Genomic DNA, 288,358 nt, shown 5'->3' with positions numbered 1-288,358 from the left:
TTGGTCATGTTCCTGTCCTTGTTAAGTGTGATTATTAGTTAAGGATTGTCCAGCTGTGTTTTAGTATTTATCAGTGATTGTCATGTGTATTTAGTTCCTGCATGTTTAGTTAGTTTTCGTTTGGTCTACTCGTTATTCCCCGGTGTTCCTGTCTGTGTCTGCCTTGCCTTGTCTTGCCCTGATGTCATCATTAAAGACTATTATTTTGAAGTTTATCCTCGTCTCTGTGTTCCTCGTTCCTCCCGGCTGTGTGCTCCGTGACAGATATATAGTTGAGTATCATCAGCATAAAAATGGAAGCTAATCCCGTATTTTCTAATATCACCAAGGGGCAACATGTATATTGAAATTAGCAGGGGACCTAGGACAGATGCTTGTGGCACTCCATACTTTACTGGTGATAATTGAGATGACTCCCTGTTTAAATAAACAAAGTGGTAGCGATCGGACAGGTAGGATCTAAACCATCTTAAAGCCTGCCCTTGAATACCTGTATAGTTTTGTAATCGATCTATGAGTATGTCATGATCTATAGCAGGGCTCCTCAAATCTGGACCTCGAGATCCACTTTCCTGCAGAGTTTAGCTGTAACCCTAATCAAACATACCTGAACATGCTAATCAGTGTCTTCAGGATCATTAGAAAATCACAGACAGGTGAGTTTGATCAGGGTTGGAGCTAAACTCTGCAGTGGATTGGACCTCCAGGGTAAGATTTGAGGAACCCTGATCTATAGTGTCGAACTCAGCACTAAGATGAAGTAAAACTAGCAATGAGATGCAGCCTTGGTCTGACACAAGAAGCAAGTCATTTGTAATTTTAACAAGTGCAGTTTCTGTGCTATGGTGGGGCCTGAAACCTGACTGAAATTCTTCACAGATATCTTTTTTTTTTTTTTGCAAGAAGGAGCACAATTGAGCACAACTTTTGACACAACTTTTTCTAAAATTGTAGACATAAACGGAAAATTTGAAATGGGTCTGTAATTTGCCAGTTCACTAGGGTCTAGTTGTGGTTTCTTAATAAGAGGCTTATTAAATGCCAGCTTGAATGGTTTTGGGACGTGACCTAAAGACAACGATGAGTTAATAATATTGAGAAGTGGTTCTTCTGCTACAGTTAACAACTCTTTCAGTAATTTAGTGGGTACAGGATCTAATAGACATGTTGTTGGTTTAGATGCAGTCATAAGTTTATTTAGCTCTTCCTGTCCTATAGTTGTAAAGCACTGCAGTTTTTCTATGGGTGTGATGAATGAAGCTGAAGTACTAGAATCTACATTTGTTATTGTATTTCTGATGTTATCTATTTTATCAGTGAAGACATTCATAAAGTCATTACTATTAAACTGTGAGGGAATATTTAGATAGGGCGGCGTCTGGTTAACCTTGGAGTATTTTGATTATTATCTATGAGTTTGCGGGTATGCTCGGTCCTGACAGCTTTTAGAGCCTGTCTAGCTGGACATACTGTTTTTCCATGCAATTCTAATAACTTCCAAGTTAGTTTTTCTCCATTTGCGCTCAAGATTACGAGTTTCTTTCTTGAGAGAATGGGTATAACTGTTGTACCATGGTGCAGCACATTTTTCCTCTAACCTTTTTCAATTTGATGGGGGCAACAGCTTCTAATGTATTAGAGAAGATAGTACTCACGTTGCTAGTCATTTCGTCTAGTTCATGTGTATTTATGGATACACAGAGCAGTTGAGATAAATCAGGCAGGTTATTTGTGAATCTGTCTTTAGTGGCTGGAACAATAGTTCTGCCTGGACTATAACGCGGAGCCATATAGTTAATACACAGCATGCACGATACAAGGAAATGGTCAGTAACATCATCACTTTGAGGTGCGATATTTATATCAGTAAGATCAATTCCATGCGATATAATTAAATCTAGTGTATGATTAAAACGATGAGTGGGCCCGGTGATGTTTTGCTTGACTCCAAAAGAGTTTATTAGGTCAGTAAACGCAAGTCCTAACGCATCATTTGTATTATCAACATGACTGTTAAAATCTCCGACAATTACGCTTTATCAACATTAACCAATCTGAGAGGAAATCTGTATATGGCCCTGGCGGTCTATACACAGTAGCCAGAGCAAGAGATAGGAGAGATTTATTTTGCATATCTGACAGTGTAACATTAAGCAGAAGTATTTCGAATGAGTTAAACCTCCTGTATCCTGTTTTATGAGTAACATTGAGAATATCACTATATATTGTTGCAACACCGCCGCCACGACTAATCTGACAGGGCTCCTGCTTATAACAGTAGCTTGGAGGAGTAGACTTATTTAGACCAATACATGAGTCATTCCACGAAACCGGTACGATTTGAGTCCCTCTGACGTTTTTAAGTGTATTTTATCTATTGGGTCACCAAAATCTTTTTAAAAATCTTTTTGTATTAATTTAAATGTCTCCTTTAATAAGGTTTAAAAACATGACATTTTATCTATATATTAGAAATGATTCAGTTGACACCACCTATTTTGTCATGTCCCTCATGGCCTTTTATGAAAGTGTACTTGGGATATGAATAATAAAATTAGAAAAAAAGTCCATACATTTTGCTATTCTCATAAATATATATCTGTGCTTTTTTGCTGGTAATGTTTTTTTTCTAAGTAAATTCATGATTATTCATTAAAATCATTATTTAGTCACACAATTTTGTGTAAAATAATGAATTTAATCCATTTTGGAATAAGGCTGTAACATAACAAAATGTGGAAAAAGTGAAGCGCTGTGAATACATTCCGGATGCACTGTACAGGGGTGTTGTATGTTGGTGGAAAATCAGAGCCTGTGTGCTTCAGCACCATCTCCATGTGGAGATCTTGAAAGAGGTGTGGGCCAGATATTGAATGCCATGAAGCGGCCACACAAGATATACAGTGCCCTCCAAAAGTATTGGAACAGTAAAGACAAAATAGCTCTGTTGGCTGTGGAGTCAAGACATTTACAAATATGATTAAAAGATGAATATGAGACAAAACTACAGAATGTCACATTTTATTATTGGGTGATTCAACACATAGATGTTTTAACCAGCTAAGAAGTTCAGCACTTTTAGAGTTTCTTTTGTGTCAACAAAGAATTTTTACTTCTCAGCAAATGCATTAAGCCTAGGATTAAGTCTAAGGATTAAGTATACATCGCATCGCGGAGTACAGGATTCTGCTCATTTGGAAAAGAAGAGAATTCTACAGCCGCAGAAGTGGAACGGCCAACGAAAACTGATGAGCAAAGCTCCGAGGAGAAGCAAGCAAACAATCACCGCATAGGTAAGCCTGCTGGGCTTCTTGTTATTCAGCTGTGCTGATTTGGAAAGCGTGCTGTTTGAGTCGGCAATCCATTGGGGATGATTTTTGCGGTTGTGTTTTTGTTTGTTGTTTGGCTTTAGTGGGTTTTGTCCAGAGCTCTGGGGCCTGTTCATCGTACGTTGCTAACTCAGTTTGCTGGATTTGATGGTTGACTATTTCGCTTGATCTTGGATTGTTTGGTTCTTCGAAGCTCATCCCGGAGTTGCTGTCATAGCAACAGGTCCATAAACTTAAACCTGCTCGGGAGCAGGTTTATTTAATGTAAACAGGATTAGATTTCATATTTTTAAGCAGAATTGACACTTAAAATATATATCCCAGCCACCGCTACTTTATGAGTACCCTACTGATCCAGGGACAGAAATTTAGAATAATAATGATTTAAAAATTAATTGAAAAATAATATAATGTTGTATAGTCTACAATACTATAGACACAGCCAGTTTAACTCATTGAAATATTTATTCATGATAAAATAATTACTTCATAATTGTATTCGAGTCTTACACACATGCTATACAGTTAATCAGAGTTATGCATTAATTTGAGTGGTGACAGCTATTGAGTGGCTTGATGGAGCGCAGGAGATCCAGATAACTTGGTCTTGACCCTTAAGAAACTTTAATTAATGCTGTCACGTAACACATCAGTTTCAAAGATAAAATTAAATGAATTGCTAATTGCAACATTGAAATAAAAATGTAAAGCCTGTACATATAAATAATTGGGAATCATGTAAAACATAAAAATAAAATAAAAACAGTGCACATTTCAATTATCTGTTATAACATTTATGCAGTTTTGTTCGCTAGATATGCACTAAGCATAAGACCTACATGACCTTTGAACAGAAGAAGAAGAAAGAAGCAGTATGGCGCGCTTATTCTTAGCGTCCGTTTCCATAGTGACTCGTCGATTCGTTGCTCTGTTGAGAATGTCTTGAGTCTTAACCAGGAACATACTCTGAGTTGAATGAACTTACTCCCGGACGTGTTTTTGGAACCACATACCTCAAGTAAGCAAGGTTTGGGGTTAATCAACCGAAAGTTCAGGGTTTATCTGACGGTAAGTTAACCATGCTTTCTGGAATACACCCACGGTGTTGGTAGTTTGTTGTTGGCGGTCTGTTTGTGTGAAAAATAATGTTGCGATGTTTATAGAGTTGACCGAGTTTGTTTATATGTCGCTGTGATATTGGTGAATCTGATTGAATGAATATTGTTGATTTGTTGGGAAACGTACAAACATGAGTGAAGCGAGTGTTGATGACGTCACTGGTCTTGAAATGAATGGAGGTAAAAGAGAAACTAAACTCCCCGCAAAGGCTTTAGCCAACAAAATTGAAAGTCTTCAAAGGGAACGAAAAAAAGATGTAAATAAAATTAAAGGACTGATTCCAGAGATGAAAAGCCTGATGACAAGAAATGAAAATGCCTCTCAGTTGCAAATGCTGTTTAAAACTCTTTTTCAGCTTTGTGGAAATGCCAGCAAGCTGCATGATATGTTGATTCCTTTACTTCCTGAACACGAGCAGAAAAAACAAAATGAATGGTTTTCGAGTATCATGAAATACAGCAACACATTTAAAGATACTGTTCAACGTTGTACAACTGTACAACTCAATCTGCAAGGAGAAATTGAAGTTCAAATGGTCAAACTGAATGTTCTAAAATCAAGCAAGAGTGTATCAAGCAGTAGATCTAGTCGTTCAGGAGGGAGTGGGGAGGGGAACGGTACGCGTATCATGTATCGAATGGTTTTCTCAGGGGCTGTGGTAATGTTATGGAGGAAGTGCAATATATGTATGATCTGGACAAGCCTACCAATATGATGACAATTATAAGGAAGTTGCCTTACAAACTTAGGGATAAATGGAGAACTGTGGTTTGTGAACTGCAAGAAAGACGTAGTTGTAGAGTTTCCTTCATTGATATTGTTAACTTTCTTGAACATCAAGTGAAAGTTATTACCAACCCAGTGTTTGGAAATATACAGGATGCTCCATCACTAGCAATGAATAAAAATGTGAAGAAACTTAAATCATATTCTTGTTCTGGAATAAGAGGAACCAGCTTTGCTTGCAGCAACTGTAGTTGCTGCAAACAAAGAAAGTGAATCCCAATATATAGAAAAGAAAGAAATTGTTCTTGTTAAGAAAGGATGTCTATGCTGTAGAGATGCACACACATTGGATATGTGTCCTCAGTTGAGAAAAAGATCCCACAAGGAGAAGATTGGCTTCTTGGGGGAAAGTGGGGTTTGTTTTGGCTGTTTGTGCATTGGGCACATTAGTAAGGAATGCAGAAAACGTCTTTGTTGTTATGTTTGTGGTCTTAGACATCCTACTTTGCTGCATATCTTTCCTAAAGAAAAAGGGACAACAGATGCAACTGAAAATAAATCCAGAATGGCAGTGGATGATGTTTTGGTGTCTAGTGGTCTTACTGGGGCTGGTGATCATGACTGTAAACTCCCAATTGTTCCTGTGCAGATAAAGGCTAAGAAAGGCAGCAGAATTATCACTACTTATGCCTTTTTAGATCAAGGGAGTACAGCTGTGTTTTGTAATGAGAATTTGATGAGAAGACTAAAGAACCAAAGTGCGGATAATTTTACGAACCATGGGGCATGAAAAGGTGGCGAGTAGCCATGTTCTGTCAGGATTGGAAGTGGCTGGCTTGAATAGAAATTAATTTTGTGAATTGCCTCGAGTTAATACTCAGGAAAGCATGCCTGTTCACAAAGGAAATATACCCAGAGAAATGGATCTTCAAAGATGGCCTCATTTAAAGACTGTTCATTTACCTGAGATTGAGGCAGGGATTGAGCTGCTCATAGGGACAAATGTTCCCAAAGCATTGGAACCATTGGAGGTTATCCGCAGTGTAAATGATGGGCCCTATGCAATCAGAACTATGTTGGGATGGACGGTGAATGGACCGCTCTTTGGAGATGGTGAGAATGTAATAGTCAGTGCACAGTCAAAAGTCACAGTTAATAGAATTTCAGTGGTGAATTTGGAAGACGTGTAGCAACAGCAGTTTAAAATGGACTTCCCAGAATGTAGCCAGGATGAGCAAACTGCTTATTCAAAGGAAGATCAAAGATTCATGGAAATAGTGACGAATTCTGCCAAACTTGTTGATGGGCATTATGAAATTGGTTTGCCTCTAAGAGAGAAAATTGATATGCCAAACAATCGAAAAATTGTGAAACAACGTGCTCTACATCTAAAGAAGAGACTTCAAAAGGATTCTGCCTTTCTTGCTGACTATAAAGCCTTTATACAGGATATGGTCTTCAAAGGTTATGCAGAGCAAGTACCTGCAGAGGAATTGACACGTAGTGATGAAAAGATCTGGTATATTCCGCATCATGGTGTCTACCACCCTACAGAGAAGAAAATTTGTGTGGTGTTTGATTGTGGAGCAAGTTTTCAAGGAACATCACTTAATGCTACACTCTTGCAAGGACCAGACCTCACCAGTTCACTCATTGGAGTTGTGATGAGATTCAGAAATGAACCAGTGATAATCATGGCCAATGTAGAATCAATGTTTCATCAAGTAAAGGTGCCAGCCGATGATGTTCATTTGTTTCTTTGGTGGCCTGATGGGGACTTGAATCAAGATCCAGTTGACTTTAGGATAGTACACCTCTTTGGAGCGACTTCCCCTAGCTGCGCAAACTTTGCTATTAGAAAATGTGCAGAAGACCATAAAGAAGACCATGGTGCAGAGTCCAGTTCAGCAAGGAAACAGTGGATACAGTTCTACATTCATTTTATGTTGATGATTGTCTTGTTTCAATTACTTCAACGGAACAGGCAATAACCTTGTATCAAGAGCTTGTTTCCATATGTGCCAAAGGTGGATTTAAGCTCACAAAATGGATGAGTAATAGACGTCAAGTGCTAGATGCAATACCTGAAGAGCAAAGAGCAAAGATCATGAAAGGCATGAGCATGGATCGGGATTCTCCATCAATTGAAAGTGTTGGGGGTGCAGTGGTGTATTCTGTCTGATGCATTCAAGTTTAAGATTGTAATTAAGGAAAGACCTCTGACCAGGAGAAGAATGCTATCCATAATTAGTTCCATCTATGATCCCTTAGGAATTGTGAGTCCTGTGGTATTATCCGCTAAGAAAATCTTGCAAGATCTTTGCAAAGGAAATGTAGGATGGGATATATCCTGCCTTAATTGGTTATTCAAAAATGGACCAGCTGGCTTCAAGAACTTCACCATCTGGAAAGCTTTGAACTTTCAAGACGTTTAAAACCTCCAAACGTTGGGGATGTCACTGTTGCACAATTGCATCATTTTTCAGATGCAAGCAAGGACGGCTATGGAACTGTGACATATTTGCTGCTACATAATGTGCATTTTAAAGCACATTGTGCTTTTATCATGGGAAAATCAAGAGTAGCCCCAGCAAAGTTCATTACCATCCCTCGCATGGAGCTCATTGCTGCTACCATGGCAAGCCGTATGGATGTGTTGTGGAAGAAAGAACTGCATCTGAAGCTTCAAGACAATGTCTTTTGGACTGACAGTGCTTCTGTTCTCAAGTATATTAAACATGAAACTTTCCGATTTCGAGTATTTGTAGCCAACTGGGTGACAGAAATCCTTAAGGCCTCACGAGCCTCACAGTGGCGATACATAGACTCAGCAAGCAATCCAGCTGATGTTGCTTCAAGAGGATCGGCTGACAGTGCATTCCTTGAGAACAAAACATGGACGTCAGGTCCTGCTTTTCTTCTTCTTCCTGAAAGTGAGTGGCCTGATAATCTCATTGACCTTGAAAGGCTAGATGAAAGTGATCCTGAAGTCAAGAAAGGCATAGAGATTAACTTCATACAGCTCAAAGAAGAGGATGACGTAATTACTCGTTTAATTCATCACCTTACTCTTGGTTCCGTTTGAAGAAAGCAGTGGCTTGGATTTTGAGGTTTAAGAATCTACTCTTGTCTCTTAGTCAGAAGAGGAAACTACTTAGTTTTGCTCTTGCTGATTCTGCTTTGGATGGACAACAAGATGGTTCTTTGGAAAGAGAAATGGAGATTTTTAAAAGACAACCTGAGCAACCTCACCTCTCAACAGAAGAACTAGAGACGGCTGAATTGGAGATTATTAGACTCTCTCAAGAAAAGATGTTTCCTGATGAGCTTGTGTGTCTAAAAAGAGGTGAAAGTATAAAGAAGAGTAGCCATATTTATGGACTTTGTCCCATTCTTGAAGATGTTTTGAGGGTTGGAGGACGATTAAGCAGGGCATCAATGCCTGAAGAATCCAAACATCCTGTCATTTTGGCCAAGGATTCTCACATCGCAGACATCCTCTTGCGACATATACACCAAGAAGTAGGACATGGTGGTCGCAATCATATGTTGTGCAAATATTGGATTCCTGGTGTAAGTACAGCAATAAGGAAATTACTGTCCAAGTGCATTGTGTGTAGGAGATTGAATTCACTTCCAGGATGTCAACAGATGGCAGATTTACCATCAGAAAGAGTCACTCCAAATGAACCTCCATTTACCCATGTTGGACCTTTTGAGGTAAAAAGCAGAAGTGTAGTGAAAAGGTATGGAGTAATTTTCACTTGTTTGGCCATACGAGCAGTACATATTGAGGTGGCATCCTCTTTGGACACAGATTCTTTTATAAATCCACTTCGTCGTTTCATAGCAAGACGCGGACAGGTCCAGGAACTTCGATCTGATAATGGAAAGAACTTTGTAGGAGCAGAGTTTGTATAGTTATAAAGGAATGGAATCAATGTCAGATCAATGATGTCCTTCTTCAGAAAGGAATTATATGGACGTTTAACCCCCCAACTGGATCACATTACGGAGGAGCATGAGAGAGGTTTATCAGATCTGTGCGGAATCTGTGCGGAAAATTCTGAACTCTACCTTAAAGGTGCAGAATCTGGGTGAAGAAGGCCTACACACCGTTCTGTGTGAAGTGGAAGCTATTATTAATGGTCGTCTGATCACCAAAGCATCCACAGACCCATCTAACTTAGAAGCATTAACACCAAACCATCTGTTGCTTTTGAGAACTTCGCCATCATTACCACCAGGAGAATTCAAAAATGAAGATGTTTATGCTCGCAAACGATGGAAACAGGTCCAGTACATGTCAGACTTGTTCTGGAAAAGATGGGTTCTGGAGTATTTACCGCAGCTTCAAGAGCGTCAGAAGTGGACAAGAGTCAAACGCAACTTTAACCCAGGAGATATAGTGCTTATAGTCGACAACACAGCATCTCGAAACTCTTGGCTTATGGGACGAGTAATTCAAACTTTTCCAGACAGAAGAGGATTTGTACATCATGTAAAAGTTAAGACCAAAAGCAGCTGTCTGGACAGACCGATAACGAAGCTCTGTCTTATACAACAAGCAGAAGACGGTTAACTTGACTTATTACCTGACATTTTTTGACCTTGACATTGACTTCTGAACCTGAGTCTGACAGAGTGAAACTGTTTTTTTTTCTCTTCCCTTTTTTTTTGAAGAAGAGAAGAATGTACATTGCATAATGCTGTTAAAATATTATTAATTTGATCATTTCATGTCTCTATTTTAATGAAGGTAATTATTATATGATGATAATTAGGGGCTGGATTGTAGTGGACATGAAAGAGTTAATGTTTTGCCTATGTCACGTGTTTGTGGTGGAGAGTCACGGGGTTACGTGGGAATGGGCATATTAATCACCTGTTCAGTTAGAGATGGGAAGGAGAGGGCGTGAGCAGGGACGATGTATTTCTTTGTTGACCAATTCAACACAATTCAATACAACAAAATATGATATCATCAGTCAGTCTGTGCAATAAAGAAGAACAACAAAGAGAATTTTCGGCTCTGTGTATTAACTGCCGCTCCATCTGAAAGTAGGTGATGACCAATTACTGCTAATCACAAAACCAGCTTTATTGACGAGATGCGCATGATAATCGAATACGATTAATTGCACAGCCCTACTACAGAGTAGCCGCTATATATTCTTTTCTGTAGGCCAGGCCTATATGTTATGATGAAATCAGGTGATGCATGTATTGATATGAATTACATTTTTATTTAACAACTACAATCACAGTAGTATATTGACTGATTTGTTGAACTTCCAGCCTTGTAAGCATGTAATAATTATGACAACATAAAGCACTGACAAATAAGCCTGGTTTAAACATTAATATGAAAGTCAGTAACAAATCACACAAACTAAAGTAGATTGCAGAAATATAAAAACAAATCTGTTGCTTTACCACACTCAGTATTTAGGTAATTCAAAGTCACTGTAATAAACATATGTAAACTTTAGACAGACTTTAAATAAATAAGAGTATATATATTACCTTATTATATTGCCTATATTATCTTAAGGTATATTATCTATATTATCTTCAGTAATGAAATGCACTGTAACACTGTTACTGCTTGAGTAATTTCCATGTGCAGTTTTGAAGTACTATCATAGCCTATGCTTTCAAACATTTCCGTGTGTAGCATGCCACGTTTGCCAGGTTTTCACAACAAAACCCGCCCAATTGCTACTCAAAACTAGCCCACGTTTTTTGGAGGGGTTCCCCTGGTAAGATTCCCATTTCAGGGGCTAAATATCATGTTTCTGGAGGCAAATCTCGGACTTGGCAACACTGTAAGCGTGCCAACTTGATGCTTTTTCTGAAGACTGCTTAGATGTGTTCGACTTGAAGCAGCCCTGCTAGACCGATCGGTGTGTGTGGTCAAAGTAGCTATAGCGGACATCTCCTTATGCTTTCTCTCGCCATACTTTGATGCCACACACCGATCGGTCTTCAAGTCGAACACACCTCTTTACTCTTGCATGTCATGTGAGATAGTGTAATCGCAGCCTCTACAGTTGAAAAATCGCATTGTCATATCGCGATATATCAAATGCAATTAATCGTTCAGCCCTACTTCCCATAACACACAATATACTTGTAACATCATAAGAAGAATGGCATCCACGCTAATATTAGTCTGTTTTATGGCATCTACACTAGTCTGTTTTATTCTTATTCCGAAGTCACTGTAGCCACCAGATCCAGTCTGTATCCAGCCCAGATGGTGGATCAGGACCTAGAGACGACCCCAACAGCGGAGATCAGGACATCTAGATGAGCCCCAGAGACAGATCCTCAGTGAAAACCGCGTCACCTAGACAACCATTGCACAAGACCACAGGAACCAGATGAGTCCTCTGCACAATCTGACTGCTGCAGTATGGAACAACCTGCTGGTTCGTCTGGCCAGAGGAGAACTACACACTATCTCCACACTCTATTTCCGTGTTTAATACTGTAAAGCTGCTTTGACACAATCTGCATTGTAAAAAGCGCTATATAAATAATGGTGACTTGACTTGACTTTGATCTACTGTTTGATCTACAGGAATGCATTATAAGAAATGTATTATAAATTTAATGATCTGTGATGGATAATCAACTAATTATGCAAGAATTCACATACTGATTTGTGGATGTACAAAATTCGTCCGTGACTTCACATTTTTGATGCAGGTGTGTGAATGTGTTTTGCACCATATTCACTGCAGCAATAGTAGCAAAACATGTGAGCGTATGTGTTTCTTAATTTGTGATCCGTAGAATAGGATTTGTGCAACTGCAATGAAGGTTTCGAGAAGGTGTAACTGTTGTGTTGTGTTTGTGATAAAGAGAAAAAAATCTACAAGTTTGTAACTTGTCTGTGGCTTCAAATTTACTTAAAAACATGTGTGGCTATTCTCTACAACTACAAATTCCGCTGTCACAGACGCTCAGTTGTTTTGCACTAAAAATACCTTCATAGGTATCTGCGCAGAAACATCGAGAACATGAGCACCAGGGAAACAGTGAGTGTGCACTTTACCTTCAGCTAACGTAGGACGGATGTGCCGGACGATGAGTCTCCGATGCGTTCTGTTTTGCGGAAGGGAGCGAAGAGGTTCCGGGTGGAGATCTCGAAGACCGGAGGCGGTGGACGGGGAGAGGTCATCGCCCCAGGGCCTGGCTTGCGTCTCCCACTGCTGGTGCACCCAGGGTCCGTTGTGTCCCGGCTCCAGAGTGAAGGACATCTGGGAAGATCGCATTCTGGGTGCACGGGGCCTGTGCAGAGAAACACACGGAGTAGAAGTGGTGGGAGTGTTAGCAGCGCGCTTTATACTTACCCGGACTTGTGAGCGTCAGCCCAGGATGTTTCCAGTGTGGCTCTCCGCTCTCTCTCAGCTGGGCCTGCTTCTCCACCAGGTCGCAGATCTGCTTCTCCACGGCCTCCAGCTCGAGCGAACGTGTCCTCACCTGCACTCAAAGGTAGACACAAATCCGCCATTAAAGCAAGTAACAGTGAAACAATGGTAATGTGTGTGAATAGAGTATTCGCAGTGTAAGCGAGATGAGCGGCAGCTGCGCTGGCGATGCTAACGGGCTATATGCGGACTTGGGAAATCAAAATAAAACTAGTGATAAGGCACTCTGATTGTTTTTGTTGTAGAATGCGATAGGGGTTCCCTTTCGATTCGGTCACTCTACATTGCTATGGGAAATACCCTTTCCTCAAATACTACTGAAGCCTTATTGAATCATGCCAGTTAAACTGGCCAATGGCATTCAAGCGCACAAAATATGAGCGGGAGTCCCACAGGCAGTGCTTGTACCTCATCCATTCAGAATCTTTTCTTTCAGCCAACCTTCTATGAGAAGCAAGAAGCCTATCAAGAAAGAACTACTCACCGTGATCTACACGCTGCAGCGGACACGCCTTTTCTTCCCCTGATGTGTTCCGGTGAGCTTCGGACTCGGACAAGGATGACTCATGATTGCCTCTCCTGTGCGGAGCCAATCGAATCTTCTGATGGCCATGATTCATGCGTCTTCTGCCTGGGTCGCACCCATGCAGAGGCGGTGCTTAGGGAGTTAAGACTGCCCCCACTGTGGAGATATGAGTCTCCGGACTCTCAGGCTCCATGTGGCCATCGTCCAAGGCAACGAACTCACCCAACTAACTCTGCCTCTGCTGGAAGACCGCATGCCTCTTCTGCTGCTGTTCAGCGCGAACATGAGCCTGCGGTAAGATCAAGACAGTCGTGGCCGAAGCGCTGTCAGGGCTCGAAGGGCCAGAGACCCCACCCTGACAGAGACCGCAGGCCACCGGCACCGGAATCAAAGCCGCGTTGCTAATGCTGTCTCTCGGAGGAGGAAAGCTGCACCCAGCGCTGAAGACGAGCCACTGAAGAAGTCCGCTCGCTCCGCTGTGTGTGCTCACCATGCCCCCCTGCCTGTTGTGGGTGGCGAGAGCAATTGTCATGTTTGTGTTTTGACTGTTCCACTATGCAGTGCAATAAAGTCGAAAAACATACAAACTCACCTCAACATCAGGGCAATTTTCCTCCTCTCACTGCCCTCCCCCCTATCACTCACTCTCACGCTCGTGTGGTACTAAACTCCCCGCCCCCCAATGGCGAGTTATCCTTCACAGTGTGCAGTCCGCCTCGCCCGCTGTAACAGTTCACAGAAGTGTGGCAGGAACTGCCAGGGGTATCAGAGTGGGTTATGAAATCAATAAAGAACAGCTACACGCTTCAGTTCTTCCACTTTCGAAGCGCTCGTTCAAAATTATTCCATTGAGACAAATCCTCTCACACATCAGACCCCGGGAGATTGGTTTATCTCCGTGGATTTAAAGGATGCTTATTTTCACATTCAGGTAGCCCCCCGCCACAGGCGCTTCCTGAGATTTGCATTTGAGGGGATACCGTACCAATTCACAGTCCTGCCCTTCGGTTTATCCCTGGCCCCTCGTACGTTTACAAAATGCATGGATGCTGCTCTCTCTCCTCTGAAGCAGAGCTGAATGCGCATCCTGAACTATCTCGACAATTGGCTAGTCTTAGCCCAATCAGAGAGCCCGCTGCTGAGCGACAAGCTCAGACTCCTCGCTCATCTTCAGAGCTTAGGGTTGACTGTAAATATGCAAAAGAGCATGCTGGTACTGAGCCAGAACATCTCCTTTTTAGGAGTGGAGCTGAATTCAATCAATATGTGAGCACATCAGTCGGAGGAGCACTCACAAAAACTGATCGGCTCTCTCGCAGTCTTCAAGTTAGGGCGCTCTCCCCCGCTGAAATGCTTTCAGAGGACGCTCGGCCAGATGGCTGCCGCCTCGACAGTGTGCAAACTAGGGCTCCTACATATGCGACCGCTTCAGCTCTGGCTAAAGAGCGCATGGCGCACGGGCACCTTGTGCATCAAAGTGACGCGTGACTGCTTGCATACGCTGACCCCTTGGCGCAATATGTCTCTGTATTGCCAGGGTGTTCTTATTGGCCAAGTGATCAGGAGAAAGATTGTTACGACAGATGCATCGAGCACAGGCTGGGGAGACCAGCCTTCGGGACGTGGTCAGAAACAGAAACAGAAGTCGTGGCACATAAAATGTCTGGAGCTCTGTGCTGTAGACCTAGCGCTCGAGTGCTTTCTCCCGGACATTCTCCACCATCACGTTTTCATCAGGACGGACAGCATGACAATTGTAGCGTTTATAAATCACCAAGGCGGTGTGAGCTCGCGACCACTGCTGCGGTTGGCGAGAGACCTCCTTCCGTGGGCAGATCGACACCTCCTCTCCATCCGGGCAGTACATGTCCCTGGATGCCTGAATTACGGTGCGGACTTACTGTCAAGGGACGGGGTAATCCACGGGGAGTGGAGATTACACCCTTTGACCATCAATATGATTTGGAGTGTATTCGATTTGATAGTGGTCGTATGCCATCCACATTGAAACTGTATGTGGCCGCTATAACAGCCTTTCGTATGTCGAAAATCGTCCGATTGGCAGAAATGACCTGATCATATGATTTTTAAAAGGAGCAAGAAGACTGAACCCTCCTCGCTTTTCCACTCTACCCACTTGGGACTTGGCGCTTGTGCTTGACACTCTCACGGGACCCCCATTCGAGCCTATCTATCTATCCTGGCATATCTATTCAGGACATTTGTATGGCGGCAGGCTGGTTGTCATCCAGCACTTTCGCAAGGTTTTATAACCTAGATGTGTCGTCGCTTGCCTCACATGTGCTGTCAGTGCGAGCAGTGCACATGCCTACTCAGCCTCAGTTATGATCTGAGATGCGTCCCTCAGTGGTTTCGACTAGGTTTTATACATATTGACGCACCACCAATTCAATTTATCACATTGTTATGATATAGTTCATGTGATCACCATCATACTCTGCTTATTGAGCACGGGTACGGCTGTTGCATCATAACACATGATTTCATTGAAATTAAACAATTTCAGCTAATCTGTATCTATATATATATAATCTATATAAGCGCCGAAGCTGCCACCATTTCACATTCTCTTTCACCGGAGTTAACTCCGCCCCTGGTGTGACGCGGCTTGACATTTACATGGTTTCGACTCGGTCCTATAGACCTGAGCTGTGTTTACCAAGAGCGCCAATATCATTGCCGCTCTCATTACGGCTCCAAATGTGAAACTTGACATATTTAGTCGAGCCAGGCTCCATCGCTGTGACACGGCGTGATTTTATACGTTCCCATAGCAATGTAGAGTGATCGAATCGAAAGGGAATGCTCTCGGTTACTTACGTAACCTCAGTTCCCTGAGATGAGGGAACGAGACATTGCTCTTATTGCCGTGTCACCTAGCTCAGGATCTTAGAATGCCAAGTTGCTTCAGTCAAGATTCTGAATGGATGACGTACAAGCGCTTCCTTATATAGAGTGGGACTCCTGCACATATTTCGCGCTTGAACGCCATTGGCCAGTTTCACTGGCGTGATTCAATAAGGCTTCAGTAGTATTGGAGGAAAGGGTATTTCCCATAGCAATGTCTCGTTAACTCATCTCAGGGAACCGAGGTTACATAAGTAACCAAGAGCGATTATATTCACACGTTATAGAAACGAAAATAATAGTACGATAAAGAATTAACTTGACAGAGCTCAAACTCAAAACACGCAGCAGTAATAAACAGCAAGGGATGGGGAGTCGACTCCAAAAGAGTTGATTCCTCAACTCTGAAAAGCTCTAGAGTCGGAGTCGACTCCAGCATTGAACTCTCGTTGAACTCTCAACTCTCGTTGTTGACTCTGAAATCGCGGATGTCTTCACTGATTCTCAAATCTCTATATAGTGTCTGGAAATTGAGAGCAGTATATCAGCAAAGAGTGAGCGAAATTAAGTGAGAATCCGTTTGCAGTGCAGTCCTTGAGCAGGTGCAGAAGCACTCTGTGAAGGGCTCATTGTGCTTCCACATAAGACGTGTTTGAGTGCGCAATGATTGGAGAAGGGTGTGGCAGACCCTATTGACTATGATTCGCGGCTGTTTGAAATGGGCCGTGCATGCGTGTGTCGGATAGCTGGTGTTGTCAAACGACTTTTCCCCATACTTTTATTCTACGTGAAGGTTACTTTAGAAATAAATAACAGTCATAGTAAATTTAGTATGTAATTATACATGCTTCTGTGACAGCTTTGTAGTTTAATTGCTTTGTGCGATGTTATGTTTAATGCAATACAATTTGGTTTTCCATGGTTAACCTAGGCTATTTATGTTCAATCATTAAACTTAAATCATTAAAAACTCACATAATAAACAAGAATAAACAAATCAATAAGTTCACATTCGTATGCATTTACTCATAACTGCTTGTTCCCTTTCGAAGTGTCTCCTGACATTGCGTACAGCTTTGCTGACGCATTGGGGAAACACCTTTCTCCTTAGAATACTGAAGCCTGATTCGCTTAACTCCATTGCTCTGCAATGGCCAATGGCGCTCAAGCGCGCGAAAATTGGGGGGCGTGGCACCCCTTATAACGCAGTGCTTGGCGCCATTTTCCTCAGAATCTTTCTCGTTCACTTCAATTATTTGAGCCTCTCCTTCGTCGTCGAGTCATCGCAAAAGTAGATGACATTTCTGAAGTCCTGACGTCTGAACGGCGAAGTTGCGACATTTAAACTTTGTTCCTCATGCTCGGGGCCTCTAGAGCTCCCTGATGATCATGACAGGTGCATCTTCTGGCCACGCCCACGTGGAAGCCGCCATTGAGGAGACCAACTGCCCTCACTCCGACGCCATGAGTGTCAGGCCTCTCCGTAGAAGGATAGCCCTCGTGCCTGGCAACGCATCTGCCCCACATCCGCCGTCCTTCTCTACTGCCGCTTCGCCGAAGCCGCAGAAAAAGAAGCAAAGACCGCTGGTCATGGAAACCAGCACTGCTTGCAGCGAGCCCACGCTGGCGCAACGCTCACGTGCCACCTGCTCTCCAGGCCAAGTCTCCGGTGGACTATCCGGAACCTCACTTCCGCCCCCCAGATGAGCACGGGCGATTTCATCTCTTTCGGTGCACCCGAGAGAGAAAACTGCGACAATGCGATGTTCACCACAGCGTCGGAGTCGGAAGACTGGTCCAGCCAAGTGGAGGAATCTGACTCTCAGCCCAGCGAGATTTACGAGCCTGGTTGCGTAGATCAAGAGCTGCTCCACATAATTTCTAAGGCGGTGGAAGAGCTCAATCTAGAGTGGTCCCCTCCCATGGAACCTGAGCGGAACAGGCTAGACGAATGGTTCCTTCAGCCCAGTCGACACCATGAGGCCGGCCCACAAAGGCCCGTCCCATTCTTCCCCGAAGTGCGCGAAGAGGTATCCAAGATGTGGTACGCCCCGTATTCGGCTCGTGCCCACATCTCTGGCTCTGCACTTCCGACATCTATGGATGGCGCCAATCTACGCGGCTATTCAAAACTCCTGCCAACTGAGGAGGCCATCGCCGCACATCTCTGTCCCTCCGCGTCGCTGAGGGTGAAGTCTGCAGCCGTGCACCCTTACAAGCCCTGCCGCACCACTGCAAATATCACTGGGAAAGCGTACGTGGCAGAAGGCCAGGCAGCTTCAGCCCTCCACTCAATGGCTGTTCTCCAAGTTTTCCAGGCGAAGATTCTTAAGCGCCTGGACGAGCAGGGTCCGGATCCAGAAATTTTCAGGGAGCTTCACAGCGCCACTGATCTTGCCCTGCGAGCCACTAAGATGACGGCGCAGTCGATCGGCAGCGCCATGGGAAGCCTAGTCGTGCTGGACAGGCATCTATGGTTAATGCTAATAGATATGAAGGATGCAGAGAAGGCCGTACTTTTAAACACCCCCGTCAGTCCTTCATGGCTTTTTGGTAGCTCGGTGGAATTCCTCGCAGAGCGATTCTCCGAGGCTCAAAAGCAATCCAGGGCAATGAAGCATTTCATGCCAAAACGCACCGGTCAGCCACCTCCCGTGCGTTCTTGCTCCTCATCTGGATCGCAAGCCGATCCAGCTCCAAAGCCCGCCCGCAGCCAGAGCCTTCAGTGCGTCCCAAGGACTGGTGGCATCGGCGATACCCACCTCCCAAACAGCACGGACCCCGCGCGTCAGGGAAACCAGCCAAGGATGCCCAGTCACCTTCCTGACGGACCCCTGGGGAAGAGGAGCCTGAAGCTTGATGACAGTGACAGCCCAGCAACAAAAAGAGGCTGTGTTCTGCATGTTCCCCTCGCTTCCCCGCCAGTTGCGGACGGCGAGGACAAAGAATGTTGTTCTGTGTTTGTTCCACATTTTTGAGTAATAAAAACCAAACAACCTCACAAAAAGAGCTTTTTTTCCTCTTCCCACTGTCACTCACACTCACATACTTCACAGCCCCCTGTCATTCAGTAGCAAGCTGTCAGTTCCTCTCTCACAGTTCGCGGAAGCATGGAGAACGCTACCAGGTATATCAGAGTGGGTGTTGAACATGATAATAAACGGTTACATGCTTCAGTTTTCTCGTAGACCACGTCGGAAGTTCAAGCCACAAACGCTCCAGTTCTAAGAGCAGAAATACACAATCTCCTCGCCGAAGGAGCCGTGGAGATTGTGCCTCCCGAAGAAAGCGAGACCGGTTTTTACAGCCGCTATTTTTTTGTTCCAAAAAAGGACGTTGGTCTCCGCCCTATCCTAGGTCTGCATCGTTTGAATCACGCTCTAACAAAACGCTCATTCAAAATCATTACGCTGAAATGAATCCTATCACTCGTCCAGCCCAGGGACTGGTTTATTTCAGTGGACCTATAGGATGCTTATTTCCATATCCAGATAGCCCCTCGTCACAGGTGTTTTCTGAGATTTGCTTTCGAAAGGAGTAGCTTCTCAATTTTCGGTACTCCCATTTGGCCTCTCCTTGGCTCCATGCACTTTTACTTCTCCCCTCTTTGATTGATGGGAATACATGTAGCGAACTACCTAGACGACTGGTTAATTATGGCTCCCTCAGTGAGCGAGCTCTGCAACCACAGGAATTTTCTCATCAGCCACCTCCAGTGTCTGGGGCTCACAATCAACGTGCAAAAAAGCCAGCTACAACCCACGCAAAAATTTTGGTTTTGTAATGTATGTCGTAACTATGTTGTTTATTTGTATATGCAAACTCAGCTGGGCCAGGACACTCCTGGAAAAGAGATTTTAATCTCAGTGAGTCTTTTCCTGGTTAAATAAAGGTGTTAATGAAAATATTCCTTTCCAGGGTGCGAGTCTGGATTCTATATCTATGTGAGCCCGCCTGTTACCGGAGTGCTCGAGAGCCATCATGAACTCCCTAGCGATGTTCAAGCAGGGAAAGTCACGCCCCCTGAAGTGCTTTCAGAGAGCTATGGGATTGATGGCAGCCGCCTCAGCAGTGTGCCGCTTGGGACTGCTTCAAATGCGGCCGTTTCATCTATGGCTGAAGGCAAGCGGGTTCAATGCGTATATTAATAACGTGCAGATGTTTAGAGACTCTGGCCCCCTGGATGGACCCAGCTCTCTATGCGCAAGGTGTCCCACTTGGTCAGATTTGCAAGAGAAAAGTTATTACGACATATGCTTTATGCACGGGTTGGGGAGCCCTCTGTGACGGCCATCAAGCATCCACCATTTGGACAGCCGAGGAGAAAAAATGGCACATAAACTGCCTGGAACTCAAGGCTGTTCACCTGGCACTTGAGAGCTTTTACGCTCAAGTTCATCACACGCATGTTCTCATATGCACAGACAACATGTCAGTCGTAGGGGTAGTCGTGGCCTAATGGTTAGGGAGTCGGGCTTGTAACCTGAAGGTTGCCAGTTCGATTCTCGCGCCGGCAGGAATGTGTGTGTGCATTTGTTCACTACTCACTGCTGTGTGTGTGCACTTGGATAGGTTAAATGCAGAGCACCAATTTCGAGTATGGGTCACCATACTTGACAATACAATTTAACTTAACTAGTGTATATAAATCACCAGGGAGGCATTCGCTCGCGCTATCTTCTCTCGCCTGTTACTGTGGGCGAGGTTTTTTGGGAGTGGACGCGCTCGCTCACCCTTGGCCGAGAGCTCGCAAGTATGCTTTTCCTCCAGTGAACATCCTGCATAAGGTACTGTGCAGAATCAGACAGGAGAAGGAACCAATTCTGCTAGTTGCGCCGAAATGGCCCACTCAGCCCTGGTTCCCGGACCTTCTCGAGATGTTATCGAGCCCTCCCTGGCCTATTCCTCTGAGGAGAGACCTCCTCTCCCAGGCAAACGGCTCAATCTGGCACCACAACCTGGCGCTGTGGGACCTACATGTCTGGCCGCTCAATGGAGCCCGTCCACTTCAGCATCGTTACCTCAGCAAGTGTTGAGAACCATTTCTGAAGCAAGAGCCCCATCCACCAGGTGCCTGTACGCTCATAAATGGAAAGTTTTCACGAATTGGTGCAGCTCGAAGAACATAGCTCCAGCGACCTGCTCGATCTCATTCATTCTGTCATTTTTACAAGAGCGCTTGAATGTTGGCCGCACGCCCTCCACGCTCAAAGTATACGTTGCTGTGATCTCAGCTCTTCATAATGGTATTGACAAACAGCCAGTTGGCAAGAACGATTTAGTGGTTAAATTTCTCCGTGGTGCGAGGCGGCTCAACCCTCCCCGCCTGACCACAATCCTCATGCTCTCTCAGTCAATGAATCCTGCTTGAGCTTTGGTGTTAATGACTGTAAAGTCATTCTTAAGCCAAGAAAAGGTTACGTGCCTAAAGTGCTTTCAACACCGTTCAGGAGTCAAGTGATAACTCTCTCAGCTTTCACCCAGAGCGAGCCTGTGAATGGGGAAAACCCCCCTCTGCAGCCGCTTTACCCTGTGCGCGCTCTGCACATCTATGTCGAGCACACCAAGAATTTCAGACTCTCAGAATAGCTCTTTGTGTGTTACGACAGTCGTACTAAGGCTCTACCGGTATCAAAAAAGAGGCTATCTCATTGGGTCATTGACGCGATAGCCCTGGCTTATGACACACAGAATACAAATTGCCCCATCGGGGTGTGCACCCACAGCACGAGGAGCATCGCTTCCTCCTGGGCGTCAAGTCTAGGTCAAGGGATATTCCCGCCTACGCGGTGTGTGCCCTTCTCTATTTCAAACTGAATTATGTCTCCATTTTTAGCCGAAAGACCTTCGCAGTAGACACGGCGTGACTGTATACGTTCCTCGATGCGTCAGCAAAGCTGTACGCAACGTCGAGAGACACTTCGAAAGGGAACATCCCCCATTACTGAAAGTAATCTAGGTTCCCTGAGAAGGGAACGAGACGTTGCGTTCGTGCCATGTCAACTTTGCTCAGGTCTTATTCTATTCAGTCTAAAGATTCTGAGGAAAATGGCGCCAAGCACTGCGTTATAAGGGCCCCCCAATTTTCACGCACTTGAGCGCCAAAGGTTACTGAGGGACGTTTTCTTAAAAAACAAAAAAAACAACTAACACTAGCTTTTCTAATCTTTTTGTATTCTATCTATTTATTTTCTTTTTATTTATTATACAGTTAACAAAAGCAAAAAAGGCCTCTAACACTAGCTTGCTCTATTCTTTTTCTATTCTAGCTGTTTTCTTTTTATTTGTTATATAATAAAAAAAAAACCTTGCTACGTGTACTGAATTAAGCTAACTGAGACTTGTCATAGCGCTTGCGTATCATTGCTCTTTTGTTTATTTTGATTGCTTCCATTGTCATTTGTTAGTCGCTTTGGATAAAAGCGTCTGCTAAATGACTAAATGTAAATGTATTTTGTTTATTTTTAATATCGATGCTGCTTAAGACAATAGCGCCATCAGCTGACCATTATGTGACGAATTCATAGCTCATTTGAAGGTAATGTCACCGCTAAAATTTAGACAGTCACGCTAAATGGAGTCGGAATCGACTCCTGTTGTGGGAGTCGGGAGTCGGAGTCGACTCTGAAAAACCTGGAACTGAACACCCCTAAAGTGGTCCCGAATAAATATAGGCAGTTTTTACAGCTTTTGTTTGTTTGTTTGTTTGTAGTCTCCTTAATGGTGCTTATATAAATATTAGTGGTGGGCCGTTATCGGCGTTAACGTGCTGCGTTAACGTGAGACTCTTATCGGGCGATAAAAAAAATATCGCCGTTAATCTATTCTCAAAGTTGGGTTGGGAGCTGGGTCTATACTACGCAAGCTATGATGACTTTCACCTTGATATTTTAGCGCGGATGTATACCTTGCCGAATTGCACTGTAGGGGGCGAGAACGAGTCTTCGAACCTGTGTGTATGCGTGCTAACATGGATGCAGCTATGAAGCCGCCGGGTTTGCTTCAGGGAAAATTTATTTTTAAGAAGCTTCCCAATGGAAATCGGCAAGTCATTTCTGTCTCTACGTTACATGGTGGCGCTCTCTGTATCGCGCGCACAGCGGAGTTCCGCCCCGGTTCGCACACACACACACACACACACACACACACAAACACACACACAAACGTAAGCGCACACACAAGTGAGCACACTCCCATTCCTATTTGTAAATATTAAGCCGCAAAACGTCTATTTAAATATGACTTCTGTGTGTCTCTGTGTTAATGTATGGCGCAGATGCGCGGGTTTGTTCACTACTCATACAGAAGACCGCGTGACGCTTGCGGCGATATTAACGTCTGTCGTCTCACTAAGGACATAAATACTTCATGAGCATTCGAGCGTTTCATTTGAGAAAAACTATCCTCACGGCAACCCGTCAAAATAAAAGTTCGGTTTCACTTGAAGATATTGGGCAGAACGTAATAGGCTACTACTACTAAAACTATTAAAACCTTATCTTTAAGGAATAATCATACAATGTCTTCGATGTTATTATCAATATTAAATTCTTGATGACTGCTAGTTGTTTACTACTAGTAGTAAACTTATTCTGATCTACTTGGCAGAATTCAAATGAGCCATTTTAATCTAGATTAATCTAGATTAATTCCAAGATTACAGTGAGATTAATCTAGATTAAAAAAATTAATCTATGCCCACCACTAATAAATATCTAATTCCTTAAGTACCACAGAAAAAAAGAGGTTTCTGATTGCTGAATTTACAACGATGAATATGAAACTTAAGTAGCCTAATCAAGAGACTGATAATATAAGCCTCATTTTCCAACTTCTTGTCATAGTTCAAAAAGCCAAATATTACATGTTCATTTATTAAAAGAAAGTTGCACAACACATTTAATATGTACCGTTTCTTGGTGTAACGAACAGAATGAACATTTTATATCTATATCTTCAACAAATCTGGTTAAAAAAATGCTTAGCAGGGTAAAATTTGTGTAGTATCTTTCTTTAATTTTATTTGTAATGAAATATTTATTAGGTAATATGCAAACTTTCCTCCAATTAATATTTCTGATAAACTTAGACCAATGGAAAATAACGTTTACTAACAATTTCTTTTTGAAATAATAAACGTATAGCCTTATTATTATTATTATTGTTACTAGATGAAAAACAAATTCTGCCACAGAAAGTGTCAGCAGGGTGAAGTAAAGAAGCATGTTTATGAAGTTATGTATTAAATACCTCTACATAAAGACACAATACTAGAAGAGATAGCTCCAATTACACAGGCATATTCGTTTGGGGTTACAGGGAAATTAAAATATGAAAGAAATTCATCATAAGTCATTAAATACCCCTGAGAATTCAACAACTGTCCTACCAAAAGAATCCCTTTATCAAACCAGGTTTTCATAAATACTCTTGTTTATACAGAATATTACAATTATTCCAGATACTGGTGTGGAGAAAAATTTTACTCGTAAATTACCTTCCACCCCAAAAGTGCTTGTCTGTGAAAAGCTGACAATTTAACAGGCAGTTAGTTTTGAACATGAACATACTTTCCAGAAGGCCAACAATTCACTAAAAATGTTTTATTTTTTTTATTGGTCTTATGAAGTATTCTAATTTGTTGAGATAGTGAATTGGTGGGTTTTTGTTAAATGTGAGCCAAAATCATCACAATTAAAAGAACCAAAGACTTAAACTACTTCAGTCTGTGTGCATTGAATTTATTTAATACACGAGTTTCACAATTTGAGTTGAATTACTTTTCCACGACATTCTAATTTATTCACTCAACCACTTTTATTCACGGTTTGAAATGCAGAATGACACACCTGTACAAAAACTGCCCACACCTCCCAACGACCAGGCGCTCTGTCTGTCTCCAGCTGACGTAAGGAAGACCCTATCTAGGATCAACCCACGCAAGGCTGCGGGTCCCGACAACATACCTGGCCGAGTACTGAAAGACTGTGCTGTACAGCTGACAGATGTCCTAACAGAAATCTTCAACACCTCGCTGAGCCAGGCAGTCGTCCCCACATGTCTCAAATCCACAACAATCATACCGGTACCAAAGAAATCACCTGTGTCCTGTCTAAATGACTACCGTCCCATAGCACTGACTCCAATCATAATGAAGTGCTTTGAGAGGTTAGTCATGCACAACATCAAAACCAGCTTCCCCAACACACTCGACCCGCTCCAGTTTGCATACCGTCCAAACCGCTCTACAGACGATGCAATCTCCTCCACCCTCCACCTGGCTCTTACCCAGTGATGGGCAGTAGCGTCGCTACAAGTAGTGACGCTAGTAGTTTTTAACTACATTTCTCAGTAGCGTGTCGGTAGCGTCACTGCTTTCTGAATCAAATAGCTTTTCTGTAGTTAAGCTCTTTTTTTGATCAAGTAGCGCGGTAGCGTCAACAAAAGCTAACGTTACATTTTCCAAAGAATGCATTCTGAAACTCAAGCTCAAATCAGAAATAAAACAGCTACGGATCACTGATCCTGGATCAGTAAGTGACGCCACAGACACTAAAGCTCGTAACGCCATTGGCTCCTCAAGCTGTCAGTCAAACCTCATTATTCCTCCCGCCTCTTTCGTCAATGAAGTGCAGCGCACATCTCGAGATGGTCCTCACTGCAGAACACAAGGTCCAGGGGGTGGAGTTGGATCTAGATCCAACTCCTCCCACCTTACATAGACCTAAACCTACCCGTCTCCACCCCCTGATCCATAAACCCACCCATCCCCACCCCTAAACCTACCCATCTCCACCCCTAAACCTACCAATCTCCACCCCCTGGATGTGGATCCAACTCCGCCCCCTGGATCTTTTGTTCTGTAGTGAGGGGCTACTGCACATCTCAGCTTGTTTGCAGTCTGAAGGTAAATAATGAACTGTTGATTGAATAAGTACATCGGTTTCTGTACTCAAAAAACAAAGGCTAATGCTTTTTTTGTTTGTTTTTTGTTTTTGAGGAGCGGAGAAGAGTTTCTCTAGCATGTGTTGTCAAGTCACAGCCAAATAGCTCGTGCGAAGCGCTTAATCTTTCATATTATGATACTTTGGCCAAATAACAGAAAAAAACTGAACGCCCACATAATGACAGAAAACTGGGGAAAACAGGACACGAGTCAGAAAATAAAAAAAATATTTTTTTTAAAAAACATTCGCTGGTCCAATGCTTCGTATTTGAACTTGATTTTGGTGAAATGTTTATATTAATATCTAATGACACATGCAACGATGCAAATAAACATCTGTAGGCCTAAACATCTGGTAACACTATACAATACTATTTAATTAAAATACATTTGTTACAGTATTTATTAATCTTTGTTAATGTTAGTTAATGAAAATACAGTCGTTCATGTTAGTTCATAGTGCATTAACAAATGTTAACAAACAACTTTTGATTTTAATAATGCCTTAGTAAATGTTGAAATTAACATTAAGATAAATGCTGCAGAAATATTGTTCATTCTTAGTTCATGTTACACCAGATAACTAATGTTAACTACTGAACCTTATTGTGAAGTGTTACCATTTATATAAATGTATCTGTACACAATAAAGCCACAATATCAACTACCAATAGGAGGTTTCCGGCCGACAGCAAAAATTTATTTTGCCTATGTCACAATTTGAGGTCAATCCGGCCCTGTATTTGATACTGATTATGTTGCCAAATTGGCTGTTGAATAAACAATTAAACTGAACATCCCTGTCTATCTGCTTGACTGACAGTTTTATAGATCACTGAGAGAGCATTGACTTGGTATGATGTTGGTTCAATAGAATTAAAAAAAATTTTTTTTAAATAGCTTGGATGTAGTAAACTACTTTTGCCATGTTGCCGTAGCTTAGCTTGCTACATTTCCCAGGGCTGTAGCTTTAGTGTAGTTAAGCTTAATTGAAAGAAGAGTAACTGTTAGCTTAGCTCACTACATTTTTCAAGTAGCTTGCCCAACACTGCTCTTACCCACCTAGAAAACAAAGACTCTTATGTTAGAATGCTGTTCATTGACTTCAGCTCAGCATTTAACACAATAATCCCACAACAGCTCATAAATAAACTAAACCTGCTGGGCCTTAACAACTCCCTCTGTAATTGGATACTGGACTTTCTAACCGGAAGACCTCAGTCAGTCCGTGTCGGCCACAACACCTCGAGCACTACCACACTGAGCACAGGTGCCCCACAAGGCTGTGTGCTCAGCCCGCTGCTCTTCACGCTGCTGACCCATGACTGCACTGCCAAGTCCAGCTCCAACCACATCATCAAGTTCGCTGATGACACAACAGTGGTAGGTCTCATCAGCAACAATGATGAAACGCACTACAGAGAGGAAGTGGCACAGCTGGCGAAATGGTGTGGCACTAACAACCTGTCCCTCAATGTGAGTAAGACAAAGGAGGTTGTGATGGACTTCAGAAGGAACTCCGGTGATCACCCCCCACTGACCATCGACAGCTCGCCTGTGGAGAGAGTCAGCAGCACTAAATTCCTGGGGGTGCACATCACAGAGGATCTTACCTGGACCACCAACACCATGTCACTCTCCAAGAAGGCACAACAGCGCCTACACTTTCTCCGCCGGCTGAAAAGAGCAAGTCTCCCTCCACCCATCCTCACCACTTTCTACAGGGGCACCATTGAGAGTGTGCTGACCAGCTGCATCGCTGTCTGGTACAGGAACTGTACTGCAGCAGACCGCAAGACCCTCCAGCGGACAGTGAACACAGCCGCAAAGATCATCGGTGCCCCTCTCCCCTCCATCCTGGGCAATTTCCCCTGAGTGGGCCTGTACAAAGCACACTCTCCTCCTCTATGCGCACTAGTCACTTTTCACACACACTGCTGTGTGTATACAAATCCCACAAAAAGACTCGTAATATATGTATGTTTACATGCTCATGCACTACAAATCATCCTGCACTGTTCCCCAGCCAGGTGCTGAACTCACAATTGGTGCTTTTCCACTGCATGGTACGGCACGGTACAGTTCAGTACGGCTCACTTTTGGGGGGTTTTCCACTGGGTATGGTACCTGGTACTTTTTTTAGTACCACCTCGGCCGAGATTCCAAGCGAACCGTACCGTTACCAAAACGTGACGTGTAAACTCTGCTGATCACAGATTGGCCGGAGAAAATCGTCATTACTGCGTCAGTGAACTTGCGACACAAGACACAACAGACCCGCTAGATTTAAATCAGCACAGCCAGCAAAGGATCGGTCGCAACTTTTGTTTGTATCAACCAAAAAATGGCTGTTTCGTGGTCTGCTGAGGAAGTACAGACGTTCCTCTCGTTGATAGCCGAGGAGCGGATCCAGCGAGAGCTTGATGGGGCGACGTCTTGCTGTTAAAAACATCCACATGCCGAGAATGAAGAACACCATTCCGTCGATATGCTCCATTGTTGTGTGTTTGTTTTTGGCGCGATTACGATGATGTCACGGCAGTAGAGGCGGCGCAACTATAACTACACGTGAATAATCCCGCCCACTCTAAAGCGGTACTAAACTGCAGTGGAAACGCAAACCGAGCCGTGCCGTACCGTGCCGAGCCGAGTCGTACCATGCAATGGAAAAGCACCAAATGTTTCTCTTCGCACATGGACAGTATTTATCGGAAGCACTCGTACAGTTTGTATTTTTTAGTTTATGTATAGGTAAAAAAAAAAAAAAATTATATAGCATATTTATAGTCAAATCTATCAGTAGGATAGTTGTGTGTAGGTTTATATTGTCTTACTCCATTGTTGTATGCCTGTATTTATGTAGCACCGTGGTCCTGTGAGGCACGACATTTCGTTCCACTGTATGCCCCCGCATGTAGCGGAATGACAATAAAGCTCAACTTGACTTGACTTGACTTGACTTGAGATGCACCTGTATATATATGGTGGTGGGCCACCAGGACCAAAAAATGCCAGGGCCGATTTTTTTGTCCCAGTCCAGCCCTGTCAATAAGATAATATATGTTTACTGGAATATTGCACTACAAAATAATGTTTACTTGAGCATTGCACTTCTAAATCTTTTGCACTATGCGCTGCTTCCCACAAAATCTCTCTTCTGAACAATTTAATGTACAAAATATATATTTTCTGCACAATTTCATGTAAAAATATCTCTTTAGCACAATTTCATGTACAGTATTTATGTAAAGTTCTTGTATGTGTAGTCAACTAGGTATAGTAGTTATAGTATTTATAGTCAGATGGTTAAACTGTTGTATAGCTCTATTGTTTTTCCTATATTTGCATTGTTGTATGTTTATCTCATGTTTAACTAGTATGTAGCACCGTGGTCCTGTGAGACACGACATTTCGTTCCACTATATGTCCACACATGTAGCAGAATGACACATTCACAACTATTTTGGCGTTTTGAGAAGCATAAACAGTGCGGTGTGAGACCTCCATGAAGTTGGCACCCCATAAAAAGAAATAATCAACAAAACTATGCCATTCGTTTGTGCTACGTTTGTGCTGGTTTGGTGTTTGAGATATTAAACATTCTTTTTTTTTGACCGTGTAACGTCACCAAGCCGCTCGTCCAAATTCCTGTCTAGTTTGCAAATCTGCTGGTTTACAACGTTTTTCAAAATTTTAATGCCAGTGACTTCATCAAGCACCAAATCCAAAATTTTAATTTTCTCGGAACAGGCTATTGCAACTTAATATCCTGTAATATCACATATTCGTATAAATACTATATACACCGACATACTACCACAACAAAATTAACAACTGTTCTGACTCTCGCACACTTCAAAACTTTCTCTTCTCTCCTCTGTCCTCCTCCCCCTCCTCCTTCATCAACTCTAACAGCTGATGACTTTGCAATTTTCTTCACAAATAAAACAAGAACCATCAGTGACCAATTCCTCACACCACAAACTAATGATAACTTCATAACGACAAATACACACTCTCTCTCACCTCCTTTTCTCCTCTCTCGGAGACGGAAGTTTCCAAACTCATCCTTTCCAATCATCCCACTACTTGTCCACTAGGTCCTATCCCCACTCACCTCCTTCAGGCCATTTCTTCTTCAGTCATACCTGCGCTTACTCACATCAGAGGTGGGTAGTAACGAGTTACATTTACTTCGTTACATTTACTTGAGTACATTTTTTGGGTAACTAATACTTTGAGTATATTTAAAAATGGGTACTTTTACTCTTACTCAAGTACATTTTTGGTGAAAAAAACGGTACTTTTAGTTCGTTACTGTGGGCGACGCTCCTCTCGTTACTTTATCTTAATGCATACAAGTTAAAAATCCTTCAATTCTACTGCGCGCCATCTACTTTTTTTTCTGGGCAATGGGCGATGCCCGTTCGCGAATGATTCATTCTTTTGAGTCAATTCTGTTCGAAGGCTTGATCAAACCAGTTGGCAGACCAATGAATCGGTTCGCGAATCAGTTTGAATGATTTGTTCAGTTCCCTGCCGCACGCGCTGAGTCGTCTGAAGCGGTTCTCACTCAGAGTTGTAGAAGAGCGTTGAAGACGTGGCTTTGGATCAACAGTCAGCTGAAAGCAAAGGCTATGGTTTACTAGCTATGAAGATCTTTATTAGACGAGCACCGCGTGTGCTGACGGTTCCACAGGTATAGATTCGATTACAATACACGATACCACTATGACATTACCAGTTTGTTGTACATGTACCTTACACATTAAATACATGTATAATTGATTCATTAAAAGCTGTGACAGAGTAGGAAATAAACACCCTGTTATGTTGGGAATCAATATAATAAAGAAGCAGAAAAACAAGCAGTATTGAACCACACTTTGTTTACATAACTTCCCCTTTCCTTCTTACTCTTCCACCCTAGAACAAGTACCTCAACAGTGCCATCTAGGGGAGGCCTTAAAAGTAGCACAATTATTCAGACACAACATCTTCCCCTTTTCAGAAAGAATGTAGCAGGCTTTAAACAACAGAAACATGTATAAGCCTATAATAAACAGGTACTGTGAAACACAATTAAATGAAGAACATATTTTTAACTTTCTATCTTCTTGACTCAATTATTTTAACAGTTCAATCACTCTTCATTTCCTTACTCATGTAAAACATAGTCCTTAGTCCAGATAGGTTTCTGCCTTATTCTAGTACACCTGAATGGCACACTCGGAGGGTTAACCATTTGTGATGCAGATTGTTGCTTTTGTAAGTGTCAGCACCACTCGTTTCTGGCACTCCAGCAAGACGTGAAGCATTCCATATTTTACCATCATCCAAGAGATAGGAATCCTCACCTCTCTTCTGCACAACAGATCTTGGTTGTGTGAACTTTTGGTCACCTTTCTTTACTTTCCAGGGTTTCTTAATCCGCACCAGGTCTCCAGGTTGGAGTCTAGAGGACTTTGCATTTCTCCTGGCATCAGTGTACTGTTTGACTTTGTCTTGTTTCCTTTTCACACGTTGTCGTAGTATGTTTTTGTCTGTGTATTTTACAGGATAGTCCATGATTTGTAGTTTTGTTCGCATGTATCGACCATGGAGCAACTCTGAGGGTGTAACACCCGTGGTAGCATGTGGGGTACTCCTGTAGTTCATAAGGAATGTTTGAGTGAATGATTTCCAAGGCTCTCCCTGAATTGAAGCAGTTTGCAAACAATCTTTTAGGACCCTGTTAAACCTCTCAACCTCTCCATTCGCCCGTGGATGATACACAGCAGATCTGAAATGGCGTATATCTCTCTCCCTGAGAAAACTCAGAAGAAATAAACTGAGGTCCATTGTCAGAGACGAGTTCTTTTGGGTTTCCTTCGCGGGCAAAGACTGAAGTCAGGAACTGTATGACAGCAGCTGTGTCAACTCTGGTTGAGAAAGCAACCTCCGGCCAGTCTCAAATGGTCCTACAATATCGATAGAAACTTTCTCCCATGCAAATGATGGCAACTCAACAGGTTTGAGCGGTGCAGCATGTGTAAAAGCTGATTTATCATTCTGTTTGCATGTGGAACAGTCCCGTATCAGAGCTTCAGCCTGGCTATCCATTTTCGGCCACCAGTACAGTTTCCTAAGCCGCTGCTTGGTACGAACCATGCCTTGATGTGATTCATGCGCAAGGTCTATGAGTTTTTTCTGTAGTGACTCAGGGACCAAAAGACGATGTGTACCTCTGACCACGCATCCCTCCACTACAGCAAGCTCATGCCGGATTGGAAAGTAGGGTTGTACATGCAGGTCGACATCCTTCTTGTATTTTGGCCAGCCAGTGAAGTTAGATTCAACTTGCATTTGTCCGGATTTAATTTCAAGCCAGCTTCACTGATCCTATGCAGAACAGCTTTGAGGTTTGCATTGTGAATGGCTTCAGACGCACCATGGACAATTACATCGTCCAAGTAACACTGTACACCTTCAAGGCCTTTTAGGATCATTGACATCATACGCTGAAAAGCAGATGGTGCTGAACACAGGCCATAGGGAACTCTACAGAACTGGTATAGGCCCTCGTGAGTGATGAAGGCAGTGAGACCTCTGCTCTCCTCATGTAGTTTTAACTGGTAATATGCATTCTTGAGATCAAGCGAGGAGAACATTACTGATCCATGTAGTGCAGACAGTATATCTTCGATCAATGGTATGGGATGACTATCTGGTACTACAGCCTTATTGGGCTCCCGTAAGTCAACACACATGCGAATTGTGTCATTCTTTCTTTTTGTGACAACAATGGGTGACACCCACTCGGATGCGTCTACTTTCTCTATGATTCCATTCTCCTCTAGTGTTTTCAGTTCCTCTGAGACTGCTGCTCGTACTGATAGTGGTAAGTGACGTACTTTTTGTTGTACAGGCTTAACTTCTGAGCGGACCTTCACTTTGTGTATGAAGTCTTTAGCACATCCAAACCCCTTAGAGGTTAATGCAGAAGTAGGAGTATCAGTACATGTAGGCAGACTGCAAGGCAGCTGAAGCATTGCACAGTGAGTGATAGGTTCAATCAAGCGACCACCTTTAATTTCAATGTCCAATGTTTTACATATGTCACGTCCAATTAGAGGTGTTCCTGATTTTACTATGTTAAACTCACCAACAACTGTTTTTCCACAGTATGTCACATTCAATGTCAAGGAGCCACAAACAGGTATTCTGTCCCTTGAATAGTTCAGAAGCTGCACTTTGGGTGGAGACAAGGCACATGAACTGAAGTGTTCTTTGTAAATGTTCTGAGGCAGAATTGATGCACCCGAGCCTGTATCCACCATCATCTTAATGGTACAAGACTGTGCAGGGAGTATGGATGTAGCTACAGTAAAAGTGCCCATTGGGGCTCCATCATCTGTATTACAGTCATTTACACTGAGGACCGTCACTTCAGGTAAGCTTACTTCATTAACTGACTTTGATGACTTGCACACTTTTGAGAAATGTCTGATTTTTCCGCACATTCTACATTTGCAGTCTTTAGCCGGGCAAGACTTGTCATTTGCAAGGTGATACGTAGAACCACAGCGGTAACACTGCTGTTGACCCTTTATGCGTCTATCCTCTCTTGGCTTACTCTTTTGTTTACTTTTCTGCAGCCGCGTGTTAGTTTGTTTTTGGATGGCTGATACGGGTTTCGATTCCCCTTCAGCAATGACTGGCATCTGCAACCGCTGCTTCAATTTGTCGTGCAATAGTAAGTGTCTTTTCAAGGGTTAAATCTGGCTCTAATAACAGTCTTTCGCGAATTCTGGGCATGCCCGTTTTCTCCACAATCTGATCGCGGACCATTTCATGCTCCATATCGCCGAAAGCACATGTTTTTACCAGTCCACGAAGCGCTGCAACATAATGGTCTGTCGACTCACCCACGGCTTGAGCGCGTTGCCTGAAGCGATACCTCTCAGAAACAACATTCAGTTTAGGGGAGAAGAACTGTTTCAGGGCTTGTAAAGATCCATTATATGTATCAGCGGTAAGAGGCAGTGTATTGTAAATTCGCTGTCCTTCTGTTCCCAAACAGTGTATTAGTAGTGCTCTCTTCCTCTCGGCGGAAAACTCCTCACCACCGATAGCAAGCAGGTAGTTCTGAAATAACTTTTCCCATGTATCAAAGGGAATTTTCAGTTCACCTGGGCAGTCCAGAAACGCTACTGGGGGTTGCAGAGAGAGCAGAGACATCCTGGCATCCTCGTCGCCAATTGTTATGTTGGGAATCAATATAATAAAGAAGCAGAAAAACAAGCAGTATTGAACCACACTTTGTTTACTTAACTTCCCCTTTCCTTCTTACTCTTCCACCCTAGAACAAGTACCTCAACAGTGCCATCTAGGGGAGGCCTTAAAAGTAGCACAATTATTCAGACACAACACACCCGCCAAACCCGCGTTAGTTCCAGGAGGAATGCCTTGCCTAGACACAATTCATATGGAAATTTTCACAATATTTACGCTTGCAGAAATAAAGGCTACATTTGTTTACATTTTTCAGAACAGATGGAAGAAGATCCGTCAATGTGCATTTGTTTCGTTATGTTCAGATGTTCTGTAGCGGTTGTGTGAGGAGATTTCACTCTTCTCCGTGTCAGAGGTTATATACATTTATAATACATAATTAAACTTTAAAGTGCATATTGCAGGTTAAAATTTTTTAAATTAATATATAACCTTGTATGAAAATATCATATGAACCGTTATTGCAGGGTTTGAAAATGTTTTACAAGGCATGAGGGCACAAATTTAGAAGAAAAAGTGACGCATTCCTTGACCGTTCTGAAAAAGCGCTTTTTTTTTCAACATCGCATCATATTACGTCACGAGAGGGAGTCGTGTGCCACGCGCTGCTGGTGTTCAGTGGAGCGGGCGCGAGTCAGTGTATTTTAGGTACTTATTTTTTTCGGTTTATCATCGTCATGGTAAATTATTGTGTTTGTGGAGGTTGCACAAACTCCAGCCTGCCAGGACATCGAGTCCACAAGGTTTCCTGACAAGAAATAGGACGGTATCTTCCGAGCCTCGGTGCGTTTGTGCAGCTGAAGAGACTTAATGCATCTGCTTCAAACAACGCGGTGGTGTGTAATTTAGCGATCACTGTATACCGGAAGATTATCATCCCGGCGATATGATGCAGTTCAGCATGGGATATCGAAGCAAGAAGCGAGTGAGACTCCGAGCTGGTGCGGTTCCTTCATCGGGTCCCGGTCCGCCTGTGGTTCGGCCGCCGGCGGGAGACGTGATGCTCACGGATCCGTCAGAGATGCTGCTCCACGAAAATCAACTGTGCACCGTAAGACTTGATTTTTAACATTTGCTCACTACCAAATCAGTGAACATAATTATTTAAATAATGAGACGCAACGAGATATATATAAGTTGTTGTAAAGCACCACAGCTAGCTTGTAAGCGTTAGCAATATCGTTATATTTTTAAAAACCGTGTAAAAACGTTACCATATGAGAAGACATAGCTGGTAAGTTAACCTCAGTTTGCTAATATTATAACCATCAAGTCTAGTGACAGCTTAGTAACATTGTTTGCACAGTTAATTGGTAATTTTTTGTCATGTGTGTTTATAAGGCTTTGGAAGACGGGAGTGTGAAGATCTGAAGCAGTGGAGGCCAGCTGTTATGAACACCTCTACTGGACTGCAGCTTCACTCCTGATGGAGATGCAGATGTGATGGAGGCCGAGTGGAGAAGCATGGTCAGCAGTGAATGTGATCTAAACGTTTGCTTGCTTCTCCCAGCATATGCATCAGGCCTCATGGAGTCTCTGGGAGTGTTATACTGCAGGTCACCACAAGCTCCACGACAACGCAGCACTGTCTGTCTTCCACTACACCTGCTCCTCTTTCCAGATCCCTCTAGAGCAATGGATTTCAAACTTTTTTCAGAGCGACCCTATTTTTTTCTTTTTAAATTGACACGACCCATATATATATATATATATATATAAGAAAGAAGGAAGGAAGGAAGGAAAGACAACTGCACTACAGAACGATCTCGGAAGGATGCTCTGTTCCAAAATCAAATCATTGTCGGTGCTTCTGAAATTAGTGAGGGTGCTTTGCCTTCATACACATCTATTCTGACATATCATATTTTGTCCAGTCCATAGTTATGATTATCACAATGTCATTGCGATTTCGAGAGAATATGCGGATGTCACTTCCGAAAGTTTGTTGCAACTTAGTAAGCCACATTGGTCCTCTTAGCAGCATGAAAAATGAAACTTTTATTCAAATTCTGAATTGAGGCTATATACAGCAAAGAAAGTGCGCAAAGTGCTGTCACTCATTTCAGTTTATCGCGATCTCTAATGAGTGAATCTGTCAACACGGCACAATTAATCTCTTATTTACATCACCTACACTTTGTTCATTATAATCAGAGGATTCGCGTCGCGAGCTTCCAGAACTCTGGACTGAACAAGAACACTCGCGTTCTGAGCGGTGAGTGGATTCTGACTCACTATAGCTCCTCTGATTGGCCATTGCGTTATAGAAATCAACAGATATGTCCCTGATTTGCTACAATGTACAACGCTGCAAAAACAGAGCGCAAACACAAATACAAATTTGATTCTGACCTGAGGCGGCTGCCGGTTACTTTCGTTTTGTTGTTTATGCTATTTAGTTGCTTCTACATACGTTTTCCTTAAATCATCCTGGCGACCCATTTTTTTAAGTCTCGCGACCCACCCGAGGGTCACGACCCAGGGTTTGAAAACCATTGCTCTAGAGGATCAACAAGATGAGGCTGTTGGATTATGTATCTAGCACAGCATTCATGATTTAACACACTTCAACAACACATTCGTGTGATACCCAGACTGAAAGATTGTTAAATGTTTTTAAATGGGTTCGATGGTATATTTTTCTCTCGGTAGTATATGTTTGGTGCACACACACACACACACATATATATATATATATATATGTATGTATGTATGTATGTATGTTAATTAACAGTTGCAATGTTGTGTTTTTAGTTGGGTATTAACAGTGCTATGAAATAACATTTGTTATGATTTAGTGCTGTATAAATAAAACTGAATTGAATTAACCATAAATGCAGATCTGCTTGATATATATCTAATGTAAACTTCATAAACAAGTTTTTATACAATAAGACAATTTGTGATTGTGATTATTTTTTATTGATGGTCAACAAAATGGGGCCATTCAAAACCTTTATAAAGTCCTCCTTCCTCTGTAAACTGTCTTCTAATGTCTGACTCAACACATGCAGGTAAGGGCTGCTCAGAGCACCACAGGCCCAGCGGACAACTTGTCTGTATGCTGTCAATATTGACTGTCTTATACCAATGGCATCAAAAAGTGTGACTTACAGGTAGTTGTGACCTACTTAAATATAGGCAACTTGTAACTGAAGAAGACACAATTATTCAGATAGTTTTAAAATGGTTTTCAAATCTTTAATATACTATGCATGTATACATACAAGTATTTAGCTCAGAGTAATAAATGATCTCTGCCCTAAACACACTAATGTCTGCTGGCCTGGAGAGGTCCATGCTCCTGTCTGAAGTGCATATAGGTTATCTGTAGCACATATGGGTTTAGACAGCAAGCCTCAAAGCCTGGGTGCAGAGTCGGACACTACACATCAAGTGTGGGGGTCACATTCTCCACTAAAGCCCAGTATGTATCTAACTCCTTGCAGCACTGACTTTCCTCAGCTGTGACCATGGCCTTGCATTTACCACACAAACACTTAATGAAACAAAAACGTGTTTATCTCTCTCTCCTGCAGTGATGAGACACCGCTATATCACTTAACGTTAGTGTCGGATATTAACGAGCGTGACACGCCTGATCAACGCTTATTAGTTTATGTTGCTGGTAAGTATCAATACTCGTAGATGACCAATACTAGTTTTGCTATTGTCTGATTACATACCGTTAGCTAACACTGGTCTCACCAAGACACCTGCTGTTCTAATCACACATCAACTCAATCTGTCTCCTCTGACCGTTGTTCTGTCTAATCCTGACCTTTCCCTGCTGTCTTGGCTGCAAAACAGGCTCATAATTTTATCTGTGGTCCGTCAGACAAGTGTAAATAAACATTTAAAATTTCCTCAGCGTCCGAACTGTCATTGCGATCCACTGTTTTCCTATGGTTAACATGGACCGCTCTCCCTCTCGTTACATCACTTCCGGTTTGGCGGTTTTCAGATGCGGAAGTAAAATTCTCTCACAAAAACGACTCTAGAAGCCTTAATAGTATATTTTAAAGAAAATCTAGTTCCTACATTATTTTTCTATACATCGACTCACAGGAGTCTCTAACCTGGAATATGCCCTTTAAAATATAATTTAATTGAACTCAGTGATGCAAATCAGAATTTGTATCAGCTGTTACTCCAGTTTTTGGTGTAATATGATCCTTCAGAAATCATTCAAATATATTGTTTTATTACCAGTGTTGTTGAAAAAAAAAAAACAGCATATGCTGGTATGGTATGTTTTGAAGCTGGGATGCTGGTTTGTGCTGGTCATGTGCTGGTCGGACCAGCTTAGGACCAGCAAAGGACCAGCTTAAATCAGTTCAAACCAGCATCCCATGCTTCAAAACATACCATACCAGCATATGCTGTTTTTTTCAACAGGGAACAGTTTTGCTGCTTAATATTTTTTGGAACTTGTGACATTTTGTTTAGGAATATTTTATGAATAGAAAGCTAAAAAAGAACAGCATTGATAATAAATCAGGCTGATAAAAATTCTGATTTGCATCACTGAAATAAATTACATTAAAAAAAATTAAAGGTATTTTGAACAGCAGTATGTGTGTGTGTATAAAAATGTATCTAAATATCTATATATCTAAATAAAAATAGACTATATTCAGTATATGATCCAAAGTAACTAGTAACTAACTACTTGAGTAGTTTTTTTATCCGATACTTTTTTACTCTTACTCAAGTAACTATTCAGACTATTACTTTTACTTTTACTTGAGTACAGTTTTTTGGTACTCTACCCACCTATGTGTATATATATATATACAGGGCCGCATTAACCATTGGGCTAGGCGGGGCTGAAGCCCCGGGGCCCGAGCAAGGAGGGGGCCCGTGATTGGCTGTGGAGAAGATTGACTGGTCATTGGTAGCGCCGATCGCCAAAGCCCCACCACGCCCCCCACTTATTAGCGCTATTATTTAGTGGAGCTTTTCCATAAATTTCATTGCAGTAACATTAGAAATTGAAACGTCACGTTTGAATTTGTTTTACCAATCAAATGCATTTATTTTATATATTGCTTTTGAAAGACCTGTGTAGCTTATCTATCAGGTGACCGCTGCGTGCGCACTCATCTCTCTCTCTTCGCGTAATCTCATGCAAAGAACAATCTTCAAAAAGTAAAAATGTCAACTATTCAAAAAATAAAATAATATAAAAATAAGGAGAGAGGGGAAAAACACGAGTTAGTCAGTAAAATTCCCAGCTATCAGACTATTTTACTAAAGCTGATGATGGAGTGGAAGTTGTGGAACAGCAAGTGGACCGGACACATGGAGTAGATAAAAACATAGCGTCATCGTTGCCACAGATTTTAGGTTAGTTTGGTTATTAACTTGATGGATGTTTATTGCTTATTGTATTTGAACAACCTCTATAGGCCTATATTCGCTTTTGGGTTGAGAAATAATCCGGTAGAAATATGTCAATCGTTTAGCGCGTCATGATGTTAGCTTATCATTTAAACTCATTTTAAACATTGTGGTTTAAAAACAAATGTAACTGTTCAGGGACATTAAGAAGCGGGGCAGAATTTATTTTGGCAAAAGCACGCGTTATAGCCTAAAAACGCGCGGCGCGTTAAGCACCTTCCTAAACTTAAGTTCTTTTTCGCGCCTTGAGCGTTCAAATATGGTTAAGCATACGTGTCAATGTGCGAGTATCCTCGTAAACAGTCATTTGTGTCTTTCATGAACATTATAGTTAAAGATAAAACATGCATGTGAAGTGTAGTAGGCTATGTGAGTTCCTGGCATTGTATGATGAGATTTTAAAGGGATAGATCACCCAAAAATTAAAATACTGTCATCATTTACTTAGCCTCGAGTTATTCTGAACCTGTATGAATTTCTTTGTTCACCTCAACATAAAAGAAGATATTTTGAAGAATGTTCATAACAAGAAGGTTTCTGGGCCCCATTGGCTTTTTTTTTTTTTTTTTTCATACTATGAAAGTCATGCAGCAGCTGTTTGTTTACCAGCATTGTTCCCAATATATTCTTTTGCCTTCAACAGCAGAAGGAAACTCATACAGGTTAAGAAAAACAACAGAATTTTAATTTTTGGGTGAACTATTCCTAAAGCAGCCTGATATAGCTGCTGTTGCCATTTGTGTCAATAATGTGAATCAAACATCACTCCATGTCCTTGACTGAATCACTTTTGTAAAATAAGAATTAATCTATATTGAATTTATACAGTGAAGACCATTCAGTCTATTTGTACATTTACTTTACACAATATAATGTTTTTTATTCAGTGCTTTAAGTTTTTCAAGTAGGTCGATTTATGTATCTTTGTTCTTTTGTCATTCATGACTGTTTACTTGTCTTAAGTAAGCTTGGTTTTACTTAGGCTAGTATTATTTTTTGTGATATTGTAATTAGTAACAAGAATTATGAAATTTCAGTGCATCAAAAATGTTGATAGGATAAAAATCTTATTTTGAAGCTATATATAATTTTTGTGATGGGGGGCCCTGCAGTAAGTCATAGCCCCGGGGCCCAGTGAGGTCTTAATGCGGCCCTGTATATATATAGCGGTTGGACAATGAAACTGAAACACCTGGTTTTAGACCACAATAATTTATTAGTATGGTGTATGGCCAATACAACATCAATTCGTCTTGGGAATGACAGATACAAGTCCTGCACAGTGGCCAGATGGATTTTTAGCTATCCCTCTTGCAGAACAGTGGCCAGCAGGTCACTATGTAAAAGTATACATAGTAGTATACATACTACTATAAAAGAAGAATTAGGGAGATTCAATAAATTATGAATGATATATTGCTATTGTGTAAATAATATGTAGTCTAATCATGTAATCCATAAAAAAGTAACTGCAGTCTTAATGATTACGAGTATTTTAAGATGAACCTGCAATGAAGGATTCGAGAAGGTGTAGCCTAACTGTTGTGTTGTGTTTGTGGGAAAGAGAGAAAAATCTGCAAGTTTGCAACTTTTGTCTGTGCCTTCAAATTTACTGATACAAATGTGTGGCTATTTTCTACAACTACAACTTCCGCTGTCACAGACGCTCAGTTGTTTTGCACCAAAAAATACCTTCACCTTTCTCACTGTGTATATTTATTGTATTAGCCTATTATTATATTGCATTTTCCTGTTTATCCTGTCTCTGAAAAGGTGAAAGTGAAAGAAATAGGAACGTGATTGTGTAGCACTCCTGGAAAGAAATGTAAAAGAATTAAAGAAAAGAAGCTGGTGTGATGTCTTCACGTGTCTGCATTTACTGAGAATGAAGCGCATTACGGGCGCGCACCCCGACCCAGCGTACGATGACGTCATGCATGTATGCCGAATGGAAATAATTAATTTACTAAATGCACAAAATATATTTTCCTTCTCATAAACACAAATAACGAGTTAAATACTATTTTACAATATTAGAAAAATAACATTAACCAGTTTTATATTCGCTTTGGGAACTTAATCACCATATCACAATACTCACAACCGGCGCAACGTCATAGAATGTCTCTGAACAGGTTCACGCCCACTTTTGGGGGAAAACAAACCGCCATACAGCATCGGATCGAGGAAGTGGACTAACCTTACAACATGCCAAAGAGTTGTTGTGTGGTTGGGTGCACCAATAATGTTTGTAAAAACCCAAATTTAGCCCAGGCTACCTGCCACCATCATCCATATCTTGCTGTTATGGAAATATTATGAATTACGGATGATGCTATCGAAAGCGAAGCCAGGCTAGTTGTATGGCTGGACAGAAAAGTGCACTCAGTACTCTAAATATAAGGACATAATATATACATTTAAAGATGTTTACTTTCAAACGAAGTAAAATCATTCACTGGTTTACATGGTGATTAGATTAGGTATGAGTAAATGTCCGGCAAGACACCTCTGGCCACTGGGTGGGGTTGTTACACCAATTTGACGCTGGGATAATGAGTTTTTAAATTGACCAAATTAAGTTTATGGATGTATCTTTCACGCTCTATGGCAGGCAGGGTCGACATATAATTACTTGACATGATTAATCCTAGTGATTACTTAAGTTATTCACGTCTGTCGGCTGTGTATGGACGTTGCTTTTTGCCGCTAATTTGTATTGAAGCCTATGGGAAGTCTAGTTTGTTTTCCCCCAAAAAGGGGCGGTAACGAAATTGACAGTTAAGTTCCCGGATGTGCCGGTAGCGCGTATGGCATATGTGAAAGTCTAAACGAAAGTGAAAGATTGTTACATTGTGTTGGAAAACAGTTCGGGTGAGTAGCAGCAGATCCTCTAATTTTATTCTGAGCAACATAAACCATAAAATTATCATGAACTGTGTCGCATTAGACTGATTCGACGTCTGATAAACTGTTGTGTAGGCTATTTGTTGATCAATAAGCTATCATGCATAAAGATTAATATTTTTTATAAGGCTGTCAACGCGTAATTATAGGCCTAAATACGTCGACATCAGAGAACACATTTTCATATAAGTAGGCTATCTTAATGCCTTATAGCATAATGCAAACCCATGTAATTCTGCACTACATAAGCGCTTGTATTTTGTGTCTGCTCTGATATTTGGACCGTTAAAAATGCTATATTTCATTAAAGTGTCGAGACATCTAGTGGACATTTTCCCAATGAACAGATGCTTAGTCATCTTCAATAACGTCACATAATTCAATCACATGAATAATTTTTGAGTAGCCTATATTGTTTTAATCTTGTCCAAGAACCAGACCATGAAAATATAAAATATTGCAATATATAACAAACACTAACTATTATATGTCTTGATGTGTGTACTGTCAATTTCAGAACTAAACTTAAAATGGCTCAAACTACAGACAATGTGATCACTGAAGGACGAGAAGACAAACTTCCTACGATTACAGGTAATAATAACTGTGGCGCTTTTTTCTAAAGACTCTGTTTCTAATTAGATTGAGGGAAAATAGAAAAAAATGGAAGACTTTTGAGATGACTATGAATTAAGTTATATTACAGTAACCATTTTTTTCCCTCTTGAAGGAAATAAATATTTCATCCTTTCACCTGGGAAGACATTCAAGCTGAAAGAGGACATCATGAAAGATGTCTTACAACAATTATCAGGTAAAAGGTGCGGACCGTGGAGGTGTGTGGCGTCATTTTGGTTTTCTGCTTTATTGTTTCAAGGGCAGGAACTGACATTGATGCTGCACTAAATGAACTTGATGAACTCTCAGGTAATGTGCTGTTAGTGAGTGTGTTATGTAATATTTAATTATCTCAAGTTATTGTACCCATTTTAGCAGTGATTAACTATTTGATCACTCCATTTTAACAGGGTCCAAACCAGCTCTTTTCATGGTGCTTCATCACACATTTGACCCAGAGAAGACTGTGCCAGACAGCAGCAGATTTGTGAGCAGGAAGGATACACTCACTGTGGACTGTCTGTTCCACGAGGATGAAGGACTTCTGAATTGTGTGAAGAATAAAGAAGCTCAGACCAGAATCCAACAATGGCTGAAGCCACAGGTATCCAGTTCTTCAGTAAAAAAAGATGCTTATTAAAATGTAAATGTAATGTATGTTTCTTTCAGGTTCACAATTTGTATCTAAATAAATAGAGAATATAAGTGCAAAAATACTTTTGATAATTGACTTCATGCTTATTTAGAGATAGCCTACTCTGCATTAAAGAAGCATAAAATAAATTGCTATTATATTAGCTCCAAACATATACACAGCTTAGTTAGTTGCTATAAGCAGTGCTTGTAATAGTAAATAGATTTATGAAAAACCACTGTGGACAAACTAAACTAACCCGGGTCATATTGCATATTTCATTCACTAACGTGCACTAATCAAGAGTGTCTGTATTCAGTCAAGCGAAACATCCCAGATTTGACAGAATAGAAAATTCTGGTAAAGTAATTCTGAGCATTTATGTTCCATTAAATAAATATCTTATGTATCCCTCTTTTCTGACACAACAGGACAAAATATGTAAATGCACTCTTCAGTGATCTTGCGTCCTTGTGTTCTCGTTCTACGTCATCATCAACCGTCGAGGTTCAGTTCCAATTCTCAAGAATGCGAGTACAGATGACCCATGAAAGTTCCCGGATGTGTTCTTGATATCGAGGATGAAAGTCTGCAGTATTTTTTATTGGCATATTACAATGAATCTTAACATAGTCATAGTTAAACACTATATAACGCTGTAAAATAAAACATATGATATGAAAATAATATCTATAATAGTGTTAAATGTTTTAATTTTTTTAAGTTTTAAAGTTATGACATTTGTTTGTAATGTTATGTTATATTTATTGTTCATTGGCCGCTGCTTATGCTGAGACTATGCGGTCAGTTAAGCAAGAACGCAGTACATCTCAATTCTCACAAGGATGCGTTCTGTGTTCGCGCGTCCTTCCGAGTTCGTTCTTCCAAAGAAGCCTTGCAAGACTGGTCTCCACGAGAACACAAGTCCGTTCTCTGCGTTCTTGGAATTGAGGAACAGCATGATTTAAAAAAAAAAATTGTAATCTGAATCTTTAAAATATCTTTAAAAAAATCATCTGCTTTCAAACATAGTGCCTGAAGACATAGTGCGCCGATCAAAGACCCATGTTTACCCTAGGATTACTCTGTCTTACCTGTATTATACCTGTTTACTGATGTTTTGACCCTGCCTGTGTTTTTGACCACGTCTGTTAAATTAAGCTTTGCACATGGATCCGCACGTCTCACGTCTCGTTTGCCCCGTAACAGATAGGCCTATATTCAGTGTAATCAATGCATTAGATTGATGTTCATGATTTGTTTTCTTTGTTTGAAATGTTCAAAAACTCTTTTAGTTTAAACATTTTTCTTTAAGTTCCTACATTACCCTATTGTCCCAATTATGAGAATGCTGTGAAAAAGGAATTGTTGAGATCACATCAAGTGCATGTCATACTTTCCCATCTGAGGATCAAGTATGAAATACATTATCAGTTTCACTTGACTGTATCAAAAATTAAGTAATTAAATGTATTAAAGCACAGTACTTTAATGGGAGGCACTTCTGTCTTGAACACTATGTAATAACTGTAATTATATATATATTTTTTTAAATTATCTCTCTCTCTCTCTACTGCCTGTTTAGTATAAAGCAGAGCGTTTCTCAGAAGTGCTTTGCTCTAGAGCAGTGGTTCTCAAACCTGTCCTGCAGTACCCCCAGTCCTGCACATTTTGTATGTCTCCCTCATCTATCACACCTGATTCAACTCATCAGCTCATTAGTGGAGACTGCAAGACCTGAAGTGGGCGTGTCAGATATAGGGAGACATACAAAATGTGCAGTGCTGGGGGTACTTCATGGAGAGGTTTGAGAACCACTGCTCTAGAGTCTAGAGCAGGGTTCCTCAAATCTGGACCACGAGATCCACTTTCCTGCAGAGTTTAGCTGTAACCCTAATCAAACACACCTGAACATGCTAGTCCAGGGTTCCTCAAATCTTACCCTGGAGGTCCAATCCACTGCAGAGTTTAGCTCCAACCCTGATCAAACTCACCTGTCTGTGATTTTCTAATGATCCTGAAGACATTGATTAGCATGTTCAGGTGTGTTTGATTAGGGTTACAGCTAAACTCTGCAGGCAAGGTCCAGATTTGAGGAGCCCTGGTCTAAAACAATCAGCCACCAACAAGAAATAGCACCCTTTTCAGTTAGCCCTCAAGTGGTTTGATAAACAGTTTTGCCAACCTAGCGACTTTAGCTACTGCCAGGCATGTACTGGCCATGACCGTGGGCCAGTCGAGCAGTGGGCAGATCACAGAAGCGAGGGAGATCTCCCCCATAATAGGTGCTGTTTTTAAATTATAGTGCATGCAAAACTCCAAAAGGCAATGGAAGGAATGTATTTATTTTAAAATCCATATAACCATGGTAATGAGGACAATGGGTTTACTTGTTGCATCATCTAACTAATAGGTTATAGTCAGTTAAATTGTGGATTCTAAGGCAAGAATTATAGTAAATGTCATTAGGACAAAGGTCAGGATAATTTAACAGAATAGCTTTAATAGCTTCTTTCTCTTTTAATGTATAGTTATGATTCATTTTGATTGAAGTAAAATGTTAATTCAATAAGAGCCTGATTAAAGTTAGGTGTTAACTATTCACAAATGTTAAAGTTCTTAAAGGGACAGTTCACCCAAAAAGGAAAATTGTCATCATTAACTCACCATCATTCCAAACCTGTATGAATTTCTTTCTTCTGTGGAACATAAAAGACAATCATTTGAGAAATTCAACAGATTTTTGCCCATACGGTAGAAATCAATGGTAACCAAGATGTTTTGGTATTCTACAAAATATCTCCTTTTGTTTTCCACAGAAGAAAGAAAGTCATACAGGTTTGGAACAACATGAGGGTGAGAAAATGACGACCGAATTTAATAGCAGTAAAGTTTCTGCATTCTAGCTCAAAATCAATGCTTCTATGTGACAAAAAAATGCATTATTTGTTGCATTTGCGGTGCATTCAGCAATATTATCATTATCACTGCAAAACATTCAGACACATCTCTTTCTGATGAGAGGAACAGTAGATTCAGTTGAGCCTGTGCACTGTCAGAGAAAAATGACAAAATATTCCCTTGCTTCTATCTTTTTCAGAGTATTTTTGTACGTGACATCAAACATCTAGGGACATTTAGCAATTTTTTCAAGCAGGCTTTAGCTGCTTTCCATTGAAAGAACTTGGCAACAGTGTATAGCCTACTAGGAAATGTCTGATCACCAAATGCTGTAATTTGAAAAATATTCAGAATAGAAATGCAAGGTACTTATTTAACTGAAGAAGATTTTACTTTTGATTTCACTATCCTTCAACATGTTAGAAATCTTTAATACAGTGGTGACTTGGTAAGGAAGTTTGAGTATTACTCCTGCACTTGCATAATTTGGAGACATTACAGCTAGAAATGTATGTCCGTGTCTACATGGGGTTATGGGTTTCCCCTTATTTTCCCTTTTTTCACTCAAGAAAGCCTGTACTTCAACAGCTGATAATGGAAAATTAAGGGGGTTTCTCTGCCTTTTGCATTGCAACATTTACTGTTGCAAGTCATTGCAAAGCACTAATTAAAATCCAGATTTTCAGGATTAACTTTCTCTCCTCATTAAATAACAAACCAAAGCAAATTACCCTAAATCTGTTGTCTGCTCTGAATATTGTTCATAAAAAAGAGAGATGCTGAATGTCACAAATGCAAAGCGCACTGAGATCACCTTTATTCATCATACAAATAGAGGACTTACACAAGACTGAGAAACACTGCATCAGAGTTGTGATTGCACCCACATTGATATATTCTGAGCAGTAATCAGTAGGACCAATTAATTAGCCAATCAATTTAATGCAAGGTCTAACTGTGTTTGCAGCATTTTGACCACATGCAGCCATGTGAGACTTCCTCTAGGACTATAGGCTTGTTTGATATGAGCAAAATCTGCGCAGAACCGATCACCGGTGATCACCGCGAGATGCATGCCGGTTAGAAAAGTGTCCGAGTTACGTCCGCCTTGCTCTGATATCATTCTGACCTGTGCCAAAAAACACTCTCGCGACGGCGAGGCGGCTGTGTCGGATTGAGCAGTCGCGCGCAGTTGCGCTGATCAAAAGCATGATGGGAAACGACTGACTGACGACACAACTTAATGCTCATTGGTTCAGACAACCGTGATGCTGCGTTCTCTTCTAAAATGTTTTATTTTTTTTAATCTGATTTCATGCTATTATGTATTTAAATTGTGCATGAATATTCCCAAATACTATGACAGTGCGATCTCTGTGTGAGATATGTGATTGTCATATTTTCTATAAAAATCTAAAATACATGTTTGAATTAAAATAAAAAGAAGATTTTGCTCATCTCAAACAAGCCTATTTTTTTTAATTCGCACACACAGACAGCACCCAGGAAGAGCTTTAAGGCGGACGGAGACTGCGATCGCGTCTATTCCTCTCACAAATCAATCGTTTTGCCTCGAAAGATTTGGAATATTTTTTTAATATATATATATATATATATATAAATTATTTCGGTAGTTGTATCTGCCTGTTATCTTGTGTTTTATTGACAAATGGTAGGTTTAGAGGCAGGGGTTGGGTTACATGCTCATAAATGTGTAAATAGTGTAATATAAATAAAACTGTTGTGACACACCTCAACATATATGCAATAATGGAAATATTATTGCCCAATATATAATTTAATCATGACGATGAGCCTTTTGAGTTGGCATATTGATGCTAAGGATTTCTTATTTGAAGCAATGGAGGACCCTGGACATCGAAAAAGTGGTACCCTGACCAAGAGTCAATATGTGACGAGTTGGGAGTGAGACCGTGTTGATTTTTAGCAAACGGTTTATGGTAATATACAGGAAAAATTGCACAATAACGCAGAATAAGATGAAAAGTGCCCTTTTAAAAAGAAGAAGAAGAGGAGGAGGAAGAAGAAAGAATGTTTTGTACATGCTTCATTGTATTGAAACATCCATAGGTCAAATATTATTTAAACACACACACACACACACACACAGTTTTAGTTAGTTCTTCAATAGGGTTGGTATGACGGCCATCATTATGCCATTAGGATGATGTCATTTTTGACAATTGGAATAAAAGGGATTTCCCAAAATAGTATAGGCTATAAAAGCTATAAGCTTTTAGATTCAGATTCACGTAGTCTGTTGTCACATTAGTCAAACATGAACCGGTCCATCTTTCTTCTGTCCTTGGTTTTTCTTATCTGCTTGACTTTCACTGAGGGTAAGATATTTTTCACACCTTATCTTGCTTCTTTTTTTCTTTTTCTTTTTTTAAATAATTTTTCTTCAAAAGAGTGAGCAGACAAACAAGACCAGCAGATCCAGCATATATATATATATATATATATATATACAGAGGCTTTTGTATTCCCGTTGTTTTTTTTAGACATCATTTCTTAATTTATTTAGGTTTTGCTATTAGATATATATCTAGACATTCTAAAAGACTACTTTTTGTGAAGGTTTAGATATTTTCGGTTAGATAAGTATCAGGTTTTACATTATGATTACGGTCAAACATTAAAATCTTGTTAGAAAGGGAACATATAAAGCATTTTTGTTACTCAGTATTTGATAATTCAACAACAAAATAAGGAGTAGATGGTGATAATTCAAAACACTTTATACAAACATTTTGTAATTAATTGATATTTCATTAAATGTAATTCAAGTAATGTTAACATATTTTCAAAATTTGCTCTGTTGAAGTCTTACCAGTTCAATTCTGTGTATATGTATATGTTTGTGCGTGTGCAAGAAGTCGTGTGACTTTTTTTTTTTTGACCCTTTAACATATCCGAATCATGTCCATGATTTTTTTGTGTGTTCATGTTGCTAATGTGACAAAAAGTCACCAAGTGTCATCTCATTCATGCTGAAAGATTGTGTATTGTGCATCTTTGTCTTTTTGTGGCTTGAAGTCTGCTTCTGCTTCATAGGATAGACAGCTGTAATAATATTATTATTACATTATTAATAATGTAGCCTAATTTTTCTTTCCGTATGCTCTGTTATTTCAAAACACATGCTGATACATCGACGCCACTTTGCTCATTCTTGAAGTGAACTTTTGTCTGTTTGGTGCTTAGAATAGCTGTTTGCCTTGAAATGAACGCAGCGTGTCTGGTGTGCGATACCTGTCCTAGCCGCTACGCGAAGCGTGCGACCCTGTGCACTTTATGATTAAAAAAGTACACTCACACACACACATGTATACAGACAGTCGACATTTTTGCCCTATTTCAGTTTTCTTTCTTCAAAAAAGACTCTTTAATTATGTTTAAACTACTAGTAAACTACTAGATTAATGTTTTGAGTGCAAGTTTGAGCGTCTAACATCTGAAGTTATGCCATACATGCCTCTTGAAGCATTAAGAAAGATCGAGGACCACTGAGAAATTTCTGAAAATGGTTTAATGTCATTGGCCATTAGGCCATAATGTAAACGTATTGTATTTAGATATTAATTAGAATACCACAGGGCAGACTTTGCCTCATATTTACTTATTTGTAAAAATAATTATTTGTAATGAACAAATTATTTGTGAATACTTATATATATATATATATATATATATATATATATATATATATATATATATATATATATATATATATAATTTTTCTTCATAAGAGTGAGCAGACAAACATGACCAGCAGATCCAGCAGGTCACTCCTCTAAAGAATAAGTGTAGAATCTAGTTTTATTCACTATTTTTCAGCTTTTTCTTCTTTATATCTGCTTGTAGGTCAGCGGATGTTCATAAGCAAGCGATGTCTGTGCTCCAGAACATATGACAATCTGCGGCCTGGAAACATCAAGGAGTGTAAAGTGTACAAACCAAGTGCATTCTGTAACACCACTGAGATTATGTAATGCAGTTTTTTTTTTTTTTATTCAGAATGTTTTTGTGATGTTTGTGTGTGATCAACAGATATTTTTATAAGTGTAAACTAATTGCTTTATAATTTTCCTACAGTGTGATTTTGAAGAAATCTCATATAAAAGTCTGCCTGAATCCTAATTCAAAACTGGGACGCCAATTGCAAGAAAATTGTGACAGCTGAGTGCCAAATACACATCAGATCATCCATCAGACGACTATAAAACAGTTGTTTAAGAAATGTCCTGGGTTCCTTTTGTGATTGTGGCTTTGCAGAGAAGGGGAAATGGTGTCTCTCAATAAAAGTGGTATAATTAAAAAGATTAGAGTAAGACTTTAGCCAATGCCAGCAGAATAATTTAATGATAACCAAGACCCTATATAACACTTTTACTAGATATAATCACACACACTCAAACAGATGCACACCTCCCGTTTTTTTAGCAACTAAGTAGATCAAAATTTATCACACTTTCTGAAAAAAGGCTAGGCTATGACACACACAAAAGACTCTGTAATTAGGTTTAAATAAAAGGTTTGATTAAATTAAGCATTATAAAAAAAGGAGAGGCATGAAAGGAAGGAATTAGACTGCTGGCATTCTGCTATTTCATACATACAGTACCATTTGTTTCTTCATGTTCTGAAGATTTTAGGCAGCCACCTACTCATATGTTTTTCTTACACCAAATTAAAAATTCAGGATTTAAATTATGAGTCCAAAATTGTATGATGTTCTTTGGATTTGGAGTGAATGTTCATATTGTTTATTATTATTATTATTATTAAAAAAATTCATGAAATATTAATTCATGTCGAATTAAGAAGGTCTTAAATATTTTAGGGTATCTGGTCAAGCTACTGCCTTGTGTTGTTTTCAGTGTTTCCGTGTAAAGAAGCCTAGAAAAAAATCTAATGTTTGTCAAAAATATAGTGTAATGTTTAGTCTGTTTAATATGGAGTGTTATTTATATTAAATAACAAAAATTACATTCTTAATATATTAAATAAAACACATGCACACATACAAACACATGATTTGAGATGATCCAAAGAGCAACTTGAGCTTCAATAGAAGAATATTTGATCATCTGTACAGTCACATAATAAATGCATTACCGGTAAATAAATGATCTTAATTTAATTACATTTAATGATAGCCTAAATAAATAAAGTTGCTTAGCGACCTAAAAAAAAAAAAAAAAGTGAATAACTTGAAATATTTTTAATACATTTTACACAATTGTTGTTGTAACTATTCAGGTGATTTTTTATTATTGATTTTTTTGTTATGATTATGCCCCCTATTGGACATAACTGATTTGTAAAGGCAAAGCTTTGCAATAGCTGCACCAGCTGCATCATAAACTATTTGAATAACTCGCATTGTCTTCAAAGAAGATTCAATGATAGATCCAGGGTTTTAAAAATACTAAGTCTGTGATACATTTGGAAAAGAGCAAGTGACCATCAATTATATATTAGCCTACACTTTGCATGTTTGACCAAAATAACTACACAACATTGTGGTTTTCATTTTGCAGTTGTGATTCAGTACAGAAGACTGACAGAGGATCTTTCTTGAATTTTTTATTTCAGGTAGGCTGTAAAAGACACACTATGACTTAGGCTATAGAATTTGTGCGATATGGCCAGTTCCACAATGAGGCTGTTTTTAGGGGTGTGCGACATAGGCCTATCATCTTTGGTAATATCGTAATTGTTGTTTTAACGATGTGCGATTTGACATAATCGAGTATATCGCAAAAAACAAACAAAACACATCTATAGAGTGCACGCATACATTAGCTCACATGATGAAGTCTAGTAGGCTAGTATTGCGCGTGCGCATTTATTAGAGCGCGTTCTTTTACTGCATGATCTTTTAAAATACATTCAGAATGATCACAAAATATAAGATATGGGGGCAGAAAATGTGTATATTTATATAATTTCATGTAGTTAATCAATATCACACGAAGGGTGCTGTTTTTTCTCCAAAACATCACCATGATTAGCCTACAAATGTGATAGCCTATTGATTTTATGCAACAGTTCAATAAACAAGAAGTTAATTAACAGACTTATTGTCTGCTTTTGCTCAATTTCGAAAAATAAAAATAAAAAAATAAATAAAAATAAAATTCTAAACACGACCACATCTGAGATAAGCATCTCTGAAGGTGCTTCGTTCGTGCTTCGTGAATCAACCGTTTAAATGATTCGGTTCAATCGCAATGACTCACTTATGAATAGTGACTTGCTGCCACCTACTAGCGGTTTTAATTTCTCATTTAAAATATCTTTTCATTTTTTTTAATTAATTTCAAATATCAATATTCAACGTATGTTAATATGTTTATATAATTAAAGCATTCCATGTCCCTCTGAGCTGCATTAAACAGTGTGTAAATCCATTTGAATGACACATCAGATGCAGCTTCTGTTTCTTCTGCATTGCAAAGATGAATTTCGTTGATACTGATTTAATTTGCTTGGTAACAGCCTAAATATCTTATTATTCTAATCGACTGATTAAATGTAAGATTTTGTCTCAAAAGATGGTAAAAAAAAATCTTTATACATGGCTTTAATTTTATTTTATTTGATCTTTTATCTCTATCTAAAAGGTAAAAACTTATTGGAAAAGATTAATTTCACTGCTGTGAACTGACCACCACACAGAATATGAAGAATATCAAAAACGTTAGGAGTCTGCAGCTGTCCACGGCACTAGCGCAGGCAGAAATGTTTAAGTGGGTGGGCCTTAAACATTTGAAAACCGCATGTCAAATTGCCAACAAAAAATACAGCACCAAGGTTCATTACAAAGTACTTCTAAAGCATGCATTAACATTAGTAATTTGTTATGTTAATGTTCATTTAAAAATAAAAAAAAACAACGTTTCAGTCCAGAGACCTTTGTCAGGCAAACACCTAAAACTTTTTTACTAAAAGGACATTATTCAAATTAAAAATTAACATTTAAAAAATTAACATTGTTAACATTTGCCTGAGCTGGTTAACAAAGATGAATAAACACGTAACAAATGTATTGCTAATGTTAGTTAATGCATTAACTAACGTTTACTAAAGGAAGTTTATTAAAGCGCATTTCCTCAGTGTGAAACAATGGGGCTTCATTGATGATTTCATAATCAAACGTCTCTGTCACTTCACGCACATCGAGGACCGCAGAAATGTGCGCAGCTGCAAATTATGCAGTTTGTTGTGGCGATCAGGATCTAGCACAATGTTTATGCGTTTCTTTCCACAAAGGACGCATCTGTTTAGCGGATCAAACACTGTACCTATGCTAATATGATGTTTCAAACACACTTGATTCAGAGGTTTCCGATCGATAAATCCAGCACCCTCAGGTGGTCTGTCGGGTTTCATTTGTAGACGGTCCGGATTTATTGCTAAGACTTTTACTTTTTAAAGAATTGATCTGATTTATGTTTGTTTCACTAGGCTATTTTCAAATTTAACTTCACAAACGCGCGCATTTTACTATTATAACCTTATGTCGTAAACATAGGTCGTAAACGTAACATTGTGGGTGGGACTAACAGAAACGGACGAATCATCATTTTGACAAGAGTGTGATGATATGCACCTATAGGAAGAGGGAAAACTAAGAAACGACCTGTAATTGACCATGAAAACAAGCTTTTAATATTTTTAATAAATAAAGTTACAGTGAAATGTAAGAAATTAGTATCGTTTAATAAATTACATCCATTTGGAAAATTACATTGGGTGGGCCACAGACAGGCCCACCCGTAGCTACGCGACTGCAGTCAGCAAAATATCGTCTAATTATCGTTATCGACCAAATCCCAGAAAAAAAAAAAAAAAATATATATATATATATATATATATATATATATATATATATATATATATATATTTATTTTATTTATTTTGCAATATCACACATTGTTCACACCTCTACTGTTAAGGTAACAATATGACTAATAACAAAGCCAAAAGGTGTTGAACACCACGCGAAATGTTTTACTGTGGAGATGTTTAGTTGGATTTCTTATTAAAAATAGGCTAATATAGAAAACAATACATATTAGAATATAGTAATTAGATATAAATCATTTCGTAGTTGATTTGTGCTACCCTGTCAGATTTTGCTACCTCCCATTAAAACAGTAGGCACTACAATTCGACAGCGAAAAATGCTATCTGTCAAATTATGATTTATTAATGTCTACACCTACCACAACCCTAAACCTACCCTTACAGTAATACAAATACAGTAATTATGTGTTGTGTTCGCGGTTGTGGATACAGAAGGGATACAGCTACCGGAAACCAACAATAAATAATTTTGTCTACCTATTAGATTATGTTTTATTAATGTCTACACCTACCTACCCCAACCCTAAACCTACCCATACAGTACTGCAGATACATTATATATTGTTGTTCAGCATGAGGAAAAAGACGCAATGGTAATGTGCGCATGCGCAGTAAGCCCTGGTAGAAAAATCTGACGGGTAGGATAAAATCTCAGGATAAAGGACACCTAGATATTGTCAAAATAAAACCTAATGCATCTTCTGTCATACTTTTCTCCTGTGAGCAGTCATTACATGAGAATCTAGGATGAGGGCCGTGTAATATTCAATGGACAAATGCTGTTTGTTACACGTACCACTAGATGACAGTATTTCATAAGTTTTATTGTTACAAAACAATACATACATAACCAGGAAAAATATGATTGTATCCCTAACAACAACATTTACATCAACAAGACAAACATAGGTTTATGTACACAGACATAGCAAAGCACAATAACACAGCATGTATCTTTAAACATGTCCTCATAAAACACCAAAATTGTTGTGCTTTTTTTGTTGTTTATAAGTCTAAGGGATGAAATTAGAGAGTTAAGTTCAGCTAGGAAAAACGGAAGACACAAAGAGGACTTACACCATTTTTGCTTATGGATAAAGAATTTTGCATACGAAATAAAGAAGTTAACAAGATATTCGAGAGAAACATGTTTTGGGTTTTCACAATAACAGATAATATCTTTGAGGTCAAAATTGTGAGCCAGATTTATAGCACCAAAAATATAAAAACTTGACATTAGCCCAAAATCTATTAGTAATGCTACTATCAAAAAATAAATGGGCAGCTGTTTCTTCCATAAGGCCTCAAAATGAACAGTTCTCATCAAAGTCAGAATATTTCGAAATTGAGGAATTAACAGGATAGATTTTATGAAGGAGTTTATAATGGACTTCCTTAACCTTGTTGTTAGACATACAAACCTTACTTGGTAAAAGCCAGGCTTTTTCCAGACTATATCAGTTATAAATTAATTCCAGTAGAATTTACCTCTGGGAGTAATCTTTCTTTTTATTTGAAAAGGTTTGTGGATACACTTCCCATCTAAACTGTTAATACCACCCAAGAGCAAAGCAGGATATATAACATTACTTTTACTAAACATCAGGTGACTTTTAACTAATTGGATTAAACCTGCTGGTATAGCTTTTATCAAAATATTGCAATCTTTTGGTGGAACTGGGAAGCCATAGTGATTCATAAATTGTCCATTAAAGTATTGCCAAAATCATCTAACAAAATCATCTAATCATCTTATTGTCTAAAACAATTTTTTTTTTTTTTTTGTTGAAGTTGAACAAAGTAACAAGCATGTATATCACTATCACGACTACAAAAATGGGGGAGTAAGAATATAGGATATGGGATAAGTAATCTCATAAAAGACTTCATTTATTAGGTTCACTGATGAGTAATCTGTGAAGTATGAGTCATATGTGTACTGGAGAAATGAGTGGAGCCTCGTGTGGTCACCTTTGCGCCCCCTCATTCTAAATATCAGCTCGAGTCCTTGAAGCCTGCAGCTTCTGTTTCGTGATCGGAAAGTGGAACAAAAAAAAATAGGCCTACTACCCACGTATATCATCTATTAATGAACTTATTAAACCACTAGCTTGGTGCTGTGGATATTGTGGATGATGTTTTGAGAAAGTGACTGAATGTCAAACTGCTGTTTACTATTCTAATTAGCTGGAAAACCCCGTTTGTGATTATTCTATAATGCCGGTCGAATAATTCCAGTTCAAAGCCGTGTTTCCATTTCCCGTGTCGTACTCTATAGCCTATTAGGAAAAAAGTATATGTGGATCTTAATCTTTTTGATTCCTAGGCCCGGCATTATCCAGTAAGATATTCAACATAATTAGAACCCCTGTTTTAGTACCATGTTTTAACCCAATAGTCTCTATTTAACCCTAATAAACTCTTTTCTTATCTTGTAAACCTTATATAATGATTAATGGGTATCTGCTTAATATGACTAAACAACTGAAGAGGAACAGAAAAGTGAAGACAGAGCTGCAACAAATTTAACTGTAAAGAATACTTAGAATGAGTGAAGAAGTAACCCAAATGAGAAAATGTGCAAATGTGCAATTTTGTGCAATCAGCAGAATGTTTCCAGGGTGTTGGTGTTTACAAAAACTAAATATATAGCTTTGTTATATGAAGGTCACATTAAAACTGTCTTGGCTACCTTTCAGATGTTTTTAATGTATAGATTTTTAAAAAATGTTTTTTTTTTTTTTCCTTTCACTATGAAAATCATCATAAAATATGAATATTTAACATTTTTTATTTTTTTATTATATTTGAATTATATTTGTCCCAGAGTTTTTCAAGTTACTGTACTTTTATGTTTTCCACGTGGACAAAAGTGACAATTACAAGCATGATATGAGACATCTGATCCATATGATGACAAATGAAGGTAAATCTATTGCTATTGTGCATACATCAAATGATAGCTATAAAATAGCTTTGGCAAGCCAAGGGAGTTGACTTAAAGGAAAAAGTTCAAAAATGAGTTAAAATGTCATTTCCACCACATGGTTTTCAGAAAAATGTCAAGAATAACATAATTCACCTGTTATTCATGTACAATAACATACACAATAACAGTGCCCATACATTTTTAATCCATCATTTTGCCATATCTTTAAATAAAAATGTATTATTGTTCATAAAATATGTATTAGAATAAATAATTGACAAGATTTATAAGGATAAGTTGCACCTGAAAAAAACAAATGTTCCTTTTGAATTAAACAAAACCAGATGAAAGCTTGAGTTTCTGTCAATTGTGTTGTTTTCATTCTAAAATACACATGAGAGGATGTTTCTTTTCCTGGTTCATGTAGGCTTATAAACATGTAAACAAAAAGGTTACTGTAAAGGTCAAAGGTGAGTCAAAAGATCTCTTGGGATCTAGAGACAAAGTTTTTGATAAATGACAAAGTTTAAATTATTTAAAACAAAATCAGGGTATTTAAAAATCATGGCCAAATGACAACTATGATTGAACTCTTTTTGTACACTGAATGGAAACATCTTTTCATATTTATATATTTATTTATTTGGTTTACACATTAAAATCCAAAAATGTTTGCCTTTGTTTGCACTGTAGATTTAATTTAATAACATACGTATAAATATTAAGCCAAAAAAACAACAACAACAACAAAAAAAACGAAACCTCGTGGTATTGATACGCAAAAATGGACTTTGGCGTTTATATGCTACGAGCGTTTTTGGCATGCATATAATATGCAGTTTTCGCGTGCATATGATACGAAATTTGTTGGCGTGCATATGATACGCAGTTTTCGCGTACATATGATATGCATCTACACCACAACCCTAATTCTACCCATCGCGTAGCATAGACACGCCAAAGTCCATTTTTGCGTATCAATACCACGAGTTTTCGTTTTTATTTGGCGTACTATTTATACGCACTTTCATGAGCTCGGGTTGTAATAACAGAGAATTTGGACTATGTCTGAAATTATGTGCTTTATATAAGAACCAATGATGGCAGTCTAGCCTAATTTTCTTTTGCAAACAGCTCTTTTTTTCTTTTTCTCTCTTTTTTTTTTTTAGAATATGAAGACTGCCTAGTTCCAATTGTTTCAAACTGATTTCAAATCCCTCCACTATTATTCAATGGGATTTATATCTGGACAAATTGCTTGTCATTTCAGAACAGCTTTGGAAGTGTTTAGGAACATTTTCTTGCTGTCCCATGACTTTTGATACAGGTAGTTCTATTAGATGCTGAGTTCATGTTGTCACTTCATTTATGGTAAAAATTGAAATGTCCATTACGGTCCATTACGGTAAAAAAATGCCCGAGCCAGCACTTGTTCAGGGCTGTCTGAAAATAGACAAAATATTCAGCTTGACAAAGGCAGCATTTTCTGTTCCTTATTTTGCAATTTCTGTCTGTTTGACAAGGCACTTGTGTTTACCATCAAACTATTTTGGTAAACAAGTTTCAGTGAAATGTTCATACACTAATTATTTATTCAGCACAGTAAAATTCCCATCTTAAAACGGGAATCTGAGTCTAAACTTATACTCAAATGTTAATACTATTTATATTACTTGCATCAGATCAAATATTTTACTACAGATCTTTATCGGAAAGATTGTGTTCCTTTTTTCTTTTTCTTATTTTAACTTTCTCTTTCTTTTTCTTTTTCTTTTTCTTTTTCTTTTTTTTTTTTGCATTGCCATTTTAGTTTATATATATTATACGTACTATAATAATAATAATTAATTATGCTTAATTACATGCAAGTAACCCTAAACCAAACCTAATCCTAACCCTAACCATATTACAAGTACATGTAGTTAATTAATATTACTCAGTGCTTAAATGTATTATTACACTGCAACAAGGACACCTTAAAATAAAGTATAACCAAACATTCTTATATATAACATTCTTAAATATAAGAATGTTTTCTGTGACAGGTAGGACAATAGTATATTTAGTCATTTTTAGTCTTATATAAAAGTTTATGTCTTTGTTGGGTCCGATTTAAGGTCTTTTGGTCCTCACAAAGTAGTAAAAACAAGTTCACTCACACACACATGTACATATACACCGATCAGGCATAACATTATGACCACTGTCAGGTGAAGTGAATAACACTGATTATCTCTTCATTACATCAGTGGGCACATGAGCATCAGAACTGGACCTCAGAGCAATGGAAGAAGGTGGCCTGGTCTGATGAATCACGTTTTCTTTTACATCACGTGGATGGCCGGGTTCATGTGTGTCGCTTACCTGAGGAACACATGGCACCAGGATGCACTATGGGAAGAAGAAAAGCTGGCGGAGGCAGTGTGATGCTTTGGGCAATGTTCTGCTGGGAAACCTGGGTCCTGCCATCCATGTTGATGTTACTTTGACACGTACCACCTACCTAAGCATTGTTGCAAACCATGTACACACCCTCTAAAACGGTATTTCCTGGTGGCTGTGGCCTCTTTCAGCAGGATAATGCGCCCTGCTACAAAGCAAAAATGGTTCAGGAATGGTTTGATAAGCACAACAAGTCTGAGGTGTTGACTTGGCCTCCAAATTCCACAGATCTCAATCCAATCGAGCATCTGTTGGATGTGCTGAACAAACAAGTCTGATCCATGGAGGCCCCACCTCGCAACTTACAGGACTTAAAGGATCTGCTGCTAACATCTTCGTGCCAGATACCAAAGCACACCTTCAGGGGTCTAGTGGAGTCCATGCCCTGAGGGGTCAGGGCTGTTCTGGCAGCAAAAGGAGGACCAACACAATATTATAAAGGTGGTCATAATGTAATGCCTGATCGGTGTACATATACATATACATTTACATTCATTCTGATTATGCTGCTTGAACTTTGACATATTGCATCACAGTATTATTATGCATCAGCTTTAAAAGAAAGTTTTGTTTTGTCTGTAACAGTCAAATCAGACCTCACAACACAAATGTCAGATGACAGTATAGTTATGTTTATCATGTCTGGTCACAAAATGTAGTTCATCACATTTCAGTCTCCCTCATGGCATAAAACATGAAACTGAAAGTTACATTTCACATCATTTCAAGAAAATGAAAACCAGGTTCCAAAGTGAAACAGTGAAAGCCCTTGTTTACAGATAAAAGAGTAGTTTAGCCCTTTGATGCACAAGCTATGAAAACCCCTTCTAATGCACAACATGGGTCTAAAATGACCAGTATTCATTTCCTATGTTATTTCATGCTTCGCTGCGCTTTTCTTTTTTTCTTCTTTTTTTTTTTTACTTTTGAAATCAGTTTATTTCAGCATTTAATATTCCCTGGTTTATAAATTCCTTGAACCATGAATATTCAAAATATCTTTTACAATGACCACAAATTAATATTTTTTTTGTTACTACATCAAGTTTATACACATGGGTCAAAAATGACCCATCTATGCAAGCATGATAAAACAAAAGAATAAAGACATTTTGTTCAAATAATGATTTTAGCAGTTATTTAGACCAGCACATTGAACACTTGAAATATGTTTATTTGCCACTTTGTCACACATAGACTAAGATAGACATATCACTGACAACTGATAACACTGAAATTGAACTGTCTGTAGTGCAACTGTAGTGAATTGTAATGAATGTGACCGAATAGATGAAAATAAAACTAACAAAATAAAATCACACAGGTACAGCGCTATATCAAATTGCTGTCTCAGTGCTTAAATGCCTCACAAATGACAACTACAGGTTTGTGCTCTTTGCACACAGGCCTGACACTGAACACCAGCTGCTGACTTGTCTGTCTTTTGCAGCTGGGCAGATCCTCTTCCTCTTCGACTGACCGCTCTGTCTGATGTATACCTGTGGCTGGGTGTTGACTGTGTTTTGTTTTTTATCCCACATCTTCCCATTGCCTCTGTAATATGGTTTTGAAGGTGAGGCCTGCCCTCCAAGCACCTCTTCATATGTGGCACGACAAGCTCTTTGACCAGCTCCTTGATGAATAACTGTCATGCATTGGTCACACCAGCCATGTAATCAGGGTGTTGCTCAGTGAAGTTGGTGTAGGCCAAGGATGGTCAGTGTAAATACTGGAGAGCCACAGCCCTGCAGAGTTTTGCTCCAACCTTGTTAAAAACTCACCTGCCTCTAGCTTTCTAGTAACGCTTAGACCTTGATTAAATTGTTCAGGTGTGTTTGATTAGAGTTGATGCTGAACTCTGTAGGACTGTGGCTCTCCAGGACCGCCCCTGGTGTAGGCAATGATGGTGGTAACATCCAGCACATTGTACCACAGCACCACGAGCCACCTCCATGTTCTCAGCTTACAGGAGCCAACCATTTTTACTCAATCTATTGGACTGGGTCTGAGTTTCCTCTTCAGAGGACTCATCAGACAAGTCTTCAATGCCATCAAATGAGCCTTCTTCATCAAGGAGAACTGGATTTACACCCACAACTCCAGATTGACCCTGTGGCACATAGTCTAGGTCATCAGCTTTAGATATTTCAGACTCTGAATCAGGACTAAGAATTTCTTGATCTTCCTCATCTTGCAGCATCTCTACAAACATTTCAGCTGTTAATCTAGAATGTCTGGGATCAGCCATACTAACACTCTAGATAAAGAGTGCACAACAAGCCGTTGATCATGTATACTGATTATATATTGTCGCTATCAGACCGAAACCTTGTATGTCCAGAACCATTACTTTTCAGGAACGCTGACAGACATAAAGGGTGACCAATAGCAGTGATTTATGACAAAAAATAAAAATGATGAAATGTGGAGATACGAGGTTTCTGCCTGACAGCAATGATTTATACTTGTATATAATAACGTATTATTTTGACTTTTATTATGTTGACCTAGCTAAAATTAGCTAGCTAAAATAGAATGTCAACAACAAGCTAGCTAATGGTATTGGACATGTTTCTCTGTCTCACTAGTAATAGATTTCATGGTCCTTAGTCTAACATTCAAATATTATATCCAGTTATCTTTCACAATATATCAAATATTTTCTGTGGTAATAAATTATAAAATAAGACTAAATGCATCAATTATACAAAAGCAGTAATGCTGAGTTGTGAAATGTGTGGCAGGTGAATAGTTTTCTACAATAAATATGTTCATACTTGCAAAAAAAAAAGAGAGAAAAAAAGAAGCAAATAGTAAAGGTTTCTATATGGGTCGTTTTTGACCCATGTGTGTAAAATCCATGTAGAAATACAAAAACTGTTTTTTTTATAGTTTTTTTAATATAAAGTATAGGGGAAAGGGAAAATAAACATAATGATTTGTGGAAGTCAAAAACAACATATTTAAAGACTATCTGGAATAATAAATGATATAAAAACATTTCTTTCAGATATTCAGCAAAGAAACACTCAGCCATGACTGAAATAACATAGGAAATGAATACGGGTCATTTTAGACCCATGTTGTGGATTAGAAGGGTAGTGACACATAAACGATTTTTATTCAAAAAGTAAGAAAGAAAAAATAAGGATTTGTGATGATCAAAAACAAGTTAATTGAGGAATTCCTGGAATTCTGAATGATGAAATTAATTTCTTGCAAAGATATAGAAAAAATAAACACTTTAGACCCATGATGTGCATCAAAGGGTTAAGACTGCACAATTGTGATGTGCAGAAGAAAAGAAAAATGCAACCTCAAAGTAACTCATTTAGAAAATGTTTTTATGCATCAGTACATGTATTTCCCGCCTTTTGTAGCTCATTGATTGAATAATGTATGGGTATCTTGCCTAATAATTTCTCTTCTATTTTTGAGTTGTTTTTATCTTATTGCATGCAGTAGGCTATATGTGAGATTTTATAACTAATCCAATAAAAATACAATAAATAAATAAATAATAAAATTAAAAGTTCCTTGCTATTTGTTAATTATTACCAATGAGTTAACAATTGAGATTCAGAAGTAAATTACTTTAAAATATTAAATTCCATAATGTGAATTCATGTGATTATCTTCCCACCTCCTTTAAGAGTAAAGCTATATAATTATTTTCCCCTAACAGTAAAATTCCAACTCATACGCATATTTTTTCACCCACTTTTTTCTATCACTTCCTCTTCTGAGCATCAATATAAACTGGGCAGAAAACTCCTCTCGTCCTAGACTTGCTTCAACACAACTGATCTCAGCCTCAACATGTCACTGCTCTCTTACGTACTGCTGGCAGCTACTGCAGTGTGCTGCTTCACAACCCTCTGCGGTAAGGTTTTATTTTATTTACTTTTATTTGTGCATTCTGTGTGCTCAATATTATGTGTTTTTAAAATAAATAGATGTCTGTATGAACCAGCTATCAAAGTTTAAAAGGTGGATCTTGGTTAAAGGGTAAAATGTGCTATAATTTACTGCAGGTTAATTGTGTGCTCAACTGTAGCAGTAATTATTTTTAACAAATTAGCCATTTATTCTGCGTTCTTTATTTCTGATAAAATGGTTACCACATTGTTCTTTAGAGAAATAGAATTCTAACTCTATGCCTACATGGCTTCTTTTAGCGTTGCCAATGGAAGGCTTTGGTTTCAACAAGTGTCAGTGTGTGGCCACCACCTCATCCTCAATCTCATCACGGTTGTTCCAGAGGATTGAGATCGTGCCTCCAGGAGCACACTGTCGCAAAACCGAGATCTTGTGAGTCACGATGTTTTGCCTCTACACGTTGGTGGCGCACACACACTTCAATCACAGACATGAGGGAAATGTGCAAAGGGGTGCAGGTTTCCTCTGTTCTAACAAACCTCAGCGCTCTCAAAAATATGATTTATCATTCTCTCATTAGCCCACGCAGCTCTCAGACAAATGTCACCTATCGCCTATATTAGGCAGATTTGAGTAAGACAGGCACATATTGTCACATATCTTTCTTAAATCTTTTTAAATTCCTTAGGATTACCAAAAAGAACAACGAAACAGTTTGCATAGACCCTGAAGCACGATGGATCAACAATGTCATCTCAAAAGTAATGAGGAGGTAGGGTTTAAGTCTTAACTCCCAAAATCAAGACTGTCTAATCTAGATTTGAACTTTTTTTTTTTTCTCTTTGCATCATCTAAAGGACTTCTTCTTTTGTTTCTTTTTCCTACAGCAAAAGAACTGCAAAGGAAACTTCTGTGCCCACTGTGGCATAAATCAACATGAACAAGAACAACTTTCCATTTCCTGCGTTTCAGTTATTCCTTTTCATTCAAACATATTTTCGCAGTCACAAATTAAAAAAATCTGTCTACACAATCTGTACTTATTATTTTGAAATAAAAACCTCACAACCTTCGTTCTTTAAAATGACATCTTTATTGCCTTTAAGTTGGGAGACTAGGACAAGACTGAGAATTTCTTGTTTTACATATGGGCCACATGTAGCACCATTTACATTTGCAAACAGAAAGATTTTTTTCCCCCCATATCATCACCATATATATTCGTAGACTAAATTAGAGTTACAAAATGTGTATTCCTCAGCTGAGGAGAAACTGCAAAAAAAGTCTCAAAGTCATTGAGAAAATCCAGTGATAAAGCTTTATCATCACATTGGGAAAATGCTCGTTTTTGGATATTCTAATCATTGTGTCTCAAGGTTCTTGGCAAAACAATGCTTTACATCATCTTACAATCATGCAAGTCCTGCATTAATTTTAATTTGTCATCAAGACTGACTTCAAACCCTGTTACCATAAAACACATTCAATGAAAGACTACTGCTATTTTCCACATGCTTATTACTAGTTTAAAATACTGCTTTTTCATCAATCTGGATTAAAATAACTGTCCAGTTAGACCATTTGCCAAGAGGAAATATGTTCAGCTTGTGGGAATTTCCGTGAGGAGAACGTATACAAGTATCCATCAGAAAACAAAACTGCTACCACTAAACCAGGGAAACAATGGTAATTTTCTCAACTTTGTAACAGAAAGATTTAAGATCCTGCCATTTCTGCAAAACAAATTGGCTTATCACTGCTGACCATGACATGTTTTAATAACAACAATATTATAACTGGATCACGGCCACTTTAGAAGTCATCGTGTCTCTCTGGTGAAGAGAAGAGATGGACAGATGAATGGATGGAAGGGTGCTGGGATGGATGCTGGTGCTTGCTCACTCTGTAAGCGTCTTGCTTTCACAGGCAGTACTGCTGTAGAAAAGATGGTTCAGACTAGGCACAGTTTGATAAAAGAGGAATGCTCTACTTATCAATCAATTTGCAAAAGTGACAAAAAAGTGAAAGCACTCATGCTCATAAGGCATTCCACTTTTGGAAATGATGCAACGTCAAATACTGCACAGGATTTCCTGATTAAACACTTTGTTAAATAAATACTCTGTTTTTGCTGACTAAAAAAACCTAATCAAAAATGTCATTGAATTTAACAGGGATGGGAGTTAATCAGTAAGGTTATTGTTTATTTTCTAAAGTCTGATGGCAGTGATAAGTAACATGCAACACACATAGTCCAACACTTAACAGTCCACTTCAGCACCTCTGACCTTTCCTTCTGAAACATTTTACTCATACCAGCTCAAAACAGAACAAGGCACAGTCTGCCAAAGCATGTTAGGAAAGCTATAGCTTTGTCTATTTTTAAACATTTTGATGATTGCTAGCTTGAACAAAGGACTTTTGCTTTATTAAAGTCAGAATTCATGCAGGGAAATGTTTCCACAGTCTTGTGACAGACAACAACACTAAAACCACTGACATCAAATAAATGCTTTAGAAAATGTATACGTTTTTGCCCTAATTCAGTTTAAGGCTGCAATGCACTACACAACTTTTGCCCACATTTACAGTCTTGACAAGTTGACACTAGCAGCCTAAAGTCAGAGCAAATGCAGATTTGAGTTGACAGATTTCACAGAAAACCACATAGTGTATGATGGGCACAGACATTTATTTTCGGACTATGAATCTGTCCAGTCAGAGGATATCAATCATTTTTACATGCCAATTTTACAACACATATTGTTTTAATTTGGTTATGCTTCTTTAGTCTGATGACTGACAGGTAAAGGAACCAATCACGTTTCGTTTGGTGTCGCATCATGTTTAGGGGCATGGAAATGTCCCCACAATAATAGACGAGTGTGTAATACTCCTGGACCTATTTTTTTTTTTGAGTCTATGCAACAAACTTTACTTATTTCACATACTTTTGAAAATCTAGCATTTAGTTGATCCTGATTAGCAGCCATTTTCTCAGTTGTAAATATGATGGATTTGTTCTTCCATGAGGCGGTTTGGCGCCACGGCATCTTTGTTTCCAGGTGGAACGTTAAAGAGCGCTACACATGCGTCTCCTGGAAATTCTGTGGAATTCAACCAATCAGATGACGACTTTGAAACTCCTGAAGTGTTTCTAATTTTGTGTGCCATATGTATCAGACATTCAGCCAACAGTCCATGGGCATGACGCCTGAAGCTGAGACTATGCATCTTCTTACATTAGCAATGCTTTCTTTCAAACTTACGAATTAAACTTGTGCACAAATTTAGAATATTGCATAAAACATAAATCACTGAATAAAGCACTGTTTCTATCCAGGGAGTTGAAGAGAAAAAAAATCGCCACTTCCTGATAAAGTTGCGCTAAATATCAAGAAGAAAAATGTAATTTGCTGCAATAGGAGAAGGCACTGTATATAATAATTTTTGTATACAATAAACTATATACAATTTAGAGCATGCAGACAAAACGCGGTCATGATATCTTATTTTCGGAGGCTGCTGTTTGGGAGCGCAGTTCTGGAAGTTAATTACAACAAAGCACTTTGACGAGACTTTGCTCAAGCATTTTAGAATTACAAAACTAACATTTCAGATGCTGTGCAATGAGATCGGTCCTTTGGTTGGTCCAGTTGCTGTCCTATTGCAAAGTCACATGCCTTTTTTGATATACATTAAGGAATTCATTTGGTAAAAGTGTTTTGTAGTTTATGCGTAAGTTTTCTTAACGTATGAGAAATTTATGAGACATAATTTTAGAATTTATGCGCATCTTGGCATTTCAATCCTGTGATTTTTTTATGCGATATCCCAAAATGCACATAAAAATATGTGGGTGGAAACATAGCTAATGACACGTTTCTGCATGAGTTTGTTTTGTTCGGAACAACACATAAGTTTGTTCGTTTAAAATCTATTCCAATTTTAAAAGTTGTGAAGTGTATTACAGCTTTTAGAGAAATTTAGCAAATGATTATGTCTTGCCAACCTTGAAAACCATAAAAACGTAGATATAACAGTGAGAAAGGCCTCTAACTATGGAAATGCTCATAGTTGTGCCAAACAAATAGAATGACATCTCTTGTCATTTCTCTACTCCAACAAATCACAAAATGACATTTCTAAACATAAATTAACATTCATCCTGTACCAATGCAGCTGACAATCCATTACCATCGAGTTAAAGGCATAGTTCACCCAAAAATGAAAACTGTTCCACAGAAGAATTAAAGGCATAGAGGTTTGAGTAATTTTTGGGTGAACTATGCCTTAAACTCCTAGGTAGTCATCTGTAGCAATTAGAAATTGTCCCAATAATGTCAACCATCTGCCAATCAGAGATTCTTTGGAGACGCTCGCTGACATGATGACATCACTGAGGCAGGGAGGACTTTGTATTGTGTAAATATACATCAGTACGGTGATGTGATTTAGATGCCAATGCAAGCAGCAAGAGAAAACAGCACAGCTGGGTTATAATCAGTAGGGCTGGGATCCTCTTTAATAGTGTACATTTTGGACTTAAAGACAAGTTTGCATAATATTTTACATTGCACTATTAAGAATTTTGAATTAAAAATACATTGCTGAAAATTCCAACCTAACTGCAGTTTTTCACCCTGCAGTAATGTCATATAGGGGAACTTAAATTTGTAATGCACAGGATGCAGTAAATATTGTAATATTTGATGTTGCACAATGAAGAGAAAAATGTGGTTTTATTGTACTGGGAAATTTCCAAATTTAAATAACATCATAAAGATTTAAAGATGCTGAAGGGGAATTTAAAAGAGGATGCCAACTGAATCAACGTTTTTGTAATACTCGTGCTGACATTGTTATGCTACATGATCGGTCTTCCCTTAAGTTACACATTTCTATCATCCAAATACTGACACATGGCTTATACAATCTCACATTTAAATTCAGACAAACAGATCGATTTCCCTGAAAGCAGCGTTTGTTTGGTACCAAACAGAGAATCCCAACCCTAATTTGGTGTTAAGCTTTTGTTTTCAAGTTGGAAAACATAATAATAAGATCATATAATCCTGTGCAAAGGTTAAAAAAGGAACAAAGTAGGTGAGTACTTCACTCCTTAATGCGTGTGCCTATATTTGTAGGGGCTCATCATAGGGGTTCGTCCATGGTTTGGGGATTTAGATGAGTAGGGGAAGGGGTCTGCACTACCTGTGGACAGGCAGATGCAGCCCGTTGAGGGGGGGTAAGGGTGGGTGGTACTCCAGCTGAGCCAGGAGGGAAAAGTGATCGGAAGGGATGTGTGGGTGGGGGCATCCGGTTATGTTGTTGTCCTTCAGCCACTGAGTCTCCAGTGGACCCAGAACGCCCAGAACACGCATGTGTGTCTTAGAGAAGAAAATGTAGTCAATCACACCCTACAAAAAAGGAGAAAGCATGTTTTAAAAGGGGTTAAATAAAAATCGGTGAAAATAACCTAAATTCGGGAGCCAGCAGCAGCCTTATAGTGCACTGGCTTGAGTGCAATTCAATTACGAAGCAAGTCACGGTTCACTAAAATCATGAAACCTAAATATCTCCTGACCTTGAAGTCATAAGTGTAGTTGGTGTAGGGCATGAGATTCCCCTCATAGGCACTCTTCAGCTGGAAACTGTGTGTGATGCTGCCATCGGGCTTGCCATTTTTGCCATTGCAACTGAAGTTGGTTAGACAATCGCTGTAACGCAGTTCCTTAAAGTCTTTGTGATTTTCTGCAACTCCACCGTTACTCAGATACTCCACCACACCTGTGAAGAAATGCCAGGAAACCTAGTAATGCTGAGACAAGAGCTTCATGCCGAATCTGAGGCAAGAGCCACCCCCCCCAAAAAATAAAAATGGTTGTCATTTACTCACCTTGATGTCATTCCAAACCTGTATGACTTTTTTCTTCTGTGGAGCATAAAAGAAGATATTTTGAGAAATATCTCAGTGGGTTTTTTGTCCACACAATGGAAGTCAAAAGTTACCTGCATTCTTTAAAATATCTTCTTTTGAGTTTCACAGAAAGTCATACAGATCTGAAACAACATGATGAAAGAATTTTCATTTTTGGATGAACCATTACTTTAATATTGCAGCAGATGGACATAGTCACTTATCCTATATAAGGAACGGAAAGGCCAACTGGCTGCCATCCACTCCATGGGAGTGACTTGCTTTCGTGCTTGGAACTCTTGAACTCATCTTAGTTGGAACTTACACAATAAAGATTGCCCAAGTGAGTTCCCCTTTCCCTCCAACTATTTATCCTTAATAAGCAGTTCCAAACATCACTCACCAGAGTCTGGGAGTGAGTTGAGGTCAGCGCACAGGACGATAGGTATGGAGCTGGTGTCTGATGTGGGTGATGCAGAGTTGATGGATCCCGATGCCCTCTCAGCAATGCTCTTTAGCTCAGACAGGAACATCATTGTCTGGATGAGCTTCACATCCGAGTACTCCGGATCCCAGTGCATGTGGGCGTTAGCTACCAGCAGGAGCTGTTTCTCTGAAGGCTGCTTTAAACCTGCATTATAACACCAGTAAAATGAATGGGAGCTGTAACATCTAAATAATATATTTTATAATCAAGGTCATTGCTCCCAGTTCAGTGGAATTCAAAAGCTGAATATGAACAGTAAACTCTGTTTGCAAAGTTGAATCAATATTGCACTCTTTTGAAAACACAACAATATTGTAGATTGATTTGAGGGGAAAAAGAAAAAAATGAAGAATATGCTGAGAAAGAAGAAATAACGCAAAACTCATCAAAAAGTGTGTGCGCTAATAAATTGTATTCAGCTGTAGTGAGGCATCATTAAGGAAATAAAAAGTATGTTATCACTGTTATCCAACCTAGCACTGAATTCAACCATAGAATTTAATTTTAATTTCATGTATCAGAGCACCACATTACTTATGACAAACTTGGCTTACTAAATTTTGTTAGACATAAATGTTTTATTTCATTTATTTACAGCTGCATCTTCTAAAACATTCAGAGAATGCTACTGATGTTATTTAAAAATACAATTTCATAAATAAATACTAATATACTTTATGTTGAATCATTTTTGGGTTTAAAATGAATTCTACTGACATATAATCCATTGTGTTGTTTGTGAACTTTAATTCATTTCCAGAGACAGCATTTATTACTGTCCTCACATGTAAACATTTTTAATGTAGTGATTTACTGCCATCTACAGGACAAAGCTAAACAGATGGTGTGTCCGTGAAGAACAGGAAACCTAAATTGAGCTATTTTATGTTAACATTCATCACTCAAGGTCCTTACCACTAGCAAACAAGTCTTTCTTCACCTCCAACAGGACAGCTACTCCGATGTTATCTTTGGTCATGACTCTGTTTAGCATAACCTCTGAGCCCTCTGAGTTTGCCATGGCAACCTGATTGAACTCCACTGTGTGTTTCTGCACCAGAGCAAATCTAGAAAGTAAAAAAGTGCACTAGATGAGCTTAATATCATTCACTTTAAAGGGGTCATGAACTGCCTTTTATTATTTTACTCTTTGTCTCTGAGGTCCACTTATAATGTTATCAAGATTTTTAAATCAAAAAACTATTTAGAGATAATAGGCCTTTTCTGTCCAGTTTTGGATGAACAAAGGACCAAGTTCTTCCTGACGTGGTGTGGAACTTCATTAAAAATAAAGTTCATCAAATAAAGTTGATCATTTGGTTTCTGCATTGACCTGCGTTTGCCGCTCTTGTGATTTACCAACTATGTGCGTGAATTGGTGGGCGGGGTAATACAGGCAGTGATGTAGAAGCAGGCGTTGATCTTCTTCTGCAGAGGCGGTGTTTAGCCACACTATTACGCCATAAAGTGGCACATTCCACAACCTGTCATTTTGGCAGACTGGCTTCAATATAAGCCTGTTTTTAGACTAACGAGAAAGTTTTGAGTTCTGAAACTTACTGAAGGTTTTATAGCACAATGACATCTTAGATATCAAAAGATCAAGGGAATTTGACCAATTTTAAACCCTGTAAGAAGATAGAAGGAAATTCTCACTTCTCGGTCTTGAAGAACACAGCACAGCCATCCACATGTTTCCGCTCCTGTTCTGACACGAGTTTGGCACGAGACTTTGGACAGAAAAAGCCATCATATCCACGCTCTTTCAGTGTTTCCAGAAAGAAAGTGTAGTACTGCTCTGTTTCCACTTCCTGCACATGCAGAGCAAAGTATAAAACACTGCTGATATTAAAACCACACACAAGTCATGTGAAATGTGTTGTTTACACATAATAATAATTTAGCTCCTTTGTTTATGTAAAGACATGACTATATATTCCTTCATCATATTAGAAGTTACAGGCATGAGAGGTCACATTTTTTAATATTTGCAATATTGTTATGTTTACTGTATTTTGATCAAATAAAAACAGCCTTGGTGAGAATAAGAGACTATTTAAAAAATGTTACCAATCCAAAACTTTTAAATAGTAGTGTACATATTTCAAATTGTAACTAGGGTTGCAAAGGGGTGGAAAATTTCCGGTAAATTTCCGGAAGTTTTCCGGAAACTTTCCATGGGAACTTCGTCTGGGGAACTTTGGAAATATTCCAAATTTGAAACTTACCAGGAATTTATGGGAATTTTTGGGAATTAATTGGAAATTTATAAAACTGTATCATATACAAACATAAATATATATTTTTTTGATCATAGGCTTACTTGCATGCAAACTAATACAAATTTTAAAAATGACATTTTTGGGGGGGATCTGTGATGCTTTTTTCAGGATTTATTGATGAATAAAAACTTATGAACAGTTTATCAAAATAGAAATATTTTCTAACAATATAAGTCTTTGCTACTACTTTTTTGAAATTAATTTAACACATCCTTGTTGAATAAAATTATTAATTTATTTAAAAAAAAGAGAAAAGATACTGACCCCAAACTTTTGAATGGTAGTGTATTGTTAAAAAAGGATTTCTATTTTAAATAAATGTATTTAAAAAAAAAAAAAAAAACTCTTTATTCATCAAAGAATCACAGGTAATAATAATAATAATAATATTATATATATTAAGCAGCACAACTGTTTCCAAAATTGTTAATAAATAAGCATATTAGAATGATGTCTGAAGAATCATGTGACACTGAAGACTGTAGCTTTGCCTCACAGAAATACATTATATTTTAAAGTATATTACAACAGAAAACCATAATTTTAAGTTGTAATACCGGCAATACTGCACAATATCACTGTTTTTTTTCTTTCTGTATTTTTGATCAAATAAATGAAGGCTTGATGAGCAAAAGATATGCAATGTTTAAAAACATTAAAAATAGTAATGTGTCCAAACTTTTGACCAGTACTGTACTTCTGTATGATAACAGAAAACTTGCTAGTAGAAGGAGCATCACAGCTTGAGCTATATAGCACACAGCCTACCTCATAAACTGTCTAGCTACTGTATAAACACTTTTTGGTATTTACTAGTTAAACGTGAATCCCATAGATCAAATATATTTAGAATATCAAAACTTAGATGTAGTCTTTGGGCTCAAATGCAGAAAGTGAGGCTTCAGAGAAAATGGAGGGGAATCCCCCTCTTAGGTGACTAGAGAGGATTGTGTGTGTGGGGGGAGGGTCATTTTTAGACTTTTGTTTTATTATTATCTCACCTAAATGTTTGTTCAGTCAGTGTATTTGTTTTTACTATGGTATAGCCTAATTTAGTTGCACAGTATATTACACACAGCACAAGGAAGTTTTAAACATTTATTGTAATATTCATGTAATTTATATGAATACTTACCAAGATGGACATTTTGATATTTTGTGTGCAGGATTTAAGAAATGATCTGTGCATGTAATGGTAGACGAGCACAGTGCATGTAGGCGGCGTGGCCTCGTTAGCCCCGCAGTAAGCAGTGTGCTGTGTGCGATTGAGCAATGTGTAGAGTAGAAATTAAACTGAAATTGCATTAAATCTGGTTGTTTTAACCAAGATTATGCTGCAAGTTTTTGTTCTCAACTACATTTAAGTTCCCAGTTCCTGCAATTTAGCAAATTTCCCGTTTATTCCCATTAATTCCCATATATTCCCGTTAATTCCCATGGAAAGTTTCCAGTCTTGAAAATTCCCGGAATTTTGCAACCCTAATTGTAACTGAGATTTCCTTTTTAATTTTGAAATGGGAGCTTCATACCTGCAGGCTGATGATGTCAGCATCACAGTTAGTGATCTCCTCCATGATGCCCTTCTTCCTGTACTCCCAGTTAAGGGCCCATGAGGGACAGTAGCCATACAACTGTCTTGTTGCATACTTGTCGCACAGTACGTTGTAGCACATTACTGTGAACACAGCTTGAGGACACAAAAATTTTATATAAGCTTTGATCCTTGTAAAATCATGATTTTTAAATACCAGTGACAAGATGCTAGCAGTAGGTACCTGTGGGCATCATTTGATCTCGCTCCCTCAAAGTGATCCAAGGTCTTTGGGGGAGTTGTTCTGGGTGGACTAATATTGGGAGGGAAAAATTTAATGAATAACTTATCTGTATAGTATTAATAAGCAGCTATGTCCATTATTACCTGCAAGATTGTCAAGCATGTAATTCAATAATTTCCTTGTTCCATCAGGCTCCTGATACAGGTTGAGTATATCTTGGGACAATGGATTACCTGGGAAAGAAATATTGTTCTCAGGCCTAATAAAAAATATTGCATGCTTGTTCTGCATGTACTGCATAAAACAACATTTGTTTGATTAAGAAAAAAAAAAAGCTTTACCTTTGAGACCAAGGGTTTGCAACTGGAACAGCCGACCAAGTTCATAAGGCAAAACTCGTAAACAATTGTTGTTCAAAAGCAATTCCCTAAAAATACACAAAGAAGAAACAAACGTGACAATATAAGGTTCCTGTTTAGTGTAACTGGATAAAATTGCTCAAAGCGAACAAAAAGGCCAAAACTATTGATAAGTCCAATTGAGTCACATGCTAATTAAGTTTTTTTTTATGTTTATATGTTGTCTATTTTACATTTTTGGTCTATTAATGTTTTGTTGTAAAAGGAAAAAAAAAAAAAAATGGCACTTATCCTTAAGAATCTGTAATAATGCCGAAAGGCCAATAGAACTATTTTACTTAACTTCATTCTGATGGGAATCGGACTGATTTGTTACGTACCTGAGAGTCACCATGTTGCCGAGTTCTGCTGGCAGGCTGCGCAGTTTGTTGGAGGACAGGTTTAGGTAGACGAGATGGGGTAGCTTTGCGATTTCGGGAGGAATCCGGCTCAGGTTGTTGTTGTTGATGTGGAGAGCAGTCAGATGGGTCAGTGTCCATAGCGAGCTGCTTAGACTTCTGACCCGCCCTGTATCAAGAAATCACAGACAGAGTAAACATTTTTCCACAAATTTCCCAAAGAACACACATGCTGATATGTACATCACTTTTGGTTAAAAGCATCTGCCACTTTTTAAGTAGTTTAGTATAAGCAGGCTTTCATGTTCACTGATTTATTCATTAATTTCTCTCATATCAATGTAATGTACCCTCAGTAGCATATTCATAAAAATAAATTGATTTTATGAATTGAAGTATAATGCCAAAGAATTGAGGAATAATAACTAACCAGAAATCTCCAACTCGGTCCAGTGTGACTTCTTCCCACTGGCTGCTTCCTCGGCTGACATGATGGTATATAATCTGCGTGGGTCTGGAGGATCATATTTTTCCTTTGGCATGCCTGTTAATCTGAAAATACATAAAGAAAATGAACAATTATTGACCATTTCTCTTTGTTACAATTAGGGATGTAACGGTATGAAAACCTCTTATCACGATGATAGTGACCAAAATTATCACAGTTATCAGTATTATCACAGTATTGTTAAAATGTGCTGTTAAAAAAAGTACAGACACATAAATCACTTCACCAAGTTTTATATTTAAAAATCAACAAACAACAAATAAAATAACTTTTTGTTTGCATAATCACTATAACAATACCATTGCCAATGACATTCGGATTTTAAATGACATCTTGACCGACAACAGTTTAATAGCATGTTCAAATATCTAATGTAAATGCTCAAATAAAGCTTTCAAAAAGTTTCTAAAAATGTAAACCTCAAATTTCAGCCTTTAAATAAAGAAAAGGGTTAAGTCAAAATGATAATTGATTAATAAATGATTATATGTATTTTATCTGCTCCATAAATATTTCTAGATAACTTATCTGAATTGTTTAAATGAATCCACATAAGCTTGTTTTTCATTAACCGGTCAAAGTTTACAGCAGGGCATGCAAATTCGGTCCGTTTTTTGGCCAGACAGAAATTGCACACAGGCTGAATGAAAATATAAGTCTCTGTAAATCCACTCTCTGACAGCAGGTGGAAAAGCTGAATTACAGCTGTTTCCAGTAAACTCCGCGGACAAAGCAGTATTGCGATTAAACACTTCCTTTAGGTATTACATGGAGCAAAGATGACCAAAAAATAAATAAATAAAAGACAATGAATCATTTCTGAAGACGGTCAGAACCTTCAGAGGTACATTCATATAATTCATTCATTCATATATTCATTTGTATAATTCCCTTAGGACTCTTTTAAAACCTCCCAGCTTTTCCGCCCTGTTTTCACTCAAAACTAAACTACTCTGCGTGCGTGCAGGCGAGACTGTTACTTAAAACTGTGCTTTATGCTGGACAGTATTTATTTATCATGAGTTGTTCAAATCCCGGTAATCGAATATGGTTTTAATGATAACTAAAATATGAAACGGTAATACTAACCATGGGGAATTTTATCATGATTTATCGTCAAACCGGTATCATAAACTGAGAGAAAGTTGAAAGCCTGATTTATGAGCCAGCTGGTATTGTAATTGTAATTGTAGTGGTCAGTTTAGGAATGCTGTGAGTGACTCCCTCTACACGTGTCCTAACTACACGCGACGCGACAAGATTCCAGCGACAAGCAATTTGGGTGTCCACACTAGACGCGACGCGACACCGCGACGCGACAGAATCAATCAAATATCACAGCCAATCAGAAGCGTGTGTGGGCGGGCTCTCTCTGGAAGCGCACTGCTCTTGCAACGAAATGGATACGTTTATAATCTAATTCATACATTTTAAAGCTTTTTAACATCATTAAATATACATACTGAGTGACTGATAACATCTTTGTTATGGAATACACTGGTTGGTTTCGCAGTGAGTTCACTGTTTTAACGGTCATCTTTGATTTAATTAATTTTTCAAGATCTGAGGTAAACTATCTGTTGTTGCTTTCAGTATGGCTATAGGGTCACGCAATATGATATTTAAACTCATATTAGACACGTTTAACTTTGAATAAAGCATATAATCACCTGAGATTATCTACTGTCATATAGTTTGTATGTTGTTGTTCCAGCCGCGACGTCGCGGAAATAGAAACCGTTTCTAAATTAGAAATTTCGCGTGTCGCCGTCGCGGCTAGTTAGGACAAAAACTCTGATTAACATGGAAAAGATACCTTTTATCGCGTGTCGCGGCGTCGCGTGTAGTTAGGACACGGTGTAAGGTCAGATCAAGCCAGATCGCTCTTAGACAAACTGACATTATGCAAACTAGGGGTGGGTGATATGGAAAAAATATCATATCACGATTTTTTTTAACATTTTTTTTAGAAATATCACGATTCACGATTTTATCACAATTCTTTGTCATGTTAGTATTACTATTTTGCAAGCTGTTTGAGCATTACAGCCAAACTAATTTCCCTATTATAAAGATAAAGCCTTTCAAGGTAACAAAAAAAATTAAAAAAATAATAAAAAGGCAGATATTAGGCTAAAGTGGGCGAAGATAAAAATCATTGTCATTATTTTATCTTTGTCATTAAAAAATAAGAACAAAGATACACATTACAACTACACATAATATACAAATAAAACAAACAGTGCTTTATTTTCAGCTGCAGTAGAAGAGCATTCAAGAAATTGAATGAACAAATATAAAAATAAAACACTATATGGACTGATTCCTAAAGCAACTGTATTAAAAGTTCTTCAGTCAAGAATAGTGAGTGATTTTTCTCTTTGCGTTTTGTTGTTTTATTAACGTTAAAGGAATAGTTGACCCAAAAATAAAACTTCTGTCATCTGTCTGTCAATTCTGTCATAGTGTTTCATATTTATACCATCATTTACTCACTCAAAGGTTGTTTTAAACCTGACTTAGTTTTTCTTCTGCTGAACATAAATGCTATTTTGAAGAACGTGGAAAACCAAACAGTTGCTGATCCACAGTGACTTCCGTAGTATTTTTTTCCTACTGTCAAATTCAATGTGGACCACCAACTGTTTGGTTACCCACATTCTTCAAAATATCTTCTTTTGTGTTCAGCACAAGAAATAAATTAATAGGCTACAGGTTTGGGACAACATGTGAGCGAGTAAATAATGACAGAAATTAAATTTTAGGGTGAACTATCCCTTTGGCTGCATGTTTAATACTGTCCCTTTAAGACCTGCACGCATCTAATATATAGACACCGTTTTCTCTCAATTGTTTACTTTCATTTTAGACATAACCAACTGAGTCTATATGTAAACCTTGTGTGTTTTGACAGTATTAGTGCAAAAAATAACTAAAAAATAAAAAATAAAACCCCCGAATAAAACATTTAACCGGCAAGGCTTTAAAGCTCATGCAAATAATATACTTTTGCGATTGCGAGTAAGTGCAGTGTCCTGTGAGAGTAACTCTACCGCTGAGTTAACACTGATGTGAATGTATGTGGTGTTGTACAGTATATTGAGACAGAGGTGCCAGAACTGCAGCTGATAGAATATGCACTGTAGCAAGATACTATGATATTTCTTCAAAAGCAGATTGTGGAGACATGTTTATTGTCCACGATCAAAAATCGTCATATCGCACACCCCTAACCACATGATGTACAGTAAATCGGACAACAAACCAACAGCTGCACTTCAACTTGTGCAAAGTTGACTACAGTAAGGGTTGCAAGTTTAATTTAAAATAAAGCTAAAGAAAATGAATGCATAGGTAGGCTACCAACTTACAAGTGAAGTTGTAAAATATCAACATATCTATACTGCACTTCAAAAGTTTGGGATTAGTAAGTCTATTATGCTCACCAAGGCTATAAAAACCTTAAAAAACAATATATTAGGGAGACTGGGTATGGTTGTAACACTTTTTGTTTCAGTATCTGTAACTCGCTGGATTTTTGAGCTAGAGTGCTCAAACTTTTATACAAAGCACCCACATTTGTTCACTACAAAAGGCACCTCTGCAAGAATATCACAGCCCTTATAAGTTGATGTCAAATACATAGAGTGCCTCTGTTACAATCTACCCCACTGCCAGGGTAGGTTGTAACACATACTGGGGTAAGTTGTAACAGTCAGACAAAATAAGCAAAAACAGCAGCCACCTCATAAAGTTTGCTTCAAAAACAGGTTTATTGAAACAATCTAAAAGAACAATACAAAACAATGTCGCACTTTCTACGAATGACCACATCTACAATCCACTTTCTGTTCGATGCAGGAGTGTGTGCGTGTGTGTAAATTAGACTACTAGAAAAAACCTCCTTAACAGTATTTATGCTTACTGAACACTCAACTCCAGTGCACCAAGGTAAAGAACGTGTAGATCTAACAAAAAACTGTGTAAATTTGTGTGTGAGATTGTGTCTATGTATGAATTTTCTCAATCAGAGTCATAATGGTGACAAACCAAATGTTTTTAACCCTTGGTGGATCCAGAAACTGTATAGGGCACATTTTACCCACATTTCCTTTTGCTTTGAGCTGCCAAAAAAAGCTCCATATAGACAACATGAAAGTCCTCAGTTCTATGTAAGGGAATGCTTAATTGTGCTACAACTTACCCCACCCCTGTCATCCAGTGTTTAGTTAGCTGTATTTGTAATGGTTTGAAATTAGCAGTTTAAAAATGCATCACATTTTGCCTGAGAATCTACAATTTATTCTAATGTAAGTTATATGATTTAATCTGCAATGGTTTAAGTAAGCAAAATACAGTTTTGGTAAAAAAAATAAAATAAAAATCGGATTCTTACACCAAAATCTTGTTCTTTTCTTTATAAAATCTGCATATATTTATTTACAGCCTTGACAACCATTCATATAAGATCGGGGGGAAATGGGTAAATAATAAAATTATCATAGGACTCCTAGCTTATCCCTGATAGGTGGAAATGGTGCTGTTACAACTCTCCCCATGTTACAACCATATCCTCTCTCTATACGTATTATTACAATTTTATATAAAATTATTGTATGTTTTCTATTTAAATTTATTTTAAAATGCAATTCATCCCTGTGAAAGGAAAGCAAAATTTTCAGCAGCCATTACTATCTTCAATTTTGGAAACATTTCTTACTATTATCGGTGTTAAAAACATTTGTGCTGCTTAATATTTTTGTGAAAACTGTGATGCATTTTCTTCAACATTCTTTGATAAATAGAAAGTTTAAAAGAATAGCATTTATTTTAAATACAAAGTTTTATAATAATTATAAATCCGTTTTCTGTCACTTTTGATCAATTTTAATGCACCCTTGCTGAATAAAAGTATTAATTTCTTCAAAAAAATAAATTAAATAAAACCAAATAAAAAATATACAATAAAATACTTTTGAACGATAGTGTATGTTCTAGAAAACAGGCCAACATATGAGATCCTGAGTGCTTACTGAGAGACAGACAGACAGCTGATGTTTACACTGATACATTGAACTGTTTGAGTAGTTGATATCTCTGATGCTGAGCCAAAACATTATGGCAAACTAGGGCACTGACAAGAGTTTAACTTAGTTGAACTTTGGAGATGTCACAGTAGTTTTGTGTGTGTGTGTGTGTGTGTGTTTTAAATCAATCCCTTTTAGCTGTAAAAGATGAAAGCAAAACGGCACTTTCATAAAGCACCCTATTAATAGGTAAAACCACCAGCGAGAGCTTTTAAACAGACGACTGCCCTTATTTGCCTTGTATAGAAAGAGCATGCGGTGCGCTGTAATCATTCAGTCGCAGCTGTTACATACACAAGCACACACTGCCAAAGAGCTGTTCGGGTACAACATATCCTGCTTCTCAATTATAGCCTGTAAATGTTTTCTTACAAGCAGAACTTCAGGCACTTTATTAATTCAACTGGTCTTTGGACTAGATGTCATATTCATATCAGTGTATCTATCAGACCATCCTTCAGCACAGCAACTGTATGTCTCAATTTTAATCAACATTGTACATTTGTGACACTGTACCACAAAACCAGTCATAAGTAGCACGGTTACATTTGTAGCAGTAGCCAACAATACATTACATGGGTCAAAATTATCGATTTTTCTTTTATGCCAGATTTTCAAATAGTTGTATCTCAGCCAAATACTGTCCTAACAAACCATAGGCTACATCAATGGAATGCTTTTAGCTATTATTTATTCAGCTTTCAGATGATGTATAAATATTAATTTAAAAAATGACCCTTATGACTGGTTTTGTAGTCCAGGGTCACATTTCTGATGTCAATAGTTTTTAGCTGTATTTATTTATGAATAGGTGTTGTATTCTTCATGTTGTATATATAATTCTATATATCGTATATTAAGTATACATTGTGTTCAATGTGTGTATTGTGAATTCTCTAGTCTTAATCTGTCACTAAACGGCTGTGTATATGGTCACGTGACAAAGAACTTATCTGACTGAACTCCGCGGCGTATAAAATGCAAATGAACGCTGGACCACGATAATGACAGCCGAGGCGTTACGTAACCCGCTCTTTGAAGTTATTAAGTAAAGTAACTTCTATGAATAAAACGAACACACACGTTCCGCGCTGAACCCAACTTGGACTTGTTGTAAAACATCGCGGTGTTTTGCGTTACAGTTGAACGCATGTCAACGACCTAAAACAGTTGTCAACCACTCCAATAACGAGGTTTGTGTTATGTAAGGCTATTATTATCAGTTATATTCTTGCTTAGTCAGTGAATGCACAAAGTTGTGATTTAGATTAAGTTTGGTTGGTGAGCTGACAGCCACAACATGAAAAGCAGGAGCAGATCTGGCCGTGCCACCAGGTCAGACGTTCCTTGTCATCACCAAATACGGTCATCTATTAATCAGGAGAAACTGTGTTGTGTAATGGGTTGAAACACTGTTCTCTTGTGTTTATTAAGTTACAGCACACAACGTCTCCTTAGCCGATCTTCTGGAGGTAGAGCTGGAGACGGCGGGAGTATTTGACACCCAAAAATATGAAGAACGCACAAGCACCACGTCGGAATGCAGTACGTAGGTTCTTACCTGCATTCGGGAGGTGGGAGAGGAGCTGCTGGTGTGATATGATCAGAGACATACAGAAAAACTGTGACCGATCCTCATCGTGAGAGTCGGGCAGAAGGAAGGACAACACTCTGAGCTTCCGCTCCAGTCCACGGTCCCCTTACAACCAACGATAAGAAGTCCGACTCGTTTCCGCGAATCGGTTCTTTTGAACAGGCAGTTTTTAAAAAGCGATTCAAACAACAGATTTGGCTATTATTTTACGCCATTACGTAATTGCGTCACATGGCCCCTGACGTCACACAACATTTGATAAAGTCCTATTAAAAAACATCCCATAAAGTCACTACGTGGGCAGTTGGCACGTGCTGCTGTTTATTTATGTTCTATTAATAAGGGTGTTTGTAATTTCATGTATTCTAGTTCAGTTAGCTGCAGCGATTCAGCTTACAAAAAGCATAAAAACATTTGCAGCTTAAATTTACATTTTCCTTAAACAATAAATTCGTCTTTTTTTGCTAACGAGTTTTGCAAAAAAAAAAAAAAAATGCTGTAATTTGTTTCCTATGTCATATGTGTTGACGTCGTTATCAAGTAGAATATGTATATTTTCTACTAATTTAAAAAAAAATTGTTAATTAAAGTAACTAAATTTTCACAAACCCTTGGTTTACCCCACATGCTCTTACTATTAGATCACTTAGGATCGCTTTGAATGGGAATCTGACTGGGTTGATTCAGGTAGGTGAATCGAGAACCACTACCGATTCAGTTCGTTCCGTCAACGAACAGTTCGGAATGGTTTTGTGAACCGGTTCAATTAATTCATTAAAAAGATCCGACTCAAAGAACGATTCTTGAAATTGTACTCTGAAATACGGCTTACAGAAGTGGAAAACATTGTGCTCTTGTATAAATACGATATATACAGCTCTGTTTTATTATAGTATGCCTTCAAACGTATAGGTAATACACGTATTCTTATAGGGAATTATTTATATAAACCTGCAAAGTTTAACTTAACTGTATTTTACCTTTAGCTTGCAACTTTTGTATATTTCAGGCAGGGGTTTTGGATTATTTGATATAAATGGGGCAAATAACAAGAATTCCGTTGCTGTTTCCCTTCCCTTTTTCTTTTAGCAGATCTAAAATCTGCTAAAACAATGGTGGAAAAGGAGGTAAATTACATAGCGAGCATATTAATTGTTTATTGTAGTATATAAAACATACTGTGTGTGTATACAAATTCAGTTTTAAGTATGCTCAATATTTCAGCACAAAAGCTAGATGCGCACGACACAATCATAGGGATATTATGAGTGGGAACGTTTAACGCTGGCTGATGATTTGAAGGGAAATTTAAGTGTAACACAGAAGTCTGTCAACATGGCTGCCCCCTCGAGGAGTGTTTTAAGAGGTCAGTTTTGAAGCGTTACATATTATTTCACTTATATTCTGTACATTCCGATATATTTTCAAAGATTATTAACATGAAAATTGTTATGTGCAGAATACTTGATTGTTAAATATCGCGTTGTGTAAATATACAAGCTAACAGCTTTGACCACGATCTGTTTTAGTTATGTTTAACATTACATGAATTTATGCAGTGTGTCTGAAGGATAAAGTATAGTATACACTTACAGAGTTTTGATTATTTTTTTTAACTGCTAATTGGTTAGTTAAATGTAATCATTAACATATGTCATTTGACCGAGTGATTTTAATTCTGCTTTACTTCTGTGTGCTGTTTCACGCAGTTTTGCCCAGGTGTCAGAGTCTGTTCTTCACCTGCAGAGCTCCTTCTGTTTCCTGCAGCTCTCTGACTGCACACAGACAGCAGCAGCCTGTCAGATACTATGCGGCTGCCTCCGCCAAGTGAGTTCTCTTTACACTATTAAGCCTTTACCATGGTTAAAAGGTTGTCTAATATAACTTGTAGATTTTGTGTTCGACATGCTAACAAACTGAGCAACCATGCCAAAAAAAAAAGGAATATATAAAGAAGAATCAGGATTTTCATCAAAACACTTTTTTTTCAGGCAGAAAGAGAAGAAAGACGAGACTGTTCAAGAGAAGGTGGTGAAAGAGAAAAAAAAGGTTGATGACAAAAACAGACATAAACCCTATGGACTCACAGCCTGGGCTCCAGTAGATGATGTGTACATGGTGAGGTACTATCCCAAACCTGTCTATGAGACATCCGTGGCCATTGAAATGCTGAAGAACTTTCAGAAGCTGGATTTCAGACCTGAAAACCAGCCTGTGTATATTAACCTACGTCTAGACATGAAGCTGGAGAAAAAGGTACATTTTGGGTGGTTATTTTTTAAGCCTAATTTGAGTAACTTTTGTTTGAAATACTAAATTTGCTTTTGCTTCTAAATTCACAAAAACATACACTACTGTTTAAAAGTTTGGGGTCATTACGAAGTCTTTTATTCTCACCATACTGTCTGTGAAATCTTATTTTAATTTGAATATTACAAATATTATTTCAGTTTTATCTTTTGACATTTTTAAATTTTATCCTTTATTATTAATAATGCAATTTTATTTCTGTGATGCTCCCGACTTCAGTGTCATGTTTCTTCAGAAATCATTCTTATATGTTGATTTACTGCTCAAGAAACATTTCTTATCGTTATCAGTGTAGAAAACTGTGCTACTTATGTGGAAACAGTGTGGAAACTATGATACATTTTTAAAAAAGTAGTAATTTTAAAGTCTTGACTGTCACTTTTGAGGGAGAAAAAAAAAATCTTACTGTCCCCAAACATTTTAACGGCAATGTATTCATTTAAACTAGAGTTTGTATTCTAAATCTGCAAAAGTCTGTCTATTCTTGTGATGGAACACTTTGAATTGATTGTATTGTTAAATAAACTACAATGAATGTTATTTTGAGTTAACTGGATGAGAAATACTCTCGCCGCTGGTTGAGTAAATATTCTCCCTATTGTTGTTGCAGTGCTCAAGAAAACTTTTCAGTACTCAGTATTATAATTGCAACAACAGAACTTAAAGCCTTAATGACTTTCCATTGTATTTGTTTCAGAAAAAAGTGGATCCGTTTGTTAGCACAATTCATTTACCACATCCCTTCAAGTCGGACATCAACAAAATAGTGGTTTTCACTGAGGTGGGATAATCAGTCTGTGGTCCATTAAGTTAAACATTACAGGTGTCATTGACTGAACTGATTTGATATCATTTACAGCTCCCTTTAAGAAAGCTGTAAGTTTACATGCATTAATTGTAGAATTACGGCTTTACAGAATCCAGATCAAGTCAGGATAGCGATGGAGAATGGAGCAGCAGTTGCAGGTGGAGCAGAACTGGTTGAGAAGGTAAAGCTCATGAGATGTAATTCCTACATATACTGTTTAAAGGTTTGCCTGTGTAAAAAACGAATGTTGTTGTTATTGCATTCAAAATATACCCACTTACACTGAATTCAATCTGTGTTTTGCAATTGCCTATTTACTTTGTGTGCCTTTTATTCATTGTTGATTACAGATTTTAGCTGATGAGATCACAGCAGATTTTTACTTGGCTGAGCCAGACATTGTACAAAAGCTGCTCCCTTTGAAGAACAAGCTGAGGAAGAAGTTTCCTAAGAGCAAGAGAGGTCAGCGAGTTTCACATGTATCAGGCATGTTTTATTAATGTACAACTAAACTGAGGTTAAATTTCTCTTTGTGTTTCTTGCATCAGGATCAGTTGGAATGAATATTCCCAAAATGCTTGCATTATTCAAGAGCGGTCATGAATACATGGTTGAGGACAGCTATGTTAACTCACAAGTTGCAACAGTAAGTCACATTGAACTGCTTTGTGTGACAGACATTTCTATTCGTAATAAAGTAAGAGAGGACAGGGTTGTGTCTGCTTATTTTCACATCTAAGCTCCCCCCAACCCACTTTAACATAATTTGTTTTTTTAAACAGCTGGACATGCCGAAGGAATATATTCTGGAAAACATTCATGCCATTGTAAAAGATGTGGCAAGCCATAAACCAGCAGAATTTGGTAAGTAATTTATGTATTAAGTAATTTTATTTATTATCCTAACCACCTCAAAAATTCTGATTATAATCACATTCTTTCATTCTCTGTTCTCTGTGCAAATGCTTAGACTGAATTCCTTTGGCTGCTAGGTGGAAGTATTCTATTCTATTCTTTGACACGAATAAAATGTATTGTGTCTTTGATTTTTCTTCCAGGTCCTTTAATTGAGCGAGCAATTGTATGCAGTAGGTCAAGTGAGGGTTTGCATATTAAAATCGAAGAATTATTACCACAGCAAGAGAAAAAGGCATGACATTTTTGCTTTGTATATATTTGCATTGTACAAAACATATAGACTGTAATAAAATGTTAAATGTTATATTGTCTAAGTGTGTGATTTTTATTCTGAAGCCAATTTTTGCAGTAGCATGTTTTAGATTTGGATGCACCACGGTTAATGGCCCATTGCAGTCAATAAGTCCCCTGTTGCAAAGGATTTCGACCCATGTTGAGCATCATGGCGGAGATCAATTTGTGATTGTATGGAATGTCAAAAAATATTCACGCACTTCTGTATCTACACTATTTACATTTACAATTATGCATTATGCAGATTTTTTTTGTCCAAACCAACTTTGAAGAACAAAAGCAGTTCATCAATGAACCAGCAATATTCATAATAATCCACTGCACTGGGAAGATGCGCTTCCTGTAGGCTGAGGCTTTCTCTGGGGTAAAAGGTCACTTTTTTTTTTTTTATTCACATGTTTTTAAACTGTTTAATCATTTATACAATTTGGGCCTAGAAAAAGTATTTTTTTTCCTGATTATTTTTTTTTCTTGCCCTGTCATCCCCTACCTATAACAGCAGGTGGCAGTAAAAACCGTCGCTTATTCACTTTTTCGAACTAATCAAGCTCAGATTTAATGGCAATGCAGTACTTTCTGCCTTCATTTTTGTCGTTTTCAAATTCAAAATATCCTTGTTAAGAGAACATGAACAAAGGCAGGTTTTGCTAGCTATGTATTTAAACATTTAACCATAAGTATGCGATTAAGCGTTGGTCTCATGAGTAGAGCAATCATGATTTTCTAGACAAGCTTTCTATATGCGAGGAGATTTTAAAACAACATTTCAATACATGTCATGGTTAAAAAGGTCTGAATGTATTTAAGTCTACAAAAGGTTGAAGATTTTTCTGTTTTTGTACTTGAATGAGCACCAAGCAAGAATCAGATTGCGCTGTTGCACGTGACCTAGGAATCCTTGACCGTAAAGCTCACTACTATTTTTAGTATGTAAATATTTTTAAAATATGAATTCTAATGCAGAATTATAATTTGCATGATTTCACCAAGTTTGGAATGCACTTTAAACGCAACCTTTAAAAAAACTGCAAAAACGTTAGTTTGGTCCATAGCATTCACAGTAGACTACCACAGAACCAAATGCCCGTCAAAACTTTGATGGCCACAGGTTTTGTTCCCACAGTGGTAGAGGGGGAGGAGGGGGCTTCTCAACTCGTGAATGCAGCTGGTCGTGTCTCCAATAACTCACTTTAAAGAGCGGCTCGTACGCTCAGTGGTTGTTAGTGCGTGTTCCTCTGTAATTACTCGCGTTCAGGTTGTCTTTGTAATGGCCCCGTACTTTTAAGAGGAAGGATTTTCGTGTGGGAGCCGCTCTCTGAGGAAGTTTCGCTGGAGAGCGCACTGGACTGTATCTGCTCGGACTGGATGCATCTCAGTAACGACACCGACCGTCTGCAAGACTTCAAGCTCAGGCGCTGGTGATTGATTTGAGTCCACGAGAGAGCAACGATGATACGCACTAATTCACATTCAAGTTAAAGCCGTTGTATTTTTGAGCATTTTGGATTAACACAGTTTCTAAAGTGAATATGGGTCCTGTTTGGATCCTCCTAACCGTTTTAATTGGATACAGCACCAGCTTGCCCGGAGCAAAAGGTTGGTGATTCTGTTATCGTGATTTTTCTGAATTTATTGGTAAATGATGTTGCCTAATATAGATAAAACTCGCAGATCAGCGCGCATGCTTTTTTGAACTGTTAGTTGCAATAAAATAGATTTACAATTCTGGATAAATCTTTGTCCCGTAGGCACGCGTGGAAACATGCGATAAAAAGCAATGCGCAACAGAGAGTATGAAATAACCGTATGATTACGATGTCTCATAGTGATGCTGTTTATGAAAAGGCGCCCGCATCCTGTTATCTCGATCTTCCCACCTCAACTTGATACATTTGCATAAATTCACTATAACTCATTAGCCAATGACTGTTATTAGAAGTTCTTTGACAGTCAACATTATGATCATTGATTCTCAAGATAAACGTGTATTTCTTTAGGCAAGCATGCTTTCTTTGGGAAGTAAAACTTTGATATTGTTTCGACATCATAATACAGTTAACTTCATCTTCACAAGAGTTTCTGGACCATGTTTTCACGATTACTGCTTACAATCCAATGCAATTTTTATAGTCTTAAGTGCATTTGTTTTCTGGTTAGTTTGCTGGATTTTTAAATGATCTAAATGCATACAAAATACTGTTTAGTTGCATAAAAACTGTTTAAATATTTAAGGGTGATTATTCCCATCTGTAGGCTATTTGTGTTGACATTGTAAATTAATGTCAAACCTATAAAACTGAGCAAGATTATAACATGCTGAGATCCTTATCTTTGCAGCCTTTGAGGGTGAACCGTTAAATTTCATTAATGAACCGTGTGACAGTCTTTTGTGTTCTTTCACATTGGTCGACAACAAGGGCATTTATGAACGTCCAAGACATTGTTGGACACATGATTGCCATGACTGTGACATTTGTCCACAAGTAATCATGAACTTGTCAATTGGCCTGCAAGTGAAAGCTGATGTATTGATCCTTTTCCACTCTTGTTCACCTCATTTTCTTCATCCACAGGAGCATGTGTCCATCGAGGCTTATTGTTTGCGGTACGTATCCATTCCTCTTCTTATTTTCACTTCTTTTTAATCTGATTAATGTACTTGTGTTGAGATCAGGAGCTTTTAAGCAATAATTCTGGCCCATTTATGCAAGACATTGTGTTGTTAATTATTTAGAGGCCCATTATCACAGCACTGGCATTGAAAGGATTCGCCTGATAAAGTATCAGTCAGAATAGGTCTCACAGTCACTACAGATGTATTTGAGGAGAAGTGCCTCATAAATAATGAACATGTGCTGACTTTGTGAATGTTAATGAGGAGGAGATGGTCCAGATTATGTATCTTGAGAAATGGAAAGAAACCTTATATTCAGGTGTCTCTTCTACAGCTCAGTGCAAATTGCACGGCACAGATTCCCATGCGTTTTGTGGTTTTGAATGATGAGATTGCCCTTTTGTTGTTCCTTTTGCAGAACTAATGGTTTGGATGTTAACGTGTGTCTAATATTTGCAGGAATATTGAGATTGTAAGTGCACAGAAGCAATTTCTTGTGTGGTTACAGAGAATATATATCCAACGGAAATGCTTAACACAACTTTCATACATGGAACACAACAGGTTTTCTTCGTGGTTTAATGGAGAGTAATGACACATTTCTGTCTCTGCTATTGTGTAATGACAGTAATTAAAAGAAGAGTAAACACAGCAGCGGGATTCCTTCCTTCACTCCCTGAGAACTGGGAATGGAAGTGTGTGCATTATTCCCCATAACATGGCTCCGCGTGGGATTCAAGAGGCTTTGTGGGGAAAGGGGGGAGAGATTTGGGATGACGGTCATGGACAGGTGGAGACATGCTGGAGGGAGTCAGGAAGAGGCTCTTTGGAGTTCAAAAGAAAAGTCAGCCAAAACACCTGGACGAGGAGCCAAAGAGTCCTGATATGAAAAAAGCAATTATGACTCTGAAATCTTTACAGAAGTTGTTAGCAAAATCAAAGCACTAGTTAAGATAACAAGTGAATGGTTAAGCCCAGTCAAAACTGGGTATCCAGTTCAAGTCTTTTTTGATTTATTTGGTTTCTTGGTGAATTAGAAATATTAATAAGAGATTTAATTCTGTAGTACTTGTATAGCTTTCTTCAGATAGCTAATTGTGTGTTTTCTTGTTAACTTTTGAACCCTTTGTTTGATGATAGTGTAGGTACACTACCGTTCAAAAGTATGGGGTATGGAAGAAATACCTTTATTCAGCAAGGCTGCTTTAAATTTATCAAAGTTACTGTAAAGACATTTATAATGTTACAAAACATTTCTGTTACAAATCAGTGCTGTTCTTTTGCACTTTCTACTCATCAAAGAATTCTGAAAAAAAGTAGCACAGTTTCCACAAGATTAAAGTGTTAGTTCACCCCAAAATGAAAATTCTGTCATTAATTACTCGCCCTCATATCGTTCCAAACCCGTGAGACCTTCGTTCATCGTTCACAAATGAAGATATTTTTGATTAAATCAGAGAGCTCTCTGACTCTCCCATAGACAGCAACCCAACTGTAATGTTCCCAGGTCTAGAAACGTATAAGGACATCGGTGGCTCAACTTCAGTGTTGCGAAGCTACGGAATACTTTTTGTGCATGAAGAAAACAAAAATGACAATTTATTCAACTAATTCTTCTCCCCCGGGTTGTCTTCCACCGGGTACTTTTTGAGTACCCAAGAACATAATCAATGTAATCAGCGTTGTTTACGTTCAGGGGGGAAGCATGCACATGAACGTAATCAACATAATCAGTGTTTTTTACACTTAGGGGAAAGCGTGCGTATGCACTGTGATACTCGCCAAAATGGCGGAACACGGTAAATCAGGGGAGAAGAATTGTGGAATAAAGTTGTTATTTTTGTTTTCTTTGCGCACAAAAAGTAATCCTGTAGCTTCGCAAAACTGAAGTTGAGCCACTGATGTCACATGTACTGTTTTACCGATGTCCTTACGTTTTTGGAAATGGGAACAATACAGTCGCATTGCTGTCTATGCGAGGGTCAGAGAGCTCTCTGATTTCATCAAAAATATCTTAATTTGTTTTCTGAAGATGAATGAAGGTCTTATGGGTTTTTTGGGTGAACTAACCATTTAAGTAGTATTCTTGAGAACCAAGTCGGTGTATTAGGATGATTTCTGGAGAATCATGTGACACTAAACACTGGAGTAATGACTAATGAAAATTCTGCTTTACTATCACAGAAATAAATTACATCTTAAAATAGTTATTTCATGTTGTAATAATGTTTCACAAAATTTTTGATCAAATAAATGCAGCCTTGATGAACATAAGTTTTTTTTTTTTTAAATAACAAAACTTTACTGGCCCAACACTAGTATTAATTTTTCTAATTTTTCATGCTAGCAGAAACTAACTGTGTGTTGTGTAACAGTGACATGAAGTTGAACATGCATATGTAATTATTGTTGTGTGACATTAGGTTGAACATGAATATGTAATTTGAAGAGCCTGTTGAGAGTTATTTGGCAGTTGGTCAGAAGTTTTTCTGTCATTATCTATGACTCTGCTTACTTCAGCCTTCAGCGTTTTGAAAACAGAGTGTTAAATGCAACTGAACTAAGACAGTAGATGATGTGGCAGATGTGGGGACATCTCAGGAGTGTTAATTTCGTCTTAGCAGGCACTGGAAGAAAGCAGTAGTTTTGTGCATTTCTGCTGTGAAGTGTCCTTGCAATGAATACTGTATAAAGATTAATGAGACCCAGTGCAATAGCACTCACCCTTTCCGTTCAGCAGCACACTCTGAAATAAGGTACAACACCACATCTAAACATATCACTCATGCCCTGGGGCACAAATTCCTTGCATTGCAAGTAGTCCGCCTCTAAGCAATCGAAATGTAGGGCAACTCAAGAATAGAACTGACTAAACAGAGAAATGGCGCAGATTTTGCTTGTTTGATTGGCTTTAAAAGAAAATATTTAGCTAATTTTAATGTAGCTACAATTCATCTGGAGAGGATTAAGTAGGAGTAAAAGTAATTTTCACACTGAACAATTTGGTAATTGACTACTTACAGACTTCATAAGTTTCAAAGTAACTAAGGAAACATTGTTCAAAAAGATTCAACATCTGTAGTTATACGGGTTTGGGATTTTATTTTGTAATTTTAACATCCCAATAAATTCAGTCATGGAAGGTAGTCTATACAATGTTACTACAATTAAAATGTATTAGTAGTGTGAGCGTCGCCAGTAACTGATGTTCATTCTGATGCTCCCATGATGCCACCCATGATGTCTTTCTGGCATGATCTTCAAAGGATAAAGCCCAGGGCTTCATGACCTCATGGAGGTTCTCATCATTTTAAGCCTCATCACCGTGATTTTCTAATGTTCACAGACCATCTTTACTTTTACATCTACACTGGTCATTTAATACTTGGCCTGTTTTATAATTTCTCAATGCACCTGAATCTGAAGTTGAACTCTAATCCTGCAGACTTTTACATGGAATAATGCATTAAAACTCTCCTTAGAACTGACATTCCCTGTTGCTAGTAATCACAACCCTTTTTATTTACTGTTAGAATTTATTTCTCCAGTTATCATTTGTGGTAAGCAGAGCCTGTTTGTTCATGCTCTTTTAATGAATGAGGTATTCCATGTGCTTCCTAGTGTGGAATACCTCACATAGCTTTAGTGGTTAATCCTGCAGTCCTTTAGGTACCAAACTGGCTTTGACCCCTTTCTGGCCCCTTGAACACATACGATTTTGTCCCACTGATTAAGCTAAAAAGCAATATGGCAAACCAATTGGGTAAAGAGCATGCAGGGATGTTTAAAAGTGGCTTAGCAGTCTTTAAATACCTGGGTCCAGGATTTCGTGGATGCTCAAACAGAGCACAGATTTTGAATTGTTCTTCAAGCGTGCACATAGATGCTTGCTTAAAAGCAAACACCCTGCTTGACGAATAGACAAGCACTCCAAGCAGGCTGAACTGTCTAAAACCTCCTCAAACATCTAGTTCTGGCTTGAAGGTGCCATTTCTGAGTTGTTTGTCTGGAGGTCATTGCCTTTTGTTCCTCAGTTCATGCCTAGTGATTATCTTACAGCTCTTAGTTGAAGTGTGTTTGCATATTGGTTAATGCTGTGGACAGAGTGCTAGTTTTAAATGGTGTGCATTCTTAAGGTCTTTGCACACCGATTCCAAAATTCTCGTCCAAAATTTTCCGCGCGTTAAAAAATAAATACGACCTCACATCGTATCAATCAAACTTTTGTCCGTCATAAAAAAAAAATAAAATTGGATCAGGTTTGATTTTCTGCGTTTTCGCATCCGTAGCAAGCATTTTGATAGGAAATGATGACGAATCAGAAAAACCGCATATGAAAATTTCAGACTCAGTGTGACCTTAAACGTAACCTCACAGGAACAACTAACTTTTGTCTAATGTTTATGTTATTAATGTAGTGTTGAACTGTTTCTCTGAGCAACTTTTCTCTCTCTCTCTGTATACTGAAAGGTTAAAAAGGATTAAAGGGAATTATTTGAATTAAAGGGAAAGCGCATCCATTCTGACTTTATTTACTCACCCTCATGCTGTCCAAAGCTGAACATAAAAGAAGATATTTTTAAGAACGTTGGGAACCAAGCAGTTTGTTGACTTCCATTGTATGGACAAAACACTGAGAAATTCTTCAAGATTTCTTCTTTTATGTTCCATAGAAGAAAGAAAGTCATACAAGTTTGGAATGACTTAAGGTTGAGCAAATTATGACAGAATGTCCATTTTTGGGTGAAGACTATTTGCCAGGTAGGAGAGATGAAGGCTGAGTGCCATTCAGAATTGAACTGAGAATGCATTTTCCTGAATTTAAATTGAATTTCAATTGAGGTAGCAAACAGGATACAAATAGGAAGCATTGAAGTGAATTGTTGAATTGAAATTAATATAGAGAAGTTTATTAAGACAAACTTTGAGTGTTGGTTGCACAGTGGCTTGGTTGAAAGTTTTGAAAAAAAAAAAAACTTGGGGTATGGATGGGTGGATGTTTTGCTGGGTCAAATATGGAAATGTTTGAGGCTTCCATTTGATTTGACTTTTGGTTTTCCTCAGATTCAAATTTTACTCTATCTGGGGGTTGAATGTTACATGAGATGTCGTGAGAAATTAACTCCAGAAGATAGCACCTGAGTTCGGCTACCTGTCGCTCTGCCTTAAGTGCAGCTGCTGGCAGAAGTCAAATCACTGGCAGTCAGAATAATTCATGTTCAGACACGATTCATTCTGACATTTAGGATTCAACACTACAATTTCATCCCCTGCTGATCCACCACAAGCTGGAGCTTTCGGGAATGGAGGACTACTGTTGTGCAGGATGAACTAACAGGCCTCGTTTCAAAGGTCAACCCAAAGCTGAATTGCTAGTAAAGTCTTTAATTTTAAGAGGAGAATCTTTGCGGAAAGTGTAACGTCAGAGATTCAGCATCTTCTTGTGGTTATCTGCACATCTGTGACTTCGCCCCTGCTATTGTTTCCGTTGTGTTTTTGAACATGGCTCCCTTTGTGAATTCCATGGAGACAAGCGGAGGTGAAGCAACAGAGGTGCGGAAAGACGGTAGCCTGAGGAAAGACAGCCAGACGGGGCCTGTCTCTGGCTCCAGCCTTCTCCCCCCTCAAGTGCCTAATTCTGGTTCTTGCTCATGTTCTCCTGTTCAGTGGCAAAACAAAGGCTTCACGGTGTGGCCTGCCGCACAAGACGACAGGACTGAGTTTGCACTTGTTTTGCTGGTAAAAAGAGATCTTCACACATCAAATCTACAGGTCTTGGCGAAAGTCCCAACTGATAACAAGGGATCTCATATCATGCCTCAGCCAAGGAAACTGTCTTCTAATTCCACGTTCTTTAGCGGCGTTTGATAATGAACTTAACTAGAGGCAAGCCCCTGGCAGGTTCATGCAGCAAAATGAATAGCTTTTATAATCAGCATCAATTCAATCCAGGCTGGAATTTATGAGAGTAATTTAGGCGTGATTCGTGATAAAATTAAGGTGCGTGATCCTTATCTTGATTGTGCCTTGGAATTTTATTACAAAGCTCCTTTTCAGAGTGTTGAATGGAAACTCCTGAGATGTTTTGCCAGTTTAAAAGGGAAACGCTGGTGTCTGTTGTGGAAATATTAATCCACCTCATGAATGGCCCCTTATCACCGGTGCCTTTTTAAATGGTGGGGAATTAGAAAGCAAACACATGGCAGACTTTTGCAAGGCTTTATAGTCAAACTTGAACTCCTTTAATAGCAGGACTATTCTTTAAATTAAGGACATCCCAAATCATTTCTTTTCAAATTCAAATCTGAATTGTCATTCAGATAGGCATTTTAGCATGTTGTGGTAAAAACATTGAGCGGATGCGTAATTGTGTATATGTATTATGTGTTGTATTGTGTAAATACTCTGTAATAATGTATTTCTTTGCTAGTCTGATAAGGTTGTTTAGTAGCATTTAAGAAGTACAGCAGATACTTCAGAGCTGTTGGATTGGTTGCACTAACCTGTGACATTGTCTTGAGCATCTGATGCATTTTAAGAGGGTCATTGTAAATGTTGTTTATTTGTTTGTCTTTAAGCTGTGTGTGGGCTATATGTTCCTTTTTGTAAGAAACTATTCATAATGCAAATTTCTGAAATTGTTTGTTTGTGTTTCTCAATGAATAACGTACACTGCCATTCAAAAGTTCTCTTATGTTCACCCAGGCATTTATTTAAATAGCAATATAGTAAAACAGAAGTATTTAGAAATATTATAATTAAATTTTTTTGTTGTTGTTGTTTTTTTTTGTGGAGTCTATGATACTTCTTTCTGGATTCTTTGATAAATAGAATGCTCAAAAGAACAGCATTTATTGAAAAATAGAAATCTTTTGTAACATTATCAGTTTTTCTTTCTCTTTTTGTCAATTTAATACATCTTTGCTGAATAAAAGGATACAACCTTTGAACAGTAGTCTATAGAACAAGTGTGTATCACACATTATTATTTTTTTACATTAAAATTTTCCACATTTTATTTGTTACACCACCTCCCCCAACGAAAAGCCCCCCAGCATGTTTCTTTAAGAGTTGGATGAGAATTAAAAAGACATGGGGGGTTCAGATCAACACAATGGAGTAGGCGGGTTAAGTGAGGGCACTAAAGGTTAGTGACCTTTACGTAATGGACCTTCTCGTAAGCAACTCTAGTGTGGGGGTCAAACTTTGACAGGAAGTGTGAAAAGGGTTTCTCTCTATGTACTGTAACAGAGAACAAGTTTGAACTCATTAGTGAAGTAATCAGTCTCATTCTCTTTGTTGTGGTTTTGTAAACTGCCTTTGGCTCACTTACCAGTTAATTGAATGGAATGAAGATTCCTCCAGTTTTCTTTTGTCATTAAACTTTTCAGAGATTAGGAAATTATATGCTCTGCTACACAAGCTGTCATTAAAAAAATGAAAGGACATCAAAGCTTGTCCTCAGCTGAACTAGTTGTGCCTAGCTTGGGTTGAAGTTAGAGGGTCTTATTAGCAGCCAGCTGCCCTGTAAGCCCTGAAGCCCATGCTTCTCAGTGGTGTCTAGATGCTACAAACAAACCTGTGGTTGTATTAATAGAATGCAATTACATCTGCTCGGGGTCGTGCTGCCCCATGCCTTCCCGCTGGACACAGGCATTCTTTAACTTGTCTGCTGGAAATAGCAGACGGCCTCTACCTTCTTTCTTATGCGGAACCGAGTCAGCAAACTAAGTGTGCTCACATTTGTGGCAGGCCTTCAAGGTAAACAAGCCCCTCCGATTGTTCACCGCCCTCCACACACAGAGTTCCAGAGACGTCATTAATCTCATCAGTTCAAAGCTGCCATCACCCGCAAGCTCAGTTCAAATGAGCTTGTTATTTAAATGTTGTTAGGCATGTTATTACTTTATTTCGAAAATGATTGTGGGATAGTAAAGAAGAAAAAAAAAACGTTTTCTACTATATATGATGTTTAGTATAATTTGAAGCATGTAAAGATTTATATCTAATAACAGCCAATATATTGCTTATTAAATATTAATAATTATTGGTTATGGTATTGGCCAAACTTTTCATAGGTGCATACCTAGTGCGTACTTCAGTTTTGTCAGATTCTATTTTAAAATATCAAATGTAGAAAACGTTAAGAGTACATGAAAAAAAAAATCATTTTAGGCCATTTAGTATGAGCAACTTAAAATATTAAACAACATGAATTGATTACTATCAAGTTTGCTTGTGAGGCTGCTGAATATTCTCCATTTGATCACTGTTGATGCACATCAAAATGTGTATTTTTGGACAACGCGTGGATTTATAAAGACATGATAATATAGATAGACACATTTATTGGGAATTAATAGATGTTTTAGTTCTATTTAGTGTTTTTGATTATATTTTGTTGTTAAGATGGTGTTCAGTATTAGAGTGATGAGTGTTTTCTTCTGTTTTCATCCATTTCAATGATTATATACAATTAGCTTTGGTGTAGAGAAGTACCCCTATAACCTTTTCAGTTTTCTTAAAAATGCAATAAATTTTTTCCTCTGTGTTTTGGCCTTGTCCACACTGAGACAGTGTTTTTGTTCTACAAAAATTGAGCTTTTTTTGAAGATGTGAAGTGGATACATTTGAAAACGCTGTTTTTGCATTGTAATGTAGATTGTGAAAACCGAGTCATTCAAGAACGATGACGCATGTTTAGTCATGTCACGCATATTGTACCGTTTGAGATACCCCTTTGTACTGGTATTGTGTCGGTTATGTGCTATTCACTTTCACACTGTTGTTAAAGATGTGTTTCTTTGTACACTCTTCTTATCATAGTCCTGCAAAAATTACTGAAAATAACTTGCAATTGCTGTCCTGCAGCAAAACATGAGGGCATTTGCATTTTAGAGCCAACATATTATGGTGATTGAGCGCGACTTGGATGCGTCAGTGAATAGTGAGATATTTTGCTAAATAAAACGATGCTGACAGAAGAATAGCTTGAGAACTTTATGATGTTTGGTATCATCTCAGTGAGCTTTTATGTGGTTTTATGAATACAGAGTAAGGTGAATTTAGCATTTTCCAAAGTTTCAGGTTGGATGAGAAACTTTAAGAAAATGCTTAAAAACACTAGTGTGGACAGAGAGCTTTTTGAAATGAAATGCCATTTTTAAATGTATCGAGATTCCAAGTTCTACATCACATTATAACACTTGGCTGAACTTAAACTGCAAGCTGTGCAAGAACGTGGATCCACAAATAACAACATTATTTTTAAGTTGATACAGCAGTTTTTTCCAAAAGTTGTGTACTCAAAAAAAGTTCTCAAGCTGGTGCCTCGAGTTTTCTCAACTGCTGATTTTTTTTTTTTCCCCCTACAGTGTAATATTAACATGTGTCTCAAACATGTCTCCTTTGAGACAAATTCGTGACTTTTGTGACTGGTGTGATCATAATCATAAAAGATTTTAGGGCTGTTGAGTTTAGTTTAGTGTAGTTCAGGCAACTGACTCAGTAGTCCTGCAAGAATCATTCTCTATCCTTTGATATTCTCTTTCTCTCTGGCGTTGTGCTCACTTGATGTCTCTGTGTTGAAAGGAATGCTCTTGTTCATTGTGTCTTCCGTCTTTACTCTCCGGTCAAGGATTGGCTAATGGCCAGTCTCTGATGATTTGCAGGTAGCGCTGTGAGACTGCTAGTGCTCAATTTCTTCACGTTCCCTGTGGTTATCCCATGGCTGTCTTTGTCTCACCACCTGTCTTTTCCTCTTCGCCTCTCCTGTCATCTGTTTAAACATCAAACGAACGCTACACTTAGCTCCTCTCTGTTCAGGTGTCATGACAGTTATTGTTAGTGGTGCAAAACACCTGGATAGAGTCTGCTGTGCCTCTTAATGGGGAAAACTGTAATTTGCAGCGGAAAGATTATGAAAAAAAGAGAGGTACGGAAGGGGAGGGCAATCCTTCAAGGTATTATCAGAGGCAAGTGCTGATCTGTCATTAGCTTCGACTGTTTTGTCATTTCACAGGCGTATGGGTGAAAATTACCATTTGCGCGATCGCAGTAAAGAGATCTGAGGATGTTTATGGGAAAATGTAATTCATTTATGGAAGATTTGCTTTTCAGTTCCTTCGCTTGCTTTAGGGCTTCAAATCGTATTTTAGGGGTTATAGATGGAGACCAAAGATTCAAAACCTTGCTAGACTCAGATTTTCACTTTGATATACTTGGTTTCTCTGTGCTGAAGAGGTGTTTGAAGTAAAATGTTGCTGAAATGATCAATGCAGTGAAAGCATTCAAGCTTTCTCTCTCTGCGTTGAGTGCTGAAGAACAAGGCTTCAGTGTGAGGGGCCTCTGACAGAGCTGTGAATAAATACTCTGAACTCTTTTCTCGTGGGGAAGAGTTTGACAACACATTTACTTTGATAAGCTGGATCCAGGTGTGATGCAGGTGTGCCATTCCTTTCAAATATTTTCATAGAGCAGCTCAGTGAGTCACGTCATGCATATATAAGTTAGGGTTCAGGAAGAGGGTTAAAGGAAATGAATACTTTTATTCAGCAAGGAAACATTAAATTGATCAACAGTGACAATAAAAGCAAGACAAGGCAAAGTTGATTTATATAGCACATTTCATACACAATGTGTAATTCAAAGTGCTTTACATAAAAGGATTTAAAATAAAATCACAACAATAAAAACAAGGGGAAAAAAATTCTTAAAATGATTTAAATTTTGGGTAACACTTTCTATGAAGCCCATATTTATAATACATTATAAGGGTATTCTTAAGTCATTATAATGTTCACATACTTGCAAAGTTACCATCAAAATAAAGTGTTATAGCATATATTTAGCAGACATACTATTAATACTCCAATGACTGCTAGTTGACATGTAGTTGCAGAGTTACTTAACATCTGTCTAAAGGGTACCATCAAAATAATCAAACTGATATTAAAATAAAAATAGTTCATATTACACATTCATCTGATCTGATATCTGATCTGATGGCTGTTTGAGAGAAAGCAATTATTACTATCATCATTACTATACTTATAAATGGTCATTGATGGCTTTAAGTAAAGTAGCATTAGAAAGGTGGCAAGATATGAGACTTCTAATACATTATAACTATGAGAAATATAATCCATTGTAACTTAAGTGGATGCAACGTGTTCACTGTGTGTTATAAATCATCATACTCTTAAAAGCTATAACCACGAATAAGTAAATATTATAATACATTAAAACTGTTCTTATGAATATTCATAAGATGATATAACACATTATAAGGTTTTTTATAATGCATTATGCATTCATTATAATACCCTTATAATGTATTATAAATATGGGCTTCATAGAAAGTGTTACCAAATTTTGTTTTAAAATGAGTTAAAACAGTTAAGAATAAAAAATGATGATACATAAAATACAGTGCAATAAAGACTTTTATAATGTTATAGAAGATTTAAATTTATAAATAAATGTTCTTTTGAACTGTCTATTCATCAGAGAATCCTAAAAAATATTACAGTCAAAAGTATCACAATTTTCTACAAAAATATTTAGCAGCCCAACTATTTGTAACATAGATGATATTAAGAAATGTATCTTGAGCACCAGATCAGCATATTAGAATGATTTCTGAAGGATCATGTGACACTGAAGTCTTTGCCTTTATTATAAATTATAAAATGACATTTAAAATATATTTATTCAAATTATATTTATAAAAATATTAAAATAGAAAAGCAGTTGTAGTAATAATAATGATTATTATATTATTATTATGATCAAATTAATTTCATGCCTTTCATTCACAACTTAAGTAATTATGATGTTTTATATGCTGTGGCTCTGTAGATTTAGAAGCTATGGAGCAGGAAACACTGATGCGCTTAATTTCAGTTTGAATTTAACTATTAACTCAAAATGTCTTATTTAGTGTCCCTTTTTTGGTGCCTATATAGAAATACTCATCCTTCATGGTCAAGCAGTAGTTCAGAACCTAAATTGGGTTTAAGAACCTGACAGACGTTCCACTCCCTGCCCTCAAGTCATACCATAACAAAGCCAAATTAATGAGCACCGGAGACACTCAAGATTAGCCACCTCTTTCTGTCCCCCCAGAGGTAAGATTTAACTTTTGGTTCCCGTTGTGTTTCTTTACTACTGTTCCATGGAAAGGGAGTGATAATGAGTGAGCAGAGCTTTCATCCACCATTTGTGTGCGAGTATTACAGAGGTCCTATGTACACCTGGAATTAAGATGTGTTTTTGTTGATCCAATGACATGTGGACAATGCTAAATACAGGTTTGGCTCTTCTTCACTTTTGACCTTCCAGAAATAGAGGAAAATGCATTGACAGGATTGCTTTCGTAATGTACACATTCATGTGGTCCAATGCATATGAACAGCCACTAAAGATCACCTCCTCTTCTTAAACATTGCTGGAAAAGTTGCTGCAAGCCAGGCAGGATTTAAACTTTACCATCTAAAATTGTAAGTTTGGTTTGAAGGCGAAAAAAGTAAGAAACCCATAGACCCTCCCCTCAAAGAAATCAAGAAAGTGGTCAAAAGTAGACAAAAGAGATGATTATTCAACGAAAAATGAATAATGAGATGATACGGGGGATCTGTGTGAAGAAAGACACTGCTTTTAAGGTACAACTCTGCTTTAGGTTAAGAGCTTAGATAATAGAAGATTGACCTTTGAGAGGGAAGTGTTGCCGTTGTTCCACTCAGTCAGGATTGATTCAGGAGGTAGACAGGTTGAGGCAGAAGGTAAGCAGTTGAGGGGCACCTTTTATTGACTCCTTCTGGAATATTAGTGTTTTACTGCATTGACTGACACTTGTTTAGAGAGAGCGTAATACTTTAACAGACAGATAACATATCCACTAGGGATGCACCGATACCACTTTTTCCAGTACTCACCAGATACCGATACTTTTATTTTTGGTACTTGTCGATGCTGAGTACCGATACCGATATTTTCATTGCATTTGTACATTTTTTAAATATTGGGTACAGAAACCAACAGAGTATGTATAATGTTAGTTGGTTAACTTAATTTATCAAATAGATACAGTCAAACCAAAATTTATTCAGACACCTTCAACATTTCTCACATTATCACAGTTTATTCGCTATAGTTTATGGTAGTAAAATATGACAAGAACTCAGAGTTAAACTGTGTCAGAACAAATTCAGCTCGATAATATCAGATAACTTTGATAGAAAGGTATGTGATGGATTACAATCAACCAAAATTATTCAGACAGCTGTTAGTATGACAATATTTACACAACTATCAATACTTTGTCAGGCCACCCTTATCCTTAATGACAGCCTGTAGTCTCCTGGGCATGCTGTCAACCAGGTTCATGCAAACCTGAACTTCAGTTTTTTTCCCAGACTCGGTCTGAATAATTCTTGGTCCCAAATTTGTATCAATTTTATTGGTAGTCCACTGTATGAAGAATTTTTGGATATAATATGTCACAGTTTACTTTATTTTGCTATCCTCACTTACATAAATTAACTATAGTGTCCTGCACCCACTAGTAAAAAATATCAAAAATTATATTTGGTCTCTGAATAATTTTTGGTTTGACTGTATATCCTTCGTTATTTTCACACTTAATTATGCACATTAAAATGTATTTTACAAGTTTTTGTTACTCTCACTGTTAATTTTTTTTTTGCTCTATGGTACATCATCTTTAATTCAGTTGCATTAGAGCTGCTAAAATCTCATGTTTTGCTGTAATAACGCAGGGAACCACTCGTTATAAATCTCCTAACTGTGATATTTTCAGAAATAGAAGTCGCTTTTTTTCTTTGCTTTTCTTTCTAATGCAGAAACACTCATGAAGCAAGCAAAACATGCACAACGCGCACACGTATTTGTACTGGTGCAGAATGAGAGGGACAGTAAAGCCTAGCGCATTTCACACAGGCTGCTAGTTTCACTTTCGCCAGAAAGTCGTGTATGCTTAAGGTTGAAAATAAATTATTTATTTTATAGTGAATTCCCCTATAAATTGACTTTATATTTACGATTCAGTTTTAATCCAAGTGATGCATGCTATGTGAGCGAACATCAACAAAGATCACAGAACAACATCTCTCTGCCTCCCTCCCTCCCTACCGTTAAGTAACTTGTGCATTGTTTTGCTTACTTGTTTTTCACATATCCGACCGAACTACAAACGTTCCAGTGATGTCTGTGAAAAAAGTATATTCACTCGACAAGCTCGCGCATCTGCGCCGCCGCGCGCTCAATCCACTCAGCGCTTTGCTTTTCAGTTCGCGCACATCAGCTATAAAGGCATTAATACTGAATGTTTAACATTATTCATTGCATACATCTGAATCGTAGACATCCTTAATCTCTAATAACTCCATTCTGCTGCATGTTGTCCTGTTTCTTTGTCTGAATATGACACTTGTCACATGCTGTGAGGTATCGGCGCTTGGTATCGGGGCATTTTAACGAGTACGAGTACGAGTACAGGAGCTCAGTATCGGGCCCGATACCCGATACCAGTATCGGTATTGGTGCATCCCTAATATCCACTGTAATGCTAAATACAGTCATGTAAAAAAGTTAGGACACCATATTGAATTCCATGGTTTTCCTTATCAGGACATATTAAAAAAATAACTGGTTCTTTCCAGGTCTTAAAATTTGGAAAATAAAACCTCAGATGAACAACAACACATGACATATTGCACCGTGTCTTTGTTTCTTACACAAATATAAAGCCAAAATGGAAAAGCCATGAGTGACAAAATTAGGACACCCTTCCTGTTAACATAAGAATTAAGAGGGTAAGTAGCAGTCAGGCACTGCTAATCAAATGCCTTTGATTAACAGATCATCAGCAAGTGTGAGCACCTCTATAAAAGCAGGTTTTTGGCAGTTTGCTGGGCTGGAGCCTTCAGGTGTGTGTTAACACCATGCCAAAGAGGCAAGACATCAGCAATGATCTTAGAGAAGCAATTGTTGCTGCCATCGATCTGGGAAGAGTAATATGGCCATTTCCAAACAATATGAAATCCATCATTCTACAATGAGGAAGATTATTCACATGTGGAAGACACCAATCCTCCCAGGAGTGGACATCCCAGCAAATTCATCCCAAGATCAGACCATGTAACGCTCAGAGAAATGGCAGACAACCCAAGAACTTCACCGCAGGCTCCACAAGCCTCAGTTAACATGTTAAATGATACAATTCATGACAGTTAGAAAAATATGGGACAAGTATGGCATGTTTGGAAGGCTTGCCAGAAGAAAGCTGCTTCTATCTAAAAAAGCATGGCAGCACGGTTTAGGTTTGCATCTGAACAAACCATAAGTCTTCTAGAACAATGACCTTTCAACAGATGAGACCAAAGTGGAGATGTTTGGTGAAAACCTAACAAGCATATCAGCACAAACACCTCATAGCAAAAGTCACACATGCTGGTGGAGGGCTGATGATTTTGGGCTTGTTTTGTAGCCACAGGATCTCAGCACCTCACAGTCATTGAGTCGCTCCATGAACTCCTCTGTATACCAAAGTATTCTAGAGTCAAATGTGAGGACATCCATCCGATAGCCAAAGCTTGGCCAAGATTGGGTGATGCAACAGGACAATGATCCCAAGCACACAAGCAAATCTACAACAGAACGGCTGAAAAGAAGAGAATCAAGGTTCTGTAATAGCCCAGTCATAGTCCAGAGCTCATCCTGAATGAAATCATGTGGTGAGAGCTGTGCATAAACTAATGCCCACAAACCTCAATAAACTGAAGCAATGTTGTAAAGAAGAGTGGGCCAAAAGTCTTCCAGAACGATGAGAGAGACTGATAAAGTCATACAGAAAATTATTACTTCAAGTGACTGCTGCTAAAAGTGGATCTACAGGCAACTGAATAATAGGGTGTCCTAACTTTGTCTCCCATGGCTTTTCCATCTTGGCTTTATTTTTGTTAATCAAATAATGACACAGCGTGATATGCCATGTGATATTGTTCATCTGAGGCTTTATTTCCAAATTTTAAGACTTTCCAAGGACCAGATAATTGTTTATAACCTCCTGATACAGAAAACCAAGGAATTCAATAGGATGTCCTAACTTTTTCACATGACTGTATGTAGACTCAACTTAAATTCACTAAGAGGAAAGAGTACTTACTGTACTGACTAATACTGAATCTTTATGAATTGATGTAATTTGACATAATTCTGTCAGCCATGGGTTCTCTTGCCCTGTTAAGTCACACTGAAAAGTAGTCCTGTACACTAATGAAATGTAATAGTACAGTGGTTAACGATTTGGGGTGACTTATAAATCATCTCCTAACATCACTATTGTGTCTTTAAGCAATGCAAGTAATCCTAAATTGTTCTAGAAAGAACGACACTGGAAAAAGTTTACTTTAATCTTCTTTAGATTACAGAAATGATGAGCTGCCAGAGTTCTTTAATAGCTTTGGTACTATTTTGACAAGTAAGTGGTTCTAAATTCCAAATACATATTGGGATACTTGTGAATATAGGACCAAATAGATTACTGAAAATGATAGAAACTGGAATTGAGTTTTGTTTTTTCTGTTCTTTGTAGGATTCAGTTATCGGCTACAAAGACAACTTAGAAAGTTTGCGATATTTCATGAGATATTGTATATATTGTATTTGTTTTTATGTGTTATTTCATTTTGAATAACCATTTTGACATCAGAAATACCACTATGGTATGATGGGAGTCATGGTCAATCAGTGGCTTAGTCAAGGTTTAACTATCAAACAGGCGTTCCACTCCCTGCCCAGAGTCATGCCATGACAAAGCCATATTAATTAGCACCAGAGGCCTTCAAGCTAAGCCATATACAAAAGCCTCCTCTTTTTGACCCCCTTGAAGAAAGACAAGACTCAATGCTTGGTAACCAGTGTTGTTTTCCAACTGAACAATGAGAAAGGTAGTCGCATCAGAACTTCCACCATCTCTCTATTTCAGCCTGTGTGATGGTTATGTACAAGGATCACTGAAAAACACCCGCTGAGTGTCCCAGGTGGAGAAAGTGTAAAGTGTAGCATATCACTCTCAATTACTTTACCAGTCCTTTCTTTTTGTTAAGATGTTTTGTGTTGAACATTGGATGGCACTTTAGATGTGTGCAATGCAAGACTTTTGCCTCCAGGCAGAGGAGGTAAAAGAGATTCTAAGACCGAAATACAACAGTTTCTTTTCACATCTTTTGCTTTTCAGGGGTCATGTCCAGGTCAGCACATTGTTTTGTACCAGTTTTGTTATTCTGATGAGGTGTGTTGTAACTTGAACAAGCACTTCACTGAAAATTTATATTGTTTGCCTAAAAAAGTGAAAATGTGAACTCCCACATAGATCAGAGAGCCAAACAGTGAATCACAGCATGAAAAAAGTGCAAATATCCAGTTCTATCCCATATAGCTATATGTACATGAATGCAATTGTTTTATTCACTTTTATTCTGTGTGTATGCATTTTAGTGTGTGTGTGTGTGTATATATGTAGTATGATACTCAATAACTGTATATGAAAACAATGAAATAATAAAATACAAATATCAATTAGATTCACTTTATATTAAAAATATACTCATTTGTTAATTACATTTAGATTTATGTAGATTCATTGTTTTTACCTATTATAGAATCACAATAGATTTTCATAAAAAAAGACACCTGTCAAAGTTTATGTTCATTCTGTTTTGGGGAACACATTTTAAACGCCAAAACTGTAACCTTGTGATTTGCATTGCCTTTTTAAATAAGAGCCTGCAGTGTTTACCAGCCTTCTGGCATGGCATATCCAATACCATTACTGCTACAAGTGCCATGTTCTTATCTTTTTAAAGAGCCTCAACAACAAGAGCGCATCCTCCAAATTAGCCAAATGTGGTGGACCAGGGCACTTTTTGTTGCCTGGATTTAAATGTTTTAAATAGGGAAGTGGGTGCCAAAAATGAGGGGTCCCAGGGGGCAGAAAGGGGGAAGGCTTTTGTCGCTGTAAACTTACTATGCGCGCCACAAAGGGATGGCAAGGCTGAGTTATGTGCGAAATCCCGCTACTGTGAGTCGACTGGTCACTGTGAATGCGTCCATTGTTAGAAATCCCTCACTGTGTTCTAAAGGAACTGACCTTGTTCCAAAACCTGCGCTTCCATCCTCATGATCCACCACGCTTGTCTTCCAAGTATTTGCGCTGTCTTCCCTTTTGCCAAGGTTCAAAGAGTTAGGGCATTCTCAGATGTGTTAGCCAGGCATGTATGCCAGAGACCCATTAATTGTGTCCTCAAAGTCAGCCCATAAAACCCAAGTCAACATCTTGATCTCCAGGACTTACTGTGAAGAAAAACTTAAAGGTTTTGGTTTACCATCAGCTCTGTCCCTATTTTTGGCTGTGATTTCATTTGTTGCACTGGGAAGGCACCATGCATTCTCTGAATGGCTCCCTGATGAATAGTATTTCCAAACGCTATTTCACTCAATTGCATGATGCTTGTCCTATATAGAGTCAAGCAATTTTTCTTTCTATGAAGACTGATTTTTAGCAATTGCACATACTGCTTCTGCTCATTCTTTACACCAGTATACATAAATACTGTTAGTTCTCATGCAAAGGAGATGGATATTCACAATCAAGAGCTTTGTTTTCAGTTCTGCTGTCTTCCTGTTGTGTTCATCACAGAAGACACATTTCCTTCCTTCAGTGTGACACAGGATTTTATACATTTTATACACCTGTATACATTTTATGTCTTAACAACACCAACGGAGTAGACCAGGAGTGTCATGCATCTTTTGATTTATTTTATTTTTTTAGTCACATATGGGACTCTGATCATAGTCCAGGTTGTCTATGCAAGATTCAGACTTGGGTTCAGATGTGATTCAACCTAAAAAAAATACTTTTTTTTTTTTACTTAGCAATCAGCATGCATTTTCATTGCAATGAAAAAGCAGTTGTGCCTTTTTGTTCCTTGGGGAAATATGGAGTTTTTTATAGTTGCTTTTAAAATCTACTTGGCTCAAGGGGCACAAGTTTCCGTTTTTGGGCCCATTCCATTTCTCAAGTAGGATGCAGTTATAGTCCACTGTATTTGGTCACAGTCCTAAAACTCCCCAAATCATATACAGAACACTAGCAGGGTTTTTTCTAACTACAGTGCTGTGCTTTGATGTGTTGCCAGTGGATTGCTGTGCTCTTTTGTGTGCCTGGGCTGGGTAAGATGCCTGGAGTTCTCTGGAGGGCAGCCACTTATCCTGCTATGTGTGTCCAGGGACTTGCCCAACGTGCGACACATGCTAGTAGCAGCAGTGCTAGTGCTGACGCTTGGCGCCACGCTTCACTGCCTTTCTCTGGTATTTTTTCACTTGAACTCAACAAAAAGGTCACAGTATGTCTCTGGAAATTCACAATAACAGAACAACTTGAGATTGTCTCATAACAGGGCGTCTTCAAAGTGTGGGACTTGTCAGTGTCGATACAGATTGTAATTTCCATCCTCTTATTTTGATTTAAATTGGGAATATCGTGAAATGCTGGATGGAAACACTAAGATGTAAATTAAATTTTCAAAATGCACATAAAAAACACGCCCTGCTTGCTTGAGGTGGATAATTGTTTGGATAATTGATAATTGTTTCAACACTTGAAAAAAGAAACACAGTTGTTTCCCCAATGGTTAAACCTCTGTTTACTTTTCTGTTTTGGGCCAGTTTCCCTGGAAATGGTGATGAAAACACTATTTTATTTGCAAATTGTTTGATGATTTTGTGATATACAAACTTGCCTGTGGAAACATTTATGCAAAATTGTATTATGTTGCTTCTTGCATGTTTGCAAGAATATACACACTTTAAAAGTGAAGTATCTAGTTAGTGGCATTAAAAGTGCCGAAGCAGTTTTATCCAAAACAGATGAACATGAATCTGGTAGTGTTTGTTACGTTGGTTGTTTTATGTATCGTGGCAGTTAAAGGGAAATTAAATGGGTGCTAAAATGTTAATGCTCTATCTTGTTTGTTTGAAAGTAATGTACCACCTACACTAAACCCTACCCTAAACCTAATCGATAATGTTAACAAAAACAGATACATTTGCAAAAGCAACCATGCTGTTTTAGCTTGCTTCTACAAGTCTTTTATCTCCTGTGTGACTTTATGGGACTCCTCATGGTAAGTGCAGGTACCAGGTGAGCTACCAAGCAAGTTTACTACATCAGAAAAGCCATACATATGGAGCTGAATATGTGATGCAAACTTCAAAATGTAAAATCGTTCACTAGTATTTTCAGATCAAAACATAGTACTTGTCAAGGAACCCCACAAAATACGTCTTTAATAATCAATAATCTGCCCCTGTAAACATAATTTGTGAGAAAAGGAACCAAAATTTCAATGTTGCTGCCACTAGTGTTCATTGCAGTGAACTGTATAGGTAGAGGCATGTTTTTCCTGTGGATTTTTAACAATTTGAATGGAAACAGCTTGTGAGAGACTGCAGAAGCATTATGAATAGGCCTTGTCCTTGATTTCTGCTAATTGTTTCTGCTTCTAATCTACTGTACATACCATAGCATCAGTGGTCACTTCCATTAACCTTTCCCTCTTTTTTGAAAGATGAGGTCCGTAGTTGCTTTATCTTTGTGCTCAATCGCTGCTATAGTGCAACTGTTCAGAGCTATTTGTAGAACATCAGGTCAGGGAGATATGTACTAGCATGTGTTACGTTCAGTGTTGTCTCTCTCACAGGAAGCTGATAGACCTGCTTTGTGTGAATGTTTGCTTGTCAGACTGAGTAAGCACAGAAGCGAAGTCATTGCCTGGAGCCTGTCCATTTTTCTTTTCTCTTCCTGTGGTTCTCTAACACTGGGCTTTTCTGTTTCTATTTGTTTGGACCTCCTAGTTGTAAAAAAGCATACTTCTCTAGAAGATGTTCTCTAACTTGCAGCATGAATTACTGCAAACACAAAGTAATTAAGGTGCACTTTTTTAATCATGCTCAAGGAGGTCAGCTCAGAAGGGCTGTGTTTTGAAAGTACATCTGTATCTATAGGAAATACTTCCTGGGAACAAGTGCCTTTGAAAATGGCCTCGACTCCTTGATAGAGCTGTTAGGAGCAAGAGCGCCCAGCTTGTGTTTTAATCTCAAACAAAACTTCAAAGCCTCCCCTTGAGGCCCGACTAGATTTAAAAATTTGGCATATTAAACCAAAGCCTCATTGTCTGCTTCTGTCCTTGACCGATGTTTGCTTACCCAGATTCAAACCTTGACTTGACCTGGGTGAACTGCAGATTATTTCCATAAAGATAGATAATAAGTGTTTGTATGTTCTCACACCAGCAATTCTCAATAAATATGTTGATTGCAATTTAGGGTCTTAAATGTGAAGATTTTCACCCTTAGCATTTCACCCGAATGAATAAATCAGTTCCTAATTTATTCATGCATAATTAAAATGATTAGAATACCTCATTTATTGCTAATCCTTAGAAATCTTTTTTTTTTTTCATATTAATGAGGTTTTCACATTGTTGTTGTTGTTTAAGATTGTCTCAGTCTCAGAGTGTTTGATGCATATTGTATACAAAATAATCAAAATATGCAAGCTAACATGTAGTACAGTCTATATCTGTCATTCCATATACACACTGTTGACATTATACCAAGCTGATACAAGGAGCACTTTTGATGATGAAATAATCACTGGATTTGTCAAAGATTGAAAGGTTAGTGACATTAAATCTTTTTAAGACTAGCTTTTTTTGAATTCGTATTATTCTTATTATTACTTTTACATCAGATAACTCCCCCTGTAAAGAAACAAAACACTGCACAATTCTATCAGACGGCTTTTCCTGACAAAATGGGACAAATATAAGTTTTTTTAATTATTCAAATAAATAAATATATATCATAAAATAAGGTTAATTAAATATAGCATGCATACAACAAACAAATAAATAAATAGAACAAGTAAGCATTAAAAAAATTCTTTGTGTCTGAAAGTCATACATTCTTCAGAATAACTTCTTTTGTATTCAACAGAATTAAGAATTAAGTCATACAGGTTTGAAAGAACTTGAGTGTGAGGGGGATCTTTTCCTTTAAGTTTATAGTGAGATAAAATGTCATGTCCCAGAAGGTTAGTGAAAAACAGAGGTTGGGGTCATTTGTATGGTCTTAAATATGAGAACTAATTCAAAGAAGACAACCCAAGTTTGTGTGAGCTGTTGTTTCTTCAAGCTATGCACGTTTACTTATAGATGAACTATAATGTCTTTTGTATGGATTTTCACCTTCACCCACTGAGCTAAACTGTGTGAGGGCATGTGCTGACATTTGCAAGAGAAAATTAGTATAATATTGCTTGAATAGTTTGTTTGAAATTGATGCTAGGAGTATGATAGTGAGTGTTGCTCAGACTAGATGTTAGCGCACTGTAGCCTTTGGCTCAGCTCCACCAACACATTCCCATTATTTACATCTTTAGCATTGCTAATGCTTCTTGCTCCTATTCCCTCAAGTACCTGACTATCTGAGGACTGAGGTCTTTGCTCAGGGCAAAAAAGACAAGAACTTGTCTTTCATTGTTACACCAGGACGACTTCTCCTCCAGCTCTGCTTTTCCTCCTTGTTTTCTCCCACAGTCAGCTGTTTTCCTCTCTAAAAAAGTGCTGTTCTTTTTTTAGTCGGTTTTTTGTTGGTTTATTGAATAAAAAACAACATACCTTAGAAGGATTTTATATTTGATAAGACCTAATGTACGCTGATATTTTCGTACTTGCTCTTTTTATAGCTCTTCCATGTACGCAATCTCTTATTTAGAAATGCTGTTTGAAGCAAGCATGCAGTATTACTGTTGCACTGGGCGCTGAATACAGCGCAAGGCATCTGAGGCATATAAGTGTTGGCTGTTTTCTTTATAGAGTCACAAATAGCTGGCCGGCAGTATCATATTTGCATTTCAAATATAGGCCAATCCATGGCGACCTCACTACAGTCATTAGTCTGCTGGCACCCAGCAATCAATGAGAGGAATGCTATACATACACCGCTGATAGTCAAAGGGCATGAGTGTGTTAATGGAATGCAGTATATACAGTATGCACATGTAACAATAAAACATAGTCTAGCTAGCCTATATGAACTCTATTACTAATGTGTGTAGTTTAGGAATGGCGATGTAGGGAATGCTCCATATTCAGTCATTATTTTCACCCAATATACAGTTTCGACAAAGTTAAAATAGAAACATATTTCCTGCCGTGGCGCCAGGGTCAGCTGCTTTTCTGATGCATTCAAAGCCAGTACGCTAAAATAATCTCCGGATAGTAACAAGAGTATCTTAGGGTTTGCTAAATTCAGATGGGGCTGAATTAAATAGAACAGAACACCTGCTTTATCAATCCAGAGGGTGTAGGTAAAGCATCATTCCTTCAAAAATGCATGAGCTCAGCATGTGCTTTAATGTACTAAAAGAAGTCAATGTTACACCAGACCGAATGGAAAATGGTAATGCATTAATATATGACAGCTAGTTTTTCTTTGTCTTGGATTAGGTGGTAGGTGGTATTGATTTTAGCCTGACCTTTTAAAGACTGGGAGGGGAGAGGACTGATTGAAATAGCTGTGTTCAGCTCAGACCATCGAGGCTCAAATCCATCTTTGAAAACATCATCTTAAATTGCTAAACCTACCCCTCAGACGTGTAAACTTTGAGACCAGCTGGCCAGTAAGCTATAAACCATCCCAGGGATACCCGAGTCAGTCCATTCTTTCATTTCCAGACTGACAAATTGATTGAAACTAAACACTTCAGTGTCCGTTAGGCTCTGTTCCTGCAGGATAATGCACTGTAATGGGAAGGAAATGACTGTGCCATTCAGTGCCAGTCTTTTCTTGGGCCATGATTATCCTGTATGGCCATTTCTCTCATAGCAAAAATTTCGAGTGTGGGAAAACTTGCTTTGCTTACCTTCTATTTTCTATTGTGAGGTTTAATTAAACAATATTATTATTAATAGTAATTATAATAATAATACTACACTGTCAAAAAAGATTTTACTGAGGAAGCAATATTGTTGTTGTTGATTTGTATTTTTGATGCTTGAGCTTTATATTTAGGAATGTACTGATTCCTTTTGTTCACTCTATGTTAAGTATGTTCTATTCTATTTTTTATATAGAGGAGTGCAGAAAGCAGTTTTAATAACAGAAAACAAAATGAGAAATGTATCTTTAGGGGTTAATAGCAACCCTGTTATGTTCACGTAATGCTTCATTCCTTAATCCATCTGCCTATGATGTTGGGACAGATTTACGAGGGCTCACTCAGGCCTATGGAAATCTTTAATTGTAGATGCATACCTGAATTCTCCAGGACCTGAGGGCACAGCTGTTGTGTCACATGCACATATACTCCTGTCACTACAAATGCATTTGCCCCATTAAGGCTGCCATGTTTGTACAGTCATGTTGGTCTGTGTTCAGTATTCACAAACATAGCGGTAAGTTAAATTAAAAGTTACAATCATTTTAAACCTTCAGGGAGAAGTGTAGTGAGAGGGGAAAAAAACTGATTACTATGGAATACTGTAGCAGACAAATCACCAGCTCTCTGTGACTACCTACTCAGTTATTTATGAAATTTGTTATACGCTCGCTTTTCAGGGCAAATAGCAGTAATTCCAAGTGTACATGGCGCTGCCGAGGCACAGGTTCTGCGGCCTTTTGTATAAATGTTTTATACTTACAAAGCGGCCTTTGAAAAGTATGTATGTTATTTTGTTTGCACATATTTTGAAGTATAAATAACAAGCTTTTCTTGTAAATGTCCATATCTTTACAAACATTTTGACCATGCACTTGCACACTTTTACTGTTGTGGGAATTTTAGCTCAGTGTGGACAGGAATGCAATTATCACATGCTTTTTAAATGTGCAAGTCATGATCAAAAAGCAATCTGAAGCAATTGCAATTAAAAATGTGGTCAGCGTGATTCATGTTGCAACAAAAGCACTGAAGAATGAACAAAATATTTATTTTCATCAGTGGATATTACTTTAATTTCATCTGCATGCAGTTTATATGCAATGTGCAAACAGTTTTGACCAACATGATTCTGATGCATGCTGGGCTATGATTCCTACAATTTATCAGATGGTAGTGTTGGTAACTGACTTCAAACTCAAGCTGTGCGTATCATCTTTTATTCATTGAACTCTCACATCCAGAGCAAGAGAGAAGAAATTGCTTTCCACATATGGTGATAAAACAGGCCAGTGGCATAATGAAACTCAATGACAATGTTAGCACTCGGTACAGTACTGTGCAGTCCTACAAAGATTTGTGTCATTGTAATGCCAGGTTCAGTACTGCACAGCAGTTATTTTATTTTATTTTATTATTTTATTTTATTATTTTATTTAGTTTTTTGTCTGGCTTTGTTTTGTTCATAAATGTGTTGCAGACTCCATTTTGCTACACAGATTCTGCTGTAGTATGCAAACCTTTGTGCATAAGGCTTAGCTTCCAGGAGCACTGCTGATTAACAATCTATTCTTGTCAGTGTTCTCTTGAAAAAGTTGTATTTCAGCAGTGAAAAAGTGAATTGTACCATTGACCTGGAGTACCCTTTTTAATCCCAAACATATGCTTATAATCCTCTTAGTACAGGCCCTTTTTGTAAAATGTCTAGCTCCCCTTCCAGTCCTTCCATGGAATCTGGAGGGAGCTGAGATAGGCTCATTGCAGTCGTCCTCCAAGTTTGACATCCATCTGTCTCCAGCTCTCTAGCCCTCAGTGGGGTTTGGCTCAGCCGCAGACCCCTTGAGTGTTGCTCAAAGAGTTTTTGTGATTGACTGCAGATTTTTGCTCACAGTCGGCATGCTTATGGCCTGCTTGCTCTGATAGGCTCCTGCTGGCCTCTAAAGCTGTCAAAGCTCTTGGCAATTTGTAATCCATACATCCTCATTTCCACCCCATGGCCCAGTCCTGGCCCGGCATGCCCTAAGGTACAAAGTTCCAGTGATAATGCATGCAGGAAGTTGGTTGAAATATTAACAGCATTATTTTAACTCAAGTCTAGTTTGGCAATTGTGAAAGTCTCAAATGTTATTTATGTGTTGTGTATTAGTGTCATTTATATACAAACATCAAATACAAACAACACTTGAGAATTTAATATTTACTTGCAGCTTTAAAGCAGAGTGACAACAAACTGTTCTATAAAATATTGATTGCTGAGTGCAAATATGAGGATTTTTTGATTCACAAAAATGCCAGAGGAAAGGTTGGTGAGCTCTAAATCAATATCTAAAGTGTTCCTCAACAGAGCACTGTTTACACAGACCATAGTCTATGGCTGCATTTTAGTCAATATTCTGTGTCAGCAGACGTCCCAACAGAGTGTTTGTCAAATGTTTTGTTTTCATTTTACAACTTAATTTTAATACATAAATAAACACCCCTTGCACAAGGCGTGACAGTCAATAAGACTAATGTAAAAAGAGCTGTGTACTGTCATAGCTTGCAAAACTTTTTAAATATCATTTTAAGAGCTTTGTCAGGGATGCTATTTAAAAAAAAAAAAGATACTTTTTCTTTAATTGAATCTGCCATTGATATTTCTGTTGCAGTTGTACATCCCAACTCAGTGTTTCCCCTACCATTATTTTAGGGGGGCGCCCGTCCCCCTTGAAGGCCAATTTAATTTTATTTAATTTTATTTTCTCTATAGCCCCAGACCACAAAATAAGTCATTCAATGTTACCCTATAGAACAGGTCTATACCTTGTTCTTTTATTAAACAAACTAAACAGCCTTATGTTATTTATCTTATTTACACGACAGCATGTCATTTCTGTCTCTACGTTACATGGTCGCGCTCTCTGTATCGCGCGCACAGCGGAGTTCCGCCCCGGTTCGCGCGCGCGCACACACACACACACACAAACGTAAGCGCACACACAAGTGAGCACACTCCCACTCCTATTTGAATATGACTTCTGCGTGTCTCTGTGTTAATGTATGGCGCAGACACGTGGGTTTGTTTATGCCGAGTTCACACTGCACGATTTTCAAACTGGTCGGATCGCTGTTGTTTTCACACTGCGCGACTATCTGGGGTAGCATTCAGTCGCTGCTGTGTTCACACTGCACGATGGATCAGCGACAGGGGCTTTCACATTGCACGATTTCACAATAGGAAGAATCGCCGACAACTCTGTCTGATCCGCAAACCACGTTTCACAACAAAACAGGAGGGAGATGCAGGGAACAGGGATTGTGTTCTGCAAAGAGTGGTAAACAATAATTTTGCAGTAACTGTTATGCTGATGTTGCGGCTGGTCAAGCGTTTGTGCTTGTTTCTGTATGATATAATTGTACATATTAAAATACTGATATGGTCTATAACTCCTCACCGAGCTTCCCTCTGCCCTGTATCTTTGTCTCTCATTGGCTGAAGGTCATCGTGATGTAGTTTTCAGTCAGAAATCATTGCACACAGCGTGATTGTGAATCGCCGACAGCTCCAGATATTTAGTATGCCAAATATTTCGCGGGCGTCGGCGACGTGTCGGCGATTCTCTCTGATCGCGTCTTTGATAATTCACACTGCGCGATTGTCACTCGCGTGAACGAGCTCCGATTTGCCTCCAATGTCGGGCATTTGTCGGCGATTTATCAAAACCTGTCGGCGAGTGAAAAATCGGGCTAAAATCGTGCAGTGTGAACTCGGCATTACTCATACAGAAGTGCGCGACGCTTGCGGTGATATTAATGTCTCTTGTCTCACTAAATGAGGACATAAATACATGAACAACATCTCCAGAACTGCTCTGAGAGTCACTTGATGAGCATTCAAGCGTTTCATTTGAGAAAAACTATCCTCATATCATATACAGAAATGTAAAGGTATTCAGGGCAACCCGTCAAAATAAAAGTTTGGTTTCACTTTAAGACATTGGGCAGAACATAATAGGCTACTACTACTAAAACTATTAAAACCTTATCTTTAAGGAATAATCATACAATGTCTTCAATGTTATTATCAATATTAAATCCCCTTTATTTTTATGTCGGGAAAAAATTCTTTTTTATGTAGCCAGTTTTAGTTTTTTCAGACATAACCATTTTTTTTATTTAATTAATTTTATCAAAAGACATTTATAATACAAAATCTTTCTATTTCAAAGGAATGCTGTTCTTTTGAAATATCTATTCATCAAATAATCCTCAAAATGTATTGTGGTTTCCCCAAAAATATTAAGCAGCTCAACTGACTTTTCACCATTGATAATAATAATAAGAACTGTTTTTAAAATACCAAAGTAGCATATTAAAATTATTCTAAAGGAAAACTGAAGACTGAAGTAATGACCCCTGACTTTTGAATGGTAGATACAATTTTATATTTGAAGTAAAATGACTGACTAAGATAAGAGAGTGAACGGACTCTTCTGATGGAACAAATCTGTATGATCAACCATCCAGCACATAAATGTTAACCATTAACAGACGTAATACTGCCTACATTCTTTAGTGTCGGAAACAGGATACTTAAAGCCATTCTTTTTTCATGGCAAATCTAAGAACAGGTTTTGCCACAAAGCCATTTTTTGTAAATAATTTACCATCACTCTTTGTTGTGTCTAGAGGAATTTCACTACCTTCCAGAAAGTATTTTTATTTACACAGGTAGAATGCACAAGTCAACAGATTTACCTGGTTAGAGTGCAGTGGTGTTATTGTCCCTGTCATCTTTCAAGGTTTTTATCATTAATAATTCAATGGTCGTGTTATAGGGCAAAAGTACCCATTGAAGTGATGTGAACTTTGGTTTTAGAAAAATGTCATAGTTTGTGCACTGGATGGCTGAGGTGCTGCATACTTTTTGTTGCTTGTATTAAAGGTGTACAAATAATGGGACAATCATGAATAAATAATCTCTTAACATCAATGAAGCATTGCTGACAGAATGAAGTCATGTTGAGCTTTATTACCAGCATTGCAGTAGTTCAACATAAGTTAAAGCGCTTGCTTTTTCTTCTCTTTTTGTTAGAAATAGCCTAACAAGTTGACAGAAAAATCCATTTGACCACATCCAGAGGAGTTTATCTCAAAAAGCGTTTGATCATGTTTCTTTTTCTCCTTAATTTTTCATCTTCCGCATTCAGTGTCTCCACTTATACACTAATACACACCAACTATATCAATTTTTCCAGTATTCTATGAGGCGCCACGTAGGATTTAAATCAAACTTTGCTTATCAATACATACATAAAACACGTGCATATACACCTATAAATTACTCGCATATACATGTATACTATTGGATGATTGTATATATATGAAATACACGTGCACACTAATATGAAATCCATACAATACATATTATGTTAGTAATGAATGCATATACACTTGTGAATAGCTTGTGTATACATATAAACTTGACGCATGCATACACCTAGACACTCCCCCTATACATATAAACTCGATCCATGCATATACACCCACAACAACACACGCACATACATATAAACTCACTGCATGCACACACACCTATACATACTCGCATATACATATAAACTTGATCCATGCATATACACCTATAAACACTCGCACATACATATAAACTCGATGCGCGCACACACCCATAAAACAGTAGCGCAAACATACAAAATAAAATTCACAAACGTATACAATTCTGATAAGAAAGATGCATTCTTTAGTTGTGTATATACGTACATGCAAGTGATTTTATATGTGGATGTGCGTGAACTTTCAGTGAAAACGGAAGGCATTTCAGTGTAAAAGGAAGCAGCGGCACTTCCGGCGGCATCTCCAGATGCCGGGACATTTGAAAATGCTTAACATGGCTTAATGCATTAAAACAGTGTTTTTAAAAGACCAAACTCAATAAACACATTATTAATAAAGCATACGATGTATAGACAAGCAGATGAGTCCAGAATAAGAATGTAATGCGTTTAATTACGCGTAAAGCCTTTTCCTCCCATAATACGCTTAACCTGGCTTAATGCCAAATTCAGTAAACACATTATTAATAAAGTCAAACTATGTACAGTATAGTATGATTTATTAATAATGTGTGTATTGAGTTTGGCGGTTTTGTAAAAAAAAAAAAAATGTGGTACACGCATTACCACTTACGCCACTGGAATTGCATAGAAATAGCTGTCTTTTGTAATATTTTTACGATAGTGAGCAGAGGTAAATAACCCCTGCCGACAAGGCGGCCTATTTGCACTTTGTGTAAATAGACACTCCGTTATTTAAAAGGCACCAGACTACAGAAAATGACATATACTGCAGTAATTTTTTTTTTCTGGGGGAGGATCCACCTACATTTATTTTGCTTCCGACGCCCATAAACTGACGCCTTAAACCAGGTTAAGCGTGTTATGGGAGGAAAAGGCTTTACGCGTAATTAAACGCATAACGTTCTTATTCTGGACTCATCTGCTTGTCTACATCGTATGCTTTATTAATAATGTGTTTATTGAGTTTGGTCTTTTAAAAACACTGTTTTAATGCATTAAGCCATGTTAAGCATTTTCAAATGTCCCGGCATCTGGAGATGCCGCCGGAAGTGCCGCTGCTTCCTTTTACATTGAAATGCCTTCCGTTTTATGGGTGTGTGCGTGCATCGAGTTTATATGTACAGTGGGGCAAAAAAGTATTTAGTCAGCCACCAATTGTGCAAGTTCTCCCACTTAAAAAGATGAGAGAGGCTTGTAATTTTCATCATAGGTATACCTCGACTATGAGAGACAAAATGAGAAAAAAAAATCCAGAAAATCACATTGTAGGATTTTTAAAGAATTTATTTGCAAATTATGGTGGAAAATAAGTATTTGGTCAATAACAGAATTTCATCTCAATACTTTGTTATATACCCTTTGTTGGCAATGACAGAGGTCAAACATTTTCTGTAAGTCTGCACACACTGTTGCTGGTATTTTGGCCCATTCCTCCATGCAGATCTCCTCTAGAGCAGTAATGTTTTGGGGCTGTCGCTGGGCAACACGGACTTTCAACTCCCTCCAAAGATTTTCGATGGGGTTGAGATCTGGAGACTGGCTAGGCCACTCCAGGACCTTGAAATGCTTCTTACGAATGCTCCTTCGTTGCCCGGGCGGTGTGTTCTTCACAGTAGGTATGGTGTTCTTTGGATGCAACTCAGCATTCTTTCTCCTCCAAACACAGCAAGTTGAGTTTTTACCAAAAAGTTCTATTTTGGTTTCATCTGACCATATGACATTCTCCCAATCCTCTTCTGGATCATCCAAATGCTCTCTATCAAACTTCAGACGGGCCCGGACATGTACTGGCTTAAGCAGGGGGACACGTCTGGCACTGCAGGATTTGAGTCCCTGGCGGCGCAGTGTGTTACTGATGGTAGCCTTTGTTACTTTGGTCCCAGCTCTCTGCAGGTCATTCACTAGGTCCCCCGTGTGGTTCTGGGATTTTGCTCACAGTTCTTGTGATCATTTTGACCCCACGGGGTGAGATCTTGCGTGGAGCCCCAGATCGAGGGAGATTATCAGTGGTCTTTTATGTCTTCCATTTTCGAATAATTGCTCCCACAGTTGATTTCTTCACACCAAGCTGCTTACCTATTGCAGATTCAGTCTTCCCAGCCTGGTGCAGGTCTACAATTTTGTTTCTGGTGTCCTTTGACAGCTCTTTGGTCTTGGCCATGGTGGAGTTTGGAGTTGGACTGTTTGAGGTTGTGGACAGGTGTCTTTTATACTGATAACTAGTTCAAACAGATGCCATTAATACAGGTAACGAGTGGAGGACAGAGGAGCCTCTTAAAGAAGAAGTTACAGGTCTGTGAGAGCCAGAAATCTTGCTTGTTTGTAGGTGACCAAATACTTATTTTACCGAGGAATTTACCATTTAATTCTTTAAAAATCCTACAATGTGATTTTCTGGATTTTTTTTTTTTCTCATTTTGTCTCTCATAGTTGAGGAATACCTATGATGAAAATTACAGGCCTTTCTCATCTTTTTAAGTAGGAGAACTTGCACAATTGGTGGCTGACTAAATACTTTTTTGCCCCACTGTATGTGCGAGTGTTTATAGGTGTATATGCATGGATCAAGTTTATATGTATATGCGAGTATGTATAGGTGTGTGTGCATGCAGCGAGTTTATGTGCGTGTGTTGTTGTGGGTGTATATGCATGGATCGAGTTTATATGTATAAACGAGTGTCTAGGTGTATGCATGCGTCAAGTTTATATGTATACACAAGCTATTCACAAGTGTATATGCATTCATTACTAACAAAATATGTATTGGTATGGATTTCATATTAATGTGCACGTGTATTTCATATATATATTTTGAACATCCAATAGTATACATGTATATGCGAGTAATTTATAGGTGAATATGCACGTATTTTATGTATGTATTGATAAGCGAAGTTTGATTTAAATCCTACATGGCGCCTCATAGTATTCAGCTTTCCTCACGTCAAACTGAAAGCTGCTGTCTGCAGTAACATGTTATTATTTAAATTAAATCAACTGAAATGTTCATGATACATCTGGCTGATCTGATCTTTTAAAAGAGTTGAGTACAATTCTAAATGGCTTTTGAAACCTTTTTTTAGTTACAAGATTCTTCCACTTCTATTGTTTTTTTCTCTCTCTAGAAATCTTTTTATTTAAGAAATAGTTGACCTAAAATAAAAAAAATAAAAAATGCTGAACATTTACTCCCCCTCAGGCCATCCAAGATGTAGATGAGCTTGTTTCTTCCTCATAACAATTTTGGAGAAATTTAGCATCAACAAAAACATCAAAATAATCCACAAGTAATCCACATGACTCCAGTTCATCAATTAATATTTTATGAAGTGAAAAGCTGCGTGTTTGTAAGAAACAAATCCATCATTGGGGTGCTTAACTTTAAACAGTTGCTTCTGGCCATAATCCATAATAATGTTTCCTCTAGTGAAAAAGTTGATCTCTTGTTGTCCTCTTACATCAATACCAACCAACATATTTGTTTAGAACTGTTTTGGACTGTTTAAGATTGTAAACAAGTACTTGATCTTTGCATATTTCTCTCCTGATTCAGACGAAACAACTTCATCACTGGAGAAAGCAATATTATGGATATAGGACTCATATTTTAGCTGGAAGCAATGTTTGCTGTTAAACTGCCTCAATGATTGATTAAGTTATCAGTGATAATTATTGGGTTTCCAGATCATTTTCAAAATGAAATGTCCAAATGCAGTATGCTAGATGTGAGCACAACATAAAAGTGAAGTAAAGCTATCATTTATTGGTTTCTTTTTACGCTGGAGCTAATCTATGTAGGCTACATGTCTTGACAGCCTTCATTTTATAGTCATAATTTCAGTGTTTACAAGGGGGACTAGACGATTTTGAACTTCACTTTGAAAATTGTCTTCATACTTAACATTTCCATTTTTCCGTATTAGACACATCTCTGCTCATTCAGAAGGCAGTAATTATCACATTTGCTTTGGGGGAACAACATACTGTATGTTATGTTTCATGCAGGCTATTAAAAATAACAATGAGGGAATAAAATTCACCCTGGGGCATTTAAATTAGTTTTAATTTGAAAAGGAAGCATAATTAGAACATGTTATATAGCTTTTTTTTCTTTTTTAACATTTTTATGATGTTTCTTCCTGCTTTAATTTCTCTAAACAAGATGTGACCATTTGAGTATATCTGTGCAGTGACAAATATATTTAGATGTCCTTTTTGGCAACCTTTTAGTCTCACCGCTTGCCTTGCAAGAAATTTGCATATAATCATGCTTGGCTGGCATAAGAAGGAAGTTGTGTAGAAACTTGAATATATTTGAATGTATTGAAGCCCAGATTTATTCAAAGGAACAGCAAACGTAGCGCTGTCTTCAACGCACGTCTTTTCCTGAAACATGATACCAGATGTCCTTCATGCATTTTACATGTTGTTAGTAAAGAGAGGGTCACCCAGTTTTTTTTTTTTTTTTTTTTAATTTTTGTTATTTATTTTTTTTACACATGCCCACTTTGCCAAACTTTTTTGCCCACTTTTAGCTAAAAATATATATTTTTTTGCAATGCAGCCTTGTTGAGCGTAAAGCTTCTTTCAAAAACATCTAAAAAAATCTTACTGACCCAACCAACTTTTGAACGTTAGTGTACATCTATAATCTAACTCCATGAATCCATGAACACTTTTGCTCGAAAACAAAGGCAATCAATGCAAAATATTGCAGCACATTTTTACTCCTGCTTTCAAGTCAATTAAAAAAACCTCATCTACAGTATGCGATCCAGTTAGATTATCTTGGTGACAGATCAGCAAAATGTGCAACAACATTGTAGAATACATAACAGACAATTAACATTTAGGTTTGCAAGGCATAAAACATGAATTTACAAGAATGGATCTTGGAACAATTACAACATTTTACAATTTTGTCATCACATATGACTAATATCCTCTATATAGCTGATTTAGGATGAACTTACTCATCTTAAGATCTTTCACAATGAAGGTTAAGTTGCTGTGCTTATATCTGTGGCCATCAGCCACTGCTTTAGTGGACTGGGGATACGATTTAGCACATTTTCTCATTGAATTAGTCTGCGCAATGGCTCGGTTCTGGCTGATCTCTCACTGCCCAAATCGAGGCCAGCTCAATTTGGACTCAATTACCTTCTGCTTGCTTGGCTACTAGTCTTTAACTTATAGAACTGAAACAGGAACATTTACACACGACCCAGAGGGTTTTCAGCTTTTAATGTGATGTTTCCACTCAGATAGTTTTTTAACTTCATCTAAACAGTCACTGTTGTTTTTGCTTATCGAGTAGAAAGTCACATGATACTTTGAATGACACAGGAACAGAAGATAAATTGTTTTCCTCGCTATATAGACAGTCTTGAATCATCCAGTGCACACAACAGACCGTTTGTCTGTGGCTAATGGTGTGCATCTGAACTGCACCTGAGTGGCCCACCAGATATGTCACATTACTTCCTCAGCTGATTTATCAAATATGTTCTGTCACGCAAACTCTCGTGTGCCCTGGAGATTGTGCAGGTACACCTTACCCACAGTATGCTCCTGTTCACTTAAACATGTCAACTGGACCAAATCCAGACCTATCTTTAGCTTCACCAACTAGTGTCCTTATTTGTCGATTCTTCTCATATACGCGGGTCCAGGGGCTCATTCATGATTACTTTGTGTTTCAGACAGCTCAATACATCAACCAAATAGCTTTTTGAAAAAGATACCCACTCTCTTCGCTTTTTGGGAGGATGTGAACGTGCCTGCAAAACCACCTTTAGAAAAAACTCAACTTTATTGTTTTGTAATATATATATATATATATTATTATTATTATTTTTTTTAATTAAAAACAATAGTATTTGAACACTTGCTGAATGTAAAGCTTTGTGGAACATGTTCATCGTAACTGTATGGAACTACACCTGTGGCTACAGTATGAACTTTATACATTCACTAACAATAACCTTGAGACTGGTCATTGCAAATATAGCTCAGAAAAATCAGCTTTAACTCATTTTAGTTAGTTCCCAAGGCATCATTTCTAATTTTTCATTTAATCTGTATATTATATTTTACTTAGATTGATGTCAAACAGAGACTCATTTAATTGTCATTTCATTTTTTTTTTTTATGATTGTTGTGCTTAGAACACAAACTTCTGTGGCCTATTTTGTTCAGCTAATAAAAATGTCATTATCTCAAATGTGTTGCTTGCTCAAATATTCTCCAAAAATCCGCTGGAGATATACAACATGCTTTCTGTCATTACTAAAACTAGCGATTTAAAAATGTAGTACTTCAGGGACCTGCTTACTCACTATGCAATAGGAACGTAATCTCAAGCTAGCTCAGGCTTATTTAAAATTTGTTTTGTTTTGATTGGTTTGATAAGATTATCATTTATGAAATGTCAGGAAATACCTGGAGTTTTGTGAGTAATGTCCCAGAGGGTTTTATCTAGTTATGATTAAGCTAAGAAAGCACAGCACACTTTCCCTTTTAATTCTGCAGCTGCATTGTCAACACAATTTCCATTACATTGCCTTGATATTAAGGCTCTTGCTCCCAAAAATGCAAATTCTGTCTTTAATTTGAAACTTAATTATTTTACTCTTCATTTATTTTCCTTCCATGGAAAAGAGTGTCCAGAATATTCTTTAAAGACCAACCTTTCATGTTCCAAAGAAGAATATGTGCTTGGAACAATACATATTAAAATTTTTGTTTTCACATAATGTTTATTTTTAACAATGTGTTCTAGACTTCTTTCCTATTAGGTGCAATAAAGTTAGGTGCAAGTTTTAGCTGAATGTGCCGCATGCCACAGATCACACGAGATGTGTTTTTAGAACACAAACAGACTGAGATTTTATCACCACTCTGGGCGTCTGGAAACCACGAACAGTTTGCTGAGATATTGACTCTGCTCAGATCTCTCCAAGCTGGCCATTCAAAGCCACATTGGGGCCATTCCCCATTAAGACATCTGTGCCAAGTGTCACTTCAGAGGCTAGGTGCTGTACTGAAATGTGCAACCCTATCAACACTTGCTCAAAGTGTCACTTTGACAAGATGGCTCCTCAGGAAAACTGTCACTGTGTGTGATTTATAATACAGCTGTACAGAATTTATGATCTGTAAGAGCAAATTAAAGTTTTGTGTGCATATATCTGATTTGTCACAGGAAGTTTAAATAAACTTCTGAAATAGCTTACTGCTTGATGCATTTAAACAATTTATGTGGATAGTTGAAGGCCATGCAAAGTATTAATATTACTTTATTATATTCTTAACATCCATTTGAATTTAAATTGTGTTATTATAAATTAATGATGTTACCCTAGTGATCTTGGTCGTATGTGTCATTTCAAAATCACTCCGTTTTAAGAATATTTTGTAACATTTCAGTTTAGAGAGCAATTCTCACTATTAACTAGTTGCTTATTAGCATACATATTACTATTATTTATTAGGACTTAAAGCACACATTAATGCCGTATTCTGCATGACCATATTTTACATCCCTTCATCAGCATACCTAATCTTAACAACTACTTCACTAACTATTAATAAGCAGAAAATTAGGAGTTTATTAAGGCAAAAGTCATAGTTAATACCTAGTTAATAGTGAGAATTACATTTACATTTAGTCATTTAGCAGATGCTTTTATCCAAACGTGACTTGATGAGGACAATGGAAACAATCAAAATCAATAAAAGAGCAATGATATGCAAGCGCTATAACAAGTCTCAGTTAGTTTAACGCAGTACACGTAAGCAAGGTTTTTTTTTTTTGTTGTTTTTTTTTTAATTATATGATAAATAAAAAGAAAACAGAGTGTTAGAGGCCTCTTTTTGCTTTTGCTAATTGTATAATAAATAGAAAGAAAACAAATAGATAGAATACAAAATGATTAGTAAAGCTAGTGTTTTTAGCCTATTCTCGAAGATGGCTAAGGACTGAGCTGCTCGGATTGAGCTGGGCAGGTCATTCCAGCAGGAGGGAACATTTAATGTAAAAGTCCATGAAAGTGATTTTGTGCCTCTTTGGGATGGCACAATAAAGCGATGTTCACTTGCAGAACGTAAGCTTCTAGAGGGCACATAAGTCTGAAGTAATGAATTTAGGTAAAGGGGTGCAGAGCCAGTGGTGGTTTTGTAGGCAAACATTAATGCCGTGAATGGTCCCCAAACTAAAGTGTGGATGAATATTTTTGCCTGTTCAGGGTCTGAATATAGTCATCCAAACAAAGTTACAGTTAATTCAGCAATAACATTGAGCATATATGCAAAACAATAACAAATAATATTATATGATTTTTTTTTTTTTAGAATACCGTTATTAATTCAGAATTCCAAGTTAGTTGGAATTCTTTTCCTATAACTCATTAAAATGGATGGTCCATAAGAGAGTGTTGTGTGTAAGAAACAATGGCGTGTACTCCAACTAGATGACCAAACCACTTTATATGCATGCAAACCTTTCCTAACTTACCAATGGTGTCTACATTTTATTTACAACTTATGTTTATTTTATTGCATTTGCGACCATTGCAGTCACAGCCTGGCTTGGCTTGCATTGATACAGCTAGCGTCATCAAATGACTGTAAGACTACTTAAATCAAAACTTCAGTGGCAGCACAGTGTTTCATTCACCCTCACCTTTCTTAGGACTAGTCCAAAAGGTCTGTTTAGGTCTGCTTGGATTAGCTCAGTGAAAAGGCTACATTGACATAAAGGAGGCTTCTCCTCTGTTTTACCTATCTGTTCATCCGATACCCTTTTAAAGCAGTAGGTCCCTCGGGCAAGACTGTTAATACATCTTAAAATACCAAAGCAACCTCTTTGACTATTATCTGTTAATGCTCTAACATTTATTGTAGGGAATGGGGATGTCTCGGGTTAAATGCCATATAGCTTTACTATTTCTAATGGCCTTGCTTGAATGGTTTCAGTTAGGAATTTCAAACACATTCAACAAATTTCTGAAGCTGTTTTGGAAAGTGATGATTGTGAAAGTTTAGTAAGGAAATGAATTAATTTGGATTTATTATTTGAGCCTGTACACTGATCCCTTTTTATGTTGTCATTTCCAGATGTTGCACTGTCAAGGTTTTGCTTTTTAGTGCCTTGTCATTCCCAACGCATGCTCCATAAACTGAGAGATGATGGCATTTGGTGTGCATGGAGTTAAGTCTTTGTGCCTTTCTTCCTGTTATAGAACAATACATCATGGAAACCAGACACCTGTCAAGACTGCATCTGCTACAATGATATTGTCAGCTGCAAACCCACTCGCTGCCAAAATCCCCAATGTGACTTTCAGAGGGTAAGAATGAAGTATTTGCTCATGGGCCATTAAAACTGGGCAATAACAGGGCTTAGGTGCTTGATGAATGCATTGTTAGCTTATAGGAATGAAAGCGGCCAATTAAACATGAATGCTTTTGGTCCAATTAAAAGCAACCAATCCTAAGAACCGTGTTATAAATGGTTTGAACAATGAGGGTTCTACCAAGAACCATTTAAAAGATGATTTTGTGACGTTGTTCTCAAAGAATTTTTAAGTGAGTTCATTAAAGATTATTTAACAGTTTATTCTGGTCCTCGACTTGAACCGCCAGAGTGTTCCAAGAGTCTGTACAGCATATTTTACTTTCTGCTAGTAACATTAGTACACCAGTACTTCTTTATAGTCAGTTATTGAATCATTCACAATGGATTTCTTCAAAAACACTTGTTCATTCAATAAAGCCACTGCTGGAGTTATCTTATTGCTGTGAAACCTTGCAAGAATTGTGTGTAGCGGTAAAAGCACTAACAGTGTTGATATTGTTAACTAAAACTATAAAAAAGTTGTTCATTGAAATAAAGCTGAAATCAAATTAATTATTAATATTAGATAAAAAAATTAAAACTTGAAAAACCTGAACAGAAATGAAAAATGTTGCCTTGGAGAGACATAAAAATAGGTTGCATTTGAAGTACTAAAACGATCAATATTTATAAAAACGGCAAAGCACATAACAAAATGACTTACTGAAAAACCTAAACCAAATTTGAAATAAAAACTGAACATTTAAAAAGCTCATTCAAAATATTAATAAACTAGTTTGTGGTACATAAATAATACTACACACTGGTTTCAAATGCCAATAGTTTTGATCCCGTATTATGTCTCTTTGCTCCTGAGTTCTGATAAAACGTTCTCTAGGATGTTAATGCATCTCTTTAAATGTTTCTCGGGATGTTTTCCTAGGGTGAACGCTTGAGAATCCCACCCAACAAGTGCTGTCCGGAATGTTTTGCACAGTTGCCCGGGATCTGTCAGCATGAAGGAATGGTTTATGGGGTAAGTGACACTCCTTATGACACAACTCCAATGAAAGATGCTAAAAGCCTCATCCTGTTCCTTGGCAAATCTTCCCACTTCTGGTCAAACACCCGACTCTGTGATTGCTTCGTTTTGTGCACAAAAGTGTTTTTGTTTCAGTTCCACTCTTCCCTGACAGAGCAAGCTTCTGTTTTGTCCCAGTCATCCCTGCTAAAGAGCCACTTGGTGCTCTGTTTAAGATTCTAGCAGTGTAGCTTTCAAGTCAAGTAGCATTTACTTAGGGGGACAGGGTGTGTTGGCATTGGGGCTCAGAGCAATAAATGATATTTGCGATATTCTGTTTGCACAATTTTAAAGATAACAGTTTTTCTAATTCCCATGTCCTGATTTACCTCTCTCTCGCTTCCACTCACTCTCTCAGCATGACAGTCAGTGGAGTAATTCCAAATGTTCGGTGTGCACATGCTCTCATGGGAAGGTGACCTGTGGGCCACGTGCTTGTCCTCCTCTTAGTTGTGGGAAAGACCAGAGTCCTTTCATCCCAGATGGAGACTGCTGTCCTGTATGTGCTCATAATGGAGGTACAGTAAAACTTTTTATTCATGCATATCTTGTTTGTGAAAGTGATTGCTTTTCTCTGCCACAGTTTCTTGTTTTCGTCAGGCATTTTATTTACTTTATGGAAAAAATTTTGATAATGTTTTTAGAACTTTATGGTACTGTAGAAAACAAGACATCACATATGTTATTTACTGGTTCCTAAATAACTAAAAAAAAATTTTTTGTTAATTTTATTATTTTATTTTAGTTTTCTAGGATATATACACTGGATAGATTTGTTTATATCTATATTTATATATTTGCTGATTTATTTATCTTTGCTCATTTGCAATTACATTATAGTGAATCTGTTTATTTATAATATATTAAAACAATATTAATGGCCACAGTGAAACAAATATATGACGAAACTTTATTTTGCCTTGATTTGTGTGTTAAAGTTTATTTTCAAAATGCACATTACTGAATTTATTGTGAACAATTCATCCATCCGTATGTTTCTTTCGTTCTTTTTTTAAATCAAAATATAATAAAGACAGACTTCTCTCTGGTGATGTATTCTGGACTTCTCCAGTCATTTTGTCCGCTTAAACCTCACACCTTTCTTAAAGCTGACCGCAAGTTTACAGTCAGATCTGCCCCCATCCAATTAAAAACCCAAGGACAGAAACAACTTCCCGCCCTACATTTTTTTTTCCAAAAATCTGTTTCACTTGGATGTACATCATGATGCAGAAGAAATGATCTGTTGGTACTTCCGTTACATGTCAAATTTAAAGATGTGTGTCATTTCTGGTGGCCTCAAATGGAATTGCCAGTTGTTTGAGCAGATATAACAGCACTGTCTCAACCAGTGGTGTAAATTTGGGGCATGAATTTTCTCAAACAATGGCAAGCTGGGTAGATAGATACTGAACATTTTTGAAAATAACTATTGTTTTTGCAGTTCTTTTTGGTGTGACTAGTGGCAAAGATATTACAAGACTTCATCTTTTGTGTGTTGTGATGTTAGTAGCAATCATCTGTTTTGCTGATTGCTTTCAAAAGGTATGCTTTTCTTAGCTATATGGCTCCCAAGAGGGTTTATTCTGCTTCTGTCAGAGACCAATGAATGACGTGTTTTTTTCTTTTAGAGATACTAGTACAATTTTGCAATTAAAATGCTCTTTCTCATTCCATAGCCTCTTGCTCTTGGGAAGGCCGTCAGTACAGAGATGGGGTGGAATGGACATTCAGCCCCTGTACAAAGTGTCGATGCAAAAACGGTCACACTGAATGCCTGGTTGCAGAGTGTCAGCCTGTTACATGCAAAGCGGTCAGTAACAACCCAGAACTGTGCCTTGTGTTTTGATCTGTTGGTAATAGACAAGGCAAAACACAATTCAGCCTGTCATCGCTAAACCTAGACTGTTGTTATAAATTGAAAGAGTTGTTCTAGCAATTAAAAACAGGATGTTGATGTACTCCTTTAACATACAGAACGAGAACCTGGTGGTCCATCCAGGGCAGTGCTGTCCTCAATGTGAGCCAAATCCCTGCGTGGAGGCTGGGAATGAGTACAAGGTAAGCCGGAAAAGAGATTAGAGAAAGGTGAAATATACACAGAGATCCGAGGACAGAGATAGATTGAGAGTGACAGATGGGATAATGCATGTCTGTATTACAGAAGACCTTTTGAGGGAGGGGATGGTGAGTGTGGGTTAAAGTGTGTTCATCATTCATATTGTGGCAGATGGGTTGATCATAGAGCCGTGTCTGAGTTTGGTGTTTGTGTGTGTGAGATATGCTTGTCACTCCTGCTTCTGTCATTCCTTCACACTTCTTTCTTTGCCTCAAATCATCTCTTGTTCCTCCCTCCATTGTTCACACACACATATTACACATCATTCCCTCAACTGACTCACTCTCTTTCAATTTGCAGTTTTGGTCTGCTTTATTAACATAAGGAAAACTGTACATTTGTATTGTCAAAGCATTTATAGCATAGCTGCATACAATGATAAAGTCAGCAATAAAAAGTGTGAATAAACGTCAAATATCAAATAATACAATTAAATAAAAATGTAGCAAAATAAATAGCACCAAGTAAACTAAGAAAATAGTAATTAGCACATTTGTATTAATACATAACTTGTACATGTATATGCTATTATATATAATATATGCAGTTCCTGGGTAATACACAGTTGTCAAAGCGCCAGATTCAATATTCAGATGATGGTTGAATCATGTGGGTTTTTCTTAAATTATTCCATTTGATCCTCTCAGTCTGGAATATGTGGTTACTTTGCAGTACTGACACCTGTCTTTAGACACACAAACGTCACAAGCATCCCCGAAATCTCTCATCAGCATGTCATTTAGGGCTGTTTCTCTGTTCACCGTGCTCTCAGCGATCACGTCCCACTCTGCGGAATTCAGCTCTTTTGATCACAGTGGATTGTGTGAAAGCAAAGCAGGGATTTAGAGAGGATAACATTCACCATTCTTTTCATCTCCTTCTAGTATTTGTCTTGTTCACTACAGCATTGGCTGAAATTGTCATTTATTTTAAATTCATTGTGTGCTGTAATTTGTTCTGCTGCTAAAGATTTGAACAGCTTTGAGATGCCATCTGAATTTTGAAATTGAATTGAAACATTGGTGGTGTAGCTCTGTATTTTTTGGATTTTTACATACAGTGGGTATGGAAAGTATTCAGACCCCCTTAAATTTTTCACTCTTTGTTATATTGCAGCCATTTGCTAAAGTCATTTGTTCATTTTTTTTTCCTCATTAATGTACACACAGCACCCCATATTGACAGAAAAACACAGAATTGTTGACATTTTTTCAGATTTATTAAAAAAGAAAAACTGAAATATCACATGGTCATAAGTATTCAGACCCTTTGCTCTGACACTCATATATTTAACTCAGGTGATGTCCATTTCTTCTGATCATCCTTGAGATGGTTCTACACCTTCATTTGAGTCCAGCTGTGTTTGATTATACTGATTAGGAAAGCCACACACCTGTCTATATAAGACCTTTAAGCTCACAGTGCATGTCAGAGCAAATGAGAATCATGAGGTCAAAGGAACTGCCTGAAGAGCTCAGAGACAGAATTGTGGCAAGGCACAGATCTGGCCAAGGTTACAAAAAAATTTCTGCTGCACTTAAGGTTGCTAAGAGCACAGTGGCCTCCATAATCCTTAAATGGAAGACTTTTGGGACAACCAGAACCCTTCCTAGAGCTGGCCGTCCGGCCAAACTGAGCTATCGGGGGAGAAGAGCCTTGGTGAGCGAGGTAAAGAAGAACCCAAAGATCACTGTGGCTGAGCTCCAGAGATGCAGTCGGGAGATGGGAGAAAGTTGTAGAAAGTCAACCATCACTGCAGCCCTCCACCAGTCGGGGCTTTATGGCAGAGTGGCCCGACGGAAGCCTCTCCTCAGTGCAAGACACATGAAAGCCTGCATGGAGTTTGCTAAAAAACACCTGAATAAGATTCTCTGGTCTGATGAGACCAAGATAGAACTTTTTGGCCTTAATTCTAAGCGGTATGTGTGGAGAAAACCAGGTACTGCTCATCACCTGTCCAATACAGTCCCAACAGTGAAGCATGGTGGTGGCAGCATCATGCTGTGGGGTGTTTTTCAGCTGCAGGGACAGGACGACTGGTTGCAATCGAGGGAAAGATGAATGCGGCCAAGTACAGGGATATCCTGGACGAAAACCTTCTCCAGAGTGCTCAGGACCTCAGACTGGGCGAAGGTTTACCTTCCAACAAGACAATGACCCTAAGCACACAGCTAAAATAACGAAGGAGTGGCTTCACAAAAACTCTGTGACTGTTCTTGAATGGCCCAGCCAGAGCCCTGACTTAAACCCAATTGAGCATCTCTGGAGAGACCTAAAATGGCTGTCCACCAACGCTACCATCCAACCTGACAGAACTGGAGAGGATCTGCAAGGAGGAATGGCAGACGATCCCCAAATCCAGGTGTGAAAAACTTGTTGCATCTTTCCCAAAAAGACTCTGTATTAGATCAAAAGGGTGCTTCTACTAAATACTGAGCAAAGGGTCTGAATACTTAGGACCATGTGATATTTCAGTTTTTATTTTTTTATTTTTTTGCAAAAATGTCAACAATTCTGTGTTTTTCTGTCAATATGGGGTTCTGTGTGTACATTAATGAGAAAAAAAAAAAAAGAACTTAAATGATTTTAGCAAATGGCTGCAATATAACAAATAGTGAAAAATTTAAGGGGGTCTGAATACTTTCCGTACCCACTGTACATTTAAAAATGTAGTATTGATGACAGATGTTCCTTTACCTCAGAACTCTTTTATTGTGTGTGTGTGTGTGTGTGTCTGTGTTCTTAGCACGGCGAGCAGTGGCAGCGGGGCAGCTGTAGCACCTGTGTGTGCGATCGCGGTCATTTTCGCTGTCAGACAGAGAAGTGCCCTCCTCTCCACTGTGATAAGGTCAGCAGAAATCCATTACACCCCAACACTTCTTGTCAAAGACAATTTCTTGACCAGCAAACTTGCTGAGAAGATCATGAAAGAGATGCTTTTGGCTAAACGACCATTGTCATTTACAATTTAGTACAATCTCACTTTGATTCTTGCAGTTTATGCTTCTTGGGCCTAAAACTGACAGTTAGGATTTTTCGTCATCTAGGATTGTTTGCACCATATATTTCGTATTTTTTCTGTTGCTCCGGGGTGTTTTTCATCTCAGTCTTTTGCTTTCATGCAAAATTCATGATCTTATGTAACTGTGCTTTAGAACAATACTCAGCAGGAACAGACATTTCGTTGTTATATCTTACCTTAATAAGTGTGACTCCTTAAAGAGCGTAAAATTACCTCATTGAATGAAAATGAGAGTTTTATGGCTTATAGTATTTATTTTATTAACTGGAGTCCATCTATATGCTAGAAGTTGGCGAAATTCACTTTTAGCATTTATACATTTCTTAATTTTATTATTATTATTTTTTTTTTCCTAGGCTATTGTATATTTTCCTAAAAAAAACAAGCAAAAAAAAAAAAAAACAGGGACAAGCCCTTCAGTAGGTCCCGTTCAAACTAATTCCTAAATTTCTAAAACTTCCAAATACATCAACACAATTTTGTGAGGTTTATAAGGAAGTATTTTGGGTTATATACAAATTAAGCTCTATTAAATGGAACAGATTTTCCATTTTCGTTTTTACAAACTGAGACACAAGTAAAAATGATTGGTTACACTTTATTTTAAGCTGTCCTTGTTATTATTAATTATACACTTAATTACTAGTAATATTAATTAACTGCATGTACTTACTATATGGTTAGGCTTAGGATTAGGGTTTGGCTTAAGGTTACTTGCATGTAATTATGCATAATTTATTGTTATTATAATGGTTATTATAATAATAATGTGTAACAAGGACACCGTAAAATAAAGTGTTAGCAAATGCTTTGATGTGCATTATAACAAGCGTGTCATTTTATAATGTCTGCTAATGTGTGTTCTCCTCAGGGTCAGACGAAGGTCAAGCGATCCGGGCAGTGCTGTGAAGATTGTGTCTCGTCAAAAGGCAGCTGCCTCTATGAGAGCATTGTCCGTTACCATGGTGATATGTGGAATGGCACGGGTTGTGAGTTCTGCATGTGTGAACGGGGTCAGGTGCTGTGCCAACGGGTTGAGTGCGCCAGATCGGAGTGCCCACGGGTATGTGTCCAAATTTTATAGGTAACACATTCCTATGCAGAGCCATCAGCAGGGACACATACTTACTCTGCTCATTACAAGACACAATTAACAAGCTCAGCTGGAGGGGATGCCCTATATGTAAAATGTTGACTATTATTAGGGCAAAATATACCAGATGAGTTTGAGACTTGGGGCATATTATCTCTGTGGTCATTTGTCCTGGTTATGAATTATAACTTTATTCAATCAATATATTCTCTGCTTCTCCATTAATCATAAGGAGCTTTGAAAGGTTGGGCAATGTGGCGATTTATCACTTATTAATTATACTTTTGGCCCAAATCCAGAATTGCCACTGTAAAGGTTATTCTTTAGAGCAGAAACTCTGACTTAAAGGTTTTTAAGTCCTGTGAATTTCACTACTGTCAAGGTAAAGTTTGTAATGAACGTTTAAAAGAGTAGTACACAAGTTTGAACTGAAACCTCTCAGGTTTAAATGTGACATACATTCTGGTGCAAAAACAAAAACTAGTATGCATGCTGTAAAAAGTGGTAACATGCAATTATTTAGAGCTATTTCACTAGTTTTCACTAGTTTATTATGAATAGAAGCCTAAATTAAATATGCTCATCATATAAAGTGACCACGTCTCTTCAGAAGACTCTTATGATGTCTTTTTGCATATTTTGATGTGTGAAAGATTGGGATGAATGGACAACCAATGGACAAAAAAGATAAGAGTATGATAAAAATATCTTCATTTGTGTTGTGAAGATGAGTGACATGAGTGTAGGTAAATTATCACCGAATTTTCATTTTTGTGTTGTCAGTCCTCTGTCGTGTGTTTCCCGCCCTCTTGTGTCCTTATATGGGTTTTCCTGTCCTTGTTAAGTTTTATTATGATTTTGTCCAGCTGTGTGTGTTAATTATCTTGTGTATTTAGATCCTGCCTCTTCAGTTCCTTTTCGTCTGGTCTACTCGTTACTCCCGGTGTTCCTGTGTGTCTGCCTTGTCTTGCCTTTGTTGGATTGTCATTAAAGACTGTTACTTTGAGTTATCCTCATCTCCTCGTTCCTCCCCGTTGTGTGCACCGTGACATGTGTGAACTGTCTCTTTATATTTAGTTTTGTTGGCATTAACTAATATATTCAGTTTGTATTCAGATGCCCATCTGTAGTTCCGTATCTTCTGATTCGCCTGTAAGACCACCATGGCTTTGGTGATCTAACTGTGTAACACAGAAACAACTAAAGATTCTTTCATGAATGTAAATGATTATTGATAGCGGCCTCCTATAAAGAACCTCAGAGGTGGAATTGGAAATGTGATGTAATTAGAGATTTGTGGCTCTTTGTCAGACAGCTAATCATTCCCCTGGGGGTGTTTTCATGCTGAAATTAAATGAACTAAAATTTCACATCTTGTGCCAGGGAGAAAAACTGGTCCATTTGCCTGGGAAATGCTGCCCTGAGTGTAAGACAACAACCAGTTCCTGTACATATTCACAGCTAGACCAGAAGGTATGAAGCTTCTTTAAATATAGGTTTTAGTAAAACATACAGTAGTTTTTTCATGTTTTATATCCATGTTTACATGTACATACAAATGTTTGGGATCAGTAAGATATTTGGAAAGAATTGTCTTATTCTCACCAAGAGTGCATTTATTTGATCAAAAATACTGTAAAAACAGTAATATTGTGAAATATTTTTACAATTTGAAATAACTGTTTTCTATTTTAATCTAATTTCAAATCTAATTTATTTATGTGATGTCAAAGCTGAATTTTTAACATCATTACCCCAGTCTTTATTTTAACATGATCGCTCAGGAAACATTTCTTATTAGTAATTTTGAAAACAGATGTGCTGCTTATTATTTTATGGTAACTATGATACATTTTTGCAGGATTCTTTAATAAACAGAAAGTTCAAAAGAAAAGCATTTATTTGAAATTAGTTTTTTGTAACATTATAAATGCATTACTGTCACGTTTTATCAGTTGAGTGTCATTGCTAAATAAAAGTATTTATTTCTCTCTCTCTCAAAAAAAAAAAAAAAATTGACCCCAAATGATTGTTAATGTACAAGCAGCTTTTGATAGCAACGAAGAGAAAAAGACTAGCAAATCAATACCACCAACAATCAGACTGTCTTTTTCCATTTAGGGGCAGAAAGCCAACATCAAGAGTTTTAGACGTCTCACTGTAAGTAAACATGAGAATGTGGTTTATGGTTTTGTAAAATTAATAAATACTATTACAACAGATTTTTTGTCTAAGCAAAAATGTTTGTGTCTCAGAATCTAGAGAGTGTCAGAGAGGGTCTGTGTCGTGAGTGCCAGTGTCAAGAGGGTCATGTGACCTGTTACCAGCATTCCTGTCCCACCTGTCCATTGGGCACCCTAACTATACCTCACCCTGAACAGTGCTGTCCCGATTGCAATCCAGGTGAGACCTGCGTCTATGTTGGTGTTCATTTCCCAAACAGCAATGATGTATGAAGCTACAGTAGTTAATTACCATGCTCTCTTGTGAATATGCTCCAATATAATCAGTAAAACTGGGGTTATACTTTGATTTATTTACTTCAAAGGGACATTATTCTATTCCCAGTTTAAAAGCATTTCTTTATGTGATTAAAAAAACATTTCTGAATTGTACTGAAAATCTTTCTTTATCAGCCCTCCAAGGAACAATTTCTCAACCATAAAGACAAAGCATAGTTGATCTGGGTGGTAGAGAGATGAGAGCTATAGTATTATATTATATTCTGGTTAGATAACGTGGTTATTTAGCTCTGCGGCACCCATGAGACTCGGATCTGATCTATATACTAAATTTCCCTGGTGACTTCAAAAGATGCTACAGGAAGGAACATACATCTTCCTCTCCCTCTTTCTCTTAGGAAAGACCATAGAGAGAAAGAAAACAGAAAGTGTTTGTTTACATTTTGCTTCTATATAGATATATACTGGCAAATTGTTTTGGACGTTTATATGTGCGTGGGCTGACCGTTTGGCATCTCTGTGTTTATGCTGATAAGATTATGCTAATGTATCCTCTAAACACAGCAGTCAAATAGTATTTTTTCTCTTAAATTTTGGACAGGGAACTGGCTACCCTGTTTACAAAAAACACCAACATGCTATTCCCTTTTATATTTATCAGAAGCACTATTAAGCACATATGGAAAGTAGAAGCTTGCGTGGTGATAGTGCTTGTTAGCTAGTTAATGTCCAGATTTTATCGAAATGGCAAAGGCAGTGTATATGCATTCACAGCCACATAACCATTTGTTAACTTGACTGCCTGTAGTGAGGAACAGAAGGAGCCCAGCATCAGAGTTTTATCAGATAGATTGTCTGAGACATAATGACTTGCAGTGTTTCTGTGAGAAACGCTGCGATTCGGAAGGATTTACTAGCTGGTGACCGAATTACAATACATTTGCACTCAAAACAAGTAGATTTTTCAAATCGATGGAAAGTCTCAAAGGTCATTCTGGTAAAAAATGCTTACTTCAACTGGAAAATGGAGAGTGGGATAGTTTTTCACCAGGAGTTATTGATTCACACACCAAGGTATTTAATTAAAAGTGATTTATGAGGGAATGTCAGAAAATAATAAAGACTTAGAGCTTTCATTTTCTGCTTCTGGATATGGGTCTGGCCTTGAGCTTGCAGTCCAGCCCAAAAATTGAGAATGACCATCAAATAATTACCAATGCACCTTTAATGTTCTACATTGCCCTATTTCCATGTCTCTTGCTCTGGCCTCATGGACGGAGCCAGAAACCTGCAACCCAAAGTCCTTAGCAAGGCATTTACCAGCTCATTAGAGACTGTGTAATTAATTCTTGTGCCAAGTAATGGTGCCAAAGAGAATTATAGTTAGAGGCTCAGGTTTCTTTTGGACCATGTGGGGAAGTTACGAATGGCTTATTAGTACACTAAAGACTGGGTGGGAGATTTTGGTGGTTCATTTGCATGACTATAGATGAAATTCATACAACGTCATACAACTGGCAACTGCACTTTAAGCATTATATGATGTAATAATATTTGTTGATATTAAAAGAAAATATATGGTTTAGAGTGAAGAAAAGCAGGTGCACTAACGTCTTTAAGACATTTATAATGCTACAAAAGATTTCAAATTCAAACACATGCTGTTCTTTTGAACTTTTCATCAAATGCTCCTAAAAAAATGGATCACTTTCCAAAAATATTAGGAAGCACAAGAAATGCTTTTAATGTTAATATTAGGAAAAAAAAATGTTTCTTGGACAGCAAATCAGCAATATTATAATGATTTCTGAAGGATCCTGTCACCCTGAACACTGGATTAATGGCTGCTGAAAATTCAGCATTGAAATATATATTATAAGGTATTTTTAAATTTGCATAATATCACTATTTCTGCTGTATTTTGTGATCAAATGAATGCAGCCTTGGCGAATATAAAAGACCTCTTTCAAATCATTTAGAAATCTCACAGACCCGAAACTTTTTGAACGTGTATACTGTATGGTTTAGTGAAGAACTATATGTAGATTCCTTTCCACACTATCCACAAGCCTATTTTAAATGTAAGTATTTTAATTTGTTGGAAGTGTGATAGGTTTTGAGTACTCATAATTGCTTTAATACCCCTTTTACAATGCAAATATTAATAATGTTATATTGGCTATTATTAAGAACAGCTTTTCTTCATTTTAAAAAATACCTAAAGCATTCACAATAAATTGTACTTTACTGGTTGTTCTTTAATAGTTAAATTAAGCCATTTGTGGTGACATTTGGGTTTGTGTAATGCCTTAGGAAAATGAAAATGTACTGTCACAGCTGCAGGCCAACTGGATCTTTCTTATTAGAGCAGAGGTGATACTGATGATCAAAGTCTGTGAACGATTATGTTTTAAGTGGGTGTTTGTAAGCAGTAACTTCATCTGTCGTCTGAGGAGTTTGACTGTGTTTTGTGTGTGTCTGTAGCAGTGCAGTGTCACAGGGACTGTTTGACATGCTCTGGCACACCAGATCACTGTGACAGCTGTCAGGACCCTTCCGCCCTGTTGATGAATGGACGCTGTCTGCAGTCATGTCCTGAAGGATTTTTCGCACAGGGCAAAGTTTGTGCAGGTATAAACATACTTTTTTTTGTGTTTTACTTTTACAGCCCATGCTGGTTTTGTTGCACGAATTGCTGTTCACCTCTTCATCTCACTTCCTTTTTTACTTTATCCTCCTCCTCCTCCTTCTATTTTCCAACCAACATTCACACATGTCTGGCCTAAACATATTTTTACCCTATGGTATTTTAAATCCTCAAAACGCCCTCTGCTTTGGGTGACTTCCATAAATAACTAATCCTATAGCTTTGTTGGTTTGTGTGTGTGTGTGTGTGTTTTGTGTGTACTGTATGTGGATGTGCATGTACATGTACATGAGTCATGTTTGTCACAGTCATTTTAGCAAGTCAAAACACAGACCGGATCCTGCACTGGAATTTCCCCCCACTTTGGAGGGCTATAGCATCATTTGACAAAATTCTTACAGTCACTCTTTAAGAGCTGCTGTACTAATTCTCTCGCACAGAATCTCTATTAATTTATCAGTGCTTTGTACCCAGCTTTTGCATAGTGTTTTGCAATTGCTGCCACGAAGTGTATCGCCCAACCCTCATCACCCTTCTCTTTCTCTTTCTGCCAGCCTGCCAGCCGTCATGTGCCACCTGTGAGAATGACTTTGAATGCACCGCATGTGGTGGGTCCTTCCTCCTCAGTGGCAGGCAATGTGTGACCACCTGTGAGAGAGGTCTGCTCCGGGACCACACACGCTGTCTCAGTAAGTCAACTGCAGTTTACATTTCATTCACTTTTATTGTCTTGACTTCTGAGATACTGTTTACTTTTGCTGTACTTTTATGATGCTTTCTTACCAGCTTTAAAAGAAAGTGCAAATATTGCATCTCAGCAGGTAGCTCATGAGGGAAGCTGGCAGTAATACTGTAACAACACAGTATTGCTGTGTCTGTGGAGCTATCATAGAAATGTTGCCCAAAATCATGTCTACAATTAAATAAAAATATCTATATAAATATAATCAATATATACATATATTTTTATTTAAATAGATATTAAATATAATGATGTATTTATGCATCTATATTAAATATATTAAATACTATTGTTTTTCTATTGTTTTTTTTTTAACTATTTATTTTTATTTATATAGTATATGTAAATATATATATTCACTACCTTTTGAAAGTTTGGAATTACTATGATTTGATAATTTTTTTATACAGCAAGGATGCATTCAATTGATCAAAATCAAAGTACACTCTAAAAAAATGGTGCTATATAGCACTAAAAGTGGTTCCCCTATGATTACGAGCCAAAAACCACTTTTAGTCCTATATTGCACCATTTTTTTCACTTTATTCAACATTTTTCAACTTCAGTCATCTAAGAATTCTAAAAAGTCATGAATGCTGGAGTAATGACTGCTGCAAATTCAGCTTTGCCATCAAAGGAATAAACTACATTTTAAACAGATTGAAATAGAAAATATCTTATATTGTAATAATATTTTATAATATTACTGTATTTTTGATTAATTAAATGGACAATCGCCTTAGTAAAACATACAATTTTCATTGATACCAAACGATTCATTGATACAAAACATTTTTGTATTTATTTGTTGTATTTATTTATAGACACGGTGCAAATATCACCTGCCATTTATTTATCTGTAATAAGATTTACTCCTCATTCTAAGAGAATTTCATTGTTATATGTGACCCTGGACCACAAAAGCAGTCATAAGGTTCAAATTTTTGAAACTGAGATTTATATATCATCTGGAAGCTGAATTAATAAGCTTTCCATTGATGTATGGTTTGTTAGGATATGACAATATTTGACCAAGATACAACTATTTGAAAATCTGGAATCTGAGGGTGCAAAACAATCTAAATATTGAGAAAATTGCTTTTGAAGTTGTCCAAATGAAGTTCTTAGCAATGCATATTACTAATCAAAAATTAAGTTTTGATATATTTACGGTAGGAAATTTACAATATATCTTCATGGGACATGATCTTTACTTAATATCCTAATGATTTTTGGCATAAAAGAAAAATCAATAATTTTGGTTTTGTGGTCCAGGGTCACATATATTAATTTATTGTTCATTGTTATATAATGAAGCTGTATTTACTTCTTTAATAAGCAAAAGGGCCCATTTTATATATTTAGATGTAGAATTCCTATTATACAACATTTTGCGTCATGTTATCTCTAAAAGGTCAGTTTCTTCTTTGTTATTAAAGCCAGATGGAGCATTACTGCACCTGCAGTGCATTCACTCCTTGCATAAGAATCAACCTGAAGACGTGGGTACCTGGTCTTGTCAGGCTACCTGACTATAGCAATCCAATCTGGAGGGAATCATGCATTAGTGACCTGCTAACTGGTCTGTGACTGGGACCACTAGACTGTACAGCTATTACCCCAGTCCACACTTTCATTCAATTTCACACTTTAATAAGCCTCTCCCACAGATTGGACCACATTGTTCTACAAGCGACAAGATGGAGAAGAAATATCCAGCTTAGGTTGAGCCCATTGTAGTGGATTTAGCGAGAATGAGTCTTCCTGAGCAGTTGAATGTGGAAGATTTTTATTGTGGCCAAGTGATAACGATTCATTCTCCTGTTTCACTCTCTGAGTGCAAATGCAAATGTTCAAGAAGTTAATTAGTTAAGCTAAAAAATGAGGAAATCTTAGAGGAAGCCCTTCATCTTCTGTTCTCTTCTCTGTCTCTGTTGTCTGTGCCTTTCTCTCTTTCTCTTTTACATTTTAAATGATGTTACAATAGAGTTTAATTTTTTTTAATCTCATGTATGTTTGCTATTTGCTATGAGGTTTGCTATATTGAAACAAACCACTAACAGACCTTACCGAACACTTCTTACATGCCACAACTTGAATATCTTAAAATACTGTAGGCCTATATCCTATAAAATGTTTTTCTCTATTTAACAACATTATAATAGTGAAAGACGACTTCCCTTACTGACCACGTCTCTTGCGCGACGGGATGTTGGATTCATGAAAAATAATCACGTTGTTTGTATTCACCAAAATTGATTTACTGAAGTCAAAACACGGACGGAATTGACTTGCACTTAGCATAGCGCTTGCTGTGAGGCGGGAGCGACCAGCTGGCAGAGGATTGCGCAGCCTTCCTCGATTGTTCATGATTTCTGATTTACTTAACGTATACTGCGTGAGGGGGGCTGTGACTGGATGATGACAGGTGTCGTATTGGTGATCATTCTCAAGTGTTGTGATCAGCACTGCTGCTGTTTTATCAGTCAGTGGTTAGATCAGCGTAGCAGTCAAAAAAACGGGACAAGGGAAGTCACGTATACGGAACAAATCAATTAGGCCCAAAATACGGGACGTCCCGGCTAATACGGGACAGTTGGCAACCCTAGTTGACAGACATGGCCAAGTGTTCTGTCATTAATTTTTCTAGCATGCCAAGCTTTTCCAAATCCACTAAACATGGTTACCTACATCTCTTGTTCACACTTTGATGTTGGCTGTCAAAATATTTGGTCCCCTTCCAGCTTCTCAGGGTTCTGGGCCAGTTTGGTGCCAGTGTGTGTGTGTCTGTGGAGAGGTGCCATGTAGAACCGTGAATGTTTCACACCGGGCGCTGTGCCCAGATTGTAGTTTAATCCTCAGCACTAAATTCCCACAAAGAATAAGAGAAGGTGTCTTGTGACCTTATTGCTGCACAACATAATTAGAGACTTTTCACAGATTCTGTGGCATTTGTAACTATTTAAAATCGTTGATTATTCATAAGGTAAAAAAACAAAACAGTATTTGTACATAAATCTGAGAAACATTATGACACAAGGCATAATTAATTACATGTAAAATAAAACATTAGATATGAAATAAGTGGTTCTTACTAAGGAAAGTATCAGTATTTCTTTTGTAAGTACTGCATTTTAATGTGAAACTCATCCCTCACCAGTTTTGTTGTGGACATGAATGACACCAACTGCGTGACTTAATGAGAGGTGTGATGTTACTTTTCATAGTAAAAGCTGAATTTTTAGCATACTCCAGTCTTCAGTGTCACATGATCCTTCTGAATTCATTCTAATGTGGTGATTTGGTGCTAAAAAAAAAAACATATTTTAAATGTTGAAAACAGTTGTGCTGAATAATATTTTTGTGGAAACCGTGGAAACTTTTTTCAGCATTTCGGCATTTCAGCTTTTAACAGCATTTATTTAAAATGTGTAAATTGTTGGAGGTACATCTAGAGACCAGATTATCAGAGTGACTTGGTGGACTATGCAAAAGCATAGCACCTTAAGAACCATTCAGAACACCTTAGGGTGTTTTCACACCTAGTTCGTTTAACCCTTTCAAAAGCTCTCAGAGCGGTTCAGCGTGTATATGTGAACAAACCATGTGATCTCAGACCCCCTAAAAGGACCTAAGCGAACCGTACTCAGACCACCTCCGGAGGTGGTCTGAGTGTCGTTTGTGGGTCCGTTGTGGTTCAATATCTTCATGATATGGGAAAGCAATGAGATCCCGGCCCGCTTCGCATTTCGTTTTGACATGTGTACCTGGAGGCTTGCCATCTGGGACAAAATCCGTCAAGTGGAGAGTCCGCGAAATAAAGGATTCCTGTCCCTTCTACGAAGATTTGGATGAAATTTTGGGTGCAAGCGCTTGTGCTTGTCCCACAAATGTTGTCGAAGGTGAAAGTGTGGCAAGCAGCAGCAGTTGTTGATAGTGTTGGAAGAAAAATTTCTTTTTAGTTGCTATCCTCTTCCTTTCCTGTTTTTTCAGATGCATTCCTTTAGTTCTGCTTTGTCTGACTCCTTCTCTGTTTGTCATTTGCCTCAAAATGTGCCACATCCATGTGATGACAACATGTGAAGATGCCATTTGAATACCCAAAATCCACTGCTGCAAAGAAAGCTGGGCTCTGAGTTCTTATAAAGTTGTGGTGTGAACAAAAAAAGAACTTGGTTCTCTTTTGAGTCCACTACATTGTGAACACCAAAAGGACTGAGGTCACTTTCGGCTGGTTCCCTTTCTGGTTCACTTTAAGTGAACTGGGTTTGGTTCTCTTAAAACACCCTTATTTACCACATGGTCTTTAGTACAACACCTTAGTACATTGGCACCAAGTTTTGCATTGCAAGCATTTGGTTCAGTTCAATTCAATTCAGTTCAGGTTTATTTATAAGCATCACTCACATTTTGTTCAGAAATGTTCAAAATCTGAAATAACAGACATCATCTATTATTTGTTATATTCAGCCTCATGGACAGAAAGGACCAGAAGGTGATTTTGAAGGAGTGCTCAACTGTTAATTTGTTCCACATCTCTCACTTTTGTTCTCTCTCTCTCTCTCTCTCTCTCTCTCTCTCTCTCTCTGAAGAAGAGATAGTAGATTGATGAGATTTTAAGGCTTGTGTGATATATTAATATGGAGCAGTTCAGTAAATTTGCTAAAGGGAGATTGAGTTAGTGCCCTGACTGTATTGTATTTGGTGTTTATGCTTTAGATATCAGTAGGCCTTTGGATATATTATTACCATCTTACCAAGATTATAAAAGAAGGTTATTCTTAGTGGAGATGCATTTGTGTTATTTGTGTTATTATGTGTTTTAATGCACATATTCAACATCTTATGTATGCGATTCTGTATGTGTCCTTCAAATCGTGAGACTTTCTTTATATATGCAAATGTGTTTTTCTGACTTTTTTGTACCTTTTACAAGCTCCCTTCTAATCTGACTGGCTTGTTTTCTCTCACAGTCAAAGTAAATTCACTTTAATTCATCACAGAAAAGCCACAACACAACACTAGAACTAAAGTAACCTTGTAATTCTGCCTTTTGCTGTTTGTTTAGTTTGACTGTGAACATGTTATTGATTTCTTCCTCTTTAGGTTGCCATGACTCCTGTTCATCTTGCCAGGGGGCGGGGCCTCAGGATTGTTTGACATGCTCAGACCCCTCCCACTTACTGAAGGATGGATTCTGTGTTTTGGATTGTGGTCCAGGCTTTTATGCTAATCAAGGCAGCTGTTATGGTATGACTGGCAGAATTCACATCTGATTAGTTACTCTGTGTGGTTTGTTTTAATTAAAGCATTTTAACCAGTCTGCAGTCTGCAGATTTTTAGCAGCTGGAGTGTATGATGGGCACATATTTCGTATTTTAGCTTCATACAATGACTCCATCCAGTTGGAGGATATCAAGCATTGAACACATCCTGTTTTTATTTGTCACATGTCTCCTATAAACGCATACGTTTCTGCATGTGTTTGTTGTGTTCAAGACATTGTGAATGTCTTGTAGTGTATGACCCACAGTCATTTTAGTGTTTTCTGGGGCGGCAAGTTAGCAAGATTATGATCTCTATTTTTAATTTTTTTTTTTCATTTGTTCAAATTGTACAAGTTGTGCAGTGTATTCTAGCCTTACAGTGCACCCCATAGTTTGAATTAGTTTTTTATTATTATTTTAATATAAATAGGAACATTTTTTGATATTTTTGTATTGGATGGCTGTAGCATGCACTAGTCAGATTGTCATGGCATTTTAATGGCCTTATTCGTTGTCTTATCACTGTTGATGATAATATCTTGCCAAGTAGAGACAAAAGCCAGCTTCAGAAATGTCACCTCGAATACATTTAAGCTGCACCTTGACAACCCTACAGCAAATGCAGAATGACACTGTAAATGTGTATTTTACAGTGAAAGAACTTAAGCTCCACAGATCCAGCTTGTCTGTTTAACATTTGAGAGAACTGTGTTGATGGGGGAGTTTTTTGGGTTTCAGGCTATGGGTAAAAATAGCTAGTGGTTTGAGCACTTTAAATCTTGCATGCTGACTTTGAAAGTCCTGAGGCTTTTCTGCATTCATTTGTTCTTTTTTGAATGCGATCATTTTGATTGTGATATTTTAGTCATGATGTTGTACTAGTTCTTTAATCCAAATGTTAGTTGTCTTCTTTATAGATCTATTTATGCAATATTTTCTAAAAAAATTTTTTTATCCTGTTGTAGCTTGTGACACTTCCTGTGCAACCTGTCATCCCGACAATCCCAGTTGTATGAGCTGCCCCCCTGAACATGCACTGCATCAGGGGAAATGTGTACCACAATGTCCACCACAGTATTACAAGAATGACCACGGCCGTTGCCAAGGTGAAACGTTTTCTTTTACACTTTTAATATTTTGTTCAACGCATCCATGTAGGTTTACTGGCAAACACAAACTTCAGAAATTGAAAAACCATTCATTCTGAAACCCATTTTCTTTGCCAGAGATGATTCTTTGGAAAGTTTCCCTTTCATTTGAAGTCAGTCCCTTGAAATGTCTTACCTACGTTTCTCAGCAAAACCACATGGGTTAGAAAATTGTCATGTCTGAATGTTAGTTTGATGCATGATTTTGAGTTTAAAATGATTTATTAATACAGTCAAGCCTAATCCTGTGGTGTACAGTCCATTTGCATTAAATTTTTTGGCAAGCACTTTTCTACCCAACCAGCTCATAAGAAAGTCCATACATTATGTTAGCTATTGCTGATTGCAGTTGAGAGGACATTCGAAAGTAGCAAAACGACCAAGACAAGTGCATTTTTGCTAACCGACTTTGATGAAATTGATGAAAGGTTATGAGTTACGAGAGGTCCTGGTTGGTTATGGTTGGTTATTTTCACTCTCATCTCATGGGATTTCTACTAAATCCACGTGCTGAACTATGCCTGTGTTGTTCTCCCAGCCTGCCACAGTTCATGTGCGTCCTGCTCAGGGCCAGCTGTGTCTCACTGCACCTCCTGCTCAAAGTCTCTCATCCTGAACCAAGGCCAGTGTGTGGAGTCCTGCGGAGAGGGACTGTTCTCCAGAGGGGGACACTGTCACAGTACGACTGCATTTATAAAACTCTGATATTCCTCCCACTGTTACATAATTATGTGGTGAAAACTGGGTCATGATAAAACAGAATAGATCAACGATGAGCTGTCCTAAAGAGTTCTTGTGTAATACTTAGCAAAGGTTTGATTCGACCACTCACTAAATTATGCAATGTATCATTAAAAATGGATTTTAAATTTGGTCAGAATTTTAAAGAGATCCAAAACTAAATGGAGGAATGGGTTGCTTGCAGTTGAAGATCTATAGATCGATAGATAGATATACAGGTATGTTGCATTGTAAGGTAGTGTGGAAAGTGAGGATTTTTGTTCAGTATGGGTTATCTGTTACCTGTATCCATTTAAGTATAGTTGTCCCCTGCCCGGTATGTCAATCAGTACTGCATTGCGGGTGAGTTTGTGTGTGTGTGTGTGTGTGTGTGTGTCCTGAATACAGATAACCTACTCTGGCTCTGTGTAGAAATTCAGACTATTTGTTCACAGAAGTGTGTGTGTGTTATAGATTGGATTTATATAGATATATATCTACACTGTAGTGAGGCTGTAGGGAGTATGAAAAATATACACTATCCTTTGAAGAAATTGATATTTGAATGCATTACATTGAGGGACATTTTTTTTGTCATGTATAAGGTTGCAAAAAAATCTATTTCAAACAAAGGCTGTACTTCAAACTAAGACACTGTATCATGGATTCCACAATTCATTACCATTTTCAACTGTGATGATAAGAAATCAACATATTAGAATGATTTTTGAAGGACACTGAACTAGATTATTTTTTATAATAATATTTCACAATATTACTATTTTTAATGTTTTTTTTTTTTTTATCAAATATATAAACCTTTTCTCAAAAACAAATAGCAACAACAACAAAAAATCTTACCGATGCCAAATTTTTTAATGGTAGTCTACTAAAATGTCTTAATGAAAATCTAAAAAAGGTTTGTGTGAGGCTTAGGTTTATGGCTTGGGGAACCGAAATATCATTAGCTCTGTTAAAAAACAATAGTCAATGTAAAATTTCCCACCATGATAGAAAATCATAGGTGTGGAAGCATGCATGAAAACTGAATGTAATAAACTGTGTAGATGTACCTCGTGGTCACCTTGCAAAAGCAGCTTTAAAGCCTAAACTATCTAACTATATTTATGAGGTATAAAATGAAATGGCTAAAGCTTAGGCTTAGTCTAAAACAATTTTATGGCGCATAAATTAAGATCAGTTAAAGTCAGAGACGTTCCATTTTTGATAGAATGCTGTGCTTTTATGTGTGTATGAACTTTACTTTTTCTACTCTTTTCAGCATGTTTCCTTGTCTTTTCAGGGTGTCATTCATTGTGTAGGGTCTGTGTGGGTCCGGACTCCTCAGACTGCACGCAGTGTGTCAAACAGGAAGAGGTCCTGCTGCCTCAAAATGGACATGTCTCTCACGGGTCTTGTATGTCTGCCTGCAGGCCACAGCATTACCTTGACGCAGAACGGACCTGCAGAGGTGAGCAAACAAGAAGACACATTCTTGTATTTTTCTCTGAAGATGTAGACACATACGCTACCATTTTAATTCTCAGTAGCTCCCTGATTATGAAGTGATGGAAAGATAAACGCTGGAAAAATGGATGTGCATGTCGTTGTGTTGAGTGACGCACAGCAGGTTGTTTGCACTAGTTATTCCCAATGTCTTAATCCTCGATGACAGAAGATCTGCAGTTCACTCCAGATACACCAGTGTTGTTGTACAGGATGTTACACACCCTGTGGAGAACGCTGTTCATTTAAAATTTAAATCCTGACCAAATCCTGCCAAAAAGGATTTGGAATGACATTTTTTCAAAGTTAAAAGAATAAGCTGATCTTTTGGAAAAAAGTGCAGGTGTGAGCCTTCATACACAAACCCAGAAATTAATTACATTAAAACAGTATGACAACAGTTGCTTGTAGTATATTCATCAAGGACTGCAGGCTTTCTGTAGTACCACCAACACCTCACCCCCACAGCACTGAGTAAAATGTACTGTTGCTTTTACAGTCACGTTGAATGGTTTCTGAATTTTACACAGTGAATCATTTCTTTATTTATGATGTTCTCACATGCTGAGAGCTTCACAGGGACGGGATTCTGGCTCCAGTATGTGTCAGATATTGTGTATAAAACTTTTATTCATCAGAATATGATCATTTCATTTTGCATTTGTTTCTAAAATTGCTCACGATGACATATTTTATTAAATAAAATTAATTGGTAACAGTTTACATACAATGAGGTTCAGTTGGTTAATGTTATCCTGATGCATATAATTAAAAAGTCAAGGTTCATATTACTTAATATATACTATTGTTGATTTTAAAATAATTTTTGTTCATACATCTTAAAATGTTAAAAATATATTAATATATGTACAAATTAAGAATAACTTAGATTTATAAATGCTTTTCAATTATTGTTCATTGATAGTACATCATACAGAATGCATTAACCAGTTGAATCCTATTGTAAAGTGTTACCAAATCCATAATAAAAAAATTATAATATTGTTTTAGTTGACTTAGAAGCACATCACTGAAGGTGGTGAGAAAGTGGCCAGTGGGCTGTTCATTCAATGGGTCCACTGTCATGAAGCTCACTGCTGTGATAATGACAAGTGCCTCTTTCTTCAATGAAGACCTTTGTGTTGAGCCAGCATGCTCAGACAAAATGTTGAGCTTCCTCAGGGCTACTTGTCTGGAGTGTGTGTGAATGAGTGTGTGTGTGAATGTGCTGATGGATCAGATATCATGCAGAGGAAATTCCAGTCTGTAAATCCCTCTAAAGTCAGTCTCTCTGCTGGCCTCTATAAATGTTTTTGTGTTAGTCTCACTCAATAGGGTGACAAGAACTATAAATAATTAGATTGAAATGTTTCTATTGTGTGATCTGAAAGCAAGAGCCAATTTAAATCATTTTCTATTATTATTGTTTATTTATTTTTGTGGGCAGCCATTAAAACCTTTACTAATAATAATCATTCTTACATTATAAAATGCTTAACCAAGAGCCTAGTTGGTTAAAGGTTGAAAATTGAAATAAATATGTAATGGTAATATTTACAAGTGTGGTTAACTAATAACAGTTAAGTGTGGTTCCGAGTGTCCAAAAGAATCCAAATACCTTTTAGGCCTGTTTTAACAAACAGTACAGTAGCCTTTTAATCAATTAAAAGTACATTAAAGAATTCATCCCATCACTGTGAACCTTCAAAACTCATGTACCATTCCCAATATCCTGGCTTCATTTCAAAACAAACCCCATGGCTTCAAATGTCATTTAAAAGAAAAATGATCAATATGTGAGGCCTTTAGGCATATTTATTGTGTGTCTTTGAATTGCATTAAAAGAAAGCTTAGCCCTGTCTCCCATTCACTCAATAGAATACAGATTGCCTGGGTTAGTATTTAGCACACCCACTATTCTTCTTTGGGGAATGTACTGAATTACAGGGGTAGATAAGCCCTTTTGTTCTGATTGACAATGAAACCTGGCTGAACAGACAAATGATTTAAAGACAAGCAGATGATTTGGGTTGCAGTGGAGGATGGCTGTTGACACCTGTGTCCTAAGGGCTTTACTCCAAATCGAGGAGATTGTCAAGAGCCTCTGCATCTTTGTATTTTCCAGTGATTATGTATGTTTGTGTGTGTGTGTGTGTGTTGTCTGCATGTGTCTGCTAAATGTTTCTCATATTCAATCTGGTAGAGTAGTGGAGACGAGTTCAGACTTCACACCTGTGACAGGCTTTCTTTTTGGAGCCCACTGCTTTCATTCAGCTGTGTGCACATGGATCAGCTCTCTGACTGACAGCCTTTTTAGAGCAAATTCACTTTGTCTACATATATGACTTAAAGGCAGACTGGGCATCATTTCTACAAAACTGTTGTCCTGAGCCCTGAGATGAGGTCCGCTCTCTGATTTTCCTAGTACATGTGGAGTGCTCAACTAAGTTTTGTTTTTACATTTATTTAAACTTTTATTAAAACCTTTTCAATTTTAAAACTTTTGATTTTTGAATCAACAAGGCTGCATTTATTTGATTACAAAACAGTAAAGCATTATGAAGTATTACAATTTAAAAGATCTGTTTTAATATAATTTTAAAATTAAATTTATTCCTGCAATGACACAGCTGAATTTTCAGCAGCCATTACTCCAGTCTTGATTCTGAAAGTTCAAAAGTAAATCATTAATTCAAAAAAATTAATCCTTTATATTAATGTAAAAGTCTTTACTGACACCTGTGATGAATTTAATGCATCCTTGCTGTATAAAAGTATTTATCTCTTATATTATATTATATTATTGGGGTTATCTGGTTCACAGTTTGAGTTTGTTTACAAGACTGTGACTAACATCTCTTTCTTTCTCTTTTTCTCTCTCAGAATGTCACATCTCATGTTCAGTTTGCACTGGTGGAAGTTTCCAGAATTGTACTTCCTGTATACGACCCAGTGTCCTTCATCAAGGGCAGTGTCTCGATAAATGTCCCCATGGTTTTCATGTTCAGGACCGTACTTGCCAAGGTGTTTTTGGGTGTTATTCTGTTCTGTTCCGAAGGCTGTGTCCCTGTGGATTAGTGCAATTCATTAGATTCTTTTATGAATGTAATGTAGTTCTTTTGTCTTCCTTCAGCCTGTCATCCATCATGTAAGGAGTGTACGGGCCTGTCTCAGGCTGACTGTTCTGCTTGTCCAACCCACGCCAGTCTCCATAACGGCTACTGCAGAACCAGCTGCCCTGAGGGCCAGTACCTGAATGCTGTGGGCTACTGCATTGGTGAGTGAAAATCAATCTTCCATCACCAAAACATTCTTAAAATGCTTCCAGGCGACACCTTTGATCTCAAGTCATTGCACCAGCTTGGGTTTAAGGAGTCAAATGGGCATTTTGCCTTCAGGGGAGGATTGGTGTTCAAAGGGCATGTCAGCTATTGTTGTAAAGTCAATGCCAAGAGTACGTAAATGGGGAAATATGTTAATTCTTTTGTCAAATGTGCTCTGAGCCAGTTTAATTTCTGAAACAAACGTATCCTGTTATCCTGTTATTTGGGTCTTGATAAAATGTGGCTGAAGTACCAGTCTTTGTCTCATAAAGAGAGGAGGTTTTGTGCAGTAAACATGAGGAAACAAATAGGAAACAGTAAGTGGAGAAAGTCTACACTTATCCACAGTAGAAGATAAATGTGATTGTCATAAAGCAGGCATAAACAGTTTTAAAATAAAAAGAACAAATTGCGATGAAGTGTTTAACAATAAATTTAAAATGATCTCACATGATCCTCAGAAATCAGTCTAATATGCTGATTTAGTGATCAATGTGCAAGAAACAGTTGCTTGATATTTTTGTGGAAACTTTTTTTTCTTTTTTTTAAGAATTCTTTGATTTGATCTGAAGAGAAATAAACAGCATTTATTTGAAATAAAAATCTTTTGTAACATTATAAAAATCTCTGCTGCCTCGTCTGTTTAATTTAATGCCTCCTTGCTTAATAAAATTAATAAATTCTTTAAAACATAAAACATTTTTACACAAGGTCCAGTTCTTGCTTTTAACAAACCATTAACTATGACTTTTGCCTCAATAAACTCCTAATATGCTGCTTATTAATAGTTAGTAAAGTAGTTGTTAAGTTTAGGTATTGGGTAGGATTAGTAATATGTTAATAATAGGCATGCTAATAATCAACTAGTTAATATTGATAATTGGTCCCTATACTAAACTGTTATCCATTTTTCCTCATGAAACCTATTTATGCATATGTTACCACTCTTTTTAGAAAATATGGGCCATTTAAAATCATTCTGCATACTGTCTAATGTGAAACTTTTCTAAAACTGGTGTAAACCTGTATCGTGATGTTTTGTTATAAGGTGTCTTACATGATTTATGTAACAGTAAAAGGCTCCTAAATGGAAGCTTGAGGACTGATATTGAAATGGTTCAGGTTGGATGAGTTTATGTTCTGTAAATATGTCCTTGCTGTTGTAAAGTGCTAGTGGAATCGTTCAGAAATACTTTGACATTGAAATCTAAAAATATATGCAGTTTATCTGAAAAACATGAAATATCCACAGACAATAATTACCAGGATTTGTTATTGTCAAAATGAAATATACAGTATGTTTACTATATAAGATTTTTCACAATTTGTCAGAGCTCCTATTTTTATTATGTGCTGAAGGTTAAAGCAGCACTTTTTACTGTTTGAGTAACTGCTTTTCCTCAGAAACATTTCACAGACCTGCTTTTTTGTTTATATCCTGTTATATGAGTAAAAAAAGCATGAACTATATATATATGTATATATATATAATTCAAAGAATCATGCCTATATTTTATCACTCAGCCTGAGAAATGAGCCAACGAGGATTTTCATTGGTTGATATGCATCTCTTTATTATCAGCGCCCTCGGCGTGTCCATGGCAATGAAGCCAGTCTGCTCTCACAGCTGATAAGCAGTAAGAGAGGATATACAGATAACACTGTGTTTACTTTTACACCTTTAGAACATTTTGAAGATAAGAATCTGATAAGATCTTTTTTTTCCTCCGTTTCCTCTGTTCAGTTCAGGATGTTCTTATGGATATGCATAATAATAAACGCTCACCGTCTGTTTGTTTTTCTATCAGAGTGTGAGGAGGGATGCCAGCGGTGTGTGGCAGACCTGCAGTCTGGCTTTGGCACTGTGTGTTTGTGGTGTAAGGTTCCCAGGATGCTGCTGCTGGGAGATCACTGTGTACCACAGTGCCCACCCAAATACTACCGGTGGCACGGAGCTTGCAAAAGTAAGTTTAAATAAAAATTTTAAAAGAAGTGAATTCTGGGCAAAAAATGAAACGCAGTCCCACAACCAGGCTACACATGATCCACTGCATTATTATGCAGAACAATCCTAGATCAAGCAATAACACACATCAAATTTGTAATTACTTATTCTATAAGTATTCTATAAGAGTCACTTATATATAGGAAATCATTTTGTGTCCTAATTATAATGTGCAACAAATGTAATTTGCAATGATTTTGTGAGATAATGCAGTGGCAATATGTGACGCTGCAAACTGCTAGATTAATGCATGAAATCAGATTTAATTATTTTCACATGTTCACATGACATCTAAAACATCTTTATGAATAAATAATGGGAGCAATGGAGCTTCGCTGTCCTGTTTTTACACACCTCCCCTTGCTTGCCTTATTTCTCAGATTGCCTATGTAGTCATAAATTAATCTGAAAAGTAGGCCTTCTGAGCCAACAGTAAATTGTACGGCTGCAATCTGATTTGGATTAACTGATTGTGGAGGGAAAGGTTTTTATGGACAAGACTATTATTGTGATATTGCAACCCTGACAATAAGCTTTTCAAAGTATGTTCAAGTGCAGCCCTAATCTGCATCGCATGATGATAATTCATCGCATCTTTCAACATCATCTAACTGTCTTCCTCTGAGAAAAACGTGTGCTGCTTTATTTGCTGCATTGAGTTTCATTATGTAGATTGAGCATCATCAGTCACACACACAGCGTCTAATCTCAGTGCCAGCATCCTCTTTATACACTGGTTTGTCATTGTACATGATCTCTCGATGTAATATAGCCAGAGCCTCTGTTTTCATAACCCTGATGCAATTACCTGTGATGCTTTGAGAGTGGCTCCTTTGCTGACAGTGTAGATGAGACAGTGCATTTGTTTTTATTAGGGAGTGTGATGTAGTGCTCGGCTTTAATGCAGAATCTTTTAAGATGCTGATGTGATCTATAAACTATTATGACCTTCTTTAATTGCCTGGTGATGTTAAGGGAGTGTGTGTGCACAAAAGTGGTTATACACGAATGTGCATTTATAACGCTCTATGTGCCTTAAAGGGAAAAGACCATTAATGGAATTTACTTGAACTTAGCATTGTCAAATGTCTTTGGCCTGTTTGAAGGTGATATGTCAAGTTGACAGCAGACTGAAAGTCATATGTGAATGGAAATTTCTGAGTACAATGTTGGATGTCAACAGTATTCCTTTTAAGTCTTCTGTCTTTATAATACTGTCATGAAACGTACATGTCCTTGGCAACAGCACTGATTAAAATATCAAAATAAATAGAAGTGTTGCTCTATTTTTCAAGCTTCTGTGGTTTTATTAACCTTCATCTGCTAAAACTGAGTCCTTTCTAAATCAACCGTGTGCATCTTTTATACTATTATATTAAATACAACAGCAGTTCACAGTTCATAGCCTATATAGTACACCTTAAAGGGTTACTCCATCCCAAAATTATAATTTTGTCATTAATCACTTACCCCCATGTTGTTCCAAAACCCATAGAAGCTTCGTTCGTCTTTCGGAACACAATTTAAGATATTTTGGATAAAAACCAGGAGGCTTGTGACTGTCCCATTGACTGCCAAGTAAATAACACTGTCAAGGCCCAGAAAAGTATGAAAGACATCATCAAAATAGTCCATCTGCCATCAGTGGTTCAATCAGAATTTAATGAAGTGACGAGAACACTTTTTCTGCGCAAAGAAAACAAAAATAACGACTTTATTCAACAATTCATCACGCGACTCCGTAGCGTCACCATAGCACCATTTTGGAGAGTATCTGCTGGATGCTAACTGCGTACGCTGTTCTGGGTCAGCCGCACCACACGGATACGCTGTTTTCGTTCAAATCAAAGTGCAAATAAACTTAGAAAATGCATCTGTGTGGTGCGGCTGACACAGAACAGCGCACACAGTTTGCGTCCAGCGGATACTCTACAAAATGGTGCTATGGATATGCGGAGGAGACGAATTGTTGAATAAAGTCGTTATTTTTGTTTTCTTTGCGCAGAAAAAGTGTTCTTGTCGCTTCATTAAATTCAGATTGAACCACAGATGGACTATTTTGACTATGTCTTTCATACTTTTCTGGTCCTTGACAGTTTTATTTACTTGGCAGTCAATGGGACAGTCACAAGCCTCCCGGTTTTCATCCAAAATATCCTAAATTGTGTTCCAAATACGAACTAAGTTTTTGCGGGTTTGGAACGACATGGGAGTAAGTGATTAATGACAAAATTTTCATTATGGGGTGGAGTAACCCTTTAACGATTATATAGTATTATATTAAGGTATAAAGGTGTATCATATTTCTAAAGTTGAGAAACATTTGACATAATTATCTTATTCTCATCATCATAATTCTTACCGTCCTAATTATCTGGTCATAATTCTTACTGTCCTGTGCCTGTGTTCTCCAGAATGTCACACTTCTTGTGAGGAGTGCAGTGGGGATGGTCCTCACTCCTGTAGTTCCTGTTTGGCCCCTGAGTTTCTGGCCCCATCAGGTCTCTGCAGCCCTCACTGTCCAACTGGATATTACGCTGATGAAAACAGGGTGTGCCAAAGTAAGTACACCTTTACTTAAAGGGGTCATGAACTCAAAGAGAAATCAAATTTCACTTGATCTTTTGACATATAAGAGGTCACTGTACTGTAAAAACATCATGTAAGTTTCAGAATAGTCTTTTTAAACACCACCTCCGCAGAAGAAGATCAACGCCTGCTTCTACATCGCTGCCTGTTTAGCCCTGCCCACCAATTCGCACATGTAGTGTAAATAATGAGAAGCAAATGCAGGTGTATGCAGAAATCAAATGATAAGCATGGCTCCAAAGACAAGACACTGTGCAGTGCCAAGTTGTGGAAAAACACAGTCTTTGCATCGCCTTCCTTCTGATCCCAATGTTAGGAAAGAGTGGATTAATTTTTTTAATGAAGTGCCAGACTTCGTCAGTAAGAACATGGTCTTTTGTTCACTTCATTTTACCGCGGATTTGTTTACAAACAAGGCACAATTTGAAAGGTTGAAACTAAAAGACGATGCTGTGCTGAATATATTGGATCTAACAGTAATGTCGCAACACACAACTGTGAGTAACTGTTTTTATAACGTGGTCACTACTGCTTTGACTGTTATTACAGATCATTTGATATGTACTGAGTATTTATGCGTTTTAACCTAAATCACAGCAGTGTCCATCTGTGAAGGATGTAGGCTGTCAAACATTCACAACTGTTTGCCAATCATAGCCATGGGCGTTTACTTCTGAGTCTACAATCCGCCACGCCTTTTCAAACAGAGCGTTCTGATGAGGGGGATCAAAACAGGACAGACAATAGCCAATTATTTCTGAATTATAATGTTTTTTGATGTAAAAATTTTTGATAACATTAAAAGTGGAACTCAGAGATCAGCGCAAAATTCATGACCCCTTTAAAGTGCATCTGACAGTCTGATAAGTATTGATTAAATTATTATTGTGTGTTTCAGTGTGTGACACTCAGTGTCTGAGCTGTGTGATGGCGGGTGTGTGTACATCATGTAGAGATCCAGCTAAAGTCCTTCTGTTTGGGGAGTGTCAGTATGAGAGCTGTGCTCATCAGTATTACCTGAACACCACCACACGCACATGCAGAGGTGAGTCTCAGCCTGGTTACACTGTTAAACATTGAATAATCTTCATTTAGACCACAAACTACTCCTCTTTTCCTTCCTGTATTGTTAAACTACACTGTTTCTGTTTCACTGATTCTTCGATGTGTATGTTTGTTGTATTTATTGCTTTTGTACTGCTCAGAAGCCAAGTTCTTGTTTGTTGCTCATAGACATTAAACATTCATCATATAAAGGCTGGAATTCACTACATAGATTGCTCAGAAGGTCATAGTGTATGATGGACCCAGACTTTTTCCGGAATTCATCCAGATGGAGGATAAAACATGTTTGATATTTTGAGGCAATTTTAGAACACATATTATTTTAATTTGTCATGTGTCTCCTAGCAACAAGGCGCATGTTTACTCTTGAGTGTGTTGTGTTCAGAATGACTTGAAAGTCTGGTAGTGATGCCCAGTTTTTCTCTGTAATCACATACAAAGTTGGCAAGTATATGATACATGGTGTCCAGTCCATTAGATCGAACATACATACATACATACATACATACATACTAGAACAGCAGGGAAAAATAGGATGTATCTGTTTTCTAGTGATTAAGGTCAAATATATTTCATTGAAGATTACTGTAGAGACGCTAGCAAGAGTAATTGCAGAGAAGATTGTTTTTTGTTAATAACTGTGAGTGTGTTCAGATCTTAATACGATGTGGTTTGGGATTTGGATGTTGAACATAGACCCCATACCGTGAGACCTTTCTTTCGTTTTGATGGGATTTGCAGAGGAGATCAAAAGGAGATACTGTAGAGATTAGTTTTTGTCCCTTGAGTGTTTGGATGTTTGTGTGTGGTCTCGAGTGAAGCAGAAAGAAAGAAATTAATAGTGGGCATATGAATGCTTTATAGGTATGGAAAGCTGTTTACCCCTGCAGTACAGTGAATGAAGGTTACCTTGACAATATTTGGAGGGAACACTTTAATAATGCAACACATCATTGTTGTTTGTGTCTTTATGGATGGGTAATGTGAAAGGAGGACACCGTTTAAATGTCATATGGACAAATGAGCTGCTTTTATGGACATCAGAGAGCTCTGAATTGGATGTAGTGTTAAATGAAGTTAGCCACTGTTCTTTTCAGTTAAATGTTTGAAATATTTTGGGAGGATGGTTTTGGTGAATGGGGGAGAGATGATGAGGTTATACAGATAGAGCACAGAAAGAGCGTGATGGGACTTTTTAATGAGCTGAGCTGATTTAGAGAGCGGAGGTCTGCTGGTGAGTTATCAAATGGTCGGCTAGCGCTCTCTTTAATAGATGATTTGAGAACTGAAACATTGTCTCTCTTTCTCATTGAAAGTCAAGCGGCGTATTGAAATCCCTCATATTTCTTTTTTGTACAGACACTATTCAAGCTTGTTTTTTCAGGTGATTTCAGTCTATTTTTGCTTTTCATAAATGTCATAGTTTAACATATTTAACCTTAGGCTAAATTTGAATAAAATGTCCCTTGTAAAATGTATTGTGGTGTTAATGGGTTTTAATTGGTCAATACGGTTTTCCAACCATGCTAAAATCAACAGTAAAGTAACAGCTATAAAATTATAAATAATTATAAAAAGAAAGGTCCATTAAAAAGAATGGTCCATTCTGATTAAATGAGCTGTGCTAAAGTGATTTTTAAATGGCACTTTCTATGTTAATTAAATATTAAGTTACTGCCTTGCCAACTGTAAACATCTTTTAGTTAGACTAATGAACTATGTTATTTGGTGGGCAAACTGTTTATTCATTATACATAATAAATGTAACTCTTTCATTGACATCTTTTGTATAATGTTAATGGAAATTTATCCTGTCTATTTTCTCAATGCATCTTATTGATCATAATAATGTATATGTGTTATTTCTAAAGCAAAATTTGACCTTGTAAATTTTAATCAAAGTGTTATTCCAGTGAAATGAAATGCATCTCTCTGTTGACATATGCCGGATTCTCCAATCCACTTAAACCCGCCTGTCCTTATAATTGACTGCTAGCTCATATTTAGATCTGCCTTCATCCAATCAGTAACTTACAGATAGAACCAAGTTCTCACTCTTTTTTCTTTTTTAATAATCTTTCTTCACTCAGATGTACATGCGTCACAATGCGGAAGAAAAGATCTGTCACTACTTATGCTACAATAAGAAATATGTGGGGTACTTAAGCACTTCACTTTGTGTTGAACACACTCTTTACTTACAGTATAATCACTATAACACACAGCTTCTAATGGCGTATTGCTTTAGTAATTGATATTTCTAAAAAGTTCTCCATTCCCACATTAATGCCAACAATAATGTTGTTGGAATTAAAGTGATTTGTCTTTATCATGCATTGCCTTGAAAGCACTGGTATTTTCTTCAACACATGCAATTCTAGTTTCTTTCATGCTCTCTTATCACTATCTCGTGGCCTTTTTTCTTTTTTCATTTGCTCTTATTTTACTCTCTTCCTCAATCACACTCCAATTTATCATATTTTCGTTCTATATCCCTCCCACTCACTCTCTCTTTCGCTCTGTTTCTCTCAGAGTGTGACTGGAGCTGTAACGCGTGCCGTGGACCCCTGCGTAGTGACTGTCTGCAGTGCATGGAGGGATACATCCTGCAGGATGGCATTTGTGTGCCAGGATGCTCACTGGGATTCTATCAGGATGCTGAGAGATGTCTGAGTCAGTCATCAACAAAAATAACAACCTTCATTATGAGTCCAACCAATCAATTTTCCAGCTCAATAAACTTTGACATTTCAATCTCTCAGTCAGTTGTCACGGTCGGGGAGGGAGACAGGCCCTCTAATGTCTGCTGTATAGTGCCAACATCAGTCGCTGCACCATAGCCAAGGTTTAATGGCACTTTAATGGATTGATATCAAATGAGACTGAAAGACAAGTCTATCAGCAATGTTGTAGTTATGGACTGAATTGAAGACGCTCCTGACTCTTACTTAAAATTCACTTTCTTCAGTCTTAAATATCAATAGGTCAATAAGTGAATTTTAATTACCGGTATTATCCAGTTATTGTAGCATGTAATATTTAACTCCGAGATACTAAAGCAGTTTAGCAGAATGCAAGAGGAAACTAAATATATTTAAAATGCATTATATTTTAATCAGTTTTAAATGCACTATAAATTATTAATGTTTTATAAATGCATTATAATATTAATAATAGTAATATTAGTAACAATGTAATATATTTTGCATTATAAATGTAAAAGTCTGGGGTCAGCAAGATTTTTAAAATAAATAAATACTTTTATTCAGCAAGGACTTACTAAATTGATTAAAAGTGACAGTAAAGACATTTGTAATGTTACAAAATGTATTTCTATTCCAAATAAATGCTGTTCTTATGAACTTTCTATTCAAGGAATTGGGAAAAAATGTACAGTATTAGTTTCCAAAAAATATTAAGCAGCACTACTGTTTATAACATGGTTAATAATACACTGTGTGCAGAATTATTAGGCAAGTTGATATTCTGGTCATATTTTTTTTCCAAGAACATTTTACCAATTCCAAACCACATCAATCTTAATAGCTACTATTGATTTTGTATTTAATCATTTGTAAGTGATATATAATTGTCCATGAAGGCTGATAGTCAGAAACTTCTTATTTCAGGTGTGCAGAATTATTAGGCAGGTTTTCCTTTACAGATAAAATGAGCCAGCCAACTCTTGAAGGACCAGCATCACATCCTCTTGTACCACTTTTTGAAGAATTTATCTTCCAGAATCTGGCAGTAAGTTTTGGGAGCTCATTTTAGTTCATCTCCTATCTTGAAAAGTCTGTCTTGCAGGATTGATTAAAAATGAGCTCCTAAAACGTACTGCCAGATTCTGGAAGATAAATTCTTCAAACAGTGGTACAAGAGGATGTGATGCTGGTCCTTCAAGAGTCACTCACAACTTATCTGTCCATGAAGCCTATACAAAATCAGTCTTCATGTATTTCACAACACTTCAGCATGTTATTCTTATTAAGTGAGGGCCATTTTAAAGAATTTTTTACCCAAGCAAAGTCTCTGAGAACCTGACACCTTGTAATTCTGGAGACTCCAGGAAGGTTGCAGTTCTGGAAAATGATGGTGCTGGAGACTAAATGGTTCCTGATGGTTTCTCACCTAATTCTTCACCTTAATTCTTAATTCTTTTGCAGTTAACATGTGTCTTTTCCTCTCAACTTGTTTTTTCTGACCTTGCTGACCCAATGAGCATTTCGCTGCCCAGTGGTCATGCCTTAACTTTGCTAATTCCATTATTGCATTAGTATTGCATCCTTCTCATGGGCATTTAATAATTTTTTTAACTTTTATTCTTGAGTTCAATCTCTTTTTTGGTTCATTTTATCTGTAAAGGAAAACCTGCCTTATAATTCTGCACACCTGAAATAAGAAGTTTCTGACTATCAGCCTTCATGGACAATTATATATCACTTACAAATGATTAAATACAAAATCAATAGTAGTTATTAAGATTGATGTGGTTTGGAATTGGTAAAATGTTCTTGGAAAAAAAATATGACCAGAATATCAACTTGCCTAATAATTCTGCACACAGTGTAAATGTTTCTTTAGCAGCAAATCATCCTATTAGAATGATTTCTGAAGGATCATATGACACTGAAGACAATAAATCTTCCCAACCCCAAACTTTTTAAACAGTAAATTATAAAAAATTTCAGTATGTAAAAATAGACAAAAACTTGGATCTCATTAAATATGAATCAAATTTCGTGTCTTCAGCCTTTCTCTCTATTATTCTTTCTATGAACAGGCTGTGATGAACACTGCGAGCAGTGCCAGGTCCATGGCCAATGCCAACGCTGCCAGCTGCCATATGCCATATTGAACGGGCAGTGTGTGCTGGAATGCGGCAAGCGCTACTTTCTAGATGCCTCGACCCGTCAGTGCACCGGTGAGTGCTGTGAATCTGGTCTGGGAGAGTGATCGTGACTGCCTAGATTGCCCATTTTGGTTTGTTTACAAGCCTGCTAATTTTAGAGGCGCTCAGTATGGTGTGACACAGTTCCCTCTCGTGTCCTACCTGAATCTGATAACAGATTGTCTGCTATTATTTCCCAGCATGCTCAGCTGGTTGCTTGGAGTGTGTGAGTGCAGGTGAGTGCCACGTCTGTGCTGAGAACTCCTTCCTGAAGGGTGGCCAGTGCATCCTGGATTGTGGTCACGGATACTACGCTGACGCAAAAACAAGAGCCTGCCTTGGTAACCTAACTTCACATGTTTGATAGAAATGAATGCTTTTGTGGCCAGAATTGTGGAAAATTCTGTAATTTCCTATACTGTTCAGACTGTTGGAGTGTTTGAACATTGTGTCCATTTTGTTTCTACAGCAAACAGCCGCGCTCCATCTCTTTACATCAATGGCTCTCTGTTGGTTCCTATTGGTGGTGTTAAGCCTCTGTATCCGGCACTCCTGTCAATCAAGGATGCAGATAGCCAATCAGAGAACATGTTGCTCCAGCTCCTTCAGCCACCCAGTAACGGGCATCTCGTGGTCCTGGAGAATGACGTAGAGAGAGCACTGGGCAGGGACGACACGTTCACCTTTACTCAGCTCAAACGTAGAGCTGTGCGCTTCATTCACGACAAAGAGCAGCCAAAGTGAGTTATGTGTGTAACCTGGAGTGATGGAATAAATCCAGGGTTGTTTCCCCAGGAAATTTATTTTACGTTCAGAAGTCATTAGAAGCATAATGATTCAAAAGTAGACCAAGCAATATGTCCTCGATCACCGGTAGCATTAGAATGTATTACTCTCATTAACAGCATTACAGTGCATTCATGCTGTCTGAGAGTGAGTGAAGTATATTAGTCTTCAGTATATATGAACTAGATGATGTATGGAAGTGTACAATCATTCATTACATATTGTTTACTCACTATTTATAGTTCACGTTAAACATTTCATTCCTCATCTCCTGAGATATCACTTTAGGTGGCGTCTCTGTTCCTCATTTCCTGTGGGATATGGCCAATTTCTGCTTAGACAGACAGATTTTGGATATTCAGATGCTGTACAGGAGTAAAATGGCCTTATATTAAGGCGAGAGGGTGTTGAGAGTGTGTGTTTTGGGGGATGGACTGAGTTTGAGCAGTGTGCGCTAGTCATTAGCTTTAATTACATCGGTGAAGTTGGTGAGGCATTTGACGGGACACACACATACACACACACTCCACAGTGCTCATAAGCCACAGCATTTGTGATGATCGTGTGGCAGTCACTAAGTCAGGCTGACTGCTGACCTTCAGTTTTCTCTCAACTTTCTCAGTTTATATTCTTAATAGCTCCTCTCGCTTCCTTCTGCTCTGTGGTTTAATTAACAAGTGATCTGTGTGCCCTCACACTCTCACTCCTATTTTATTCCTCATCCCTCTTTTTCCCAAATGTATCACTTTTCAGTCTTAATCATTTCTCTTTAAAAGCCACTCAGTCTTTTTCTAATTTTGGTCTCTGCTTTTTGCTTCTCCGAGTCTTTTATTCATTGTGTCTTTTTCTGTTGTTCTCGTCCACTCTACACACAGACACACATTTGTTTTTGTCACAATGTGAAATGAAAACCATTACTTCCCATCGACTTGTATTGTTTAGAGACTGAGCTAATAATTTTCATTAAGACATTATTTGCTGTGGTTGTTTCAACAGTGTGACATTAATTAATATGTTTACCAAGCTGTTTTCTTTCAGCTTAGCCCCACAATATATATGATTTCAGGTTTTGTAGCAAAATGTAGGCAAACCCTGACTCGTTATTTATATCCTTGAATCTATTTACAGCAGTGTAATGTTGGCTTGTTTTGCAGAAGTGGGCAGTTCATGTTAAGGGCAGCAGATCCTCAGCTGTTCTCTCAGCCTCAGAGTGTTCCTGTGCAGGCGCTTTCCCAGCAGGTAAGCACTCGCACACACAAACACATCTTGTTTAAGAATGCTGAGTAATGGAGCTTCATTCTGCAGTCACAAGGCAGATAAAACAAAAAGGAGACAGGAGTCTGTGAGGACTAATGGTCTCATTTACTAATACTTGCATGAAATATTTCATATTTGTACGCACATGAGTAACCTTGTTTTAATGTAATGAAGTTGGAATACTCTGAATGAGCATGAACATGAACAAACTATATCCATATTAGGACTTTTCAAACAACTTTTTCTTTACAGCCTTTTGACACTCACTGCAAATATTTAACACTCTCTAAGATGCATCCTCACTTGAGAGCAAGTGCTGCATGATCCCTGAGCAATGCCAAGTGTGCCCTCTTCAAAATCAGTTCGAACATCATTAACAAAACCCTAGGGTGAATATTTTTAGTGGATTTTTATTAAGCATTATTTAAAACAACATTTACTATTAATTGCTCACATATGTTTATTTCACACATTTTAAAATAATAATAAACTCACTCAAAGCAATTATGTAGTGCCCAAAAAAGCTAAACAAATTTATATCATTTATATTTATGTAATAAAATCTTATATTTTAGCTTATTTAAAGTGGCCAGTCTTTTCTTGGATTTCAGTTCACACACTCTTAGCAGGTTCGTATCTAACTTCATGAAATATCCAGTTGGGATGCTTTTAAAATGTAAGCTTCCCATGTACGCTGGCCATTTGAGTTGGAAGCTTGTCCTTCACTGTCTGCTCCAAAAAAATGAATGAATGAATTTAAACATACATCTTTACATGAAAAAGGTTTTAAGAAAAATATTAAGTCAAGGCTGTTCAAACGTTTACTGATGCCTAGAGGTGCCTATAGAGGACAAAGTCTATTTGCTCAAGGGACATATTCATAACATCATACCATTCCTGTAGTCACCATATTGAGTGTCACAATTCCTTTATCAAAAATTTATGGTTTACAAAAAGTTATTTTGCCTATGCAAAATTGGAACTTTCTGCCATATACTCATCTTTGTTTAAACCCATAGTCCACATCCTCAACATAGATTGACTGGCCATTATCCTCAGTCTGAGGAGGGCATTATAGCTCATACCGAGCCAGCATCTCTTCCCATTCTCTCTCTCACTCTCTGTGTATTGCTCATTCCTCTGCGGCATTTAGTTACACTTCATAGATACAGTCTCCAGAGAACTGCCTGTGTCTTGCTGTCTGACCTCCACCAGCCCAATGCACACACATACACACACACACACACACACAAACACACACACACACAGAGAGAGAAACCTGAGCTCCCCGACAGAAATCTAATGGATGTAATTGCAACAAATACAACCCAAAATACATTCCTGCTCCTCATGGGCTGATAACAGCAGCTCAAGACGTCAGAGCACTTCCTGCTGTTAAATGAGCAGTTATAGCTGAAATATAGAACCTGTATCTTAAAGCGAAGAGAGAGAGGAGACATCAAATCTATCCCTACAAGAGAAAGAGAGTAAAAAAAAAAGCAATAATCCCTCCCTGAGGGAAAAGATTGTCTTTTGAAAATAAACCGTTTACTCTTGTCTTTCCTGTGCAGTGGTAAACAAAAGTGGCCTGATTTTCTCCACAGCTCTGTGCAGCAGAAACCTAATGAATGTTCATTAGTGTGAATTGCTTTAAACAAAAAGCGTATTGTGCATGATGCTCATGTGGACAACACAAGTTCGAATCTGCCTGCAGCATTTTCCATCTCCAATCTTTGACTATAAAATTAGACCAAAAATAGAAGAATGAAGTCATGGTAGATAAATTAAGGTTGGATTCTAACAGAATTTTTATCCATTTGTGTCCATGTGAGTTCTCAAATGCGTCGAAATCAGCCTTCCATTTCCCTCATTTTCACACATCTTCTTTCATTTGAGCTACAGTAGTCAAGCACTGATGGGATTCTCACCTCTGCATGCCTTAATTTACAAATAAAAGTGGAAAATACTGTATGTAGATTCAAAGGAATACAGAATAAGGACATTGGGGCTCAAATATTAAATCATTAAATATTAAATATTTTTCTTTCCTAAAACCGGTTTCACTGAAACTTGGTTTTTGGTGAATCTTAATGTTTGTTTGTTTTCTACCCCTTTCACAGCCACCCACTGTGATCACCAACCAAATTCTGTACATTAACTCTGGTGAGACAGCCGTCATCAGCAGATCTATTCTTCACATCAGTGACCTCGATAATCCACAAGATGTTTTCATCACGGTTCTGGATCCGCCTCAACATGGCCACCTGACACACGTGCATGGTGATGTGCAGGTAACCCATTTCAAACTGGAAGACCTGGATCATGAGCAGCTGCAGTATGTACATGATGGTTCAGAAGGAGACCGGGACAGACTTCTGCTGCAGGTCAATGATGGGCACAGCTACCAGAACATCCTGTTTCACATCAGCATTGAGCAAAAGGTACGGACATGACAGGTTTTACTCTGGAAAAAGATTTGCTAAGTGACAGTTCATATTTAATCATCATAAATGTGCTGTTTTTGAATTTACAACTATATACTAGTTACGTTATTATTTATAGGCCCATCAATGTGTCATGTACTTTCATGTTAGTGTAAAAAATAGTAAGTGCCAAAAAAGCAGGTCTTCTGAATTTTGGACTTAGATCAAGAATTTTTGGCTAATTATGGATTCCTGCACTCCACCTGATGCTGAAACACCTTGATGATTGAGCCGTAGGCTACTACTAAATTATTTATTGTTGTATGTGTTATTTATGCTCACTATCATGATGAAAACACTCAAAACGAGTACAGTGAATAATATGTAACATCAGTTATTAGACCTAAATATATTTTTGATAATGTGCTAACAGGGATAATATAAAAACAGTTATTCAATTTTGGAAAAAAATGTTGCAAGATTAATACTAATACTAATATTAATAAGTATTAATTAAGTATAAATAGGTCTTTACATGCTTTCAGCCCGAGACGCAGAGATAGGCCCCAGCATCCAGCACCCGCATGGGTTATTTATGCATAAAATTATATAGCTTCAGTTATAATTTAAAAGGGAATCCCTTGCAAATGGGGTTAATATTTTGGGTTTGAAACCCCCTCATTAAAGGTTTTTAAGCTAGAAACAGCTCAAATTCTGTTACAGATACCACTTTTACAGTGTGCTGTTGGGGTCTGTTTCCTTCACAGGATTATATTTATATCTTAAGGTACTAATATGTTCCCTGTAGATATGGTACAAATATTATAAGTACCCCTACAAAACAAATTTGCAAATTCTTTTGGATACAGTGGATAGATTTTGTGATATAGACTGCAGTGCGTAAAGTGTTTTTCTTGACAGGGTTAACAACACTATCTCATACCTCTCTCCATTCATACACACTTATACAATCATCACCATCCCGTTTATGCTTGAAATCACCCCTTTCTGACTATTTGACATGCCCTTAGCCTGCTGATGTCTAGCCAGATTGTTTGCTTTTCAAGCTCTGTCCCCCCTTCCATACACCCTTATCCACGTATCTCTCTGTAGTGTCATCCGATTACACCTGCCTTGTTCCCTGCCGCAGCCTGTTATCTACCATCCTAAGCAGCTTTTGACTAATGAAAGCCCTGTTTCGCAGTAAACACTCTGTTTTCAGATCGATAGCACATCGTTTTTATTGGTGGGATCGCAGTACGTTTTATTGGGCAGAAATGCATAAGGGCCACATCAAGGTCTATTGCGCTCACATAACTACCAGTGAGTGGAAAGGTCATGTTACATCCACAACACAAGGTGATGAGAGCAGAAAGAGGCGAAGGCTGAGAAGGCAACATGACGACTATGCGTTAATGACTTGTTGGCTTTGGCTTTGGGAGCAAGGTCCCTGATCTCAAAAGATCTTTAATACAGTATGTGGATTTCTGCAATGATGACAGAGGAATAAAAGAGGAAGCTGACTTTCAATTAGCCTTTTCGAGAGAAGTCATTTGGTGTTTGTAGTCCTTAATCCATGTAATTGGTCAGCACTGGTGAATGATCCTTGATTTAACGTGGCCTGGAGAACTCAAATACCCACATTTTCCACCACTTTGATCTCTAAATCGAAAGGGAAAGAACGAAAGATTGCCAGTTATTACTTTCACTGTACAAGATGTTTTATCAAGTAACCTAAAAAGTGGTAACATTGAATTGAAGTTGGAAATGTTATGTAAAATGAATGGATCAGCCTGAGTACAGTAGGTTACAGCAAAAAAACGTTTTCACTACATGAAATGTACCAAAACTCTGAATTAAGTTGTGGGGCTCTTTAGAAACAGACTATAGTTTTGACCTAGGAGTGAACTCTTCCGTGAACACCTTGCTTTATAAATCCATCCCGCTCTCAGAGAGGTGATCAGGATCAGCAGGAAGGTGGTGGAAGGGAGCCAAGGTGTTTCCTCTGTGAATCGGAGCTTTCATCTCCCTACGTCCTTGAAGGTCTTTGATTATCTGTGAAACGGATGATCTTATTCACTACAATGAGCTCCTCAGCTATCGTGGGGATGTTCAGAGCCCTGTTAGGATCTAAAGATTCCTGGCATAGCGATAGCTGAGTATGTATGATTAACATGTGTCTTTGTGATCTTCTTGTGGCATTGATGTTTCTCAATGTAAAATGCAAGAAAGGCATCTTCTTGTGGTTTTTTAATGATTAAACCACTGCAAAAACTCCATCCTAATGGTAAACTTTGAAACAAGTTTGAAGTTAGTACATTCTTTTAAGAAATAAATACTTTTACTTAGAAATCGGTAACTCTTTAATTTAAGGATCAATTCTTGCTATTAAGTAGTTGCTTATTAGCCTGCATTTTACTAGCATTTTGGCTGTTTATTAGCACTTATAAAGCAAATATTAATGCCTTATTCTGCATGAGATTAGTCCTACTCCATACCTAAACTTGATAACAACTGTGACGGGAGGAGCCAACGACAGACACAGTGGGTGTGGCGTCAGGCCTCGGAGAGGCTTTTATTAAACAATAAAATAAAGTGTCCAGGGAGAAGAAGTGTCCAAACAAAACAGGGAATCTGGTGTCCTCGTCGTGCTGTGGGGCTCGTGAAGGAGGGCAGTGTTCCAGAAGGAGGGAAGGGTCCAGGGAAGGGGCGGAGTCCAGTGGCCGCACGCGCTTCCGCGGTCCGGGGCACGAGGGGCGGCGGCTTCTCCTGAGCGGCGACTCTTCCTCTACCTCTTACGGGCATTGGCGGGATGGACGACCCGGCATCCTGGCCCGACGGCCGTAACTACGGGTGCGGCTTTTCATCCGGACTACGGGTCCTGCAGCTTACTTCCTCGGTGGCGCGTCGTCCCTCTACGCACCCTTCCTGGACCCACGAGGACACCAGCGTGCATGCACGGGGGAAGAGACCGGTCTCTCGAGGAGAGGCGCGCTCGGCATTTAACAGCGGCAGTGATGAGGCTTCATTCAGTCCAGCTGTGCCTCATCACACGCCGCCAGCCCGCGTTGATCCCACGCCCCTCCTGTCATACACACCCACTCCCGTCGGGAGCCTGGTGAAGGGCGGCGAATAAGGGACGGGGTGGTGATGATAATGAGGGGGAGGGCCACCAACTCGTCACACTACCTTACTATTAATAAGCAGCAAATTAGCAGTTTATTAAGGGAAAAGTCTTGGTTAATAGTGAATATAATGTTACTTAGAAATCTTTTGTACCAATTTAATTTCAAACTGTATATCACAGTTTCCACAAAACTATTAATAAGCTGCTTTTAATATTGATATTAAGAACTTTCTTTATAGCAGCAAATCATCATATTCAAATGATTTCTAAAGACTGTGACACTAAAGACTTTTACATTTTTAAATATATTAAAATAGAAAACAGTTGTTTAAATTAATAATAATTCACAATACTACCATTTTTACTATTTTTTCATCAAGCAAATGCAGCCTTGGTGAGAGGAAGGGACATCTTTCAAAAACATTTAAAAAATCTTACCAACCCCAAACCTTTGAATTGTAGTGTATAACCTTAACTTTATTATAAGGTACAAGCTGTTATAGTTTGAAATAAACATGCCATTAATCCTAATGGTGCATTATGGTTTCCCCGTAGGTTGGCTTGACTCCTGCCCTGCGTTCAGTGCCTAAGACCTGGGTGAGGGAGGGAGGAATGGTACAGCTGTCTAAAAAGTGCCTCAATGCTCAATTCCAGGGAACCAGTGACTCTGAAATCCTGTACACCATTCATTCTGAGAGCGGACAGCCCAAATACGGTATCCTCATCATCTGTGTCCAGCATTCTTTACTCACTGTCTGTCTTTCTTTCTAAACTCAATTCAATGCCATAAACGTAAAAAGGTAAAATGCTTCTTTCTAAAGGTATCTTATGTGTTTATGTGTCTAGGAGAGATTGTGCTGGTGTCTATGCCCGCTGATGGTCCTGTGGAGGCATGGCAGTCCTTCCCAGATAGTCAGGATACCACAGCAACCAGTTCATTTACACAGCAAGATGTTAATGAAGGGACTGTCTGGTACAGACACTATGGATCCGGGACACAGAGAGACACTTTTCAGTTTCAGGTGAGGCACACACTGTGAGCGCAAATACTGTCGTGTTGACAAGAGCCCTTCGACTCAGTATGTAGAGCCATAGGTGTCACTTGACTTCTGGCTGGTTAGAAATAATTCTTTATATGTTACTCTTTTTCATTAGGGTGTTTTTTGTTGATTGGCCCACTTAAAACAAATCACCATTACCTTTCATCAAACACACACCCAGCAGTCACTGTTAAACTCTTTTCTATGCTCAAAGCACCAGACAAAAGTTTGAGGTTAATAAAATTTGTAAAAATATTTATTGCAATAAATTGAAATAATTTTTCACAGTATTACAGTTTTGCTGTATTTTTGATAAAACGAATACACAAACTTTCTTTCAAAAACGCGATAAAAAATCCTCCCAACCCCAGACTTTTGAACAGAACTTTTCTTTCTCTCTCACACACACAACATCAGACTTTTAGATCAGCGTGTCTCCTGTTACAAGTGATGCACGAAGCTAACACAAACCTCTTAGAGCGATAAACACATTGTTCCTCTCTTGCGCTATTGGACTATTTTCTCCATTTTACTTCAGCTCTGTTTCACACTCTTAGGCCAATTTGTCCATCTGTCCTACTTCTCCTTCACCAGCCTCACTGCATTACTTGGGTATAAATGAGCTAATTTGTCTTCAAATCCAGTTTCAAATCAGTGTAAGCAGCATTAAAGGACATTCAATCACATTTAATTCATCAGCTTAAACCCCTAATGACTCTTGACAACAGTTTTTTTGTCGTCCTCGAGAAAATTGCTTTCTCTTCTTGTTTGTTCTTTTCTCTTCTCGTCTTGCCTGCGGCTGTACCCTGCGCCGCCGACTTCATTAAATAAGATTTGAGTTTTAATGGTTCGACACAGTTTAGTTTATCCTCAGGGGTGATTTTGTGACCGTGAAGTGCTTCAGCCTATTTGTTAGGTGTCTGCTCAAGACGTCACTGTTGAAATAAAGTTGTATTAGAATTGATGACAGATTTAATTAAATACCTCAAAAATAATATGTATATTGAGAGTGATTTTAGTTATGTAGTACATTAATGATTGCCAATTATTGTCTCAGAAATGTTCAAATTTGTTTTTGAGACAGATTATATTTTCTAGTGGGAACATGTGCATGTATACGGAGGTTTTTGTTTAATTTAGAAATGTCTATTCATGCATGGGTGTGTGTGCTTTTGCTGGCAGGTTTCAAGTGAGGTCTATCCAGAGACTCTGGGTGATACGCAGACCTTCACTATAGGAGTAATGCCTCAGACCCCCGGCCTGCCTCAGCTCTCGCCTGGAGCCGACCTGCAGATCACTGTAAGATTCAGACAGCAGGGCATGAAAAGACTGAATAATTTTAAGTCTTGTTAGATTTTAGTTACATTCAGTGTATTGAACCTGTTTTTCAATTGAAACTTCTTCTTAGTCAAGTCAAGTGTGTTTTGTTTTTCCTGTTAAAATACTTTCTCATTCCCCAGTTTAATAGTGAGAAATATAGGGGATACATTTAAAAAGCTGGGGTCAATATGTTTTATTTTTTTTAGGGGTGTCAACATTAATGTTAATATTTTTTCAACGCAAATTAATCGTTTGATAAGGTTTGACCCCAACTTCACAGCGCGGAAGGTTATTTATCATTTGTGTGATGAGGGTACAGCGGACCAGTGTTGCCAGGGTAGCGGCACAAGTGGGCTATTTTGAAAATACAGTCGCGGGAAAAATTACAGTGCTGTGGGTTGCGTTTTTTTGGGCTAACGTTACTTTTATAATGTACCGCGGCCGCCCAAAGTGTATATAGACAAATAAAAATTAAAATAGATCCTTTTACTAATGTGTATTATACTTGGAATGTATCCCTGGCAACTTAAGAACAGAGAGGCAGTTGTAACATCACAACAATGTGAGTTTCAGCAGAGCAGCAGAAATAAACATGACAACAGCCACTATAGATTATATAAGATACTAAACACACGATTACGATAGGATATGGTTTGTATGTGATTTTCTTGAGTTGAATGTGTACATCTGAAATGCTAATTTGTGCAGCGATATAAAAGGCTATAAATAGCATATTTTAACAACAGTAAACGACCAAATTCCACATGTCATCGTAAAAGGAAGTTATTACAAACACCCGATTTAAAGTGTTTAAAGTGAGTTTTGAGTAAAAGTGTATTATTAATCGCATAAATTGTCTTAAGAAGCATGATGCTAATATTAGCTGTAATGCACCTGCAGAAGGTCCAATTCTTCTTCATAATGCATTTTGTCATAATGCTTCATGTAAGGTCGCAAGAAATGTTTTGTTGTATTTATTTAGAAATACTTTTGATAATAGTTGGGTAAATGTATACTGGGATTGAAGCGATGTGGCTTGGTAAACGTTTTATTGCCAGTTTAAAGGCTGATAATGGCTGAATAAAAACAAAAGAATAATGATAAAAGGATAATAAGGATTATGTCTCATACCTGGCGGAAGTGTGAAAGGTTCTGTTTCCTTAAACTAGTTTGTCATGCATTTGTTTTTCAACACATTTACAGGTAAATCCTAGTATTTAAAATTTGCGATTAATCATGATTAATCACAGTAAATGACTGTGATTAACGCGATTACATTTTTTAATCGATTGACAGCACTAATGGGTTACCAAAAATGGGTTGGTGAAATATCCCTTTAATATTTTTATTTTGCAAGGACACATTAAATTGTTTACATTGAAATTTACAAAAAAATATATTTTAAATAAATGCTATTCTTTCAAAGAATGCTGAAAAAAATATAGCATGGTTTCCACACCAAAATAAATAAATAAAATACTGTAATAACAGTTGCTGAAATGTTGGAAGGAATAAATTACATAAATTACATTCTAAAAAATAGAAGACACTTATTTTAAATTGTAATAATATTTTACAATATAGGTTTTTTTTTTTTTTTTTTTTTTTTTAAATAAATGCAGCCTTGGTGAGCATAAGAGACTTCTTCATAAAAAAAAGAAAAAGAAAAAAAACACTTGACAGTCTGAGATCCATATGATGTCCAAACTGTTTTGTCTTCAATGTAAATGTTTTTGGCTGTGTGTGTGTGTGTGTGTGTGTGCAGGCACTGGAAGATCGCGTGACTGTGATATCTGCGTCTGCTCTCTCCTTCACTGACTCTGAGACGCCCAGCGACAAGCTTGTCTACAACATCACCAAAGCCCTTACCTCAGTCCACGGTAACTAAACCTCCATTATTGTCATAGGGGTGAGGAGTAGGACACTTACAGGCATAATGGAAGCCTGATCGTTTTGTTTTGTTCTCCTTTTTGTACCATTAAATAGAGAGTAGAGGATTTCAAAGGTGAAACTTGCCGAGACTTTAATGGAAGGGTAGACATTTCACATCATTAAGAGAAACTTCATATGTGGTTGCTCAATGTCACAGATGTTTCATATCCTTTTGTGAATTAGATGTTTAATTTGGATTAAATAACAGTCATAGAATAGTCATAAACCTTCTCTCACTATAGAAAAAAACAGTTAAAAAAAATAAATAAATAAAAAGATGCTGGTTGTGACGTAGCTCATGAATATTTATTCATTTATGCACAAGAAATCTTCATCTGTTTTATATGTATGTGTAAATGTGTAAATTATGCATAAGGAAGCAGAATAAACCCACAATCTCTATTTCATTTCATTTCTAAGCTTCTAATACGGAACTGATTGTTATATTAATATTAATATAATGATGTCACGCTCCTCTTTCAGGTACGCTGGAGCACAGGGACAGACCTTACCATCATGTGCGTCTCTTCACCCAGGCTGATGTAGACAGTGGCAAAATTATCTACAGACCCCCACAAGCCCCTTCCCACCTTCAGGAGCTTTATCAGTACTCATTTACAGGTTAGTCTTTGCATTATTACATGAAACAAATGTTTCTTGAGCACAGAATCAACATATTAGAATGATTTCTGAAGAATTATGTAACCTGAGTGCAAGTTTTGAGCACAACCACTCAAATTCATTCATTTACAGTTCTTTTGAGTCAACTGGAAAATGTAGTCCCTAAATATTTTTTAATTGCAGTTTTTACAGTGCTCTGCAATGGATGTAACAATAGTAGCACGCAGTAGTATAATGACACGTTCATTAATTTGAAATGTGTATGGTTTGTGTGTGAAGTTAATTAGAGAATATGCCAGCGCACTGTTGATTTAGTACTAATCTTATGCTAATTGGTGCTTCTGAGCTGTCAAACCCAACATCTGAGGTATTGTTAGCGATGCATAAGTCTGTAAAACTCACCTCTCCAGCTTAACTGTTTAAATATGAAATAACCTTTCACCCTGCACTCTAATTATTGTGATTTGTTAGCAGTTGATTGTGAAAGTAACCACTAACGCCGTTTCATTCCTGCAGGTCTACCAGAGTCAGTGAGCCTCCATTTCACAGGTATACAGTATAATCACTTTTGGCCTCTGTAACCCCCCTGACTCTGCTTTATTCTCCCTTACCTTACACGCTTCCAGCAAACACAGAATTCATTTCTTCCTCTGAAACACCATAGACAGATCCCTCTGTGCCTCTGATACCACATTCCTTGGTGTGTTGCTGTTATTTATTTATGGGACCTTCTCTTCCAAAGAGGAAATATAATTCCCTCTCTCTTTCTGATGTCCATCCATATGCTTTATTCAACCTGACAGCAGGATACAACTGTGCATCCATCTTCTTCTCGCAGTGTCCATGAATCAGAGCTGTGACTGCTCATATGCCCTTCTGTGTCTGGATGGAAACAGGGCACTGTAGGGCAGACAAACTCCTTTTAGTGCTTTTACTAATGGATTGAGAGTAACCATAGACTGTAGAAGAACAGCAGCATCACAAGTCGATGCTAAAGGAGCTTTTTATTCCTACCTTACACATATACTCAACTGAAGGAAAACTACAGTGCATAAAACATAGCAGCACCTGTTTTAACACATAGTTTTAATTCAAATATTCTGTTTTCATGCTTTTTTCATTGTTCTGACAGGATCACGGTCTTTGTCTCATTTGCATTAAAAATATGTAAATTGTAATTTAAAAACAACTTCTCCACTTCTACCCTTACACCATTTATTTTATTTTAGTTATTTATTTTGCTTCTGTAAAATCATAATAGATTATATAATAGAGTTTTAATACCAAATCACCACAGTTTTGTTTTATTCCTTTTCCTTTTTTTGCGAAATGTAAAAGCACTTTGCAGTTGTTTTGCCACTCAAAATGTGTTTTGTTTTCAGATGCAAAATAGAATCCCAAAAATAAGTAGACAAGGAGGCTATAGATGATTACTGTACATACTTGCAAGAAAGACAAGACCAATCACAATTCTTTTTGCAAATATGACTATTTTAGCATTCCCGACAGTTACATTTTTAATGCAGTCAAGTCACCTTTATTTATATAGCGGTTTTAACAATACAGATTGTGTCAAAGCAACTTTCCAATATCAAAATAGGAAAATAGTGTCAATAATGTAAAATGACAAGATTAAACACTGTTAAAGGCATTTCATTATTGAATTCAGTGATGTCATCATCCAGCTCAGTTCAGTTTAAATAGTATCTGTGCAATCAAGTCGACGATATGGCTGGAAATTAAGTGTCCCCAACTAAGCAAGCCAGAGGCGACAGCGGCAAGGAACCAAAACTCCATCAGTGACAGAATGGAGAAAAAAACCTTAGGAGAAACCAGACTCAGTCGGGGGGCCTATTCTCCTCTGACCAGACGAAACAGCAGTTCAATTCCAACTGCAGCAAAGTCAGATTGTGTAAAGGACTCATTTGGTTCCCGTGGTCTTGTTCCCGATGGCTGTCTAGGTGACGAGGTCCTCACTGGGGATCTGTCTCTGGGGCTCATCTAGGTGTCCTGATCTCCGCTGACGTTCAGGGCTGTAGAGGTCATCTCTAGGTGCTGATCCACCATCTGATCTGGATACGGACTGGATCGGGTGGCAATGGTGATCTCGGAATAAGAAAGAAACAGACTAATATTAGCATAGATGCCATTCTTCTTACGATGTAACAAGTACATCGGGTGTTATGGGAAGTGTTCCCGGTTCTGGTTGACCTAATTAATGCAGCCTAACAATCCTTTAACGGATTTGAATATTAGAAGCGTATTACTGTATTATGTGTAAGCCAGGTTAAAGAGATGGGTCTTTAAACTAGATTTAAACTGACAGAGTGTGTCTGCCTTCTGAACAGTGTTAGGTAGATTGTTCCAGAGTTTTGGCGCTAAATAGGAAAAGGTTCTGCCGCCCGCAGTTGATTTTGATATTCTACAGTAGGTATTATCAAATGGCCAGAGTTTTGAGAACGTAGTGCACATGGAGGACTATAATGTGATAAGAGCTCGCTCAAGTACTGAGGAGCTAAACCATTCAGGGCTTTATAAGTAATTAACAAGATTTTAAAATCTATTCGATGTTTAGTAGGGAGCCAGTGACAGACACTGTTGACAGGACCGGGCTGATGTGGTCATACTTCCTGGTTCTGGTAAAAACTCTAGCTGCTGCATTTTGGACCATCTGTAGTTTGTTTATTAAGCGTGCAGAACAACCACCCAATAAAGCATTACAATAATCTAACCTTGAGGTCATAAATGCATGAATTAACATTTCTGCATTTGACTTTGAGAGCATAGGTCTCAATTTAGAAACGTGGCTGTCAAAGGAAAGATTCCTAGGTTCCTAACTGATGACGAAGAATTTACAGAGCAGCCATCAAGTGTTAGACAGTGTTCTAAGTTATTACATGTGGGGGTTTTAGGTCCGATAATTAACACCTCTGTTTTTTCAGAATTTAGCAGTTTCTCAATTTGGCGTGTTTCACCGGGGTGCGAAGAAATATAGAGCTGAGTATCATCAGCATAACAGTCAAAGCTAACACCGTGTTTCCTGATGATATTTCCTAAGGGTAACATGTTAAGCGTGAAAAGTAACGGCCCTAGTACTGAGCCTTGAGGTACTCCATGCTGCACTTGTGATCGATATGATACCTCTTCATTCACTGCTACAAATTGATGGCGGTCAGATAAATACGATCTGAACCATGCTAATGCACTTCCACTAATGCCAACAAAGTTTTCTAGTCTATTCAAAAGAATGTTGTGGTCGATAGTGTCGAACGCAGCACTAAGATCCAGTAATACTAATAGAGAGATGCAACCACGATCAGATGACAAGAGCAGGTCATTTGTAACTCTAATGAGAGCAGTCTCAGTGCTATGAAACGGTCTAAATCCTGACTGGAAATCCACACAGATACCATTTTTCTCTAAGAAGGAATATAATTGTGAGGATAGTACCTTTTCTAGTATCTTTGACAGAAAAGGGAGATTTGAGATCGGTCTGCAGTGTAAGTCAATAGAGGATTTTCAAACTCATTTCTTGTATTTCTACCTTAAACTAGAACATTTATAAAAAATACAAAAACAGCTAAATGTGCAGTCGCATTTACCATATTTCTGCTAATTTTGTGGGTGAAATTACAGTAGTCAAGAATTTGTGAGAGTGAAAGATTTTAACCATCCAGATTTTGTAGTGGGTTCAAGTTGGTCATGCGTATTCAAAAGTGGAGGCAGATGAATGTGAGCTTGCAGGGGCAGGTTTAAGCAGACTAAATGTTTGGAGAAGTCTTGCATACAGTATGTCACCAAAGAGAAGCTGTCCTGTTAAGCAATATGTTAAGACTAAATATTAGATGTTAAGAACAAACTTCTCACCAGAATGTTAGGAATATCAATGCAATGCTACCTCACAGACAGTAAGTGTTAAGTTGGAGGACACTAGGATGCCATGGTTTCAAATTTTCACAAGCACAAATATATACATGTCATACAACTACTTGAGCTCTGAAGGTTACAGCAGTTAAGGCTGATTTCGACATTTATCAAATGGATCTTTCTTTGCTGACATTTATGAAGAAATAATATTATTGGGAATGTTGAATAGTTGTATATGCCAAGTTATCCCTGTATTTTACATCAAATATTCAGTCTCTGGAGAATGACATGATGTAAAATGTCTTTATAAGTCTTTCTGTTTTCTTTCGCTCTCTTTCTGATTCATTCTTCCTGTATCTAAGTTGCATTCATTCATCTGTGCTGTATTGAGCTGAAGTGCAGAAGACAGAACTGTCCTGAAGGTCAACAGTGTTCTTGTGCATGTGTGACTTATTCCTATTCCTTCTTTTATATCAGTTTCTGATGGAGAGCACACCACTCCAGAGATGGACTTTGCTATTCTGTTGCTGGCCAATCATCAGCAGCCGCCGGTCTTTCAGATTCTGGATCCGGTGCTGGAGGTCAGTCTCGGTGGCAGGGCACCAGTGGGTAAGGACACTTGCATTGGCTTAAGTGCTACAAAGTAATTAGTGTGAATGAATAAGTATTTTAAAGGCCCAGTCAGTGTCATTAAAAAGTTTTGTACCTCATTAAAAAAGATTTACACATAAAGAACTGATTAGTTCTTTTGAAAAATGTTTTAAATCATGTTCAAAAGTGATTAGGATGGCATGACTAATGCTCACTTTTTAATGCATATTTTTGGCATTGAAAAACAGATGTTTTAGTGCAAATAGCGCATTTCTCGAAAACCTTTTCTACATCCACACCACTAGGTGTCAGTGCAACAAACATAAGATTTGCGCCTTTTAATCTAATAATTTGTTTCTGTGTCATATAGGTGGACGACAGTTAGCAGTAACAGATGCTGATACGGACCCTGAAGAACTAGAGTTTGAGCTGGTGGAGGGGCCCCTACACGGGACCCTCCTGAGAGTGGACCTTGGCTCCCAGGTCCAGATGGTCAATGGTAGGTACAGCATTTTTGGTTCTCCCTGGTGTGTTCTTTTTTATCTTATTTTCTGGCTTCAGTTGCTTTAGTTTATTGATCAAAACTCTCCCTCATCTCAGGGGACACCTTCACCTCCAGTGATATGACCAGGAATGTTTTGCAGTATGAGCATACGGGTCTCACCACTGAGGAGGACTCCATGACTTTCTCTGTGACAGACGGGATCTCCATGACCTCCATCACGGTGCAGGTCTTGGTATCGGAGGTCAAAGGTGACGCACCCAAACGTGACCCTAAGGCCCTGCTGTCAATGGAGGTGGCGGAGAAGAGCAGTACCATCATTAGACGTTCACAGTTAGCTTATATGGTAAGGAATGACATGTTCTGACTATAACTGAAAATAAAAGTTCAAATTGGCCGATTACAATATGCTTAAAAGTAACTGTCAATGTCTTGTAGGATGATAAATCTCCCGATGAGACAATTTTTGTGCAGTTAGTTTCTGTACCGATGTATGGGATCCTCACCAAAACCAAGGCTGAAACAGACCTCGAGGAACTTAGTGAATATTCTTCCTTTACAATGGAGGACATCAACAACCACAAAATCAGGTAAACACCCTGCATCCTGCATTTTAGTATCATTAAGGTACTATTATAGTTTTTATTAATGTTTTGAATTCATTTTATTTTAAAATATATTTTTAATTTTTGTTAAAGTTTTAATCATTTTTAGTTTTAGTAAAGTTCATTTTTTGTTTATTTTATTTAGTTCTATAAAAATCCTGCCTGCATCAGATGTATTTTATATTCTTAGCAGCTCTTTCATTTATTTTACGATAATTGAATTTAAATAATATTGCTTTCATTTTTACCACAATTCTGCTGCATGTTCATATTATTTTGAATATGTGGTCAGGTCCTTCTCAATGTGTTTTTTAGATCATTACCAGTATTAATGTGTTCTTCCTAGTTCAGCTTATGTTAATATAAATGAGGCATGTAAAATGTTTGGCGAGTTGAAATGCTTGGGGAGACTCAACATGCATTCTAACACAAGCTTCTTTAATTGCTTTAAATTGTTGAGCCCTGCTGAGAAATGATGAAATATGAAACGGTTCTCTCAGGCGATTATATCTTTGCCCATGTTTGACTGTTATCCTTTTTGGTTTGCTTTTTAAGCAGATGGTACATACCTTATGTTTTCTGCATTTTTTAAAAATGTGCTGTGGCTCTTTTTTATTCAGCATTTGAAGAAGTTTGAAAATAGTGTGAAAAATATTATTGATTTTTTTGTTGTTTTTTTAAAGGTATGTTACATCCTTTGAAACGGGTAACCAGCCTGTCACCGATATTTTCCACTTTGTCGTCTATGATGGTGAGAACAATCGTTTGGAGAACCAGATGTTCACTATCACCATCACGTCTACCCAGAGACAGCCACCTGTTGTCACCGTCCGCAGCGGCATTAAGGTAGGAACAGTTCCCACTTCACCAGTCAACTAGTTTTAGATCTGATTCTTTCAGCCTTTCCAAACTCTTTATGGTGTTTCCCGTGGATAGGTTCAAGAAGGAGGGAGAGTCCAGCTCTCAGCCAATCACATTATTGCATCTGACCCAGACACACCCAGAAAGGACCTCCTGGTGTGGCTGATCAGCCCACCGAAGTATGGTTTCATTGAGAACACAAAACAAGGTATATCTCTTAGCTATCTCTATGTGTAATATATCTTAGATTGTTAGCTTCCTTTTCCCAGTCACTTAAGGGCAGATGGTTTATATATTTTTTTTCAGCAGTTGCTGATGGCGTAATTTTATTCATGAGGAGAGCGCTCATTTGCTGTTATAGAGATTTGTAGATCTGTGAAATTCAGATTGAAGCGGTCATCTTTATTCAGGCTTCCTGTTTGAGTGGGGAAGATGAAAGGAGATGCAGATCATGGTGGAACATAAACACCCAATTACAGTTGTACAAAATTTCGTTTTTCATCCAAAATAAATGCAAACTGTGATGTATCTACTTTTCAAAAAACACTTTTTATTTTCGTGATTTTGGGTTTGTTTTTGAACCTCACAGCCATTTATTCATAAATATTAGCGATTTCTTGTCTTGCAACTGACAGTCACTCTCTCTTGTGTTTTGTCTAGAAAGTTGCTTGTTCGTTGTTTTTGAGATCAGCTGTTTGGATTTTAGGCTCAGAAATGTTATTCCCAGTAAAATGCAGTCTCAAGAACAACGTGTTGTTTGTTCAAAACATTGAGATGTGTTCTTTGTGTCCAGCAGCGATTGGTGGATCTCGCGTGATCAGCCCCGACGTCCCTTTCACTATAGAAGACCTCACCGCAGAAAATATCTTCTATGTTCAAAACATCCGCCAAGCCAACATACGCCAGGATGTCTTCAGCTTTTACATCAGTGATGGATCAAGTCAAACTGAGGCTTTTGATATCACCATAGACATCCAGGTATAATTGAAACACTAAAGCCAAAAAGTATACTTTAATTTTGTTGCGAAACTTTATTGCCTACAGCTGAATTGTCAAGTGTCTTTTCCTTTCCAGAAGTTAAAACTGTTAAAAATGTTGTTGGAGTTTTTGCGTTTCTTTTAACCCCCTCAATATAAACGCTCATCAAAGTGGACGTCTATTTTTATTGTTGTTTTCAGTGTTCTTTGTCAAAGCTAGTTTTGCCACCTTGTGGACAAACAAAATTAATGAAAATAATTCAAGGCGAATGCGAGCTGAATATAACAAAGTATGCACAATTCGAAAAAATTGGGCTGCGCACATGCAGTTTGCGCATACTATTGTATTGACAGCATTCACATCACATGCACTGCACACATACCGCAGTGTACAGATGCATTAAAAATTATTCTTTGGACTTAAAACTGGATGGTGTTTCTTTTAATGAATGGTTTCCAGAATACATTTTCAGAATCCCTTTTGCTGTTACTTCTGTTTAGATGATGTATAGATACTTTGATTTTTTTTTCATTTAGCAGTATCTCAAAAGTAGTTGGAGCCGCTGTCTCAACTGGATGCAGATTCAAAGCTAGTCTGCATCATGTCCAGATTCCCTCTCTTTCCTGTCTCTCTTTCCCGACTTGTCAGGTTTATATATGAGATGTTATTTGATGTTGTTTATAGCACACCAAGGAGGACAGAGTCCCAATTATCTCAGTGAACAGCATCCAAGTGGAGGAGAACTCCGGTGTGGTCATTACTAACTCTTCCCTGAATGTGCTGGACCAGGACACACCTGAAAATGAGCTTCTCCTTACCCTCATCAAGAAGCCTTCATACGGTCAGTGGCTCTCTTTCTCTCTCCATTTCTCTTCATATGCCCACTCCATTCCCCAGTCTGTCGCTCATTCATGGCCAGCCTTCAGAAAACATCCATTATTTGCCACATTACCGCTCCGGCTGGCTCCTGTGTGGCTGATTGATGTTCTTGTCATTGTGCCTCTGCCTTTGACTAGAGAGTCGGTGGAAAGGTCATGACCCACAGAGCTTCATTGGTTAAACTTTTATGGGTGCGTGTCAAGGTGTTCACAGCAGTTTTATTAGGAGTCACAAGTGAAGAATGGAGCTGAGAGAACTGAAATACCATCACCACGCGGTGATTATGAGAGTGTTATGACAGCTTTGCAGTTATACAAAAAATTACATCAAGCAACCATTAGAGGTCAAGTGCACATTTATTTCAAATGGGAAGCAGAGCAATGTGTGTTAATTTTATATGTGTTTATGCTGTGTTTGATGGGAAAAAATTAGAAGAAACGTAGCATCAGTGTTCATTTCTTTGCAATGTTTCTGTATGTGTTTCAAAAGGAAAGCTACGCAGAAGGCAGTTCTACTCTCAGCCTTTTGAGAATGGCAAGATTCTTCAGCAAGGATCCACCTTCACTTATCAGGATGTTCTAGATGAGCTGCTGGTCTACACACCAGACGGACGTGGTTCTGGGACTGACGAGATCCAGTTTTCAGTAACAGATGGCATATACACAGAGACCGGACGTCTAGAGTTCAGCATGGATATTAGGAAGAGAGAAGGCCCTAGAGTCACAATCAACAGAGGACTACAGATTGCAGCAGGTAACTACGTTACATTGTCCTTGCACACATTCCAAGCATCCCTGATTGGTTAGGCTGCTTATTTTTAGTAGTCGTCATTATATCAGACACAGTTCTGTACAAAATAAATATTTAGTTTCTTAACTGCTTCTAAAATGAGTTGCCAGTGTTCCCATTTAAAACAAAAAATCCATTGCATCCCTTTACTGCCCCAACCCCTCACCATGAGCAGCGTTATATATACAAATGTCTGTACTTAATAGTAAATAATAAAGAAAATAGCATCTAAAAAGTTACACTGTTCATTGTAAGAAATATTTTTTTGTCAGTAGGTTCACATTGTACTGTGATTTTCTTTATGATTTTGTTACAAAATATTAGAATTATTGATAATGACTCTTAAAATATCCAAAAATACAATAATACATAATAAAGCTTGACAATGCATTCCTGAAGTCATTATAGAGAAATAGCTCACCCAAAAATCTCAGCTTCATATCATTTCAAACCTGTATTTTTTTCATCTGTGGAACACAAAAGGAGAGGGATGAGAAGCACATAAAAGTCACATAAAAGAAGCACATAAAAGTCTTCTGAAGTTATTTAACAGCTTTGTGTGAGAACCAGAATGAAATTATGGCATTATACACTTATAATCTCTCTCTGCCAGACTTCTTTGTGAACTAGAGAAGCACCTTACACTCTGAGAACCACTGCAGTAATCCAGTCCAAACAATTCTTACTTACAATGCACCAATTAAAACACTTTGCATGAATAATTGAGTTTGATATCTAGTTAGACTGAGTTGATGTTAATAAATAACTCAAATGCCTGCATCATTTCTGTTACGTTGCTCATTCCTCCTGGCAGGTTCCTCATCTAAGATCACAGAGCAGCATCTAAAAGGGACGGACATAGATTCGGATAACCTTAAGCTGCGGTTCACCCTCACTAAAGACCTGAGCGTGGGCTCCCTGCTGAAGAATACGGGCAGAAACAAGGCCCAGATATCTGTCAAAGGACCTGTCACCAGCTTCACCCAGGATGACATCAACAAAGGTTTTTTCCTCCATTGCTGTCTCTTCCTCTGTCTCTCTCATACATAATCATCCATAGGGAATTTCTAAACAAGAGATGCATTGTCTCATGTGGTTTTGCACCTTGTCTGTCAGGACATTTGGAATACATTCATGAAAAGGGAGAAAGTGGAGGCAGCTTCTCTTTTAAATTCAACTTGGAAGATCCCGAGGGAAACAGAGTCATTGACCAGTCTTTCTTCATTAGCGTCCTAGGTGAGCCAAGAAGTTATTTTGGGACATTGAAAGATTCATGTTCAGGAATCTTAGAAGAAAGTTATTTTAGTACATCCTCATCTTTTCTCTCTCTCTCTCTCAGAGGACAGACTTCCTCCCACAGTGGTGGTTAATAAGGGTTTGGTTATGGATGAGAACACCTTGAAGAAGATCACAACACTGCAGCTCTCATCTACAGATCAGGACAGTGAACCAGATGAACTCATTTACCGAATCACCAAACAGCCTCAGCTTGGCCATCTAGAACATTCCAGCAAACCAGGTACAGACAAACATCCTCCATATTTGTTGGGAGTGACTAATCAAAAGTAGAATTAAATTATTCCGTAACAAAACAGTAACTCAGCTTCCAACTAGCAGCAGCGTATAGTAACAAACAATTTTCGTCACTCTTAATATAGTTAATTAAACTTGTTCTATAAATTAGGGTCAGTTAAATAAATAATTGTAATAAATTCTCTTTTTTGTAATATATTATTATTATATTATATTGTTAGTTCAATGCTATCAGCCTAAAACCAGTATGAACGATTTACTCAAAAGAGTGATTCGTTGGCAAATTTGGTATCACTAGTTCTAATTCTAAACAGCTGACAATGCTTGCTGACGCACACATCAGAATTGCTGAAAAATGATCAAGGAAAATAGTTCTCGGGTCAGTACAAAATAATCTCCACCATCATGTTTTAATGGGGCACAGTGGTATTTCACTGGGGCTTGTGTCCCAGTAAAAAGGGCTGAGCATCTGCCCTGGTTCTACATATAAAAGGATGTTGCCCCCTTAAATAACTTCAATGCGTTAGGTACTTTTTATTTGTAGCTTGTAGTGTCAAAAGAGTAGTTTAACTAAATTATGGATAGCTTGTAGCTTGGCAAGCTACAGTTCAAAAGTAGCTTCCAAAACATTACATCTTATTTAGCCTATAAAGTGTAATTTTAGTTGATCCATGGAGTTTTGTTAATGGTGGCAGAGAAGTTTACATTGTTATTTTAAAGTAAGTGCAGTATATGAAGTGGGGGGCTGCTGAACACCAGGTAAGTGTCACTCCATATTAGCCTGTATTCACACACTTACGGTCACGTATAGTGCTAGAATACATACACTGTGTATGATGCGCATATATATCTCAGTTCATCCACAAATACACATACTACAGCATCACTGTTATTGGTGTCTCTATGGAAGATTTAATATGAAGAGCCTGAGAGATCATAATATATATTTATAGTTTGCAGTCCTGGTTCTGTATGGGCTGTTCAGCAGAGCAGTACATTTATAAAAGCTGGCCACAACTGCCAGGCAATGTTCAGGCCTTGCGTGAAAGATAAATAGTATGTTTTATATCGATCACAATCATGTTCAAATGAAGACTGAGAACTCATTAGATGGGATCTAGCCTATAGATTGCTACCAGGGCATCATAAGGAGCTTTCATGAGTGAAGATCAGTTTTTATTTTCCTTTCTGTCCCTCTTGGCGATGGCCGGATTGCATTCAGTGGGAGTTCTGCAGTAGTGCATGTTTTATTCATCCATTTCACTTGAACTGTGGGATATTTTAATGGTGGAAAGCGAGTTTACATTATTATTTAATACCAATGGCCGTATAGGAAGTGCTGGGCTGCTGGTCACTGGAGAGTTTTTCTCTGTTTGATGTCGTTGCAGGAACACGGATCAGCACATTTACCCAGGCTGACCTGGCCTCCCGCAACATTCAGTATGTTCATACCAGTGAAGAGGAGATACACTCTGATGACTTTACCTTCACTGTATCTGATGGAGGCAATGAGGTGCATACATACACACAGACACACACACACATTCAGTGGGGTCCAAATGTCTGTAACTACGTATGTATGCATGCACCTCGTCGTTGTCATGAAAATTACAAACTGCAACAAGATTTGTCAATTTTCATAAAAATAGAAATGCATACATTTTATTTTATCATTTACACACACACACACACACACACACTCATACACACACATGTTTGTTTTTGTGAATTGTGGGGACATTCCATAGGCGTAATGGTTTTTATACTGAACAAACCGTATTTTCTATCGCCCTACACCAACCCTACACCTAAACCTACCCCTTACAGGAAACTTTTTTTTTTTACTTTCTCAAAAAAACTCATTCTGTATGATGGGGACATGGGGTAATGTCCCCATAAGTCACCTTCTCCTTGCAATGCCTATGTCATACCCATGTCATTATACAAATTTGTGACCTCATATGTCACAAAAACGCGCGTGGGGACTTTCCATAGACTTCTATTACATTTATACTGACCAAACAATATTTTTTATCCCCTAAACCTACCCCTTACAGAAAACTTGTTTGCATTGTTACACTTTCAGATAAACATCATTTAATATTTTTTGCAGGCCGTTCCCCACAATGTCAAAAATTTCAGGTTTTTCAATCCTTGTGGGGACATTTGGTCCCCATAATGTAGCATAAACAAGTACACACACAAAGTACAGTTTTCACACACACACACACACACACACACACATTCAGTGGGGTCCAAATGTCTGTGTAACTATATACATATATTTGTGGAGTACCTCCAGCTCAGGTACTGCTCAGTGTTAAATAAAAAAAAAATAAAATAAAATAAAATAAAAATCATATTGAATATTAAAATATTCAAAGAAAAAATAAATCTTAAAAAAAAACGTAACTTAAAAACTGAAAATTTAAAATGTTACCTTGTTTTACTAAAAGTTACTAAAAGTATAACATGAAAGCTAATTAAAAATATAATAAATAATTTAATAGTATATAAATAATATTAAAATAATAGTGGCTGCTGTAAAAGAGGCACAAAATAAATACTAAAGCATTCTGAAATTCATGTCATTTTTCAGCTGAACAAATTGTTCTGCTAATGATATAATTTGTTATAAAAAGTGATTAGACACACTCATCCTTCACGGTAACATTGATATAGACACGTACATGCCCACCGTTCGCTTTCTATTTCTCATTCCACACATACTGAGCACACACTTCCTCCCACAGTAATCTCAGCCCTCCCTCTCGCCTTTTCATACTCTCTTCCTTTCACCTCTTTTCTTTCCATTATAAACACATACACGCCCACACACACACTAATTAGGGCCGAAAGAACTTGAATAAACACAGGCTGCGAGATGAACACACAGTTATCCGACAATGGGCTTTCCTCTCAGCGGGAAACACTCTTCTGCCATTTTGAATGGAAAATGATGTGCAAATACATTTTTGGTTTGCATTGTACTGCTCAATTAAAGGTGCATTTTTATTAATGCTGCATTAGTTCATATGGCAGTTGTCTTGGACTTATACTGACACCTAGTGGCATGGATGCAGAAGCAATACTTTCTGATACCAGTGCCACTGTAGAAATGCTTTAGACACACTTAGCCATGATTAATTTATCCCGTAAGCAAATGTGTCCAGTAATAGTGTGGTTACACAAATAATGTGATTATTATTCATTGGCCCTGCTCCAATGTCAAATAAAACAGCTTTTATTAGGCTATTGATATGGCTGGAGTCATCTCATGTGATTTAATCATGCTTTAGGATTAAAACTTTTTTTAATTGCCAAGTACACCTTTAGTGTACAAATTTTCTATGTTCTCTTCACAATTTAACTAAGGATGTTTTTCTTTTCTAATTCACTTTAGCTGTCAGTGATTTAAAACCACTTTTCTTTGTGGTCTATCTGTTTCTCTACATTTAACACTGATAGGATAATTGCATTAACCTATTTAGAGAGAAATTAGATTGTGTGCAGCAGAACAATTGAGCTCATATCTGGATTCAATTAATGGGCACTGTGTGCATTTAATTATTTCATTACTGTTATTCTGTTGTCCTTCAGATTTCACAGACATTCTACATCACCATCCGGCCGGTGGATGACTCTCTGCCCATCCTGCAGGTGCCAGGGATGAGGGTGCAGGAGGGGGTGAGGAAGACCATCACTGAGTTTGAGCTGAAGGCTACTGATGCTGACACAGAGGTATCGCTTATAGGTTTACCCCAACTGTGCTCTCTTCATGTATTATTTATAAAACATTTTAAAAACGAACAAACGTAAGGATTTACATCAAAGCTTGTTGCGTAGGATTTAAACGTGGAACTTGGACTGTATATTTAAACGTTACTGTAATGGGGTTCTATGCGAATTTACTATAGTGGAATTGCATGGTTCAGCCTGTAGCTTTTTTTTCTCCTCTTTCTTTTTGGAAGTCAGAGCATTAATAAAGCATTACACATGTTAACAGCCCATAATGCAACTACATGTCAGCAAGAAATGACCCAAAGATTTGTTAAGGAATTTAAAAAGAAGCGTTGAGAAAAACTAATTCCTGACACAAAAAATAGGTGGACATAAAAAGGAACTACTGTTCAAACGTTTGGGGTCAGTAAGATTTTTTTTTCTTACAGTATGCTCTCCAAGGCTGTAATTATGGGTCAAAAGTACAGTAAAAATAGTAAAATGATGAAATATCATTACAATTAAAAAAAAAAAAAAAAACTTTTATTTTAATATATTTGAAAGTGTGATTTATCCATGTAATGTCAAGGCTTTGTCACATGATCCTTCAGAAATCATTCTGTGCTGATTTGGTGATTATTGTTTATTATTGAATGTTGAAACCGTTGTGCTGCTTAATATTTTTGTGGAAACTGCGATACATTTTTTAGGATTCTTGGATGAGTAATAAGTTAATAGGAGGACATCATTTATTTTGAAATAGAAATCTTTTGTAACATTAATGTTTTTACTGTCACTTGATCAGTTTAATGCATCCTTGCTGTGACCACAAACACTAGTGTAAGTAGACTAGATGTGAGTGAGGAGATGGAAATGGAAAACTCGAGCGAGAGAGAAATTACTGTCGCCCGGCTCGACTTGTTTGACAATCTCTCTTCCTTAAATTCTCTGTTAGGAGGACTCTGTTACGTTCACTATCGTTCAGGCTCCTCGACACGGGACCATTGAGCGCACAAGCAATGGTCAGCATTACCGCCAGACCAACACCTTCACTATGGATGACATCTATCAGAACCGCATCAGTTACAACCATGATGGCAGTAACTCCCTCAAAGACCGATTCACCTTCACTGTCGGTGATGGTACCAACATGTTCTTCATCATCGAAGAGGGTGGAAAAGAGGTCAGTAAACTTCCTGTGTTATTTGAGTTTCTCCATGTTTCCAATTGTCATCTGTGTTGTAGTAATGGCTGAATGTAAAGGGCCATGTTTCTGAAAATGTCCTCCAAATATAGTAAAATACTCGTAGAGATGATTTATAGAGAAAATGGCCCTCTTTTGGCCAGGGTTATACCCCTACTCTTTTCAAAAAGCACCCTGGGAATTTTTAATGACCACAGAGAGTCATGACCTCAAATTAACATGTTATTTGAAGGACAGTGCCTTTTTAAAGCATAGTGGCCCCGTCATTATACTGTGACGATCATGTGGGATCATAATTTTTTTAGGATCATGTGACACTGAAGAATAGAGCAATGGTTTTTATTAATTCCATTTTTAAAGTATGTTCAAGTGGAACAGTTATTTTAAATTGTAATATTTCACAATATTACAGTTTTTACTGTTAATTTTAATCAAGTAAATATAGCCTTGGTGAACATAATAAACTTATTATAAAAACATTAGTAAATTGTACCCCTTCTTCTGATAGTGTATTCACACAAAGGTTTTTGCATTTGAATATTGTTCATTTCTTTATATCTATAAAGACATGAATATATATTACCATATGAATCACCTAAAGGTATCCTGTCCATTTGTTTAACATAGTCATTTAGGCAACATGTCAACTCTTACTCTCTCTCCTTCAATCATAATAACTCCATCCATCAGCAGTTGCTTTTTCCTCTTCTAGCTGCGTCAGCTGGCTGTCAGCTGCTCTGGGAGGTAAATGGTCTCTCGGTGGACACTGAAAAAGGGGCACCTCGTCTTGTCATAAGATGACAAAATAGCAGCCCTATGACAGTGTTTAATCAGGAAGGCTAAGAACACCATTACTCAGCACTTTAGAAATCTTGACTTCACATTAGAATTTAAATAGGTTTGATCTGGGATTGAATGGATATTAAAGTGAGCATTGTTGGTAAATGAGAGCCAATTCCTACTATGGAAATACACGAAACAGGGTTTGTATCAGCCAGGAGGGTTTACATTGTGTGTACATGTTAAATAATATCCTTTGTTTCAGGTTGTCACCGCTGCTCCACAAAAGTTCAAAATTGATATTTTACCAGTTGACGATGGGACCCCTCGTATTGTCACCAACCTCGGCCTGCAGTGGCTGGAGTACATGGAAAATAAGGTCACTGTTTTGTATTTATAAGCGCTCAATTAATTCACCCAATGGTACATTTCTGCCTCCTACTGGCATTGTATTGCATTGGTGCAAAAGTGATTGAATTTATTCACTTCCATACCAAAGTACTGAATGGCATTTTGATGTGAAATGGGATTCTAGGCCACCAATCTGATCACCAAGAAAGAGCTTCTCACTATTGATCCGGACACAGATGATGGACAGCTGACTTATGAAATCACTACAGAAGCTAAACACGGCTTCCTGGAGAGTAAACTCAATCCTGGCAAACCTATTACCTCTTTCACGCAAGGTATTACTGACACCTCCCAAAGCCAAGAGCACACTACAAGGATGAAGCTATTCTGTGACAAAACCTCCCAAAGCAATAGATAGACACAGGCTTGTTTTAATGCACAACAAATTAGATATGCTCTGACTAAGGTCCACTTAGAGCCAAAAAAATATCAAACTGCTGCCTACGTCGCCCACTGTCTTTTTGTTTAGTTTTCTTGTCCTGTGCAAAAACAACCACAAGCCTTCCTCCATATTATTCATGACCTGTTTTTAAGAATCAACTCTGGCATCGAATTAGTATGAGAATACATTTTGGGATAATAACCACAGTAGGGAAGGAGAATGATCTTGACACACATAGTCTGTGATTCATTTTGTACAAAAACTAAAAACCGTGGCTCTAAATGTGTGCAGGACATCAAGCTTCAGTCTTGTAGTGTGCACATGGTGTTACCTACTAAATACGCCTGCATCAAATTCTTCTAGTACATACTGTACATATGGAGTAGGTAATCTTAATTTTCTCTGTCTTGCAGCTGACATAAACCTGGGCCTTATCCGATACGTTCTGAGTGAGGACAATGTTCAGGAGACCATGGACAACTTCAGGTTCCTTGTGAAGGACAGCAAACCCAACATCGTCAATGAAAACGTGTTCCACATCCAGTGGTCTCTTATCAGCTTTGAGCACAAGAGGTGCAGCTGCCTTAAATTAAGTTCTAGATGAAGTCTCCGTCCAATCAACCTGTTTATATTACAAATTAATGAAACTCATTTTCATTAATGTGTGTCTTCTGTCTGCAGCTATAATGTGAGTGAAAAAGATGGAACTGTGGCGGTCACAGTGAAGAGGACTGGTAATCTGAACCAGTATGCTATCGTGCTGTGTCGTACTGAGCAAGGCACGGCCACTTCCACCTCCAGCATGGGCTCTCGGGCTGGACAACAGGATTATGTTGAGTATGCTGGACAAGTATGTTTTAATGTATTCTATATTATTTCAAAGTGTTTTTCTCTATAATACTCAAATTCCCTTTGATTTGATCGATTAAGTCAACAACATTCAAATGCTCTTCAATGTGGTACCTCAGGTTCAGTTTGATGAGAGAGAAGACACCAAGGTTTGTACCATTGTGATCAACAATGACCAGGTCTTTGAGAACATTGAGAGCTTTGATGTGGAACTGAGTATGCCAGTGTACGCCCTGCTGGGGTCAGTGACCCGCGCTAAAGTCAATATCAATGACACGGAGGATGAACCCACCCTGCAGTTTGATAAGAAGACTTACCACGCCAATGAGAGCACAGGCTTTATCTTTGCTCCTGTTGAGAGAAAGGGTCAGTGGAACCAATTTCTACAAAAAAATTTAAATAAAATAAAAATAATACAAATTTAATAGATTTGCATATGCATATGTTGTAAATCCTATTTTCAGTGATATCAGCAATTTGTCGGGTCAACGGGCATAATATGAAAATAGTTTTCATTTTTTTGACCAGAATTTTAAAATGGCCTTTTTTTAAATATTTGAGCTGGAACATTCCTTTAAAGAGATAGTTCACCCAAAAATGAAAATTCTGTCATTAATTACTCACTCTCATGTCGTTCCAAACCCGCAAGACCTTAATTTTCGTTCATTTTCGTAACACAAATTAAGATATTTTTTATGAAATCCGAGAGCTTTCTGACCCTCTAGACAGCAACGCAACTACCATGTTCGAGGCCAGAAAGGTAGTATGGACATCATTAAAATAGTCCATGTGACATCAGTGGTTCAACCGTAAGAAAACAAAAATAATGACTTTAATTAACAATTTCTTCTCTTCAGTGTCAGTCTTCGCCACGCGTTCAGGAAAGTACCACACATATACGTTGTGGTACTCTTGTGAACACATGTCGAAGACTGACACGAAAGAGAAGAAATAGTTGAATAATGATTGAACCACTGATGTAACATGGACTATTTTAACAATGTCCTTTCCTTTCTGGGCTTTGAACATGTCAGTTGCATTGCTGTCTATGCAGGTTCAGAAAGTTCTTAGATTTCACCAAAAATATCTTAACTTATGTTTCTGAAGATAAGGTCTTACGGGTTTGGAATGATATGAGGGTGAGTAATTAATGACAATTTTCTTTTTTGGGTGAACTATCCCTTTAATGTGTATAAATGTACAAATGGCTCAACTAAATTGCACTTTACATGGTTAATCCATAAAAACTTATCCTAGGAAGATCAGTCAATGAAAGTTAATATGTACACACTACTGTATTGATGGTAGGACTAGAAATTAGCTTTATTTTTATATTAATCATCTTCATCATCATGGGTTATCTCTTGTGTTTTAATTAGGTGACACCAGCAGCATGGTCTCGGCCCTCTGCTACACTGTGTCTAAGTCAGCCCGGGGCAGCAGTCTGCATGCTCTCGAGTCCGGCTCTGACTATAAGACCCGTGGTATGAGCAGTGACAACAGAGTCATCTTTGGCCCAGGTGTGAGCATGTCTACCTGTGACGTAAAGCTGATTGATGACAGTGAGTATGAACTCTCTGAGGAGTTTGAGCTGGTGCTGTCAGACGCCTCGGACAATGCACGGATGGGTGATGTCACTGTAGCCAAAGTCATCATAGACGGGCCAAATGATGCCTCCACTGTCTTCCTGGGCAACGCGTCCTTCACCTTCAGTGAAGATGCAGGTTGGTGCAGTTTGGCTTTTGTATTTGTCATTGGTGTCAGTTTTGTTTTAAAATGTGGTGGTAGATTTAATAGTTTGGATTTATTAGTTTATTAGTTTTATACAAGGGTACTTGTATAAATTATTTAAACAATTTCATTAACAAATTGAATGGTGGAGATTTTAAACATTATTTTTTTAAGGATGGAGTGCAATAAGAACAATTCAAAAACAAAAATACAATTCAAACAGTTGTGCTGCTTAATATTTTTGTGGAAATATTAATATTTCCACAATAATATATTTTTGTGAGAAACAGTAATACATTTTTTTCAGGATTGTTTGATGCATAAAAAGTTCAAAATGGCATTTATTTGGTATAGAAATCTTTTGTAACATTAGAAATGTCTTTACTGTCAAATTTGATCAAGTTAATGCATCCTTGCTCAATAAAAATATTAATTTCTTTCAAAAAATAATATTACTAACCCCAAATTTTTGTACGTATGTGTTTTTTTTTTTTTTTAAGTATTTGTCCAATACTTACACAATATTGATAGTCTGAAATATTTTCCTGCAGGCACCATTGAAATCCCTGTTTTGCGGCAGGGCAGTGACCTTTCCTCAGTAACCTCTGTGTGGTGTGCCACACGTCCTGCTGAACAAGATTCAGCTACGCCCGGCGTTGACTACATCCCAAGTTCCAAAAAGGTTGAGTTTAGACCAGGCAAGACCGAAGAGGTAATAAAACTAGACTGTTCCCATATGTGTTCTGACATCTGTAAGACGATAGGTGTTTACAGACCTCATGTTTACTCTCTTCTAGACTTGTAGTTTGACCATTATGGATGACATTCAGAACCCTACAATCGAAGGGAAAGAGTCCTTCATCGTGTTTCTTAGTTCACCCAATGGAGCAGTCCTGACTGAACCATATGAAGCCTCTGTCTACATCACTGACACCACCCAAGACAGTGCGTTTACTTGACCATTACAGTCTTAATCACTGTGAATTAACATCCATGTAACATCATATAAACATATTTATGGAGTCAGTGCTTTCTTTTTACAGTACCTAGCATGGAGTTTGACAAGCTGACATATACGGTAAAGGAAAAAGATGGTGTTCTGCAGATCCCCATTTTTAGGACAGGAGATCTGTCCTATAAATCTTCTGTCCGTTGTTTCACACGCACAATGTCTGCTATGGTGATGGATGACTTTGAGGAGAGGAGAAATGCAGATGATTCCAGGATCACTTTCCAAAAAGGGGAAAAGGTATGGTTTCTTTTTGTCCATGATTCATTTTTAATCACCTCACCAAACTTCTGTGAATTTAGTATGTCAGCAAAGTGATATGTTCTCAAGATGGCGCCGCACACGGCAGCCATGGTGCTTCGCTATCCAGTTGTTTTAGTGTTTTTGTTAGTTTTTCCTGTTTTTTGTTTCTCAAACACAATCAGTTTTACCAGAGAAGAACTGCTGAACATTTGGCAGAACACACCACAAAATCTCCTACCAGTTTTCGATTATTCGGATGTTTTGCTGAACATAGTAGTCGGCGGAGATGCGGCGCTGTTCAGACGTTTCAGGACGCACAGACGAGGGAAGCGAGCCGGCGTGCTCGTGAAGCTCAGACAGCGCAGATTTCGAATGCCATTGCCTAGCATCCATCTGGCGAATCTCCACTCTCTACCCAATAAAACAGATGAACTCCTTCTGCTCTCCCGGACAAATAAGGATTTTTCAAACTCTGTTGCTCTGTGTTTCACGGAAACCTGGCTGAACAACGCCATTCCAGACAGCGTGCTTTATCTGCCGAGCTTTCAGCTGTTTAGAGCGGACATCAGCTGTTTAGCGCAGAATCAATGGGGAAATCGCATGGCGGCAGGACATCCTTCTATATCAATGAGAGTTGGTGTACAGATATAACAGTGTTAAAGAAGATGTGCTATCCAGATCTAGAAACGCTCTTCATTAACTGTAAGCCTTTTTACTAGCCACGGGAGTTTTGCTCGTTCATTCTCGTGAGTGTTAACATTCCTCCGCAAGCACATGAGCTCAGCTTTACAGACACTGGCTGATCTGATCAAAGACACAGAACAACAACACCCCGACTCTGTTTTAATCATTCTTGGGGACTTTAATCGAGCAAATCTCTCACGTGAACTGCCAAAATACAGACATCATGTTACATGTCCCACCAGAGAAAGTAATATACTGGACCATTGTTACACCACAATAAAGAATGCATACCACTCTGTTCCACGGGCAGCTTTGGGGCTCTCTGATCACTGCCTGGTTCATCTTATACCAACCTACAGGCAAAAACTTAAATCTGCTAAACCTGTAGTAAAGACTGTAAAGAAATGGACCAACGAGACAGAGCAGGTTTTACAAGCCTGTCTCGACCTTACTGATTGGAATGTTTTTGAAGCTGCTGCCACCAATCTGGACGAGCTCACAGAGACTGTAACTTCATATATCAGTTACTGTGAGGATATATGCATTCCCACCAGGCCAAAGAAGATGCTTACAGAAATGGGAACAGTCTTGTACAATCAGGCCAGGAACACACTGAATAAGGAGATTAGAGTGGCTAAAAGGATCTACGCTAAAAAGCTGGAAGATCAGTTCACTTCCAATGACTCCGCTTCTGTATGGAAAGGCCTGAAAGCCATCACCAAATACAGGACACCATCCCCCAGCACCGAGGTGAATCAACAACTTGCTGAGGACCTGAATGAGTTTAACTGTAGATTTGAAACCCCCCACACCCGTCCTAACCATCTCTCTACACAACCGTTAACACCTCCAGCAGCCCCCTTCTCCCCACTCCTGTACTTCAGATCAGTGAAGAAGATGTGCGCCAGGTATTCAGGAAGAACAAGAGAAGGAAGGCACCAGGCCCAGATGGTGTGACACCAGCCTGTCTGAAAACATGTGCTGACCAGCTGGTCCCCATCTTCACACAGATCCTCAATAGATCTTTGGAGTAGTGTGAAGTCCCTTGCTGCTTCAAATGCTCCACCATCATCCCTGTTCCAAAGAAACCCAAGATAACAGGACTTAATGACTACAGACCTGTGGCTCTAACGTCTGTCGTCATGAAGTCAAACTAACCCAGCTCTCTGTCCCTAGCTCTATCTGTCAATGGATCACCAGCTTTCTGACAGATAGGCAGCAGCTAGTGAGACTGGGGAAATTCATGTCAAACAGCCGCTCCACCAACACTGGTGCCTCTCAGGGATGTGTTCTCTCCCCACTGCTCTTCTCCCAGTACACCAACAAATGCACCTCTAAAGACCCCTCTGTCAAGCTCTTGAAGTTTGCAGACGAAACCACACTCATCGGCCTCATCCAGGACGGTGACGAGTCTGCCTACAGACAGAAGGTTAAAGAGCTGGCTGTCTGGTGCAGTCTTAACAACCTGGAGCTCAACACGCTCAAAACTGTGGAGATGATCGTGGACTTCAGGAGAAACCCCCCTGCACTCCCCCCACTCACCATCATGAACAGCACTGTGACTGCAGTGGAGACATTTAAGTTCCTGGGATCCATCATCTCTCAGGACCTGAATTGGGACACTCACATCAACTCCATTGTATAAAAAGCCCAACAAAGGTTGTACTTCCTTCGCCAGCTAAGGAAGTTTAACCTGCCACAGGAGCTGCTGAAACAGTTCTACTCAACCGTCATTGAGTCTGTCCTGTGCACTTCAATAACTCTGGTTTGGCTCAGCTACAAAATCAGGGATCAGAAGACTACAGAGAACGGTTCGGACTGCTGAACGGATTATCGGTGCCCCCCTGCCCACCCTTCAAGAACTGTATACATCCAGAGTGAGGAAAAGGGCTCAGAAAATCACTCTGGATCCCTCACATCCAAGTCATCCCCCTTTTGAACTTTTGCCATCTGGCCGGCGACAAGAACAGAAACAAGAACAGTTTCTTCCCCCAGGCAATCCATCTTATGAACAGTTAAATGTCGTCCCCCACCCCCATTATGCAATAACAGTTTGCAATAACCTTATATTTATTTGCTACCACCTCCATCCTAGTACATCCCTGCATCTCCTTCTATTCTATCCATTCTGTCATTTATAGCACAACTGTACATACAATCATTTATGTTTCAAATTATTTTTATTTTTCAAATTTTTTTGTTTATTTATATATTTATATATGTGTATTTTTTATTCTCATCTTATTTTTATTGTCTGTGTGTTGTTGTCGTCTCTGTAAACTGGAAGCATATGACACTAAAACAAATTCCTTGTATGCGCAAGCATACTTGGCAATAAACGCTCTTTCTGATTCTGAGTGGAACAGAGTTATTTTATGATATGGTATTTTTTTCATATGGTCTCTGTATGGAAGTTTTTGCACAATACCAGACAAAGAATTTTAAAGGCTCTTGTTTCTGATTGGCAGGTGAAGAATTGTACCATATTGATCCAAGATGACTCTGTGTTTGAGCCAGAAGAGGAGTTCCAGGTCCACCTTGGAAGCCCACAGGGTGACCACTGGATTGGAGCCATGATTGGAGTCAACGACATTGTGACTGTGACCATCACAAATGATGAAGACGGTGAGTAGTTAGCTTGTTGCTAAGAAAGAAAAAAAGTATGGCCTGAATGCACTGTAAGTTGCTCTGCATAAAATGATCTACCAAATGCATAAATGTAAAAATGTGCACATCATGCTTTTTAGCTCCTACGATTGAATTTGAACAAGCTTCATACCAAGTTCGTGAGCCCCCTGGTCCAGATGGAATTGAGGTTTTGAATATCAAGGTAATCCGTAAAGGAGACCTTGACCGTACCTCCAAGATCAGATGCAGCACAAGAGATGGATCAGCTCAGTCAGGTGTGGACTATAACCCCAAGAGTCGAGTCCTTAAATTCAGCCCTGGTAAGTATATTTATTTTTAATTTTTTTTTAATTTGTAAGGCTATACCTATATGATAATTCTGTTGTAATGACTTTTTCAGGTGTGGACCACATCCTGTTTAAGGTAGAGATCCTGTCCAATGAGGACAGAGAGTGGCATGAATCTTTCTCGTTGGTTCTTGGTCCAGACGACCCTGTTGAAGCCGTGCTTGGAGAGATCACCATAGCCACAGTCACCATCTTAGATCAGGAAGCTGCAGGAAGTCTCATCCTTCCAGCACCACCCATTGTAAGAGAAAGACAGTAGATGCTTGTAGGGCTGACATTTAGTAAATCAAAATCTACTTGTCAGTTAAAAAAGAAATCGCATCATATTAATAAAGTCACATACGCTACCGTTCATAAGGCTGAGAAGTCTCGTAAGAATTATTTTTATGTTATTAAAAGTAAAAAAAAAAAAAAAAAAATATATATATATATATAATATTATAAAGTAATTTATTCCTGTGATGGCAAAGCTGAATTTTCAGTGTCCAAAAATGTTACTGACTTTACTGAATGGTAATGTTTTATTTTTTCCCATATCATTTTCCTGAGAAAAGTCCTGAAATTTAGGTAATTGAAGACATTAGCCTACGTTATTGTGACAAACAAATTAAATCATTGCATAGATTTTACAAAAGTCCCTGTAGAAATCAGTATATTATTCCACTATCATTGAACATTTTTTATAATCAGTTATACTAAATTTAAAAAGTTATTTTTCTGTTTAATATTAGATTCAGTGAGAGTTGTAAGATCTCACAACTCTCTTTTGATTGAATCATGCTCTTAAAGTTTGGCTTCATGTGGACTTCATTCTCTCCTCACAGGTGGTGTCTCTGTCAGACTATGACTACGTCCAGGAGGTCACTAAAGTAGGCAGTAAGAAATCTCCATCTCCTGGATATCCTCTGGTCTGTGTGACTCCCTGTGACCCCCATTACCCCAAATACTCAGTCATGAGAGAGCGCTGTGAGGAGGCAGGCATCAACCAGACCTCCGTCCACTTCAGCTGGGAGGTTGCAACTCCTACAGACACAAGCGGAGCACGATCACCCTTTGAGACAGTGACGGATAACACACCTTACACCACAGTCAATCACATGGTCAGTCTGATATTAAGTCTGGAATGATACTGTATATTGAATATTTCCGAACGTGTTTTTAATCTAGCTGCCAACTAAAACTTCCAATTGTGCAATCAGCCATGTGGTTTGCCATATTTAAAATGTTTCTATGTAATATAATCTAGAAGCATTTTCACTTTTTATCTTGGGTTCCTGTGATTAAATGAATATTTTTCTCTTCACAGGTCCTGGACAGTATCTATTTCAGCAGACGTTTCCATGTGCGTTGCGTAGCTCAGGCCAGAGATAAAGCCGGGCACCTGGGAACTCCACTGAGGAGCAACATAGTCACTATTGGCACTGAGGGATCAATATGCCACACCCCCGTCACCACAGGAACCGCTCGAGGCTTTCAGGCCCAGTCCTTTATTGCTACTCTAAATTACCTGGATGTCAAACACAAAGAGCATCCAAACAGGTCAGGAGATACTTTTTTGTAAGCAAATGATTGAATACAGACATAGAAGTCTTTAACTCAGACAGATCCCAGTGGAGTTCTGAGAAACAGGTTTTGAAAACATTCTTCAACTGAAACTGCAGCTGTAAGTTTTGTAGAGCACTAGATGATTTTTGCCTCCGGGCAAAGCAGGATCAAAATGAATTTATACGTTTGAAGGAACAGCAAAAAATATAAACTGTTAGACAACTGCAGATTCAAAATAACACATATTGCAGTCTAGGTTCAGTACTTCAAAGAAGAAAAAGTGAGTAATACTTTTTTTCTCTGAACAGGATCCATATCTCAGTGCAGATCCCTCATCAGGATGGAATGCTTCCACTGGTGTCCACCATGCCTCTGCATAACCTACACTTCCTGCTCTCCGAGTCTATTTACCGTCAGCAGCATGTCTGCTCAAACCTGGTCACACTTAAAGACCTGCATGGCATCTCTGGTGAGAGAAGCCCCATACTAGATCAGATCAGATCAAAGCAGGGACAGCAGATACAAACCTGAATGTGCAAGTCTTCTGATGTCAGCTGCTTCCAGTTATTTTAGCTGTACAAAAACAGTCCGTTATGCCACTTTATATAAAAAAACTGGGTTTTGTTGTCATATTATTTTAATGTAGTATCGCAACCATAAATACACTGGTTTGTAATTCAGTTAGTTTTACTATTTACTGCACTACTGCACTTGTTATAGTTCTTGTTATTTATCTATAGTGGCTATACTGGCTAATGAATTGGAAGTCTTGTGCATTCACAGGAAAGTTGACTTCTGCACTGAAACATAAGGTGGATATTCTACATGACTTAGCTGGCAAAATTGCCTACTCTTTTTATGTAGAATTATTGGAATAATCTTTACAGAAAAATGCTTTAATAATTTTTTTAATTCAGTTAAATATTAATAATATTGCAGATTTTTAGAACAATTAGTAATTATATGTTTCAACTCTGAAAATTCTCCCCCAGAAACCGGCTTCTTGGATGATGTGTTGTATGACAGCATATCCCTGGGTCCCGGATATGACCGTCCATACCAATTCAACCCTAGTGTTCGAGAACCTAGAACCATCCAGTTATACAAGCATCTCAATCTGAAAAGCTGCATATGGACATTTGATGCATATTATGACATGACGGAGCTTATTGATGTATGTGGAGGATCAGTAACTGCTGACTTTCAGGTTTGTATGAATGCATGATTTGCATCCCAGCACAAATGATGTATAAATATTCTTGTCTAGACAAAATCTGATGCGGCAACAATTCGGGTGCATTTTTGCAGGTCAGGGACTCGGCTCAGTCGTTCCTGACGGTGCAGGTGCCACTCTACGTGTCCTACATATATGTGACGGCTCCTCGTGGATGGGCCTCCCTGGAGCACCACACAGAGATGGAGTTTTCTTTCTTCTATGACACAGTCTTATGGAGAACCGGTACATTTAGCCCCAACGAAACTGGACATACTCCAGCACAATCTGTTGTATAACCTGCTGTCATCACCTAACTGTGTCGCAGCTGATGTTAACTGATTGCTTATGAACATTTCTTGACTCTAGGCATCCAGACAGACAGCGTGCTGTCAGCTAGATTACAGATCATTCGGATCTTCATTAGGGATGATGGACGACTGGTGATTGAGTTCAAAACCCATGCCAAGTTTAGAGGTCTGTAACTTCTATTTTTAGCTATTTGTTCTCATTTCCTTTTTGTTTATGAACATAACCTGATGGTTTTACCTGGAGACGTTTCAAATTTTATTTGGACACTGTTTACCATTAAAAAATGAATGAATGCCATTGCATTAGAACAGGATTGCCCAAACCAGGGTTCATGAAGGAACTGCAGGGGGCTCGTGAGTTGATGAAAAATTAATAATTAATTAAATCAAATGTTAAATTGAAATAAATAAATCATAAAAAAATGTTAATCACATAATAGCTTAGTGTGAATCAAAAAGGTAAATAGCAGCAAACCAAAGGCTAAGATTTAATTAAAAAGTATATAATCTGTTGCATTATATGTTTCAGAGTGAAGAGTGGCGTTGTGTTCGTTTACACATGAGAAACTCGTGAGCCAGTGTTTTCAGATTCTAAGTTTATTTACACAATTGCATAATTTCCAGTGCTCAACATTTAACCAGTATTCCAAAAACAAAACAAAAAACAAAGCTAGATAATTTAAATGTTAAAAGTTTGAGGCGTTTGGACGTTTGAAATTGAAAGAATTTAAGACATGATTTATCAAATAAAAATGATGATTATTATTGTTATACGATTGTACTTCACAACAGTAATATATTTCTGTCTTTATTTTTTATAATTAGAGTTTAAACTATTAATAATAATAACAATCATAAAACCGTGAACATGCAAATATGTCATTAAATTATTGAAATACTAACTTGCATTGGAATATCCAACCATGAGGCATTTTGATGTGGCATAAGTGTCCAAATACATTTTTGACATCTTGAATTATGAGTGACTGATGAAACTTTCCTCTCACTCTAGGCCAGTTTGTCCCTGAACATCACACCCTCCCTGGACAGAAATCTCATCTGATGGCTCCAGATCACTTGGGAGGCATCGAATTTGACCTGCAGCTGATGTGGAGCGCACAGTCCTTTGATTCACCCTACCAGCTCTGGAGAGCCACAAGCTCCTACAGCAGGTAAGCAGCGTGAAGTCTAATGTTGTCACATTAAGGAAGCATATCCATCTTAATGCCACTGACCGTGTGCTTTCTGTTGTGCTCTAGGAAAGACTACTCTGGGGAGTACACAGTCTTCCTCATCCCCTGCACAGTACAGCCAACCCAGGCATGGGTTGACTCTGGGGATAAGCCTCTTTCCTGCACGGCCCATGCTCCAGAGAAGTATGTTACCATGGTGCTTTTCCATTGATAACTCCTGGAGGACACTTAAATGACTTTTTGCATTGGAAACGTTTTTGCTGAGCAGAGCCAGCAGGCTTGAATGATACTGCAGTTGTCATCCACTTTTAGTAGACTTGTTTTACAGGTTTCATCAGGTGCAGACTGTTTGTGTGAGTCAACAAGAATATTCAACAACATGCAAGGGCTTGTAACACTCTATTTCAATCCATAGATTCCTGCTGCCCATCGCCTTCCAGCAGACGAACCGCCCTGTTCCTGTAGTCTACTCTCTGAATACTGAGTTCCAGCTTTGCAATAATGAGAAAGTCTTTCTAATGGATCCTGCTCTCGCAGACTTGTCTGTTGCTGAGATGGACTATAAAGGAGCCTTTTCAATGGGTAAAATTAGCAAATTAATGAAAAAATAATAATAACCACCTCTATTATGCTTTCACTCATTCATTGTTTGATAATATGCAGGTCAAACACTGTATGGCAGAGTGCTGTGGAATCCTGACCAGAACTTGAATTCGGCCTATAAGCTGCAGTTGGAGAAAGTATATTTGTGTACAGGACGGGATGGCTATGTGCCCTTCTTTGACCCTACAGGCACTCTGTACAACGAAGGCCCTCAGTATGGCTGCATTCAACCGAACAAGCAACTCAAACACAGGTTCCTGCTTCTGGTAGGTGTCTATTGTAACAAGTCCAGACCGGTTTAACCAGTCTAACAAGATTTATTAAGTGTGGTTAAGTTTTAACTGATATACTTTTGTGGATAGAAATTTTCAAGGAGTTTTTTGAAGATCAAACTGTGTATCTTGGAACTAATATTGAGACCGACAGCTGTAATGATTTAACAGCAGAGAATTTTAAAGATGCAATGAAAATGAATCATGAAAATGCAAAAACAGTTAATTTTTAAGTATGAGATAATGTACATTTTCTCAAAAGAATTTCAAATATAAACTATTGTTCAAAGGTTTGGGGTTTATTTGTTTTTTTTTTTTAATGTTTTTAAAGATGTCTCTCATGCTCAAGAAGGCTGCAGATGTTTGATCAAAAAATACAGACAAAACAGTAATATTATGAAATATTACTACAACTTAAAATAAAAATGTTCCATTTCAATATATTTTAAAATAATATTTCAGTGAATAATTCAGCAGCCATTACTTCAGTCTTCAGTGTCACATGATCCTTCAGAAATCTTTCTAATACGCTGACTTTGGCACATTTCTGATTAATATCAACATTGAAACCAGTTGTGCTGCTTAATATTTTTGTGGAAACTATGATACATTTTTTCAGGATTATTTCATGAACAGAAAGTTCAAAAGAGCAGCATTTATTTGAAATAGAAATGTTTTGTTACAATGTAACAAAAATGTAAGTCTTTTCTGTCACTTTCTGGTTAATTTCATGCATTTCGTTGACTAAAATAATTTCTTTTAAAAAAAAGATTGACCCCAATCTTTTGAACGGTGAAGTATATTAGCTTAAAGCTTGCTCTAAGAAAGACAGTTGACCAAGACAAACACGCCATCGGTACTACAATAATGTTAACACTGGAGATCTCTGAGGTAGTCTTTAGCTCAAATTCAGTACAAGTAATCGATCACAGGATTAAGTATTCCAGAGAGCGGTGTAATAATTGTAAATAATATATCACATAGGACCGGAAGCAGCCTGATGTCTGCGATCGCTACTTCCATGATGTTCCATTTGAAGCCAAGTTTGCATCTGACATTCCTGATCTCCAGTCCTTGTCTGCGATGCCAGGTGTAGACGGTTTCACAATGAAGGTGGATGCCCTCTATAAGGTCAGTGGCTGCAAGATTGTCTAAAAAGTCAAGTTGTTAAACAGACCTTCTCTTTGACACATATTCAGTTGTACCCTACGGGGAAGTGCCTTGATCTGTTTGTTTAGTAAAAGATGCCAGGCTGACAGTGTGCCATGACTATAGGGAACTGGGCTAAAGGACAAGATTATAAAGGGATTATAATATACACAAAGAGGCTATTTTTTGGGGTTATAATCTTATTTGCATTTGCTCTTCTTTAGGTTGAGGCAGGGCACCAGTGGTACCTCCAGGTCATCTACGTTATTGGACCCGAGTCCATATCTGCTCCTAGAATCCAGCGCTCAGTGACCTACGAGCTCAAACGAAGTCGCCGAGATCTGGTGGACCGTTCAGGTCATCTAATGCTGGATGAATCCCTGATCTACGACAATGAAGGTGACCAGGTAAAGAATGGCACCAACATGAAGACCTTGAAGCTTGAGGTGGAACCATCGGGCACCTTCAATCCCCAGATGGGAGGATCCATTGGGGGTGGCATGGCAGCCATCGTCCTACTTTTCCTGGTCCTTCTAGCCTTCTGCCTCATGGTCAGAAAGTGCCGCAGGGTTGTAAAAAAGAGGCCTGTGAAGGTAGTGGAGGATTATCCTCTGAACACAAAGGTGGAGGTCTGTATAGAACGTCTGGAGAAAAACCTCAACAGCAAGCACTACTCTGTAAGAAACGTCAATGTCCTCAACAAGAACCCAGAGACCTACAAGGTCAATGGGGTCAAGGTCAAACAGGTCAATCTGGAGGTCAAACTGCACAACAACCTGAATGATGGCACTGAAGTCTGACCTTCGAGAGTATTTAATGAGAAAAAGAAAAATTTTCTATGAATATTTGTAATGACATGATGTTAATGTATTTTTGTATGACCATGAGGATAAAAGGGAAAGTATGTTTGCCAGCTATGCAGTGTAAATCATTTCACAACTGAGCTACCTCAAACATTAATCAACAACACATAATGGTCATCAGATCTCAGTTTTAAACCATCACTCTATGTAAGAATCATACAACGGTCAGTGGTAGCTCAGCCACTTTGTTTAAATGAATGGAGAGTTTGTATCGCTGCACCTGCTATTTTGTCCTGTCATTAAAAACATGAAAGTATTAAAAGAAGGATAAGTGCCAACACGTTGGACCGGGTGAGTGATGTAAATACGTTTATTAAGTGCAATTACCGGATGACATGGTCGTCCCTGTATTTTGATTTGGCTTTTGATACTCTGCCTCATTGTGTAATTTACTTTTGGCCTGATCACCAGTGTGCCATGCTGATATTTGTCAAGTGCGATTTATTTAATTCCAAATACGAATAGACTGCCCAAAGTGATGCATTTGTTAGTTCATGTGAACCTTTGGTACATGTCAACAAGAAACCAAGTGTTTTGATGAATTGTATGAAAATAGATCATAGATTTGATAACCACTGTTGATTTGTTGTCAGTCTGCCGACTCCATTGAAATGCTGTAGCCTTTATAATTTTACAACACTGGACAACAAAATGTATTTTTGTTTTATATGACTGCTGTCTGTACTGATATAACCAAACACTACCAAAAATCTTCACATTTATTTAAGATTATCCACCTCATGTTATCCTGCATTATTTAGTCTAGTATTAATGTCACATCATGTATTAAGTAAGGCACATCTATAGTTTGTATCGTCTGTATAGTTTATTCACTCAAATGTTCTGTATTGTTGTATTAAGAATATATATATTTATAAATATATATATTTGATCAAGAATATCCAGAATCTTTAAAGCACTGGGTGTAATGTGGGAAATGCTAAAATTATTACTTCATGATCATCTCTCTCTCTCTCTCTCTCTCTCTCTCATATTTCTCTGTATTTGGAGTTTTATTCCATTTTGTCCATTTCTATGTTTCTAAGTGAGTGCCTATCAAACAGAAAAGTTTTGGAGATATCAGTTTTTGGTGCTATCATTTATGGTAAAATAACATTATGCCTGTACTTGTGCCTTTTTAGCAATAAAATGAATAAACCTATTACTAATGCGTAGAACACTTTGCTCAAATTTAATGTATGTTTATTTAATCTATCACCAACTTCAGTTTTAGGAGACTTTGAGTTTAGGTATATAGAGTTTGTGTGAAAAAAAAAAAAATGTTTATCCTGTAAGACAACTTCACCTCACATGATTATGTATTACAGTAGTAGTACCCTAGTTGTAATGGTAATAAAATTGTATTGGAAGAACGAAATAAAAGTACATTTTAATTTTGAATTATGTCGAAAGTCGGCAGCTCATTAGTCAAGAAGGGAGAGGCTCAGTAAGAATGCATTCCTTTTGATATCGTGACTTCATGACTCTCACGCCCTGAAAAAGCAAGCAGGTGAGAAGTTAAACAGGACAGAGGGCCACGTCGTCTGTTACTTTGTAACGCTAAGGTAAGAGCGAAGACTTAAATGTATACAAAAACCGTAGGTAGTACTAAGTTTTATAAAGTGAAAGCAAGAAAAGTAAATGTGAATGAAATAGATTCTCCTGCGTGAGTTTTGCATGGCTGTGTGACCACAAAGGTCATGCATTAGTAATCGATGAAATGAATCGAATCTGAACTGTGAATGTGTTTGTTTATAGAATCATCCCAATCAAAAATGTCAGACTTGTGGGTAAGTAAAATTTTGCAAACGTATGCACTCCCAAAATGATATTGCAGAACATTGCTGAAATAAAATTCGCTGAGATTTAATGTCTTGTATTGCAGGATGACTTGGAGAATTTTGCTCGTGCCCCCTCTTCTTTTACAGCAGCGGTAAATAATTTGTTTTAGTTCATTTTGATTGTATCATGTGTAATTTAATAAATTTACGTTTGGTCTTGAATATTTTATATTTTAAAGGTACTTTATTTACAAACCAAGAAGACTTGGATAAATGTTGTCCTAATGGAACTTACCATTAAACAGCCTATTAGTCTTTTGGCTTTTTAAACAACTGTATAAAAAAAAAAAAAGGAAATTATTCAGTTTAATCATTAACATTTCAGTTTGCTAGAGTAGCCTAAATAAAAATGTAAGAAGACTTTTGACTTAAAACCATATAGTTATTGAGACACAGTCCTTGAGACAAATTCCCAGAGTGACTATTTATTTATTTATTTATTTATTTTTACTGTTCATTCCTCTTCAGCCAGGGGAGAGAGGTACCATTAAAGCCAAAGCTAACTTCAACGTCAGTGAAGATGTTGCAGCTCTCCGAAAAGCAATTGAAGGCATAGGTACATAATTTACTATATTGTATTGTGCATGCAATATATTCACATATTTTTCATGTTGCAGTCACCTTATATATCGTATGTTCCATCAAACTACAATAATTTCACTTACCAGGTACAACCGAGAAGACACTGATAGACATACTGACTCACAGGAGCAGCAGTCAGAAACAGGCTATTTCAAAGGCATATGAAGAAACCACAAAGAAGGTAAATCTGTGTCCTCTTACTGATACTCATTTCTATGTGTGTGTTTTTGTGTTCACATGAAAACCTGGCTAATTTGTTTGTCTAGATTCTTGTTAATGACCTAAAAGGCGACACCGAGGGCAGCTTAGAGGACCTGCTTGTTGCTCTCGCAATACCGCCTGCAGTTAATGATGCTAAATGGCTAAATAAAGCAATCAAAGTAAGTTATGTTTCCTAATTTTCCCTTGTGGAAAAATGTTACTCCCTGGACAGTGTTCTGAGTCAAACTTCAGTGATTTATGTGAGCATTTTGAATGTTTTGTACCAATGTGAGGCAGATTTTTCTTTCTTTGTGTATCATGACATTCATGGATTGTTTTTCAGGGGGCAGGAACGGACACCGACATCCTGATAGAAATACTTGCCTCGCGGACAAATAAACAGATCAAGGAGCTGTCTGCCGCATATGCTGAGGGTAAAAATGAGGAATCTGTTGTAACAAAATATGAAAGTTACAAAAATGTATAATTGCCTTCCCTTTTCCCAATAGAAACAAAGAAAACGCTGATGCAGAAGCTAAAGACAGAAGTTTCTGGGGATTTTGGCAAAGCCGTGCTTCTGCTTGCTGAGGTGATTAAATGCTAATGTATAGCAGTTTATTGTAATAAAGGCAGCTCTGGAAATTAATGACGTTTCTCTCTCATTGTAAGGGTGCAAGGGATGAAAGCACCAATGTGAATGCAGACAAGGCTAGAGAGGATGCAAAGGTATAGAAAACTCATTTCATAACTTGAGGTCCTCTTTTATATAATAACAGATCAGGATCCTTTTTCATTAGGTTTTACCAAAAATTCATTCTGTGGCATAAATGTATATGTTGTGTTTAAAAGTTTTTCATCAAAAAAGCATCAAAACGTCTCAAGACAGGCATAATATTTCACAAAATCCTCATTTAATCTTGCTAGTCACAATGAAAATGTACATAAACACCTCCTTACCTTAGTCTTTTACTATGATTTCCTTTTTATTCTAATAATTAAGTCTTACACTTGATTCATCCATTGTGGGCAGCAAGTCAAAACCAGTTCACATGAATTAAAGATGATGTTATTTATATGATTAGGTGTGTTCTCTGTTTTCTCCATAGGCCCTCTATCATGCAGGAGAAAAGAAACTGGGAACTGATGAGTCCAAGTTCATTGAGATCCTCTGTAAAAGGAGCATCCCTCACCTGAGACAAAGTACCAACTTAATCATCCAAATAAAACATCCGTAATCATCCAAATATATTTAAAATGTTTCACATAGAAACTGAAATGGCAGGTGTGTTTTGAATAATTGACATTGCTGTCCTGTTACAGCAATATTGGAATATAAAAACATCAGTGGCAAGACTTTGCAGAAGAGCATTGAGAAGGAAATATCTGGAGATCTGGAGGAACTGCTGGTTGCCATTGGTACAGTCATTTTGTATTTATACATTATAAATTCAAATACACAAAAAATCACTTGGAATTGGATGCAAAATTGACTTCTATGTTTTTAATCAAATACACCTTTTCTCCTAGTAAAGTGTGTGATGAGTACTCCTGCATACTTTGCTGAAAAACTCTACAAAAGCATGAAGGTACAGATAGAAACACATTATTGTCTGTCATTGTGTTTGTACAACACTGATGTTTATTTGTGAACCTGCAGGGAGCTGGTACAGATGAAACCACTCTGACCAGAGTAATGGTCAGCCGTGGAGAGGTTGACATGCTGGACATCAGAGCTGAATTCAAGAAGCTCTATCAGCATTCACTCTACAAGGAAATAAGTGTAAGTATTCTCCACCGATGGTATAAACACTTTAGCACAGGTTCAGGCCATCTGCCATTGTTCTTTAAAATATTGAGTCCAGTAATACATGTACATCACTTTCTGATCTTCAGGTTTATTAGTTGAATCATGCTCTTGAGATATCATAAAATCACAATGATTTCAGTCTTTGTTCTTGTATCTGATGTTGTGGTACAGTCTGTACTGATTGTCTCTGTGATTATGACTATGGGTGACTTTGCTGTTCATTTATTTCAGTCAGATGTATCTGGCAGCTACAGTGACTGCTTGAAGATGATCTGTGGAGGAGAAGACTAGCCTGATAACAAAAGAACCTCCTTGGGATATTTTATAAAATGGTTTCATTAATAGCATTTTTTCCAGCTGTCTTAGGAAATATATCACTTATATTTACATTTTACTGCAGATAAAGGTATAGAGTGAGATTTATACTGATTTATGATATTTAAAACATACTTTTTGTTTTTGTGTAAACTAAAACTGTTAAGACTTTTTGGTAGTGAATGGTGCCTCGCAGAAGCAGACATGACTTGAAAACATGAAACATTAAAATTGTGCTAATGAATCATGCATGTTAAAATTAGAAACTAAAATATGCATATTTTATGGAATTCCATCTTTTGGTTCTACATAAAGTATTCATTGTTTGTGTTTTTGTCCTTCATACATTATGTGCATCAGCAAAGTGTTTTAATCAATACAAATTTGTTGGCAATCTGGTGACTCCATTGAAATGCCAAAGGATCTGTTAATTAACACCAATCAACAAACTTTTTTTTAAAAGGGTTCTCAGCTTTTTTTTTCATTAGGCTACTAAGTCTTGAACTGTTTTTGCAAAAAGTTTTAAAAGTTTTTAAAATGCCAGGTGCTATCATTTACGATATAATAATCAACAGAATGTTTGTATTTGTACCTTTTAACAAAGAAATAAATTAATAAACATATTCCACAATGTTCTCATATTTAATGCATGATCATTTAATCTATTATTAGCTTAATTTTACTCATTTTTGTATAAAATATCTTATTCATTTCCAGAAAACCTTCCAATCCCCACCCCCTAGATGTGGATCCAACCCCGCCCCCTGGATCTTTGTTCTGTGAGGGGCTATTGGGAAAGCCTAAAACCATGTGAAAGTACTATCAGTCATTTTAGTGTGTTTTAGACAATGTTAGGCAGTAACTAGTTGTAACTTAGTTACTGTAATAATATTACTTTTTGCAGCAACTAGTAATTAATTACTAATAAGATTTCAGTAATAATATTACAGTTACATCCATAAAACAGCTTAGTTACTTAGTTACTTTTGATGCCTCAACCCCGCTGATTTAAAATCCAACAATCAAATAATTCCTAGATTTCATAATTTTCACGACTTGCACATGGATGTGATGTCCCCAGTGCAACAGGCAAGCTTGGAATATGGAAAAGCTTACGTTCAGCAGATAGAAATATTGCATTATATTGATTTTGTCATATCAGAAAATATGATCTGAACACTGTTGTGTAAGTTGTGGCTGTACTTTACTCTGGCATCCCACACACATCCCTCTGATCAGCAGCATGTGGTACATTATATTACTATAATAAAAAATATTTTTGGAAAATTAAACAGTTTCTTACAAACTTATGTGATTTGATAAAATAGGCCTACATGAGTAACGGAGAAATTACAATTAGCTTCAAGCTATGACAATTAATGAGATGAACACTTCTACTTGAATGTCACTATCAATCACTATTGAGTGTTTTTAATCACTTCTGACTGCGATCCAATGTGGATTTTGGTCAAATGATGAGGCAGAAATATGTTGTTAGTAACATTCTAGAAGAATTTAATGTGGAAAATACACAGTTACAACTTCTGTGGGGCGTGAAGAAAAAGTAATGTAACTAGTAGTGTAACTAATTACTGGTGCCAGAAAGTTATAAGTAAAGTAACAATATTACTTTTGCAAGGAGTAACTAGTAATGAGTAATATATTACATTCTTTAAGTAACTAGCCCAGTACTGGTTTTAGATGTAGGCTACTATAATATTAAAAGCTGATATGGCCTTCATAGGGGTAAAATGATCACTACAGAATATTAAGAAAATAAACTGCAATTTTCCTATTGAATCAAATGGTAAATTATAGCAGTGCGGTGGATGTTCATGAAGGGAGAGGCTCAGTAAGAATGCATGTCTTTTGTGAAAATGACACATCGTGTCGCACCCGCCCTGAGGAAGCAGGTGAGGAGAAGTTAAACCGGACGGGGGGACACGTTCAGTGTTGATTTATATCGCAAAGGTGAGTGCAAACTGAATAAACTAAATATGATATATATAAAAAACGTAGGTAGCACTTTCAGAGGCAAGTCTTGATTAACATAACTTCGCATTTGCTTTTGATATAGTAGAATCGGAGCAGATATTAAAGATTGGGAAGGCGGTAATGTGATTGTTGTAGTCTCTCAGGAGTCACTAAAAAGTTTTTGTCAGAGCTTGTTTTTCTGTTATCGCTGAGTCTTTAAAATCTGTTTATCTTTTTGTGGATATAAAGAAAGTGAGAATGAAAAACAATGTATATGGATTCTGAACTGTAAATATATGAATCTTTTATCACTAGAATTCATCAAAAATGGCAGACCTGTGGGTAAGTAAAATCTTAAAGCTACATTCAGTCATATCTGTTATTTAAGAAAAGAGTATGAATTTGAAGAGCGTTTATTATTTATTTTAACTAATTTCTTGTGTTGCAGGAAGACTTGCAAAGTGTTGCGAATGCTGCTCCTGCTTCATTCACAGCAGCGGTAAACAAACGCACACAAACACACACACATCTAAATATGTGTGTATAATCGGTTCTTATTTACAGGTGCTGGTCATATAATTAGAATATCATCAAAAAGTTGATTTATTTCACTAATTCCATTCAAAAAGTGAAACTTGTATATTATATTAATTCATTACACACAGACTGATATATTTCAAATGTTTATTTCTTTTAATTTTGATGATTAGAGCTTACAGCTCATGAAAGTCAAAAATCAGTATCTCAAAATATTAGAATATTTACATTTGAGTTTGAATAAATGACCATCCCTACAGTATAAATTCTGGGCATCTCTTGTTTTTTGAAACCACAATAATGGGGAAGACTGCTGACTTGGCAATGATCCAGAAGACGAACATTGACACCCTCCACAAAGAGGGTAAGTCACAGAAGGCCATTACTGAAAGGTGTGGCTGTTTACAGAGTGCTGTATCAAAGCATATTAAATGCAAAGTTGACTGGAAGGAAGAATTTGGGTAGGAAAAGGTGCACAAGCAAAAGGGATGACCACAAGCTTGAGAATACAGTCAAGCAAAGCCGATTCAAACACTTGTGAGAGCTTCACAAGGAGAGAACTGAAGCTGGAGTCAGTGCATCAAGAGTCACCACGCTCAGACGTCTTCAGGAAAAGGGCTACCAAGCCACTTCTGAACCAGAGACAACGTCAGAAGCATCTTACCTGGGCTGTGGTGAAAAAGAACTGGACTGTTGCTCAGTGGTCCAAAGTCCTCTTTTCAGATGAAAGTAAATTTTACATTTCATTTGGAAATCAAGGTCCCAGAGTCTGGAGGAAGAGTGGAGAGGCACAGAATCCATGTTGCTTGAAGTCCAGTGTGAAGTTTCCACAGTCAGTGATGATTTGGGCTGCCATGTCATCTGCTGGTGTTGGTCCACTGTGTTTTCTGATGTCCACAGTCAACACAGCCATCTACCAGGAAATTTTAGAGCACTTCATGCTTCCTTCTGTTGACAAGCTTTATGGAGATGCTGATTTCATTTTCCAGCAGGACTTGGCACATGCCCACACTGCCAAAGGTACCAAAAGCTGGTTCAATGACCATAGTGTTACTGTGCTTGATTGGCCAGCAAATTCACCTGACCTGAACCCCATAGAGAATCTATGGGGTATTGTCAGGAGGAAGATGAGACACCAGACCCAACAATGCAGATGAGCTGAAGGCCGCTATCAGAGCAACCTGGGCTCTCATAACACCTGAGCAGTGCCACAGACTGATCGACTCCATGCCACGCCGCATTGCTGCAGTAATTCAGGCAAAAGGAGCCCCAACTAAGTATTGAGTGCTGTACATGCTCATACTTTTCATGTTCATACTTTTCAGTTGGCCAAGATTTCTAAAAATCCTTTCTTTGTATTGGTCTTAAGTAATATTCTAATATTTTGAGATACTGATTTTTGACTTTCATGAGCTGTAAGCTCTAATCATCAAAATTAAAAGAAATAAACATTTGAAATATATCAGTCTGTGTGTAATGAATGAATATAATATACAAGTTTCACTTTTTGAATGGAATTAGTGAAATAAATCAACTTTTTGATGATATTCTAATTATATGACCAGCACCTGTAATACACTTTCGAGAGACTGGACTGTGACTAGTTGTCTCAAACTTTTAACACTTTTTTTGTAAGACTGACTGACTGACTCGCTCGCTCATTCTTCTTCAGCCAGGGGAGAGAGGTACCATTAAGGCCAATTCTAACTTCAACGTCAGTGAAGATGTTGCAGCTCTCCGTAAAGCAGTTGAAGGCATAGGTACATAATGTATCTGTAGTGTGTTACGCATGTATTATGTAAAATGTGTATTCTTTGTGTATACATGAGTTTATACTGTACCAGGTACAACCGAGAAGACACTGATAGACATACTTACTCACAGGAGCAGCAGTCAGAAACAGGCTATTTCAAAGGCATATGAAGAAACCACAAAGAGGGTAAATCTGTGTCCTCTTACTGATATTATCATATGATGAACATCTGCCTAAGTTGTTTGTCTTGACCATAGATTCTTGTAAATGACTTGAAAGGTGACACCAGGGGCAATTTTGAAAAGGTGCTTGTTGCCCTCACCAGACCGCTTGCACTCAATGATGCCAAATGGCTAATCAAAGCAATGAAAGTATGTTACATTTCCTAATTTTTCATTTTAAATTGTGAACAAATTTTAGCTATATTGAACATGAATATGAACATATTTTGCTTGTTATTTATGCATATTTTTTACCGTTTTCCTAATACATTCATGGGTTGTTTTTCAGGGGGCAGGAACGGACACCAACATCCTGATAGAAATACTTGCCTCGCGGACAAATAAACAGATCAAGGAGCTGTCTGCCGCATATGCTGAGAGTAAGATGAGGCATCTATTGTAGTAACAAAATATGAAAATTACAAAAATGTATAATTGCCTTCCCTTTGCCCAACAGAAACAAAGAAAACGCTGATACAGAACTTAAAAACAGAAGTTTCTGGGGATTTTGGCAAAGCAATCCTTCTGCTTGCTGAGGTGATAAAATACCCATGTATAGCAGATTATTGTAATAAAGGCAGCTTGGGAAGTTAATGATATTTTATTTGTCTCTCATTGTAAGGGTGCGAGGGATGAAAGCACCAATGTGAATGCAGACAAGGCTAAAGAGGATGCAAAGGTATAAAACATAATCACTTTTAATTCAACTTGTGATTTTAGGAGGATTAAGTAAAAATATATTCTGTAGTATGGAAATACAGTATATGTTGTGCTTCTCCTTATCTCAGTATTTCGCAATTTTGTCCTTTTTATTTCTAAAATTAAGCCCTTCATCTTAGACAGCAAGCCAAAACCAGTTCACCTGTATCGAAGATGATGTTATGTATATGATGTATGATTAGATGTGAGAACCTACATGTTCTCTGCTTCCTCCATAGGCCCTCTATCATGCAGGCGAGAAGAGACTGGGAACTGATGAGTCCAAGTTCATTGAGATCCTCTGTAAAAGGAGCATCCCTCACCTGAGACAAAGTACCAACATAATCATTTACATAAATATAAGTGTTTTGCACAGGAACTGAAATGGCAACTGTGTTTTAAATATAACTTGACATGTCATGTTACAGCAATATTGGAATATAAAAACATCAGTGGCAAGACTTTGCAGAAGAGCATTGAGAAGGAAATGTCTGGAAAATTGGAGGAACTGCTGGTTGCCGTTGGTAAATTTTTCATTCTGAATTCAAATACACAATAAGCATTTGGTATTTTATCTTTTTTTTAAAGACACTTTTTTTCTCCTAGTAAAGTGTGTGATGAGTACTCCTGCATACTTTGCTGAAAAACTCTACAAAAGCATGAAGGTACAGATAGAAACACATTATTGTCTGTCATTGTGTTTGTACAACACTGATGTTTATTTGTGAACCTGCAGGGAGCTGGTACAGATGAAACCACTCTGACCAGAGTAATGGTCAGCCGTGGAGAGGTTGACATGCTGGACATCAGAGCTGAATTCAAGAAGCTCTATCAGAATTCACTCTACAAGGAAATAAGTGTAAGTATTCTCCACTTTAGAACAGGTTCAGGCCATCTGCCATTGTTCTTTAAAATATGCTAGAAGCCTATTAGTACACCACTTCCTGATCCTCAGGTTTATTAGTTTAATCATGCCCTCAAGATATCATAACATTTACAAATGAGGATTTGACATAATCCATTCTTCATATCTGACAATGACCATATCTGTGTCACTATATTCCATGCAAATGAAACTCATTTTTGATGATGAGTTTTGTATTTGATGTTATGATCAGTGACGTTGCTCTTTTTTATTTCAGTCTGATGTGTCTGGCAACTACGGTGATTGCTTGAACATGATTTGTGGAGGAGAAGACTAACCCAGAAATGCTACTAATGATTTCCTGTTTGGTTATTTTGCAATGTCTGTTAAATGAATACATGTAAAAAAGCTTTTTCAGAAAATATGTAGTTTGTAGCTGGTTTACTGCAGGTAAAGGCACAGAGTAAAATTAATATTGATTCATGATTGCTGTTTAAAACATTCCCATTGTTTTGTCTAAATGACTCGATGGCAAGTAAAAACACTGCAATGTTGAAATTCTGATAAATCATGAATATTAAAAACAATAAAGAAATTACTATGAATATTCCTGCATTTCAGTTTTTGTTCTAGCGGAAAAATTATTTTAGCATATTACTTTTTTGTCCTTTGATATTATATGGATCGGCAGAGTGCTTTTACATGTTGTCTGCATGGGCAAAATAATGTAGTAAAATGATTTATACCACCTATTGGTTTCTTAATCATTGTCCCAAATGTCACTCTGTTCTTTCCATGTCTGTTTCTGCTTCTATAATTTCATTGAATTTACCTGCTGCACTTTAATTATCTCAGTATTGATGGCAGTTTGCCAGACATAAATGTCATTAAGAAAAAAAAACAACTTAATAAGGCCTTACTCTTTCCATATGGTTCCTGCTTGAACTGTTTATTCTGACCTTTACCCTTTTCATAGCACATTTTAGATTAAATTGTAGGCAGATTTTCCTGCAGATCATGTAGACCTATACCTACTTTTGGTAAATAAACAAAAAATAAAACAAGAAAGAACAAAGAGGGGAAAAATTGGACCTTGGTTATTTTAATAAATATGACAACGGAATATACTTTTAATTAGAAATATGATAATAATTATGCAAAATCACAGCTCCCAAAAGTGTTATGCAACAGCCAAAATCATAACTTCACACATTATGATAAAGATAACCAAGATATCTGAGTGTTCTTGCAATGTGCAGCGTTGAGTCATCTGCACAGGGAGCTGCTGCTGATGAAACTTTGCACAGTCAGGGGAGTTGATCTGTATTGAGGTGGAGAAGAGCCTGAGGGAACAGAAGATCCTCATTAATCCCATGTAATAATCCCAGACTCCAGTTCGTCCTCTTGTCTTTCCATCGACCTACATCTGTAGCTATTATCAGATAGCTGTCACATTTGTACAAGCATTATATACATTTAGTTTAACAGCCCTTGATGTTTTTCTTTTCTGGATATAATAATTTAAACAGGTCATGATTTGCTTGCGTATGTTCTGCAATTAGCTGAGTGCAAGTTAGTCATTTTTTATATGTTGAATTGCATATATTAATACACAGTTACGTAGCTAATACCTATACTCATTTTCTGGGATGAGAAGGCATCTGCTCATTTTGCAATGTTTGACCATTAGAGGGCAGGACATTTTCATGAACTGAATAACAGATGTACCTGAGGAGCCTCAGAGGGTCTTGTGTTGTCCACTCAGACTGGTTAACATTACTGTGTTGTAGGAAAAAAAAGGAAATCCTAATTTAAAACAGTTTTAATATAAACCGTAGGCAATTTACTATGCAGAAAATCTTGAATTGGGTTTAAAATAGGGCCTGAAACTTTGACATAAGTAAAATGAGGTCCCTAGTCTGTGTGACTTTGTTATTTTTATGTTATTATTTTTAATTATTGTTATTAAATAACCATCCAAATCAAATAGACATGTAATAAATAAATATGAATGGTAACAAGGTTGAAAATTTAGACTAAATAACATCAGTAGAGACTTGTAGTTAGAACCTCATATTTCAAATAAATTAAAGAAAAATGTTTGTGTGGTTAAAATCGATATAGTCAACACATACATACATACACATAGAATGTTACATTATTGTAATAAATATTGCTAATTAAAATGAGTTTATTCCCATTTTATTTTTTTATGTTCAATAGTTTATCCAAAAATTCTCACAAAAAACATTTGATTTATGCCTCCGGTGCTTAAAAAAAAACCATGGAAACGTGTACCGTATTCGCAGAATGTGCCAGTTGCACTTCACACTCTCAAACAATCCATTCGCATCTTTCAACGGACTAACACATTGGTTAAGATCTTTATCAAGCAAACTGCTAAACAAAACGCAGAGAGACAGTCATCCGTTTCATCCCATCAGAGAAGAGTATCTATAGGACGCATCTCGCTCACACCAATCATGACAATGGGAAGGAATCGGACAAAAACAAAGTTAGGTTGTCAGACAGGCGGATTGGGCAATAACAAACCTCCCACCAATTCTACGGCGAGTCACTGGAGTTCGAACTTTATCAGTGTGACGAGGGACTTCCAGAGCACGAGGAAGCGCTCTGCCGTTTAAAAAAACAATAACCGACGCTGCTCGCGCAACATCCGAAACGTACGGCAGCTCGGAGGATTTCTGGGTTATTTTTGTACTGATACATTTGACTATGATACACGGTGACCTGTTCAAGCAGATAGAGGAAGCCAATCAGCTAGCGAGCTGGCTAACTAAACTATCCGAAGGGGAAGTGGCAGTAGTCATCGTTTAAGAGTTTCGCTAGCGTAGCTTCCGCCTAACACACCCACTTTCTGCCTGTTTGTTGTTCACATTGGTTTCAAATAGCCTGGACTTCAACCAACTTCGGCTTTCCGCCGAACACAAAAGCATGCTTTGGCTGAACAGAGCGTTTCGCCGTTGTTAGCCAGCTAGCGAGGCGAATGGTCTCTCCAGCTCCCGTAATACAGGCTCGCTAGCCCGCCGCAACTGGAGTCGGCCTGAAAACACAGCAGCGTGGACGCTATCACTCGTGCTGTTGTCACTCATTAACGACAGAACGCTGCCCTAACGGTTTACTTCTATGCAGTTGCTTCATCGGGCTTTGGAGGAAATAAGGAAGCGTTCAGCTACACCTTTCTGCGTCCCTCGAGCACTGAAGTGCCTGGCGCATCTCGGGAGAGCAGCTCTCTCAGCATGCTGGACAAAAGAGCGGAGATGAGCAGATTGGATTTTTAAGCGTCTTTAGCGTGTTTGGAACAGTCCGTTTGGAGAAGGTGGGAACACAAGAGGCAAGAATGAAGAAGTTTTCGCGTATGCCGAAGTCAGAGAGCGGAAGTCTCGGGGGTGGGTCTGGATCTGGTACTGGAAGCAGCAACTACATCGGGAAGGTGTTTGCTGTCGGTCGATACCAAGTGACGGTGGAAGAGCTGATCGCTGAAGGTAATGGGTCCATATGTTTGGGCCACACTTAATGGTGAAGTTTATAAGAGCCATATGAGCCATATAAGAAGTTCATAGAGCCATAAGCCGTTTAGGAAGGATATATCAAGGTAAACATGCGGTTACTACAGGTTGCACCTCGCCATATACGTGCTTTGGGTTCTAACAGTAATCTTGTTCCTTGCCATAAAAAGAGGAACTAGCTTGGTGCTTGCTCTTCCCATAAATTCATAGATAGATCATGCTTCCATATAATCTGATGACATTTTATGCCTTTGTCACTGTTAATGATCAAATGGGTTTGGATCAAGAGGTGTGAACTGACCCAAATCTTTACTTCATGTTTTTCACTGCAAACCAAACTATGAGAGAAACTGATTGGTGCCTTACATCTTGTCCTTGTTGAACTTTGAGCACAAGAGTTTTAGTGAAAGCTCAGGCCCTTTTCAAACATCCAATTATTTTATTTCCCCACAATTACTACAATTACTTTTGCACAAAAATATATTGAGATAGCAAAGCTTATCACATCTTCCTTCTACAGGCCACAGTTTTTTATTTTTTATTTTAGTTACACTATGAGAGATTTGAGTAGCTTGATGTCTTGGATAATCTCTCCCGGACAGTTATAAACATATGGTGAAAATCTTAACTTTCTCAGTTGTTGCACATTTTATTTATTAGCCTTTCAGCTGATCTTTTTTTTCAGTATATTGCTGTTTATTATGTTTTAGTGTATTGTTTGCTCCGCGTCATCTAAAATGCAGTCTCACAGTTCTGTCATGTAATGTGACTGTAATACAAGTACTAGGGTGTTTGTTTCCCATGCAAATGTTATCAGTTCTGTGAGTTTGACTCAACAGCAACTTGTCAGCTCCGAACTTGCTGACTGGGCACAATTATATAATTTGCCGTAGGTGCAAAAGTTCACCCTCACAAACTAATGTTGAATTTGAGAAGTGTTTTTTTTAATTTTCTACAGGGTTTTTATTTTAATTTTAACATTGTCTCATCATTCACTTACCCTCATGTGGTTACAATGAACTTCACTTCTCTTTCTTCTGTGGAACACAACAGAAGGTTTGTTAGTATGTATTGAAGTAACCAAGTAGTTTTGGTTACCACTGACTTTCAAATACTTAGAATTTCTCAAAATATCTTATTTTACCTTTCACAGATAAAGTAAGTCATAACAAAGTTTAAAAACTACATAAAGGTGAACCTTTTTGGTTGAACTGTTCTCCAGATATTTTTTATGTATATTTTGTCATGCATAGGCATGATTTTTTTTTTGAGTACAATAAACACCTATTTTTAGCTATAGTCAACAAACCTGACAAAAGACAGACAGTTATGAAAATGTTCTGTTTTGAATGTATACTGTTAATTTGACTGTCTTAAAGGGATAGTTCACCCATTAAAAAAAGCTCTATCATTATTTACTCATCCCCATATTGTTTTAAATCTATATGACATTCTATGGAACACGACAGGAGATGTTGGGCAGAACAAATGTTATTGTATGGAAAAAGACTATGATATGCATAATTCCACAAAAGGAAGTAAATTATGACAGGATTGTAAATTGTTAAAATCATATCCACATTATCTGCCTGCTATTGGAGTAATGGATAGGTGGTTTGTGGCCCTTTTGTTGTTGTGTTTGACCAACTGTTAAAAGGTTGTTGAAACAATGCAGCACACCATTCTGTGATGGAAGTTGCTTTTTTTGTGTTTGCTCATTGAGCCTGACTGTTTGTCCCTCCTGCATGACCACAATGCTCTCTTATTATTATTCCAGTAAATTATTTCAAGCAACTCATTAGAGACAGCTGGGGAGTTGGCAGATGATGCGTTGGCATTTGGGCGGACGATTCTGGGCTACGATTCTGCCCCTATTACAGTAGCTCTCCAAGAGCCTTTCTATGTGATTGTTATATAATGAGATGATATATGAGGTAGGGGTCTGCGATAATATCGTAATTGTTGTTTTAACGATGTGCGATTTGACATTATAGAGTATTTTGCAAAAACCATTCAAAACACACCCTGAGTGCACGAATACTTTATGTGAAATCTAGACAAGTGCGCATACACATTTAGAGTACGCTCTTTCACTGCATGATTCAGTCTATTAAAATGCATTTAGAATGATCACAAATTCAAGACATGGGGGCAGAAAATGTATATATTTTTGCCACTTCATATAGTTAATCAATTTCACACGAAGAGTGCCGTTTTTCTCCATAAATTACCATGATTATAAATGTGATATTGATTTTTTTTAATTGATTTTTATTTTTTTACACTTAAATAAACAAGAAGTTAATTAAGAGACTTATGTTTTAGACACCATATTTCCTGTTTTTCCTCTATGTGGACAACAAAAATCGCCACAGCACTGTTTTGTGTCTCTGAGACACATGACAGTGTTTCATTCCTGAATGAATCAACCGTTTAAATGATTCGGTTCAATCGCAATGACTCGCTTATTAACAGTGACTTACTGCCATCTACTGGTGGTTTTAATTTCACATTTAAAGTATCTTTTATTATTTAAATAATTTCAAATATCAGTATTCAACGTTTTATCTTTTAATATATCAAAACATTATTTATGCATTTGTTATTGCAGGTTAAATGCATTCATGTCTTGTATTAAACAGTAGTGTGTAAATTCATCTAAATTCCACTTCAGATGCAGCTTCTGTTTCCTCTGGATTGCAAAGATGAATTTTGTTGATACTGATTTCATTTTTTTGGTAACAGCCCAAATGTCTTATTATTCTTATTCACTGATTTAATGTAAGAATTTGACTCAAAAGATAATGGACACTTTTAGAGAAAATGGCTTTATAAAGGTAAAAATGCCCATAAAATGTAAAAATCAGTTTAAACGTATTGGAAAAGATGAATTTCTATCAGTGTGAACTGACCACCAGACAGAATATGAAAAACTTTAGGAGTCAGCTGTCCACGGCAGTTCTTAAGGTACCAGCACAATAACACATTAGCAAAATATCGTCTGATTATCGTCATCGATTAAAATTCCTGAAAATATTGAGATAATTTTTTTTGTCAATATCGCACACCCTTAATATGAGGCCCTTGAATGAAGCCACTTTTAGTTTGATATTGTGCAGAAGTGAAATGCAGTGAAACAGCTGATTTCATCTGTTGGGACAGAATGAAGATCTTTTGTGTCTGGAAATTGCCAGAGTAATTTAGTGAGCGTTCATTGTTTTCATGCATGTTAAATGCAGAATACATCAATTTAGCTTTGTGTGGTCTCTTAACAGCGAGCCACCTGCACCTTTCTGTCAACAAGCCCTGGAAGGACTGCTTTCTTTTGTCAACAAACCTGGTCGTGACTTGATTGTTTTGCCCGGTTTCACTTCTTAAGTATGTGACTGGCAGAGTCTGCTTTGGCCTTTGATCTCATCTAAAACAATATCTGTTAGAGTCATTTGACACTAAACCGGTTCAGAGCGGTTCCTAATGTAAGGGCATTCTGCTGCACTTTTGATTGGAGCATTACTGGACTGACCTTGAATGAGTCGTGTGTGTGGAGGTGTTACCCCACTCACTGAGCATGTGCTGGGTGAATGACTGTGTTAAGAAGAGCCACTCTGATTTCCTTATCTCCCTTACTTCTCTGCTATAGGGCCTGTTTGTCCTACTGACAGTTGAGGGCGTTGGTGAAGGAGAGTTCAGCCATCTGTCAACCCAGACATTTCAGCTTTGGTTTCTTGATGTATGTTGAAACAGGCCTCTGTTGTGTTTAGTTGCTGGAAACGGTCCTTTTAGTATCATTCTTTCTGATCAGTTTAAAGCAGTCATGAAATGCATTTTAAAAATTATTTTATAATGTCACAATTTTTCTTTTTTCTACATTTCCTTGATTACTTAGGACAATGATGCATGTTAAGGGGTGTGCTGAGGGGAAATCTTGATGTCTTGATTCTCCCAAATGTAAATCCTGCCATTTTAGAGAAGTGGAAAATAATTTTTCATTATTTAAACTGGGGATTTAGTTTTGAGCATTGAAACTTGAATGTATCTTGCACAGAAGACATCAAAGTTAAAATCGATGCCTTTAAACATCAATTAGTCTTACTTTAGTGGCTGTGCAAAGATAATTTGACTTCCGTAAACAGTCGGCAACAAGAACATGTATTTTGTGACATGTAGGATACTATTTGTGCACTGTACCCAACATCCACCCTGTTATGACAGTGTTCCCATTGTGTATTTGCTTTGATTGAATACGTTAAAGTTGAGATGAAACTGAAGTAGCGACAGATCATTTATTCTGGTATTGTGACACATCTGAGGGAATCAGATTATCGAAAAATAAAAAAATGTAGAGCTATGCTTTTCCATCCACACTATCCATCGGTTGTTGATTGGTTGGAAGCAGATGTGTATGTGAGCTTACGGTTGATTATTAAAAACGTAAAAAAGGCAAGGTTTAGGCAGACTAAATTATTGGAAAAGTCCAGCATACATCAGAGTTTGATTAAAAATTTGGTAATAAATAATAATTTAAAATAAATAAATTAAAAAATGAAATGCATACATTCACAACAAAACCAATCATCGTTGTGGTGTCTACACCTAACCAGATATGCCCTGAATTAAAATTCATTTAGCGCTTGTAAAATGACCTCTTTCCAGGCCTCGTCCCTGCTCTGTATTTCTTTACTGGTTGCTTGCTGTGTCTCTTTCAGCAGATGAATGTTATATTATGTTTTGTCACCTCCCCTTTGTTAAATCTGTGTCATCTTCAGATGACACAACAATTAGCACAGTCCTCTAGTGGCAGTGTGCCAGTGAATGAAAGCATTCATTCAAAGGAACCTGCCAAGATGAAGTTTTGAAACCAGGGACTCTATATGCAGGCAAGGCACACAGTGCCCCCTTTCCCTATTAAATCACCTTTTGCTAAATTCTGTAAATCTAATAGAAATGATCCAAACTTGTATAAAACTTCTTTGGGTCCTGGCCTCATAGGTGCAAGCTGACTTTCTGCCAGTGGCACTTTTGAGAGATGACAAAGGCATGCTTGTCAGATTTTCCACACTGTTCTGTGAGGACACATTTCTGCCTTTAACATTTCAGCTGTACCACACACACATGCAGTTCTTTACACTGCTTTGAGAAAATAGGTCACTCAAGCTTTTTGAGTAAGAGTAGGGTTGGCATCTCACACCGTGTGTTGGCACAAAAGAGTTCCTTAAGCAATTCTCTGTCAAAACACTAGTACTCTAAGATTATCTAACTGTGATTTAGCTCTAATCCCTTTGTCTAAATCAGTATGTTGCTGGTTGCATGTGGTGAATGGTCTTTGGCAACTGTTTTGTGTTTTGTCTGGCATCTGACCAGATCCACTTGTCATCCTGAACAATGCAGACTGTTTAGACGGCAGAGTGAGACTGCAAACTTATTATATAGATGTCTTTTAGATTTGATTTATATTAATGGTTGGTGAGAGGATGAGGAGTTGTAGCAGACAAGTGTCCTACCAGAAAGTAAATGAACCGTTAATATGCACCTCAAATTTTTATTAAACGCTAAACGGTTATTCTCTCTTTCTGGTATGTTCTATGACAAAATTTCCACAAGATGGACAAGTGGTTTTAAAAATAGAGGTTGCATGCCTGTTATGCATTGCATGGGGTGTGTACTTGTTGATGTCATGATTTTGAAGCTCTTCTCTGGAATGCGGGAGCAAATGATCACACATTCCTAAAGGAAGAAAGAGCAACAGAGAGTGCATGAGAGACTCCCTTGTATCTAAACAGTAAGGCGATATTGAGAGAAACACTTGTCCCTGTGGACTTACTGAACTGTTATTCACGAGTCTCTAATTTGTTTGAAAGTATGCTTCCAGTCCACCTTTATTTTAATAATGATTAAATATGATTGTGGCATATAGCTGGGAAGTAGTTGATCAGTGTTGTATGAAGTTAAGTACTAATCTGTTGACCACTTTTGCCTCGTTTACACTGTTAGTTAAATGTGACCAATTCCGAATTTTTTAAATTTATTTATTTATTTTTGCTCATGTGACACAGTTCAGATGTGTTCTATGACCGTGTAAACAGGAAAAAAATTTCGAGATCAGTTCTAGGTCTTATTCATATGTGGAAATAAATCAGATATAAATCATATGTGCCAATGTGACTGCTATGTAAACAGGCAAATGGGATTTTCTGAGGCATTGTGTTCTGTACGTCATTAAAACTGACAATTTGGTACTTTAAAATCCGTGTAAAGTGATATTAAAATATGTGTTCTGAGTTTGTCACACAACAGAAAAATGTGTTATTAACCACCCAGCCAAATTTGAATGATAAAAAAACCCGCCAAGTAACTAAAATAAGTTATCAAAATCTTTGAAAAATAAGCAGGACTCTCTGCTCTCAAACGCTGGGGGCGTGTCCGCTGGCGGCACTGAAACCACGCCCACTCGCTGGAAAGCGGCCGTCTCTCTCAACTGTCAAATACCGCTACAACCTGAATGGATGCTGATGCTACCTCTAGTAGTTTAATTGGATTTATACAGCCATACATGTTTGAGCGTGCAAGTTCGTTATTTAATTGTAGACGTTGTACAGTGCCGCAGTAAGTTGAAACCTTCTCGTCTGGTCTTCAGCATGGTCTTCAAGGCGAGAGCGGCTCATGGTTGCCTAGCAACGGCAAACACCACGAGAGCACAAGCTCCAGTGCGCTTTGAAAGAAGAGAAACCGGTACAGCTCGCGTTTCCATGCGTTTTTAGATCCGAATTGTGAACGCTCCATGTTTTTAAATTGTATGTATTCTGCCACATATTGATGTGTCTGGGCTAAGACCCGGGTATCCATTCACCCTAGAACCGTCCCTGCCTAGAATCTGTATATCTAACATCACAGACATTCAAAAAGATGAACTAAGAACTTGACCTCTCAACTAAGTTATTATAGTGTTAGGGGCGGGGCCACGCTCGGTGGCTCCATTGCGTCATCGAGCCACCATTTTAGCCCCGCCCAATAAATCCTGAACACAGAATTGGTGAAAAACTGTTTAACGGTTTAACTCCACAATTCAGTACTACATAGTTCAGAGACTTTGTAATGTGTTTCAGCAATACATTTCTAACATTTGTAATGTGTTTAGAAACAATTCTCAGAATTCTCTTTACACGGACTTTAATGTCATATTATTCACAGGAGGAAGCACGTGTGGAAGTCCACAGGGCTACTTTAGCACTGTTGCCGTGGGTTGTTTTTCATGTCTGCAGTTTGAAGCGACCCCAATAACATGATATTTAGCCCCTGCAATGTGAATTGTATTGGAGAACCTCGCCAAAAATGTGTATTTTACCCTCCGAAACGTGACTTTTGCTGGGGGACTCCCCTCGAAAGTGATTGGGCTAGTTTTGAGTAGAAATTGGGTGGGTCTTGTTTGCGAAAACCTGACAACCCTAGGCAGTAAATGACAGCAACACAGGAAACATGGAGGAGATATGGAGATATACACGTATGTAAACAAATGAACCGCATATGGGTTACAACTGAAAGAATGTGTAAACAGACGGTCAAAAAAATCAGATTTAGGCAGCAAATCAGAATTGGGCATCAAGACCTGCAGTGTAAACAAGACCTTTGTTGATTAGGTCAGGCTGAATAGTCATTTGTTGCCTGTGTTTTTAAGCATTTTTTCAATGTAAACTAGATGGAACAGTCTGTTTCATATGACTGTTGCAAAACATCTTGCTGTCTTTTCACCATCGCAATTCAAAAGTACTGTGACATTTGTGTTTATTTGTTTGTTTGTTTATTTATTTATTTTTTTTTACTTGACTTGTGACCTGAGGCTGCATTCTGGACCATTTTGCTGTGGAGTATATGCTGTTTTAGAGTACAGATACATTTTAAAAGCCCCTTAATTCTTGGCCTAAGGATGTGGATTTGCATGATTTCGCAAAAATGCTTCTCTTTATAAAATGTTTCTTTTTTTTATTTAATTAAAAGATTTAAAAGATTTTTATTTAATATAGGGTCAGGTATTTTTACTTATGGATAACAAAGTGAATTATTTATTTCCTACCTGCTAATGTTAAAAGGAAATAGTTGTGCTAGCACAGAGCTCAGGTTAGAGGCCAAGGATAAAATCAGCTCTAGGCCTACATATTTGACTATTTGGTTTTGTTTCTTTACATTGAACGCAAAAATATTTAGTATAGTAGAAGGTCAGCTTTTAAATTAAGAGTCTTATAAAATTGCTCAGAGAAAATATTTTTTTACTGGTAATGGATAAATTTAGCTGAATGACATTACTCTAGGGGGTACGTTTCTGCTAAAAATATGCAGCACTTTTAAGTGAACGTTTTGTTGTAATCAAGTCTGTGAGAGAGAAAATGAAGACCATCTGTAAAGTTCCAAAAAAGAATGAGAAGTCAACCCCATGTTGCCATCAAGGAGGTTGTTGCAAAGTGCAGAATGTCTAAGCTTCTCACCAAAAGCAGACATGTCTCTATTTTTAGAAGGTCAGCCTGTACCAGAGATAAATTTGTGAGCATCATTGTGGTGTAACTTGAAGGACTCAAGTGAAACTGATTAGGCAGTGTTCTTTAACAGATATTTGTGAGCTGCATGTGGGTCATTGGTGTTTATGAAAGATTCCTCTGTTAAAATAAGATATGACTTCCAGACCTGGGGGATGTCAAGCAGATGTGAAAAGAGAAAAAAAGACAACAGGAGAACTGCTGTATTCCAGTGGCATAAATTAATGTTATAAATGCATATTCAATTTTACTGAGCAGTTATAATCTACTTTGTTTCAGTGGTTGTTTGATTGTGGATGGCTCATCAAAAATCACCCTTTTATGCCATTCCAGAGCAGCGCATAAATATCAGATGTATATAAAATTGTCAACAACTGGAAATATTGATGTTTTTAAGCTATATTGCGCAGCTGTAATGTGGAGTCATCAGTATTTTCAGAGCTGTTGTATGGAATGACCTAGAACAAGCAGACAAATGTCCTCTGTTTGCCCTCTTATGCACAGCAGAATCAACATTTGTGATTGTCAGCATATCAGGCTGCTGGTGGGGGGGGGATTCCATTTCTGGCTCTATTACTGGAAAGGAGAAGAAGGTCTAAACTTGGGCTAGATCTGCAGGAACATCCCTGTGGACAATTCATTTGCTAGGATACTTATTGTTCCTCCGGATATTTGTATCCTCTAAATTCTTCTGATAGGATGGCATGTAGAAAAGTAATAAATAGTAAAAAAAAAAAATTTAACACCATGCCATTAATTCTGTGAAGTAGGCCATTTCTTTATGTAGTTTGTCTTGCTTTAAAATGTTTCATGATGTTCTATAAAATTACTATTACAAATATAATATTGTCAACACTTCAAAAGATAGTCTAAAGTTCTCTCTCTCTCTCACACACACACACACTCATGTATGCTCTCAAACCCTCACTGAGCCATGGGAAGTTTAGCTTTTTATTTGCATCCTGTTGGGTTTCATCCTGTTCATTTCTTCATTTCCATTCTGTTAAGTTTCATCCTGTTCATTTTCTTTCCTTCCATATAATTAAAGTGCCTGAGCTCCTTCAGAGCATATTTCTCAAAGTCTGATTTACCTTTGTTTAGAAATGCTTAAATGTGTTGGAATTTTAAAAAAAAGTTACGGAGTTAAAGGAACTGAATAATACAAATGCCCCAAGTGATTTCACCTGGTATTGCCACCAGACATTGAAGGGATATCTCAGGCAAAAATGAAAATTCTGTCATTACTCACCATCATGTTGTTCCAAACCCTTTAGACCTTTGTTCATCTTTGGAACACAATAAATTTTTTGATAAAATCTTGAGAGCAACTGCAATGTTCCCAGGTCCAGAAACGTAATAAGGACATTGGTAAAATAGTCTGTTTTTTTTTTTTTTAAAGCGATCCCCGGGTATTAAGACATGTATAGCTTAATATAACGTAAATAATGTCTCCTATTTAAATATGTAGTAAAAAAACAATTAAAATGTATGTCATTTAAAAAAATCGACATCATTTTTGGACAATGGGGGGCTCCATTATTTTATGTGCACAGTACATTCTGCGTCGATGTTGTGTGGCTTTTGGTTGTATTTACCGGTCGAAGGGCAACATGAGAAGCGACGTAAGACTTCACTGCTTTCCTAGCGATAAGAGGAGAAAAGAATTGGAAGATGCCTGTGGACGAATAAAACTTCCTAAAGATGCGCTTTTTTTTTTCTCCACTTTAGCCCTGATGCCTTTGAGTCTTTTAGTAGACCACAGCTACTGAAAAAGCTTACAATCAGCTGAGACAAGAAACGCTACCACCTGTAAGCTCTTTCAGTAGCTGTGGTTATCATACCAGTATTTTATTTTCCGAGTTGATTATTCAGAGTTGTGTTGTGGTAAAAATAGCAACAAGCAGCGGCAGTAGCTCACCGAGTGCAACCATTTTACATCATCAGAATAATGGCGCCCCCCATAGTCAAAAATATGTATAAAACGATGTGATTTTTATTTAATTTTTTTTAAGTAACATAAATCTTTAATGGGTTTTCTACTACATATTTCAGTAAGAGACATCATTTGTTATATTAAGCCATACAAGTCTCAATACCACAGGGATCCCTTTAAGGTAATTTAGAAAAACGTTTGGAGCATTTTGTTTGTTTGTTAAATATAAGTTTTTGTTTTTTAAAGTAACGACCAAGCGTCCAGCGCGGGTGTGTCTCACTCGTCCTTAAAAGTGAAGCTGTGGGTTCTTTGATCGCCCCCTGGTGGCTGGCTGCAGTACAGGTCATAAACCCCGCCCTCTCCATGTAAATGAATGGGACTTCAGTCAAAATAAAAAAATAAATTACACTTCCAATACAATTTTCTGAAATATGGTTTTGGTCATTTAAGATGGTTATCATGCTGATATATGTTCAATTGTTCGTTTTTGTGATACTTTTGAGTTTAGCTAGTAATTTGATGCTATAAAAACGGGGCGTGTCGTTATGGTTGATTGGGTCTGCGGGAGTTTGATTCCGCGGCTCCACCTCACGACTCTACTGCGCAGACTTGGGCTCCAAATGATGTCATTTACTCAAGATGGCAGTGGCCATACTGAGATGTATTCGCTTCACTTTTCTATAGTGGAAGGAAGCGGAGATGCATTGTCCATCTTTTTTTACAGTCTATGGTCCAGCGGCAGACAGTGAGCTGATCATAGCCTGTGTTTGATCAATTTAGCCTTCTCAAATCATCACGACTTGCCTAAAATAAAATCTTTATATATATATATATATATATTAGTGGTGGGCCGTTATCGGCGTTAACGTGCTGCGTTAACGTGAGACTCTTATCGGGCGATTAAAAAAAAATATTGCCGTTAATCTATTCTCAAAGTTGGGTTGGGAGCTGGGTCTATACTACGCAAGCTATGATGACTTTCACCTTGATATTTTAGCGTGGATGTATACCTAGCCGAATTGCACTGTAGGGGGCGAGAACGAGTCTTCGAACCTGTGTGTATGCGTGCTAACATGGATGCAGCTATGAAGCCGCCGGGTTTGCTTCAGGGAAAATTTATTTTTAAGAAGCTTCCCAATGGAAATCGGCAAGTCATTTCTGTCTCTACCTTACATGGTCGCGCTCTCTGTATTGCGCGCACAGCGGAGTTCCGCCCCGGTACACACACACAAACACACACACAAACGTAAGCGCACACACAAGTGAGCACACTCCCACTCCTATTTGTAAATATTAAGCCGCAAAAAGTCTATTTAAATATGACTTCTGTGTGTCTCTGTGTTAATGTATGGCGCAGACGCGCAGGTTTGTTCACTACTCATACAGAAGACCGCGTGACGCTTGCGGCGATATTAACGTCTGTCGTCTCACTAAATGAGGACATAAATACATGAACAACATCTCCAGAACTGCTCTGAGAGTCACTTCATGAGCATTCGAGCGTTTCATTTGAGAAAAACTATCCTCACGGCAACCCGTCAAAATAAAAGTTCGGTTTCACTTGAAGACATTGGGCAGAATGTAATAGGCTACTACTACTAAAACTATTAAAACCTTATCTTTAAGGAATAATCATACAATGTCTTCAATGTTATTATCAATATTAAATTCTTGATGACTGCTAGTTGTTTACTACTAGTAGTGAACTTATTCTGATCTACTTGGCAGAATTCAAATGAGCCATTTTAATCTAGATTAATTCCAAGATTACAGTGAGATTAATCTAGATTAAAAAAAATAATCTATGCCCACCACTAGTGTGTGTGTGTGTGTGTGTATATGTGTGTGTATGTATGTGTGTATATATGTGTATATATTTAAACGTTAAACCTATAGTTTGTGCGGAGTAAGCTAAAGCGCGCTTTACCGGACATGGAGGTGCCAGCGTGATCACTTGCGGTTTTTTTCAGTGGAAACAATTTAAAATAGGCTAATCCGTAATTTTTGCTCATAAAGGTAAGAGTAATACATAATTTGGAACTGTAAAGGGTCTACTTTTATTTGTGTGCGTTCACAATATCAACAAAACGTTGTGCTTTTATAAAATAAAGAAAACAAACATGATGCGCTTTCTGCCGTCTCGGTCTTAAAAAGGAGCGCTTCACAAAAATGAACTGAAACTCAGTGAATACATGCCTCACAGACATGACAAATATATCTATAGAAAGCTTTAAATTACTACATAATGAAATAAAACAAATCGAAAACAAAAACTCTTTCATTATAATCATAATCCGTAAAGATGCACTTCTCTCTAAAGGCGAGTCTGAGGAGACTGCAACTTCTTCCTTGCGAAACGGACTCAGAAAACACTAGTTTATAGTAAATTATTCAAATATCTCCTTACTATTTCCCCCTGACACATTCATGGTAATTACTTTTGCTGGGGCTTTGCGGCAAGCTTTAGTCTATTGTGTGCATTTGAACTCTTGAACAGAACTCTTCTGCTTCGCTGAAGGCACTTGTGCTCGCTGCTGCTGCTGGCGGGACACTAAACACTGTCAAGACGCTCTTGACTGTCGCGGTAGCACGGTCTTGTGGTGTTTCCACCAGCGTGGCAAATTTTTTTTTCATCACTAATTGATGGATGCCTAAAATATAAAAATAAGGAGAAGCCTTAAACAGTCCCGAGGCCTGGCCCGTGTTTGAACTGTGACGTGAAAATTGGCCTGAAACCCGGCCCTAGGGGTGTAAAAAAGTTGGGGCCCATCGGCCCCAGGCTGAAATGCAGGGTTCTAGTACAGAGGTTCTCAACCACCGGGTCGCGACCCACTACTGGGCCGTATAAGAACTGCTACCGGGTCGCAAAAATGTTCTGGGAAAATGTGTAGCCTATAGATATGATCATATGACGCACTGTTATTTATTGCGCGTTAATGATTGTTCTTATTCTGTATTTTCGTTGTATGCGATTTGATTATGGAGTAACAGTTTGACAATTTCATGCTAAATTAGTTAATGATAGATTGCTCTGAACTGTCATAGTCTATATTAGGGGTTAAACGGAGTGCAGTTGATCTGTGATTCGTTCAGACCCGACCCCACTGTTCAGCACGCATGTTATTTTGAGATTAATTTGCCAGTTTACATGTGCAAGCAATTTTAAAAACCACAAGAAGAAACGAAAGAGAACTCAATTCGTTACTCACATGCTGTTCTCACACACAGCCAAAGTGCGCACAAGCATAGAGACATGTGTCAGACAGCGCGGAAATACCGAGTTGATTCCTCTTTTGTGTCTCCCTGCATTTAAGGTACTGACCCGTTCTGTAAAGTCGTGTTATTTATATGCAGACTGATGAGAACGGGTTGAACCCTGCACGGTGCTTGAATTTATTTCTATTTCAATTTGTTTCTTGCTCATCTGAAAAATCATCTGATCTGTGACTCAAAAGCCTAGGTCCGCAAGAATATTATCAAAACGTTACCGGTCTGTGGTGTAAAAAAGGTTGGAGACCCCTGCTCTAGTATACGTGCAGCATCAGCAGTTTTCTAAATTGCATTGTATAATTTCAAAATTAAGCAACAACAGTCTGGTCTGACCTTAGCTTTGTGAAACCATACTACATAAAACATCTGCACAAAAAAACAAAAAACACAGCAAATGTGCTGAATGAGAACGCAGATTCAGGTGACGCTTATGGAACAACAGCCATACAGCTTTTCCTTGGTTACCACCGTAAACAAAGCAGCACTGTGATTTCAAACACTGCTTTAATATGCATCATGCAGAGGCGATATAAAAGAAAATACCATCAAAATTTTTCTGAAGACAGTCAGTTCCCCTTAGATATACATCCATGTAAACCCCAACCCCTGATGTATCGCGATTCGTTTAACATCTCAGCTGACTTGAATCGTCACACATTTGTATCGATTTTCAAACGGCTCGGGGTGCATCGTTGCATCCCCATAAAAGAGAGAAAGTTAAACCAGTGGCCTGATTTAAACCACTGGCCTACACCATATGTGCACCATCAGCAGGCATCAACACCACTCACACTGCCGCCTGCCTCTTCATGAGCCTTCGGTGAGGAAACAGAGGCTGCTTTTGCACAGGTGACGGCTGTTTTGTGTGTATGTTTTTTGATATCCCTCAGATTAACGAACTGTGTAATCGGCCTCTTGCTACTGTTCTAGATCACAGGAAGAAATAACTGACAATTATGTCAGAATAGCACCTGACCTATATCAGTAATAATCCAGTGTAATTTAGGCCAGTCATCAGTGTTACGAGTATGGTTTTATGGCATGACTACACTTCCTGCTTCTCATTAAAACAGCCTGCTTACACATGTCTTGTCATGTTATTCAAGACACTTTCTGTTAGTGTCAGTGTATTTTATTATCCTGCTTACAAGATTGCTGTGTGTCTGTCTGTAGTTCACCCAATGATGACAATTCGGTGATCATTTACTCACCCTTAAGTCATGAAACCTGAATGACTTTCTTCAGCAGAACAATAAAGAAGATATTTCGGATAATGCAACGAAAATCAATGAGGTCCAAAACAACACTGTCCAGACCCCAGTGACCAAAAACATTTTTCAAAACATCTTTTGTTTCTCACAGAAAAAAAGTCAGTCATACGGGTTCTGAATGACACGAGGTGAATCACATAATTGTCATTTCTGGGTGAAGACTATGTTTGTGTGCATTTCTGCACATCTGGAGCCACTTGGGTTTAGTGATGTGAAGCATGTTAGTGTGAGACTGAACTGTGTTTTATCTTTATTAGTCATCAGCAGCGTGCATCTACTTCCCTTGCTCAATGACAGGGTGAACCCTGACACACTTTCTGAGCTGTGTGTGAGCTCTTTATGCTTGTGCGCTTTGTTCATTCTTTGTGCTTGAATATGGTTAGTGGTACTGTTTTGGGGTGTCACACTATATTGGCAGCTCATTGTTAATAGGCAGTAGAGGTCGACCGATTCATCGGTTTTGCCGATTAATCGGCACCGATAGTTGATTGCCACAACTACCGGGTATCGGCAGAAGGGTCTGCTGGCATTATACAGTACGCGATTGGCCTCTAGAGGCAGAAATCACTGACAGCACGTGTTTATTTTGACACGTGACGCTGCACAGAGCGGGAAACTCCAGACTCTCATTTAAATACAGCCGACAGAAAAGCCTGCCGCGGAACAGAGCGCCATTCACATAGTTTTCTATTAAATTACATTATATTTGTCCCAAATCGTTGTGAATGTATAATGACTTCACCCTAGGCTATAAATTATGTATTGTGCATTTTTCAGCAAAACGTTTGTCTTTCTGTGGCTCTAATAAAGTCTGTATGCTTCATATAGAGAGCTGTAATACAGATTGCGCGTTCTCTTTCCGCTTGCTCTGTTTTTTTTTAAACACCGAACTTCAAACTCATTTATGCCACATTGTTCATTCTTGAAGCAAACTTATGTCCGTTTGATGATTAAATAAATTGTTTTAGACCGCCACTTGATTTGAACGCAAAGCGTTTGGTGTGTGTGTGTGTGTGATACCTCTGAGTTCTCCTAGACGCAGCGCTGCGCTTTTGCCCAGTGTGTGACTAACTTTTTTTTTTTTTTTTTTTTGATTAGATAATGTGTTAAAAGTGTTAAAATAGAAGCAAATAAAGTGTGTGAGTACACGTACAATATCCATATGTATGTAATTTTAATGCTATGGCCTTGTGTAGATATTTAAAGATGGCCATCTTTAAGCGTGATTGTTGAAATTAAATGGTAATACTTAACAAGAGTCCATTCGTAGCATTAATGAAAACTGTAGAAGTATTGTTCCTTGTTAGAGTGTTTTCATTTCAACATTCACTATTAGCTACTAATAACTTTAATGATCAGCATAGTAAATACTATTAATATTTTTATTCATTTACAAAGTATGGTTCAGTACTGTTGCTGCTTTTTTTTTTAATAGTAAAGCACTAGCTCTCTTTCAGTATCCATTTTGAAAACTATCGGCTGATTAATCTGTATCGACCAGTGTGGTCCAACCTAGCTATCAGTATCGGTAAAATCCATTATCGGTCGACCTCTAATAGGCAGTCACTAGTTTGAACTCTTCCTTCATATTTACGTAGCCTGAAATGATCTCATATCTTTTTTTAAATGGAAGAATGAGAGATTTTGCTCAGAGCTCTGTAGAAGTACAAGTGAGCACAAAATATTACTCAATGCAAAATATCAAATCAATGCAAATGAGCATAAAAGACAACTTAAAAAATTTTTATTGATCCCAAACTTTTGAATGGTAGTGTATATCCTTGTGAAACAGATTATCGAAAAAGATAAAAATGTACGATGGGGACTTGGTTTTATCCATTGTTGTTGATTGGATGGAGGCAGAAATTAATTTAAGCTCGTGGTCGAGTGGACTAAACAATTTGAGAAGTCCGGCATACATCAAGTGAGACGTCTGCCATTTCGAAATATTAAGTTAATGTCTTGATTTCAAAATAAGGCCCAAAAAAAACATGCAGGGATAAATATTTTTTAATAAAATCAACCAGATGTATTTACAAAATAGATGAGGTGAATTTGCATTTTATGCTTGCTTTAATATAAAATCTTTAAGTATATTCCAAGTTTTTGTGTTGGGATTTCTCTGCAACACTGTTTTTCTCCACCTCTTCAAGGTCCTGATTAGTGGGTCTCCATACGAATACATTTTCAATTCAGGGCAGCTAAACAAGCATGAGTTTGTTAGGCAACAAGTGCAGCATTGTGGGTCCTCCTTTGTGTCAGGCTCTCTCTTTCTGTGGACCGCTCCGTGACTCAGCATGCTGTTAATGAGAAAAGGCTTGCCAGTCATACGTTGCCAGGATTCATTCACCCTGGAACTGATGGGAGAAGTGTTGCGGAGGCATGGCGGCCTTCTTTGCTGCATGTTGGTTCAGAGCTCCTCGCCACTGTGTAGGCAGTCAATACTCACATTCATTGAGTTTTGCTGAAGCACAGAGACTTAAGCCAGGTGGCTAGATATTAAAATGTGGGTTTTTTTTTTACTTATTGCCCTTATTACTTTTAACGAGGAACATTTTTTACATTTAAATTCACTCTGGAGACTGCTGTTGTTGGCCCATCTGGAATCAATTTATTAACCCTCATTGTTTTTCACAGTTTACTGCGTCTTCCATGTTCCTTTATTGCCTTTTTAGTATCTCTGTGACCTTTACGTGAACTTAACAGTTTTTTCTCAAACAAAGATGGTTCACGGCTTCAGAGGGGTTAGAATTTAGCACACAAGTTATGTGAAGTTGTGAACTAATTTTATGGAAGTTTTAAGTTGTTTTTTTTCTTCATGTTTGGAGCTTGACAGCCCTATTATGGGGGAGGAGGAGAACACTGTCCTTTTTTATGTTCCACAGAAGAAAGCCAATGATACGAGTCTGGAACAATATTGAGTAAATATGTCAGAATTTCATTTTCAGGTGAACCAACCTTATAAGGTTGTCTTTCTCCTGAGGCCAACTTTGCACACAGGCGACTGCCAACAGTGAGCCAATCCCTAACTTGGCTTAAGACGGCCTCTTTTCTATTATATTTTCCTCCTGAAAATGCATTTCATGTATTGAGCAACTGAGAGGACCCTTGCTGGCAGGACATTTTGAGCTCTCTCTCATACCTGCGTTAAACATGAACGAGAGTCACGGAAGGTCACACAGATGATCCCTGAACTCATCTCGGGTTGATACAAAGTTCAACCTCTTCTGTCCATTAAACCTCCAATTTTAGATGAGAGAAAAAGAAAACTAAAGCAGAATGAAAGAACTCCATTACAAAAAGTGTCTTCCATGTTCTTCCAAATGAGACGTGGGCAGTAGTAATGGGTTTTAAATTGTTCATTTCCAACTCTCATTCATGGTGCACAGTGCTACCCACAACTCTCTCTGTTTAAATGGCAATGCTGTTGCTGTGGGTGATATCAACCATTTTACTTTTCATCACTATTTCTCCAAATCCTCACCCTTTAAAGACATTCAGTAAACCCAAAAATGAAACGTGTTCATATTTTATTGTTTTATTTTGTTTTATAAATAAAATTATATAAATGTGTAAAAATGTAAGTAATGAGAGTAATGAAGCAATGTTGCAAGCTTGATAAATAATTATCATTATATCAGCATGAAGTGTCATTTTTATTGTTTACTGTTTAATGTCAGAACTCCCCTGAACTTCCTCTTTGAATTACTTTGTTGGGAAACTCAAATGTGTGTATTTATGTGTGTGCAACTGTCTCTTGCAAAGTGGATGTAAAGAGTTCTCAGTTTCAATTGCTTAACGTTTATCACTGGTCAAATGTATGGCGATCACTGACCTAATAAACATCTGAACTAACTTTCTGTATTTGTGTTTGTGTATCCAGGAGGTTTCTCCATGGTGTTTCTGGCCCGCACACACAGTGGAGTAAGATGTGCCCTGAAAAGGATGTATGTGAACAATGTCCACGATCTGAACATATTCAAGCGGGAGATCACAATCATGGTGAGGATGTTTTTTTTTTACATCAATACATCAATTTAGTACATCAATACATCACATTTAAAAAAAAAAATGTTTTATATGTCCCTCTAGAAAGAGTTGTCGGGCCACAAGAACATTGTGCGGTATCTGGACTCAACCACCAATGCAGTTGGAGACAGTGTATGGGAGGTTCTGATTCTGATGGAGTATTGCAAAGGTAATGGGGCTTTAAACCAAACTATGTTCTAAACATTATGCACTCTAAACATTATCTCTGTGATTTTTAAAATTCCTGAAATACAAGCTCATACTTGCATCACAGTATGTTCCTCTGACTGTAAAAACATTTGTTGTTTGACTTTATAATCTTAAAGTGAAATACTTTGACAAAGGGAACAACTTGAACTGTGCAGCTGTAAATATGAACAAATAAATAAATATTTATACTTGTATACTTTTTTTAGAGGCAGCTGTTTTAAAGAACTGTTAACAGAACTTAACATCCTGAATTTCCAGTATTTCTGACTAAGAGCCAGTACTTGGTTTGCAGTTTAACTAGTACATTGCATTGAGGCCTTGAATTTATCTGGTTTCTGCAGCCAACTGACTTGCAGCCAATTGATCCAACTGTTACTATTGTTCAAAAAAACTAAAACTATTACATTTACATTTAATCAGTTAGCAGATGCTTTTATCCAAAGCAAATTATAAATGAGGACAATAGAAGCAATCAAGCCAACAAAAGAGCAACAATATATAAGTGCTGTGAAAAATCCTGGTTAGTCAAATGCTTTACATGTAGCAAAGTTTTTGTTTTATAATAAATAAGAAAACAAGTAGATAGAATAGAGAATGCTAGTGTTAGAGGGTGAAGATAAAAAATAAAAATAAATAAAAAGAAAACAAGTAGATGGAATAGAAATGAAATAAATACATTTCCATTTATTTATTTTTTTCATGAATTTTTGCTCATTCACAAGATTAATACTTTTTTTTTTTTTTTAACCTCATTCAAAATATGAATAAATACTGTACTAGTATTTAAATAATACTGAAATAACATTGAACAAATCTGGATTTAATGGATTATCTCAAGCCTTTGGTTTTCCTTTCCCCTCCAATCTCATGATATCCCTAATCTGGTCCTGCTTTGTTTGTTGACTGAATTAATGTGTATGTGTAATGTGTACGTGTAATGTGAATTAATTTGCCATCTAGCTGGTCAGGTGGTGAAGCAGATGAACCAACGGCTGCATGTAGGATTCACAGAAGTGGAGGTGCTCAACATATTCTGTGATGCCTGTGAAGCTGTTGCCAGACTCCACCAGTGTAAAACTCCAATTATTCACAGGGACCTAAAGGTACAGTACAGAAAATGCTTTAGTAAGACAACTACAGGATATTTCTAAGCAATGACAATATAAATGATTTGCCTGCAGTTTATTCCCAACCATTTAACTCGTTCATTAAAGTTGTGAAGCTTTAGACACACATACAGACCTGTGGTGTTTTTTGTTTGTGTGATTTCATAAATTTGGGAAATCACTCTTTTCTCTAACTGTATTTGCCTAGCTGAAAAGGTAAATTGAGGACACTCCTTGACAATTTAGGAAACCATGTGCTGACTGTTCCAGTTTAACACAGTAATACTACACATGATCTCCCAAACCAATTACTCTGCTCACAAACATTAATGGCAAGCATTAGCAAAAGACAGGCATGCTATGCTGTGTCTGAAAAACAGCAGATCTTGAAAGAAGCAAAGCCGCCCTTTTTTGGCAGAAAAGTGTGGGAACAGGCCAGTGGTGCCATTCAAATGAACACTTTTTCCCACCAGTCAAAACTAATCAGAGTCTAAAATAATTGGGAAATTATTGAACACTGATGTGGAAGAAATTTGTTTACTCATTTGTCATAGAGGGATTTCCTCATGCAGGGCTGTTGTTTTTCATATAACATAGGGAGATAAGGACCCCTGGTTGTCAAGAGCCAAAAAAGATATTAATGTACTGTAATAGTCAATTCAAGTCTACTAAAGACATACTATTTGTGTGGAAAGTTTTGGTTGATGTTTTTGTTAAAATATTATTTTGCAGTATAACCATGTTGACAAATATAATGTGTAGGATCTCATTATTGTCCCCTTCTCTCCAAGAAGCATGTATGTTTTCTAAACACTTAATCAAGATGTTCCAAATTGACTAGTTGTAACCGGTTTACTTCCTCTTATGTATTTAAAGCGTTAACCCATTTAATCCCATGGGTTACATTTGTGACATTTAGCTTGAAGGTTCTAAAAGGAGTTGATGTATTTTTACACATTGTCAATTATAAAGAGTGCTGACTGTTTTTAATTTAGATATTTTGTAGGTGTAAGTATCAAATTCATGACTTTTAAAAATGGCTGTGTATAATGTAATATAATGTGTATAACGTGTATATATAAAGTACTTCATTAAATTTCCATCTTCCTCTGTCACTTGAATGTTAGCGGTTGGACGTAGTAACAAAGATCACCAACAGGCGTGTGTGTGTGTGTGTGTTTTGACAGGTAGAAAACATCCTCTTAAATGACCAGGGAAACTACGTCTTGTGCGACTTTGGAAGTGCCACACACAAAGTTCTTCTTCCACATAAAGATGGAATAAGTGCGGTGGAGGATGAGATCAAGAAGTAAGAATTTCTACTGAACTGTGTGGAGCTGAAACGCAACAGGAATTTACAAATAGTACTTTTGTGTGTGTGTGTGTGTGTGTGTGTGAGTGTTGTATGTTTTACTTGCACTGTTTATATAGTTTAGGAAAACATCAAGCACTATTACTGCTTAATATTACATGGTTCTCTGGACTACTTGTTCAAGAAACATTTCTTATCAAAGTTGAAATAGTTAGTACTGATTAATATTTTCATGAAAACATGATACATTTTTTCAGGATTCTTTACTAAATAGAACAGCAGAGCAGCATTTATTTGAAATAAAGAATCTTGTAACATTGTAAATGTCTTTATTTTCAATTGAATGTGTTCTTGCTGAACAGTATTAAATTCTTGGGGAGAAACCCCGCTGGTCCAGACTTAGTAGTGTGTATGAGAGAATGCTATGCATTGTTGTTTTATAGAGTGTCACACTTATGCATATCGTAGTGGACAAAATAACAGAATATGAGCGTTGCCTCAGAGTAGCAGTGGATTTGCTCTGTTGTGAAGCTCATTGGTGGATCAAATTTTTCTTTTGTCCATGTAATCTTGAGGAATTTACAAAATGTTTTAAGCTTACCTACATGGTGTAATTTCTTGTTCCTAGTTCTGGCGGCAGAAAATTAAGGCTTTAAAACCTTGCATTATTTTCATTCTTCTCTGCTTAGGTACACGACTCTGTCATACCGTGCCCCAGAGATGATTAACTTGTACCAAGGGAAAGCCATCACCACAAAGGCTGATATCTGGGTAGGCACTGAACACAAACATGCACACACACATTCTCCCAGACTCTCTCTCCCTCATCCCCACCCACTCATTCTCTTTTATTTCCCTCTTTTTCACTCTATTTCATGTCATTCTCCAGCACATTGCACGAGCTGGTTTGGTCAGACTGACACAGCAGACACAGATGCCAAACCGGTTTCCTCCATAAATGAGGCCTCTCAGGGGTGTGCTTTACAGCCATCCTTGAAATCCTGGCTTTGTTTCAAAATTGATCCTTTTGTTGATGTTTTGCTTTGTCATGAAAAATCAAGGCATGTATCAGGGTGCGGTGGTGTAGAAATGAGTAGATTTAGTTTTTTCAGTACTGTACCAAGACATTTTTACAAGAGCTGAGGAGCAGTGTTATGTGCATGTGTGCCTGATGGAAAGCAGTAAAGAAAAGAGCTTCCTGATTTCTGGCAGTGTTGTAAAAACAGAAATGAGGGCCTCATGAAGGCATACTTCCTCTTTATCATGCTGTGAAAGGTAGCTTAGCCTCATTTCACTGCTCTTTCTTCCAAACAAATGCTGGACAGAACCAAAAAGAAACTGTCTACCCATAGTTCCATGATAGTCCTTCAATAGAAAAGTCTCATTGTGCTAAATTTCACCAGTGCAAATGGTTGCACTTCATGGTCATCGTGTCAGAACTTGCTCTGGTAGGAAGAGGAAATGTATGACAATACTTCCTGCCCATTTGCTGCATCTGAAAATAGAAAGAATTCTCAGAATTCATCTCACACAACATAGAGCAGCTGTCAGCCGTTATAAGTGTTGTCACTGTGCAGTGTTTTCTTATTAGAGCAATGAAACCTGATGTATTGAATGTTCTTGTGTGGAATTACAGTTTCTTGTTTTCTCTCTCTTTCCCAGGCACTTGGATGCTTGTTGTACAAGCTGTGTTTCTTCACACTTCCATTTGGGGAAAGTCAAGTTGCCATATGTGATGGAACCTTTGCTGTTCCGGACGGTTCAAAATTCTCCTTGAAGTTGCACTGTTTAATCAGTAAGCAGCTTTCAGATATCCCCAAGAGATTTCAAATTATTTTGTGGAAGATTGTGTACTTTGAGTGTGTACACAAGGACTGTGGTGGAGTTTTGATATTAAGTTAGACAATAGCTCCACCCTCTGGTTGTAAAGAGGTACTGGACAATTGTATCCCAGCTCCTCTTCAAGAGATAGTTCACCCAAAAATGACAATTCTCATCATTTTCTCACCCTCGTGTCATTCCAAACCCATATGACTATGACTTGCCCGTATAATGGAAGTCACTAGTGGCCAAACTGTTGGTTACCGACATTCCCTTTTGTGATCCACCGAAGAAAGTAAATCATACATGACTATGAGTAAATGACAGAACATTTTTGTGTGAACTATCCTTTTATTTTAGATATGAATGACTGAATGTTCTTTTTTTTTTGGGTAAGCTTCTCCTAAAAGCGTACTTTTGTACATTGTACATTAGCACCCTTAACTAACCTGATAACTGTCTTTTTCCCCCCCAGGATACATGTTGGAGCCTGATCAAGAAAAAAGACCTGACATCTATCAGGTTTCTTACTTTGCCTTTCGGTTAGTTGGAAAGGAGTGTCCAGTGCCAAATCTTTTTGTAAGTTACCTCTCACAATTTAATTGTTGAATTTAAAGTTTTGATTCAGAATTATAAATGATTAATAAGTGTTTTTGTTTTTTGCCACACAGAACTCTCCTCTTCCCACCTCATTGCCAGATCCCCTTACTGCTAGTGATATTGCTGCTAAAAAGAGCCTGACAAAAGCCAGGTAACATTTTAGTGCTTTGTATGTGACTTTCAGATTGTTTGAATCCAACTAACCATTTGAGTATCCTATTTTCACCTTATGTTTTCATTAGAATAACCGATTCGGTTGGACCAACAGAAACGTCAATTGCACCCAGACAAAGACCCAAAGCTGCAAATAGTAATGTTTTGCCTTTGTCCACCTCTGTAACTCCTGTGAAAATGACTGTATCCTCAGGTACGGTTAGCAACGGCCAGAAAGGTGAGCATTATTATATACATTTTCTTAAATACGGTCTGTGTTCTTTTTTTTTCGCTTTGGAGACATTAGCTTTGACTGTATATGTGTGCTTGTCTCAGCTTCTGGAAACGGGCAGCAGTCGGCTGCACAGATGCCGAACAGCAGTCAGCAGAACAGAGTGTTACAGCAGCTGCAGCCTGGAGACCTACGACTGCAACAACTTCATCATCATCAACAACAACAACAACAGCAGCAGCAGCAGCAGCACAATATACACCATCAACAGCAAGTCACTGCACAGCAGCTACAGTACATGCAACAGGTAATTAGTGGCTCAGGGGGTCAAGACCAATGTGAAGCAGCTTTTGGCCCTTAAGTTGAAACTAATTTCTTGCAGGTCTTTGAAAATGATCATATTTAGGCACAATGTGTGTATAGTGAATTTTTATATGGCTCAGTTAAATAATTGAGGAAAGTCCCAGTGGCATTAATAGTTTGTGTGTGTGTGCGTGTGTGTTAGAGCGTGATCTGTTGTGACAGTCAGTTGGTTCTTCTTTGGATTGATCATTGTCATCGGTTTATGAGCACATGACTACATTACAACAATAAACAACCTTGAATATGGTGGAACTGTTTACATTCACTTTTAGGTGCCTATACAAGTAACCCGGTGATGATATTATTATTTTCATATTAAATATTATATTTTAATCATTATTTTATATTTTTAATGTTTCATTTTTAAGGAATGACTTGAGAATTTAATAAGTATTACATTTATAAATTAAGATCTGTGACCTATAATGCAATCTGTAAATCCACAGTAATTCATTTGCCAATATTATCTCTTGGCATTGCAGCTCTACTCACACAGGTGGCGCTGTGTGCTTTTAATTTGACTATTAATGCACAGCTGCTGGTTCTCTGATTAATCATACAGATCTCTTCTTCTGTGATGTACAATTGAGCGAAACAGATCATCTATGAAGAAGAAAATGTGGAGTGGGGAATTGTTTGCTATCCATTGGTTGTTGATCAGATATGGCAGATCTGAATGTGAGCTTAGAGTTTAAGATGATTAAATCATTGAAGAAGTCTGGCATATGTCACCACAAACAAGTCCGTCATTTCACAGGAATGTCAAGTTATGACATTTTATTTTATTTTTTAATTAATTAATTTTATTTTTATTTTTTTAATTAGGAGTGATGGAGCATGGATGAATTGTTCACATTAAGATCAATAACATAACATGCATTTAGAAAATGTAGCATTTTCAAAAGAAATTCAAATTACCAGCAATATTAAAGGATTGACACAGACAACAAACATCAAAAAAACAAACAACAGTAAACTGCATCACCCTTTTGTCAGGCCAGTGCTCTTCCTACTAGCAAAGAAATTGGCGGTTCTGTCATGAACTGCAGTGTTATCACTCTGTGTAAACAACATGTTAAATGTCTTGTTGTCTAGAGTTGAAGCCCGCTACCCTGAATTTTAAATGCACTTTATGCGATGGTAAATGATAAACCTTATGACAATACTGTTACTAAACATATTAAGAAGCATAAATTAAACTCCCACGCTCATCACGACTGTCCACTGACATTACTCTCTCTCTTTTTCACAGTATCATCAGGCCATGCAGCAGAGCCTTCAGATGCAGCAGCAGCAGCAGCATATGCTTCAGCAGCAGATGATGATACAGCAGCCCATATATCAATCCCAGCAGCAACAGCAGACTCACTACACTGCCCTGGTGAGACGTCTCATACACCTGGAGCATTAGTGGCAGGGCCATTTGTTTACTTTTTAAATAGGAGAATTTTAAATGGATGCAGTTCTAATAAAGGAGAGATTTATAAATGAATGTTGTGAAGACATGTAAAATGCGTTCAGAGGCATGGTGCTGCTTGTAAATGTAAATTTAGCCACTGTGTGTATGTCAGTAGGTTATGTTGTATATTGTATTTAATTAATCATTTTTCCTGAAAGTCTGAAATTAGACTGTCTTTGCCTTAAATACTCATTTGGCCCCACTAACTGAAGCAGTCTTCTGTGCCAAACTGTTTCTCTATCCAAGTGAATGTCGCCCAATCATAACCGTCAATAATTCCTTTGAATTGTATTTACGCTAAAACGGGAAATGTTGTTAACTGACTTTCGCTAAATACATAATGTTAAGGCGGCGCAATTTTTAGCTCATTTTCCACCGAATGGTTACCATCTGTTTAATTTCAGATGCAATCTGCTCCATGCAAAACCATCAGGGGATTGAATGGGGTGGTGAAATCGACCGATTCTCTGTGTTAAATCGTAACATATGAGGCAATTACACTGTAGGGAAATTCGAAGGCCTCTGTGGCGCTCTTTCTGTCTGTGTGTCTCTTTCTATTTCCCTGAGTCATCAATGCCATTTTGTATAGGAAAAGCACACTTTTCTCTGTGTTAAACAAAAGTTAAGGAAGGGATGATGCACAGTGTTCTATTTAGTCATTATCACAAAATACCCAGGATGACCAGGTCTTGTTACCCTGAAGGGTTTTATAATATGCAATACTGCATATTATATCTTGCTTATTACAAATCTACTCGCAAATTAATAAATAATAATGGAAATTGAAGTGAAATATCGTTTTGATTTTCTTGCAGTTTTTTTGTAGATCCATTGCATCGTATAACTTCAAACATTCAGCCTAGCAACACAATAGATGCTGCTGTGTGATACAAGAGACACGAAAGTAGCACCATTATGTTGTCAGACTAAAAATCTAAAGATTTATGAGCATTAGCACACCCCAGCAGCCATGGTTAAAACCTGCAGCAGTTTACTAAATTGAGTTTATTTGCCTTACAGATGCATCAGTACCAGCAGGCCTTTGTTCAGCAGCAGCAGCAGCAGCAATGTGCTCCAGTCCAACAGGTGCCCTATATCTCCCCTCTGGAGTTCCAGACCCCACTGGGCTCCTATAACCCTGCAGGACCTTCTCCAGTAGAGACACCCTTCACTAACATCAGGCAAGCACTTTGGACATTATTACTGATGTCCTTCTCCATAGTCAGTCAGTCACACTGAGTGAAAATTACTTTGTCACATTGCTGTTGTCATAGAATTTCACAGTAGAGTGTACACTGCCATTCAAAAATATGGGGTTGGTAAGATTTTTTAATGTTTCCTTTTTTTTATTTTTATGATTATTTTTTTTATAGGTTATGCTTACCCAGGATACTTTTTTTTTTTTTTTTTAAATCAAAAACACAGAAAAATTGTAGTATTCTGAAATATTATTACACTTAATAAAAATAAGTTTAGTATTTTAATATACTTTAAAATATAATTTATTCCTGTGATGGCAAAGCTGAATTTCCAGCAGCCATTACTCCAGCCTTCAGTGTCACACGATCCTTCACAAATCATTCTAATATGCTGATTTGGATTATCAATGTTGAAAATGGTTGTTTAATGTTTTGTGGAAACAAATAGAATTCTAAATCTTTATTTGAATTCTAAATCTTTTGTAACATTTATAAATGTCTGTTACTGTCACTTTTGATCAATTTACTAGCCTATATTATAACTAAATAAAAGCATTGATTTCTATATCTTACTGACCCTCTTTTGAACAGTAGTGTATACCCATCTAATTTTTCACATTAGAACGGCTGTGGCCATTTGTACATTTTAATGTGTCTGGCTTCCGGTGTCATTCGCTTCCAGTTACTTTTAGCTGTTATGCTGCTTGGAAACTGCAAACTAGTATTTTTTTTACCATATTATTTTAATGTATTATCTTAATTATAAATACACACTGATTTGTAGAGCATTCAATTTTACTGTTTACTGCACTTCGATATTCTTCTCGTTATTTCCCCATAGTGGCTAATGAATCGCAAGTCTTGCACATTCACAGTAAACGGCTTACTTAAGTGTTGAAAAATAAGGAGAATACAGAGTAGTTTGAATAGCACTGTTACACACACAAAGAACCTTTGTTATACAGTGCAAGTCATCAAAAGTGAACAGTGCTGTGTATATATTGACTCATTAACGTATATCTCTCTTAATTTCTGATTTTTTTCTTTCTATTGTAGTAGAAACCCAGTGTCCACTGTGGATGTCATGAGCCCTTCTCCCCAGACTGTCAATAGCCCTCCTGATATGTCTGGTTGGAACCCATTTGGAGAAGACAATTTCTCCAAACTCACAGAAGAGGAGCTTCTCGATCGAGAGTTCGACCTTCTAAGAGCAAGCAAGTGTCTCTGTTTCTTTTTGTGTCTCTGTTCCTTGGAGTCCGTTTTAGAATTGCATCCAGACGTCCATCCTATTGTAGTACTCTATTCTACACCCTCTCCAGCAGAGGGCATACACATCCTGATTTATTCTTACACTAACAATTTCTATGTGTCCGCCACACTTCTTGCCCACAGAAAAGCCGGTAGAGCGATCTGTCAGTGTGGAGGCCAGCAGCATAGACAGACAGCAGCCGGTACTGCAGCCCTCTCTCCCTGAGGATCCATTTGGCTCTGTGCCCTTCCTGGCCAACGCAGGCAAGTTCTAGCAGCCAGCTCTCAAAGGATCCTCACCAAAGTTCCCTGTTTACCGTCCTCCTCCTCTCTCCTCATATCTGTGCTCCCCTATTCCTGCTCTTCCCGACCCCTTTCTGTCTCTCTGCTCGCTGGATGTGGCCGCTCTACACCACATATCACTGTCATATCTGGAGTCGGGAGACAAACAAAATCAATGTTACAGTTTTTTCCTTAAACTACTTTAAATGCATACATTTAGACAGTTACAATCTTGTCATTACTTAAACTCTGTATGTCTTAGAAAACCATTTTTGTTTTTATTTCTCACTGTTCATAAGGAGTAGATGAGAGAGAAATTTGATAAAACACTAAATATCTGATACATGCATAGGTTTAGATATTATATATATAGATAGATAGCCCCTCCCCAACAGGCTGGAAATAGTAAATAGTAAGTGCAAGCATAGAAATAGAGAGAATTTGCAGATTTAAAAAAATGTATATGTATCATTTGGAACTATAAGCGATAATAAGAAATGTAGACTTAAGGTTTTTTTTTTTTTTTAATTCTTGGGATTTATACTTCACAAAACCACAGCTTTATAGCACCTCCATGCTTGTTGCTGGTGCCTTGAGTTTTTATTTTTTGTTTTTTTTATCCCTGCTGTTATTATTTGTTGTTTTTCAAGCTTTAACTTTTTGTCTTTGCACTTGCAATATTATAGTAGTAAATTTGTGCTATGCTCTTTTCACATCTGCCTTTTTAAACAGCATTTTAATAAGTTTAGTTTTAATCAAATAGTTTGAGGTAACTCCTATATGGTGGTGCAGTTCCACTGCAGTATGTATAAGTGAACTGTACTCTGGACATTTTGTCAGTTTAGATTTTTTATTTTTTTTGCTCAGGAATCAGGACTAAATTTTTTTTTTTCAACATGTTTATATTATGCAGAGCAGAAAAGTGTTTTTCCATTAGTTGGAAAAGAAAATGCACAAGTTTAAGGGAAATTTCTGTCTTTTTTCTATTATTTTGGCATTTCCTTTTTTTTTTTTTTTTTGTCAAAGGCATCTAGTTGGCATGATAGAATAGATTTTCATATTCTTGAGCAACCTAATTTTTTCTTTTTTCTTTACTTCAGAGCTACATTTGTGCTTGATAGCAAGTTGTTGATAGAAACAGTGAGTGCCAGAAGTTCTCAGGTACAATTTCTATGGACCTCAAACCATAGAAAATTTGCAGCGATCCTCATATTCACTTTGTTTATTTGTAAACATGCCAATTTTTCATGGAGTTGAACACAAGTCTCTCTCCTCCAGTGTTGGCTTTAAATTCCTCATTGAGACTTGTTTTTCCTTTCTGTAATTTACTGTGAAGATACTTTAAGTTGCCAATTTGGGGAACATTGGCAGGTTAACTTGGAGTGAGGTAAGCCGAATAATCAGAAACTGAGAAAAAAGAGTTGGCAGCCCTTTTTTTCTTTCTTTTGCATAATGTGTTTTATTATTATGTAGCCTATGCTAGAACTCTTTTCTGGTCACAGATGATGTTTTCCATAGAAAACGCTATGTCTAAGAATGTATGAGCCTTTTTACATGTTAACACTGGTTGTCACACCACAGACACATCACATCATTTGTTGCTGTCTCATTCATAATGGCAGCATTGAGCCTTAATTAATGGATTCATTGTCAGCACATGCATTTAGAGGTACTTGCTCAGTGCATTTAGTAATAGTTTACATGAAGGGCTTACCATAATGTTTACCGAACTTTTATTTTCACAACGGTAAGTTGACCATAATGTTTAGTGAATTCGTGTTCTGGATTCCTAATTTTATGTACTCAATCATCTCATCACCCACTCAAGTTACTTTGCTTTATCAGAACATGTCTGTTAACATTTTATGTTTTCTTTTTAAAGTTTAATGTGTTTGTAACCATTCTGTGTTAGATAAAGACAGCCATTTTCAGAGACATCTTGACTGAGTGGGATATTGGTGGACAGTTAAAACTGACAGACTTGTGAATACAACTTGTAAAAGTCTTTAGAGCCATATTGTGAACTATTGTGCAAGTGTAAGCAGAACAGTTGTTGAGGATGACTGACTAAACCCACTTGCATATAAATTGGAGTTATAGGTTACTTTTGTTTTTAGTCTTTCTTTTTAAATTTTGTTGACGCTAATACTAAAAGTGCACAGGTGACATTTTATCCTATAACAGCTTTCATTTCAAGCCTTATGTTGCCTGAGAGATCATGGTACAAGAGTCTTAGCTGTGTAACACACTGTTTATGTTGCATATGTTCCTATAGATGACAGAGGTTCATAGCTCCTCCATTCCTCAGTGACTTCTCATCTGTACATACATGCATACATACAGCATCAGTTGCATAAGCTGTTAATGTTCAGTATCCAATTGACAAACCGATGTAAATACTCATGTATCATAATGTATAACTGAATGTTTCTTTATACAATGCTAATTATAAATAAAGCTTATTTAAAAGCAGTGTTATATTTGTTGATTTTTGTTATAGAAGCTCATATCAGGAGCTTTTGACTAATGCTTCGAGTATAAGAGGTTCTGATGTCTTCCACCTTTATGCCACAAGAGCAAGATGATCCTCCTGTTCTATAATTAGCATGGCTGTCTTTGTCTAACTGTTTATTCTAAACATGTATAACATTTAATCTAGTTCATTTATTTTGGAAAAGCATAATGTTAACACCGTTCATACCAAAAATGTTTATATAAAGACAAAGATGTTGCAACACTTAAATGAAGTAGTTTAAACATGCCACCTTTGACACTGACTAAAATTTTAAACCGTGTAAACGTTATGTACTGTCAGTCTGAGGTTTTATTTCAGCATTAAATTGACAATTAATGTAAAGTATATAGAATTTAACACAAAAGAATACGTAAAATACTCTCTTGGAGCGTAGCATAAGGTTTTTACTCTACATAATGCATGCACTTTTTAGATCTGACAATGGTTGAATAGGATACTATTGGAGTACCTATTTTGATTAAAATGTGGCTATGAAAACATCCTTAAATCTAGTATATGCGAAGTGTATGATTAGGTATGAGGACCAATTATGTTTTGTAGCTTTCTTGTTGGTTTGTATGATTAATCTGGTTTTTGGAGGGGGAAGCATAATAAAATGGCTCAAACTATAGAATGAGCATAATCTCTCTTTATGAACTGAGTTCAAATATTCTGTTTGCCTGGTAAAGTTGCATGTAGAACAGAGGCACTCGGACGTAATGAGGTAAGAGACAATTGAACTATTGAAGCATATCATGACTGTGTCCGTAAATCATTTGCATATATTGTGAAGACAAAAAGACAATCAGCTTAGCATCTGCTGAGCTGGGGAAGGGAGGTCTGGGTAATCCACTGGAAGGGTATGTAGCTTTCAGAGTAATGTGACGTTTCCATTATGTTCCCTATTCAAGCAAAGCAGGAAGAGGTCTGGACATCCACATGCTATGGCTGTTTTTACTAGAGCCGTGATCAGCATGTAATCGGATGGGCCTGGAAAAGAACACTCAATAAATGTCTTCTTCTGGTTGCGATCTTCTTATATGATTAAGGATGGTCCATTATGCTGCGCTGTGGATTGTTGTATTCCAGGAGGTAGGCGTGATTAGATGTGTTGTAATCCGGACTCTCTAAACAGTCTGCTCATATATTTTTTTCCACTAAGCTTTGTATTTCTTTGAAAAAGCATCACAGTTTATTTTCCTTCCATGCTGTTCTTGCTCTACTGTCACCCCCCCTTCCCCCAAGCGCTGTTCTTGCCTGTCCTGTTATGACTATAATTATTGTAGTAGAAGTAGATGTTATTTAATTAGTTATTTAACTTTGTTTTATTTATATATTTTTGAACTTCATCATATTCATAGTACCAGGTTTGGCTAATCTTGTGTCTCGCTCTGCCAGTTTGGATGGATCTGTTGATAACAGATCCGCAGCTCTGCCTGCTCAGCAGGGGGAGGATGGCAATGCCTAGCCATGTTGAGAATTTCAGTCTTTTGAAATTAGACAAATATCTCAATAATTATTCATGTTGACAAATATTGTGATACGCTGTAGCAAGATACACTAGTTTAATTACAGGAGAAACAAATAATAAATAATGTATCTCACAAGTCAGTTCTTTTTGTAATATTTGAAAATGTCTTGTACAATTTCCAAAATCATGCCTGAGGTTAAAAATTGATCTTTCGAGCACATAGTCAGGTGAGGTTTTGCAGGAAAAGTGCAGGTTTTTGAATATAATGTAATATTTCGCATATAATAGTTGTTTCATCTGTCAATACACATAGTAGTACAAATTTGCTTTGTCTTTAAAATTTGTAATTGTAAAATTACTTAAATTAAAAAGATTAAGAGTCATCATTTTACAAACAAAACAAAAATAAAACTATTATTATAGCTTTAACGGTATTAAATAATGATGCTGCTTATCTTTTTGGATGAGGTTATTGTAGTTGTATTGTGTAATTTTTTTATTTTTCGTTTTTCTCTAGTCATCTCTTCAATTATCTTTAGTTTTCCTTCTGTCATTGTCAGTTTAGTTTGACTTCTTTTTCCAAAGTCTTCTAGTTTCACTTTATTTACATTTAGTTTTTATATTTTGGTCACATTTAAATGCACCAACTGGTTTAGTATTACTGCTATTTCTAATAGCATCATGTTTTTACTATAATGTAAAGATTGTAATAGTTGTAAAGATTTCAAGTATTCTGATATACTGTGTATATTATAAAAAATTAATTGGTTTATATTTTGGTTAGTTCTGGAGTCTGTTTTGGACTCACCATTTCATTCACTCTTATCCTTAAACGTTCTGTAGTAGGTTTGTATGTCTATTCTTAGCCTTCTTTTTAATGCTCTCAGTTGTGGCTGTTATTGTTACAAGGTGGAATAATAGTAAGCATATTCAGTTTCTATAGGAAAGGCACTAGTTCCACTGAGAGCATATTAAAGTCACATGCTGTCTTTATCAGACATTTATCATCAACTTTGTGTGCTCATTTAGCAGGAGCTGGTGTGCTGACAGAGCATCCTGTTGAGAAGCCTGGTGTTGCTGTGACTGTTCCAGCCACACAAGACACAACCCTGCCATCAGTCAAAGAACACAAACCTGCAAAGAAAAGTAGCTCCACTAGTTCACTGCCTCAGAAAGCAGGCGAGGAATCAGACAGTGATTTCGAGTCCGACCCGCCCTCTCCCAAAAGCAGTGAAGACGAAGAGGCGGAAGAGGAGGAAGGTCTCAACAGTGAACACGAAGACACCGAACCTGAGAACCTGGGTCAGAGGCCGTTACTCATGGACTCTGAGGAAGAGATAGAGGAAGAGGAGTACAAGCACAGCTCAGACTCAGATTGTGACTCTAGGAAAGAAAAACTTGGGGTGTCGAATGACAAAGCTGCGGTTTTTCCTCCGAGAACTGTGAAAGCTGAATCTGGAGCCAGTGTGATCACTCCTCCCAACTCGCCAAGCATTGCCATGCCTGTCATGAGCATTGTGGATGTGTTTGGTGCTGTTCCTTTTGTTGGTAGTGGTCAGCCCAGAGTGTCACCAGAGAGCTCAGATATTTTTGCCAAAGCCCCTTTTAGGCAGGCTAGCCAGGAGAACGCTGCGGAAGAGACTGATGTATTCACCAAAGCTCCTTTCAACAGAAACCTCTCCAGGTCCAGCAGGAGTGGTGATGGACCCAGCGGCCAGACACCACCCATTTCTCCTGACAGTGTGGATGTATTCGGATTCTCGCCTTTCCAACCTGGCCACGTAATACCCACTTCTATGAATCAAGAGGATGTTTTTGGCCAAGCACCTTTCGACGAAGCAGCCAGTCCCCAGCAACAAAGGCAGAAGCAGCGCAGTCTTCAGAAACTCTCCTCGCGGCAAAGGCGCACCAAGCAGGAGGCCAGTGGAGGCAATGGGAAGCGACACCACAGCACACCCACCAGCGGCAGGAAGAGCAACAAACCCAGTTTCCGTACCCCCGAACGGGTGCGAAGGCACAAGAAAGTGGGCAGACGGGACTCGCAGAGCAGCAACGAGTTCCTCAGCACGTCCGACTCCAAAGAGAACATCAGTATTTCTCTGGGCGAGGTGATGGAAAAAGGAGCTGCTTTACCCCCGGAGGAGGTCTTGTTGGATCCGTTTGGAGCCAAGCCTTTTCATCCACAAGATGGCAGTCGACACGGTCAGCACCAGAGCTTGGGAGACAACAAAAGTGAGATCAATTCGACCAGCGGTAGGCCGAGAACCAGCTCCCTACATAGCGTGTTTGACGGAAATAAGATCGATGACTTTGGAGCAGTACCTTTCACAGAATTCGTGGTCCAAAGCGGAGCTCCGCAAACCCCACAAATGGATCTCGACCCTTTCGGAGCCGCACCTTTCCCCTCAAAGCAGTGAATGTCTTGTCTTCCAGCGCAAACACACACACACACACACACACACACACGCACATATACACTGCTACATTATGCAAAGTCCAAGCAGCCTTTTGAAATGTCTTTAACGGACAGCAGCTTTGTGCTGTGATCTCTGTGTATGTGCAGCCCATCGGGACATAGGCCTTTAAACTAGATAACATTCAACTTTTGTAGTTTTTCCAAGTATTTTAATACCTAACTGGACAGCTAAAACACCTCTTTTCCTTTTGGTGACTTAAACCTGTGGTTGATGGATGCTTTCAAATAGGCTTTTGAAGCATATTCTTTAGCCTTTACATGCTAGAAAGCCTTCTATGCTGCATTTCAATAAGCGCTCTGCTCAGTAAAAAAAAACAACAAAAAAAAAAACAGTGGAGATGTGTGTATAATCCTTTGTTTTAATAGGATTAAGAGGAAAATACCAATATAGAACAGCATTTTGATTAAGTTTGTACTCCATTGTTGACCACTGAGTTGGTATAACTCCTATCTACCAACATACACCATAAAGCCTTATCTGGGTATTCCCCACCCTGCTTAACAGTACCTCGAATACACATTGGCTGTAGTAGCCCGTTTGTGTCAATGGAATCATCTGAGTGTAGGCCTTCTCCATTTTAATGTCATTCACATAGACAATTTTATGCGTATTTTTACATTTTGTAAGAACGTCACAATGTCTATATACATGAAAAAGGACTTGATTTAATGTTCCCTTTAGTAAACTGACCACACGAGAAGTTAAACTTGCAGTTTATTAGACAATGTTGTAACTCGCATAGAAATAGTTCTCCAACCTGAACTTAACATATTTGATGTTATCAAATGATTAGGTGTCCAGTACGTCTGTAACCTACAATCATGAACAATTAGCTCTTGTGGAAAGGGAAAATAATTAAAGAATGAGCTCGTTGCAATTTTGCCTATTTATATACCAGTCACTTGTTTGAAGCAATTTTAAAATTCAGTTTGAGTCATGAAGATTATCACAATTTTATTGATATATAAGGGCCATTTTACACTCACTGAGTATTTGCAGTTGGAACATTCAAGACCAAAAAAAGTTTTTTTTTTTTTTCAAACATTGCAAGATTTTATTTTATTTTTTAATGTAGTACTACACTCTAACAATGCAATAAAAGATTTTTTGGAGATCATGAGTCCCTGTTTTTATTTATTTTTTTGGTGAGTCAGATCTTTCATTAAAAGAAGTGTCATTAAAACTGCAGTTGAAAAGGACAAAGAGAATGTTTATTCAGGTGTACCGAAGAATGCATACCCCAACGTATTACCAAAATAAGTTAAAATAGCATTACATAATGAAGCGTCATGATTCAATAACAGCTCACAAAAATAACAGCACATAACCCTACCATTAAATACTAAAAATACACATTGTGCTATGTTTAAAAAAAATGCAATTGTACAGCTGTATACAGTTCACTATTGTAAGGCAGAAAATGAACTGAAAACATGTAGCTGTATTGCACATTACAGTTCTAACTTTGTGACTTGATTTCTCAACATATTACAAATGAATGAAATGCAATATACAGAGTAGTGTTAAATGCATTAATTGTATGGAAGGATTCTTAAATTGCCGTTGTTAGTAACAAACTAAGCAAAAGCAAATGGTAAACAGTCATCTGTCTACATCATTACAAATAATACTGTTGTGTATTACAAAATGGAGCAACTCACAAAATATATTTTTTACTTGTGTAAGACATTTGCTTATTTCACCAATCTCTGAACAATTCACTGAACAAGCCCTATCTAATCTCTTTGGTTTATTCAATGTTGTAAATAAGACTACGTGACTTAAGTATCATTGCAACTATTCTATCATCTACGTTTATTTAAAAAGTCATGTTCACACAAACCCAACAAATCAAATGTGGCACTAGTAAGCTTGTGAATCATTGAATTTTGGGTGCAAATACAAAAAGTAAACATCAAAATAGTATTGAACAGACAATTCAATGCTGAATGTTTAACTATTAGCATTTAACAGACGTTTTGCCCACAACCTGCATGTTACCCAAGAAGTACATTTGTATAGATGTAGAAACCCACGCATGCAAACGCTATGATATGGTGCTTCACCTTGATTTTTAAAGTGCTTTTAACACTGCTTGCCTCAAGTGCCTTTAAACTGTAGTTATACTAAAACATCTAGGCAATTTTACAAAATGTATAAAAAGTGTCAAAATTGATAAACAGTTAAAAAAAAAACGAAATACATACACCTTGCAATCATATCTTATAAACACTGAATGTGTTCAAGCTTTAAGATCATTTAAAATGCTATACAACATTCCTCAGTGGTGTCTCTCGATCCCGTAACTCTAGGAATGAAGAGGGTAGTCTGAGCAAGGGTGAGCGTGTCGATAGTTGGTTATGAAAAGTGCAGACTGATGCCACCAGTAGAACATGAGCACTACCAATATGTGCCAGACCTGATGGCTGGAGCCCAAGTAGTTCAGATGACCTAGAGATTACAAAAAGAGCATTAAAGCATTAATTAACTTGTCTGAGGCTGGTCCTCTCATACAGCAGTGCGAGTCCATTTAATTAAGGCAGGTGTGGCCCTTGGTTTAGTCCCAAAAAAAATCAGTATCAAATTCGACATAAGTGAAATGTAACCCTGCTTCCATGTCTGGATGCCATACTGAGCTCTCCCATTGTGAAATAAAAATGAAAGAATAAGAAATATGAACATTTCAAGTACCTGGAAAATAACGCTCTGGAACTTTGGACATGTAGAAGATGATAGCAGCTACAGCAAGTACATACATTATCAGCACTCTGGGAATAAATTCCTAACCAAAAAAAAAAAAAAAAATAAGTTATATATATACTGAATATACAATATATACACTGAGTACTACTATCATTATTAAGATTATTGAGGTTGAAAAATGGGTAAAAGTCTGGTAAATATTTTTTCCATATATGGAAAAAGGCTGGCAATATTCATTACTATAGTTGATGTTATTTATGAATATCTATTTAAAAATTGTGAGGATGCCCATTACCTGGACTATGTCTGAGCTGAAACCCCCACTGAGCCAGATCCAATGAAAGGTGGGGATGAGGCCATATCCCGCCACAGCACAGAATATAACAGAGCGAAGCTTCTGCCACTTCTTGGTCAAGTAATGAGGGTGTATCTGGGCGAAGAACACTGCCAGCATCATGGCCAGAACGGTTACCAGGTACACCTGCCGCCAGTACTGCAGACAGTTACACAAACCAGACAAAAACTACATGAACCACAAACACATGGAAGTCCTCTTAATGTGTACAACACAGACGATAAAATCACTTGTTCTGCAGGGAAAAAAAAACCTGGTGCACGAAAAAGCAACAGAGAAAGCGGTCTCTCTTTCTCTTGGGGCACTTGGCTGATTGAGTAGTCATCCAAAAAGCAAAGCTAAACACTTGGCAGAGGGAGAGTGGAGATGGCTCACCCACGTGTGAATGTCATATGGTGGGGAACAGGAGTGACGGAGTGGGTCCACGAACACGGCCATCTGCTTTGGGCTGGAGCAGATTTCTGCCGCATTCTGGGGCACAATAAGCCAGCACTTCCAATATGTGGGGAGAACCATGTGGAGCAGCGTGGCCAAAAGCGCTGGTGCTCGGCAAACAGCAAGTGGGAGTAGAGGGGACGAGAGCAAGCAGCTTGCTCAGGATATCCAAGATCCAAGCTTTCAGAAAACTGCACAAGAATCTTGAAACAAAGAAGACTCCACGCCAAGCGGCACCTCGTCGTTTTTATACAGGCAGTACAAAGCTGCTCCACAGGGGGTCCATTGTGCAAACTAACAGGAAAGGAGGAATAAACTATCGTACAACATAATCAAACATACTCTAGCACAGTGTTACAGTAATCTCACGGGAAATGTCAAGATGCGACAGCTCTCAGTGTGTCTAACTTTCCTATTAAACGTTCATACTATTCCTTGCTTTTTAAGCAACAGTTCACCCAAAAATTACAATTATTTTATTATTTACTCACCCATGTCATTTTAAACTTTCTTCTGTGAAACACAAAAGTAGGTATTTTGAAAAATGTTCATGTCCATACAGTGATCTTTTAAATACCTTCTTTTGCAGAAGAGAGAAGAATCACATGAGTGCAAGTAAATTATGCCATTAGTATTCTTTTTGGGTGAACAAATAAATGTACTACCGCAGAAATTGAAAATACAGTAAAATGATTTTTCTTTACTAAACCCATATAATCAGTCTCTCCTTGTAGTATTCATAGCACACACACACACCAGACTGTTTTCCCCAGGAAAAGGTGAACTCTTGCTCTGTATCTGTTGCACAGGTAACATATGCCCACAACAAAAGCAGGCCAACCATCTGCTGCTAGAAACCACTGTGGGACGATACACCTCAAGCCACCTAATTAATCTACCCCTGTCCACATTGGCCATAACCGCCTATCGCACACAGTGTAGAGGCTCTCCGTGTCATTCTTATGGAACCTCTTATGGTGCAAACATACACCCTGACCAGTCAGTTCCATTCCACAATAAATACACAATGATTTTCCCATCAGTACACACTACACAGACATTAGTAATCAGCTCAAACATCACACAAAAGTATGGACGCTTATGTTCAGACATAATATGTAATTCTGAGAAAGAAAGTGTGAATTGTAAAAAAAACAAGGAATGGTTCACCCAAAAAAAAAAAAAGTCATCATTTATTCACCCTCATGTCGTTCCAAACCTGTATAAGTTTGTTTCTTATGATGAACACGAAGGAAGATATTTTGAAGGACCAAACAGTTGTTGGTCCCCACTGACTTCTGTTGTAGAAAAAAAATACTATGGAAGTCAGTGGGGACCATTACCATTTGATTACCAGCGTACTCCAAAACGTCTTCTTTTATGTTCAACATAAGAGAAACTCATACAGGTTTGGAACAACATGAAGGTGAGTAAATGAGGACAATTTTATTTGTGGGTGAACCATCCCTTTAATAGTCACAATTATTTCATGGTGGAAATAAGCTTCCATGCATAAGTAAGATAGCAGATATTATAGCAGATGCACATACGTTATTGCAGTAGAACGCATAGAACACTCCTGGAACATAACAGCCTATGATTCCTATGGAGATCCCAGCATAATCCAGTGCCATCCAGCGGCGGCTGGTTTTTTCAGAACGGTGGCAGCTAAACAGGTGATAGCCCACAGAACACAGCATGCACACCTGAGAAGACAACGTAAAGTCTTGAGATACAGACGTGTGTGTAGGCCATATATGCAGATTCACATATGCAAAGTTTTCACAATACAATAAAAAAAGCTCAAAGTCGTATGATGAACCTATGCAGCCAAACAAAGATGCTATAATTATATCTTTATGAGAGAATATGCACGGGTGGTGGTAGAGGCACTTTGCCTAATCCTGATACTTGAGAGAATGGCTGCCAAGGAGAGAAGCTGCCATTTCTGTCTATAACCGATGGCACGAGAGCAACTGATTACAGATCTAGAATTAGACGGGCCTGAGTTTAGGTGATAAAATCATAAGCTTCAACTCTAATCCCTGGCAACAGTGAATGTGGAAAGCCTGATATCAAAGGCCTTCAACAGTCCAAGGATCATACAAATACTTTTTGCTGATCAAAGATCAGTTTTTATTAAAAAGGATGGAGCTGATCCAAACAAGCAACCATGGTTAGAGATTATTTGTTTGTCATGCCAAAAAACAAGCTCTTTATATTTACTGCTAACTACTGTGTTAACTATTCAAGTTTAAATCGGCGCTATTAAATGCATTTCTGACCCGCTTAAATTTCTTATCACATGATGCAAACAGCACAGACACACCTGGAAGCAGAAGAGGCCTATGGAGTAGATGACATAGTCCTCTCTGGACGCTCCTAACATAGGCAGCACTGCCAACAAGTCATAAACTCCCAGCGTGAAGAACAGGAAGAACCCCAACAGATGACTCCAGATGTTTACCGTCTCATTGGACAGAATGAGAAGGCTACAAAACAAGTGAGATTGTATTATATTAATTATAGGCTACTACAAAATCTGTAAACTATGCATAGAAGGTGGTTACAACTTACAAGTAAGACCTGCTCTTACCTTTTAATGCAAAGTCTAGAGGTCAGATAAGCTCTGTAGCCATCAGTGATATAAGGATTTTCCCGTAGGAATCCTGGCACCTGCTCATAAGTGTACAGGCGGATTCCTCTGGGCACCAGAACTGGCCAATACTGGTAACTGCCCAATTCGATATATTGGGCATTCTTCAGCAGCTTTGCTGATGGCATGATGATATTATCACCCAGTCTCACAATCAGAGTCCTACAGACACACAAAGTTTAATGAATAAATGCTTTTATAAGTGTATAATATCTAACAAAAATTTACATGGATGTGAAATTTGATATAATACCAGTTTTAGCTGACCTCCCTCTGTTGGGATATAAAAGTAATGTTTTATTTGTGAAGTATTGACCTATTTTTAGGGCAGTTTTTTTATTTTTTTTTATAAATAAAGTCATATCCGTTTTGTTATTGTTAACTAAAGAATTTTTTTTTCATTAAAATAATTTACATTTCATTAATTTAAAATAACGAAAATATAATATTAGATAAAACAGATAAATTAGATTAAAAAAAAACAATCTATATATACATAATTTGTTTTGGTTTTAGAAATGTTGTTACTTATTACATGAGCTGATTTTTGCTTATATATATATATATATACACATACACATACACATACACATACACATACACATACACATACACACACACACACACACACACAAGTATATGAAAAAAATTAGTGAAAAATTAGAAAAAAGAAAAACCAGAACCTTAGTCAAAAAATTAATAATTACTATAATAACATACAAGTAACAAAAATGACACTGAATAATATAAAAATAATAACAAATTATAGCTATTGTAAAAAGTAAATGGAATGCTTATAATATCTAACACTACTGGGAAGTACATGTGGGGTATGTATTGTCCCGGCTCAAGAAGGGTACTGTTTTTGTTCATTATTTAACTGTTAAATCGTTATTCTTTTTTTTCTTTCTTTTTTTTTTTAAAAAAGCACAAGGGCTGTAAATAACACAAATGCAAATTTCAAACCTTATTTAGAACGAAATATGTTAATAATATGAAACAAAGCTTTAGGGTGGGCTAAAGAAACAGACGACCCATTCACTGTCCAACAAGTTGTCAAAGCTTATGGTAAAAATACGTACAGATACACACAACGTACAAACCTGCTGATTATATAAAATGATTTATTTAAATAAATGCAATACACTAACTGGACAAATATTTACCTTTATCGCTAAATTCGCCATCACTGTGCTGTATCTAAAATGGATAAGCAGCTAAATGCTAATCACGTCTATCTAGTGATCTTATTTAAAAAAACGGATTAAAGTGTTCGCTTAATCCTGAATTTAAACTTACCATTGATCAGATAAATGTCTGCATCGAAGAATCCGCGTTTGTGTCTGCGAGGCTCAAAAGTAATATTAGTATCCCATGTTCAGACCGTTCAGACTCATATTAGCCCGGTCAGGGCAGCAGGAAGTCGTGCTGTGTTACTAGCTGCTAACAGGCTAATAGAGAGATTATTTCATGTCACATGTAACCTGAGGCATTAATCCCTGTCTTCTATCCGGTAATTACTTTATCAGTCCTCTTAAATTCTATATTAATATTAATAACAAACATTTTAAAATCATTTAGATTTTAGTAAAACGTTTTAATTATTCATGTTAGACCTTAAAATACAACATAAAGGGGGTTGTCACTCGTTCACACTCGTTCTTATTATTATTTTTCTCCGAAATGATTTCTTCGTTCTGAATGTTTAATCACAGTAAGTGTTTATCCACTGTAAAAGTGTTACCAGCCACAATAGCACCCAGTTTTCATAGCATTCATTTCATAGACCGAGTTGAGACCTGTAGGTGGCAGACTGCTGTCATCACGTTTTGAAGAAGTCTTTCTCATTTCATAAACATCTCAGGTGTAATCTTGTGTGATACTCCTCTGGGGCTAGAATCACACTTAATCTTCCCTCAGCTATTACACCCAAGATAATTACCTTCTCAAGTGGGAGTGTGTTCTTCATTAGCACTCCTAATTCACCTTTCAGCACTTCACTCTTCAACAGGCTGTCAACAGCATTGCCAAGGCAATTTGCCTGACTGCAGCAAATCCACCAAGACAGCGAAAGAGTGCCATCACATTTCTTGTTCAGGTGTTTTTACATCAAATATTTGTACTAAATTATAACTAGTTTTTTGTTTGTTCCTCAATCCATTTTATATGTTGAACAATCTTTTTACACACACGTCGACTTAGGCCTACTACCTGTCACCACACACAGCTGGACCTTCTCCGACCTCTTTACACTCATTCGTTTTTCCATTTCAATTCGCTCTCTCAACCTCATGTTTCTTGTAGCAAGCCAAACGCCACACACGGTTCTCCACTGGTGCCCATGATATGGCCCCCAACCAAGAGCAGGCATCAAGTCCAATAACAAGGACACAGTCATTGTTAGAAGAGGTTGGCCAAGTGTCTTGCTGAGAAACTATCCGGCGAGTAAAAGACATTGCCACCCTGACAGCGGCCTCGCTAAAGCCCGTCAGTGCTCCCCTGCTCTGGTCGCTTTTATTTATAATCTCCGCCACGAGACATCTGCTGCCGCCGTGCCTCTGTCCTTGCCGTCCACACAGAGGGTGCACATCAATGTTTCCACTGCAACCTGCACCGAAGTCCAGCTCGCAGGCAGGAGACACCACACTTTGCTCCAATAGGATGTGTGTCGTGTCCGATCCCACTCCCTGGAGACTGATTAGCACGATACGGGAGACGGAGGGAGGCTTCACGAGCACTCAGACTGATACTTACACGATCAGAGTGCCTTTGTTTGTTTGGTGTCTGTAGTCTGGTCACAAGACTATTTTGGGGAGCTGACACTTTGAGAGAGCTCTGGAGCCATCTGACGAGGCCTAGTTTGCCGCCAGTTCCTGAACAGTAGGAAGTCAAGCAGGCCACTGCACCGGCCTTGATGCAAAATGGCACAGGCAGTTTTGTGTTTTTTAAGCAAAAAGAAGACCACATGCAGCTTCAAATGACACCACTTTTCCTCAAAAGAATAGGCAGACTAAATAATATATATTTTTACTTCAGAACATCCTCAGATCCCTCAGGTCCTTATATAAGATTATGTTAAAAGAAAAAAAAAAAACTTAAGTAATACAATATGTATAAATTACTGGTATTACATTGCTACATATAAGGAGCAATTGTTAGTTGAAATATTTCCCTTTTTAAATTTACTTCACTTTATAAAATGTAATTTAATCGGTGTAGCTCAGTGTACTCAGTTATATTAAACATTTTTATTTTTACTTTATTCTTTACTATACTATTGTGCTCACCATTTTTTTTTCTGCTTAAAAGAAGTTCAAATGAGGCAATGATTGGAGATTGCAGCTTAGTGAAAGTTCCATCTGCATAACAATATTGGGAGGAATTGAGCTTTGATATAAAGGCATCCTCTTTTTTCACTTACAATTATCTCTTCAATAAGATGTACATCTGGCCCCAAGACTATAATTCCCCAGAGGCCAAAAGAAAGGGGAAACAATTTCCACAATAAGCAAGAGATTAGATCAGACAATGCAATTGTTCTTCTGCATTTAGCATTTGCTGGAACGAGATTAATATCTTGTGATATTAATGACTGTTTGCTGTGTGTCACTTTTGCTGTCAGCATGAAATACTCTAAATCCTCATTTATGGGGAAAATCATAAGTCTGGCTAAAGGACTCAAGCAGACATGCTAAGCTTTTTGGCACAGGGCCCTTATTATTATTATTTAACCCCTCTACAGTAACAAATACGCACTTTGTTATAAAACTGATTATTATGACATATTGCCCTTACAAATCCCTATTGATTTTTTTTCATGTAAAATTAATAGAATATTCTGGGACTCAAAGAGCTTTTGAGGGGGAATTTGTTCACTATAAAGTTCTGTTGTGTGTTTTACATTATTATACTATTAGAATTGTAATTTGATAGTCACATGGACCACAGGAGGGTGAAAGAAACATCACATTCAACAAGATGATTAATTTTTTATAATGTGTAATGTACGTTTTTTTGTTATTAAAAATTGGTATTGTACTGAAAATAGCCTACTAGAATTCAAAGAGAAAAAGTGAAAATATTTTTCTTCCTGTAGATGTCACTCTGTATCTATTTTCTGTCACAAAATACTTTTAAACAGTAATTCGTCAACTAATTTGCTTCGATGTTCTATACATTTTGTATTTATAAAATAAATTCATAGATAACTTATGCAGTTAACCCGAGATAGTAGGTCGATTCATTAAATGCTAATACAGCGAAATGGATTTTTGACATAATTTAACACCTTTAAATTTAATTATTTTGTATAGTTCACTTTAATTTGACACCAGTTAGGCACAGTTCTGCGAATAAAAGAAACGTAAAACAGCAAATAATAATTATAATAATAATAAAGTGCCCCGATAGAAATGATCCGTCTCTTGTACTGTGTCCTGATTGTGGTGATGATTTTGGCAGTAGGTCTAAAATATCCACTAGATGGTACTGTGGTAACTCATTTTGTTTCTACCGTCACCGCTCATCTCGGCTATTTAAAATGGCCTAAAGTACTTCCTTTACTTTTTTAATAGAATGTTTCATACAGTCAAAATCCTGTGGAAACATTATCAAACAGCATGGGGAATCTGAAACTAAATGTATTAATTAGTTTGTAAATGAGATAAAACAAATGTGAATTAAAACCAGCTCAGAGGAGCTCAATGCAGAAGCTAAATGAGTCAATTGTCAAACACATTTGCTGGCATTTAATACTTCTGAATAGAAATACACGTTTCTTATTTGAGAGCTTTGACCCTTATCACAGTAATGTATTTTGTCATTCTGGCCTCCAACACCACGACTGAATTATTGTTTTTTTATTTTTTTTATTTTAGGGGTCAATTCATTGTACAGATTAGCATTAGCCGGCAAATCCCACAGTAATGGATTTCTCACATCACGGGGCATAAATGATGATTCTTTTTTCAGTTGTGGACAATAACTCCATCTAACACAGATGCCAATGAAAATGACAGCGTTCTCCTGAGCGAACGAATTGCGCTGATGATTTTGATGCATCCTTGCACGTAGACGGCCGTTGGTGCCACGATTGTGGTGGTAGAATGTCTAGGACCTGCTGCTTTTCCCGGATATGAAGGGGAGAGCAAGAGACAGTATGGTGGAGGAGAGGGAGGGCCGTCTGCCCTCCACGGCCCTGAATCTCCTCCCGCCACAGGACTACCCCACGCCCAGGCTTGTTTGGAGGATTGGCACTAATTCAGTAGCGCCAGCGTCTGACCTCAGCGGCAGCGGCGCTCCGAGCTCCGAGAAGACCCAAGGCAATGCGAGGGATTCACCTCAGCTGGGAAGGGGAGGGATGGCTGGGTAGGTGGGGGTGTCTCAAGGTCAGTTAGGGGGGTCTGGGAATTGGGGTGGAAGGAGAGACTAATGAGATTTTCATTCTCTCTTTCTCTCCGGCGCTGGTGGCATCACCTTGCAACCCCCTGTCAATCTACCACCTTTCATCAGCTGAGAAGGACAGAGGGGTGTAGGCGGGAAAAAAAACGGAGGAAAAATACTGTTTATTTCTTTAACAGGACTGTTAATCTATTTGGACTGGGGTAATAGAACATTTGCCTGGCACCTGCAGAGAGCCGTCTGCGGGAACGCGGGGTTGTGACATTCCCCCTAAATATGCTGAGCTTTCTCTCACCTCTCATCAAACAGTGTGATCTTTATGGACTGTATCATATTGTGCCGTAATGTGCTTTATTGTCCACAGAATAAGCTTTTCTTAAAGGTAATTGGAAACCTGGAAATGGCTGCTATCGGCTGATTTTTAAATACATTATTTCTGAAATGTGGCCTGGGTAATGACCCTGTCGGTGTAAAACGTAAGATTTATCTTGGCAGACAAAATTGATCCATTTCACCTTTGTCTAATGGAAATTTTTTATCAGGGATTATCTGTTTATGTAAATGAGCGTTGCCCTGGAACAGGGAAATAAAAGGAGCTTGAGAGGGCAGTTAATCTAACACTTGACACGTCAATGTGGACATAGCGCATACAGAGCACTCTCCCTCTCTCTATTTCTCTGTTAGGGTTGAAATGATGGGAGGGCGTCTGTCCCAGACCTCGACAGACATTTAAATTGGGACCTTCATTTCCATATTAAGAAAAAACACAATGGCCACACACAAGCATTAAGATTAGATCAGTAATAAAAATAAAATGTAAGTGAAATCTAATTTTATCATAATATTAGACCTCAAAATTTGTGAACATATATATAGTATATAGATGTTACATATATAGTTGTTAAATATAGATGCTACATAAAATCTAGATGTAAATATGTCTACATTTAGATCAATAAATCAAAATGTCTAAATAAATGTTAAATATATAACATGCATATGCTTTAATATAACAGATTGTTTAGTGCTTAATTAACAGATTGACAGATCAGTTACAAACGAAGTCAAACAAGTCAACATGAAATCAAATCTGACATTTTTTATGGAATATTCCAGTGTTTGTTATAATTGATTTATCCATGCACATCATTTAAAAAAAAAAAAAAAGTGCCCTCTTAGTCTTTAATCAAGTGCAGGACAATAAACACAATAAACAAAATTTTTATTTCATGCCGACTTTAAACCATCGGATAACCAAATATGTCCTCGTTCTGCATAGTTTCACTTACATGGGCTCAGACACATCATATCGCTAGAGATGTTTTAAATGTTAAGTGATGGCTTTTGGCCACAAGGACAACTTCAAATCACCCATGATGTAAGATTGCATTTACAGCTCTATTACCCACTGTGCAGCTTGCATCATGGTCCATGTTGTGTTTTCAACAGGGCAACCTATCATTTCACCCTGAAATGTGTTTATGTGGTGGCTGTCCAGTCTCTGACAGAGTAGTCACTTAAAAGAAGGCCGTTCGGATTGACAAGGCCTTCTCGGCCGCATCTGTGCCGCTCCTTCGGATATGATGTTTTATGAGGGGCTCGTGTTGTTGGTAGCATCTCAGTGTGACAGCGATGCTATGTTTTGAAATACAGCCCAGGATCTCCACTGAGAGAGACAAATGGAAATTTAGCATGTGCACGGCTAGTCCCAGGGCGGCCACATTGTCAGCTTTACTGAGGCAAGCATAGCCCTGATGGAGTGTCAGACACTGTACTGTATGCTATGGGGAACTCCATCACTGTTCCAAACACTGACTGGTGTCAAGGGGCCCTGAGACAGACCTTTGTCCCTAAGCCTCTCTAAGTCCATCCATCCACGAAGGGCCAGCAATTATTGAACAGGCAGCAGATGCATAACAGTACTTGAGGAGCCACCATGAGCAGAAAATGATCTGAAGTGCATCCGGTGCTGTGACTTTTGTCCATGTTGGTTGTCATAGGAGTGATGAAAACTGATAGGTGTATCAAGAGTGAGACTTTAGCAATAGATATTTCACCATTGATTGTTTTTCATAATGGCAGTATCCAAAGTAACTGCAGACAAGTGTTAAAAAATGGGAAAGGGTGATATGTGCAATTTTTTAAAGAGGTCTTCGTGTTTTTTGAGTGATATAAAAAAAAAAAAAAACATGAAATATGATCTCATCAAAAAAAAAAAAAAAATCTTACTTTAACGAATTACATATGGCAGAAATTTTTAAAGGGGTGGTTGACTGTTTTTTCTAGGCTTGGTTGTGTTAATGGGGTGCAGTCTAACATGTGTTAATGCTTAGTTTTATGAAAGCCCATGCTTTTATGAAGCCCCTCCCTAAGAAATACGCAATAGGCTCAGATTGGTTAGCTGCTCCAGTGTGTTGTGATTGGCTAAACCGCCTCTAGTGCGCGTCTGAACGTCCCGCCCCTCAGCTCACCAGCATGTGCTCCAGTTGTATTGTAAACAATGACATCGTCAATATTGCTTATCAATTTGAGCCCGATTGAGGCCCAGAGAATATTAATGAAGAGGATCGCGCAGAACCTGTGCAAGCACACAGCTCTTAATGGTATGTTTTTTGTTTGTTGTTGTCTTATACTTTTAGATACGCTGTTATTTGTAAATGCTACTGCTTCTGTTAGCTTTTAATATATGGTTTTATCCTGATTAAAGCTTTAATACAGTATAGCAACCGCACGTGCATCCATGTATAACTCTTCTCATAGCTGTGTGAAAATAAGTGTATAAATGGAACATTTCATTGTTGGAGCCGAGCTGATGATCCGAATGACAGAGAGAGAGAGACAGGGCTAAGCGAGGAACAGGATTGAGAACCGCTGCTTTAGAAAATTGATTTTGAAACTTGTGAATCCATTAGAATCGTTAGAAGACAGAATTGCGATTCATATATGAATGGATTTTTTTACGTGCACCCCTAGTTTTCTCTTCCTGTTCTCTAAAGCAGCACAACATGGCCTCGCCCCCTTTGCTGCATGTTCCCAGGGGTGAGGTTTATCTGGGTTTGTGACGTAACGGACCCGGGAAGTAACTCGTTGTAGTCCCTACAAGCCATTTTTGTAGGCATTAAACTGCCAGAATTTTAATCTCCGTTTGCATTGAACTTTCAGCGCCGCAACTTTAAATATCGATATTTTTTATGCTCAAACAGCAACATTACACACTAACTAACGTTAAAAAACTGAAATCATAATCAACTACCCCTTTAATACAAAGTGGCTTACATTGCATTCAGTTTTGTTCAATGCATGCATAGCATGGGAATTGAACCCATAACCTTTGCCATTGTTAATAGTATGCTCTACTGTTTGAGCTATTTCAAAGCTCGTTTAAAAATTGTGGTGAGAAAGACAATAAAATGATTAATCCACATTTGTCTTTATTTATAATAACAGAGAACAGTCAAGGGATTTTGTATAGGATAAAGCAGTTGGCTGGTGGGTATGCAAGAACACTGCAACAGTGAAGCGTCTTCATGGGCTTCAAATAGGACAGAAAATCACCATCAAGGTAGTTCCATCACTTCAGCTCAAATTCTAAAAGTAAAATGAAAAGCCAATTGCACTTCTCCACTCTAGGTGCAATGGGAGCTTAGTGCAATTAAAAGAGTTTCAGATCACCAGAGGCATTAAAAATGAATCCCAACCACTAAATGGACTATCCCCACTCATCAGAGGTCATAGGGCTCCTAAAGGAAACCTGTGACAGCTGTTAAGAAAATACCTCCCTAATACACACGAGCATACATACACACATAAGCATATGAATGCAGAAGCATTTTTTTTTTGTATTTCAACAAAGATCTGAACATAGTGGATGGATAATGATTTATTAAAATTGTCCCCTGACTCTCCTGATGAACCTTCAAACAGTGTGAGACAGAACACTGATGAGTTTTGATCTTTTTTTTTGCAATCTTCATTTCATACTATTTCAGTAATCTGGAATACATACCAAATAATACACTGTAACAGCTGCAGCACTGGTTGCGAACTCTTTCTTTAAACAAACAAGATTATCATGACGCATTCAACACCTACCACTGCAGCCCAGACGCGCCTATTACTTCAGACTGTTTAGCTCTCGTCTGCTTCGTTCCCCCCTAGATGTCAGAGCACCGTCCTGATGGTAATTTGTTGCTAATCAGCTGTCAGCTCACAAGTGATGATGAGGCGATCATTTTGCAGTGGCGGTAGGTAATGGCCTTAAAAGTCACAGAGTCAATGTCAATGGGATCTCTCAGATTCAATCAGGAAGCAGCCATGACGGATGGCCCCTGCTGACATAACCACTCATTTTGAGCCCAAGCATCTGGGCCCTAGTAAATAACCATCAGAGGGTGGGTCCAAGGGACAGGTCATTAGCCCTGAGAAAAATAAATATCTCTTCTCTATGAAGGCTGCAAGTCATTTAGCACAGACCAGGAAATTTTACTCAAGATTAAGTATGATGAGCTAATATGAGTCAGAGGAGGCTGTACCGCACAGCGCCGTGATGAGACGGAGAGGAAATTTATACGCAGGACCTGGCTAGTGAATAGGATTTTAAAGAGCTGATGTGTTGGCTCAGGGGTCGGACAAAATCCTCTCTTTCCCTGCCCCCTATGCACAAGCTTTTATAGGGGACGGATGCTCCTGCCCTCTAGAATGTTCCTTGTTCAGCATCTACATGTGGGATTACTGGCAGTTAATAAGGTCGGCGGACATCTGTGTAACACCAACCACTCTATCTCTTTTTCTCATTTTGTTTAATGAAGAAGAGCTTTAATTAGCTAATTAAGCTTTTCTGGGACAGAAACTCCCACCCAGCAGGTTAAACGTTCAGTAACTTCGAACTATCGCTGCAAGAACTGAGCGAGGCCATCTATCAAATACATGTGGAGAGGATCTAAATTTAGCATTATATACAGAAGGAATGTACCACTGTTCTCAAAATAAACCAGACTTTTTCTATTTTTTTTACAGATCTCTCTGGAATCGATTCTGATTGGTCAGTGCTACTAACTGGTGCTTTCATTTATCTAATATCACACTGCCAATTCGAATCAGTTGTAATGGAAATTACCTATAAGACTTAAAGTCTGTGAGAACCAGAAGCTGCAACGAACCAACTTTGATTTTAGTGCACCTCCTTGCCATCTCTATCACTATTATTGCTCAGGGGGGGATATTGCTCAGGTATTGGGTATTGGATTAGGGATGTAGAATATGGTCATGCAGAATATGTACTTTATAAGTACTGTACTAATAAACAGCCAATATGCTAATAATAGGCATACTAATAACAACTAGTTAATAGTAAAATTGGTCCCTATACTAATGTGTAACCCATATATTTTATTTATACAATATTATTAATATAATTTAGTTATACAATACTTGCATATAGTGCAGTAGGCTACATTGTAACATCATTGTAAATGACCCTCATGTCTCAGTTCTGTCATTAATTCAATTAATAGTAATGACTTGTATCCATCACGCCACACTCAATATAAACATTATCATATTAACCTCCAAAAATCTATTCTCATTCTATCAACATAATTAATTTAGCCTGCAAGTGGGGGTTATCTGAATAATTGACACCAACTCTAAGATATGAAATATTCATATTCTCCCCGCGTGCCTGTAATATGATTGTGAATAGCAGGTGTCTCCTTCCAAATGACTTTTGGACCGGGCAGGAGGGTGGCATGTCTGCAATACTGCGGGACCTCCGGGGTTGAGCACTGACCTTCATGCGGTGGTCCATCTTCACAGTTGAGTTCATGCATCGTCTCAGCAACACAGACACGCTGGTCATATATCTCTGTTTCATGCCAGGTCTCACACTCAGCAACTCTGAGGGAAGCACCATTAGGTATAATGCTCTCTCTCTTGCTCCATTTTGGCAGCCAATATCCAATGGATATTTAGAGAGGAGCACGATGGTGGGATGGTGGTTGTGGCAGGGGGAGAATAAATTGGTTTCCTTTTGTAGGAGTATAACAAAGGTTAGTGGACATCTGAGTAATATCTAAGAGAAAAGATGATTAAATTACAAATCTGGGTTTTGTTTGTCTTTATGGGGTATGGAGTGTAGACTGATGTGGAAAAAATACATTTTAGTGTAAGGTTGCAACATAAATCATACCAGGTATAAAAAAATCCACATGCAGGGCTTCAGTGACATCACTTCCTTAAACAATGTCCTCTGGTTTCCAGCTCATTAAATTAGACCCTGAAAAACAACAGCCAAAACAAAACTAACTCTCTCATTTTTTTTTTTTTTTTTTTTTGGATATTGTTAGTGCATAATTAATTTGCATTTTGTGCTGATGTTCCCCGGTACTTTGCCAAAATCCAAAGCATCTCACGTCCAAAAGCCAGACACACTGGTGGAAATAATGGTGGATATTTATCTGTGTTTCAGCAGTAGCCAAATCCCTGTTACAACCTGTCAATGACTTACAAACGCCTCAGGCGGTGAAATATTTCTCTGTGCCATGCTGACTATATGAGCTAATTACATGGAATAAAACTTCAAATGAACTCAAATAGTAGTATAAGAAATAATAATTACAATGAAATACTTTTTGAGTTGATTCATTTGATTAAAATGGATTTGTGATATTTCAAATGCAATACAACACATTTCAGGGACTCCCACTCTTCTTTCCACAGTCCATCAGTATGATGCAGTGTTGTTGTAGCTCCATCTGCTAGCGTTAATGCTGTCCATATAACAAGCGCTTGTCAATTTAAGCTGTTTTATTGACTCATCTGTTGAGTTCGGCTTCAAACACAATAATCGTTCTCTCTTTTTTTCCCATCTTCTGCTCTTTTTTTTTTTTATAAATGCATTTTCATGAATATATCTCACCCATGTGGTGGGGTGTTGTTTCTCACAGTTAATCACTGGGCAGATAAATCATGCACATATTTGGTGTCCATCTGCTGGGAAGGTACTGCAGCCTTTCCTCCTTTCCATTCGGCCTGATGGACAATAACACCAATGGAAGGCAATGAGATTCAGTGCCAGTAGGCTACACCTCTGCACTGGAACATGTTTTCACTGGGCCAGGATGTAGTGATGCGGGTGCTGTGGGGGCTGATTGGTGTGATAGAGCAAAATGTTCTTTTATTTGCCTATTCCTGCCCCATCCGTTCATTTGTATTTTTTTTTTTCATTCAATAATAATTGCCTATTTTGATCAAAAGTAACTCTTTTTCTTTACCAATTCTTAATTGCATCCAGATCTTGTTTTTGAATCAGCTTTGTAATACTGGTAAATGTACTTCATGCTAGCATCTAACCTGACACCAAGAAGTGTCTCAGTCTATTTAAATCAGTCATCAACTAATTGAGCTCTAGATATTCATAATTATCGTTATTATTCTCCTCTTGTGGCACGGAGCAACTCGTTGAAACAAGCCCATTATCATGTGCAAGCGCTCACAACATCATTCCTTTTTTAGGCTAAATTTGAGGGAATGCATCAGTGGCAGATTACCGAGGGATCTCTGTTATTCTGTCACGGCCTTTATGACTCACTAAAGAGTGAATCACGCGTCACATTAGAACTGCTCCTTCAATGGATGCTTAACGGCTCCTCGCCTTAAAACTCCCAAGCACCCCATCAATTATTTCCTAAGCAGCCATACTGAAGACATCACTTAGAACAGTATGAGGGGCCGGAACTGTCACCATCATGACAGATGCACTGGAAGCAGAAGGGTCCCTGTAGAATGCACTTTGGACCATTTGAGACATGCCACTTATGTGGGATGGGAGAAGAGGAAAGAATGAGGCTGTAACCCATCCTGGAGTGATGCCCCTTTAAGCTCGACAGTGCGAAATTCTGCACAGATGCAGAATGTCTACAATGGAAATTTTGGATTTCAGCACTTAAGAGAAGAAGAGGTCAGAGTGGTCATTTTGCACGTCTGTATTTTTGATTCCTGCAGCTGTGTATATGCACGTAGATTGGGAATTAGTGCACCAGGTTTGTTTCATTCCAGTGTCTCTGGGGATACATGGGGACAAGTGCCAAGTTCAAGGGTGCAGTGGCAGTGGACAGAACTGGATTAGCTTTATCACATGCATCTGTCCCCAAGGATCAAACCTAACACCTGATGACTGATGGCCCACTTCCTTAACTGTGAAGTTACATGGCAGACAAATCGTTTCATTTCGTGATTACTGAATGAAGAAAGATTGTGAACTAACTGTGCTTTTTAGACGTGACCAAAATTACAGGACAGCTTTTAAAAATTGTTTCATTGGTGTCAATAATTTATTTGCTTCTTTAAGAACCATAGTTTAGGTTAATCACTTTTTTTGCTTCTTTTTTCTTGTGTGTAAAATATAATTGAATTTTTAATGCTATTTTATGTCCAACATTTCGAACGACTGAAAAAATCCTTGTGTCACTAATTATACAACCGGCACTTTGATGTCCAGTAGTCATTAAAGTCTCATTTGGGTCTGGAGAAAATTAATAGTGCATTAATCAATATGAACTAATTAGCTGATAACAAGTTAATTAAATCTCTTATTTAAAGTTCTGAGGCATGAAATGCTTATTCTAGCGTGCAAACCTCAGTCTTCAGGCAGCGTAAAGGCATTCTTGCTGTTGTCTAAGTGCAGCACAAGAGAGAATGAGATAGAAAGGAGGAGATTCTTTGAAGTGTTGTTTTTCTCTCATTTACTCCCATAATTTTAAACACGCCGTTCCTTCCTCTGAAGTGTGTCACCTCATCTCCTCAGCTCTGATCAATCATGGTGTGTTAGCAAAACAAAGTGGTAATAAATGAAGATTTGATCAGTCCTGCAGATGGGCATTTAAACCACCATATGCTTTCTGCTCCTTTTTGACACAGAGATCTAAACACATAGTGTTGAGCCGGATCAGGAATGGCAGAAAGCCAATACAAACTCATGTCTGGAGTCCCAGATCAGTGAGTTATTTTACTGGGGGCCATTATTGTCCCTTTATGTGAAATCAATAGGCCCCTGTGGAATAAAACGCTTGACCTGAAGATATGCTTTCTTTCTCTTCACTATTTTAGGCGGAGGAGCATCGTAAGCCACAGGCATTTAGGTAAGTTACAAGTTAATCACTAAAGACGTTTTGATCCTTGCTACTTAAAAAAAAAAAACATTTAAATAAATATAAATAATATAAAATATTCTAAAATGATAAAATTGACAAATTGTATTATTATTATATTAGAATATTATATTTTCAGTATATTTCACCCGCTTCCACCTTTTGACAATTCCTATGGAGGTATCATCAAGGTCCGGAGCCACAGATCAATACTTTTGATGGAAAGTTATAATCAGCCCTATTAAGTGACAAAGGTTCACTCTGTAACAGCTGGGCTGGCGAGAGACTGGAGCTTGTCTGACTAATGAATCGTGAAACAATCAGGCAGTAGCCATTTGTGTTTAGATCTGTAAATATGGCACGGAACAAGTGCCAGACCATTGCCGGAGCTCCAGCTGGGGCCACAGATGGTCTGGATTCAGAGCAGCGCAGGAGCCGTTAGCTCCTCCGTCCCACACTGCACCTCTGCTGTCGCTGAGTGACAACTTCACTTTCGCACTAACTTACCCGTTTGCCCTGCATCGGGCGCCAAGCATTCTTAAAGTGGCTGACAGGTTCTCTGAGTGGGGGCTCCCCGAGCTCTGGCATTGGCCAGGGGAAGGAAGAAGAATGGAGGAGAGAGAAAGCGAAGGGTGAGACAGGGAGAAAGGAGCTGAGGAAGAGCAATGTGATCTTGCTATTTAAAGACATGATCACCTAATTAACCTTGTAGGGCAATGACTAATTCTGACACCTCACCCACTACAACCATGGCAAGGTCTGCAATAAATCTCATTAAGTGGCTCTTTTTCAGATATGTACACCGAGGCCAGACGCAGATTCACTTGTGCTTTTATGTTATTTTTGCTATAGGTTTTTAAAATATGCGCTCTGATTATCAGCGCATCCGTGAAAACGGGCTCGTCATTTGACTTAGTGCCTGACAGCTGAATAAATATACTGCAACATTCAAACAGACAAATAATGGCTCTTCTCAAAGGCTTCTTGACATTCATCTGTGCAAATGATAGAAAAGGAGACAGAATGCATTTAATCTGAGGGGCGAGGGAGACGTCCTTGAGGATAGAGCCATGAAAAGAGATGAAAGGTTTATTTAATCTATTTCCAAGGTAAATGATCCCACGTCACTGCTCCTCTCCCCTGCGAGCCACTGATTTTGACTGAAAGCTGTGCCATGCCATTACATCTTCTCAAACGATAACAGTAATGTTAAGCGGACTATCTGAGCAGCGCATAATAGGTGTAATTCATTTTTGGTTTGTTTCAATCTATGCTTTTCCTGTAAAGTGTTTCCAAAACTTTGTTGTTGGCATGGCTGTATTTCAACCATTTTTGGGGTTTGTTTACAATGAATTGATCTAATTACATAAAGGTTACTTTCCACAGTATAACAGTGGGAAAAGTCTTTTTTTCCTCTGATGTTACAAACATTTCTTTTATCCTAGCTTAATATGCAGAGACAACTATAATTAAGCCAAATATAAATAAAATGCTATTAACATTATGCATTCCTTTAAGCAATCAGTCTGACACAGCAACACCAGCACAACCAATGACGTGATTTAGGGGCGGGACTATCTCCTTGTCTGGCCAATGTAGGATAGAGGGCGCGTCCAGGAAACCTATTCGAAAACAATAATTATTTTGGCAACTCCATTTGGTAATAGCAATGCTACACAAATTATACACTTACACTTTAATGCAAATACATAGCAGAATCATACTGATTTTACACTGAACACTGTTTAAGATGCTTAGGAGAGTTTTTCATGTAATAAAACCTTGAACAAACACAAGGAAACTGCGACATCCTGTTCACACAAATACACCCAGCTGCAGACGAGAGCAAGCATCAGGTGAAGATGAAAGGCTATATTTATTGGCATCTAAATGAATATGACCAGGTCAGGCAGAGCCTTCAGCCCATATCAGTAATAATAAAGAGTCGGGCTGCCGTCCTTGCCTTTCCACTCTCTCTCCAAACCTCAATGAATACCAAACCTGGCCAGTGGAACTTTTCGCAACGTTAACTGTCATGACCCTGCACGGCCAGGCAAAACGGCTTAACTAAGCTGTCAGCTCTAATCAAGCCAATAAAAGGATCAGATAAATGTTTATTACATTGTGGGAAAAGATCATTTCTATACTGAAATTGAGGATGACCTTTCCAGATAATTCCTAGTTGGCTTTTTTAAATGGTGGATAAATCACCGTCCCTTTGTTTGAGGCTGATGTGGTGGAACCTCGCTGACGGAGGGTATAAAACATTGTAGCCGGTACTTGCTCTAATCCTAGGCCCAATTTAGTCATACAATCAAAACTGTTATCTCAGCAAAGTTAATGGTGAGTCAGGGACACATTACATATACAGTAGGTCACTCTGTGCAGTGTAGCTTACACTGTAGCTGAGCTGCTACTTCTGGAGATTTGACTGGAGCCCCAGGCAACAGCAACATCTGATTAACTGATGTGTACCTTGGGAATATAATAATTTAGTAACTAGTATGGCTTTTATACTGTACCTTCATATTTGGCACTTTTCCACAAACAGGACACGGAACAGAACTTAAAAATAATAAAACTCATAAAAATTAAGCTTTTTTCCTAAATTCACAGTAAAGCTTAATCTTCAGGAAATGTTGACTGTCAACCTAGGAGACTACACTAAATATATACTTTTTTTTTTTTTAATATGATATGGTGAAATATTTGCAACCATGTTACCTACATATTTGTTCTTTTTCCTAATAATAACTTGGATAACAGGGTTAAATAGGTCATCATTACAATTTGTGCAAAAAAATCAATTGAATTAATTACTAAATTACTATAAAAAGGTAAAAATTATTAAGTTTATTAGACATGTATCTAATAGTTTTCACAAATAAAAAACAAAGCAATGAGACACAAAAGTGTACTCAAATCATTGAAAGTGACATTTATTTTGTAGCAGTTCTAAACTGGGACACTGTATATAGATATTGTCAACCATCACTGATAAAGGAAAGCTAAATCCAGAAAATCCAGAATGTGAGGAAGGGGGACTTCATTGTGTCACACAGACCATTAGATGTGTTCAGTGGCCTGTGAGATGTTGTATCACTTTAATTAGTATGAGACTGAAGGGCATGCTGATGTGGGATGATGCGGAGAGGTTGATTGTGTTTAGTCGCACCTCACAGCAGGAATTCTCCTCCAAGTGGCTTTTGTCAAGCTTGACTTGCTCTCTGGCCACAAGGTGAAGTGATGTGAAATGAGATCTAGTAAGTCTGTTTGTCAAGATGTCAGGTTTCCAATACAAAAATAATCCTGTTACAGAGACACATTATCACTATTGAAAAGAACAGCATTTATTTGAAATAAAAATCTTTTGAAACATTATATATATTTTTTTGTCACTTTTGATCAATTTAATGTTATTTTGGAATAAAACTTTTTCTTTCTTTCTTTCTTTCTTTCTTTCTTTCTTTCTTTCTTTCTTTCTTTCTTTCTTTCAGTTTCCATATTAAAGGGGACCTATTATGCAAAAATCACTTTTATAAGGTGTTTGAACACAGTTGTGTGGCCGCAGTGTGTGAAAACAACCAGCCTATAATGTTAAAAATCCACCAACTAATTTTTTTATAAAACCAATAAATCATGAACAGTCTCTCCAAACGAGCTGTTTCAGATTTTCCCTCTGTTCACGTCACTGAGGGGAAAAAGTCCCGCCCATTTGTGACGCTCTCTGCCCTGTTAGCATAAACACAGCCCTGAGTGAGATGCTGTAGTCTGCCATTACTGGGGGGATATATACAATGTCAGCGCCAAAGAGGCTTTACAAGCACTAATGTACATAGGAGTCGTCATAATCTCCCCCATCTGAGCCGAGGACACTGTGGTTAAATTTCATTTTTGAAGGAAATATCCTGGAAAAAAAATCGGTAACATCCCCTAAATGTTTAGGAATCAATACCAACGCTGCGTGCGCGAACGTCAGCTCCAAAGTAAGTATCATGCGTTTGTTTTCCAAAGTGCCTTTCTGAAAGAGCTTCTTGGCACTCTGTAAGGCTAATTGCTAAAGCTATCATTGTCTCTGCCTGTTTTCACTGATGCTGCCTTCAAGTGCTACCAGAATGATCGTGAATAGGAATGCGGTAGTTAAAAGCTTTATTATGAAAGCAATGTGAGTCGATCGCTTGAAATTGTCAAGCTCATAACCAGAAGTGGGACTTATAAAGTTTGTGATGGCATGAGACCAGGTATGTTGTTATTTTTACCCCACCGTGCTCCCCTGCTGTGTAATTCATAAACTTAAATTTATTATACACAGTATAATCAGATGACTGACTATGAAACAGAGTATGTTTCCTTAAAGAAAACAGGCTTGTACTAATAGTGGAATGTTTATTTGCAAAGGCTAGCACTGCTAATGCAGGAGCTTGAACTCTTGAAGCTCCGCCCTCTTCTCAGGGAGCAACAGCTCATTTGCATTTAAAGCAACATACTATACAACATACCCTAAAAGTGGCAATTTTAACAAGCTATAAAAATGTATCCATGGGGACATCAGAGACTTATTTTATATCTTGTAAAAAGGGGCATAATAGGTCCCCTTTAAGCAGCAAAAACTGTTATCAACATTGATAAAAAATTAAGAACTGTTTCTTGAGCACCAAATCAGCATATTAGAATGATTTCTGACAATTCAGCTTTGCCATCACGGGAATAAAAAAACAAAATCTGAATATAGTGAAAAGTTATTTTTAGCTGTAATAATATTTCACAATATTAATGTTTTACTGGATTTTTGATCAAATAAATACAGCCTTGGTGAAAATAAAAGACTTCTTTCAAAAACATAATTTAAAAAAAAAATTATTACAAACTTTTCACTAGTAGTGTATAATGTACTAGCAAAGGTCAGAGACACTTAGTTCATTGATTTCTGCGGGTAATCCATTTAACTAATACATAAGGACCATAAGGACTGATTATTTCTGGGATTGTAATACCTTGTGTGTCTTATTTATTAGATTATTTAATATTCAAACAACATTTACACTGAAGACCACGACTGTTTACCATATAATGGTCGATATCATGTTTAATGTGTTTCTAGTAAAGTGCCACCAACCTTCATGCAGAGACAAGTGTGCTCTCAATGCATATACATTTATATTACAGCTCACATATGCAATAGATACCGCATGCTGAAATGGAAACACATTATCTCATAGAAAGCCGTCTGTAATAGGGAAGGGGAAATAAAGACTTATGGAAAATCAAATGAGGTATGAACTGCCATAAGCACAAAGAAAATTATTCCCTTTGGAAAATCGTGTATTTGCAGAAGATAATTTCTTCTGTGTCTCAATGCACTTGACCCTCTGTGATTATCTCCTCTATGCTTGAACTCTCCTTGAACTTAGAATAACCATCACACAAGTGGGATATGGCCATCTCCTTTGCATCTGGTTATTCTAGCTCCAATTTGCTGCCTAATACAGCAATTACCTTGATCTATGGCTGAAGTCACCCCTTCATGTATTAGTATTGGAATCAGCACATTTACTGAAAGAAGCACCTGACTGTGACCCTGCTTTTGCTTTTTAATGTCCTGATTAATTTGAATAGTAATTAATTGACTTTCCAGGTCGGACATTTCAAGTGGACAACCCCTGACGCTTAATCTTCTCATGTGGAAAAAGGAGTTTTGTGAGGGATGACAAGCCCATAATGTTCTCGGTTTCATCAGAAATCTAGTATATGCAAATTTATTAGTACATGCAAAAGTGAGAGGCCATATAAGAGAATATAAAATTATTTCAAAATTATAAAAAGAACACATTTGAAACTTAATGTTTTCTATTAAGCAAATAAACAGATAAAAATAATTAAACTGTTGAAATATACAGTGCTTTATGTAAAAAAAGAAACAAATATTTAGTGTTAATAATAAGTACCTTATATCACAGTAGTAGAATTTTAATGTAGTCCTGTATATTTCATGTGTCTCTGAACTGTTCAGCAATCAAAGGCAGAAAGACCAAAAGAAAAAGAATAGCTTTGTCAGCTATGATTGCTGAAAGAAAAAGAGAAGCTGTGTGCTAACAATGTCCTCATACTTAAAAGACAGTGAGAAATTAAAAACAGAGAGACAAACGCTGTGAGATAGCATACAGATTCAGTTTCACCAGGAGATGAAAAAACAGATGGCCACCCTCAGCAAGACATGAACAGAGGAGATTTGAAAACATCTTGGGCCCCAGCAGCTAGTAGGTTCTCAGTCTGCAGAGCTTCCACAAGGGCAAGTAGAACAATCACAAATAGCAGAGTTTTGCTGCATAAATAGCCTTTAGACAAAGGACCTCAAGTCCAAAATGCATAAACCACAGTTAGTCAGTGAGTTGTTCTACAACAATACAGAAAGTGTTCAGATTTACATAGTTTCGTGAACACGGTGGCTCTTTTAAACATTTATACACACACAAAAGATGTCAGATGAGATATGAGTTGAATAGAAAATAAGAAAACGAATGCAAGTTAGTGCTTGTAAGAACTACCTTCTGCCTTCATCTACCCACGCTCTGTTTTGACAGGAAAAGTAACTTTGGGTTAACTGAGGTCAAGTAAGGACACTTTAAAGTAATGAAAAGAACCTCTTAAGATGTGGAATTTAAAGAGAACTTTAACACAAGATGTATTTTAAATGTGAAGAAATAGCCGTTTTATAAAGCTGAACAGAATGAGTCTTTCTTCAGTGTCTGTGCTACATATTGCTGGGATGTTTAGACCATGTTTTACCAATCATAGCCTGCACCTCCAGGGGGAGGGATGAAATTCAGTGTCAGCAATAACACAAAGGACCTTGGTTTAACATTTCGCCCAAGCCATGTCCCCACTTACAGCCTAAAGCTTGCACTTGCTATTCTGGCAAGCTGCTTTAGTCCACAGACTGACAATCTCTCCTCCGGCAGTGCTTGACCATCTGAGACTCAAGCTCACTAGCGCGCACACACACACACACACACACACACACACACTCTCTCTACTTCTCACAAGGGCTTATATTCATTCAAGCTTTAATTGATAGTTGTTGTGGTGATTTTACCGATATTTGTCAACGTAATCATCAGTTTTCATTTTAAAATGAATATAGATTTAACAAGATCAGATCAAACATTCTTAGCATTGTAAGAAACAATTCTTAGCATTGATATTTCAATTTCAAAATGAGTTCAGCTATATTCAAAGCAAGCACTGTCAAACACACACATGCAAACATTTGCTTTGTCTCTTTTTGCGGCTCGCCAGTCCAGCAGATCTGCACATATAAACACCCACACATTTCTCCCTCTTTTTCCACAGCTCTTCACAAGCAAACTGTTCGAGCCTCTTGCCTGCCAGCCAGTCAAGATGGCCCCCCAACCCTGCAGCCAATCCCACGGTCTGGCACACAGAAGAAAACCGCAGGCCAGCTGATCCTCTCCCCGGCTACCTTCATCTGCTCCTTTGGAAACTTTTGGACATGCATGAATTTTCGAGAGCTTCATGGTCTACTGGGCCGGAGCATTTTGTGAAGGAAGGAATGGGGAGAAAGCCCTTGAGTCATATACTGGCTTCAGAAATCTGTTACTTGATAACCCTGCTACAACAAATCAGTGCTTGTACAAAAGGCAGAAGCTATGGCTTGAAAGGAGGGAAAAGGCCACGGCTAAGCAGCGTTTGGCAGCTAGCGCAGTTTTATTGTCTGTCGCAGACCGCGGTTGGAGATTTCACGCGATTTAGCCCCAGTCGGCATGGCAAACGTGGCCCCAGCAAGATGCTATTGTGACTGTAAACAATCCTGCTCACTCGAACTCATGTTAAACAGCAAAGCATCTTATTAGCAAATTGTTTTTTACTTCTATTTAAGAATCTTTTTGTAGAGATTCACACTTGGAAGTGTCACGCTTCTCTCGACTCATTCCTCTACCTCATTTGCAGCCTTGCTACCTCACGGCTAGCACACTAATGACTGAAACCTCCAACCTCCCCTTCCTAGAAAGAGGAATAACTGACTGTGTGCAAATAGATTATGATGAACTGCTTGAACCGCAATTAAGGCAGAAGGAAAGGAAGGAGACAAAAGCAGTTTAGACAACAATTTGGGCGACTGCAGCTGCAGCTGCTCTGCGGTTTAATGCAGTAATTGATAGACTCTGCCCGTCACTAGAGGGATCAGAATGAAAACTTAAATTACCATCATTAGGGCTCTCCTAATTGCTGCATCCCATGCAAAGCCTGTTTTTGTTTGTTATTATAAAATGACTCTTCTGTTATCTAATTTGTTCGGGCAGATCTTCCCTTCCTTTGATACAGAAACAAATTAGAATTTGGATTTGGCGCTCAATGGTAAATCCAGACAGGGACCTCTTTCTGAATCGTGGTCATAATATGAACATAATCACCGCTGAGCATTATATCATTAAACAGGTGCGGTGATTATGCATCTTAAAGTGTTTGTTTGCAAATTTGCATCAATCAAATGGATCCATTGAGAGCATCTTGATCTATTTACTGATTATACGATTGCAAACTCAATAGAGGCATAATCATCCGTTTATTCTCACGTGCAATGAAACATCTCATTATTCTAGCATTGTTACGATACGTTGAATGTCGTGGGTATGATTGGATTTCTAGCGCTGTATATAAATCCATTCATTCAAGGGCATGTCAGTGTGATTTCTTTGTATGTGTGTGTGGTCAGTGTTTCTCATTGCCCCCAGCTCTGTCTCATTAAGAGGTCAAATTTAAAGTACAAAGGTAAAAAAAAAAAAAAAAAAAATGCTGAGACCACACATTGGTGTAATGCACTCACTTAGACTGACAAGGTCTCTGAGTGCTGGGAAGATCTTTGCCCTTGTACTGAATCACCATTCCCCATGAACCAACGCGCACCAGCCTCACCGAATCATCCAGATGAAAAACTGGAGAGCAACACAAAGGATAAATCGTATCGTGCCTCTAAGCAAAATTGTACATGTACACCCACCAGCAACATTCAGAGATCAGTGCCAATAATCAAGTATTAATGATTATTAAATGTGCATATGCTGGAGTTGGGTAATTGGAAGGTTAATCGACGGGCAACGTCAGTAGAGTCACATTTATCAGTTTCTATTTATCTCTTCTGGGGAGGTGGCAGGTTTACAGTAAATACCTTCTGTCCCCCTAATTTCCTAATGATGGGGATAATGATGGAGAATGGAGCAGCCATTAGCAGGGACAGGCTCTGTGCATCACTCTGTCAGCTCTGTCTCTCTGAGGCCCACAATGAGAAGCGATGGGACCCAGCTACTCAAAAACCCACCCAACGGATAATCATCTACATAAAGCTAACATAGCTCTGAAATACAAAGCTTAGTCGCTTAATGAAAGCTGGGTGATAAACTTCACTCTCTTGACATGCATCTACTGTAATTAAACAAACGTTAGTCCGTTCCTCAAATTTAATTGATTGAGCTGCGTTCCAAGAGAGCTTGTATTCAGTCCAGCAGCACCAGAACTTTCCATGGTTTTTATCATTCCATTTGTCTGTGTTTGCATAGTAAACACAGAGTGTCAGTCTGTGCATTAGCGGTGAGGATTTTTCAGTGATTGTTTCTACAGGCTACATTGATACGCCATTAGGTCTTTATAAATCTTTAGGGTCTTTATAAATGAGGCATTAATTAATTCACTCACCATCCAAAATCGCATACTTCCCAACTATATAGTAGGTGCGAGAAAGAGTAGTATGTTTGAATTCACGGTGTTTAATAAACAGAACAGAA

At 37.9% G+C, this 288,358-nt stretch overlaps 9 protein-coding genes and 1 long non-coding RNA gene across 24 annotated transcripts; 7 read left to right on the top strand and 3 right to left on the bottom strand.

Annotated features, from left to right (window-relative positions):
• The first annotated feature begins 39,457 nt into the window (after nt 1-39,457).
• Nucleotides 39,458-51,598, top strand: LOC131540132 (C-X-C motif chemokine 10). 5 transcript variants are annotated; one of them, XR_009271186.1, is made up of 6 exons: nt 41,727-42,504; nt 43,055-43,131; nt 43,268-43,464; nt 43,566-43,759; nt 50,579-50,702; nt 50,810-50,824. XR_009271186.1 is itself a non-coding variant. In XM_058774608.1 (3 exons), the coding sequence occupies exons 1-3, from the start codon at nt 46,011-46,013 to the stop codon at nt 50,895-50,897; spliced, it is 276 nt and encodes a 91-aa protein (XP_058630591.1). In that variant the 5' UTR covers nt 45,746-46,010; the 3' UTR covers nt 50,898-51,598. The 5 variants fall into 5 exon arrangements, 1 of the variants encoding a protein (XP_058630591.1); XR_009271184.1 differs by lacking the exons at nt 41,727-42,504; nt 50,579-50,702; nt 50,810-50,824 and adding exons at nt 39,458-39,576; nt 44,221-45,272; XR_009271185.1 differs by lacking the exons at nt 50,579-50,702; nt 50,810-50,824 and adding an exon at nt 44,221-45,272 and having other exon boundaries at nt 43,566-43,798.
• An 11,898-nt stretch (nt 51,599-63,496) lies between these two features.
• On the top strand, nt 63,497-64,912 carry LOC131540767 (growth-regulated alpha protein). The gene is made up of 4 exons (XM_058776016.1): nt 63,497-63,843; nt 64,139-64,271; nt 64,528-64,611; nt 64,727-64,912. Exons 1-4 carry the CDS (start codon nt 63,780-63,782, stop codon nt 64,767-64,769), a joined length of 324 nt encoding a protein of 107 aa, XP_058631999.1. The 5' UTR covers nt 63,497-63,779; the 3' UTR covers nt 64,770-64,912.
• A 1-nt stretch (nt 64,913) lies between these two features.
• Nucleotides 64,914-82,392, bottom strand: cnot6l (CCR4-NOT transcription complex, subunit 6-like). Of its 2 annotated transcripts, none has more exons than XM_058776014.1 (13): nt 82,217-82,392; nt 75,491-75,612; nt 75,043-75,229; nt 74,645-74,730; nt 74,447-74,536; nt 74,304-74,372; nt 74,058-74,215; nt 71,903-72,057; nt 71,162-71,313; nt 70,163-70,390; nt 69,427-69,629; nt 69,054-69,259; nt 64,914-65,771 (listed from the first exon to the last, which is right to left on the bottom strand). In XM_058776014.1, exons 2-13 carry the CDS (start codon nt 75,600-75,602, stop codon nt 65,738-65,740), a joined length of 1,680 nt encoding a protein of 559 aa, XP_058631997.1. In that variant the 5' UTR covers nt 75,603-75,612; nt 82,217-82,392; the 3' UTR covers nt 64,914-65,737. The 2 variants fall into 2 exon arrangements, with proteins under 2 accessions (XP_058631997.1, XP_058631996.1); XM_058776013.1 differs by having other exon boundaries at nt 64,914-65,774; nt 82,217-82,391.
• Nucleotides 82,393-83,442: 1,050 nt separating this feature from the next.
• mrpl1 (mitochondrial ribosomal protein L1) lies at nt 83,443-86,572 on the top strand. The gene is made up of 9 exons (XM_058776015.1): nt 83,443-83,615; nt 83,959-84,076; nt 84,241-84,505; nt 85,257-85,340; nt 85,477-85,548; nt 85,718-85,829; nt 85,916-86,013; nt 86,150-86,231; nt 86,426-86,572. Exons 1-9 carry the CDS (start codon nt 83,585-83,587, stop codon nt 86,521-86,523), a joined length of 960 nt encoding a protein of 319 aa, XP_058631998.1. The 5' UTR covers nt 83,443-83,584; the 3' UTR covers nt 86,524-86,572.
• A 1,161-nt stretch (nt 86,573-87,733) lies between these two features.
• Nucleotides 87,734-209,398, top strand: fras1 (Fraser extracellular matrix complex subunit 1). Of its 4 annotated transcripts, none has more exons than XM_058775407.1 (74): nt 87,734-88,175; nt 89,153-89,184; nt 128,040-128,147; nt 129,078-129,170; nt 129,574-129,733; nt 130,895-131,028; nt 131,193-131,276; nt 134,081-134,182; nt 135,228-135,419; nt 136,833-136,922; nt 137,571-137,609; nt 137,705-137,852; nt 140,396-140,542; nt 141,113-141,247; nt 146,407-146,550; nt 147,533-147,673; nt 148,254-148,394; nt 149,739-149,906; nt 152,825-152,965; nt 153,075-153,218; nt 155,073-155,228; nt 157,684-157,830; nt 158,757-158,903; nt 161,456-161,596; nt 163,707-163,847; nt 164,015-164,155; nt 164,284-164,554; nt 165,755-165,839; nt 167,978-168,298; nt 171,963-172,122; nt 172,254-172,429; nt 173,630-173,746; nt 175,533-175,647; nt 176,183-176,320; nt 176,837-176,869; nt 180,665-180,796; nt 181,149-181,277; nt 181,379-181,626; nt 181,719-181,870; nt 182,569-182,731; nt 182,822-182,954; nt 183,543-183,724; nt 184,409-184,565; nt 185,093-185,356; nt 186,207-186,395; nt 186,509-186,628; nt 186,732-186,911; nt 188,314-188,438; nt 190,526-190,666; nt 191,601-191,828; nt 192,895-193,008; nt 193,165-193,315; nt 193,836-193,995; nt 194,104-194,272; nt 194,391-194,637; nt 195,651-195,995; nt 196,554-196,714; nt 196,800-196,947; nt 197,046-197,251; nt 200,407-200,563; nt 200,686-200,886; nt 200,967-201,154; nt 201,738-202,013; nt 202,220-202,452; nt 202,767-202,927; nt 203,451-203,665; nt 203,767-203,917; nt 204,041-204,148; nt 204,995-205,154; nt 205,242-205,358; nt 205,591-205,757; nt 205,839-206,044; nt 207,035-207,181; nt 207,424-209,398. In XM_058775407.1, the coding sequence occupies exons 1-74, from the start codon at nt 88,109-88,111 to the stop codon at nt 207,997-207,999; spliced, it is 12,006 nt and encodes a 4,001-aa protein (XP_058631390.1). In that variant the 5' UTR covers nt 87,734-88,108; the 3' UTR covers nt 208,000-209,398. The 4 variants fall into 4 exon arrangements, with proteins under 4 accessions (XP_058631390.1, XP_058631389.1, XP_058631391.1 ...); XM_058775406.1 differs by having other exon boundaries at nt 183,540-183,724; XM_058775408.1 differs by lacking the exon at nt 176,837-176,869 and having other exon boundaries at nt 183,540-183,724.
• A 128-nt stretch (nt 209,399-209,526) lies between these two features.
• Nucleotides 209,527-213,449, top strand: LOC131540491 (annexin A3-like). Its single transcript, XM_058775412.1, has 14 exons — nt 209,527-209,627; nt 209,821-209,852; nt 209,948-209,995; nt 210,372-210,459; nt 210,572-210,666; nt 210,752-210,865; nt 211,030-211,120; nt 211,196-211,275; nt 211,356-211,412; nt 211,793-211,886; nt 212,007-212,102; nt 212,214-212,272; nt 212,344-212,466; nt 212,725-213,449. Exons 2-14 carry the CDS (start codon nt 209,838-209,840, stop codon nt 212,782-212,784), a joined length of 1,020 nt encoding a protein of 339 aa, XP_058631395.1. The 5' UTR covers nt 209,527-209,627; nt 209,821-209,837; the 3' UTR covers nt 212,785-213,449.
• Nucleotides 213,450-214,658: 1,209 nt separating this feature from the next.
• On the top strand, nt 214,659-219,464 carry LOC131540490 (annexin A3-like). Its single transcript, XM_058775411.1, has 14 exons — nt 214,659-214,779; nt 215,098-215,124; nt 215,231-215,281; nt 216,992-217,079; nt 217,164-217,258; nt 217,330-217,443; nt 217,583-217,673; nt 217,751-217,830; nt 217,916-217,972; nt 218,232-218,325; nt 218,421-218,516; nt 218,599-218,657; nt 218,729-218,851; nt 219,135-219,464. Exons 2-14 carry the CDS (start codon nt 215,110-215,112, stop codon nt 219,192-219,194), a joined length of 1,023 nt encoding a protein of 340 aa, XP_058631394.1. The 5' UTR covers nt 214,659-214,779; nt 215,098-215,109; the 3' UTR covers nt 219,195-219,464.
• A 479-nt stretch (nt 219,465-219,943) lies between these two features.
• Nucleotides 219,944-221,286, bottom strand: LOC131540212 (uncharacterized). The gene is made up of 3 exons (XR_009271217.1): nt 221,156-221,286; nt 220,586-220,636; nt 219,944-220,200 (listed from the first exon to the last, which is right to left on the bottom strand). It is a non-coding gene; the product is annotated as an uncharacterized LOC131540212 (long non-coding RNA).
• A 166-nt stretch (nt 221,287-221,452) lies between these two features.
• On the top strand, nt 221,453-258,975 carry bmp2k (BMP2 inducible kinase). Of its 3 annotated transcripts, none has more exons than XM_058774767.1 (16): nt 221,453-222,363; nt 241,270-241,388; nt 241,479-241,584; nt 242,586-242,728; nt 243,919-244,040; nt 244,733-244,814; nt 245,706-245,838; nt 246,340-246,443; nt 246,536-246,615; nt 246,707-246,855; nt 246,954-247,156; nt 248,465-248,593; nt 249,692-249,852; nt 250,930-251,084; nt 251,263-251,382; nt 256,416-258,975. In XM_058774767.1, the coding sequence occupies exons 1-16, from the start codon at nt 222,219-222,221 to the stop codon at nt 257,801-257,803; spliced, it is 3,339 nt and encodes a 1,112-aa protein (XP_058630750.1). In that variant the 5' UTR covers nt 221,453-222,218; the 3' UTR covers nt 257,804-258,975. The 3 variants fall into 3 exon arrangements, with proteins under 3 accessions (XP_058630750.1, XP_058630751.1, XP_058630749.1); XM_058774768.1 differs by having other exon boundaries at nt 221,454-222,363; nt 250,927-251,084; nt 256,419-258,975; XM_058774766.1 differs by having other exon boundaries at nt 221,454-222,363; nt 250,927-251,084.
• A 77-nt stretch (nt 258,976-259,052) lies between these two features.
• Nucleotides 259,053-266,968, bottom strand: paqr3a (progestin and adipoQ receptor family member IIIa). 5 transcript variants are annotated; one of them, XM_058774770.1, is made up of 7 exons: nt 266,767-266,968; nt 263,953-264,174; nt 263,686-263,848; nt 262,907-263,062; nt 260,862-261,059; nt 260,555-260,645; nt 259,053-260,314 (listed from the first exon to the last, which is right to left on the bottom strand). In XM_058774770.1, exons 2-7 carry the CDS (start codon nt 264,138-264,140, stop codon nt 260,172-260,174), a joined length of 939 nt encoding a protein of 312 aa, XP_058630753.1. In that variant the 5' UTR covers nt 264,141-264,174; nt 266,767-266,968; the 3' UTR covers nt 259,053-260,171. The 5 variants fall into 5 exon arrangements, with proteins under 5 accessions (XP_058630753.1, XP_058630757.1, XP_058630754.1 ...); XM_058774774.1 differs by lacking the exon at nt 266,767-266,968 and adding an exon at nt 266,224-266,727; XM_058774771.1 differs by lacking the exon at nt 266,767-266,968 and adding an exon at nt 265,955-266,152.
• Nucleotides 266,969-288,358: the final 21,390 nt, after the last annotated feature.

The sequence above is a fragment of the Onychostoma macrolepis genome, chromosome 05 (assembly GCF_012432095.1).
Source record: "Onychostoma macrolepis isolate SWU-2019 chromosome 05, ASM1243209v1, whole genome shotgun sequence".
Taxonomy (NCBI): domain Eukaryota; kingdom Metazoa; phylum Chordata; class Actinopteri; order Cypriniformes; family Cyprinidae; genus Onychostoma; species Onychostoma macrolepis.
Note: the sequence above shows the minus strand (reverse complement) of the source record. Positions and strands in the feature narration are given on the sequence as shown.

Bases quoted from the DNA above. Each gene is read 5' to 3' on its own strand.
- LOC131540132 (XM_058774608.1), top strand. From the start codon at position 46,011: ATGACCGTGGGCCAGTCGAGCAGTGGGCAGATCACAGAAGCGAGGGAG. The intron at 46,075-50,578 runs GTGCTGTTTTTA...ATCTGCTTGTAG, and splicing joins GGAGATCTCCCCCATAATAG to GTCAGCGGATGTTCATAAGC. The intron at 50,703-50,809 runs GTAATGCAGTTT...ATTTTCCTACAG, and splicing joins TGTAACACCACTGAGATTAT to TGTGATTTTGAAGAAATCTC.
- LOC131540767 (XM_058776016.1), top strand. From the start codon at position 63,780: ATGTCACTGCTCTCTTACGTACTGCTGGCAGCTACTGCAGTGTGCTGC. The intron at 64,272-64,527 runs GTGAGTCACGAT...TAAATTCCTTAG, and splicing joins TGTCGCAAAACCGAGATCTT to GATTACCAAAAAGAACAACG. The intron at 64,612-64,726 runs GTAGGGTTTAAG...TTTTTCCTACAG, and splicing joins ATCTCAAAAGTAATGAGGAG to CAAAAGAACTGCAAAGGAAA.
- cnot6l (XM_058776013.1), bottom strand. From the start codon at position 75,602: ATGCCAAAGGAAAAATATGATCCTCCAGACCCACGCAGATTATATACC. The intron at 74,216-74,303 runs GTACCTACTGCT...TGTGTCCTCAAG, and splicing joins AGATCAAATGATGCCCACAG to CTGTGTTCACAGTAATGTGC. The intron at 69,260-69,426 runs GTCAGGAGATAT...CCTTTTTTGTAG, and splicing joins ACTACACTTATGACTTCAAG to GGTGTGATTGACTACATTTT.
- mrpl1 (XM_058776015.1), top strand. From the start codon at position 83,585: ATGGCTGCCCCCTCGAGGAGTGTTTTAAGAG. The intron at 84,077-84,240 runs GTGAGTTCTCTT...CTTTTTTTTCAG, and splicing joins TATGCGGCTGCCTCCGCCAA to GCAGAAAGAGAAGAAAGACG. The intron at 86,014-86,149 runs GTAAGTCACATT...TTTTTTAAACAG, and splicing joins TTAACTCACAAGTTGCAACA to CTGGACATGCCGAAGGAATA.
- fras1 (XM_058775406.1), top strand. From the start codon at position 88,109: ATGGGTCCTGTTTGGATCCTCCTAACCGTTTTAATTGGATACAGCACC. The intron at 193,009-193,164 runs GTCACTGTTTTG...ATGGGATTCTAG, and splicing joins TGGAGTACATGGAAAATAAG to GCCACCAATCTGATCACCAA. The intron at 205,155-205,241 runs GTAAGCAGCGTG...GTTGTGCTCTAG, and splicing joins GCCACAAGCTCCTACAGCAG to GAAAGACTACTCTGGGGAGT.
- LOC131540491 (XM_058775412.1), top strand. The intron at 209,996-210,371 runs GTAAATAATTTG...ATTCCTCTTCAG, and splicing joins CCTCTTCTTTTACAGCAGCG to CCAGGGGAGAGAGGTACCAT. The intron at 211,121-211,195 runs GTAAAAATGAGG...TTTTCCCAATAG, and splicing joins GTCTGCCGCATATGCTGAGG to AAACAAAGAAAACGCTGATG.
- LOC131540490 (XM_058775411.1), top strand. The intron at 217,973-218,231 runs GTATAAAACATA...CTTCCTCCATAG, and splicing joins AGGCTAAAGAGGATGCAAAG to GCCCTCTATCATGCAGGCGA. The intron at 218,852-219,134 runs GTAAGTATTCTC...TTTTTATTTCAG, and splicing joins CACTCTACAAGGAAATAAGT to TCTGATGTGTCTGGCAACTA.
- bmp2k (XM_058774766.1), top strand. From the start codon at position 222,219: ATGAAGAAGTTTTCGCGTATGCCGAAGTCAGAGAGCGGAAGTCTCGGG. The intron at 222,364-241,269 runs GTAATGGGTCCA...TTGTGTATCCAG, and splicing joins GGAAGAGCTGATCGCTGAAG to GAGGTTTCTCCATGGTGTTT. The intron at 241,389-241,478 runs GTGAGGATGTTT...ATGTCCCTCTAG, and splicing joins AGCGGGAGATCACAATCATG to AAAGAGTTGTCGGGCCACAA.
- paqr3a (XM_058774770.1), bottom strand. From the start codon at position 264,140: ATGCCATCAGCAAAGCTGCTGAAGAATGCCCAATATATCGAATTGGGC. The intron at 263,849-263,952 runs GTAAGAGCAGGT...CTTGTTTTGTAG, and splicing joins TCTAGACTTTGCATTAAAAG to CCTTCTCATTCTGTCCAATG. The intron at 263,063-263,685 runs GTGTGTCTGTGC...TTGTCTTCTCAG, and splicing joins TAGGCCTCTTCTGCTTCCAG to GTGTGCATGCTGTGTTCTGT.